Source organism: Phascolarctos cinereus, unplaced genomic scaffold (genome assembly GCF_003287225.1).
Source record: "Phascolarctos cinereus isolate Bilbo 61053 unplaced genomic scaffold, phaCin_HiC Scaffold_5;HRSCAF=322, whole genome shotgun sequence".
NCBI classification, from domain to species: domain Eukaryota; kingdom Metazoa; phylum Chordata; class Mammalia; order Diprotodontia; family Phascolarctidae; genus Phascolarctos; species Phascolarctos cinereus.
The window spans coordinates 369,130,755-369,419,112 of record NW_027555958.1 but is presented as its reverse complement, the minus strand read 5'-3'; the positions used below and the strand labels follow the sequence as shown (position 1 = coordinate 369,419,112).

Genomic DNA, 288,358 nt, shown 5'->3' with positions numbered 1-288,358 from the left:
CCATTGCTGCACAGTCTGACCAGCATTCAGATATCTCAGTACTGTTAGTTTATCCATTTCAGACATTTTGCATCTCAGTTATCTAGGGGATTGTCTTTTAATTAGTTTGTCTCTGTTAATTGGATAAGTTAAGGAAAATGAAGTATCTCTTATGGAAACAGCTGTAGAAAGAGATTCCGTTTGAGATTTACTGATGTGCCATATTTATCATGTCTTACAAATAACAAAAAGGTATCAGAAGAGTTTTATACATGCCATTTCTTCAAATAAGGAAGGACGAAAACAAACATTTGTTCATCTCCTATGATGTGCCAGATACTCTGCTTAGTACTTTACAAATAGTATCTCCTTTGGTTCTCACAACAACCTTGGGAAGTAGATGCTATTATTAGTCCCATTTTATGGATGAGGAATACGAGGCAGATAGAGGTTAAGTGGCTGGCCCAAGATCACACTGCTAGGAAATGTCTGAGGTGGGACTTGAATTCAGGTCTCTTCCTGAGAGCCTCTCCCTGAGCCTCCTAGCAGACATTTTATGAAGACTGGTGAAAGAGAACAAACTACAGAAGAAAATGGCAAACCACTCCACTTCCTTTGCTGAGAAAACCCACGGACAGTACATCATGAAGAATTGGATCTGACTGAACAACTGAACAGCAGCAAAAGAGAATAAGCTATTAGTAAAGGCTCCACACTTTGGACTGGAGCCTTTCTAATACATGACTCCAAAAGAAGAGTGATTATGGAGAAAGTGGGTAGAGGGAATATTCAACTGTTTAACCATCCATCCATCTATCTATCCAACAAATATTTATTTAGCATCTACATTACCACTCACTAGGGAAGGTCCAAAGATGCAAAAAATATTTTCAGTCCTTGGTGCAAAAAAATATGGTCCCTGCTCTCAAAAAGATTGGTAAGCATGAAAACATTCTTCCCAATGAAGATGAAAATCTTTGAAAAACTTAGAAGAAACACTTTTGGGGGGTCCAGATCTGTAATTTTCTCCACCAATGCAAACTGACAATTCATCTGTAACCTAGCATCTCAAGAAAGTTACCTGGGGCATTGGGAAGCTAAGTAACTTTTCCATATTCATAAAACCCGTGGGTTGGAGGCAGGACTTAAACCTAGGTCTTTTGGACTCCAAGGCCGGCTCTCTATTCATTAATCGTGCTGCTTCTCAGCGCAAGCATTATTATCTCTATTTTCCAGATGAACTGAGATTTGAGCAGGTAAGTGATTTGTTCATGATCATGCAGGATGGTTCAGAAGCAGAAATTCAACCAAGGTCTTCATGACTTCAGATATCTTCTCTCCACTTCATTGTCTCTCCATGTTGCCTGGTTAAAGTGAAAACTAAGCAGATGTATTATGATGATATAAATAAGCATACCAATGCCCAAATGCAAAATTCCATGTTAATATAAATTGTTGTTTTTATTCTTACTAGGAGGGACGTCAAGAGCTCACCTGGCAAATAAATAATAATTCATTAATTCTCTTATTGTTTCATGAGGTAATGAGTTTAAGGCTCATTCAGGGTGGGTGGAATCTGTCTTTTGCTTTTCTAGTTGCAGCAGAAGCCCAAGAATGTCAGCATCCTCAGCCCGCCAACTTTATTGTGATTTTGCCAGCAGAACTGATTTATGCTGAGATCATAAAGCATTTACCTGTTAAAAGCATGTATTAATAACCTATTGTGTAATTAAACAGACCTGTCTAGTTTTGTCTGTACTAAGTGAAATGTGTTAACTCAGCACATCCTAAAATACACATTTGTTATTTTGTTCCCCCACTGTTCAGGGGTGGATCTGTGATGAAACTGGAAAAGCTCTTTGAGAATGATTAAATCGCACTCTTTATATTTCCACAGAATACTTCTTCCTCCATCTTGATCCCATAACTTCCCTCAGGAGATAGACAGGTACACATTTCTACCTTACAAATGGCAGAACTGATTTTAACCTTAACATCATGATACCATTTTTCTTTCTAATGGAGTAGAATCATAAGACCATAGATTTATAGCTATAAGGGACCTTAAATGTCACCTAGTCCAGTCCCCTCGTTTTTATAGATAAAGAAACTGAAGCCCATAAAGATTAAGTGACTTGTCCAAGGTCGTACAGGAAATAAATGGTGGGGTGGGTATTTGAACCCAGTTCTTCTGTTTCCAAATCCGAGCTTTTTCTTCAGTACCTTATTGGCCTCACAGAAATTGGCCTAAACCTATTCTGCAGCTTGAAGTATGTTCAGCTTTCCTGTCGGGATGAGCTCCACAAAACAGGATACCTGCATCCTAACCCAACCTCAGGAGTATCCTGGGTAGGGAATCTCTGTAGAAATGATGGCTGATGCTTCCTTTCTACTCCCATATTTTTCATTTTCAAGCTTTAGTTGGTTTTGTAGTCTGGGATTTCTGTCAGTCCAATTAATAAAAATATAGCAAAGCCTCAATTAACCAGAATGCTTTGGGAGCTTGGTTGGGGAGGAGGGGCCCAAGGTTGGTTAAATGAATTTCCTGTGGAATAACCAAGGTTGTTTCAGACCTTGTGCTTGCGAACCCTTCCTCAAATTATGTTATTCTACTTTCCTATTTTAATAAATAGACTGAATCTAATTTAAACATTCTTCCATGATTCAAAACCTTTAGCGAGTACCTTAGGGTCATAGTTATAAAGATCATTGCTCACTGAGCAGTAATGTACCTTTAGTTGATCAGTCATTAAATAATAATAGCTCACATTTAGATGGTGCTCTGGAGTTTACTAAGTGAAAACACTTAGTATAAACATCCTTTAGCCCATAGGTGAGGAAGCCAAGGCCTAGAAAGGTGAAGTGATTTGCCCAGGGGTCTTCCAGCTTGTGAGCCACAGAGTTGGGACTTTAGTTCAGGCCTTCTGATCTAGTTTGGGGGCTCTTTCTAGCATAGCTCACACCTTACAATGCACTCTGCTGGAGGAGATGAATGGCATAGAGAGAAACAAGGTCATCTCTGCCCTTTGGAGACACAGAGTGCAAGAGAGTGAGTGTAATGTACTCTGACCCCGAAGTCTTCTGACATCTTTGAAGTTGCTTTAAAAAAAAAGTCTCCTAGAAGAGCTTAGATCATAGAACATAGAATGACATTAGGGGTCATCTGATCCAACCCACTCATTTTACAGTTGAAGAAGCTGAGTTTTAAAAAGGTTAAGACCTTGCCTGAGATCACACAGCTAATTAGAGACAGAGGCAGAGCCAGAAACCAGGTCTTCTGACACTACCGCATGTTTGGTGTCCAGACTTCTGCATTGGAAGAGAAGTCTCATGCCCCAAATAGAGATCACAGTGACCTTCATCCAGTAGTAGTAATAAACTTATATATTTTCTTGAGCACATGCTGATAAGAAATATTGTTCTGACCAAGCCTGGCCCTGCCTAGAGGTGGAGCAGATGGCTGCTTATCTGGTGTTATTTGGGAGATTCTCAGGACAGATATTATGCCCCCAATTATCTCTCCCATAGACTTGCCATAGTACATGAAAAGTCACAATTAGATATTTATTCCTTGTAGTTAAGATATTGTGTTTGTTTAAATGCAGTTGCCTCTGGGAGAGGTTGCATATTATTAAGTCATTATTAGTCATTAGTACCTTAGTGTAAAAGATTTTCTCAGTTTGAGCCTCAGCATGAATTGTATAATATCAGAGTAGCTTTACTGTGGAAATAAGATACAGGACAGTTGAGTGTTGACTGGAGGTGGTGGTGGGGGGAATTATCAGGAGGAAAAAGAATGTTGGATAGATAGATTTAGGGCATAGGGTATAGCCAGGTGAGGGACCACTGGTGTGTGAGGAAGGGTGTGGCCTGACCAGCTACCAATCACCACAGGGGTATTGAGGGGGTGGGAATCCCACATCACAAAGGAAAGGGGGCTACTGTAAAGGAGAAGGAAAGGTCCAGAGTAGGATAGGAAGGCAGATTTAACCAATTTCACTGATTTGCTCTGGTTTCACCCATGTTTTAGATGGGCATAACTGAGATTAAGCATGTGACTTCAAAAATGTAAAACCTGATATGCTTTTCATGGAACTTGGTAGGTTTCAAAGGTTCATTAATTATTCTACATATTCAGATCTGTTTAAATTCTGTCACTGTCTCTCTGGCATTGACATTACACAAAATATATGTGACTTGGAGTTAGCGCTGAGGTTAGGCTTGGAGGAAAAAATACACTCGGAGGAAAAGAAGACATTAGCATCTCCCACAATACTAGGTTCCAAAAACTCAGGTTTTTGTTTTGTTTTGTTTTTTACTTAATTTCAGCCTGCATAAAAATGTTGATTAGCAAGGCCAAATTATATCAGAGAGAAAAAGTTTATCTTTTCAACATCCTCATTTCTCATAAATAATATATTATTTATAATTTTTTAATGTTGTTCAGATTCTTCAGGACCCTGTGGACCATACTGTCCACGCGGTTTTCTTGGCAAAGATATTGGAATGGTGCCATTTTTTTTCTCCAGTGGATTAAGGCAAACAGAGGTTAAGTGATTTGCTCAGGGTCACACAGTACTAAATGTCTAAGGCTGAATTTGAACTCAGTTCTTCCTAACTCCAGGGCCAGAGCTCTATTCAATGAGCCACCTAGCCATTTCCTTTTTAAAATTTCAGCTTGAACCAATTAAGCATATTTTGTTAACCTTCAGTTGTTTTATTTCTTCAAATAGTTAGTAATTCAGCAAATTTACCTACATTTTCCTATTTGTATGTCACCTTAAGTCTACAAATTAGTCTGGAAATGGGAGGAGGAGTGCTAAGATTGGCATCAAAATTCTGCCTTTTAAGCTCTGAGCTCTCCTCAGACTTCCTTCTTTGCTTCAGAAATTGCTGCCCTCAAGAGAAAGAAAGTGTTCAATGGGAGTAGAAGATGTGCTCTTAGCTAGGAACTCAGCAGTCTCCAAGTAGAAGGATAATACAGCCCAGACCTGTTACAGATTTTTTCCATGGGGGCCAGTTAAGGCACCAAGGGTGCTAAAGAGGCTTTGAAAGAAGAGAATCCTTTAGCAAATCACTTTAAGCAGGAAGAGAAAAGAAAAAGGCTTTGTGTAGATCTGATTGCCAGGCACTGATGCTAATTTATCTGGTAAGGGAGCTTGCAAGGCCTCTGGGGAGTTGGGTATCATTTCAAGTCATGCCGAGAGAGAAAAGGAGAACTCTGGAGGATGGGGGTGGTGTGACAGAGGGAAGGAAAGGTGGGTGTGGTAGAGGATGAGTAAGGGAAAGCTTCTTTCTTCTTATTCAATTCTGCCTCATACTTATTTTCACTTATATTTTCAGTGGTCCTTGGCCTTTTATGTAATAATGCAGGTTTTAAGTTTCTGTGGGAAATGCCAAACACATTGGTACCTCATTCACTCCAAAGCTTGCAGGATCATCTTGCTGGATGCTTATAACTTTGAATATAACACTCCACAAGAATGACAAGTGTATAACAACTCCAGACTCTTACTTACAGACCTGCGGCTGAAGCGCCTCCTGGGAGTTGAAAATCAATCTGTGGGAAGGCTGGGAATCTTAGAGCTTGTGTTTTCACCCTCCTATATAGAACTACAAGAATCAGCAGCTATCACTCCTGGAAAGAGCCTCAGAACCTGTCAGTTACCTAGCCTAACTGCTACCTGCTTTACAATATCTCTGATAAGGGGATCACACAGCTTCCACTTGAAGAGTCCCAGGGAGGGAGACCCCTTCCCCTCCTGTGGTAACCCATCCCACTTGTGTTAAGGCCCTCTTTGTTAGTAAGGTTTTCCTCTATGGAGCAGTACACTGCTCGTCTGCGACTTCCACACATTGTTCCCAGGTCTAGCTTCTGGGTCCAAGTAAAACAAGTCTGCTCTCTTTCACATGACTTCAATACTTACCCCCCCTATTAGCACAAAACCTTCCCCATCTGAGTTCAAGGTTGTATTACTAAGTATCTATGAATTGCAGAAATTAGCTATCTCTCTAGCACTGGGTTCTAGAAACAGAGCAAAAGGGGGAGTTGGGGAAATGGTTCTCAGGTCTCATACTAAATATATCAACTTCCCCCCCTCCAAAAAAAAGAAAATTGGTTCCTCCTCCTGACTTCCCTTTTTCTGCTAATGGTGCCATCATTTTCTGAGTCACCCAAGGTCGAAACCTCAAGGCCTGGACTAGATGGCCTTTAAGGTCCCTTCTAATTCTATTTTCTAATGATCTTCTGGTATCCATGGAAACCTGGCTTAGAAGACTCCTCATATCATGAATGAATGAATGAATGAATGAATGAATGAAATTTGTACTAAATGTTTCTATGTACCAAGCACTGTGCTAAGCACTGGTCATACAAATACAAAAGCAAGACAGTCCCCCACCACCTCTAAGGCATTCCTCTCCTGCCATCACGCATCATCCTCTACTCTTTTGAGATTTATATGATACCTGTTTTTTTTATCACCCTGTTCAGATCCCTGTTGCTCTCCTTTGCAAGTTATTCCCCCTCCTTTTTCTAGGAGACCAGTCCCTGGCTCACCATATTCTTCTTTGCCCCAACTAATCCCTGGCCCAATCCTTATACATGATACGTTTGGTGATAAAGAGTGCTGAATATGGAGGCAGGAGAATCTTAGGTTTGAATCTCACCTCTAACATTCACTAGCTGCATCATTATGAGCAAGGCACTAAATCTCTTGGAGTTTCGGTTTTCTCATCTGTAAAAAGGTGATACCTGTGGTACCTCCCTCAAAGGGTTGTTATGAGCATCAAATGAGATAATGTATATAAAGTTCTCTGCCAACGTTAACGTGCTCTGTAAGTGTCAATTATTATTAGCATCAGTCACTTTAACATTCATATTTTATGTCCCTTGGGATACCCTGGTCTCCCAACAGATCAATCTCTTTAATACTGATAAGAGAGTAACAGAATCCCAGTAACTTCCAGTCCCTCCACTTCATTCCATTCCACAAACATTTATTAAGTGTTTACTATATGCAAGGCACTACTTAGCCACTGGAAATGCAAACACAGTAGCAAAATAATCTCTTATCTCAAGGAGTTCACATAATAGTTTGGGCAAGAGGTGCTTAGGGCCTGAATTAGGGTGGTGGCTAAGTACAACACAGACGATACCAATCTGTGGTTTGCTAAGTCAATATGTGGTGTCAGACGTCCATTTCTATTTGAGTTTGGCATATCCACAGTCCGAACAACTCTCCAAGACTCTAAATTGCAGAGAAGGTTCTGACCTACATGGATAGAAGTCTCCTGATCGGACAGATCCTTTATATCAAACCACAAATACATAGATAATGAATGTAAGAATGAATGAAAAAGCATTTGTTAAGAGCTTATAATATGCTAGTTGCCAGGGATATGAATAAAAAAGCAAAGACATCAGCCTCAGACACTTGACACTTACTAGCTGTGTGACCCTGGGCTAGTCACTTAACCCCGGTCGCCTCACCAAAAAGCAAAAAAAAAAAAAAAGCGAAGACATCCCCTTCTCTCAAGGAGCTCATATTCTAGTGAGGATGATGACCCACATAAGAAGTGTCAGCAGCAGGTCAGACAGAAAGGTTCCCCTATATTCTTTCTTGGTGATTTCATCAGCATCCATGAGTTCAATGATCATCTCTCCACAAATGGATGAAAAACTCATATATCTAACTTTAATCTCTCCTGAAATCCAGTCCCACATTTCCAACCTAAATGTCCCATTATCATGTTAAATTCAACATGATAAAAGTGAAACATATGGAGAGATTTCGTGAAGGATCTGTTGAGTTTGCAATATTGACAGGATGTCTACTTTGAAGTGTCAAAGAAGCATTTGGTATTGCAAACCTGGAGCTCAGGAGAAAGAGTAGGCTTGGATATATAGATCACGTAGTTATCTTCACAGACATGATCATCAATCCCATGGGAACTATTGATGTCACTGATTGAGAATATAGAGAGAGACAAGAAAAGGGTCCAAGACAGACTTTGAATAGAGTACAGCCACAGTTAGGGGGTGGGACCTGGACAAGCAAGCTGCTGGAAGGAAAAGACCATATCTTATTCATCTTTGCAACTCCCACAGCATTCTACATATAGTCAATGCTTAAAATATGTGTTGTAAACAATTTAAGAAGGAGCTGGGAGAGGAGGGAGGAATGATGGAAAGTCCCTTCTTTTGAGATGGGATATTTCTGACCAGCTGGCTTGATGAAGAATTACATGTGGGATAAAGTCCCTCTCACAAGTCAGCAGACACAGCCACATTCCAGAGCAACATAGGAGGAACAAAAGACAATTTACTTTCTATTTAAATATTTTGTTCTTGGTCAAAGTGGACTTTATCCATTTGAAACCCTAGCAGTAATTTTTTCCCCCTAGTTATTGCTTTGCAGAAGTCTGGATCACAATGCCATGCAAGGTGACTTCTATGGGGATTAAGGATGGCTAGACTGAGATATATGTGTGCTGGTCTGTGAAGAGTCCAGGAATCATTTCATCATTACATTACTACAGTTCCAGGGAGTATGTGGATTGGGGCTTGGTAATTTATCCTCTGACTCTACTAAAGATTAATAGTTCCTGGTGCTGTGCCTTGACTCTGTGGTAGACTTGCTCCCAAACACCATTTGAGTCATTACCACTACCTGCCCAGGGGATATAGCAGAAAGAACATTGTAGTTGTATTCCAAAGAACTAAATTTGAGGTCTAACTCTTTTACTTACCAACTCTGTGATGGGAGGTAATCACCTTATCTTTCAGTCTTGGCTTCCTCTGGTGTGTAATGTTGTTGTTCATCTTTCCTTTTTGAAAAGGACCGATGACATCACAGATGATGTCTTGACTTATTCATGAATTGGATTTAAGTGAGGCAGAGCTGCCCAAGTCAGTTAGCCTTACTCTGTCTTCCGGAGTCATCAAAGTCCAATGGCAAGACAGAAGTCAAGATGACTGGCGATGGCCCAGGATGCAGTGAATGCCTTCGGTGTCTGACCAAGCTCTGAGTACTCTACCATACCTGCTTCAAACACCTTCATGGATGTTGGAACAAACTGTTCTCATCTGCCCATTCTGATGAGGGAAGTCTTCACATGCTTGGAGTAGACATCCCCCTAACTCACTGACAGGTTTAAGGCCTCTTGGTTACCCTCAACATGGTTTAGTTCATCTGCCAAAATGGTTTTACTGGGCTATGGCTGTGTTCGTGCTCCAGCTTCTTGGAGGCCCCGGTGACAGCTGGTTGCCAGATGGACACCAAAGGTAGAGGAGCAGCCCTCATACCAGAAGTGCTAGTCCTCCTGAACACCCCATTCACCCCTCTTTTGTATAATGAAGAACATTTGAACTAAGGCAGCCTGAAAAAAAGAGCCAAAAGAGAACAGGCCTCAAAGTTAGGTAGACCTGGGCTAAGCTTCTACTTCAGATAATATTGTCCATGTGACCTTGGTCAAGGTCCTTAAAGGTGCTCAGATTAAAATTAAAGGCATCAAATTCACACCCATGGCCACCAATGCCAACAAAACTCCAAGTGCTGCTGAAACAAGATTCAAATGTAATTGTGAAATGTTTAACAAAATTTTTAAAAATACCATACAGCATAGGTGATATTAAGCTGTGGTTTTCTAAGTCAGTATGCCATGTCAGTGGTCTGTTTCTAATTGAGTTTGATACCTCTGCAGCCCAGACAACTCTCTAAAACTATAAAAAACAAAGTTCTGACCTGCATTAGGAGATGTTTCCTGATCTGAGAGATCCTTTCTATCAAACCACAATTCTAGTTCTTATTCCTACTTGAGCTGCCTACCTCACAGTGTGGTTTTAATGTAATGATATAATCCATGGGAAGTGCCAGAAAGAGCTATAGAAATATAAATTATTAGCGTTAGTATTAGTGGCATTCCTTAAGTATTCTCTTCTTTTCCCTGAGGAAACTAGTCATAAATATTTACCCATTTCAGAGAAGGGAAAACAGAGGTATCTCTGGCTTAAGCAGTAAGTCAGTAAGAAAGATTTGTGAAAGAATTGTGCTGCTCTATCTTTATAGATCTCATGTCAAAACTATGCAAACTATCATTTCTGTAGGTAGTCTTAGACTGTGAAAGCTCTCCCATGGATTTGTTGCCGGAGAGTCAGGTGATGCCAGAGCCTAAGGACTCAGTCTCAAAGAGAGAAAAGGAAGAGCTCCTTGTAGGGAGAAGAAGAACCTGATTCCACTAAAGGTTGTATAACAACAGCAGATGCTTCAGAGATCAAGGGGGAAAAACAAAACCAGGCATTCAACCACCTTCTCTGGGGAAATGACACTGATACGGTTTGGGAAATACCTTATCCAGTAGATTGTAAACTCCTTGAGGTCAGGGACTATCTTTTGCCTCTTCTTGTATCCTCAGGGCTTAGCACAGTGCCCGGAACATTCTAGGTGCTTAATAACTGTTGATTGATTGATTAATTGAAAGGATGGATTGCAAAGAAGCCTTGCTGAGGGACACCTAAGAATAGAGAACTTTGTAACATTCCCACTCCCCCCAGCTGCCCCCCTTGTTTTCAGCTAATCCTACTCTTCCTTCTTCTGGTCCTTCACAAATCAGAGAATTTAAAGGTAGGAAAAATATTAGAGATCTTAATCCTACCTAATTATTTTATGAAGGAAGCCCAGAGAGGCAGTGACTTGTCCAAGGTCACATAGATTGACCTTAGGTCCCCAACTCCAAACTCAGAGCTTTCCCGTCATACCACAAAGCCTTATACACTGGTTCTTCAGGTCTTCTCAACAGGTGGGTTAATTAGAGAAAAATAGACAAATGATTACAGTTGGAAGTGATATTATATTAATTCATTCAACAAGAAGTTATCAAGCACCTCCTGTATTTGAGAGATTGTGCAAGGTACTGGGGATCAAAAAAAAAATGAAAAATAGACCTTGTTTTTGAGGAATCTATGTTCTACCAGAATACTTATATACTACCAAACATTCTTGCTCAGTCATTTTTCAGTTGTGTCTGACTTTTTGTGACCCTATTTGAGGTTTTCTTGGCAAAGATACTGAAGTGGTTTGCCACTGACTTCTCCAGCTCATTTTCCAGATGCAGAAACTGAGGCAAACAAGGTTAAGTGACTTGCCCAGGGTCACACAGCTAGATTTGAACTGATGAAGACGCCTCTTCCTGACTCCAGGTCTGGCACTCTATCCACTTTGCCACCTAGCTTCCCCTACCAAATACTACCAAAGCTTATATTCTGCAAGATGCACACAGATGAGTAAATACAATATATTGTATATCCAAGGAGGAGGATGCACTAACAACCATGGAAACCAGGAAAGGATTCCTATGGAGTCCTGCAGCAACTGAGATAAGCCCTAAGAGAAATGAAGGACTCTAAGAGGCAGAGGGGAAGAGCAAGTCTTTTCCAGACATGGGGAAAAGTCTTAGCAAAGGCTTGGAAGTGGGAGATGGAAGGCTGAGTTTGAGGAGTAGAAGGTAGGATTCATTGTGATTTCTCGTTTAAATTTTTTGTCAATTGGTTTTCCTCCCTCTCCTTTTTGGCTCATTACTTTATAGTTTGTTTTTTTAAATAGCTCTTAATTTTGTGTATCAATTCAATTTTATTTTGTCTTTCAACCTTAAAAAAAAAAAGGAATCACAAGTAGGTCAGTTTGGCTGAGACATGAAGTGCATGAAGGGCAACGATGTGAAATCAGTCTGCAAAGGTAGACTGGAGCCTGAAGGTGAAGGGCTTTCAGGCCTAGCTGAGCCACTGGCATTTCATCCTAAAGACAACAGAGACCTATCTGAGCTTCAGGGAGATTGCTTTGGTAGCTGTGTGGGTGAACTGAAGAAGAAAGAGGCTAAGAGCATGGCTAGGAGACAGCTGATAGCTCAGTGGATAGAGTGCTGGGCCTGGAGTCAGGAAGACCTGAGTTCAAATCTGGACTCAGGCACTCACTAGCTGTGTGTTTGCCTCTGTTTGCCTTAATCCACTGGAGAAGGAAATGGCTGTGTGACCCTGGGCAAGTCACTTACCCTCTGTTTGCCTTAATCCACTGGAGAAGGAAATGGCAAACCATGCCAATATCTTTGTCAAGAAAACCCCCAGGGCATTATGGCCCATGGGGTCATGAAGGGTTGGACAGGACTGAACAACAACAAAAGGGCTGAAAGAGTAGAAGATCTTGACAACTGATTAGATATCCTGTAGTTCACCTTATTTTATACCTAAAAAAGCTGAGGCCCAGGGAGATGAAGTGATTTGTCCAAGGCCACACAGCTACCTAGTCTTAGAGCTAACAAGAATCCAGGTTTCCTCACTTCCAGTCCAGTTTTAAGGCTTATCACTGATATCTGTACACTACAAAGCATAGTGCTATTCCCAAGAAGGAATTTAATAGATGCTGACTTGATCTGAGTATTATTTTCCTCCTTTTCTGCCCTTCGTATGAAGAGATAATGCATCCAAAACTGATCATTATGTTTGGGGCTGTGGTTGGAAAGCCGACATGGTCACCCTTCCATCCTGAGCCCAGAGGCCCATTTCTCTTTGATCTCTGACCCCTGCCCCACCTCTCTACCTCTGCCAGCTGAAGCCTTTGCATTCACAGAAGCCCAAGTCCTGGTAGTTTCTTGCCTTTGCCTCCCAAGATCCCTCCCCATAATGTGTTTAGGGCACCCTTAGAAAGTTTCCTATGCCCTGCCTTACTAGCCTTTGCCCTTCCTGGGTTCCACCATTGAACTATTGGTGGGTCCTGTAAGGCATAAATGGTAACTCTGTAATTAGGTCAATGCCTCCACCCTTTTCTCCTGACCAAAACCAACCGGCTGCCATTTTAAATCCTGATGGATCTAGAACCAGTTGAGCTATGCCCTTCCCAGCAGCTGTCAAGGACCTGATTTTGGTGGCTTCCCATCCTGGAAGAGAAATCTACACTTGAACTCAAGCTGCCACGGGAAAAATGTGGATGAGTAGACTAAGAGAAGGCTATTAATAGGCCTTCTTCCACACAATCAGCTGCTCTGGACCAAAAGCTGTGAGAGTGAGTCAGCAAATGGAAAATCTAAAGACAAATCTGAAGAAGCAAAACCATCTCTCTAGGCTGGGTGGAAGTGAAATTGACAAGAATTCGTTACTTAGCAAATCTTAGTTTAGATTTCACGGGACTTTGGACTCTTGGAGCTCTTCACAGAGGTCCAAACAGGTCTTTTAGTTATAATTCTGAAAGCAAAATTTAAAACATAAGTCTGCTCTCTTCACTGAATAAAAATAATAGCCCATATTTAAATAGTACTTTCTGGTTATGAAGCACCTTACATAAGTTAAAAACATCCTTGAATGCCCCCTTCAGCTCTTCCGTCTCACTCAGACGTAGCCAACATTCACAAAGCCTTATCAATTCTATTTCAGCATCCTTCGTGTCTGTTCTTTTCTCTCAACCCTCATCCAGGCCCTCTTCATCTCTTGCTTGGACTATTGCAATAGCCCAACTGGGTCTCTGTGATCCATTCTCTCCCCTCTCCAATCCATCCCCCAAATTGTGGCCAAAACGACATTCCTAAAACACAGGTCTATTCTATGACCTGATAGAGAGTGAAATGACCAGAACCAGGAACAATTTATACAACTACAATCTTGAAAAGATAAAAGCCTTTGAAACACTTAAGAATTCTGATTGATGCAAGGACCACCCACTACTCTGGAGGAACAAGGAGGAAGTATGCTTTCTAACCACCACCTGACAGAAGTAATGGACTCAAATTGCAGAATGATAATACATTTTTGGACACAGCCAATGTGTGGATTTGTTTTTCTTGACCATGCTTATTTTATACAAAGTAGGGCTTTTTCCCAGGGAAGGAAGAAGAAGGAAAATATATAGTGATAGAGATGACCCCCCTTCCCTAAAAAAGACAGAAAGGAAGGAGGAGGAAGGAAGGAAGGAAGGGAGGGAGGAAGGAAGGAAGGAAGGAAGGAAGGAAGGAAGGAAGGAAGGAAGGAAGGAAGGAAGGAAGGAAGGAAGGAAGGAAGGAAGGAAGGAAGGAAGGAAGGAAGGAAGGAAAGTTACTGAAGCATTTTTTTCCCCAAATGCCCAGAAGAAGGTTCAGAGAGGGGGCAGCTGGGGGGCGCAGTGGATAGAGCACCAGCCCTGGATTCAGGAGGACCTGAGTTCAAATCCGGCCTCAGACACATAACACTTACTAGCTGTGTGACCCTGGGCAAGTCACTTAACCCCATTGCCTAGGTAAAAAAAAAAAAGATTCAGAGAGAAAACACAATCAAGACAGCTTTGAAATTAAGACATACTCAACATTCAAGTTCTTACTTTGTTCCTTTGTATAGGCTGGAATGCTCTACCTCTTTATCACTTTACCCCCTAAGCCTTCAAGGCTTAATTCAAGGGCCACTTTCAAGAGGCCTTTCCTGGTTTCCTCAATTATTAGTTTATCCTCTGAAATCAGTCAGTATTTATTCTGCATATATTCTGTATTTCATTATCTGTGGATCTGCAGTATTCCTTCAGTAGCATGTGAGCTCCTCTAGGGCAGGGACTACCTCAATTTTGTATGCATATCTTCACCACTCAGCACTTAGTAAGTACTTAATAAATGCTCATTTAAAAAAAATAATAAGTGCTTATTGATTGATTGAGGACTTCTCCCACAGTGCTTTGTTACCCAGAGGATTTCACTGATTGGGACAGAGTCCTGAACATCATATCCCCAAGGATGTGTGCGCTAAAAAACATGGCGATATTTGAGAATGTAATGTTTTGAAAGAACATATAGGAAGGGGGGTGGAGCCAAGATGGCAGAGTAAAAGCAGTGACTTGCTTAAGCTCTCCCTCAAACCCTTCCAAATACCTGAAAGAACATAGGAAGTAGAAAGCAGCCGCAGAAAAAGATGATGCTTTCTTTATCTAATCCCTGACAAGACTAGCACAGGCAGCAGAAGCAGCGATGACACTAAAGGCCAAGATGAAGTCTTGGGTTTCCCTTCTGGGAGGCTTTCCTCTCAGTTATGGTCTGGACCAGAGATGTTAGACTCAAATAGAAATGAATCCCTGGACCACATATTGACTTAGAAAACCACAAATTAACATTATATGCTATTATATTTTTATTTATTTTGTTAAGCATTTCCCAATTACATTTTAATCTGATTAGGCTGAATTCTGGAGTTTTGTAAGCCAAGCAGCAAATTTGATACCTCTGGTCTACACTATTCTAGCATAGTACATTCCTGGTAGACATAGCAATGGAAGACTTTTCCCTCCAGCTGGGTTCTCAACTACAGAAGCCACACTCTTGGCTTCAATACTTCACAATTCCCTTGCTATGCTGAATTTGCCAGCACACTCCAAGAGCTGCAGCTCTGTTTCGTACTGTTTCCCATGATTTATTTGAGCTATCCCCACACCTTTTCATTTGGGGAAGGACAAAAGGTTATTCTGAACTGATATAAATGCTTATAAACGGGGTAGATGGTTTTCTGTGAAAGTCAGTGAAAGAGTATAGTATACCCTGAGATGGAAAGAAATTTCCTTGTAATCTAGTTTGCTAGGCTGTTCAATTTTCTTGTGCTTTGAATTACTGTAACTTTTTATTCTGATTGGTTTAGTAAAAGAAACATTGGTGGGGGTTTGTGTGTTATTGTTTTGAATGGATTCTGACCCAAAGAATACTTTTAAACTGAAGTAGATTTCAAGGGGCCCATAACTAAAGGAAGCCTTGGCTGCATGTAAAAAGGGATAGTAAGAGATGCCTTGGTACATAGAGAGTTGGCCTCACAGTCAGAAAGATCTTGGTTCAAGTATGTCTGTGTGACCCTGGACAAGTCACTTAAGCTGTCAAGCCCGAAGTTGTGCCAAGCAACTCACTAAGACAACAAGTTTGATTGGTAGAGCAAATTCCCTAAATAGAGCTCCCTACAGTAATGAAATCACAGGTCTACTAAAACACACACACCCCTCACAGGGTTGTTGTGAGGCTCCATTAAAATAATGTACATAGGGACAGCTAAGTGGCACAGTGGATAAAGCACCAGCCCTGGAATCAAGAGGACCTGAGTTCAAATCCGGTCTCAGACCAGACACTTGAATCTCACTAGCTGTGTGACCCTGGGCAAGTCACTTAACCTCCCAAAAAAAAAATCTAGAAAGAACAATAAGATATATCTAGATATATCTAAAAAAATCTAGAAATAAAGTGCGTCAAAGCCCTATATAAATGTCAACTCCTAATCAATAAACATTTATTAACTGTCTACTATGTGCCAGGCAATGTTCTAAGTACTGGGAATATAAATACAAAAAAAAAAAGATAGCCCCTGCCTTCCAGATGCCTCCAGTCTAATGGAATTGGATGACACACAAAATAAAGATGAAAGGTGGGGGATGGGGTGGGAAGAGATGGTGGAGAGGCCAAAGAAATCCAAAATGAATGCAGCTGAGTGGGAAATGAGGCGATTTCTGAGCTCTATTGTTTCTGTTGTTATCATTGTTATTTTAATCTTTATTGCAACTGCTCTATGACTTAGTAAACTATCTTTCAGAATTTCTATGGACAAAAAATTCATTATTTTAAAACTAAACTGGTTATGAGGCTCCCCAAACTTAGACTGGCCCTTGGACAACAGATATAGTCCTTCACCAGTGGTAAAACAACAAGGTAATTGAGGATTTTAGTGGATACTATTCTACTAATAGACAGCTAGGTGGCACAGTGGATAGAGCACAAGGCCTGGAGTCACAAAGACTCATCTTAACTGAGTTCATATTTGGCCTCAGACACTTACTGTGTGACCCTAGGAAAGTCATCTCACCCTGTTTGTCTCAGTTTCCTCATCTGTAAAATGAGCTGGAGAAGGAACTGGCAAACCACTCCAGTGTGTTTCGCAAGAAAACCCCAAATGGGGTCACAGAGAGTCAGACACACCTGAAATGACTCAGCAACATTCTATTAATGCCGCCGCCGCCCGCCGACAGAGTTGACTTTTTGTTATCTACTGTCCCATTGTTTACTACACCATGTACTTGAAGTCCATGCAAACCTCAAACTGCTTGCACAGGAATTGCTGTCTAGCTGTGATTCCACCACCTCTCATCATAAAGCCTTTGGCAATACTTTACTGAAATATCAAAGACCTCTCATGTGAGTTTCCTCAGCTTCCCTTTACTCCATACCTAAAATTTCTGTTTTCCCCCAATCATTCCTCTCCACGCCCTCTCCAAGTGATCTCAGAGACCATCTGGTCCAACGCCTTCATTTCACAGACAAAGAAATGGAGGTCTAGAGAAGTTTAAATGACTTGTCCAGTGACAAGTCACTTGACCTCTTTGGGTGGTAGTTTCGCTGTCTGTATCATGGTGGGTTGTGCTAGGTAATCTCTAAGGTCCCTTTCAGCTCTCTTGAACTAGGAGTTTATGCCTGTTGACCTCACCTCTATACTTGTCATATTTTACATATAAACTGTAAACTCCTTGAAGGAAGGGACTGTTTGCTTTTGTCTTTGTGCTTGTGGTGCCTAGGTCAGTGTTGGGCACAAGATAAGTTTCTTAATAAATGTTTGTTAAATTGAACTTCTCTATCTTGGTGTACTCACCAACTTGGAGAAATCTATTGGGCAGATAGTGGGTGTTCAATAAATATCTGTTGAATAAATAAACAGATCTCCAAGAAAGGTGGGTAGGAACTTCAGCAAAGTGGGGGCTGTTTAGGTACTCTTTATGTACACGTATGCATTTATTCCTCTCCCTCCTCACTTTAGGACTTTGGCAGACAAATTCTTGAGATAGGAACATGTCAATTATTAGCCTTAGATACTTACTGTCTTGCCTGCCCTTGTTTTAAAGATTGTGTAATTCCCTGGGGTTGCAATAGTGTAAACACATCTGAATTATCCCCAATTAGGATCATTCCCACCCCCACCCCAGAACTCCTGAGATAGATATTTACATATTTATTGATTTCTTCAAATGAAAGGGAGAACTAGAATAGTGTATGATTTCAAGGAGGTTTTTTTTAGGTATAAAGAAAAATTAAGTGAGACTCGAGTAATTTGGAACTTTCTCATGATCACATACCACAAAACTTGTAAACAGAACTGGATATAGTAGCTAGCTTTGATTCCCGGTCTGGTCTGTGCTCAGGGCCACTGACCAGGTTTGACTGAGGGTGGCTTTAAAGGTGACGGGATGAAGCATTTTCTCCAATCTGAAAACTTCAGTTCTATCATTAAAATCCTGGAGTTTGAGGTTGATTAATTCAACATATGGGAACAAATTAAACACCCAGTAATACCAGCATATAGAGATGGCAACAAAAGGGGTGGATGGTGCCACCTTGAAGGGGGCAGTTTTTAGACCAAGACTTAGATGGCCTCCTCCATGACATTTGGAGAGGTCAGCTTCAGAGCCTGCCGATGAGTGATGAGAAATGAGGGCTGGTTAAGATAACCTTTAACGTCCTTGCCAGCTCTAATCCATGATCAGAGGGGGCACAAAGCTCTTTTAGTCATGGTGGAGAAAGAGTTTTCTTCCTAAAAGAGTCGTTCCAGAGGCTTCCATTTGACAGAGGGATGGAATTGCTAATCATGCCTACTTGTCAATCAATCAACACTGTTTAAGTAGCCACTGTATCCCAAGCCCTGTCCTGGGTGCTGCCAGGAATATAGTAGACATCTCAATTCATCTAATTATGAGCAGACAATCAAAAAGGCAATATATATTCTCCGTCCTTGGGGAAACCTCCATTGGAAGAGACTTATTGGAGCCAGATAAAGTGAATCCTTGAAGACTCCCTGGAGGAAGAATGTCAAGGAGAATACTGGACAATCTGATTGGTGCCCTTGACCTTGGCTTTCTTTGAAACTTCCAAGTGCTTTCCTGGGTCCAGGATTGGTGTCTTGGTATTTAAGTTCCCAGACTGACCAACACCTAAGGAAATCACATATGCAGAGAAAAGGCTTTCAAGTTCCATTTCTATTCCCAGGCAGCAAGGAGCTAAGCTATAAACCATTTTAAGCTCTCAGATAAAAGGGGGCTCTTCCTGAAAGGGGATGGATTGAGCAATCCCAGCAAGCTCCCTGGGATGGGAACCTGCCTCTCCCATTCCCCCCTCCCTCCCTCCAGTCTACTTGTGCTTACCATTGTGATTAAAGGCTTCCTGTTGAAAGAACGGTCCCATCCTGAGCCAAAACAACACTTAGACCTGGCCCTTGTCCATCCCATCCCAAGCCTGTTTGCAGCCAGGGGTGGGGTTCAACTCAAGCCAGGACTAACCCATTCAGTTTAAAACAAGGCTGAAACTCTTAGGTAACAAACAAGCAAACCAACCCTGGAAAACTTTTAGGGGCTGTCTATTCAGCTGTACACCCACCCCCTCCTTCTCCTTCCACCTCTTACTTCCCCCTCCACATCCAAACCTTACTGCAGGCCCTAGAAATCCAGCCACAATGTAGTGGCTAATGAGAATGCTTTGTTTCACCTTGATGATAATAATAATAGCTATGACAGCTTGCATTTATATAGCACTTTAAGGCTTACAAAGAGCTTTACAAATATTCTCTCATTTGGCCTTGCTCCTCTTTCCCAAATAAAGGGGAAGATGAAATAAAAATTTCTAATAGTATGTCCTCTGATAGCTTCCTTAGCTCTAATAACATCAGCTCTGTTTTATTTTTATATTTTTAAAAAATTAATTAAAATTGTTTTTTTCAATTAACTCATTCATTTTTCTCTCCTTCCCACCTATTCCACCCTATCCCCTCCATTGGGAGGGAAAAAAAGGAAAAAGAAAAAAAAACCCACAAATATGCATAGTCCAGCAAAACAAATTTTGCATTGGCCAGGTCCAAGATTACATATCTCATCGCATCAGCTCCAAATACGAATAAGAAATACAGCAAGATTATGAAGTGTGGCACTGGACCTGAATTCAGAAGACATAGCGAAACTCCTGGTTCTGCTACTTACTAACTGTATAACTATGGGCAGGTCACTTAACCTTTTGGAGGTCTCTGTTTCTTCATTTGTAAAATAAGAAATAATGATGACTTGTAGTCAGGGAGACCTGAGTTCAAATCCAACCTCAAACACTTTCTAGCTCTGTGTGACCCTGGCTAAGTCACTTAACTTCTCAGTTTCCTCCACTATAAAATGGGTAATATAATCATATCACCGACCTCCCAGGGTCATTATGAAGATAAAATGAGATATTATTTGTAAAGTGCATTGCAAACCTTAAATTCTATATAAATGTGCACTATTATTATATTATCATTATAATCATAATAATAAAGTGCTATGGAAATGTGAGTTAATATTAATAAATGGGAGAAGCCATGGTGGGGAGAAGTATGGGAGCAAGTGGAAAAAAGCCCAAGGAAAATGACTATATATATGCCCAGGTGTCGGGAAGCACACCTATGCTTTTTGTTTGTTTTTATTTTTTTAAGCAATTGGGGTTAAATGACTTGCCCAAGGTCACATAGCTAGCAAGTATCATGTGTTTGGTCAGAGGTCAAATTTGAACTCAGGTCCTCCTGATGTCAAGGGCCGGTGCTTTAGCCATGGCGCCACCTAGCTGCCCCTCCAAGAGCCAGCTTTTAAATTGTCAGTGTGAGCAGTTTCACCTCAGAAACTGGCAAGGGTTACAAATTGAGTCTGGATTTATTGTCTTGTTGATTGCCTAGACTTAAGAAAGTCATGGAGAAAATGTTTACGATGAAGATTAAACCTAATGTGGGGTAGACATAATTTTCCCCCCTAGAGAGTTGGCTGTTAAACATTTACTAACATGTCCCTGGTTCTAGTCTGACTTCTGTCACTATCATGCGTGACCCTGGGCAAGTCATTTAACCTCTATGAGCCCCATTTCCTCCTCTGTAGAATGAGTGGCTTGGATCAGATGGTCTTGAAGGTCCCTAATGACATCATGTCACAGAATCACCCCAGAGTGGTAGAGTTGGGAAGGATGTCTTCAAGGAGTACTCACTTTCAGTACTCTTCTTCACAGCCCAATAAGGGGGCTTCTTCCAGTGCTGATCTGCATACTAACAAAAGCTGAGCCTTGGGACTGAACTAATACGCACTTGATGAGGCCCACGTCCATGCACGCAGTGACCTTACACAGCGGGAGGCTGGTAATAATGCCCACACATACCCACTCCAGCTAGGAGCAGCAGCCTTAGGCCCAGCACAGTGTCTGACCTTCCTGGCAACCCGTCCTTCCTCACCACACGTCCCGTCCTAACAATACTTGCCCCAAGTATCTTGACTAGGCCACACTCTGGCTTGCTGAGGGCAATATCATTGTGGACTAAGACACAGATCTTTAGGGTCGTTCCTCACAGAACCTTGCTCATTTGAGCAATTGAAAGGAAAATTAATGGCGGGCATTAATGAAGAGACTGTATTTGCATCCCCAATGCTTATCGTAGTGCCTGGCACAAGGTAACATCCCAATAAATGCTTGTTGACTTTCTTGGGAAGGGATGAGGTGGTGGAAACCTATGTTTGAGTGTCATTTACAAGGAACCACTATAGGCTATATTCCTTCCAATTAACTCTTTAGCCCGGAAATACACAGAGCTAAGGTGTCTGAATTTGTCATCTCAGTGGTTAGAGATCCAGTTCATAGATTGGAAACCTGTAAGAGAAACTGACCTTCCTACAGAAAGACTGTATTCCTAATCATCTATTGAACTGCTCAGTCCTTGCCTGTGCCGTTTACTGTTAAATTGGATGGAACTGAATTGAATTGAATTGCTGCTGAACTCGAGTCTCATTTGAAAGGGGAAAGGTTAGACTAGATGACCCTTATGTCCCCTTACACCTCTCAACCTGTGCTCCTACAATTCAAGGAGGGGAACCAGGTAAAGAGTGCAGCTGGCTTGGTCTACATATCCCCGTACCAGCACAGCCATTCTGAGTACCTACCCTATGATTAGGTCAGGAATGTCCTCTTTATCTCCAAAGGACTGCACACACTATGTTTCTATTTACTACACAGTACAGAATGACCTGTGTCATCACCACCAGACTTAGTGTTTTCTGGTTATTATTAAGGTTAAACAGCTTTTGTCAGAACAGTCTGTGGCATCCAGACAGCTCTTAGGATTTCTGGAGCAGCCCTACACACCAGGCCCTTACACCTGTGTGTGTACTTACCCACGCATGTGCACGCACACGTAAGAAAGCAACGCAGAGGGGTAGCCGGTGGCAAAAGACAAGCACCCTTCTCCCCTTCCCCCACTCCTAGGAATCTCGTCTCAGTGATTTGGAAGAGGAAGTTGTGGAATCATGAACCACAAGTGCTGTCCTGCACAAGTGCCCAGGCTTAGCTGGCAACCAGCCTGGTGTTTTTGGAAATAACCACTGCCTGTGCTCTATCAGCCAGGAAAATGTTGGTCCTGGTCCATCTGTGGTGTCAAAAATCAAGAGCAGGGTAGCCTGCAGGCCCCTCCAGAGGCCAGTGAGGCTTATCTTGCTCCCAACAACCTGAGTTTTCCATTAGGAGGAGGATAGAGCTGTGAGCTTGGCCCCTAGACCTTGGACCTACTGGTTTGGCATTGGGATGAGGATCTGACATGGTAATTCCCATTCCCCAATACTCTACTGAAGGAGCAGCTGTAAATTGTCCAACAAAGCAAAGAATTGCCCTTTTCAAGGAATCTCTAGCCCAAACAGAGCCTTATTAAGTGCTGAGAATAGCATATGAAAGGCCCTGGTGACTCTAATAGATAATTAAGAGTAATACCTGGGAAAACTGCCCCAGAGAGAACACTGCTGACCTAAGATTCTCGGTACTGAATCTGAATTGACATTGGAACCCCAGAACACCTACGGCTGGGATGGATCATTCAGACTTGGAGTTCGTCCTCATTGTCAGAAGGATATTGTATTAGGTAGCAGTGAAAAACCAATAGACCTTGAATAAAAGAGTTCTTGCTTTCAAATTACCACAGAGCAACTCCATCCCTAATCACCAAAGTAGGCAAACTACGAGCTCTCCCTCCCCCTGCCTCAACCTGCAGGAGGTTGGGATTTCTAGAGCAGCCCTACACACCAGGCCCTTACACTGAATACGCACCCACACACACTCACTCGAGCTCACGCGCACACATAAGACAGCAACACAGAGTGGGTAGCCAGTGGCAAAAGCTGCTTAATAAATGCCACATTGTTTAAAGGAATTCTAGAAGACTGGAGGCTGCCCTTGGAGTATTAGCGTTTGGGGAGACACTATCATACAAGACAGATCCAGAGGATACCTGAGGGGGAAAGGGGAACAAGGAATCAGGAGATCTCATTCAATACAGCTCTGCCTGCCATTGTAATTTACCTAGACAGAGAAGCATCTTCAAGGAAGAGTAGGCAGGTGATGGTGGGTGGTACCCACCTACAAAATCCTACCTACAAAAATCCCACCCATTTGGCCTAAATTGTGCCTTTTCCATGAAGCTTTCCCTGATCCTGCCAGTTGAATAGAATCTCTTCCTCAGATTTCTAACAGCACTCACTAATTCTGCTTTTCTATGCACTTGTCATATTCCATTTTGCCTTACAAGTGTCTGTGCATAGATCTCTTCCTCTACTGAACTGCCAGTTCCTTGAAGGAAGACTGTCTTATCCATCTATTTTTAGTATACTAAAATGATACATTTTTTTATTTTTTTAACTTGACAAACACCAACAAATGCTTTTTGAACACCCCTATGTATAAGAAGAGAAGAAGAGGATTGTACATGAAACTATGAAATCTCAATTGTGTACAGCTTGGGTTTTTTTTTAAGTACATTAATGTAATGTAAGGCTTAAGGGTAGGCATGAGCACCAGACTCTACTCATTGGTGAAGAGGATGATTGCAGCCATGCTCCAGGACTACAGGAGGGCAGAGCTTAGGTGAGAAGAATGCCTTTTGCTGGGCTCCAGCTTCAAAAGGGGAGATTGATGGTTCCATGTTCTCTTCAGAGTGAGGCCACAGAAAGAAATACTCTGGAAAGAAGCCAAAATGATTTTTTTCCTTGGGTGAAATCAGAGCCTCTCTGTCTCTGTTTCTTTTTTTCCTTTCTTCTTTCTTCTCTCTTCCTCTCTCTCTATCTTCTCTCCTCTCTCTCTTTTCGCTTCTCTCCTCTCTGTCTCTATGTCTCTGTCTCTGTTTCTCTCTCTCTCTCTCTCTCTCTCTCTCTCTCTCTCTCTCTCTCTCTCTCTCTCTCTCTCTCTCTCTCTCTCCATCACTATCACTGACTTCCATTCTCCCTGCTCCCAAGTCCTCCCACCCACCCAATTTTTAAACCTTCCCTTGTAACCAATAAGCATAACCAAGCTAAGTAAATCCACACGTTGGTCATAGCTAGAAAGGGATGTCTCATTCTGCACCTCTAATCCACCACCTCTATGAAAGGGTGGGAAGGTGTCTTCTTCCTCTTTGGTTCAGTTCAGTTGAACAAATGTTTATTAAGTGCTTACTGTGTGTAGAGCGCTGCACTAAGCATTGAAGGACATTGAAGGCTGGATGTGACATGGTCCCTGCCCTCATGAAGCTTACAGTCTAATAGTGACGATATTTATATTCCTAGGTTACTTAACAATACTTTGCCCACATTAGACATTTAATAAATGTCTTCATTGAATCAAATTAAATGGAACTGAATTCCTCTTCTATACTGTCCCATTTTAGATTGGGACTATCTGGTCTTCCCAGGCATGGAGCATTGAGGTGGAGTTATTGATCCTGCTTCACTGAGCTATGTGAATATATGATACAGACCCTGGAAGGAAGGAAGGAAGGAAGAAAAAGGAAGAAAGAAAAAGAAAGAAAGGAAGGAAGGAAGGAAGGAAGGAAGGAAGGAAGGAAGGAAGGAAGGAAGGAAGGAAGGAAGGAAGGAAGGAAGGAAGGAAGGAGAGAAGGAAGGAAGGAAGGAAGGAGAGAAGGAAGGAGGAAAGAGAGGAAAAAAGGAATAGAAGAAAGGAAGGAGGTAGGAAGAAAATCTGCTTGGGAAAAATGCCTTTATACTTCCTTGCCTTCCTCCCCACCATCACCTGCCTACTCTTCCTTGAAGATGATAAATTTACCTCTCTAGGTAAATCACGATGGCAGACACAGCTGTATTGAATGAGATCTCTTCACTCCTTGCCTTCCTTTCCCTCCCCAAGCAGGTAGCCTCTCGATCTGCCTTGTATGATAGTGTCACTGGAACACTAATACTCCAAGGGTAGCCTCCAACCTTCTAGAATTCCTTTAAACAATTAGGCATTTATTAAGCAGCCACTGTAATATACATATATGTTAAGTGTGCTTGGCACTGGGGGATACAGCAACAACAGCAGCAACTAACTCACAAACAAAAAGAACACAGTCCCTGCCTTTAAGCTACTTGCCTTCTAATGGGAGAACACAACTTGTGTACAGATAATGCAAAAAGAAAATACAAAATGCTGCAATTCAAAATGTTTTTCTAAGTTTTTTTTATTCTAAATTGAAACATCCCCAAAAGGGCATTTCTATATACACAATAGACCAGAAGAAGGCAAAAAAGGATTGTACATGAAACTGCACATTTCCATCATGCATGGCTTGCCTTCCTTTTTAAGTATATAAGTTTAACCTGTAGCTTTCAAAGCTGTCCTACTCATCTGTGCTTCTTCCTGGCCTTCTGTTTTCTTCTCTGCATTTGGGGGGGGGGCCACTAGGCGATAGGGTTGAGTGACTTATCCAGGGTCACACAGCTAATAAGTGTCAAGTTTCTGAGGCCAGATTTGAACTCAGGTCCTTCTGACTCCAGAGCAGGTGCTCTATTTACTGCACCACCTACCTGCTCCTGTTCTCTGTGTTTTCAAGAAAAGATGTCCAAATGACCCCTTCCCCCCCCCATTCTCTCCCTATTCTTCCCCACTCTCCTAATTCTCCCCTCACTGAGGAAAGGACAGACCCTAAACATATATACAAAGTTATACAATATAATTTTAAGAGAATGAGAAAGCACTAACAATTGGGGAGCTAAGGAAGAGTATCATATAGAAGGGGATCACCCAAGTTTTGCTTTAAAGGAAGAGAGATTCTAACAGGCAAATTTGCCCAGTGTCATTCCATTCCATTCATTTTATGCCTGCCATACCTAGATAAGAGTGAGTACCTGACGGCCTTGTGACTTTATAGCAGACAAGTAAGCCCCTTCAGGGAGGATGATTCACCAAGCATAAGGCTTGGGAATCCGAATCCTCTAATCCAGATACATCCTTACCCACAACAGCCACTGTTTACACCAGAATACCTATCTCTGACCTCCTGCCTCAGTTTTCAGAACCATGCATGTTTGATCTTGGCTACCCTCTGCCTAATGAAGTCCTTTGCCCTACAAAGCAGGGGAAAACATTCCTATTGGACCCTTCCTGAAAACCAGTAGGAAAAAGGCTCCTGTTTCTGGAACTGCCCCACATCTGGCCCCAGCAGATGCTTCCATCCTCTCATTGTTTGCTACCTGACTGTGGTGCTGCCAACAAGAGCCCCTGGGGAGTCCAGAAGGAGGATTTCTGCCCCGCCTCTGTCCCCACTCCCGGAGGCCCTCCTGGCTCCCTGCTGTCCTCTGGTTACCCTTTCATGCAGTCTTGATCGGAAAAGTTTCTCATCTAAATCAACAGTAACAAAACTAAGCACATTTAAGTGCCTACTATGTGCAGATAATGTATTAGGGGCTGGGGAAGATACAAAGTTTAGAGAAGAAAAAATCCTTGCTTTCACAGAGTTTTTACAGTCCAGAGGAATCAAAACATCAACACAGAGATGATACATAGACTATCCTAAGGTATTCTCCTCTCACCACAGGTAATAAGTGGTTTAGCTGATTGAGTGCTAGGCTTAGAGCCAACAGGACCCAAGTTCAAATATTCCTTCAGACGCTTATTAGCTGCGTAATCCTGTGCGAGTCACTTAATTTCTCTCAGCCTCATCTTCTTTATCTATAAAATAGGGATAATAATAGTACTTACTTCACAGGGCCATTAAAAGAATAAAATGGGATGATGTATGTAAAGTGCTTTGTAAACTGTAAAATGGGGCAGCTAGGTGGTACAGCAGATAAAATGCCAGGCCTGGAGTCAGGAAGACTCATCCTCCTGAGTTCAAATCTTGCATTGGACACTTACTAGCTATGTGACCCTGGGTAAGTCACTTAACCCTTTTTGCCTCAGTTTCCTCATCTACAAATAAGCTGGAGAAAGGAAATGGCAAACCACTCCAGTGTCACAAAGAATAAGACATGACTGAAACAATAACAACAAACCTTAAAGCACTACATAAATGTTAGCTAGTAGCAGTAGCAGTAGTAGTAGCATCCATTTTAATGCACAATATTATTTGATGTTATTTGCATTAAACACAAAATAAATGGTTATGTCAGAGGAAAAGTTATTATTGGTGAGATCTTATTGGTGACATCAGGGAAGGTTTCCTGGAGTAAATGGTTTTTAAGTTGGCTTTTGAAGGGTAAGGGGAAATTCAACTGACAAGGAAGGGATAGGAGGACATTCTAGGCATGAGAAATAGTGTGACTATCAAGGTGTAAGAGTACAAGACTTATTTGGAGGAATGGGGCTCAGTTGTTCCATTTTTGCTGGAGGAGTACATGGACGGGAATTATGGGGGATAAGACCGGAAAGGTTGGATGGCTTCAGATAGTGAAAGGCCTTGCATATCAGTGGGCAATAGGGAGCCACAGAAGATTTCTGAGCAAAGAAGAAGCATGATTCAGCATACGCTAAAGCTTTTCTCCTCAAGCCTCCCATACCACCTCCTCTCACAACATTCCTACCACTAGGGAACTAATTTACTAATAAAATTAAAAAAAAATAAAAACTAAGTTTACTAATAAAATAGAGGCCATTCACTGTGCACTCCTTCTTCTCCCCTTCTCTGCATATCAAAATGCATTGACATGCCCCCGTCTTTACTCCAATCTCTGATGCAGAGGTGGTCTTGGCCTACCTTTCTACCTGTATCTTTCACCATTCATTCTCGTGTCTTCCCCTTCATTCCTTCTCTGCCTCTAACTCTTAATCTCTTCCTATCTATCTCCTGGTTCCTCTGCTGCCTACAGACATGCCCAGATCTCCGCCATCTCTAAAAGACCCTCACTTGACCCTATCATCTCCTCAAGCTGCAGCCTCCCCTCCTTACAAGCAAACTCCTAGAAAAAAAAAAAAGCTATCTACTCTTTTGTTGTTATTTCAGAGCTGTTTACTCTTGTTGCCTCTACTTCCATATCTATTATTTCTAATCCAACTTCTCATCATTCTCAGTGGCATGCTGGTAAATGTTTAACAACCAGCCTTCCAAAAACCAAAAATTATACCTGGCCCACTTTTAAGTTTAATCTGCATTATTAACACTTTCCCATTACTTTAAGTCTAGATAAGCAACAAAACAAATCAAGGCCTGATTTGTAAGCCTTTGCTGATTTCTGAAGTATAAAATGCTCACACTGAAAATTTAACAATCAGCTTTTGAAACTATTCAAGATGACTCCATCACACCACCACAAACTGATCTTGCTCTCTCCAAAGTTACCGATGATCACTTACTTAGTTGTTAGATCTTGGGATTTTTTTTTTCTCAAGTCTTCAACCTTCTTGACCTCTCTGCAGCATCTGTCACTGTTAACCACCCTTTCCTCCTGGATCCTCTCTCCTCTTTAGATTTTTGTGATACTGCTCTCTTCTGGTTGTTCTCCTACCTGTCTGACTATTCCTTTGCTGGAACATCCATACCCTACCCCCAAACTGTGAATGTCCCCCCCCATCTCTGTCCTGGGCCCTCTTCTGTCCTTACATATGCTTATCAGTTCCGATGGCTTTAATTATCATCTCCAGGCAGATGACTCCAAGATCAATATATCTAGACAATCCTCCTCCTGAGTGCCACTACCTCCTTATTGGACATTTCAAATTGGATGTCTCATAGGACTCTCAAATTCACCATGTTCAAAAGAGAATTCACTATCTTCTCCCTCAGACCGCCCCCCCCCATCCAAACTTCTCTGTTTCTATCAAGGACAGCATTATCCTTTCAGAGTCATCCTTGACTCCTTGTTCTTCCTTACCCCATCTATCCAGTCAGTTGCTAAGCCTTATCAGCACTCCCTCCGCCGCTATATTTCTTGAATCTGTCCCCTTCTCTTCACCTACTTGGCCACCATCCTCAGCCAGGCCCTTGTTCCCAGACTATTTCAATATCTTCCCAATTAGCTTTCCTGTCTCAAGTCTCTCCTATCTTCATCCCATCCTATACAGAGCTGCCAAAGGGATCCCTGAAACGGAAGTCTCACCAGGCTCATTCCCTTTCTTAATAAACACCAGTGGTGTCCAATTGCCTCAAGGACAAAATACAGATTCCTCCATTTGGCATTTAAAGCCCTTCACCAGCTGGCTCCAGTCTACCTTTCCAGACAAATTCTATATTACTCGCCTTCACACACTGGACTTCTTACTGTTTCTCACACAATTTTCCATCTTCGGTCTCAGTACTGGCCTTTGTACCATGTAACATGATGTCCTCCCTCCTCACCTCTCCTTCTTAGAATCCCTAGTTTTCTTCAAAGCTCAGTACAGATGTCACCTTCCATGAAGTCTTTCCTGATTTCCCAGGCTGCTGGCACCCCACCCCAATTACCTTGTACTTTATATATCTATATGTAGATATGTAGATAGAGTTATAGACACAGAACTATGTATAAATAGTCAGGGCAGCTAGGTGGCTCAGTGGATAGCGTGCCAGGCCTGGAGTCAGGAAGACATGAGTTCAAATTTGGCCTCAGACACTTACTAGCTGTGTGACCCTGGGGAAGTCAGTTAATTCTTTTTGCCTCAGTTTCTTTATCTGCAAAATGAGCTAGAAAAGAAAATACAAACCACTCCAGTATCTTTGCCAAGAAAACCCCAAATGGGGTCATGATGAGTAGGACATAACTGAAACGACTGAACAACAACAAAATAGGTATAGATATCTATCTATATAGTGATTATATATATATATATATATATATACACACATACAAAATGATACATTTATATATATCAAAGTGACATATATTATATATTTATATATCTAAACCACTATAGATTAGAGAAATGCAAATTAAAACAACTCTGAGGAACCACCTCACACCTACCAAATTGGTTAATTTGATGGAAAAAAATGACAAATGTTGGAGGACACGTGGGAAAATGGAGACACTGATACACTCTTGGTGGAGTTGTAAACTGATCCAACCATTTTGGAGAACAATTTGGAACTATGCTCAAATTGGGCATAGCTTTTGACCCAGTATTATTATTACTAGGTCTGTATCCCAAAGAGATTAAAGAAAAAGGAAAAGGGCTGATGTGTACAAAAATATTTCCAGCGGCTCTTTTTATGGTGGCAAAGAATTAGAAATATATATATTTGTATATATACATACATACATATAAAGTGATATATATTTATAAAATTACTATATGAAGAGAGATGTATCTTTTAAGTGCTCATATATGTGTGTTGTCTCCCTCCAATAGAACACAAACTCCCTGAGATCAGAGATTGTTTCATTTTTGTCTTTGTTCCCCAGGGCCTAGGACATAGTAGGCTTAAGGATGGATTGAAAATTATTCTGACAACAGTCTACTGGATGGATTGAAGTCCAGGAGGAAGCAGAGGCAGAAAGACTCACAAGGGCATTACAGTAGATGTCCAGACCAGTGGACATATACTAGAAAGAAACATACCAGAACGGTGGCAGAAGACAGGAATGGTCAATCAGTCAATAAGCATTTATTAAGTGCCTACTGTATGCCAGGGAACAGAGACACAAGAGGTATCACAAAGATAGACTGGTAGAATTTAGTAACTCATCGGTTATAAAAGATGGACAAGGAAAAGTCAGAGACTTCACCCCAGCCTTGGGCTCTGAGCCTGCTCACAAGGCATTTCTTGCCAATCTCTGAGACAGCACCAGGTCTGCTATCTATGGCCCTGGTCCGCTAGGGCCAGCATGATAGCTTAGGACTACAACTCAAAGTAGTGCACATGACCTGTCAGGGCATCAGGAGCACCATCTTCCTCTAATGAGGGTGTGACAAGAAATCCTGTAAAGTTTGAAACTCCAGCAGCACCAGTACTGTGAGGCCCCAGGCCTGTGAGGCTGGGTGCTGATCACTGTACTTGGCCCCACAAAGCCACTAGTTGAGTTTTTCCCTGTATACAGCCAAAGGTCATTATGCCTGGTAACATGCCCCCAGGGAATCCAAGGTGAGCAGGCAAAATGAAGAAGCCTTTGATAAGACTGTTAGTGTCTCCTCAGGTCACCAGAACCATCAGACTGTAGCCTATCAGAGATATTCCTTCTTTGACTGTGTTGCTTGTTTGCCTTGTCCAGAGACTTATTAGCAAGAGTTCTCTCAGATCCTCCTCCTCTCCCTCCCCTGTAACCATCCCCTAACCTCTCCCCATTCATACCTTCTGCTTTGGCTCTTTAGGCCTCGTTGTTAATGAGGATCTTTGTTTCATAGGCTCATAGGCTTCTTTTGCTGGGTATTTTTAACAAGCCTCTCCCTCCCCAACTAGGTGCCTAAACCCAGCAGAGCCAGACCCTAATCCCAGCCAAAATGAAGCTAAGGATGAAAAGGTTCATCTTCTTTTCTATTTATTATAGTTCTGAAATTCTTGCTGAACCGTCAGTCATGTTGCTTTGAGGAAAAAAAGTAGGAAAAGGGTGGATTCCCCTTGGGTGGAACAATCAGTCTGCCTACGACATAGCCCCACAATGAGAGGGACTCAGGCTACTTCTGCTTCCTCTCTGCCCACATGGAAAAAGCCAAACGTGACAGTTTCCTTTCAAGGTCCATGTGTCTCTTGTTTTCTGGGCCCAGCTCTGGAATTAGAATTTGAGGGACAGGGAAGGAGGAGACAAAGAAAGCAGCCTTAGAGTCTTCCTTTCAAGGTCACATGGATCTTCCGAGCCATTATTATTGTGATTACTGTTACAAAACTCACCTGGATTTACAGACCTATTAGGTGGAACAGAGGAGTCAGAGACAGCAGAGGCAAAGGTCACAAGCAGCTCCCTACCTGCTTATAAAAGAAGAATTAATGGTTACCTTGCTCTGTATTTGGAAAGTGAATGGGTAAAAAGGGGGATGGGTAAGTACAGTGAAGTGTGAATGACTCACTTCAGTTTTCAGCTCCCCTGTAAAGCTCTCCATCTGCACATCATAAGATCATAGACTCAGAGCCAGAAGAGATCTTAGAGATGATCTAGTTCAATTATTCCATTTTACAGAAGGACCCAAGAAGAAATGGAACTATGGAGTCATAAACTCCTAGAGTTAGAAGAGAATCTCAAAAATCATCTAATTCAGCCTCTCAACCAGCATAGAAATCTCTGCTACAAGACTCTTAATGAGTAATCATCTAATCTCTGCTTGAAGACTTCCAGTGATAAGAATTCACCTCTTTGCAAAGTCATCGTTTCCATTTATAGACAATTCTATTAATAACAAATCTATCCCCACAGTCTCAGAGCTGGAAGGGACTTCAGAAGTTGTCAAGTCCAACCATACCCAAACAAGAATCCCTTCTATGATATCTTTGACAAGTGGTTATCTAGTGTCCCCATGAAAACCTCTAGTGAAAGAAAGCCCACTACTTCCTGGGGTAACCCATTCCACTTTAAGGCAACTCTAAGTGTTCTGAAGTCTTTTATGTTGGAGGTAAATTTGCTTCTTTGTAATTTCAATCCATTGTTCTAAGTTCAGCCTTCTGGGACTAGGCTGGAGAATGCCTCTTGAATGTGTTCCTTCAAAAACTTCAAGACAGCTATCATAATCTCCCCATATATTCTCTTCTCCGCAATAAACCCATTGAGCTAAGAATTACATCTGTGTAACTTCCAACTTCCAACCAACTGTTTTCTACATCAAGGTTAGTGGTACCACCACCTTTGAACCCTAACATCACACTCCCTGAAGTGCTTATAGAAATAGAAATGGCATTACGAGAACAAAGACAGAAAAAGCAACCAGATTGAATCAAATATATAGAAGAGATCCATTTTGGAGGTTGAACTGAGGGACCAAATTACAAGGAAAAAAAAATCTCATATCTTACTGATAACAAAACACGGTGACCAAGAAAAGATGAACAACTAGTGACTCATGTACCCACGCTTCCCTTGTACAAAAACTTTATGAGACTCATCTACATACAAATTGATAATATCCTCGATTAGGGAATTAGTAAGGAACCAGTAGGCTTTCACAAAAGAGATTCAACAATGACAGAATTTTTGCCATCTCACAATTAGACTGAAAGATGTAGAGAATACGTTACCCCATTGTGATCATTGTTTGTTGATGACGAAAAAGCTTTCATTTTAGTAAAACGAAACCCCACCTCACAGACTCTTTTACAGCCAGTATCTCATATCCATTTGTCAAGATTCAAGATTCTTTGGAATATATGTCCAACGAGGCATAAAAGAGGAAGATGTATGTTCACCAAAAGTATTCACCACTGTGATCAAGGGGATCCAGGTTAGTTTTCAGGTCAAAGAGGGATTCCCAGTGGATGTTAATGTCTTCTAGATACTCCTGTTTATATACAGTTTTATGTTGATTGCATGAAGCCCAAAACAATGAAGAGCCTCCTGGAAGAGATGTTTGTTGTTCAAAGGAGTCTGACCTGTCGCTCCACACAGGAATGACCAAATGGATGAAGACTATCTATCGTCCAGACTTCAAGATGCTTCTGAATGGACACCAGAGAAAGCTTGCGTACTGGATTTTGTTTATCTGGGACAGACAACACAAAGAGACAATGAGCTAGACCCAGAGTTGAAAAGGAGAAAGAGTAGTTGCATTACCCTCAGGAAGTTGCAAAGCATTTTTAATAATAGCTTGCATTTATGTAACACTTTGAGGTTTACAAAGCACTTTACATATATCTTATGGTCAATGCTCTATCCACTTTGCCACCTAAATGACTACTGAGCCCAAGCTTCCTAAGATGGCAAAGGTCTATCTTATCAACAAAATACCTTGCCAGTGTTGCTTTATGTCACTGAAACCTGGAACATCACTGCCTCTGAAAGACTAAATACATGCATCACACAGAGGGCAGTGGGAAGGTGCATGGTGGTTGTGAGCATGTGGTAGCATATAACCAATGATGGACTATGAAGAAGAATTGGAATAAAAGATAGAATCATGAGCAGTTCATGATTATCTTAGAATTATAGAATTATCATAGAATTGTATGATTAAAAATAAAAGATGGACTGGAAAAGTGTTAAGAGGGATGGAAGAAGGTGAATGGCCTAGATGTGCTAGTGATACCCAGTGACATTAGGAGAAATCAAGAGAGGCCTCTAGGACATTGGATGGACCCTCCATGGTGAAGTTTTACAAAGACATGGATGAGAGTTGTACAGGAAGGCAAGCATGGTGGGGTTTTGATTTCCTGAATTTATAAGCTTATAGAACTATTTGAGTAACTTCCACCCATCGGTCTTAGTTACGCCCTCAAGAACAACATGGCGTAAGTCTGTTACCCTTCCAAATGACAGCCCTTCAAACTTTTGAAATGATAATAACAACTCTCATTCGGATAGCATTTTAAGGTTTATCAAAGGCCTTTCTCATAGGCGCCCTGTGAGTTGGTAGTGCAAATGTTCTTGTCCTCATTTTATCAATTAAGAAACCAAGCTCCAAGACAGCAAGTAATCACATAGCTATTAAGTGTCAGAACTAAGACTTTAACCCAGGATTCCCAATACCAGGTCCAATGCACTTTGTATAATGCCACATGCCCTCCCCCCATTTAAAGAGGATGATAATATCTTCCCCATACAACCACCAAGTTATCTTCTCTAAATTAAATATTCCCATTTCTTTCAACCAATCCCCACGTGACATGGTTTCTAGTCCTCTTACCATTTGGTTCTCTCTCTTCCTAACTCCCTTCAACTTGTCAATATTTCAGTACTCGGAGGATCTGTCATTTTATAGATGTGGGTATTCTCTCCACCAATGAAGATTATCACTCTTCCTGTCACTTAGCAAATGGTCTTTGTGAACTGCTGTGGCTGAAAAATTCCTTCCCCTGCAATCAATGTAGTGATAAGCCTGTCCAAACTCAGCTAGGTTAGTTCTCTAACAGACATAATCTTTCCATAGGCTCATACTCCAAATTTTACCCACATGGTAGGTAGGACCTATCTTTATAGTATATATTCCACTGACATAGCATTTGAGAACTTAGGGACAATATGTCATCATGATGCATTAGCATAGGACTTATCAATGTCCGTTTCAAATATGATGCCCAGGATTGAAACCAATATTCCAGACATAGTCTAACCAACTTGGAGGTTAGTGGGACTATTGCCTCTCTTGTCCTAGATGCTGTAAGCCTATTCTCTGGTCATCTCCATTGCCCCAGCATCTGCCTAGTTCATGTGCATGCACACGCACACACATACATGTACATATAACCATGTCTAAATACAATAGAAACATATCAACAAGTTCATAATTTATAGCAATTACACAGAGTGAGGTATGTAAACTAAAGACAACACTGACTAATGCTCAATGTAGGGAAGAACAATTAGTAAATTCATGAAGTGTGTTTAAGCTTACCTTTCTTTGTTCAGAGCTTATCCTTTGTTCAATGTTGTTATTGTCCTTTGTACTGGAAGAGGACCTGTGATATCACGATTTAGTGTCAGGATACAGTGTGTCTGACTGTGACTGATCAGCTCAGTATGAGCACAGAAGGCTCTTCTGCTGGTCGGACACAAAGAGTCCATCAGAACATTTGGGATGGAGATGTCTGTAGATTTGTGCATTTCCTTTGTGTTAGTGTAATTCTGCTTTGCTTGTAAAGCACAGGGCCTTCTATGATGCAGGTACACTATGATGGATGGGCTTGTGCTAGTGTCTCCCATACCTCACAATAAATACTAAAGCTCTTCAGAGATACCTTGAGAGTGTCCTCGTACTGCTTCTTCTGAGCTCCATGTGAATGCCTGCCTTGTGTGAGTTCTCCATAAAATAGTCTTTTAGGCAAAGTAGCACTCGAACAACGTGGCCAGCCCATCAGAGTTGTGTTCTCTGCAATAGAGTTTGAATGCTTGGCAGTTCAGCTCTATAGAGGACCTCAGTGTCTGGTACCTTATCTTGCCAGGTGATCTTCAAATCTTCCTAGGATGATTCAAATGGAAGCGATTCAGTTTCCTGGCATGGTGCTGGTATACTGTCCAGGTCTCACAGGCATACAACAATGAGGTCAGCACAATGGCTCTTCAGTTTGGTAGTCAGTTTAATGCCTCTTCTCTCCCACATTTTCCTTCAGAGCCTCCCAAACGCTGAGCTGGCTTTGGCCATGCGTGCATCAACCTCATCATCTGCATATACACCCTTGGAAAGTATACTGCCAAGGTAAGCGACCTTATCCATAGTATTCAAAATTTCTCCATTCACTGTAACCAAAGGCTCCTAGTCTTAATTACTACTCTCTGATAAATAAAAGTGTTGGCTGGGCCTAGATTCCTAGAATGAACTTAAAACTTTGTTAATTCAAACCTAAGTATAGAAATACAGAGGTTTTTATTTTTATCTATGAATTGAATATAATTAAAGTAGAAGACCTTGATAAAACAAATAATTGCATTCAGATCCTAATCTTTACTATACATGATGTTGCATAATACTTGCTAGAGTACGCACTAGTATTATATAGTTAGGTGTGTGTATATATACATACATACATACATACATACATACATACATATATATATATATATATATATATATATATGTATGTATTTTTTTGCTTTTTTAGGCAATTGGGGTTAAGTGACTTGCCCAGGGTCACACAGCTAGTAAGTGTCAAGTGTTTGATCTGAGGTACTCCTGACTTCAGGGCCGGTGCTCTATCTACTGTGCCACCTAGCTGCCCCTCTTAGGTATATTTTTCTAAGTAGTTAGGCCCTCTTTTCATGTGTGTATTCTGTCTCTCTTATTAGGCCCAAGGACAGGAGCCATATCTCCTTCTTCTGTATCTCTCTATCACACTTTGTACAGGGCTCTGTATACAATGACTTCTCACTCTATGGTATTTGTCTGAATAACCATGAGCAGAAGATGAAGATAAACTTGCTAGTTGAGGCTGGAAGGGGAAAAGCATCTCAGAATCCCCACTGAAGTCTCTGACTTAGAAACATCCTTTCCAAAAGTCAGTGTTGTCTTTAGTTTACATACCTCACTCTGTGTAATTGCTATAAATTATGAACTTGTTGATATGTTTCTATTGTATTTAGACATGGTTATATGTACATGTATGTGTGTGCGTGTGCATGCACATGAACTAGGCAGATGCTGGGGCAATGGAGATGACCAGAGAATAGGCTTACAGCATCTAGGACAAGAGAGGCAATAGTCCCACTAACCTCCAAGTTGGTTAGACTATGTCTGGAATATTGGTTTCAATCCTGGGCATCATATTTGAAACGGACATTGATAAGTCCTATGCTAATGCATCATGATGACATATTGTCCCTAAGTTCTCAAATGCTATGTCAGTGGAATATATACTATAAAGATAGGTCCTACCTACCATGTGGGTAAAATTTGGAGTATGAGCCTATGGAAAGATTATGTCTGTTAGAGAACTAACCTAGCTGAGTTTGGACAGGCTTATCACTACATTGATTGCAGGGGAAGGAATTTTTCAGCCACAGCAGTTCACAAAGACCATTTGCTAAGTGACAGGAAGAGTGATAATCTTCATTGGTGGAGAGAATACCCACATCTATAAAACCTTTAGGGAAAAAAAAAAGTTGTGAAATTGTTTATCATTCATTAATACCTACCACAGGCAGCTGCTAAATTGAGGGTTGTTTGTATGAAGGAATTTGGGAATGAAGAGCAAAACTAGTAGGAAAAGGTAAGCTAGGATATCAAGGTGACAGGTGATGAGGCAGCCCTGGAGAGGATGGCAGTAGCCACTGGGCAGGAGATCCATTTGTCCAAAGTGTTGGTCTGTGGCCTTCAAGTAAGGCACCTGGGATTTTGCCATTTGAAATCAATCTGCAAATGCCAGCAGGTCCAGAATGCTATCCCCATTGTCCCAGGCCAGAAGTCTGGTAAGCTGGAGTGGTGTACAGAGTATGATGAGGATGCCTCTATCAAAAGCCTTCCAAAGAGGGGCACAAAGCAGACTTTCTGCTCCCAAAGCCCCTCTCCTGCTAAGGATAGAAAGGTCATGTGTAGGTATGTGAGCTTATGTGCATTTATGTATTGGGATGAGGAGTCAGAGGGGAACAGGAATATATAGTTGGTGGTAAAGGGGATGATGGCAGATAGCTGGCTCAGTGGATAGAGCGCAGGCCTGGAGTCAGGAAGACTCATCTTCCTGAGTTCAAATCTGGCCTCAGACACTTACTAGCTGTGTGAACTTGGGCAGGTCATGTTGGCTTCTGTTTCCTCATCTGGAAAATGAGCTGGAGAAGGAAATGGCAAACCACTGCAGTGTCTTTGCCAAGAAAACCCCAAATGGGGTCACGAAGAGTCAAGACCTGATTAGAAAACAATTGAACAAGAAAAAGGGAGGAAGCAATGCTGAAATTAGTACTCTGGCAGAAATAGCTAGTTAGGCCTCTGTCTAGCTATGACATTCAGTGGTGGGGAGCCTGCGGCCTCGAGGCCATACATGGCCCTCTAGTCCTTGGGTGCAGCCTTTTGACTGAGTCCACATTTAACAGAACAAATCCTTTTATTAAAGGGAATTCCTTTTATTAAGGGGATTTGTTCTGTGAAGTTTGGATTCAGTCAAAGGGCCACACATGAGGACCTAGAGGGCCACATGTGGCCTCGAGGCTGCAGGTTCCCCACCCCTGGCTAGACTATGAGCTCCTTCACAGGAGTGACTGTTGTTATTTTGCCTTTGTATCTGTATAGCTTAGCACAAAGCTTGGCACACAGTAAGTGCTTAATCAATGCTTGTTTGACGGCATTCAAAGCAAAATTTCACTTCCTGCCTCATTATTAATACTGTGAAAGGGGAAACAGTTAGAAGGTAGCCAGGTGCCATCCAACAAGCATCCCAACATATATGAATAGAAATTCATAATACAGTAGAGTAACATAATGTGATATGAATGTACAAATGACTACATTACAAATACTGGCTCATATTCATATATTGCCCTTCAGGCCAGCCTCCATCAAGACCCAGCAACCCCAGGTTCTTTTGCTTCACCAAAGTTGCCTTGTTTTGCACCCACATGTCTGCTGACCTCTGAATCCACAGGAAAAACGAGACACAATGTCCACTCTACTAATTTGATTGAAAAACCAAGAGGGACATCCTTGTGCTCAAGGCAAGGCGGGAGTGGCAGTAAGGGAGCAGTCGTCCAAAGAGATCATGAAGAATAGGGAAAAGAAATATGGGGCAGAGGAAAGGCGGTGACTTCCAAGGCTTTAAAAGAGGTGGCCGTAGGACAATTTGCACAACTGCTACTTAGAGAAAAGTTCATGCATCTCTCTATAATCTCCTGGTGCACTTTGAAATAACTTGGTTTTCTCTCAGGTGTCATTCCTTGACTTCCCCCGTCACTTGTTCTTCAAGTCAATAAGTAAGCGCTGGAGAGGGTTTTTTTATTTATTGAGCAAGAGAGGGATTCTCAGGGAATGTTCCTGAGAAAAGGCTGACAGGCCCTGCTTAGCGTTTGTCTTCTCGAGGCCCCTGAAGGCACCAGGAGGGAAAGGCCACCTGTATCTCTGGGCTGCAGGGCTCTGGGTTAGGAGAATTGTGCTTTATCTCCTCAGACCTCAGGGCTCAGGCTTCCAGCTGCACAGAATGATTGACCAAGGAGTTCCTTTGTTTCCTTCCCTCCCCCACCAGGCAACTACTAGAAAAACACTGAGCACAGCCGCCCAGCCAGAGCAAATATTGCTGTTCTCATCCTGGCTGAGTCATCATTCCCTGAGATAGCCATGCTTGTCACTGAATTGTGTTGGGGCCTCAGAAAGGGCCAGGGGGGTTTGGGCGCGTATGCTGGGGGAGGGACACAGGTCAAACCACTGGGCTTCTCAGTTCCCCCCACAACCTGAAAGCCACTACCCCCACCCCTTGCTTTTAACTTTCTCCTTGGGTCAAGATGGACAGCCCTGCCTGGCCATTGCCCTGGGTGCAAAAATAGGGTAATGAGCTCCTCTCAAACTCAGCTTGGTGCTGCCGACGGTGGGATGCAAGAGCTACTTATGTTTCTTTTCTAGATGGAGATGTGTGGGGATGGGGCCTCTAATTTCCAAGAAGGGGAGAACCATCCCCCAGGCAGCGTAAGGGCAATAGAGACTTCTTTGGTTTGAGAAATGGTTAGACACGTGGGATGATGGAAAGGTGGAGGGGAAGAGAAGGTGCAGTAATTACATGGCCTGAGCTCCTCAACAGTGCCAAAGATATGAGGCTTTGCATTTGAAGCTGTTATAATTATATCTTAGATGGAAATAGTAATAATAATAATAATAATTCCCTGGTACATGTTACCACTAGAGGAAGGCTGTTTGGGAGCCAGAGGAGGGTGGGAAGAAAGAAATAATCACCTTTTCTTTCACATCATTCCATGGCATTACCAAATAATCATTTCTGGCGCAAAACCTGCAGTGCTCTCCTCACTGACAAACAAGGCCCATAGGCAGGAAATAAACTTCATAATCTGTCAGTCAGTCTCATGAACTGAGCATCCATTAAAGGGACAGAGCCTTGATCTAGGTTTTGGGGAAAGAGAAGAGTGACTGTGTTTTATATATACACAAAGAATATGTTCCCGACCCTCTGTCAAAAAAGGATATGATTTTCTAATATCCATCATTTATATAGTACCTTAAGATTTGCAAAGCATTTTACAAAAAACTTTTAAAATTTGGTCCTCATAGTAACCCTGTAAAGAAGGTGCTATTATCTCTATTTTACAGATGGGGAAACCTAGGCTAAAAAGTTAAGTGACTCGTCCAAGATAATGTACATGTATAAAACCAATTTACCATTGCATATGCTGGGGCAGCTAGGTGGTGCAGTGGATAGAGCACCGGCCCTGAAGTCAGGAGGACCTGAGTTCAAATCCAGCCTCAGAACAAATGCGTGGCACTTATTAGCTGTGTGACCCTGGGCAAGTCACTTAACCCCAATTGCCTAAAAAAATAAATAAAAGAGAAAAAAGAAAAATAAAAAAATAAGAAAATAATCCATTGCATATGCTCAGGGGCAGCTAGATGGCTCAATGGCTAGAGCATTGGGCTTAGAGTTAGGAAGACAATTTCAAATCTGGCCTCAGACACTCATTACCTGTGTGACCCTGGGCAAGTCATTTAACCTCTTTGACTTAATCCACTGGAATAGGAAATGTCCAACCCCTCCAGTATCTTTGCCCATGAAAACAGCCATGGGCACCACAGGGTCAAGAAGAGTCAGACATGACTGAACTACAAGAAATGCTTATTAGGGCTGATCTTACACTACTAAGATTTACATTTATCGATGCATCCAATCAAATGTTATTGACTGTTTGACAATACAATCATCCCCACTGGGAACAAACAACAACCCAATTCCTGTGGTCAGAATTATTCTCGGAGTTCTCGTGAGCATGTCTTATCACCAGTGTCAGTCCAGCCAGAAGCCACACATCTCCCTCCAAGGTGGCATTCTGGCAAGCCTCCATCCATCATCACTGCTTCCAAGTGAACATGGGATACTTGACTTCCCAAGGGCAGGATCTCAGCAGTCTGTCCTAGTCAGGACCCAGGAACAAGTTGATACCTGGAGTCTCTGGTAGGTTTTTATGGTTCTGGTTAAAGAAGAGTATTGGAACAAGCATTTCTATAGAGCCTTCTCTGTGCCAGGCGCCATGCTAAGCACTTTTTGTGAATATTATCTCATTTGATCCTCAAAACACCTTTGGGAGGCAGGTGCTACTATTGTTTCTATTTTTTTTTTTACAGCTGAGGAAAGTGAGGCAAACAGAAGTTAAATTTGTCCAGGGTCACAAAGCTAGTAAAGTTTGGAGCCAGATTTGAACTCCGGTCTTCCTGATTCCAAGTCCAGAGCTCTATGCACCTCGCTGCCTCTGGTAGCAGCAATATCTACACTCTCTTTCCTGGCCTCCTTGAGCAAGCTAGCTACCTAGTTGCAGCCATAAAGAATAAAGTTAAATGGCCCAGGCAAGCTCCAGCTCCTGGCCTTTGTCTCACTTGAATCAAATAAAATAACAGGTCTCACCCTAGAGTGAAACAAGTAAAGGATTAGGGGAGAAGTTCTGAGGAATTCCTCCTGTATAAGGAAGTTGGCCACCAAACCTGTTGTTTTGACCCAGCATGAATAGATAATGAAGGAGAATCGATCCCAGGTTATCCCTGGAGAAGTAGAGGCCTATGATCCTCTGTCTAAGGTCACAAACGTCAATAGTAAAGCTAGAGGAGGGGTGAGAAAAGGATCTAGCGAACACAGTCCCTCCTAACCAGACTATGCCCCTAACAAGACCTAGCAAACACTAGCCCCTGCAAACTCAGAAACAAATACCTCTGTAGGTGCTGGGCAAACTTCCTGACATCTGGCCCAGCTCACTAACATCTCTCATCCCTGCCTCTTACCTTCCAGAGCTTGTCTGAGAGCAAAGACCCTTCCTCCTGTGGCATCACCCAAACAAAGGGTTTTTAACTTAACCCCATTGCCTAACCAAAAAGCAAAAAATAAAAAACAAACAAAAGGGTTTTAGATGATCATTAAAGTGGTGTTTTGCAAAACCTAGGATTTTCTGAATATGATAGATGCTAAATGAGAGTAGATTTTAATATAATCTGTTGTAAACTGGTTCTCCAAGGTGTCCACAGGGTTAAGATTAGGATTTCATCCTAGACTAGCTCTAGTGCCAGGGCTGGGTGCAGAAATTCTGAGCTAATAGGGCCTCAGAAATAATTACAGGGCATATCAACATGTATGAGCAGAGCCCCATGGGCTGATGTGGAGGAGGAGGAGACCTCCGCCTCTCCTTCCCTACTTCTGCCAATGTCAGATGGGGCTGTCTGAGCCCTGACCTAGGGGAAGTTCACCTCACTTTCCCTGTTCCACGAGAGGTACCCAAAGACAACAAGCACCCATCACTACCATAGCTCACATGTTTCCAGAGAAGCAGCAGATACTTTGCAGCCTCTGGGATTTCCTTCTCATGTCCAGTCACTGGGGGGAAGGAAGAAGAAAGCACTCCCATGGCGTTCCTGAATCTGCTGTCAGCAGTTAGCTGAGTTGTTCATCAACGTCAGGCCAGTCCATAATAACTCCAGTTGGTCATTAAACCATGGTACAAAGCCCCCAGTGATCACGGTACACTAAGGCTACAGCTCCAACTGAAAGGAGAGTTGGGACTGAGGAGGAGGTACCATGCTAGAGAGGTCATCTGAGGCAAATTACTTTGCTGCTCTGGTCCTCAGTTTTCACCGGCTGTGAAATGGGAAGAACGATCTTTGGGACTCTTGTTCACACCGTGAACATTGATTGGGCAATGGAACACTGAATTTGGAATCAGGAGGTCTGGGTTCAAGTCCTAACTTTGCCACTCATTAGCCATGTAGCCCTGGGCCAATCACTTCCCCTTTTTGATCCTCAGTTCTCTATCAATAAAATAAAAACAGTAATAATTATATTAACATCACAGAGTAGTTGTGAGGTGTGCTTCTTACAAACCTTTAAGCCCTATATGCATTTATGTGATGTATTTGCCTTGATAGTATTTTGAAGGAAACAAAACCTTTAGAGATAGTCTGGTGGGGTTTCTGGAGCCCCTAGGACAGGAGTAGGGATACTCCCAACATAATTGTCTACGGTAAACAGTGGAAGGAGGAAAGGAGGTGGTGGGGAAACTTACCTTATTAATACTTTTCTTTTGGGGTAGGAAGCAACAGTCAGTGGCCTAAGTCCCATGAGCTGACATCCTAGGGATGGATGTTCCTGATCGCCTTTGGAGAGATTCTCTTATCCTGACTTGAACACCCCAGGAAAAAACGATGGCTCTGTGGAAGCTACTTGACCAGTGATTTCTGTAAAGGTTTGATATGGTGTTGAAACGGACATGTTTCTTAACTACATCCCTCATTTGCTTAGACATTGTCATCAGCCATGCACAATATACATTCAAGAATGAGAAACATTATGGTATAGTAGATAGAACTATGGAGGAAAAGTCAGGAGGACCTGAGTTCAAATCCTGCCTCTGATACTTACTAGCTGTGTGACCCTGGGCAGAACACTCAACCTCTCTGGGCCTCAGTTTCCTCACCTGTAAAATAATAGAGTTCAGGGGCAGCTAGGTAGTACAGGGGATAGATAGAGCACCAGGCCTGGAGTCAAGAAGACCTGAGGTCAAATTTGGCCTCACACACTTATTAGCTGTGTGACCCTGGACAAGTCATTTAGCACCAATTGCCTAATTTAAAAAAAAAAAAATTTTCCTTAAATGGAGGTGAAACTGACCTTTCTTCAGCTTCTTCCCATTGCAGTGAGCCCAAACAGGGCAAATCTCATTCCTCTCCTATATGACAGCCTTTCAGGTGCTTGAAGACAGATAACACATCTCTCTTAAATCCATCGAGGAGGAAGGGATTTTCCCATCACTACAGGTTTTCCAGGAGAGGTTGAATGACCACTTGTTAGTGATTTTGAAGAGAGGGTGACTTGTTCTTCAAGCACAGCGGCGATTATGATGCTGAGACCTCTTCTAAATCCGAGTCTTGGACTCTGCAAGGGCTATCTAAAGAACCAGGGGAAAGATGATGCTCTGATTTGCTGGCAGGAGTGAGAGGCTGTCCCAGACTAGCTCTCCTTCGAGGTCAATGGAGCTCAGAGGGGCTAATTAGCCCAGAGACTATCCCGATTAGTAATTTAACAAAGGCAAAGATGACCGAGCCTCCCTCAACAACCCCTTTCTGGTTCTCTGATGATAGATCTAGCTCCTTCCCCCACAGAGCCTACTGAATGAGACAAATGGGTTAAAGGTCTGTGGTGGCAGAAAGCTGGATAAGGGGATCCCAGGTGGAGCTTTATGGCTCCAAGAAACTGAAACTTGCCACATCTCTGGATGAAAAGTAGACTAGTTTAAAAGTTGTTTAAAAGCCTGAGGGCAAGAAGGGTGAGGGGGTGGGTGACTTCAATGGGGTCATTTGGGGATGATGCAATCACTGCCACTGTGAAGCAACTGGCCAGCGAACAAGGGTGGGGGCCCCCAGCTTTGTTCATGCCTAGCACCCACACGTTGGCCAGGTGCCCAGAAAAGTAGAGGAACAAGAGTGGCAGCCTTTGGGGAAGCCAGACCTAGGAAACGAGGCCCCCATTTTCAGTTCTTCTCTTTCCCAGGGCTCTGGTCTCAGAGATACCGGGGAGCAAAAAGCTGACACATTTTGGGAAACAGAAAGAGTTAGTATGCTTCAGGGACCACAAACCTAGGCCTTGCCCTCACCCAGTTTCAACAAAGAGATTGGAATATCTCTGCAAAGGGCGAAAGGGAATTTGGCATGAGGGAGAAGTACACTCATACCCTCCAATGTGTCCTGGGCATGGATGACCCAAGAGGTCTCTTGAACCAAAAATGGATCTCTAGAAAAAGGAAGAGGGGCTACGAAAACTGTATTGTTCCAAAGTATCTCCAGAAATAGATTAAAATTGCAGAGGCGAGGAGGGGAAGAGTATTTTGAGGGGAGAGGGAAGAAGAGATTGGCAGGGTCACAAGTGGGGAGGGGATCAAGGGAAAGAAGTCAAGCAGTCATTTTATAGAGACTTCCTAATTATACCCAACAAGGTGGGGCAGTGGTTAGAGCAGCAGGCCAGGAGTCAAGAAGACCTGAGTTCAAATTTAGCCTCTGACACTTCCTACCTGTGCAGTCCTAGGCAAGTCATGTAACCTCTATTTGCCTCAGTTTCCTTATCTGTAAAATGGGGATAATAATAGCACCTACTTGCCAGGGTTGTCGTGAGTATCAAATAAGATAATATTTATAAAGCTCTTCATACAGTGCCTGGCACATAAGCATTATATAATTGTTGTTGTTATTATTATTTCTATTTTTCTTTCTCAAAACCCTTCTCAAAACTTAAATATTTCAAAAAACTCACTCAGATTGAACTCACCCTCTTTTGGTCATTCTATTTAAACCAGTAACTCCTTCAGCAATCTCTCCGCACACCTACACAATTCACACTTGTTTAAATTTATTGATTTACTCCACTTATAGAATCTGGGGACCCAAAATCAGCCCCGTTTTGGCTACTCCTACGCAATCAATGAGTAATCGTCTATCTCACTCTATAGCTCATGAGCCCCCATTTCCATTAAATCTTCCATGCCGCATGCCATGCCATGACCATGCTACAGTGAAGCATGTGATTATCATAGCAAAACTAAGGACCCTCGCTTTAAAAGGAACGCAAACGGGGCAGCTAGGTGGCGTAGTGGAAAGAGCACCGGCCCTGAAGTCAGGAGGACCTGAGTTCAAATCCAGCCTCAGACCAAACACTTGACACTTACTAGCTGTGTGACTCTGGGCAAGTCACTTAATCCCAATTGCCTAAAAAATAAAATAAAATAAAAAATAAAAGGAATGCAAAGGAAAGAAAAGGTAGCTCTATCAAGCAGCAAACACTCTCACCATAGAATTCCAGTTATGTCCTGTATCTCCTAATAACTGGTCTTGGATCCAGTTTGGCCTGGTAGGGCTTGTCTTACCACCTCCACAAAACAAGAGCAGGATATATATCAATGTTAGGAACGTTAGGCTATAGCAGCAGTAGTATTGGTTGAGCTGGGTTTCTCTGAATATCAGTGAAAGTCAGATCACTCATGACATGGGACACAAGAAATGGGGAATTTTGCAGAGAGCACTGTTGCTTCTCAGCACAGCTCTCAGATGACTAGGGCATCAGGGCCCAGTCCTGGCCACCATTTCTTTCCCATAGGTCCCAGGGGCCTTGTCCCAGTCTCCCTTTCCAGGTCTACCATCCAGACTTTAGCCTATATCTTACTCTGCTTCAAGATTCCCACCCTCCCTTCAAACTCTAAGCTACTGGACTCCACACAGACTTCTGGAAGGCATAGTTCCCAAAGAGAGCAAGGGGTGCCCCCATCCTCTTTATAGATATATTCAAGAAATGATATATGGGGCACCTATTTATTATCTGTTAGCACTGTGCAAGGAGCTATGGGATATGTAAAAAAGGAAGTATACAATACAATCCCTTTCCCAAAGAAGCTTTGGGAGTCAAGAGGGAAGTCACCAACATATAAAAATGAAACATTTAAAAGAACAATACAATACAAAGTACAATCAAGTGCCAAGATGAATACAGTGATAATATTTGCAGGAGGAATTCAGAAGAGGAAGAAAAATACCATGGTCTAGATGTGATAAGAAGGAGGTAGAACTTAATCGGGGCCTGGAAGGATGGCAGCTAGGTGGTGAAGTCCATAGAGTACCAGGCCTGGAGTCAGGAGGACCTGAGTTCAAATCCGACCTCAGATACTTGCAAGCTGCGTGACTCTGGGCAAATCACTTAATCCTGTTTGCCTCATTTTCCTCACCTGTACAATAAGCTGGAGAAGGAAATAGCTAAACCATTTCAGTATCTCTGCCAAGAAAATCCCAAAGGGGGTCACAAAGAGTCAGACAAGAGTGGACAACAACATGATATGGACGTGATATAGATACATGAGCCAATGGACAGAGGAAAAGGTATTTCAAATGATTGGGCTCAGAAAATGGCACAAAGTCATGGAACAAGGAATGAATATAAAATGTTCTGGGGGATGATGAAAGACTGCAGAACAGAATCAGAGCCAGCGATTGTTGGAACTAGCTGGAAGGGACTTCAGAGACAGTTTAATCCAACTGTCCTTATTTTACAGATGAGAAAACCAAGACTCAGAAGGGTTAACTGACTTGCCTGTGGTTATACAGCTATTCAGTGGCTAAACCAGGAACTGAACTCACATCTTCCAGTCTTTTTTTTTCCCCTCTCCCAATGAAATTTGTTCTATCCATACTCCTCTCCACATATGTCCTGTTAATGGTATGGTAAGCAGTGGGAGCATGTCCCCTACCTTGGTGTGCATGGGCTGAAGGGAGAGCAAGGATCTTGTCACTTTGTTAGCCTGACTGTTTGATTAAATGTCCTGTTTTGAACAAATGTCAACTGCTTGGCTCATCAAAGCAAGCATACTGGTGGTGGCTCTAGAGCTAGGGCTCTGAGTAAGTGCTGACCTACAAAAAAGTGTATCTTTTCAATACACTTGGCTTCAGGAGTCAGATTCTTCCTGCTATGGGTAGGTCTTCATAAACAGTATCATAAGGATTAGCTAGAAAGACCCATCTGCTTCAACCCTGCCATTTTACAGACGAAATAAAGTGATTTTCTCAGGGTCACACTGGTAGCAAGTAGCAGGACCACAATTCCAATTTGGTGCTCTGGCTCCAATCTTTCCTTTGCACTGAGCTAGTCCTTCAGTCCCATGCTCCAAGGAAGCAAATATGAGGCCCATAGGATCAAAGATCTGGAACTGGAAGGGATCTTGGAGGTCTTTTAGTCTAATTCACATTTTGCAGATGAGGAAACTGAGGCCCACAGAGGAAATAATAATAACAGCATTCATACAGCTCTTTAAGGTTTGCAAAGCACTTTACAAATATTCTCATTGGAGGTAGGTGCTATTATTAGTAGGGCAGCTAGGTGGTGCATTGGAGAGAGCACCAGGCTCGGAATCAGGAAGACTTTTCTTCATGAGTTCAAATCTGGCCTCAGAAACTTAATAGCTGTGTGACCTTGGGTAAGTCACGTCACCCTGTTTGCCTCAGTTTCCTTGCCTGTAAAGTGAGCTGGACAGGGAATGGCAAACCATTCCAGTATCTTTGCCAAGAAAACCCCATGGACCATTCCACAGGGGTCACAAAGAGTGTGACGCAAGTCAACAACCAAACAATAACAATAATGATGGGTGACTCCTTGGTACATGGAGGCCAGTCAGAAAGTGTGGTATCTCCCTATGGCATGAAGCATCTCAGCCAAGGCATATCAAGTTGTCCAATCACAGGCCACTCCTGATGATGCATAATATTATCACAAGAAACCTAGAAAACACTGCCTTATCAGGTGTTGTTCAGTCATGTCTAATTCTTCATGACCCTGTTTGGGGTTTTCTTGGCAAAAGCACTGAAGTGACTTGCTATTTCCTTCTCCAGCTCATTTTACAGATGAAGAAACTGAGGCAAATGGGATTAAATAACTTTCCCAGGGTCATACGGCTAATAAGTATACGCAGATTCGAACTCAGTAAAATTAGTCTTTCTTACTCCAGGCCCAGTACTTTATCGACTGTGCCACCCAACTGCCCCTAGAAAATACTGCCTTACCATCAGTCCTCAAAATTCCTGGGACCATGTTTTTGCCTTTCTTTGTGTCCCTAGTGCTTAGCTGAGCATAGTGCCAATGTCGAGCCCCTAGTAAGCACTTAATAAATTCTTATTACTGACTGCTTAGCAGAGTCTTAGTGAAGGAGTAAAAGACACAACGTGTGCAGTGTTTTGTAAACCTTAAAGGGTAAGATACAGGTCAGCTGTTGTCAAGGTGGGTCGTATAAACTATAGACTAGTGAATTTGCTTAGTATTCCTAGGATAATCTTGATGGGATTGTGAAACGGGTGATTCCTTGGTACTTAGAAAGGACAGAATAATAGTGACCCACAGGGGTTCCCCTACCTCAACCTTCCCTGTGAGTGGGATAGACACCACTTGCCCAAATAAAAACTCAGAGGTATCTCCAGGTAGAAAACAGGTTTTATTCTAGCAAGTCTCACGAGAGAGTTGGGCGTCTCCTACCCAGCAGACTGGTGTAGAGAGGAAAGGCACAAATCACAGCAAGCAGTATATATAGGCTTAGACAAACCACTCCAAAAAGCCCCCTCCCCACCTGTCTGTCTCAATCTCTTTATCCCCATTGGCTGAGGCAAGAGACCTCACAGTCTATATTCAGAACCCAAGAGATGCATTTTACTCAAAACTAGCTTGGGAGCTAGAGGATTACCTTATATGGTAAAGTTAAGGCACAAAACAACAGAGGGGGTGGTTACAAAACAAAGGAGGGGGGTGGGCAGCTGGTGCACAGCCCCCTTCCCCAGAAACGAAAGTGAAACTTAGGCCCAGCTCATGCTGAAGCCTTACTACATTTATGGAGCATAGCTTACATCTTACATGAGAAACTTTCACTTGTCCCATACACCTGGCATCTAGAACGCAGCTGTTTTCAATGCAGATCACGTGGGGGGGGGCGGGAGGCGGGGAGAACAGGGTAGAGAAATACCAGCTGAAATGAAGGCAAAAGATTAAGGTGGTCCCAAATGGGAAAATTTAAGAGTGGACAAATGCGTGGATGCATGCATACATGCAAAAATATACATATATATAAAAAAGAGTTTTGCTGCAAGGTAAGAGAAGGGTCCAAATATAAAATTAAATTTAAAAGAAATAAATGTAAAATGCTACGTAGGGAGGAGGTGGTGTTGCTCTAGATATGCGTGATAAAGGCAGCTTCACCAAGCTTTATTTGCATGCCAATCAAAGAGGATCGGTGAGTAAGTCTTACGTCATCATTGCTCTTGCCTCATTCACATCTTGTGGTTTGTTTGTGTGTTTGCTTGTTTGCTTGTTTTAGAAGAAATTGGTCTTAGAGATACAAGGCACACAATCTGGGTTTTCAACCAAACCGTAATTCAGACAGAGGCCTGGGACCTGGGGCTGCAAGTTGTGGCTATAGAAAGGCAGGCAAAGAATGGACTTAATCCTAGCCCGAGGTGTTCTAGTGTTTGTTAGTTCCCTATCCTAGGTAGGATAGCTCGTCGCTGCTATTTGGTATTCTAGCCTTCTTCCCTTAGTTGATATCCCCATAGTAGCTAAAGCCCAGCAGTTGGTAGCACAGAACGGCTTCGTAACCATGAGACCGACAGAGATGGGATGCCCAGAAAGGAGAAGTGCAGTGGTGGCACCAGAGGGTGTCAGTAGATCTGAATCATCGGAGGTAGAAGTTGTCTCAGCCATGGGGATTTTCATGTGTTCATCCTCCGTGCATATTTTTTGTCACGTGTGCTCACAAAGGGATCTTAGAGACCACCAAATCTTACTCCCTCATTTCACAGACAAGGAAACTGAAAAATAGGAGGTTAAATGACGTTCTCAGGGTCACAAAGCTAACAGGTGTCTGAGGGGAATTTTGGAGTTAGATCTCCCACTGCCCTATCCATTCTCCCCTCCACATATGTCCTATTAATGGTGTGTTAAGCAGTGGGAGCATGTCCCCTACCTACCTTGGTATGCATGGGCTGAAGGGAGAGCAAGGATCTTGTCGCTTTGTTAGCCTGACTGATTAAATGTCCGGTTTTGAACTAATGGCTCATCAAAGCAAGCATACTGGTGGTGGCTCAAGAGCCAGGGCTCTGAGTGAGTGCTGACCAGCAAAGTGCCTTCAGCGAGAAACGGCAGGAGGTAAATGTGGTACCTCAGGGGCTTCAGCTAAACTTAAAAAATTCAATCACACAATCATAGTAAGGTGATGGCATTACTAGACAAAAAAAGGTGGGGAAAAATGATGTAGGTTTTACTGAATTCGAGCTCACTGTTAGTCAACACGATAGCCAGACAGCTAATACGGTGAATTCATTCTTGGTCTGAAAGCTCCTAGAGGCCCTGCAGGAGCCCTTGTATCTCCCCCAGGGCTTAAAGCTGTGTACCACATACAAGAGATACTTAATAAATAGTTATTGTTGTTTTAGGCTGCATTAATAGAAGTATAGTATTCTGGGCAAGGAACTTGCTGGTCCCCCTGTTCTTTGCCCTGGTCAAACCACATCTACAGTGTTACATTCAGTCCTTAGCCTCACATTTGGAGAACAGTGAGAGACTGGAGCACATCCAGAGGGACGTGACCAGGAGGAGAGGGGGCTTGAAACCATGCCATAAAAAAGATTGGTTAAAGAAAGTGGATATGTTTAGTTTGGAGAAGTAAAGACATAGTGAGGCTAATATCTGTCTTCAAGTATTAGAAGGGCCATCATGTAGGCTAGGGATTAGGTTTGTTTTACTTGGCCCCAGAGGTAAGGACCGGGAGCGATGGATAGATGTCACAGGGAGGCAGGTTTTGTCTCAGTGCAAGAATTTTCCAAAGTAAAGCTGTATCAAAGTGGAGGCTACCTTAGGAGGCAATGGGCTCCCCATCCTTGAGGACACTCAAGCAGAGGTATTGGAGAGGGGATGCCTGTTTGATTATAGATCAGAGAGCCTCAGAGGTACCTTCTGCTCCGAGTCAGTAATTCAGTGCTTACTGAAGAGTGGGTCAATTAGAAAGTGTAACTTTGGGATGAACTCAACCCCATTGCTGGATACTGAGTTTCTTAAACATTTACTTGATCCTTGACCTCAGCTGCAAATTCTGCTCCTTTGGAGCCCAAGGCTCCCAAGCTACCAACCTGGATTTTTAGACCTTGGACATTTTTACCACTCTGTCTCCTTCCTATTTGCTATCATCGTCTTGCTGATGATAAGCAGCCCTGGTCTTCATGCAGCCTCCTGCTTTTTTTCTAGACCTTGACGACAAACGAGTCATGCTAGCCCCGTTTCATAGAGGGTGCCCTGCAGTGGCCTCTGCTGAGGCTTGCTTCCTAACTTTACCTGTGGTGGGGCAAAGGGAACCAGAACTTGTGTTTACTAAAAAGAAGTCATATTAGGTTAGTCTCAATTTCCTCTTTTGGCTGGATTCCTAGACTGGCAGTTTGGGGAGTGTGGTGGACATGGTATCTCTAGATTTGAGTAAAATGATTTGATAGAGTCTCATGACCTTTATGTGCCACATGGAGAACTGTAAGCTGAATGCTACCAAGAGGAGGTGGGTTTGTAATGGATCAAATGATCAGATCCAAAAACTGTATGTTGTTACATCCATACCCACCTGGAAGCAAATATCTAGACGTACACCACAAGACTGCATCTTTGGCCCTGTTTTCTTCAACATCCTTAACAGGGACTTGGATGAAGACATAAATGGTATACCTATCAAATTTGCAGTTGATGTGAAGCTGGGAGGGATAGCTTGTTCCCTGACTGAATAATAGATGATAGACTAAAACCACAAAGGATCTCAAATTGATAGAATGAATCTGAGATGATGAAATTGGCATAGTGACAGAGAGAGCATTTCCCAATTAATAAACATTTATTAAGCACCTACTATGTGCCAGGCACTGTGCTAAGTGCTGGGGATACAAAAGGAGGCAAAAATCAGTCCCTCTCTCAAAGAGAGAGACATGTCAACAGATATATACAAAGCCAGCGTGATGCAGGGTAAATAGGAAATAATTAATGGGGAAGGACCTAAAATTGAGAACGATTGGAGAAGATTTCCTGTAAAACATGAGATTTTAGTTGAGATTTAAAGGAAGTCAGGGAGGTTAGTAGTTGAAGTGGAAGAGGGAAAACATCCTAGGTATAAAGGACAGCCAGAGAAAATGTTCAGAGCCAAGAAATGGAGTGTACTGTTCCTTGAACAGCCGGGAGGAGTGTTACTGCATGGAAGAGTTCATATTGAGGAGCAAGGTATAAGAAGACTGGAAAGGTAGGAGGGGACAAGGTTATGAAGGGTTTTGAATGCCAAACAGAACATTTTATATTTGGTCATGGAGGTAATAGGCAGCCCCTGGAGTTTATTGAGTAGCAGGGTAACATGATCAGACCTTTGTTTTAGGAAAATCACTTGGATGGAAGATGTAGGATAGAGGATGAATGGAGGATTCTTCATTGAGGCAGGCAGGCAGGCAGGCAGACAGACCGACCCACCAGCAGGCTATTCAAATAGGTCATGGACTCCCCAACCAGGTGATAGGGCCCCAGGGTGGAGACATCTCCGGGATGAGAAGGCTTCTGGTAAAATGGCAAAGAAATCTACAGAGTGAGTCGTGAAGCCAACATAAACATGGATCCCTATACTCCAGTTCAAAAGAATCTACGAGACAAGTACAGGGTGGGAGAAAAGTGGCACTTCATATAAAAAAAAAAAGATAAGTTGATTTCAAGTTCAATTTGAGTCAACAATGTGATGTGGATGGAAAAAAAGGGGGAAAAAACGCTAAAGAAATCAGACTACATTAATAGACACTGACAGCAGCTCAGAGTTTCCCTAGTTCCTGCCAGGTGCGGCTCACAGAGGAGATTCATATGCTCTGGAACGCAGCCACTGAGTTTGTGAAGGACCCCACACCTGGCAACTGTAGTCACACCTTGGAAGGAAGCTACCTCTCCCACTTGGAGGCCAATAAGCTACAAAGACTATAAAAATCCAGAATGGAGACCTGCTTCATGGTGGTTATTCTCAAGCTGGCCTTTCGCCAGCTTCACTGGGGAATTATTTAGAGGACAAAGGCCTAGCAGCTCAGAGATGGAAGGGCCCTCGGGGTTCACACAGCCTATCTCCAAGTTGAGCAGGAATTCCTCTAGGACTTCACATGCAAGGGGTCATCCAGTCTCTTCTCTACCATCCAGTGCATTCCTCCCAAGGAAGACCATTTTACTTTCAGATTGCTCTCATTGTTAGAAAGTTTTGCCTTTTATGAAACTGAAATCTGTCTCTGTGAAATGGGGATACTAACAGTGTCCACCCCCCAGGGTTGTGAGGATCAAATGAGATAATATTTGTGAAGTGCTTAGCACAATGCCTGGCACATAGTAGGTGCTTGATAAATATGTTTGTTTCCTTGCTTCCAATCTCTTGTGTTTCTATCATCAGAAACTTGTTCTTGAGAACTTCTCATTCCTCTTCTACCATTTACCTTGTAGAAGTTTAGGCCATGGGATCCTACCTGTCATCTCAATGTACTCTTTGAAATATACTCTCTCAAAATCTAGGATGCACAATAGTTAATACCAGGCTTTTCCTTCCTTAAAATCATAATAGGATAGATAACTTTGGATAGACTGAGATAATAGTTAATGAGTCTAATCTGTTGTTTTGAGACCTCTGATCTTGAAGAGCCCAGCAGCCAGACCGAGTTTCCTCTGTATCACAAGTGAGTGTGTTTCTTTCAGGATCAACATCCTGGGCATTGATCCAAAGGGATATATTTCTCATCTTTTATGTCCCTGGGAGATAATGGTTCCCAATTGGAGCCTGCCAACCTATGTGTGCTTTTGTGAGGGCTGGATGCATTCAGGAGCAGAAAGGTCAAGTTACCAGGGATGGTGGCTGTTGAAAGTTAGTCTGAAGCTTGTCTTCATAGACTCATAACTGAGAGTGTGATTCGGAAATCCCACCTATGTCTAACAACAGTGTCTAGGTCTAATGAAGGTAATTCTGTACTTTGTGCCAGTCAGACTATATCAGTGTATCAGATTCAATTCGGGTCAACACTTTTTAAGAGAAATAGTGGCAAGTTGAAGCATGGCTAAAAGGCATCAACCAGAAAGGTAAGAAGACTTGAAGCCATGGCATACAGTTGAGGGAACTAAGAATGTTTATATTAGAGAAGAAAATAATTAACAAAGTTATGATAATTACCTTCAAATATTTGAAGGTCTGGCAGGTGAAGAAGGATTGGGTTTATTCTCTATGGCTACAAAGGCAAAAACTAGGACCAATGGATAGAAATGATACTGAAGTCACAGTTCAAGATAAAGAATTTCCCCCAGATTTGAATTGTCCCAAAATGAAGTGGGTTATCTTTTAAGGCAGCAAATGCCCCTGTTATTAGAGTTTGTCCAGAAGAGGCTGAAATGAGCACTTTTAAGGTATATCATAAAGGAGATTGATGCTTCAGGTAGGAAGTTGAATTAGATGTCTCTTCCAACTCTAAGTTTCTTTGAGGCTAATCCAAGGAAGAGACTATTATGGCTAGAGGAAAAGGTTCAAACTAGAAAGAAGAGGAATAGAAGATGGAAAAGTAGGTCAAGAGCTTAAGTGGCAGATTTTTGAAGAAATGTTTGTCCCATAGACATTAGGAAACCACTGAAGGTTTTTTAGCAAGGGAATGCCATGGTGAAAAATTCTTTTAGGAAAATTAATCTGGCAGTGATGTAGATGGGTGGAGACCCACAGTTTAAGAAGCCCTGAGGAGAAGGTAGATGATGAGCAGTGGGCTGTAATAGAATACTGGGTGTGTGGTCAGAGGACCCAAGTTCAAGTTTTGGCTATAACAGCTACTAGCTGTGTGACTGTGAGCAATTCATTTAACCTCTCTGAGCCTCAGTTTCTTCATCTGTAAAATATCATTCATAGTGCCAATATCACAAAATTACTATAAACAAAGTACTTCATTAACCTTAAAGCACTATGTAAATGTGTGCAGTTTATCATGGTTGGAAATGGGGAGAAACTATAGGGAGGCAGAACAGTTAAGCTGTTGCAAAGAAGATGTGAATGAAGGTGGTGACTGTTCTGAGAATAAAAGCAAGGGACAGATTAAAGATATATCATAAAAAAGAAGAATCTTCAAAAGAAGAATCAGTGACTGAATGTGGATAGAGAAGGAGGAGTCAAAGATTACTGGAACTTTTTAAGCTAGGATAATCAGAATAATGATGATAATACCTTTGGCAGAAATAAAGAATTCAAGGAAGGTCAGTTTGGAGGGTAGAAGAGATGACAAGATAATGAGTTTAATTTTGGTTATGCTGAGTTTGACATGACAATATACACTAGGGAATGCCCTGGGAGCACTTGGAGATAGGTACTCAGGTGAGATACCAATCCTAAACAGATTTGGTGCTGCCTGCAAGGAAGTAATAGTTGAAACCCCAATAAGGATTGAACTCTCCAAGAGAGAGATTGAGAAAAATGGAAGGTCAAACATGTGAACATTGTCTGTAGTTAAGGGGTGGAAGTAAAAAAAAAAAAAAAAGGAAACCAGAGTAGGAAATGGAAAAGGAGCAGTAGGAGAGGTAGGAGAACCAGGACAGAACTCTGTCAATGAAAAAAGGAGATAGTTTTGAAAAGAAGGGGATAGCTAATGGGGTTAAATGCCATAGGGAAGTCAAGGGAGATGAAGACTAAGAAAAAGCCCTGGTGCTTTTCTCCCCCAATTAACTATCTCACTCACTAGATGGGGAATTTCCCAGGGGCAGGACCATAATATCACAGTTGGACTGAGATATCCCCAAAGACAGAGTGCATATCTCGGAGCATGTGTGTTCTTTTCTCCCTAAAATTGTCTGTTCAGGGGCTTTCCACGCAGTGGTCACTTAATTCAGGTTTGATCAGCAGACTGAAAAGGCAGTCAGCAGGAACTTATTACCATTGTGAGTGTTTGGGCAAACACTCAGTATGGTTGAGAGCTGTATGTTTTGTTTGTGTCCTGTGTGACAAGGAGTCTGTGGGTTTGGCAATCCTAGGTTTGTGGCTATTGGTGGTTTTCCCCTTAAAACCACAGACTTGTGTGACTGGTTTAGGATCATCTCCTCCAGTTATGTGACTTTGGCAGGGAGAGAGGATCTTATAGGAGCCCAGAGCTGCAGAGCCAATCTTCCTCCACATCCAGGACCCCCTCTCCCCAAGCCATCCATATGGAGGACACAGATTGCTGGGCAGGAAGCTCTGGGATTGCCACTGCCCCAGAGAAAGAGCCAATGGGAGGAAGTTCCCTCCCCGTGGGTGATGGTTCCCCACTAGCTTGCTGACTCACTCCCTGTGTTGGGCCAGGGCCAAATGCCTATACTCAGGACTGGGAAGACATCAGGCTTTGCTAGGAAGATACCAGAGACCAGGAAAAGGTTTGCTGATCTCTAGTTTTTGCTTTCACTTGCCATTCTGTTAGGATTTTGTGGGATTCTGTATCTGTAGAAAGGGTTCTCAGAATGTCAGGGGGATAGGGAAATGATGCAACCACTCTCGCCTATCTAGATGGTGTAATGGTTAGCATGCTGGACTGGGAGTAGAGAAGATTTGAGTTTAAATCCTGCCTTGGACACTCACTAGCTTCATGACCCTGGACAAGTCTCTTAACCTCTGTTCGCCTCAGTTTCTTCATCTGTAAAATGGAGACAATAATAGTACCCACCTCCCAGAGTTGTGGGTATCAAATGAGGTAATACAGGCTGTCCCAAAAGTCTTAGTGCAATGCTACATATAAGTAAAGTGCTTTGCAAACTTTAAAATACTATATAAATGCTATTATTGTTGTTGTTGTTATTATTCTCATCATCCTGTCCATAGGGCTAGAAGGCACTCCTCTTTCCAACCCTCTCACTTTACAGATGAGGAAACTGAGGCCCAGAGTTTAAATTCAATGACTTTTCCAAAGTCACAGGGCTAGTTAACGGCAGTCAAGAAGAGAATTCCGATGTTCAGACAACTAATCCACTGCTGTTTCTCATGATATCAATTATCCTTCACACCTGAACGAACCACCTCCTCTTAACTTCCCTGTTGCTGTGAAGACCACCATTCTTCTAGAAGACCCAGTCTCACAGCCTAGAAATCATTTTCAGTTCTTTACTTTCCCTCATGGACCCCACATCTAATCACTAGCAATTTCTTATCAGTTCTACCTCCTTAATACATCTTAAATCTATTCCCCTTTTCCCTGGCCAGGCCACAGGCACCCCAATTGTACACTCCTTCATCACCTCTCACCTGGACATTTATAATAGATTCCTAATTGGCCTCCCTTGATCTTGTCCCTCTCCACTCCAATCCATCTTCCACCTGGCCCAAAATGATATTCTTAAAACACTAGCCTGGCCTTGACACTCCCCTGCCCAAAGGGCATCTTTGATTCTGGCTCCCCATTGCGAAATTCCTTACTTTGGCATCAAAAGCATTTTACAACCTGACTCAAGTCCATCTTTCCGGGCTTCATACACACCACTTCCCCATCATGTACTCTCCATGCCCGCCGTGCTGACATTGTTACTCTTCCTCCTCTAAGACCTTTCATCTTTCAACCCAGTCCCTTTTCCCAGGCTATTCCCCCAGGCTGGGGATGTTCTTCCTTCTCACCTTGGCCTCTTGGAAGCATGAGAACTTCTCCCAAGGCTCAGCTCAAGAAATATTCCATAGAGGCTTTTTTTGATTCCTCTAATTTTTAGTCCTAACATCATTTTGTATGTTTTTGTGGAGGGGAGGGGGGTGTACACTTGTATTTACTTATCTGTAAAGGATCAAATTAGATAACACCTACAAAGTGCTTTGTAAACCTTCGAGTACTAAGTAAATGCTAGTTATGATGATAACACGATGACTATATATATGTCTTACTCAGTAGAGTGTAAGCTCCTTGAGAACAGGGACTGTGTTGCGACACTTTTACTTTTATATCCCCAAGTCCTAGCACAGTGCCTGTCACATGATCAGCAATTGATAAGTGCTTGTTGATTAGCTTTTGATTCATCATACACCACAAAATTTAGAACTGAAAGGGTTAGTTAATTCGTCAGCAAACATTTAAGTTCCTACTTTGTTGTCAGGCACTGTGCTAACTGCTAGGGATACAAAGGAAGGCCAAAGGCATTTCTACTCTTACAGAGTTCACATAGTAGTGGGGAAGACATACAACAAGAGATATGTAGGATAAATTAGAGGTAATTAATAGAAGGAAGAGACTTGAGGGGGATTGGGGAAGGCTTCCTGTAGAAGATGGGATTTTAGATGGAACTTGAAGTCAGGGAAGTCAAGAAACAGAAAGGAGGAGGGAGAGAATTCCAGGTCTAAGGGATAGCCAATGAAAATGCCCAGAGTCGTACAGTAAGTAGGCCAGCAGCACTGGATCACAGAGTCTATAGGAGTAAGGCATGAGAAGACAGGAAAGGTAGGAAGGGGCCAGCTTGTGAAAGCTTTAAAAGCCAAACAGGATTTTATATTTGATCCTGGGGATAATAGGAAGCCATTGGAATTTATTGAGTTGTGGGGGAAGGGTGACGTAGGCAAACCTGTTCTTTAGGAAAATCATTTTGATAGCTGAGTGGAGAACAGACTGGAATGGGGAGAGACTAGTGACAGGCAGACAAACCAGCAAGCTATTGCAATAATCCAGATGTGAGATGATGAAAGCTTGCACCAGAGCAGTGGCAGTACCAAAGGAGAGAAGGTGGCATATATAAGAGATGTGACAAAAGTAGTATCGATAGGATTTGGAAACATAAGGGGAGTGAAAAAGGATGAGGAGTTGAGGATGACACCTAGGTTGTAAGCTTGGGTAACCAGGAGGTTCACCTCAACAGGAGTACCCTCAGTAGTAATAGGAAAGCTAGGAAGAGATAAAGGCTTAGGGGGTAAAGATGGTAAGTTTAGTTTTGGACATTCTGAGTTTAAGATGTTTACTAGACATCCAGGTCAAGATGTCCAATAAGTAATTAGAGATGGAAGTCTGGGGATTACGGTTGGATAAGTAGATCTGAGAATCATCAGCATAGAGATGATAATTGAATCCATGGGAGCTGATAAGATCACCAAGTGAAATAGTATAAAAGAAGAGAAGAGGGCCCAGAACAGAGCCTTGGGAAACACCCACAGTTACCTGGATGAAGATCTAGCAAGAGAAGCAGAGGAATCATCAGACTAGTAGGAGGAGAACCAGGAGAGAGTCATGTCAAGAGTATCAAAGAGAAGAGGGTCAAAGGCTACAGAAAGGTCAGAAAGGATGAAGATTGAGAGAGGGCCATTACATTTGGCAATTAAGAAATCACTGGTACCTTGTAAAAAGTACTTTCAGTTGAATGATTGAAGTGGTTGAAAGCCAGACTGTAGAAGGTTAAGAAGAGAGTGAGAAGAATGGAAATAGAGGCTTTCTCAAGGAATTTAGCTACAAAATGGAAGAGAAATGTGGAATGATAGTCATCAGAGTTGGACAGACTAAGTGAGGATTTTTTGAGGATGGGGGAGATATGGGTATATTTGTAGACAGTAGGGAAATAGCTAATACACGGGGAGAAATTAAAGATAAGTGAGAGAATAGGGATGATAGAGGGGTCAATATGCTGAAGAAGATGGGATGGAAAGGGATCACTTGTGAGTGAAGAGGGGTTTACCTTGGCAAGAAGAAGAGCCACCTCTTCATGTGAGACAGGGGTGAAGGAGGAAATAGTAACAGTAGGTGTCTGGGTGATATGAGATGAGGAGGAGAGGAGGAGAGCTCTCAAAGAACGGTCTCAGCTTTTTCAGTGAAATATTAGGCAAGGTTGCCAGCTGGAGAGATAGGGGAACTATGAAAGGTGTGAAGAGGAATAAAAAAGATTTATAAGAGCCTCAGTGGTGAATGGAATAAAATAATTGAGGAGATGTAAAAGGGTTGTCTTGCTATAATGAGGACCCAGGTAAGATGATTTTACATAAATTTGTGGTGGACTCAGTATGGTTTCATGATTTTCTCCAGCCTTGTTCAGCAGCATTCGAGTAGGAATGAGAACAATGGATAATGAAATCAATACCAGACTCAGGCTTGGCAGAGCAAGATCAGAATTAGGGGAAGGGGGAAGGAAGAAAAGGACAGTGTAAAGTTGAACTGCTTTGCAAAAGGGTCAAGATTGGGAAAGGAGGAGAGTATAACCAATGCACAGGGAAGACCTGATAAAGACAAAGAATGAGGTTTGTGAGTACAAGGCAAAGGGAGAAGTGGAATGACAACCAGATTCAATCAGATAAAGGAATTTCGGAGTTCGTGAATGCGGAAGTGGAACATCTTTGGGTGGTGGCAAGATCCAGGTTATGACCCTGCGTATAGCTGAAGTGAGGTGGAGAAGTAGGTCATGGGAAATGAGTGAGGTGAGGAACTGGGAGGTTAGGGTGTTTGGGAGAGTAACAGTATGTATGTTGAAGTCCCCTGTTGTTGTTCAACCTTTGTTCTCTAAGAGGACCAATGAGACTTCAGGAGGGTGATGTCTTGACTTGCAAGTGAATTGGACTAAGTGAGGCAGAACTGTGCAAAGTCATCAGCCCCACTCTGTCCTCCAGAGTCATCGGAGTCCATTGCCAAGATGGTCAGGATGACTGGTGATGGCCCCCAGACATCCCCTACTATGAGGGCAGGGGTTGAGGAGGAGACATCATTATGAGCCAAGTACTGAATTCACTGAGGGAGGAAGGAGGATGTTCTGGAGGTCTACAGACAATAGCTACCACAATCTTGATTAGGTGGTAAATATGGATTGAGTGAACCTCAAAGGAGAAGAGATTGTTGAGTAATGGTGGGAGGGCTCTTAGAAATAATCTCTGCTCCTTATTGCTTTGTGAGACACAGGGCGGTTGTAATGCCTGTGGGTAAGTCTATTCTATATGAATGTTGTATGTGAAAATGTTTTGGGTCTTCCAACTTGGGGCCAGTCTTATCCAAGGAGAAAAGGAGTAAATGGCCAGGGAGCTTGCCTGGTGAGACCTCCAAGTAGAATGAGCTCAGGCTGAGGCTTCAGACAAGTCTTATCATGCCAAACACACTTTACTAAGTGGAAGAAATGTGTCTTACACTTCCTTTGTGTCTTCTAACTCAGGGTAAGGTCCTTCATCTTGGTGTGACCCAGCCCTAAGCCAAGTTCAAACCTTGGGATTGTGGGAGACTGGGACTGCTACTTTTTTTTTCCCTTAATGACAAATTTGGGTTTTGACATGAACAATTTTGCCTTACATTTTTATTGTTCCAAAATAACATGAGCATTTGATAGTTGACTGGATAGACTAGAAGCCAAGAAAACCTGGTTTCAAATTCTACCTCAGCGGGGCAGCTAGGTGGCGTAGTAGGTAGAGCCCTAGCCCTGAAGTCAGGAGGACCTGAGTTAAAATCCAGCCTCAGACCAAACACATGATGTTTACTAGCTATGTGACCCTGGGCGAGTCACTTAACCCCAATTGCCTAAAAATAAATTAATAAATAAACATATAAATCAAATCCTATCTCAGATGTTTACTAGCTGGGTGACCCCTGACAATGACACCCTCTCTGCACCCCGGTTTCCTCATCTATAAAATGTAAATGATAATAACAGAAGATCATATGGAATAATAAACACTACTATTAGGAATTATTATTACTAGTGTTATGAATTGTTGTTATTAGAAATTATTATCATTGTTATGAAGGTATATGCAATAATAAGCACTTTGCAAATCTTATAGTACTGTGTAAATGCTAGTTGTTGCTGTTGTTATTAGAGATAGACCTGTGATGTCACTGATACAGGAAAGAAACTCTCAGATGAAGGAATTCCAATCTACCAATGCAGATTGTTGCTTTATCTTCAACTTATGATCTTAGAGAATTGCGTGGGATTCTTTGAAGTTAAACAACTAAGGGTCACAGAGTTGGTATGTGTCAGAGGCTAGACTTCAACCCAGGTGTTCCTGGCTCTGAAGCCAGCTCACCTTGCACTACATCCCTGTGCCTCTCTCACTATTGTCATGATTTGCCAATAAAGAGAATAGAACATTCTTCTCAGAACCCTTATAATTTAAAGGCTCAGACTTTATCTTGCTCAGCCCTTTGGTTATGAGTTTATTCATATTCTATATCAAAGAGGAACAGGGAGTTCAAACTTGCTCCCACAGTCTGACTTGTGAAGAAGCTATTTAATTTGTCTCTGGACCCAATTCAAAATCAATCAATCAACAAACAATAAACAAATAAAGCAAAAGGTAAATCCATTGGCCCAGAGGGTGGGATGGAAAGAGTGTGGGGCTTGGAAGCAAGAGACCTTTGTTAGAACCTCAGATTGGCCATTGGCCATCTGCGTGATCTTAGACAAGTAATTTAACTTTACCACAGTCAATTACCAATGAGCCGCAGTTTCCTCAATTGTACGATGGGAATGATGATAACCCCATACCACTTACCTCAAGGGATTATTATGAGGGAAGCACTTTGTAAAGCCATGAAACACTATAGAAAAGTGATCTGTTAGTACATTTGCAGCACGAAAAATAGTATCACTCATTTTGGGGACCAGACTTGTAGCTTCATTAGCATAGGGAACTCCCCTGACAATTCCCCTTTGCCAGGGAAGAGCATAACCTGTTTTAAAATTTAAAGGCACACTGAAATTAAGTGGTATGCCCAAGGTCACGTGGCTAATTTGTGTCAGAGATGAAGCTTGAACCTACTACACCTTCCTGATTCTGAGACCAGTCCTCTAACTTTATTATTGCCGTTAGTGTTGACTCATATCAGTCCTGTCCAATTCTTGGTGACCCCATTTAGGGTTTTCTTGGCAAAGATACTGGAGTGGTTTGCTATTGCCTTCTCCAGCCCATTTTACAGATGAGGAGCTGAGGCAAACAGGGCGAAGTGATTTACCTAGGGTCACACAGCTAGTAGGTGGCTGAGGCCAGATTTGAACTCAGGAGGATGAGTCTTCCTGATTCCAAGCCCACTGTTCTATCCACTGAGCCACCTAGCTGCTATTATTGCTATTATTTTCCTCCCAAAATAACAGGAATGACAATTTAAGACGGACAATGGATAAAGATCGTGCTGTTTCAGGCTTTGCTGTTGTAACAGGGGTCTGGCACATTTGCTGAACTCGTCAGTTTGCTTGATTGATAACTTCCCTATGTGGAGAAGTGAGCAGTTTGCTTCCAAGGGAGTTGTGGTACCATAAAATGGAAGTGCTTTTTAGAGACCGTAAAGAATGTCTAGACATTTTGTCACTGGTTCCAATCTGCAGCTGATCACAGAATGTCTAAGCCTGCTCCACAATGGTGAGGAGGAGCCTTTTTTGATTGGCTACATAGTCAGAACTGAGGCGTCTTCCAAAAAGGCCTCATTTTTTATGGCTGTCTACTCTTCCACTCCCCTCCTGGTTGGACCCTTCTGCTCGTTGTACCCGATGAAAGGCAATGATGTAAGGGGTGAAGCCTTGGGACCTTCTTTCCAGTGCCACCATGTGGTTCTAAAAAACAGACCTCAGTCCTTGGCCTCTGCATTTATTCTTTTCCCTTCTAAGTAAAAGGACTAGAGCTTCTGATCTTGTGAGTTTTCAAAGGTCAAGAAGGTATCCTGGAGTTCCAGAGTCCGGGTTTTGAGCCAGTGCAACATTGATGCCCAGAGGAGCAAAGAGTGACCTTTGTTTGGGATTCAGTATGGCAGCACCTGGAGACAAGGATTATCTAGCAATCATGCCAAATCCGAACATGAACTTGGTAGGAGCGATATTATGTAGGAATTGAATTAAGTGGGGTCCCCAAGGTGTGGGGGGTAACGTTTATACATTTGTTCTTGCTGTATCTTAGGAGTAAATGTCCCCTTGTAAAAGCTAATTGAAATTAAGTGGCTATATAGAACTGGGGCACTTTTTACTTGTGGCTAAGTGAGCGGAAGAGCAAACACAGCCAATGGGGCTCAAGCTGATGGCATTAGAGATTAAACACCCCTGACTTCTCAGGGGACCCTGAAGCTCTTCAGGGTAGTTGTAGCTGGCCTGGTTCTGGGATAATGAGCCAGAGCATGCTTGCCACACTGTCAAACAACAGCACAGGAATACAAGAATTTTGTAGATACCAAACTGTTCCAAGCGCTGTTCTGCAAACACAGAATGGTATGTCTTACCTTTGGGTCTTAGTGCAAGCTGTCCTCCACGTCTAGAACACTCACAGACCTCAACTGAACCTCACGGAACCTCTAGGTCACTTCAAGTTCAGCTCAAGAGTCCCTTCGATCAAGTTTTAAAACAAATGTTGAAAATTGTTTTTACATGTAATTGGGGAAAAAATTAAAAAGAAAATATTAAGAAAAAGAAAAAGAAGAGTTCCTTTGATTTCTCCTTATGTACCTTCTGTGCTTGAACCTACTTTCCATTGGACTGTGCATTTTTATGGTAGAATGTGTCCCAAATCTGAGGAGATATTTTATACCAATTATACCACCTCAGTAAATATGCCTACCCAAAACTAATTACTTGCTTCTGACTTCACCACAAGTCCCTTCTCCCACTGATGAGTTCCTTCTAGGGCCTACATTTCTGGGGACACATCCAGGCTGGCCCTACTTCATTCTCCTCTCTGATGTATTTCTGACCCTCTTGGACTTCACTGTCATGCCCCCTCGAGGGTACCTTCTCCAATTTCCTCTGCTTTGGAGCTCCCTTTGACACATTGACTTCCTCCATCAGAGTCTAAGCTCCTTGAAGGAAGGCACTGTCTTTCTTTTGTATTTGTATCCCCAGTGCTTATCACAGTTTCTGGCTTGTAGTAGCATTTGACTGATGCTTGTTACCTGCTTGAGGCCTAAAGTCTAGCTGATTAATTGATTTCCCTGATCTTCCTGGGGAAGCACCCAGGTGGGAATAATAAGCATTACAGAAATGTTATCATAGCATTAGAAAACTCCTCCCTCCATCCCTTAGTGTTAACTCTAGATCCCTGGGCAAGTGTGCTTTGCTCTGGAGGCTCCAACTACATGTGGTATAGCCTGTACAAAACGTCTCCCTAAGCTGGGGGGTACACTACCCACAAGTATAGAGAGTCACCTAATCTATTCTCAGCTCCCAATGCAGCTACTGCCACCAGCCGTGTCAGGGATGCTGCTTTGTTGTTCACTTGTGTCTGACTCTTCATGACCCCATATGGGGTCTTCTTGGCAAAGACACTGGAATGGTTTTACCATTTCCTTCTGTGGATTAAAACAATCAGAGGTTGAGTGACTTGCCCAGGGGTCACACAGCTAGTGAGTGTCTGAGGCCAAATTTGAACTCAGGTCTTCCTGACTCCAGGTCCAATTATACACCCTACATGTCTCCTAAGATATCAATTAAAAAGTCCAAATCCTCTGAAGTTCACTAGGTCCTCCTCCAGTCAAGGGTGGAGGGGAAGGCTGAGGCTAAGACTAAATCCCTCTCATCCCCACCCTCCTCCAATTATTTCTCAGGGGCTTGGCTGGAGGCTTTCATGACTAAGATGCTAGACACTCAAAATCAAATTCCAGACTAAATTCCTGGTTTTATACAAACCCAGTGGGGTCTGGCCAACTTCTTTAGCTAATCCCACCAGGCTTCCTATGCTATGTCACTCTGATCCATCCAATGTCTTTCAAGGACTTTTTCTGCCCTTAGTCTAAAACCTATGATTAATTGATTCAATTGAGAGATGGCCAGGCCAGGTTCACACCTTTGATCAATAAAGCCATTGAGGCTAGGTGTCTGTGGTGCTTAGGTGCCGTGATGGACACCCCCCACAGACACCCATACTTTTTTTATAAGCTTATTGAAAATACATGCAAGTTAATGGGGAGAGGGGCAGGGAAAGACACTAGCAATCCCATTCAGGGGGTGATATTTGAGCAGAAACCTAAATCAGAAGAAAGTTATAAGATAGATTAGCCAATTTGGGAAAGTTAGAGCATGAAGGAAATCTCAGGAGGTCAGAATGTTCCTCCAAACTGGAGGAAGTTATAATTTGTCAGCATCATCTCATGCTCACTCAGAGAGAGGATCTTCTTACCAGGAAGAAGGCTGAGCAAGGAAAGGTTACTGAGAAAGAGGGGCATAAGGGGGGATAGCCAGTAGTTATAGGTAAAACACAGAAGACCAGGTGCATGGGAAACTGTAGGAACTAAAATCTGAAGCTTCGGAAGGAGGAAGAAAGAGGTTCAAAAGGAACTATTAGAAATTCAAAGGGGCAGCTAGGTGGCGCAGTGGATAGAGCACTGGCCCTGGAGTCAGGAGGACCTGAGCTCAAATCGGACCTCAGACACTTGACACTTACTAGCTGTGTTACCCTGGGCAAGTCACTTAATCCCGATTGCCTCGCAAAAAAAAAATTCAAGTTAATTTAGCAAGCATATATTAAATGCCTACTATGTGTCAGGTATGACATGATACGAATTTACAAAAGGAAATGGTGCATGCCCTCAGGAAAGGCCAACTCAGAGTGGGCCAGGCACATCTGTGTTCTTAGGATAACATGTTGTTCCCTTCTCCCTTGGGCTACAGGGCTCTGCACCCCTGACACTGTTAATATCCCTCTCATTACCTTTCAGGGGGTTCTTTTCTCCTATCCAAGGGCCAGGGATATATCTTTGGCAGTCATAAAACAGTTGTAAAGGGAGGTGAGGATCAGGAAGGCCAGAAAACAGAGAAGCAAGGAGAGCAGCAGAGATCACAATCCATTTTGGATTCTATGCTAGATCTTGGCCTGTTTCTGCTCGGTAGGACTGGGGGCCTTTCTACTGCTTTACTCTGCTATGCTGTCATCCCGTGATCCAGGTTTCCTGGGAGATGAACCTCCAGAATAGAACCTGGGGGAGAGGAGAAGGCTTCAGCAAATAGAGAAGACACGGTCAGATTCAACCCAAGGGCCCGGGGCACAGGGCCTGGAGCACAGGGCCCGGAACAGGCAGCCTTGACTATGGAACCAAAGAGAGCCTATGGTACCTGTCTTTAAGATCCCCCTGTTTAGAGGGAAGGTTAGTTGGAGGGAGAACTCACCCCAGTACAAACAAATTCAATCTATGTGGATCAAATGCCTACTAATGAGTAAGGCCTGCCCTCAGGGAGCTTGCATTCACCAGGTTTTTTTCTTTTTCTCCTTGGCTCTCCTACCTTCTAAGCCAGATTTCAATTGCTCTGCCCTAACAGCAAAAAAAAAAAATCCGTAGCAGTCTATAAATTGTTGCTGTTGTCACTGTTATTGCTGTTTTCTCAACAATGGGGAAAGCTTCCTTGGAGCCATCCACATCTTCCATGTGAAGAGAGAGTTCTTGGTGGAGAAGTTTTTGCTGTTTGTTCGTTTGCTTATTTTTCCTATGTAAAGCTCACTGAACCATATGGAGGCAGATTGAACCTGTGATCTTGCTCTCAGTTAGCATTGCGTTCTGACCCACGTTACTAACTGACCCTGTGCTTTAACCCGTGGCAGCGACTCAGCTGGGACAACAAAAGTCACAGAGCCAGGTTACAGTTTGCCTGGTGTTGGAGGAAAACTGAGTCGCTGACCTCTCTCCTGCCCCAACACACTTGTTTTCGCCTTGGCCCCCATGTCATACAAATTAGAGGGTATGATCCTGGGTTCGTGTCGGCACAGAATCCGCCAGATGACATTTTCCCTGTGAGCCCAAGCTGTCCCCAGGCCAGCCCAGTCTGACCTGCACGGAACATCTTTTTCCCATCTGCTTTCCTCAGGGATAGTGGAGCCATGTGAAAGATAGCATCTGTGGCCTCCTTGGGAGATGAAGCTGGAAAAACTTCAAAATTGTCTGGCACCGGCCCTGCAAATGGCACAGGGATAATTGAAACTCTGCTCAGATTCTTTCACGGCTAGTGCTGCCCCTAGAACACTGGCATTTTGCCCCAGAGCTGGCTGTCAGTGATCATTCTTTTTCATTTGCTTATCACTTTGTGTTTGGGGATTTCTGGGAGCCAAGTCCCACTCCGTCCAGGGAAATCTATGACTCTGGGGACTCGTGACTCTGGGGACTTTATACTTCAAGCTGTCAGAGTTCTCTGCCCAAATCTACCCTGCTCCCAACACCTCCTACTCAGATGGTGGAACTACAATGAACTCTCAGTTATCTTTCCATGGCTTAGCCAGAATGAACCCACTTCCCACTTTTAAAAAGTCTGTGGCCAGCCTTCTTTCTTTCCCCTATTTTTCATCTTCCCTTCTTTCCTCCACCTGCTATCTCATGTGACCCTCCAGATCCCATGTCCTCTGGAACCTGCAAAATGATCTAAAAACCATAGACTGCATACTAAAATGGAAAAAGGCTTGCTAGCCATGGGCAAGTCACTTTGCTTCTCTGTGCCTCAGTTTCTTCATCTTTGAAATGGGTATGATGGTGCTTACATTGATTATCTCATAGAGCGGCTGTGAGGAAAGTAATTTGTAAACTGTACAGTGTTATGTGAGTCATTGTACTCTTAGCCTAGACGAAACACAATTAGGAAGGTAAACCAAGGAGAAAATATTTTTGAAATATATGGTAATTCCAAAATCAGGTGTAAATGGCTTTTGGGTTATTTGTTGTTTTGGATTATCTGTGCCCTTGATTCTCTCAGCGGGGACTTCTTTTTTTTGCTTTTTCTTTATATCTCTAACACTTAGCACAATCCCTGCCACATGGTAAGTGATTAATACATCCAGGATGTATTAAATGGATTCTTTCCATTAGCAATCAATGCGTGTTTATTAAGCACCTATTGCAGGCCACTGTCTTGAGCACAAATGAATAAATGAACTAGAATTTATTAAGCATCTACTGTGTGCCAGACACTGTGTTAATCTCTGAGGATTCAAGTACAAAAGTGAGAAAGTCCTTGCCCTCAAGGGGCTTACGTTCCAGTTGGGAGGTTTAATATAGGTAGAAGAGTAGGAGTCAGGTAGGGAGATTTGGTGTGAGGAGTCCAGGGACTGGGAGAGGATCCATAGACAGCCAATTGTCGTAGGTTTTCCAGTATCACTGATTACTGACACAGTGATGATGGGGTGATGGAGCTAGAAGGGATCTCAAGTCCATCCTTGTCCTACCTCCTCATTTTATAGAGGAGGAAAGGGAAGCCAAATAACTGGCCCAGCGGAACAAGTGTCGGAGCTGAGACCCAAACCCAGGTCCTTTGACTGCAGGGCAAGTGGTCATTCCCCTGTATCACAACAAGAAAGAAAAATAGGGGTGGGTAGAGTAGAAGAAGAGGAAGTGGCTGCAACTAGGGGGAGGTGGCAAGATGACCCTTTTGGTAGACCCTGGTTTTCTAGGGAATGGCTGGATGGGATTTGATTTAATTATTAAAATAATGAACAATTATTTAAATTAAATAACAAGCTTTTCAGGATCCAGAATCATGAACTTGGAAAGAGGAGGGCAACCATGTCAGCTATTTATAGTTTCAAAGGAAGACTTTGAACCACTAGATCCACCCTTGCCTCTTCCTCTGAAATTTTGACCCAGACCACCTTTGGTTCTAATTTTCACTTTTATCTATACCATTCAGATAAGTCATTTCTTCTGAGTAATATGGTGTAAGTGGCTGAGGATTAGTCATTTCTTCTAGGCAATATGGTATAAGTGACTGAGTTTGACCCTAATGTTTGCCTGAAGACAGGTCTGACTCTCAGATCTGATGAGTTTCTCCCTCATTCAGGCCACATTTGGCCAGACCACCCTGTAATGACATCAGCTAATGAGCCTAGATCCTCTGAAGTTGGCCCCCTTAGCTATCCAGAGCTCTTCTAGCTGGCCTCCATCCAACTCAATTCAAGCTACTAACCTGTGGGATCAGGAAAAGCTCCTTGGAAAAGGGTGCATTTGAGATGGGTTTTAAAAAGTGTGTAGGAATTCAAAGACCAAAAGGGAAAAGGAAAGAGAAGATAGTTTAGGCATTAGGAATAGTTAGAGCAAACATGTTGAGGTGGGAAAATTCAGGATGTTTTGGGGGAACAGAAAGTAGTACAATTTGAAGTATAGAATATATTCATCCAATAAACATCTATTAAGCGGTTACTATGTGCTAAGAGCTGGGAATACAAAAAGAGGCAAAAGACAGTCCCGGCCTTCCAGGAGCTTACAGTCTAATGGGAGAGCCAACATACAAATAAATATATACAAAGCAAGCTACATGTAGGATAAATAAGAAATAAAAGAGTGAAAGCATTGTAATTAAGAGGGGTTGGGAAAAGTTTCTTTTAGAAGGTGGGGTTTTAATCAGGATCTAAAGGAAGCCAAGAAGGTCAGTAGTAGAAACAAAGGAGGGAGAGTGTTCCAGGCATGGGGGGCAGCCACAGAAAATGCTCAGGGCCAAGAGATGGAGTATCTTGTCCGTGGCACAGCCAAGAGGTCAATATCACTGGTTCAAAGAGTACATGTCCAGGAATAAGGATTGGAAAGGTAGGAGGGGGCTAGTTATGGCAGGATTTGAATGCCAAACAGAGCATTTCGTAGTTGCACCTGGAAGCAATAGGATAAGGCTGGAAAGGGGGCCCCCCCAATTATGCAAATCTGTGATATCTTTTGTTCCACTCTGGCAATTTTAATTTCTCATTCAAATCATCAATGACCTTGAAGAGAGAACCTTTGGTGGAATGTTGGGGATTGAAGAAGGGGTTGTGGTGAGGAAACATGGGTGGCGACTACAGAATATTCTCTGGAAATTTTATCAGTGAAAGGGAGTACAGATACTGGATCACAGGTTGAGGAGATACCAGAGTCAAGGCCCTGGGGGGTTTTAGGATGGGATAGGAAAGTCCTGAGAATTTTAATAGGCAATGGAGCCAGGAAAGAAGAGAGTAAAATAGAAGTGGGGGTGCTGGGTAAGAGATGAAAAATGAATCAAGCAAGATCTTAGAGGAGTAAGAATAGGTATAAAGGAACATCTGCCTTAGCAAGAAGATAGCTACATCATCCTCTGAGAGTGGAGCAAAGTAGGAGAAAAGGGGTGAAGACTTAAGGTGCCTCCCTAAATTTCATTAGGAAGGTACCAGTAGAAAATACAACTTAAGTAAGATGAACTATAATTTAATTAATTGTACTGTGTCTTTCATGAGGTAATGTAACAACAGAAGCTTTGGGTGACTGATAAGGAAAATTGAAGAGATTATGTGCATAGGTCAACCTTGCAGTAGGGAAGACCTGGGTTTAATTTTGACATCTGATTCATCATGTTAGTTATGGAACCATTGGCAAATCACTTAATTTCTCAGGGCTCCAAAAACAATTCTCTAAGATGGTAAGTTGCGAGTCTTGCTTATCTGAATAAAAAGAGGTAGTTTCTGCCCCAGGGATCTCCTTACACCAATGAAATCCTAGGTCTGAACTTAAAAAGAAAATTGAAAAAGAGTTAGATAGTAAAGAATTCATCAGCATCTCCATAGTACTGTTCAGGAGAGGTTCTCTGATTGTAGGTAAACAGTATTGCTTCTTTATATAGTGATACAAGGATACTCTCAGGATCTCCCTGAAGAACTGAATTGTGAGACGTGAGGGATGCTGGCACAGGACTGCCCCGCATGACATATTCAAATCAAAGAAGGCGCTGGGCTGTATGAGCAAAGCAGATTTGCAGTATACTGTTCAAAAGAGATACGAAAATTTAGAGACATTGCCACTCCACATGTTCATACAGACTCTTTGTGCCGGACCTGTGGCAGAGCCTTCCAAGATCATATTGGTCTGCTCAGCCACAGCTGGACACACTGTACCTTGACCCCAGCATAGCAATGTCATTTTGGTCCTCTTCAAGAGCGAAGGGCAACAACCATTGTCATTGCTTCTTTATGAAAACACAAAACAAAAGCAAAAGCAAAACTCTAGATTGGACAAAGACAATTCATCAAGCCTTCAGAGCCTGATGGAAATATTACTTAAGCACATTCAGCTCCCTTTGCTCTTAATTCTAAACTTACCAAGCAATCCTCTAATCTATAATTTAGTTCCCTGAATCGATTTCCTCTAGACAGGCAATTGATGCTAACTCTTAGAGCAGGGATGTCTAGTACTCAAATAGCTCCTGCCCCTATGCCTTAGTATTGGCTGAGTCCCCTCTGCCTAGAATGCCCTCCTTCCTCACTTCTTCCTCTTTGGATCCCAGACTTGCCTCAAGCCTCGGTTCAAATGCTCTCATTCTTCAGGAGGACATTCTTGGTTCTCCTGGGAGCTGGGGGGAGGGGAGACTAAGGTTGCTGTGCCTTCCCCTCTATAGTTCCCTTCCATCTACTCTGCGTGTACCTTCTATGTACTTATGTAGCCATTTATGGACATATTCTCTACCCCATTAGAATGCAAGCTCTTTGAGAACAGAGGCAGTTTTAGCTTTTTCCTTGTATTCCCAGTGCATGGTACCTAGTAAACATTAAATAAATTATTGATTTGCATTGTGTTGATTATTAGTCCAAAGACTTCTTATTGCTTTCTAAACATCCTAAACTACCACTGGTATGGCTATATATATTTGTATATATGTATGTATGTGTATGTGCACATGTGCGTGTGTGTATGTGTGTGTATATATATATATATGTATGTATGTATGTATTATTTTATTTTTTCCATTACATGTTAAAACAATTTTAAGCTTTTTTTTAAGTTTTGAGTTCCAAATTCTATCCGTCTCTTAACTTCTCCCTGAGACAGTAAGTAATTAGATATGTGGGGTGGCTATTTTAGACTAACAAGAAAAACAACATGGGTCAGTAGAAAGTGTCTTGGACTTGGAGTCAGGACACCTAGATTCAAAAACCCTCCTCCGACATCTACTGGACGTGGAATGGTGGACAATTCACTTTAATTCAGCTAACATAGTAGACTGTGTGCAAGGTATGTTGTGTGTTGATCACTGGAGACACAAACATAAAAATGAAACAATCCCTGAGCTTGAGGAGCTTAAATCCTCTTGGCAAGGTAAGGTAGGGTAAGGCAAGAAGCATTTATTAAATGCTTACTATGTGGCAGGCACCCTGGTAAGCCCTGAGAGATACAAACATAATTAGCTGCCCAAGTGGTATTCCAACTCTATATCTTATGATCCATGAGCCCCTAGAGAAGAGGGACTGTGTTTGCTAATGCACTTTACATAGAGTCTGATGGTTAAATAGAACTTTGGAGCTGACCTTGGACAAGTCATTTTCAGCAAACAAAATTCAACAAATATTTAAGCATCTACTATGAGCCGAGATCACTGCTGGACACTGAGAGAAAAATGACACTTAAATAAGAAAAGATCCCTGCCCTCAAGGAACTTATAGTCTAGTATTGGTATAAAACACACATGTAATGGATTACTTTAACATGACATATTAATGCAGTACACCCATGTAACATGTGGACAGGGCCACATAGTAAGACCAGGTCACCAGCTGGCCCACATCCAGCAGGTTAATCCAGAGCCACTGGGACCTGGGGAGGCTCATATAACATGAATATCTAGATAGATATATGGAATCTGGATTGCCCCACCCTGTACCTCCAAAGGAAGCTGTGATTTCTGCCTTTGTAGAGAGTAGGAAGACATCTGTGATTGGGTGATTATAACTTTGCTCTCCTATTTCCAAGAGGAGTACTGGACTAGAGTTATGTCTGTCTAATATACTTAAGATTTTGTGATCTAGAAGTATGATGTTATTTTGAAAGTTAAAATAAAATCCTTTTCCCTGGTTGTTCTAAAGGGGAAGGTGACAATTAGCTTACTCCCAGCCAGTTTAGCTCCCTCCCACCAAACAGTTATACAAAAGGCAATGACAGGTATAAAGCAAGTATATTCATCCAAATAAATGGAAATCAGGAAGTTTTACTGGTTAGAGTAGATGATAGAATACACAATAGTAAATGGGCTCTTTGACTATGAAGTGAGACAAAGTCTCAGCTTAACCAAATAGTGAAAGATTATGCTGGTGTGTGGGTGCTGGAAATCCAAAGACATCCTATGGGGCTGGCTCTCCACATGTTTGCAGCTCCAGGGAGGTCACCTGTCTGCTTTGCCTCTCATTCTCCATCTCCCCTGAACTCCTTTTCTTTCTCATCTCCAAAGTGTCTCTCCCTCATAATACTCAATGCCGCAAGCTTAGGGTTCTCTTAGCTAATTAGTAGTCATATTTCCCTATACCCAAGCAGTATCACCTGGCTGTACTTCAGGGAAATCCTCAATCTGCCTGGGGAGAAGATGCTCAATTATTCCCTGGGCCTAAACATTTTTCAGAGCTGCAAAAATCAGCCAGGATAAGCTTGAAACCTGTAACTACACATCAAATACACAAACATCAATGCTTTAAAATAATAAAGGTGATTTTCCTATCATCCCAGGTAACCAACTTGCCATACCGATGAAAACAATTATATGTTAACAGCGCTTCCAATCACATGTGGTACTATACAACATATTCTTTGATGGAGAACTTTAGTGGTGACATGACTAAATTACATGCAGGACACTAGACAAGCAGCTAAAGAGTACATACTGTGTAGATAGGACATAGCAATTAATTATGGAAAAAAAACACCAAAGCTAGCTAGCACCGGCAATAGATTTATATTGAAACATAAATAACCTGTTTTTAAGCATCAGCTTAGAGTTATGCACGTCAGCATACAGTTTTCCAGTTAGAGGAGATGGGGGTGTGGCTGAAGGAGGTCAGAGATTGTACTAGCTTTTATCACCACTTGGTAAGTAGTCAACAACCCCTCAAAGCAGTACAAGCAGTACCTTGTGCATAACAGCCTTCAGTAGCCATGGGATTAGCCCTTCTACAAGGGCTAATTTATTGTACAAGGTACAATAATGAATTTTAAACAATTTGTGCCAATCTTAGAAACAAAGACTTGAAAGAAGACCAGGTGGATTCGTTCTGTTCTATGGTTTTTAAGAAGGGAAACAGAAAGGAAGGCAAAAAGAAGAGGAAAGGTTAGAATTTGCTATTCCTCATAATTGAGATGGCTGAGAAAAAAGAATATACAAATATGGAGGAAAGGGTAGGAGACTGAGCCTCACATGGACCTCACTTTTATCTGAAATGGACAAAGTAAGGGTGAACACATCAAACTCGACAGGGAACAAGCAGAGATGGACAGGTTGCTGAGGGAAGATGCTCCTGGGGAGAGAATTAGTCATAAGCAAAAAAAACTTCCTTATCCTGAAGGAAGGATTAATGGGGAAGGGGGGAAGGGAAGAAGCAAAGAACTGGAATCAAAAGGAGCACCTATCACTTGGGGTATGGTTGAACAAAATGTGGCATGTGAATATAATGGAATAATATTGTATTATAAAAAATGATGAATGTGACTATGTAGGAGAATTCTGGGCACTATGAGCTGATTCAGAGGGAAGAGAGCAGAATCAAGAAAACAATATTGTGAAAAAACAAACAAAAAATTTTTACACATTTAAGAACTGTGTTCAATACAAGCAGCCACCATGTTTTCTGAATACTGATGATAAATGTTACTTACTTCCTTTGGAATACAAATTTAGATTAAAAAATAATAATAAATCAGTCTTAGTGAATGGCCCTGATGGGTCTACTTTCTGTTGCTGGTTGATCTCTTTGCTCTGATCTCTTTTATCTCCAAGCAAGTAGGTGGTGTGGGCATCAGAATTAGGGACTTGTTTGTTTAGCTCTGGACTGACAGGAGGGGCAGGCTGGTGATTCATAGGTCTCTGCCTTGTTGGTTGTATCTATACCCCTAGGAGTCTCTGTAGCAACAGTTATAGCCGAGAAAGGAGTTACTTTCTAAATTTAATCCTCTTGCCCTTAAGAGCACTTAGTTTCCTTCATTGGAAGCATCAGTTTCATTGGCCACATCTGGGTCAGACAGTCTTCGTAAACTGATGGATGTTCTCTTTTGTTTATGACTCTCACTTTGTTCAGCAGATGAGTATCCATCAGCGCTCTCTACCTGCTCCTCAAAAGTCCAACAACTCTCCTATGGGCAATGAGTGCTTGTGTTGAACAGTCTTGGTAGGGCTGTCTCCATTGTCTGTGGCTACTTTGAGAACAGGCAAACCTGCTCAGCCTGTCAACACCTTTGTCTGGGTTAGCTTTCCATCTGTCAGCTGACTTGAGGGTCCCCTGAATGCCAAATTTTTCAACAGAACTCTGTCTCCTCATTGAAGGTCTTGACAACATCCTCTAGTATCCTACCGTTTTTGGTTTAATTCTCAACTCTTTAGTTAAGGCTGGGACTAGGTGATAGGCTTTCTTCAGTTTTTCTGTCAGCTAAGAGATGTACAGATGGGGCAAATAGGTGATGAAGTAGATAGAGTGGACCTGGAGGTAGGAAGACTACTCTTCTGAAGTTCAAATCCTGCAGGCTCAAACACTCACTAGCTGGTCACTTAACCTTATTTGCCTCAGTTCCTCATTTGTAAAATTATCTAGAGAAGGAAATGGCAAACCACTTCAGTATCCTTGCCAAGAAAATCCCAACTGGGGTTACGGAGAGTCGGACATGACTAAAAAATGACTGAAGAACAACAAAAGAGATGTACTGATGGTGCGTAGTTTGGAACCTTCATTTGAGGCTCCAAAACACAAGTCAATAGGGAGGCGTGGTTCTTGAGCAAGCATAGGCAAATATAGTCTAAAGCTGGTCGAATTCCTGGTTCAAATTCTAGAATTGTAGGCATGCACTACATTGAGCTTTTGTTACAGTCTCAGAGTTCCCAACATATTCAACAGTGTGCAGGTGAAACACTCAGTGTCTGCATCTCCTTGTATGTGGTGAAGATCATTCTAGACTTTTTGATACCTTCCAAGGCCAATATTTTCTTGAATAGTGACTCTCAAAATCTTTACCTAGGTCAGAGCAGATTCTGGCAGAGAACCCATACACTGAAAAATATCTTTCCCGTAACACTTTGGCAGCAGTGAATTCCTTTTTGTTTTCTGGCTGGGTATGCTTGTATCAAATGGTCAGGCACCACTACATTGGTGTGGTGTATTAGGTCACTCCTAGTATAGTAGAAAGTCATAGTAGTATAATAGTATAAGGTCATTATATTGCATAATATTATGGGATAAGCATATTAGAGAAGTTAACAAAAAGTGTTGTGTGAGGTGTGAGGAGGAACTTTGTAGTGACTGGCGAGATCGGGGAGGAAAGGAAATTTGAGTTGGTCTTTTAAAAGATGAGTAGACATTCATTCAATAGCTAAAGAGAAGGAAGGAAGGGGACAGCATTCTGGGCAACAATGTAAACAAACATTTTATAGGTAGCTAAGAGTAGGGTTTGTCTGAGGGACAGAGAGGTCATAGAATCATAGAATGTTGAAGCTGGAAGAGACTTTAGATATGTCGTCCAGAGGTGTCGGACTTATCATATGGATCCTTCAAAACTCCAGGGTTGGAGTTTTGCCAAGCCAGAATACAATGTCATTGAGAAATGTTTAACAAAAGAAATGAAAATGCAATAAAACATAGGTTATGTTAATTTGTAGTTTTCTAAGTCACTATGTGGCCCTCAGGGTTTCATTTCTATTTGAGTTTGCCAACACTGATGAAATCCAATGTCTTCATTCTAAAGAGGAAAAACTTGAGGCAAATGACTTGCGCAAGGTCAACACTATATATGGTAGTGAGGCTCACTTACAGAGACCTGGAAGTGGTCAGGGGCAGAGCTGGAGCCCAGGTCCTTTGACTCCAAATCTGATGCTCTTTGTACCTTTTGTCTCCAGGTTGGCTGCAATACAGCATGCCCAGAAGGAAGTAATATAAAATTCAGTTCCATAAGTATTCATTAAGGACCTACCATGTGTCAAGTACTATGTTAGGTGTTGGAGATACAGAGACAAAAATCAAACAGTACCTACCTTCAAGGAGCTTCCACTCTACTAGGGGGAACCAAGTATATGGAAAAATAAATGCAGAATAATCACATAGTAATTTGAAGTGGGAGAATTCTAACAAGTGGGAAAATTAGGAAAGGCCTCTTTTTAAGAGGGGACACTTGAATGGAGCCTTGATGGAAGCTATGGTTTCTAAATGCAAAGGTGAAAATCAAGAGCATTTCAGACACTAGGAAAAGACTGTGCAATGGAAGTGCAAGAAGAGATGATGTATCGCATAAGGGAACCACAAGTGGGTCCATTTGGCTTTAATGTAGAATGTGTTACAGGAAGTAAGCTGCAATGAGCCTGGAAAAAAGTAGCTTAGAATCAGACTGTGAAGGGCTGAGAATTTTTGTATTTTATCTTTATGATAATGTGACAGCCAGGTCTCACAACAGATAGAGGGCTGGGCCTGGAGTCAGGAAAACTCGTCTCCCCCAGTTCAAATCTGGCCTCAGACACTTCACTAGCTGTGTGACCCTGGGCAAGTCCCTTAACCCTGTTTGCCTCAGTTTCCTCATCTGCAAAATGAGCTGGAGAAGGAAATAGCAAAGCAGCTCAGTATCTTTGCCAAGAAAACCCCAAATGCATTCATGAAGAGTTGGGCACAAATGAAACAACTGGGCAACAAATATAAAGGGAATCGCCAGTTTTTTCAGTCAGGCAATGACTAGGTCCCATCTGTGTTTCGGGAATATTGACTTAGGAGTTCTATAGAGCAGAAGTATCAAACATGCTGCTGGGGTGCCAAATGCTGCAGCAATGCTCCAGCATGGGCCAGAACTAGATTAAAATGTAACTGGGAAATACTTAACAAAATAAATTTAAAAATACAATGAAATATAGACTGTGTTACGCATTCAAACGAAGTCAATATGCTGCTCCAGGAATCCGTATGTACTGATTAGTGACCTGTTTCCATTTCAGGTTGATACCGCCAATGTAGTAGGAGATGGATGAAAGGGCAGAAGAAACTGGAATGAGAGCGGATCAATTAGGAGGTCATTTTGGTCAGAGAGGAGACAAAGCTGGAAAGATGGGGTGGCGCTGCTTCTAATTCTCTTCCAATCTATCTAACCACTTTTCATTCGCCTTTGCTGGATCATCTAACAGCTGATACACCCAAAGGCTCTGGCTTTCTTCTCCCCACCCTTTCTCTAGGTGACCTTAGCAGTTCCCATGTGTTCAGTTATCATGTCAATGCAGATGACTCCCAGTGCTAGATATCTTCTACGACTCTGGCCTCCTGCACTGCAGTCCCACTCACCACTTACCTATGAGACATTTCCCCCCCAATTTTAAAAACGTAAAGTTTTGAATTCCAAATACTATCCTTCCCTCCCTCCATTCCTCCCCTCTTTTCCCCCCTCCCTGAGAGGAGAAGCAATCAAATAAATACAATTATGTAAAACATTTCCATTTAAATCATTTTGTACAAGAAGACTCAAAAGAAAAAAATGAAAGAAAGTGAAAAATTGCATGTTTCAGTCTGTATTCAATATCAGTTCTTTCTCTGGAGGTGAATAGTATGCTTCATCATTAGTCCTTTGGGATTGTCTTGGATCATTGTATTGCTGAGAATAGCCAAGTCATTCACAGTTCTTTATCGTACATTATTATTATTATTGCATACAATGGTGCTCCTGGTTCTGCTCGCTTCATTCAGCATCAGTTCACGTAAGTCTTTCTAGGTTTCTCTGAAATCATCCTTCTGGTCATTTCTTAAAGTACAATGATATTCCATTACAATCATATACCACAGCTTATTTAGCCATTCCCCAATTGATGGGCATCCCTGTAGGACATCTTGCACTGAATGTCCTGTAAATATCTCAAGCTCACCTCCTCTGAAAGCAGAACTCATTATCCACTGCATTTCTGGGTTTCCTTATTTCTGTCCATGGCACCAGCATCCTTTTAGTCACCTAGGTTGGCAAACACAATCATACTTAATTCCTCTCCTCCCTTCTCCCCTCCCATATCTAAGTCTTATTAATTCTACTTCCACAACCTCTCCCACATCTGTCCCCTTCCCCTTATTCATGGTGAGACTGATGAGGATGGGATCTATACCCCAAAAAGGAAAAACCCTGGATTTTCCCCACATGTCCAAATCTCTGGCTTTTGCCTGAGGCTGTAAATCCCATCAACTGGCCTATGTTATTGCCTACACCCAACCTCCCAATTCTCTGTTACCCTTAACCTAGCCTAGCCCTCCATTGTTTTACCTCCCTATGGCCCCAGGCCACTTCTCACCCTTAATCCCATCTAGGCTCCATTCTCCCTTGGCCTCGGTCCAGGTCTCTGGAGTTCTATTACCTCATTGACTACTTGGTCACCCCTAGATCCCTCCCATAGTCGTTCCGTGTATATAAGATCTATCTTGTCTCCATTAAGATGCTTAGATTCTTAAAATCTAGCCAATAGCTCACTAATGTTTAGACTCCTTAAGAGTCTGCCCAAAACAACAGATGTTCTAATAAACCTTGCCTTTGGCTTAAAGAAGGCTTGGGTTGAATTCTTTTGGGTAAGATCCGCATGTTGTGATTTTTGGGTCCCAGCACTCCCGAACCTGTAAACCTCAACAAGACCACCGCTCTAGTTCTGACTCACCTCATCTTCCACCTAGACCACTACAAGACTTTCCTAATTGGTCTTCTTGCTTCAAGCCTTTGACTTCTCCCACCGACCTCCACACAGCTGCCAAACATATTACAAAAGCATAAGTTTGACCATGTTACTCTTCTGCCTAATAAATTCCAGTGGCAGTATAGTGTAGGGAATAGATCACTGAAGACTTGGAAAAAGACCTGGGTTTGCCTCTAGCTCTGTGACTCTGGACAAATCACTTAACTTCTTTCTGCCCCAGTTTCTTCATTTGCAAAATAAGGAGTTTGAATTCAGTGGTCTCTAAGGTCCCTATATCTATATTATTATAGTACCTTTAGGATCAAATTAAAAACTCCAATGGCATTTTAAGCCCTTCTCAACCTGGTTCCATCTTCTACAAGAAGCCTTTCCTAATCCCTCTTAATTCTAGTGCCTTCCTTTTGTTGATTCCCCCCCCATTTATCTTGTATATAGCTTTTTCTTTTTTTTTGTACTTAGTTATTTGCATGTTGTCTGCCCCCCTAGGTTGTGAGGTCCTTGAGGGCAGAAATTGTCTTTTGCCTTTCTTTGTAACCCCTCCCCACCCCCCCATCCCCCCCCCCCCACCCCCGCTGCACTTAGCACAGTGCCTAATATATAGTAGGTGCTTAATAAATGTTTATTGACTGACTCCAACCTACCCTTCCGGTCTTTTTTTTTTCCTATTGCTCTCCTTCATTACTTTAAACCAATATTTCATTTCATAACTTCCCTGGACACTTTGCTTAGACAACTTGGTCTTCTTCCTGTTCCTTGACCACTCACCTCCATTTCCATGCATAGACTCCCCCCTTCTCCACTGCCTGCAATGAGCTGTCTCTGCCTGTTTCCTGGCTCCTCTAGTCTCCTTCAAAGCTCAGTTCAAGGTCCACCTTCTTTCCTAATCCTCCCAACTGCTAGGGCTTTCCCACTTATCCACCCAATCACAAGATTACATTGCATTTATTTTGTATACACTTGGCATGCACTTGTCGTTTCTTCCCCGTAGAATGTAGGCTCCTTGAGGACAACCCATTTCATTTCTATCTTTGTATCCCCAGCACCTAGCACAAGGTCTAGCACATAAGTGTGTAATAAATGCTTGTTGATTGATTGGGGCTGGTTGATATATAGGCTGGGCTATTTTTCCTTTAAAGGTATCAATACTGTCCTCAAGACTTAATTGGCTCAGGGCCTAAGGCATGGGCCACTGATGGAGATTCTGGGTGGCCTAAAAACCAAAGCCAGATTATGAGAGTGTAGGAGGAGCTGCTTGTCTTCAGGTTAGAACAATATGTGGCCAACACAGACAGGGAAGCTATGCTCATCTTGCTGAGTATCTTTTCCCTGTTACAACTAACAAAAATCTTCATTTTGTTAACATGGCGAGTGGGGAAATTATTGGCCTTGGAGCCCAGTCAGGCTCTAGACAACTCTAAGACTAAGTTAGTACTAAGAGAAAGTACTGATTTGCATCAGTGTGGGGAATTTTCACTCTGAATTCTCTACTGATGAAATCAGTTTCAGATCAACATCAAAAACAACCACCTAGTTGGAGTTGTGAAATGATCCAACCATTTTGGAGAACAATTTGGAACTATGCCCAAAGGGCTACAAAAATGTGCATATCCTTGGATCCAGCAATAGCACTTCTAGGGCTATATCCCAAAGAGATCAAACAAATGGGAAAAGGACTCACATGTACAAAAATATTCATAGCAGCTCTTTTTGTGGTGGCAAAGAATTGGAAATTGAGAGGATGCCCATCAATTGGGGAATGGCTGAGCAAGTTGTGGTATATGAATGTAAGGGAATACTATTGTGCTATTAGAAATGATGAACAGGTTGACTTCAGAAAAACCTGGAAAGACTTACATGGTCTGATGCTGAGTGAAGTGAGCAGAACCAAGAGGACTTTGTACACAATAACAGCCATGTTATGCGATGACTAAGATTGTTAAACTGAACCCTTCTCAGCATTAGGAGGATCTAAGACATCTCCAGAGGCCTCGGGATGGAAAATGCTGTCCACATCCAAAGAAAGAACTATGGAAGTCGAATCACTATCACTTTTTTTTACCTTCTGTTGAGTTTTGTTTCATCTTCCTGATGGTTCCTCCTATTGGTTTTAATTTTTACTTACAACTTCACTAATGTGAAAATATGTTTAATGGGTATGTAAATGTAAAGCCTATATCAAATTGTGTGCAGTCTTGGGGAGGGTTGGGGGGGAAGGAAGGGGGAGAAAAATTTTCAACTCAAAAGCATATGGAAGTGATTGTTGATAAACCAAAATAAATTAATAAAATTTTAAAAAATTTAAAAATTAAAAAAAATTAAAACAACTGCCTAGAGCCCTTATGATCCCGCAAATGTGTGGCCTTGGGCTATGGTAGGGGCCCGGTGAAGCCCCTGTAGCCCTTTCCTATACGCAGGCAGTTTTATCCAATAACAGAGATGACTAGAGGGCTCAGAGCCCAAAGACTCTACCTATTTTCAATATAAGCTTATCCATTTAGGTAATTGTTACCTTGGAAGGCAGGGAGAAAGAACCTGGCCCTAAGGGGAAGATTATGGGACAAGAGGGGAAGGAGTTTGCATTGTTGGTGGAGGTATGAATTGGGTCAAGGGTTCTAGAAAACAATTTATAATTATGCTAAAAAAAGTTCCTAACTTTTATCTTTTATAAGATATCTTTTAATCTAGCAATGCTGCTACTAAGCATATACCTCAAAAAGTCAAAGACCCAGAGAGAAAGCTACACAAGAATATTTATAGCAACACATTTCATAGTAAGAAAGAACTAGAATAATAGTGGATGACCATCAAATGAGACTGTTCGGATGAATTATGACATATAAACAAATGCAAGAGAACATAAGAAATGATGAATGTGAATAACCTAGAGAAACTTTGGAAGAGTTGTATGAACCAATGCAGAGTGAAGTGAGCAGATCAGAGAGCAATTTATACAAAGACCACAATAATGTAAAGGAAAATAACATTGAAACACTTCAGAACTCAAATTAGTATAGTAACCTATTGTGACTTAAGACATACAGTCAAGTAAGCTTGGATTTCAGGGTCAGTCTGACCTTTCCCCTTCCCCCATGATCCTCACCTTTGAGTGACCCAAATCTGAACAATGCGAAAGCCATAGGAAGCCCTATTTATAAACATCCCTCAATTTCCCAACAATTGGACTATATAGGCAGTATTAGTAGGAATCTAGTTACTTTCCTTAACCCAATAAGAGAAGAAAGAAATGAAAAAACAGAAGCACATACTCACCCATCCTGACCTCCCTATCGCCAATAACAAACTTAGTATTTCTAGTATACTCTTATTAGCACACATACACTTGTGTACTGAGCCACTGAGAGTTCAGATAAGAAGCATGTTTGTACATTAGCTCATATATGCATCATAAATAAGTTCTCACATACATATATTCATACCAGTATCCTCAGTCTCTCACATAGATGGTCATAGACACATGCTTTGTCAAAGTTGCATCCACTGGAACATTAAAAAAAAAATATATATACATATGCACATATCTATGTATGTATACACATGCATGTGTACATATGACTATATATACACATGTCTACACATACGTATGTAGTCACGCTACATATGTATGTGCTTTTTTTTTTCAAATAACAAAATATTTAGTGTAAAATAACAGAATAAATAACAAGGGAAAATCAAGTAGGAGAATCATCCTCAGCCTCTTCATACTTGAAGGTGTATGTACAATCTTCCACAGACTACCATGCTAAGGAAGTGAACACTCTGAAGAAAATACAGTACATAGATTGATTGATAGAGCATTTATTAAGTACTTATTATGTGCAAGGCATTGTTCTAAGTGCTAAGGAAATTTAGAAAAATAAAGAGACAGTCCCTTCTCTCAAGGAGCTTACATTCTAGTAGGAGAAGATACATAAAAGGGATGTGAAAAACTATTGGGGGGGAGTGGGTTTGGGGAGGGGAGAAGATACTGGTAAAGGGGCAAGATGGAGTGAGGATATAGGGAGTAATGTGATGGTCCAAGTTTGAAGAAAGCATGAAGGCCAGTGTGAATGCTTTCCTAAAAGGGCGTTGGGGAGGAACTCACCAATTGGAGGAAAAGGCCATAGTGGTGGCAGCATTTTGAGCATGAGAAGGCTTCTGGGGCAGAGGTGGATATCTTTAATAAGACTCCCACACACTTTCCCCCTCAGTCAACTCAACCCAGAGTTGCTTGATCTGGGTACTGTATCACTAGACTTGCCCTCTAGGAAAACCCAGGCTCCAGTAAAGGGGGTAAAAATGGCACTGAATGTATATTGTCTGTGTTGTATTCCAATAAAGCATTTGAAGTTTAAAAAACTTAAACCCTGGCAAAAAGGTAGCAGATTGAAGGCACAGAATGAGGCATTCATTTTCAAACATGGCCAATATGTTGGTTTATTCTACTTTACTATTTGTTGTTGTTTACTCATGCCCGACTCTTTGTGACCCCATGGGGTTTTTCATGGCAAAGATACTGGAGTAGTTTGCTATTTCCTTCTCTAGTGTGTCCCCATTTTACAGATGAGGAACTGAGATAAATAGGGGTAAAGTGACTTGCCCAGGGTCACACAGCTAGTAAGGGTCTGAGGCTGGATTTGAACTCAGATCTTCTTGACTCTAGGCCTAATGTTCTATCCACTGTACCACCTCTCTGCCCCAGGTTACCTCTAGTTTACTATACTTACTTGTTAATAAGAAGGGACAGGCATTGGCAAGTGATGATGTCAAAGAGACAAGAATATCAATAAATCTCTTTTCAAAGATGAAAAGAAAGGAAGCTGACGAAAAAGGAAAGGGGATAGACATCAGGAAGTTGCTCAAGGGTCACTTTGACTAAGGAGAAGGGGAAACCTCTTACGTCCTAGGTGAGGGTGAGGTAGGGGCAGTGCCTCTGCTTTGGATACTTGGGGCTTGGTGAGGTGAATGGAGACTAATCTCTTTAAGACACTGAAGAATTAAATTGTACCTGTTGTTTATGGCACCCAAAGTGTTTCTTCCCTAATGGCGTGAATCAGCACATGGGTATAGGACTCATTTAGTCGAAAGAACCACCAATCCACTAGCCTTAGCTGTAGTCCTTAGCAGGGGGGAAGAGCATGAAATGGAGGATGTTAACACCTCAGATCACTTCTCTAGGTGTTATGTCCAAGGGTACTCTTCGACTTGTTGGCCTATAATTTCACGTATGCTGCCACTATGGGGCAGCCTGGGAACCACAGTGACAAGTAAACCAACCTGGGGCATAGCATTTAGAAATGGGAGAGCTGGAGAATTCTCTCCTATTTGAACAAATGCTTGGGTGTGACAACCTTAGAATCATGGGATGTCAGACTCCTAAGGACACTGGGGCCTGACCTGAAAGAAGCATGAATCTCTTTAACAACATCCCTGACTGATGGTCTGGCAGCCTCTGCTTAAGGCCCTCCAAGTAGTTCCTGCTCCCCACTCCTGAAACACCCCAACGCCATTTTGCAAGTACAGGACATAAGTTCCTTGAGACCAGGATTGTTTATTTTCCTTTTTTTCTCCAGGGCCTGGCACATAATAGGTACTCGTTAAACACTTGTTGAATTGAATTGGATTTTAGGATACCTCTCATTGTTAGGGAGCCCTTCCACACACACACACATATATATATATATATTATATATATATATATATATATATATATAACATATATATATATATATATATATATATATAGTTGAAACCTACCTCCCTGTAATGTACATCTGTCAGTGATAGTTCTGTTCTCTGGGGCCAAACAGTATAAAGATAATAATAATAATAATAGCAGCTAGCACTTTGAAGTTTGCAAAGCACACTAATAATAATGATGATGATGATAATGATGATAAATAGCCAACACTTCTATAGCTCTTACTATATGCCAGGTACTGTGCTAAGTGCTTTATAAATATCTCATTTGAGCTTCACAATAACCTTGGGAGGTAGATGCTATTGTCATCCCCATTTTACAGATGAGGAAACTAAAGCAAATTTGAAGTGAAGTGAGTTGCCCAAGTCACACAGCTAGGAAGTCTTTGAGATCAGATTTGAACTCAGGTCTTTCTGACTCCAGGTCCAGGGCTCTATCCACTACACCACCTACCTGCCTTAACTACACATATTATCTCATTTGATCCTCACAACAGTCCTGTGCAGTGAGGTGGATGCTATTATTTCTCCCATTTTACAGATGAGGAAACTGAGGTTGATGACTTGCCCAAGGTCCCACAGCTACTCAATGCCAAAGACAGGATTGGAACTCAAGCATTCCCGATTCCCATTCTGTCTAGCTTTCCATTCACTACACTAATGGAGTCAAACTCCATTAACCTGTACATAAGGATCCCTGCAGGACTTATATTGACTTAGAAAACCACATGTTAACATATCTCTGTCTTATTGTATTTTCATTTATTTTGTCAAATATTTCCTGCTGACATTTTGATCTGGTTCTATGGGGAGGGAGTTTGCCAGCTGCCTCAGGCTATGTGTTTGACACCTCAGCTCAATACCACTCATCTCCCTCATCTTGTTTCGGTCTGATAGCCTTTCTGATATTTGAAAACGGAGATCACGTTTTGCCTAAATCTTTGTCTGTCAAAGGCTCTGCAAAGAGTAGCCCCTGCTGCAAACCATGGGGCAAGGAGGCCTGCATCTAGCAAGGAGCATTTTGATGATGCTGCCAATGCTGCTGTCATCCTCATCAGCCAGTGTCTTAGATTGTAAGCTCTCTGAGGGTAGAAGCTGCATCTGGGAGGTGGAGCCAAGATGGCGGGGTGAAAGCAGTGACTTGCTTGAGCTCTCCCCCAAACCCCTGCAAATACTCATAAAAAATGGCTTTAAACAAATTCTGAAGCAGCAGAACCCACAAAAAGACAGAGTGAAACAAATTTCCAGCCCAAGACAACCTGGATGATTGACCAGAAAGGTGTATCGCGACGGGCTGGGAGAGCAGCAGCACAGTGTGGGCGCAAAGGCCACAGTGAACCTGGAGCAGGCCTCAGAGGACTGAATCTCGGGCAGCTGTGGAGGTTTCCAGACTCCTCAATCCACGAATGCCAAAGACAACTTAGAAGGTCAGTGGGAAAAGTCTGTTTCTGTCGGTGCTGAGACAGGAAGGTGGGGTTTCAGCTCCACTCCCCAAGAGCATGGCCCTGGGGGGGGCAGCTGCTTCCTGAGCTTCCAACCCACAGACTGAGGGGGAATCCAGTGGCTGATCAGAGAGGGACTGCAGGGATCTCTTTGCCAGTGCTGAGGCAGGAATCTCTTGCTTTGCCCGTGTGTGGCTCTGGGTCACAGTTCTGGGTGGCAGTGCTGGGGTGAGGAGGAGCGCTGGTGTGGTGGAGCTTGTAGTGGCTGTGGAGAGGAACCCTCCTCACAGTTACAGGACAGAAAGGAGTACTTGTGGTCACAGGCCAGGAAAGGAGTAAACACCTCCCCCTTATCATACCACCTTGGAAGAACTGAAAATTTACAGGTCCCTACAAGTATCTCTGAAAACAGCTGTACAAACCCCCAAAGCTTGGGACAGTACATTCTCCACATTGGAAGTAGACTGTTACCTTAACAAAGAGTTTAAAACTCAAGTAATTGGCGGATCATGAGCAAGCAGCACAAAAAGAGTCAGACTATAATCTTACTTTGGTGAAAAAGAAGATCAAAATACAACCAGAAGAAGACAACAAAGTCAAAGCTCCTACATCCAAAGCCTCCAAGAAAAATATGAATCAGTCCCAGGCCTTGGAAGAGCTCAAAAGGGATTTTGAGAAGCAAGTAAGGGAAGTAGAGGAAAAACTGGGAAGAGAAATGAGAGTGATGCAAGAAAATCATGAAAAACAAGTCAACAGCTTGCTAAAGGAGACCCAAAAAAATACTGAAGAAAATAACACCTTAAAAATAGCCTAACCCAAATGGCAAAAGAGGTCCAAAAAGCCAATGAGGAGAAAAATGCCCTAAAAAAAAAAATTGGCCAAATGGAAAAGGAAGTCCAAAAGATTACTGAAGAAAATACTTCCTTAAAAATTAGAATAGAGCAATTGGAAGATAGTGACTTTATGAGAAATCAAGACACTGTAAAACAAATCCAAAAGAATGAAAAATTAGAAAACAATGTGAAATATCTCATTGGAAAAACAACTGACCTGGAAAATAGATCCAGGAGAGAGAATTTAAAATTATTGGACTATCTGAAAGCCATGATCAAAAAAAGAGCCTAGACATCATCTTTCAAGAAATTATCAAGGAAAACTGCCCTGATATAGTAGAACCAGAGGGCAAAATAGAAATTGAAAGAATCCACAGATCTCCTCCTGAAAGAGATCCCCAAAGGAAAACTCCTAGGAATATTGTAGCCAAATTCCAGAGTTCCCAGGTCAAGGAGAAAATATTACAAGCTGCCAGAAGGAAACAATTCAAGTACTGTGGAAACACAATCAGGATAACACAAGATTTAGCAGCTTCTACATTAAAGGACCACAGGGCATGGAATATAATATTCCAGAGGGCAAAGGAGATAGGATTACAACCAAGAATCACCTACCCAGCAAAACTGAGTATAATCCTTCAGGGGAAAAAATGGTCATTCAGTGAAATAGAGGACTTTCAAGCATTCTTGATGAAAAGACCAGAGCTGAATAGAAAATTTGACTTTCAAATACAGGACTCAAGTGGAACATGAAGAGGTAAACAGGAAAGAGAAATCATAAGAGACTTATTAAGATTGAACTGTTTACATTCCTGCATGGAAAGATGATATTTATAACTCATGAGACCTTTGTCAGTATTAGGGTAGTTGGAGGAAAAAAATTATATGTATGTATATGTAGATAGATAGATAGAGGGCACAGGGTGAGTTGAAGATTAAGGGGTCATATCTGGAGAATAAAATTAAGGGATGAGGGAGGATTATACTCAGAGAAGAAGAAAGGGAGAGGTAGAATGGGGTAAATTATCTCACAAAAAAAACCAGAAAAGAAGAGTCTCTTACAGTGGAGGGGAAATATGAGAAGGTGAGAGGGAATGAGGGAATCTATTCTCATAGGATTTGGCTTAAGGAGGGAATAACATACACATTCAATTGGGTATGGAAATCTGTCTTACCCTACGGGAAAATAGGGGGAGAAGGGGACAAGAGAGCAGGGGGATGATAGAGAGGAGGGCAGAGTGGGAAAGGGGTAATCAGAAGTAAATACTTCTGAGGAGGGACAGGGTCAAAAGAAAGAATAGAATAAATGGGAGGACAGGATAGGATTAAGGGAAATAGAGTTAGTTTTTCACAACATGTCTACCATGGAAGTGTTTTGCATAACTGCACATGTACAACCTATATTGAGTTGCTTGCCTTTTCAATGAGGGTGGTGGGGTGGGGAGAGGAAGAGAGAAAATTTGAAACCTAAAATTTTAAAAATGTATGTTTAAAAAAAATGTTTTCACATGCTGCTGGAAAATAAGAAATACAGGTAATGGGGTACAGAAGCCTATCCTGCCATACAGGAAAATAGAAGGGGAAGGGGATAAGAGAAGGGGGCAGAGATAGAAGAGAGGACAGAGTAGGGCAAGGGATATTCAGAATGCATGCCATCTTGGGGTGGGGGGAGGGGAGATGGGGTGAAAATTTGGAACTCAAAAACTTGTGGAAGTGAATGTTGAAAACTAAAAATAAATAAATTTATATTTAAAAAGAAAAAAAAAAAACAGAAGCGGTATCTGTTTAAATTGCTTTATTTTGGGCCTAAGACAATACCCATCCAGTAGATAAGATGAGGAAGGGCATAATTAGTCATCTACAGTAGAAGGATACAGAGGCCATACATAAGAGTCCAGGAGTGGGGAACCTCAGGTGTGGCCCTTTGACCGAATCGAAACTTCATAGAACAAAAATAAAGCTTGGATTCAAACAGCCGCACTTGAGGACCTAGAGGGCCACATGTGGCTTCGAGGCCTCAGGTTCCCCACCGTGCATGAGACCATGACTGGGCCATTCAGGATGTTTCCAGGCTTGCTGCTCCCCACCCCAGCCCTCTCTCTGCCTTTGTACACATGCCACCCCTCTGGCCTGTCTCGAGTCCCTGCTTTTGCTTGTTCTCCCTGTGGTATGACAATCTGGCACCCTACTCTCCCCCTCCATGCAGAAGGGGGAAAGGGACTCTAGGAAAGGTAGCTATCTTCCAGAATAGTCTCACAAAGGGAGAGAAATATCACTCTAGGTGGGATGCCAAGGTGAGTAATATAACATGTACTCCTATAGCTAATGCTGGATTAAAGCATTTGACTTTCTTAGAGAGAGGTAGCAGCTCCAGGTCCACAAACTACAGGCTGTGAACTTTGCCTTCGACCCTGGTAATGGCTGATAAAGGACGACATTACTTCCACTAATGTGGTTGGAGAGTTGTTGCTGATTAAGAGGTGTGTGATGGAAAAGTAGCGTTGAGGCTTGGGATTTGGAGATAGCAGTCTTTGAGTTGTTATGAAGATTAATAATTAATTCTTCACTGGGCTCCAAAGGTGAACTGTGAGTCGCTTTTCAAAATAATGAATAAATCCAGACTCCTTAGAGTGAGCTTTAAGGCCCTTCCTGGTCTAAACCTGTGGATGGCTTGTCTCTTCCATTGTACCCCTTTCCCTCATTCCCCAGGCTGGTCTCTTGGCTCCTTCCAAGCAAACCCGACCGCCCATCCCTCCCGTTTCAGTGGCTCGCTCCCACCCCTCAGCTTCCAAACAACCTCTGCCGAATGTCCCCCTCTTCCTATTCCCTGCCATATACCAGCATTCTCCCAGGGATGATAATAATAGCTGAAATGTATATAACACACTAGAGTTTCACAAGCACTTGGCGTAAGTTATCTCACACAAACCTCACAAGGACCCCACAAGATAAGTACGGCAAGTATTAGTATCATTATCCCCATTTTACAGATGAGGAAACTGAGCTTCAGGGAGTTTAGTTGCTCATGGTGGTACAACTAGTGAATGTCAGAATCAGCATTAGAACCCAGGTCTTCCTGGCTCCAAATCTAGTACTGTATGATCTATATCCTTCTTTAAAACCCTGCTCAAATCTGTTTCCTCTGGGAAGCCTTCCAAACTAAACCCACCTGGTTCTAACTGTAGAGCTTGATGGATAGATAGCTTGCTAGTTAGATAGCTAGATTCACACACACATATATACATATGGACATGTGTATGAATGTGTGTGTACATATACATATACACACACACAACTAGTCATGTTAGGTTGTCATTGCTTAAATGCCTCTGTTGCATATGTTAAGTGATATACTTAGAATAGACTCAGATTGAGTATTTCCCTAGGGGATGGTGGAACAATTTATGTTTTGTATTTTCCAAGAGGTATTAAGGAGGGAAAAAGAAAAAGAGAAATATTTATCATCGTCCAAAGTCCTTGGAAACTCTGTCTAATGGTCTGGCAAAATAAAAATTTTAAAATAACATAAGTATATAGTAATTTATGTTTATAAAGTATACACACACACACCATACATATATGCACAGAGAAATACTATGTTAATTGAATTTTGCAGCAATTCTTTAAAGGAGTTGGTACAAATTTTATTATTCCTGTTTTGTAGATGAGAAAACTGAGGCACAAAGAGGATGTTAATGAGTCAGTCAACAAACATTGGGTAAGCACTCCAAGTTCTAACAGGGAGACAACATGCAAACAACCACGCACATACATACACGGCAAATGAGAGGCAGTTTCAGAGGCAAGGCAGTAGCAGAAGCCAGGTCTGAGCCGAGTCTTAACGAAGCCCGGAGGCAGAGAGGAGCAGGGAGAGGATTCTTGGCCTGGGGGGCAGCCACTGAAAAGGCACAGAGTTTGGAGATGGAGTATCACGTGAGGAGCAGCATGAAGGCCCATGTTGCTGGACTGTGGAGGGGAGTGATGCTTGAAAAGAGAAATAGTAAACATTGATTAAGCCCCTACTATGTTCCAGGCACTGTGCTAAGCACTGGGCACTTTGTAGTTGTTCAGTCATTCTTCATTTGTGTCTGACTCTTTGTGACCTTGTTTGGCATTTTCTAGGCAAAGATACTGGGCTAGTTTGCCATTTCCTTGTCCAGCTCATTTGACAGATGAGGAAACTGAGGCAAACAGGGTTAAGTGACTTGCCCAGGGTCACACAGCTAGTAAGTGTCTGAGGCCAGATTTGAACTCAGAAAGATGAGTCTTCCTGGCTCCAGGCCCTATCCGCTTCGCCCATCTAGCTGCTCAGCGCTGGGCATAGAAATACTCAAAACAGAATGCCAGCCTCTGCCCTCAAAGAGCTTACAGTTTAATTGGGGAAGACAATATACAAAAGAAAGCCGGTGGGGAAGGAGGTACCCCAAAGACATCCAAAATGAGCATCTGAGTCAGGTGGGATATCTGAGAAGACTGGAAACTTTAAAAAGAGCCAGATTGTGAAAGGCTTTAAAAGCCAAACAGGATTTCATATTTGTTCCTTAATAGGGAGGTAATAGGGAGCCACTGGAGTCTGAGCGGAAGAGTGACAAGGTCCGACCTGTGCTTTAGGAAGATCACTTTAGCAGCTGAGTGCAGGATGGACTGGAGTGGGGAGAACCTTGTCCTAAAACTCAGATCCAACCATTTTGTACCTCTCCTCTCCTCTCCCCCAGCCCACTCCTTCACTACTGAAAAATCTTCAGGTTTCCCTGTTGCTACCAGGATAAAATGCAAGTGACTTGTTCAAGGTTACACAACTAGTAAATAACAGTTCTAATTCTGACCACTAAGTCTGATGCTCCATCCATCATATCCTATGGCCTCCTCCTCTGTCTTGCTTTGGGGAGACCATCTAAAGTACGTAGGCTCTGTATGTAACCATCTCATATTCCCCAATAGATGGTAAGGTCCTTGATGGCTGAGACCGTATTTTCTCTCTCTTTTGTCACTGTGGTGCCTGTGATTGAGCAGGGATGTCGGAGGGGTAAGCAGGGAAGGAGGAAGGTTGGGCAGGGAAGGGGAAGGAGTTAATATTATGACTAATATATATTTATTTCCTTGTTTTATCAACTGAGATCTATGTTCAACATGTTGTAACTGCCAATAAGCTATCTTCCAGGAATCATTATAAAAATGAACATTCACTGGTTGGAATAGAAATATAAACAGAAGCCTAGTTCCTAAATCTGCACTCTTTTCTTCCCTATCGAAGAAAAGTATATTGGGTTGCTGAGAAAAAAAGTCCTTATAGTGAATGCAAAGAGCATTGGATTTGGAGTCAGTGTACTAAGGTTTGTAGAACCCCAGATTCTTCAGCGGCCATCTAGGCCAGCCCATATCACTAAATCTAACAGCCTTTTCTCAATTCTCACTCTCCTTGACCATTCTGCCATTTTTAATACTGTTGATCAGCCCCTTCTCCTTGATACTCTCCTCTCTAGGGATTCGTGACTGTTCTCTCTGGTTCTCTTCCTACTCATCTGATCACTCCCCAGTCTCTTTTGTATGATACTTATATTCTGGATTCAAGGATCATCTCTGTGTAAATAATCCTCTGATTTATTTGTCCAGCCCTAACTTTTCTCCTGACCTCCAGTTTCACATCTCCAGCTGCCTCTTAGATACCTCAAACTGGATGGCTTTTAAACCCATGTCCAAAATGGAGCTCATCTTTCCCCTAAAATCCTCCCCTCTCCTTATCCTATTACTGAGCTGGCCACTGCCATCCTCCCAGTTATCCAGGCTCCCAATCTAGGTGTCATTCTTGACTCTTCACTCCCAGTCATCCCCAATATCCAATCAGTTACCAAGTTCTGTAGATTCTACCTTCACATCATCTTTCACATACCTCCCCTTGCCTCCTCTGAGACTGCCCCCACCCCTGGCATAGGCTCTTATCCCTTCATGCCTGGACTATTGCAACAGCCTTCTGGTTGGTCTTCCTGCCTCAAGTTTCTCCCCACTCCAGTCCATCCTCTATTCAGCTGCTAAAGTAATCTTCCTAAAGCTCAGGACCTGCCCTCCCCCTCTCCCCTTCTATCTACTTTCTTTCTCTCTTCCCCTCCTTCCCTCCTCCTTTCCTCTTTCTCTGTCTCTGTCTCTCTCTCTCTTTCCCCTTCTATCTACTTTCTTTCTCTCTTCCTCTCCTCCCCTCCTCCTTCCCTTTCTCTGTCTCTGTCTCTCTTTCTCTCTCTCTCTCTCTCTTTCCCCTTCTATCTACTTTCTTTCTCTCTTCCCCTCCTCCTCTCCTCCTTCCCTTTCTGTCTGTCTGTCTGTCTCTCTCTCTCTCTCTATCTATCTATCTATCTATCTATCTATCTATCTATCTATCTATCTCTATCTCTCTCTTTCCCCTTCTATCTACTTTTTCTCTCTTCCCCTCCTCCTCTCCTCCTTCCCTTTCTCTGTCTCTGTCTCTGTCTCTCTTTCCTCTTCTATCTACTTTCTTTCTCTTCCCCTCCTCCTCTCCTCCTTCCCTTTCTCTGTCTCTGTCTCTGTCTCTCTCTCTTTTTCTCTCTGTCTCTCATGCACACACAAACACACACCACTGAATAAACTCCAGTGGCTCCCTATTATGTCTAGGATCAAATAGAAATGCCTCTGTTTGGTTTCTAAAGCCCTTCATAAATCTGTCCCCTCTTACCTCTCCAGTTGTGGTTTTTTTTACACCCTACTTCCCTCTGTGTAACCTGAGATCCAGTGACACTGACCTCTTGACTGTACCTTGCAGAAGACACTCCATTTCCCACCTCCGTGCATTTTCATGGGCTGTTCTTCATGCTTGGAATGCTTTCCTTCCATATCTCTACCTCTTATCTTCCCAGGCTTCCTTGACATCTTAGTTAAAACCCCACCTTCTGCAAGAAACCTTTCTTGGTCCTCCTGAATGATAGTACCATTTCTCTGAGATTATTTCTGATTTCTCCTGTCTATATCTTACTTGTAATCATTTTCATGTTGTCTCTCCCATTAAGGCAGGGATTCTTTTGATGCCTTTCTTTGCACAGGCACTGTGTCTGGCACACATTGAATGCTTAACAAATGCTTGTTGACTTGATTTGTTGATTTATCTGAGTAAGAATCCCTTCAACAATATCCAAAACAAGTGGCCCTCCAGCCTTTGCTTGAAGACCACCAAGCATGGAGAACCCACTATCTTCTAAGGTTGTCCATTCCATCCTAATTACCGTGTTGTTGTTACTGAGTTGTTTCAGTTCTGTCTGACTTTCTGTGGCCCCACTTGTAGTTTTCTTGGCAAAGATACTGGAGTGGTTTGCTATTTCCTTCTCCAACTCATTTCACAGATGAGGAAACTGAGACAAACAGGAATAAGTGACTTGCCCAGGGTCACACAGCTAGCAAGTATCTGAGTGGATTTGAACTCTGGTCCTCCTGACTCTAGGACCAGCGCTCTATACACTGTGCCATCTAGCTACCCCATTCTAATTATTAGGAAGCTCTAATTGTTAGAAGTTTGTTTTTTTCTTGTACCAGACCTAAATTTGCCTAAAACTCATGGCTCCCTCTGCCCTCTCGAGCCAAGTGGAAAAGTCCAATCCCTTCTTCCACACAACAGTCCTTCAAATACTAAAATGCCACAAATGTGTCCTCCTTGAGGCTTCTTTTCTCCCTCTCCAACAGACGTAGTCCTTTCCATCGATCCTCAAGGACCTTTCACTGTTCTAGTCACTCTTCCCCTGGGCTGCCTCCAGATGTTCAATGTCTTTCCACAAGTGTGGCACCCAGAACTGAATACATACAAGAAAAGTGATCAAGTCTGGGCACAGTAAAGGAGCAGTACTACCTCCATTGCCCAGGACACTGGGCCTCTCAATGGAGTCAGCACCGCTGCTTGTCAATGGTGGTGTTGCTGGACCGGTGACTTGTTACCTCATCTGTAAAATTAGGAGGTTGGATCGAATGGCCTCTTGGGTGTCTCTCACAGCTAAACTCTATGGTCTTATGGACTAGAAATCTTGCGAAAGGTGAACAGACTTATTCTATGTAATTCAAAGGGAAGAATGACTAGAAATGAGTGGGAGTTTTAAGGAGGTAAATTTCATTCAATATAAAGAAGAATTCTCCAATTTTTTTTTAACCATGCTACCTGGTAAAATAATGAGCTCAATTCTCAGCAATACAATGATCCAAGACAACTCTAAAGGACTTAAGATGAAAAATGCTGTCCATTCCCAGACAAAGAACCGATGGTGTCTGAATACAGATTGAAACATTTTTTTTACTTTATTTTTCTTGAGGTTTCTTTTTTTTTGGGGGGGTGTCTCTGTTTTCTTTCACAACATGATTAATATGGAAATATGTTTTGCATGACTACACATGTATAACCTATGTTGAATTGCTTGCCTTCTCAATGAGGGGGATGGGGAGGGAGGGAGAGAATTTGAAACTCAAAGTTTTAAAACCAAATGTTAAAACTTGTTTTTATATATAATTGGGGAAAATAAAATAATAAATTTTTAAAAAATTTTTAAAAAGTTAAAAAAAAGAAAAAAAAGAATGAGCTCATTGGAGACAAAAAGGATTTAACCAGAGCCAGGATGACTATTTGTAAAGGATTTTTGTAGAAGGGTTTCCAGCAGTGGTTAGGAGATTGGACTAGATGACCCCTATGGTTCCTTCCAACTCTGAGTCTACTAATCCTTAATTCCCAAGAATTATTTTTGCATTCCCCCCACATATTTATTCAAAATAGTAAGTAAGAGTTCTTAAATTGCAGAAGTCAGACTTGATGTTTAAGTGGTTTTGGATATCAATATTTTGAGCAGTATCCGATCTCAATTTCTTGGGTGAGAGAGAGGTTCTTTGGGTAAGAGTGCCCCTACTGCACAATTTGAATACTGTCTTTTGAAACTTTTGTTTGTATTGAAGAAATAGGATAACTAGCTGCTGACCCCTGTTCTTCTGATCTTTGGTGATGAAAATGTTGTGTTATTTCTAGAAAACTCCTCATTCGCCCTTCACCTAAATATTTTACATAAATCTACTCATTCTACCAATTAAAGATTACTTTTGGGCTAACAACTCACCTTTTAAAATGCAAATATATCTTGGAAAGTGAAACTTTATCAGCCACTTAGTATTCAGTGTAAATTTCTTTAAAGAGATTTCAATTAATCATTCAAAAAGAATTCAATGATGAGAGCCCGGTGGATATCAATAAAGGTTAAAAAGAAGAAAGAAAAAGACCTGGTCCATTTTCTAGTGGAGGAGACATAAGTAGGTATATATTCAAGATATTTATCAAGCAGATGGGAGGTGATCTCAGAGGGGAAGAGACTGTTTTCCAGTGTGACTAGGAAAGACCTGTGGCAGAAGATAGTATTTGAACTGAAACATGAGGAAAGCCTGGAACCTTAAGAGATGGAGGCGAGGAGAAGAGAACAGAGCATTCCAGGAGTGACAGACAATCAGTGCAAAGCTATGGAGATGAGAGATGGAGAGTTGTGTGTGAGGAAGAGCAAAAAGGCCAGTATGACTCAATCTTAGAGTGCTTTAAGAGGAGTAAAGTCTAAAAAGACTGAAAAGGTAGGAAGGGGCCAGGTTATGAGGGCTTTAAGTGCCAAACAGAGGCCCTTACAATTTATCCTAGAGATAATAGTTTCAACAAGCTTATCAGTCTAATCATGCTACTTGGTACTGCCATCAAAAGACAATAGCTCCGAAGGAGGATGACAAATCTTTCCTCTTATGCAACATGGCACAATGAATAAAGAGCTAGATCTAGAGTCAGGAGGATATGTATTCAAAGCCTGACACATATGAACTGTGTGGTCATGGGAAAGCCATTTTGGTTTCTCCAGGTTTTCTCATCTGTAAAATGGAGATAATAGAGGGCAGTTAGGTAGCACAGTGGATAGAGCACCAGCCCTAGAGACAGGAGGACCTGAGTTCAAATCGGACCTCAAACACTTGACACTTACTAGCTGTGTGATCCTGGGCAAGTCACTTAACCCCATTGCCTAGCCCCCCCCCCAAAAAAATGGAAATAATATTATCAGTACCTATTTCAATTCAATAAACATTAAGCACCTATGTGCCAGGTACTATGGAAACAAAAAGAGGCAAAAAAAAGATCTTACATAATTGTAGTGAAGTTAAATGAGATTATGTATAGAGTACATTCCAAGTTGCAAAGTGCTACATAAATGTCAATTATTGTTATTTGCACGGTTCCAGTTTTACAGAGAAAACCTGAAGTTTTCCTTGTAAAGGTTAGTGGACTGGGAACTAAGTATCTTCTCATTTTTTTTTTATCTTCCAAGGATTCATAGCTCTGTCCATCGCCATGATACCCAGTCCTGAGACAATGAATATTTTTAAGAGCATATGAGAAAAAGGGGCAACGAGGTGACACAGTGAATAGAGTACCAGCTCTGGAGTCAGGAGGACCTGAATTCAAATCCAGCCTCAGACACTTACTAGCTATGACCCTGGAGAAGTCACTTAACCCCAATTGCCTCTAAAAAAAAAAAGAGTATACAAGGAAGAAGAGATTTATGACATTCTCTTGTCTAATCTCAAAAGAAATTTATATAAAGGTCTTTTATATATACCACTGTGTAAACAGTGTAGTTTAATGGGTTATAAGGATGAAATAGAAGTATTTCATAAGCTTCAAAGCATTATATAAATGAGACCATGTGACGTAAAGGATCGAGTGCTGGGCTTGATGTCAAGAACTGGGTTCATATCTGACCTGTGTCACTAATTGGTGTGACCATGGGCAAGTCACTGACCTTCTGTGGATAGATAGCTCCTTAGTATTCATTTACACAGATGAGTTTCAATCTGCACTGGAAGCATTCCCATACTTGACGCTTCCCCATACTGATGAGGTCCAGTAATTTTGTTAGGATAACCAGCCATTTTTCATCTTCTTTCAGAAATTGGGAAAATGGGCCTGAAAAGTATGGCAAAGAAATTAGGCTGGCAATAGACATATCCTCCTAATAGCATAGCTCCCAGGAAAGGCAGAATCCTCTCATTCTTTGTAGATGTTTTAAGAATAAAGTAAAAACCACCTATGTCTCCAACTTTTCTAGATGTAGGTGGGGCTTTCCAGGTCTTTAATTCTCAACTTCCTCAAGAGAAAACAAAAAACAAAAAACAAAAACTTAACAGTATGCATCCTTACAGTTGATAGAACAGCAGTGCCATCTTCAGGTGGTTATCACCCAAAGCAAGTGGGAAGTCACTGTATTTTAATGTGCTCATTTAGCATAGATTCAACTATGTCTCTATGTTGGATAGCACCAACATCTAGAATCTAAGTTCTCTGAAGGCAAGAATACGTCTGTTAAAAAAATTTTTTTTACAACTATCTTAAGCAGATTTATGCTGCCAAAATGCTTTTTTGAAGATGGCAGTGATAGTAAAGCCAGTTTCCCTCTCTTCTTTCTTCTAAGCTACCATTTTCATTCCCAGGCAAGAAAATGCTCAGAATTAGGGACGAAATAAGAAAATACAGGTTTATCTGGCTATGTCTCAACTTGTCTACTTCTAGAACCATCAGATGCAGAATGCAAAAGATGCAGAATGAAAACAACCCTTGTACCCATTCTCATTTCTAATCATTTGATCCCACTTTAGATGTGGGAACAGAGGCTGTAGAACAGCAGGTTGTAGAAGGGAATACTTTGTGTTTTCAAAGAAAGGAAGGTTTCTCATTGACGTGCTGTGGGTGTTATGGCTCCCTCAACACTGGTAATCATCATGGATCCACTAAGGTTTTTTGTTTGTTTTTTACCATTTAACCTATTATTTAGTCATTGGGTACACCATAATGATTTGGTGTCATGATAATAAATGTTCTAAGGATGGACAGCATTATCAATTGTCTTCCACAGATCATAGCACCAACAGCATGAAAGGGAGCCTGTGTATACTCAGTAACCTTTAATAGCTCAGCCTTATCTCTTAAAAATTAAAAGATTAAAAATGATTAGGCTTTATTCTTGTTTCCAAGAGAGCATCATTTAGAATCAGTGGCATTTAGAGGTAGGCATACTAAAGACTCTTAATTCATCAAGTTCTCTAGGAACAAGAAAAATCAATAGAATTCAAAATTCATAATATGATTCCTTCTAGGATAGGTTCTACTAACAGCAAATTTTAGCTTAGAATGAATCAATGATGTCCTAAGCCAATAAAAGGGCCAACATAGCTAAGAGCAGCATCTAGCTCTTGTCAATCAACTAAATGTGGTATTCCCTAGAGCAGTGGTGTCGAAATCAAATAAAAGGGGGTGGGTACTAAACCATATATAAGGACTCTCAGCAATATATTATTTAGAAAAACATATATTAACATTATATTTTACTGTATTTTCATTTATTTTGTTAAACCTCCCCCAATTACATTTTAAGTTGGTTCAGGCCATACTTCAGTGCTGTGAGTTTCAATTGGCCGTGGGCTGCATCCACCTTACCCTAGACTATACACCTTCTGAATCTTAAATATGTCCTCCTTATTTTAAGTGTCAATAAATGAGAGGCTTTTAATAATTAAGAAAATTCCACAACACTTTATTTAGTGATGAAGAGGATGGGTAGAAAATAGCTCTTCTCTTTGCTGCCAGATAGTACACAGAGTCAGAGAGGAATTGCAGAATGCTACAGTTTCAAAGGTACAGAATTTATATACTACAACCTATGTAGGACCTATGTACAAAGAACTCCCACTTTTTAAAATCAAAAGGAAGTTTTGGATAAAGCACAATGGAGTCAGTGACTCATTTATAAAGCAGAATCAAGTTCTCAAGTTTTTCTCTCTAGCTACATTTCACAACCCTCATTAGTTTAATTCTTCAGAAAATTGAGATCAGGGTACAACAGCCCTTTCATGCACACATTTCAGGCATGTTAAACATAATCTGGATGAGAGCTACTCCTTGGGTAAATTAAACTCATAAAACTTTTCACTTTCTCTTAACATTATTAATTTTCTGTTTAAGGTTTAGAAATGTACTTATCATCAAAGCTATGTGGAAAACCATTATCTTTGTTGTGTACACAGGATTAAAAATTCAACCAAAGCAAGTGTCATTTCTCTATGTTGTTCTTAACTACTAGTTTTTAAAAACCTGAAGAACACAAAAAACATTTCCCAAGTGCTTTGATATGATAAAAACAAGGACATGGCTCACAGAACCAGGTATATTAAAGACAAAGCAGTTGAATATCAATCTCTAACATGGCCACAATGTGAAATACTGTACAGTCTTGGGCAGGGTTGGTCAGCGCATGCCTAGGATCTGTCTGCTCTTCAGCTGGTAGTTTTTTTCCAGCTCTGAGAGGGCTTGAGCACGCAGGTGAGCAGCATAGAGTCTCTTCTTCAAGTCTCTGCTCTTGGACTTGTTTGTGGGATCATTCTCAGAGTTCTCACTACCCAGGGCATTCTCTTTACTTTCCCCGCTGAAGTGAACTTTCTTCTTGGTTAGAGATGAGGGAAAATCAAGTAGTTCTTAAGAAAAGAAGAAAACAGTTTTTGAGTTACCTAAAAAGAAATTCATATTTATTTGACTTTTTTCAACTTTATTCTCCCAAGTGATAGATGCCAACCCGATTTTGCAAGGGAAAATAAAAAGCTTTCAATTCATAAAACTATAGAATAACTACTTGGAAACCAGAAAACATAATCTAAAGGAAAAGAGAGTCTTCTTTCCATTATTTGGCAGGTTTTTGGCACTGAATTTTAGGTTTATTTAGTCAAAACAAGTCTAACTCCTAAAATCAAGATAAAACAAGCATGGTTCATTGACTTATCTGAAAGGAAAAAAATCACCTGTTATTTAATAAATTCATTCTGGAACAGGTACAAAACAGAAAGGTATATTAACAAAGTAAACAAAATTAGCTTGTCACATGAAAAACTGAATGATCATTACATCCGCCTGATTCCAGCAGGAATATTCCTTTTGTATCTCTTCCCTCGTTGTACTTAGTAGATGCTTACTAATTTTTTAATGAACTTAATTGTTCCCCCTATTATTACCAAAATGTTTTATTGTTAATTTAAGTGACAACAAACTTAATTTTATAGGAGACTTTGGCTTGGACATGGCAAGTAGTAATTTATTGAATGGAATTAATATGCATAAAGATGCAGAAGATACAGAGGTCTATCTTCAAAAGAATATGGCATTAAACATATTAAAACCACATTTTTTCAAGAGAAAGGAATAAAGACAAATAACACAATGAGTCCTCTTCATCTTTTGTTCAGACAGAGTTCTGTTTATTTCTTTTAATTTTTTTTATTTTTGTCTTTGCATCCCCAGCACCTTGCTGGGCACAAACGGTAGGTGCTTAATTCTTGAACTATATTATTTAATATTCATAGAGGAAAAGTCCCTACTTGGTAGAGATGTGATAAAGAGGAAAACTCTAGGTCATAAGATATTTTTCATCCTATAATATGTCATAGCCTATTGGCACAATATAACAAAACCTTAATATGTTTGAAATTTCTACTATGCCCCGTGGATGGTGACTCAAAATGTCTTATGAGCAATATTTTTCCTCTCATATTCTGATCAAACAGATGTCTGTATGGCCCACGAGATGCCTCAAACTATTCAGAAGTTTAGGCATTATGTAACACATGAGGTCAGACAAGCCGGAACATGCCCGAGTCAGCTTTCTTCTACAAAGCCTTCTGAGCTCATCTGTGGTGGCCACATTGTTTAGTGCTCATTTCAAGTTTGTTCTAAGAGGAAGACAGCGTTTTCACTGTGATACTGAAGTTATTTCATATAATTAACTCAATGATTTCTTTCTGGAACGAATTCTTTTTTTTTTTGGTGAGGCAATCAGGGTTAAGTGACTTGCCCAGGGTCACACAGCTAGTAAGTGTCAAGTGTTTGGTGTGAAGTCACATTTGAACTTAGGACCTCCTGACTCCAAGGTCAGAGGCTCTATCCACTGAGCCACCTAGTTACCCCGTTATTTTTTCTTTTTTTTGGCATGAATTTTCTAGCACTGATAAAGAACTGAGGTTTTTTCCCTTTTGATATTAGAAAAACATATTATCTTAAAAGATAGGTAGGGCAGGTCTGGGGAAATGAAGAGTGCCATCAGAAGAAAAAAGAACATGTTGTAAACAAACATCCTTTGGCTCAGGAAGGGAACAAAACTTTTCCTACAATGTTCTGAGAGACATCAAATTGTGCTTTGGTGTAGATTTGATGCATAAAATGCAAAAAATAACAAAATTTGTTAAAATGGACATTTTTATTAATTTAGGTAATGTGACCCTAATTAAATCTACCCTACACCAAATGTGTTTTGTAAAATTGGCTGTTAAAATGTTAGGAATTAATGTGAAAGTCGAAAAGCACTAAAAGACTGAAAGTAATGAAAAAAGTTGAATCATGGTATGGGGAAAGTGCTGAATTTGGAATCAAGGTGACTTAGGTTTAAATTCTACCTTTAACACTTATTAACTGTGACCCTATTTGACTGACTTAACTTGAGGCTCAGTTTTCTCAGCTATAATATGGCAATAATACCTATAGCACCTACCTCACAGGTTTGTTGTCAGGTTCAAATGAGATACTGAATGCAAAATTTTTTGCAAACCCTAAAGCACCATATATAGCCAAATGTTATGGGAAAAAAGGCCCTTAGAGTGTATGACAAGTTAATTCCTTGGAAGATTCTAGTTTGGCTTTTAATTTTTGGGTTTTAGAGTCATGGAATTTTAGAAAACACACAAGACACCTTCTAATCTAAATTCTATTTGATTCATGAATCTCCAATTGGAAAACACCATACCAGATGCTATTAGTATATTCTTTGTGAGTTCAGTCTATAAATACTATGTCTTAAGGCACTGAATTGGTCTAAAATTAGGCTTCTAAAGAATTCAAAAAGTATTTATTCATAATAGATTATCTTGAATAGTTCAGGGAAGAGAGACATAGTCAGAACAATTTTCCATTGCATTTTATTGGAAATTGTTTTTTAAAATCACAATATCAACAAAAATGACAAATGGTGGTTTCATAACCCATTCCTCCCAGATATACACTGGGATAAGATGGTCAACAATTTATGTTCTCATTGAACTATATGAAGGATCTCCCTGTGTCTTCAACAGCTCATAAATCAAATTAGGAATGGGGCTTCTAAAGAAATGGAGGAACAAGTCAGAAGGTGACACAATGATGCACATTATAATCACAAGTCTCACTGAAGCCAAAGGATATGGCAGGAAATGCACAAAGAAAAGTCAACAAAAAATAACATTTCCTATACAGAAGAGACTAAAGGGGAAAAAAAAGAAACAAATGATGCTCATGGTATATTATATGTTCTTTGGGAAATATATTACACCTCAACCTGGAGTAGGCCTTAAAAAGGTCTGAAAAATGCTGGTCTACTATACCTAGTTAGTTACATATACCTTTAAAGCAGGGGAAAAGTCAGACCTTCTATACAAAATTTAGGGTCTAATTTCCAACAAGGTTTATATTGTCAGCATCATTATGTTCTAATTTATAAAAAGAAATTTAAACCTGAAAAGTTTTGAAAATTCATTTAAAAGGTAAAATATCTTAGCATTACAAGTGTACATTTTCCATTTAACAAAATGAACCCGAAAAAAAGCCCAGATCATTTAATTTGATACAGAAAATTTAGGCCACTATATCCCATGAACCCTCAGATGGGGAAAGTCATTAAACCAAATTCTGCCATTAAAGGATCCTATTTCAATTATAAAACGTAGCTCAATAGAATTTTGAAAATTTATTCTGGAAGCTGGGACTCCGTATAGCACACAGGCTATTAAAAGCATCTTCACAATAGCACCAGTTTGTGGTTATTGGGCATAATGGTTTCAGTTTAAATCTCATACCTGGGCTATTTGCCAATGCCAAGATCTTCTGTTCCTTTAATAGGTTGTAATTTTTCAATAAATTTTCAGCTCTGATGAGTTTGTCTTCTGCAAGTCTCTCCCGGACACAAAGTTCACGTTCTTTCTCTTTAATTAAAAAAAAAAGCCCAAAGGTTAACAAAGGTATATTGTACATTTTATAACTATCAATCTTTCTGTCACTAGAATCAGAGGAAGAGAACCAGGGGAAGTAGAAGGAAAAGGAATAAACATTTATATAGCACCTGCTCTGTGTCAGGCACTGGGCTAAGTGCTTCACAAATATTATCCCATTTAATCCTCACAACAACCCTACAAGGTAGGTGCTATTATTATCATCTCCATTTTCAGATGAGGAAATTGAGGCAAACAAAGGTTAATGACTTGTCCAGGGTCACAAAGCATTTTAAGGCCAGGTCTGAACTCAGGTCTCCCTGACTCAAAGCCTAACATTTTATCCTGTGTTACCTATCTAGCTACCACTCTCTAAAAAAAAAAAAAATTAAAATAAAATAAGAAAAAAATGCAGGGATGTGCAACAATTTAGCCCGAAGTATCAAACTGTACAGAGCCCATTTCATGCCTTCTCATAATTTAGTAATTTTTCACAAAAGAAATCTATATAACCTCTGTTAAAACGTCCGCACCTAGGACAGCTAGGTGGCGCAGTAGACAGAGTATCGGCTCTGGAATAAGGAGAACTTGAGTTCAAATATGGCCTCAGACACTTGACACTTACTAGCTGTGTGACCCTGGGCAAGGCACTTAATTCCAACTACCCCCCCCCAATATCTCCAACTGAAACTTTACAAAACAATGTTTTAATTTTTAAGTTCCTTAGCAAGGCTTTACCATAAAGAATTTAGCTGCTAAGAGTTAATTTCATTATTTACTTATATTGAATTAGTAGGACTATTTTAGGTCAATGAAAAATGAATATGTTCTCTTTTCAATCTAAAAAATAGAACCAGGACACATTTCATTCTCAGTGATGATAACCTGGCATAACAGGTAAAGCCAACTTCTTGGATCCATGATACCCTCAAATAACAGGAAACCATAATTACTATTTGGCAGCCTCTACTTGAATCATTATCTATTATTCAAATTTAGCATAGAAGTAAAGAGAAATCCTGATTTCAATGTCAACAAGAAATCAGGGGTAGTGGAAAGAGAAAAGCTTTATTTTCTTTAAGAATTTACTTACTCCAGAGGAGGAAGAGGAAAAAGATGTGGGTGTCCTATCAAATCAGACCACTTTTAAATTCCCAGGAAAGTATGTAGTGCCAATTTTTACCATTTTAATAACTTTGGGAAAGCAAACAGGTAAATGTTACAAAAAACATTAATAGATAAGATAGCAGTACTTCTATGTTTTGGACCACATTAGAGTAAAAAGTCTGGAAAGGAGGTCAAAACAGCCTATAGCAACATCACAAATCTGTCAATCTTCCAAATCCAGTGTTCAAGTTATGAAATATCCTCACTTCTTGTCCATTTATATTTGAAAACCTTGGTGGAAACCCCTGTTTAGTAAGATGGATAAATTACCCATATAAAGGCAACTGAGAAGTATGAGCTAGCCATTTTAGCAACATCAAATTTTTAAAAAAGGTTCATGGAGGCTCCTTAGCATCTAAACAAACAAGCAACATATTTTTCAGTAGGAAGAACTTAACTGCTTTTGATTCATCATTAATTTAAGATAACACGCTGTATTAACCCTAAGTCTGTGACCAGGAGTCTTAGTAACTATAATGACATGCTGCAGACATTCATTCATCCCCTGTTATTTGAGTTGACAACCCCATAATATCACAAAATTTTATTCCTGAAATGGTAAAAGAAAACAGTCATCTATCTTCAGAAACCAAGGCTGATTTTTACAGAAAATGGGGAACAACAAGGAAATTATTTATGATGGAAATATTTGGTGGAAAGTGGGTAGTAAGAAGTGGGTTTTTCTCCCTTTACTGAAGTGAAATAGTTACAGTCACTACATAAAGACATGGCTGAAGATAAGAAGTTAGTCCTAAAGACAGATCAAATGTTGAGATGTTTGCATAAACTCTTATGGGAAATCCAAACATTCAATTCTCCCATCCTCTCCCCTTTCAAAATGAATCCTATTTCCTACGTTCTAGCCTTTCTTCTCTTGCTTTGATGGCTTTCTCTCTCTCTTGCAGTTGTAGTTCCTTTAATCTCAGTTCAGTCATCGCAGGGCCTGAATTCTGCAGCTTTTCTGGCTCTCCTGATCGCCGCCCTCTCCTCTCAGGATTTTTTCTTTGCTCTTCAGCTACCAAGTCTGCTATGAGAGTGTTTTCCAGAATTTCTTCAACAGACGGTCGACAGTAATCCTTGAAAAATGTAAAACATACAAATGATAATCATGACAAAATTTCTCTGAGCAATTACATTAAGAAATCAGACTTACTTCTAAAGTAAGACAGCTACTGCTTTATGTACAGGCCTTGAACATATAAGGAGAAAAAATAAATTACTGATGGAGAGATAGGTCTGATGATGTACTCCAGTAAAGTATATCTCTTTTCTTCACCATAACACATTTCTACTTCCAAAGTCCCATTCCTACAGCAGTTAAACAATCTGAGATAGTTATTTTTATTGCTTTGTAGCAGAGTCACATGAATTTTGAATACAGTGCTTATTTATAATAAAAGTTGTCTAACCTGAATGCACTCTGATTTTTCATTGTTAAGGGATGGCATGGGAGTCAGACAAACAAAAGTATACTAAACAAGACTTCTGATACCAATCCTCATTTGCCCAGACCTTTCTTCAGGGTAAAGAACTCATAAAGGCACCTCCTCCCTGCCCCCTCCTCCTCCCCCCCCAACTAAGCTTATCTACTAAAATTAAATCACTGCCAACACCATAACAGCTAGATGGCACAATGGGTTAGAGTACTGGACTTGAAGTAGTGAAGACCCAAGTTCAAATCCAGCCTCAGATACTTACTAGCTGTGTGACCCTGGGCAAATCATTTAACTTTGCTCAGCCTCAGTTTCCTTGTCTGTTAAATGCAGATAATAATGTAATACCACTTACCTCACAGGGTTGTTGTGAGGATGCAAACCTCAATATAATATAAATGTAAACATATATAATATAAATGCTGGCTATACATAATCCCTTTATGGTCCCTTTTATAGTCATCTATTTTGACTCACGGAGGCAACACAGTATCATGCAAAAACCACTGAATTTGGAGTCAGAAGACGCAGGTTCAAATCTTAATTCTGCTACTTACGTTGTTCATCCTTTGTTTCAAAGACGAACAATGATATCACAGAGTGACTTGCACGAGAACTGGATTTAAGTAAGGCAGAGTTGCAGTGTCTTCAGCCTCACTCTGTCTTTCAGAGTCCAGTGGCAGGACAAAAATCAAGACTGGCAATGGCCCAGGATGCAGTGGATGACCTTGGCATCTTCGATGCCTGACCAAGCTCTAAGTGCTCCACAGAGCCTACTTCAACCTCCTTCATGGACATTGGAACAAACTATTCTCATCTGCCCATTCCACTGGGGGACATCTTCACATGCTTGGAGCAGACATTCCCCTAATTAACTGATGAGTTTGAGGCCTATCAGTTACCCTCTACCTGGTTTAGCCCGTCTGCTGAGACAGTTTTACTGCGGTGTGGCCACCAGTGCATGCTACTACTTCTTGGAGCCATAGGTGACAGGTGGACACCAAAGGTAGCTGAGCAGCCCTGAAAAGGGTTCAGCAAGCCCTCACACCAGATGTACTAGTCCTCCTTGGACACCCCATACACCCCTACTTATACTATCTATATGACATTGGGCAAGTTACCCCTCTTCTCAGGGTCTCTTTAATATTTCCACTCTAAATCCCTTGAGTTCAAACCACATACATTATCATTTTCTCCATCCCAAATTATATTTTCCCTATATAACCAAGTCCATTTTCTTATATTATTCCTGATACCTGTTCTTTTTACCCCTTTCTTCTTGGGCTAAACACAACACTCATGTTGTGCCAGCCCCCATCCCACTCACTCCTCAATAGAACATTGATCTAAATCCCCCCATAGGCAAAGATCAGGGGAAGTGACTGAATCGCTTTTCTTGCTCCCGCCTCTTCCCGCCTGCCATCTGTCAGGTGTAGAGCAGAAGGAAAAAGGAAAGGAACAGCAGGCAAGCCTGCAAGGACAGTTAATTTGCCAAATTTACATATGTTCTCACTTGTCTTGAATAGCAGACCAGTTTTCTAAGGATATCTATTCCAATGATTATACAGAACTTCTTTTTAAACCAATAACAAAACAAAAATATTACAAACACCAAAATAAGCACATCCAATCATAACATAGTCATCTTTACCTTCAAATTTAACATCTTAGTAATAATGTCATTCAATTCATCTGAGTAACGATATGGAATTCGCCTGAATTTTCCTTCTCTGATCTTTTCAGCTAATTCTTTCTGGCTGAAAGCTGTAAAAGGAGGCCTGAAAGAAAAAAAAAAATTAAAACAAAAACCCATAGAACACTTCTTTTAAAAAGATATACATAAAAATGTATGTGGCATGATCATTTACCCAATTAATGTCACCAATCATTTGAGGAAAGGGAGGAAGAGAGAGGAAAAATAATATATGATTATACCAAAATAAAGAATAAGCCATCTAAATTATAGTTTGGTTTCATCTTATAAATGAATTATTTTTCTTTAGAATATTTAAGAGAACTTTGATACAGGGAATGCTTTCTTTTTTTCCTTAGAAATAAATTCCCTAGAGTTTTTCTTTACTTTTCTCCTTCAGATTTCTCCTCCTATATTCACCATCGTAAAAAAGCAATGCTACTATTAATTCCAAACCTATTTGCCCTTACAGCTAGATTTCAAGATTGAGACATAAATGACAGGAGTTTAAACAAGTACAGTATCAGTGTTACAGATTGTAGCTTAAAACTAGGTTTAAAAAAACAATGTTCTGGTCAACCCCAATTTTAAACCAGATTCTTTCATGTTCTGTATGTAACATAATTTGAATAGCTACATAAAAGGAATGTGACTCTTTTGCAAAGGGACAAGCTACACCACAATAAGCAATAGAAAACCACAGAGCACCAGAGCGTTGTCAATGGTTCATCATACTTACATTAAGGCACACAATTCATACAGCAAACAGCCTAATGACCAGATATCGGACTTTTCGTTATAGGACATACGATTCATTTGTTCCTGGAAAAAATATTTTTTGGGGGGGAAAAGTTATTTTTGCTATAAATTCATGTAAATTGATTTCTGAAATAAGTGCAACTCCTTCAAAGTATGATGTTTACCTGGCTAACTATAATAAAGCACAGAATGCCAAACTATAAATAAAATTTGAGATAACCCCTAGGCCTCTTTCTCAATAACAAAAGTAACCTTAATGTACTATGATTTTTTAAAAGGATTGTCTTATCCTAAAATATAGCCAATCTTCTCTCCAAGGTAGGAGCCAGAATGCTATAATCCCTTCTCCTACATATCTGAATTGCTATTATTGGCAAACTGGATCATAAATTTATGTTCTTTCCATTAATCCACAACATTAACCAAGTCAACAAACTTTCTCAATACTTACTGTAGTCCCCATGGGGGAAATAGAACAGATCTAATTACAGTGAAGCAACTAGGAAGGTTTCAACTTTGGCAAGAACCACCTTTAAATAATTTTCCTTTACAACAGAGGATTTCAAATTGGAATTTAATCCCTTGTGAAAATACCATCGCCAATCCGTGTACAACAACCTTTTTATCCTTAAAAGAACTGACTGATTTATAGCTCTGGTATCATAAGAAAACCTACTAACCAGAGACTAAAATACTAAGTTTTAGTAATACAAGTTTGATTACAATTATTCTCTATGAAGTATGAATATAGATATATATTTTTAAAATGCTATAGGTCTTTTATCAAGCAGAACCAGTAGAATTAAAAACTACTAAAAATTTTTAAAATTACCTGTCATGGTAAGAGAAAAGCACTCAACGAAACCCAATTTCATCCTAAATTTTATTTAATTTTTTTTAATTAAATTTTATTTTCAGATCTGAATTATCTCCCTCTCACCCCTCTCCCTACTCCCAAATGAGAAAGTAAGAAAAACAAACCACTTTATTGCTTTATCTAAGACGTTGCCAACGACATTCAAATTCTGAAATGCTTACTGGAGACATATAATAAGGTGTGCCAACAAATGTTTTTGCAAAACTTGTATCATGGTTTAATATCCTAGCCAGCCCAAAGTCTCCAAGTTTGACATTTTGCTTGCTATCCAGAAAAACATTAGCTGGCTTCAGGTCCCGATGCAACACGATATGGCCACCATCACTTCGTCTATGACATTCCTTTAGGGCCAAGGTCAGCTGGGTCATTACACGGAGAACAAAATCTTCATCTGAGTAATGTCTACAGCAGAAAAATTAATAGATAAACCATCTCAAACATCATGAGGCTTCTGAATTAATTCAGTGCAAGTGAAGAATATGATTATCATAATATATACTGCTCTAAGAATTAATGTACATCTAAAGTTATCAGATAAAATTCATGGCTAACATATAGTGAATAGAGGTAATATTTCTATAATTTATGAAGAAAGCAAAGCAAATTCAATTTTGCTTCACTGACTTTTGGCAATTCCAAAAGATTTCAAAATTCCTAAGCCTAAATTTCTACTACCTCTATACTTCTACTATTCTCACCCTACCTTCTCTTAAAAAAAAAGTTCTTTTTAATATATAGAATGACCACTCAGAAAGGTTAAGTGAACACAGATATATACATGTGATATATATGTATACATATATACACATATATGTAAAAAGAGTACAGACTTATCACAACAGAGAGAAGATAAATTATCACCTTTGCTAAGACTGAGGGGCCTATAAACAATAGTTCATAGTGGTTAAGAGTTCTTATCACATACTTTTAAAAAATCTAGATAGATCCTTCATCTCTCAATTCATCCTATGTTTTCAAGAGAAGAGAGGCTGAGAGCCAGAAAAAACCAGGCCCAAGTCCCACCTCTAACATAAGTTCCTTAACCTCCAGTGTTTTCAGCAGCTCTTTAAAACTATGAATTTACAGAGAAGGTGCCAAACTGCATTTTGTCAAGAGCGTTTCCTGACACAGGAGTTCCCCATACTAATGAAATCACCTGACCAATGCCTATCCCATATTTCAAGGAGTCTCTCTCCTTAATGAAGCCTTTCCTGATTTCCACTTCCCTCCTCTAACTCAATGGGATCTGTGCCTTCTCTAGTTCTTTCTATACCTTCCTTATGGCACTTACACTTACATTAATAGCTATAGTAAAAGATAGAAGGAAGGTGTATTTGTCGTTGTTCAATTTTTCAGTTGTGTCTGATTCTTTGTTCCATGGAATATATTATGTTATATGTGGAATATACATATATATGTGTGTGTGTGTGTGTGTGTATATATATATATATACACATACACACACACACACACATATATATATATATATGTGCACACACAAACATATATATCTATATATTCCATGGAATATAGCTGTCCATGGGGTTTTCCTGGCAAAAAGAGGTTAAATGACTTGCACAAAGGTAAGTGTCTGAGGCTGGAATTGAACTTAGATCTTCCTGACTGAGGCATTTGTCACATACTAAAGTGTAAGGTCCTTGAAGGAAAAGTCTGCATCCAGTTCAGTTTTGTGAGCACCTGATAAATATAGTGCCTTTTACATAATAGGCATTCAACAAATACTTGTTGACTTGAATTTACTAATAATAGCTCACCTTGTGTCACAAAACAGACATCTTTTAACAGAAACCAGATCCATTTCTAGTTCAATATAGAAAACCATACATACCTTTCTTTGGTGCATTTTGTTATGACACTAGCCAGATCCCCTCCTTCACAATATTCCATTACAATATAAAGTGTTGTATTGGATCTATCAATAATACGATCATAGTATCGGACAATATTTGGATGCTTCAGTTCACGGAGCAAATTCACTTCAGAAACAAGCATTTGTTTCTCAGCTTCTGTCATAGAGCCATAGTCAAGTTCTTTCCAAACTAATACCTGAAATAAGAATTTCCAAAAGATGTCAAGCTTAGTCTGTAGCAGTAAAAATTCTTGATCAAGGGACTCCTATAGTGTACACACACACACACACACACACACACACATATACTCTTTATTTTCCTACTTAATAGAAGACATAGAGAAACATATTTTGTACTATAGACAATATCTATAACGTGTTTCACTCTACCAGAGGTTTTCAGCCTTCATTGTAACACATGACAAAATGAATATCTATATGCCATAACCAATGAATTTTCTGACAATAAATATATGTGCATTTAAAAAAAAACCATACAAATGTGCCCTGCCCCATACTGTAACCCCTGCAGGTTGCTCTGTAAATACCTGCCTTCCTTAAGACCATAGGATCAAAATTTAGAGATGAAAGAGACCCTATGTTATCTAGTTCTACTTTTCATTATATTTGTGTATTTATACACATACATATGATTTGCAGACCTTAAAGCACTACATAAATGTTAGCTACTATTATTATTATAAGAAAATAAAAGGGCACATACTCATAGGCACTCAAAGGACCAGGAATTGAAACAGGTCCACTGTATTTAAATTAAGTGCCCTTCCTATTGTATTACCTACCCCCAATTTCAAGTTCTACATGCAATTAATCTGGCATATTACTATCAGAGACGATTCCAGTAATTTGCTAATTCTCCCAATAGCATATTAACTTGCTGACTCCCCTCTCTTCCAATTTCAAAGGAAGAAATCATACAATTTGGGGTCACAGACATCCACCTAAGTTTTCCTCCATAGTGAATTATTTTGGTTTGCAACAGTAGCAGTTTTATTCAGAAGCAGATGCAGAAGAACCCTGTTTGTTAACAGTCACTGCTATGAGAGCTTCAAACATTAGAGTTTGAAGAAAGTAAACTCAGTAATGGGAAACATAATTTCCTTCCTTATATTATCTTTATAAAACACCTACCTAAAGCAGAAGGGGAGTTATGGTTACAATAACTTATGATAGTATAGGTTTAAAAGGAGTCTTAAATGCAGGTGCCAGGGGTCATGCCCACTTCCCACTTCAGGAAACAATGGTCCATTTCAGAGAACAATACAGATGTCACAACATCTTTTAACTCAACCCTGCTTGCTTCTGTGCCTATCCTATTTCCTCGCCATACTGATGCTCGAGTTTTATAATTATGGAGAGCAACAACCATGCCTTTCCCCCTGCATATCGTAGTATTTTAAATTAGAAGAGAGGGGGTGAAGCCAAGATGGTGGAGTAAAAGTAGTGACTTGTTTTGAGCTCTCCCCCAAAACCTTCCAAATACCTGTAAAAAATGGCTCTAAACAAACTCTAGAGCAGCAGAACCCACAAAAAGACAGAGTGAAACAAATTTCCAGCCCAAGACAACGTGGATGGTTGATTGGAAAGGAGTAGTTCGGCATGGGCTGAAATTATCAAGGAAAACTGCCCTGACATTTTAGAACCAGAGGGCAAAATAGAAAATTGAAAGAATCTACTGATTGCCTCCTGAAAGAGATCCCCAAAGGAAAACTCCTAGAAATACTGTAGCCAAATTCCAGAGTTCCAGGTCAAGGAGAAAAGATTGCTAGCAGCCAGAAAGAAACAATTCAAGTACTGTGGAAACAATCAGGATAACACAAGATTTAGCAGCTTCTACATTAAGGGACCGAAGGCTTGGAATATGGTATTCCAGAGGTCAAAGGAGCTAGGATTAAAACCAAGAATCAACTAGCAGCAAAACCTAACATAATCCTTCTTCAGGGTAAAAAAAATGGACATTCAGTGAAACAGAGGACTTTCAAGCATTCTTAATGAAAAGACCAGAGCTGAACAGAAAATTTGACTTTCAAATACAAGACTCAAGAGAAGCATGAAAAGGTAAACAGGAAAAAGAAATCATAAGAGACTTATTAAAGTTGAACTGTTTACACTCCTATGTGGAAAGATGATATTTGTAACTCATGAGATCTTTCTCAGTATTAGGGTAGTTGGAGGGAAAAAATAGGTAGATAGATAGAGAGATAGATAGATAGAGGGCACAGGGTAAGTTGAAGATGGAGTGATATCTAAAAAATAAAATTAAGGGGTGAGAGAGGATTATACTGGGAGAAGGAGAAAGAGAGAGATAGAATGGGGTAAATTATCTCACAAAAAACAGCCAACAAAAAGCTTTTACAGTGGAGGGGAAGTGGGGGAAGGTGAGAGGGAATGGGTGAATTTTACTCTCACTGGATTTGGCTTAAGGAGGGAATAACATACACACTCAATTGGGTACAGAAATCTATCTAACCCTACAGGAAAATAGGGAGGAAGGGGATAAGAAAGTGGGGTGATGAGAGAAGGGAGGACAGATTGGGGAAGGGGGTAATCAGAAACAAACCCTTTTGAGGAGGGACAAGATCAAAGGAGAGAATAGAATAAAGGGGGGCATAGTTAGTTTTGTACAACATGACTACTATGGAAGTGTTTTACATGACTATACATGTATTACCTGTATTGAGTTGCTTATCTTCTCAATGAGTGTGGGTGGGGAGGGACGAAGAGAATTTGGAACCCAGTTTTAAAAACAAATGTTAAAAATTGTTTTTACATGCAACTGGGAAATAAGATATACAGGCAATGGGGTATAGAAATCTATCCTGCCCTACAGGAAAATAGAAGGGGAAGGGGATAAGGGAAGATAGGAAGAGATGGAAGGGAGGGCAGATTGGGAGATGGGGCATTCAGAATGCATGCTGTCTTGGGGGTGGGTGAAGGAGAGAGATGGGGAGAAAATTTGGAACTCAAAATCTCGTGGAAGTGAACGCTGAAAACTAAAAATTAATTAATTAATTAATTAATTAATTAATCAAATTAGAAGAGACCTTAGAAGCAACCTGTGGTACATTCCTTCATTTTACAGATGAGGGAGCTAAAGCCCAAGGAGGAGAAAGGATATGCCCAAGGCCACACAGGGAGTGCCAGAGCAGAGATCCAAACCTAAATATCTCATGTGAATCACAGGATTTAAGAGTTAGAACTAGTGGGGAAAGAAGACTAAGCATTTATACAGTGCCTACTATGCATCAGGTACTATGCTAACCACTTTACAAATATGATCTCATTCAATCCACCTTAAGAGGTAGGTGCTATTATTATCCCCCTTTTACAGATGAGGAAATTGAGGCAAACAGGGATTAAGTGACTTACCTAGGGTCACACAGTGACTCCAAGACTGATATGAACTCCAGTCTTCCTGACTGCAGGCCCAACACTCTAGCCCTTGTGCAACCTAGCTGTTAGATACACTAGGCATTGTTGCATAATGGAAAGTGATGGACTCAAAAGCAAGGGGTGTTAAGTTGAAATACAGTTGCGCTGCTGCTACAAACAACTTTTGTGTCCTTAACCGTCTGGGCCTTGGTTTCATTGTTTAAAAAAAAAAACTGATGGGGTTGACTATACACTCCCTTAGATATCCTGACTTCTAGGCTGGTTGGTGCTCAAGAAATGTTTATTGAAATTGGTGCCACCAGTAAAAATTGGTACTGTGGGCAGTCATAGAGCCAAGATGAAGAGAAGATATAAAAAGGAGAGGGAAGAGGGGGGAAGGGAGAAGGAAGACAGAAACAGAAACAGAAGCACAGAAACAGAAAGAAAAATAGAGAAAACAGAAAGCCACAGAAACTAAGACACACAAAGAAAGAAACAGAAAAACAAAGGAAAAACAGAGACAAAGAGAGACACAGTAAGACAGAAATAGAAAAACTGAGACAGAAACAGAGAGACCTGCGTTTCAGTGGAGTGATACACAGATTGTCTATGCTTGAGATGGCCAAGTTAATATATACTGTAGCTAATTGTATGAGCCTGTTATTCTTTTATTAGATTATAAATTTTAAGAAGGCAGACACCGGGCACACACACTTTGTACCTCCCCCTCCCAACAAAAACACGGTGCTCTGCAATAGGCGCTCAAAAAAATTTGTCATTAAAGTTTTTTCCTCCCACGGACACCAAACTCTTTGAGTAAACTGACTTCTAGAAACAAGTGCGGCTGGCGTGGTAATAGGAGCCCTGGACTCTCAGTTAGAACTTCCTTTTACCTTGTGTAACTAAGTTGGTGCAAGCGCCTTCCTCTGGGGGGAAATGACCTAGATCCCTTAGGGTCTCTTTCAGCCCTAACAGCCTGCGGCCCTCCTGCGTGCAGGTGCCAGGTCCAGGGCTGGGGATACCGACATGCCAAACGGCACGTTTCTGCCCTCGGGGACCGTAAAGCGAGTCAGAAGTGCGCGGCGTTCGGCCAACTGCAGCGGCCAGAGGAGGAGTCCCGGCGGGGGCAGCCCCAGCTCCGACTTTCCTCCAGTTCTGCTTCGCGGCCTTCCCGGCTTGTCCAGCACGAAGGTGGCCGAACTGACGAGGGCGGGCTTTTCCCGACTCCCAGGGGCAGGAGCCACAGCTGGGGGTGGGAGAGGAGGGGGCGGCTCCCCCGCCTTCCCAGCTTGGGGTCCCACGGAAGGGGGCGGGGAAGGCCGCGCACGCAATGGCTGTGGGCCCGGGCCTAGGCTCGGGAGGAGCTCGCACTCACCTTGCCGTCGCTCTTTCTCCGTATCTTTTGGCAGCGGCCATAAGAGCCGGTACCAATGGTGAAAAGCACCTCGTAGTCCTCCACTCGAGAAGGCATCGCTCCTGCTCGGCCGCCGCCGAAAACACGTCAGAAACTCAAGCCTGAACCCCGGGGCAGAGCCAGAGAAGGGGCCGCAGGCTCCTGCAGTGCCGTTTAACCGTCGCGGGCTCTGCCTCACTGCTTATTGGCTGGCGGCCCCACCGCCCCGCCTCCCTGATTGGACAGGAGCGAAATAACAGCTTTGGCATCTCGGGAAAATGGGAGTCGCTAAGCAACAGCGTCGGCGTCGCATTGCCGGAGTCAAGTGAAGGGGCGGGGCGCAGCGGGAGACTCTGGGCGGCTCCACCGCGACCCAGGCCACCAGTGCTCACAGCTGTAGCCCTGTCTGCCCTCTGCACACTACCCTCTGCCCTCTGCACACTACCCTCTGACCTCTGCACACTGCTCTTCTCGCTTCTGCACACCGCGCTCCCTCCGCACTAGGCTTGACCCTGCTGAGGGTGTGGCTGTGGTGATAGGCTGGCTGGCCAGGGGCGCGGGGAGGAGGGGGTAAGGGGGGGGAGGAAGGGGAAGAAGGGCGACTCCTGAGCTGGGCTGAACAGAGACGGGAAAAAAAACCCTGTCAGTCTTTGATCTGAAGTGCTAAAGACAACGCTAATAAAAACGTATACGTTTGGTTTAGGGAATGAGAGACCGCATTCAACTTGTGCCTTCGCCTAACCTGGGTGATCAAATCAAGTCTTTATTGAGTGCCTACTGTGTGCTAGGGAAAACTGAAGCTCAGGTTCGTATGTCTCTTGTGACCTCAGTGATCTGATAGGCCATTCTTAGATAACTTGACAAGTGACAGCCTTTGATAGGATTTGATAAGTGCCCTAAGAAGGTACAGAGTGTTTCTGGATTCACAATGAGTTCAGATTTGGTTGAGAGTGAAATGTTCAGGGAAAACTTCATAAAGACAGAAAATCAGAAGACCTGGGCTCAAATACAAGACCCATGGCTTACTACCTGTTTGATCTTGGGAAAGGGTCTTAGTAGTAGAAAGAGCACAGGCTCTGGACTCAGAAGGACCTGAGTTCAAGTCCTACCTGTGATGCCTATCACTCATGCCTCTGGGCGAGTCACCCTTTGGAATCTGGCTTCCAGCTTGATCATTCAACTGAAACTGCTCTCTGAAGTTTCTAATGTGCTTGTAATTGCCAAATCTAACGGCCTTTCCTCATTGTTGTTGACTCCTCTACAGCAGTTGCTGGGTCTGTTGGAACCAGTTTGAAAACTTGTTAAATTTTCAGTGTGAGCATTTACTCCTTAGAAATCGGCAAATGTTACAAATCAGGGCTTGGTTTATTGTTTAGTTGATTTGTAGAGCAGGGAAAATGAGGGAGAAGATGTTGTGGAATGCAGATGAAACTTAAAAGTGTGTCCTGTGCAAAAATTTTTTATGAGAGCCACTTGTTGAACATTTACCGACACCCACGATACCCCCTCTTCAATTTCATATTCTTTTGTTTCTAGGTTTTCAGGACACTGCTCTCTCCTGTTGTTTCTGTCTGTTGACTGCTCCTCAGTTTCTTTGCAATCTCACCCAGGTATCCTCCTAAGGCTCTCTCCTGAGCCCTCTTCTCTTTTCCCTCAATTACTAGGTGATTTCAGCTCCCATAGGCTTCATAATCATTTCTATGCAGATGATTCCCAGATCCATACATCCAGCCCTAATCTCTCTCCTGAGACACAGTTCTTTTTTTTTTTACACTTAAGTTTTTTTTTTCCAATTACATGTAAAGATAGTCGTGTTTTTTGGGGTTTTTTTTTGTCTAGGCAACGGGGTTAAATGACTTGCCCAGGGTCACACAGCTAGTAAGTGTTATGTATCTGAGGCCAGATTTGACCTCAGGTCCTCCTGAATCCAGGGCCCGTTCTCTATCCACTATGCCACCTAGTTGCCCTAAAGATAGTTTTCAACATTCAATTTCATAAGCTTTTGAGTTCCAAATTTTTCTCCCTCCCTTTCTTCCCTCCCCCTTCCCCAAGACAGCAAGCAATCTGATACAGGCCATATATGTATAATCATGTTAAACATATTTCCACATTAGTCATGTTGTGCAAGAAGAATCAGAACAAAAGGGGAAAACCACTAGAAAGGAGAAAAAAAGCAAAAATAGTAGTTTTCGATCTGCATTCAGACTCCATAGTTCTTTCTTTGGATGTGGATAACATTTTCCATCATGAGCCTTTGGAATTGTCTTGGATTATTGTATTGCTAAGCAGATATAAGTCTATCATAGTTGCTCACCATACAATGTTGCTGTTACTGTGTACAATATTCTCCTGGTTCTGCTCACTTTACTCAGCATCCATTCATGTAAGTCTCAGGTTTTTTTCTGAAATCCACCTGCTCATCATTTCTTACAGCACAATAGTATTCCATTATATTCATATACCACAACTTGCTCAGCCATTCCCCAATTGATGGGCATCCTCTCAATTTCCAATTCTTTGCCACCACAAAAAGAGCTAATATTTTTGTACATGTGGGTCCTTTTCCTTTCTTCATGCTGAGATCCAGTTCTAAATGCCTTTTGGCCATCTCAGATTGTAAGGCATAATTATTTTTTCCTCTCAAACCTTCCCTTATTCCAAACCTCCCTGTTAGTAATAAGAACACTACTGTCTTCCCAGGCTCTCAAGTTCTGTAACCTTAGTGTTGTTCTTGACTCCTCGTCTGTGTACGATCTGTTTGCTCAATCTTGTCATTTCTACCTTCACATCATCCCTCCTTCCATTCACACAGTCATCACTCTAGTTCAAGCTCTTATCACCTGTCACCTAGAGTACTGAACTAGCTCTTTGATTTATCTCCCCTTCTCAAATCCCTCCCCTTTTTAATCCATCCTACTCAGCTGCCAAGATGATTTTCCTAAACTGAAAGTCTGCCCATGTCACTCCCCTACTCAATAAATAAACTCCAGTGAGTGGTAACTTATTACCTTCAGCAACAAAAGTGCTTTGTCATTTAAAGATCATTACCATCTGGCCCCTTCATATTTTTCCAGTCTTCTTACATTTTTCTCCCTTCCCTGCACTCCATAATTCAGCTTCATTGACCTGTTTGGTGTTTCTCAAACACAGCACCCCATCTTCTGTATCTTCTGTATTTAAGTGACTTGCCCAAGGTCACACAGCTAGTAAGTGTTACATGTTTTGAGGCCACATTGGAACTCAGGTCCTCCTGAATCCAGGGCCAGTGCTCTATCCGTTGCACCACCCCACTGCCCCTTGACACAGTCTCTTAAGGGTGATGCGCTACATTGGTTGAGGAAGTATTCCAACTGATGAAATCACAAATCTGTTGAAGCATTCTAGTTAGTATAGTAACAATAATAATATCAATAGCTCTGATTTCTACGAGACTTCAGTTACAAAGTATTTTCCTCACAATAATTTCACTAGGGAGCTGCTATTTTTATCCCTGTTTTACAGGTGAGAAAACTGAGAGGTCACACAGCTAGTATAAAGCCCTCTGTGATCTTCTTCTAATCTGAGCAAAAACTTAAACACGGATCTTTCTGACTCTAAATCTAGCACTCTATCCACTATGCCATCTAACAGCTCACAAGTATGACTTTTCCATTTTACAGATGAGAAAAAAAGAGGCAGCATTGAGTACTGGAAGGAGTGTTAAGACTTAGAGTCATGAGACCTAGGTTTAAAGCCTGACTCCAATAGTTACCTGCAAGTCATTTAGCCTTTCTGAGCTTCAGTTTCCTCCTCTGTAAAATAGGTTAGTAATACTTGCATGACTATGCAAACCATGACACATGGTTCTGCTGAGAAACTACTTTCTTATCCGTAGAACTCTATGTGAATGTGAGCTACTATTATTAACATTCCCTTACTTACAGTCACAGGGCTAATATGTGTGAGAGCTAGGATTAGAACCCAGGTCTTTGTAACAGGATAACAACAACAACAATAATAATGATAGCAGTTATATGACACTTTAAGGTTTGCCAAGTGATTTACAAATATTATTTCATTTTATTCTCATAACAACTCTGAGAGGGTTGGTGCTATTACTGGAAGGTAAATGTTATTATTTTCCCATTTTACAGATAAGGAAATTGAGGCAGATAAAGGTTAAGTACCTTAAGTGCCTAGGGTTACACAGCTAAAAAAATGTCTGTCCAGGGCTCTATTTGCTGTGACTACAAGTGCTTATCTCAATATTAACTTTTATGTATGTTTCTTTTTTTTTCTGACTTTTGTGTAACATTCTCAAGATGGGGAGGGTGGGTGCTTTTTGCATTTCCAAGGGTCTTGCATTCTTCTTTGTATCCCCAGGAATCTTGCAGATAGTAGACTATCTGAATGGACTGAATGACTAGTTGAATGGATTGATTGATTGATAGACTACCACTAACAATTGTCCCAGGGCTATTCATTTGCATAGATTATGTTTGAATGGAAACCATAAGTAGGTCTGCATTTCACTGTATGTGACTTCATTTTCTTCTTTGCTTTGCTTTATGTTGGATTAAAGATCCACTAGGTGGCTGTCCATGCATGTGCCTGGAGATAAAATGTGCACAGAGCATTGCAGATAAAATTCTACTCCAAAGAAGCAAGAGCCATTTACCTTAACCATTTCCATGGATATATTAACAATAGAAACAATCTTTTAGTGACACGGTTATAGTTTTCTAAATTCTATTTAAGAAACACTCAGGAATTTATATACAGATGGCTCTGAATACTAGCCCTGCTAATCTGTCATGGGTTTAACGCAATCAAATTCACCAAGCATTTATTAAGCACCTTCTATAGTGCCTAGCACAGTGGTAGGCCCTGGGAACACAAAGACAAAAAACCAAAATAATCTTTGCTCTTAAGGAACTTAAATTCTACACTCTCTCTTCCTTCTTCCCTCCCTCCCTTCTTTTCCTCTTTCCTTCCCCCTCTCCCTCTCTTCCTTCTTTCCTTCCTTCCTTCACTGCTTCCTTCCCTCCTTCTTATCTTTCTCTTTAAAAAATTTATTTTTTTATTAATTTATTTTGAGTTATCAACAATCACTTCCATAAGCTTTTGAGTTTTAAATTTTTCTCTCCCTCCCTCCTTACCTCCCTCCCCCTAAATCACAATCTGATATAGGCTAAACATATATATTCCTATTAAATATATTTTCACATTCCTTCTTATCTTCCACACTGATTTCTATGTGCAAAGTACTGTGTTAGGTGCTGTGGGACATACAAAATTTAGTCCATAAGATAACAAATCTAGAGCTAGAGGGTACCTCAGAAGTTATTTAGTGCAATTCTTTTATTTTACAGATGAAGTGAATTGGCTTGTTCCCAGTTCCACAGGGAGTGAGCATGAGAGGTGGGTTTTGAAGTCCGATCCAGAGCAAGCGCTTTGTTCACTGGACCATGCTGCCTCTCTTTATGACATAATCCCTGCCTCTGTGAAATTTACAGAGGCAAAAGCTTATGGAGGCTTTGTAGAGGGATAAGGCATAATGACAACTATAATACATAGTGTTATCTGACAAGCGTTTTAGAGATAAGCAAGAGAAAGTGTTATATGGGAACTAAGAGGAAAAATTTTTCCAACAATGGGATTAGTAAAAGCTGAGGATGAGATGACATTTAATTTGGTTCTAAGGATGGGTACAAATTCACCCTGTGAAAAGAAAAAAAGGAAGAAAGCCCAGCCATACCAAACAGCAAGAGCAAAGGTATGGGGACATGACATTGTAAGCTATATTTAGGAGGCAGAGATTAGCAAATACAGGAGAGTAAGATGAGACAAAGTTGGATAAGTAGGATGGCACCAGATTATAGAGGACTTTGAATGCCAGACAAAGGAAGCTGAACCTTGTTAGGTAGGCAATAAATAGTCATTGAACACTTTTGGGCAGAGAAGTGACATGTCCAAGTTTGTGTATAAGGAAGCAAGTCTGACCTCAAATGTGAAGGATGAAATTGGAGGACCAAAGATCTGTTAGACGGATCTTGAAATAGACTAGGCCATAGGGTAGAGATACAAGGCACACTTCCAAAGGAGTCCTATGGGTGTCTGTTCTATCTTCTGTTCACATCTTTTTCACATGCCCTAAGAGATGAAAGTACCTTTACTAACATATTTACCAACATTTACTGATGCCCAAATTAAGGAGGCAATCCAGCCATGGTTAACCTCTTCCTACAACAGTATCCTTTCTTGGCATTTAGGATGTGCTGTGTCACCTACATTGGGTCATATGTAAATGTACACGATTCGTATAGCACATTAATTAGGTTTCCTGCAGCAGTTTACATCCATGAAGGCAAATGTGCAGGCTTGCAAAAAAGATGTCATAATGTGACATTTTTCTCCTCCTAGAAGGAAAAAAAAATTTACATATATTTACACAGAGATAACCTCTGAGAAGAAGGAAAGTTTGCATGCATTTGCTCAAATGAGGTGTATAGAGGGAAATATGAGGAAGAACTTTTGTTTTGACTAGTGGTGTACATGACAGAGAAGCCTAGACACCTGCACATGACTATTTAGAATAGTCATAACATGTCATTTGCACCTGGATGTCTCAGGTAAGCAATGAACATTGAATCTGGTAGGAGAAAAAGAGTCTGTACTTCATGTATGGAACCAGAATAACTCTGATCCCCAAATAAAGCCTAGCAGGTAAATTACTCTTAGTAAGTAGTAATAATAATAATAGTTCTTCCTGTAAGAATGCAAGATTCTAGGATTAGGAATGAAAAAAGGGAAGCCATAAGTATCTTTCCTGTTTACTATGATATTTGAATCCTTTCAGAACATGGGAGATGTTACTGTTTCTCAGATTTCATTATAATGGGGTCCAAACGAAATCATTTAGTACAGAGTAGCCAGAGTTGGCAAGGATCCTTACCAATGAAATAAAAAGAAATGCCTAACTCTTCTTTTAAATTATATTTCCAGTGTGGCTTCCATCGAGTCTGACGGGCCATGTGGAGGCAGACTGGGTACTCACCATCCTGCCCCTTGCCCTCACTCTTCAGGAAGTCACCTTGTCACACATTTTGTATAGTGATGTTAAGGAAGACGAGAGTATACAGGACAAACACTTAGTTTTGAATACCACCTGTATGGAGAGAAGCCAGAGGGTGTCTGTTGGAGAAAAAAAAAGGCATCTTACTACTGATTTGACTATAGCAATTTAAGACAGGCATGGGCCTCTTCTAGGGAAAACTCAGAATTTACTGAATGACTGTAGCAGATTGCAAATCTTGTCCTTGCTGGTGGTGAGAGCCGTGCCTCGGGGATTGTCTTGGCTAGGCTAGCAGGGCAGCATCGTGACCAGGGCAAGGACATGGTTGGGTCAGGAACAATGCTTTCTCAGCTCTTCCCTTGAGCTTGTGAGACACTAACAAGAGGCTCCTGATTCCTACTGTTCATCCCTCCCAACTCTCACACTCCCCTCCCTCCACTACCACCCAAAAGTAGGTTGTCTATGATGTTGGTGGCAGAGTCACCTAATTTAGAAGCACATGATAGCACTTAACAGTCCTCTAGCAATGGAGAAACAGCTAAACTTAGCTAGCGATATAAATAATAAAAACAATAACAATAATAAATGGCATTTATTTAGACATTTACAAAATACATTATAATTATTATCTCATTTTATCATCATACCAGCTCTGGGAGGTAGGTGCTATTATTCTCATTTTTACAGATGAGGAAACTGAGGCACTCAATAGTTTAAGTGACTTGCCCACTTAGTATCTGAGGCTAACCTGTATTGAACTAGGGTCTTCTCCAGCTCAAGCCCAGCACTTTATGTAGCATTTAGCTGCCTCTACCTAGTTAGAAAATTATTCTATAATTAAGTTAAAAAGGAGCTTTCAGACGGGCTGTCCAGGGGCTCCCCCTTTGTTCCACCCTGTGCAATTGGATCCCCACAATGGCCTCCTGCTAGTATCCTAGAGTCTCTCCTGCCAATAGGGCAGTGTTCCACACTCCATCTCTCCACCTTCTTCAAGTAACTGAGGGTTTTGTGTTGCTTTCTGTGGGCACAGAAATTCCTAGTTATGTTCTGCCTGGAGACATGACTAGAACTGCTCATAATTTCAGTGAAGGGCTGGGAATGGCAAAAGGAAGGTTCAGAAGAGAGGCTTTTACCTCACTGAGAAAATGGAGCTAAAGGTTTGGGAGCAGAACCAAGGGAGGCCTCAGGTCTCTTTTTAGCCAGTTGGATCATGCATCGGATCAAGGCTTAGTCTTGTACTAATTCAGAAATATGTGGTGATTTAGATAGGAGCTAGCAGTCCTCTGTGAAAAATAAAAAGGCTTACTAAACAAATGGATAAAGAAGATTAGGAGAAGCCGTGGCGGAGATGTTTGTTCTACTTAGTAATGCACCATCTCAGGGCCTCAGTTTCTTCATCTATAAAATGAAGGGGCTAGGCAAGATGATTTCTAAGGTCCCCCTTCAGCTCTAACGGCATATATTTCTGTATGCATTCTACACCACTGATGTGATGCTAAAAATGGTTTAGAGCCATTATTCAACATAGTTTAGGAAATGACTGCTAACGACATTGGCAACTATGGATATGACTAATCAGACTAATATCTGATAGTTTGTGACGTGACACAGTCAGCTAGATGCACGTCAACTGAATCTGTCTCATTTGGTGAGCATCACTGTCTTTACACTCAGCCCCGTATGCTCTCACATTCACTTTCTGTCCTTTCATCCTTCTTGTCCAAGCTCAGAAATCTTATTTTCAAAGAAACCTTCATATTTTAATGTTACTCAACTCAATCACTCTTTTGCTCCACATCCCCAACAGTGTTTCATGTGCGTTCTTTGTAGTATTGATGTGTTTGTCCTATTTGTGTATTGATTTATTTCAAGGCCAAATATGTAAAAACTGAAATGAATGAAAATGTAAGGAAGGGGTGTATTCTGCATCAGTAAAGGGAAGACCACACGAGTAAAATTCTGGATCCATCCAAGTGTTAAAATGTCACCTTTGTGTTCTTTTGTACAGCTTCCTAAGTCTTTTCTGGGACTTTGCACTTTATTTCTCTCCAAGTATGAATTATATGTCCACCTTCCTTATATCTCAGCTCCTAGTATGGGGTTCAGTCTACAGTGACTTCTTAATATATGATACAGACCTGCATAGACCTATCTACCTTTCTCACTGTCATATAATATGTTCCTCAAAAGACCCCTCTCCCCTTAACTTTCTGATTTTGAAGATAAACCACAAAGAATAAATCATATCAGAGAATTCCTCTCTGGCTTTATTTCCATCCTCACCTACCTGGGCCTGTTCACTTATTTTCTGGGATCATAACATCTCCTGAAAAAATAGAATCCTTGCAATACTTGAAGATCACTTAGAATTTTAATAGAGCAGCACTAATACTGCTACTAAAATTATATAATCACAGTGCGCCTGGTGTAGTGCCAAGGTTGCTTTGAAGCCTAGCTCAGCTAATCTGTCATGAGGTTAATAATAATAGCTACCATTCATATAGTGCTTACTATGTGTCAGTGCTTACACTGTGCTAAGTGCTTTACAATCCCTGAAACAACTCTGGGAGGCAGGCGCTATTATTATTTACATTTGACAGTTGAGGAAACTGAGGTAGACAGAAGTTAAGTCACTTGCCCCGGGTCATAGAGCTGGATTTGAACTCAGGAAGATGACTCTTTCAGACCCTGGGCCCGGTGCTCTATCTTTTGCAGCACCTAGCTGCCCACTTCAATTTTGTAGGCATTTATCAATCACCTACTAGGTATAGGTAAATGTAATGTAATATAAAATATGCTGTGATGTGGTGTAATGTGATGTGATGTAATATAACATAACAACATAATATAATGTAATATAATTTTAAATTACATTACATTGTATTGTATTATATTATATTATAGAGACGTGTGTACATAATGTCCACAGTTATTCTGAGGGTAAAGAAAAGAGAAAACTGGGGAAATCAGTTGAAAGAACTAACTGGATAATGTTTTACCATGAGAAGAGAAGACTTATTTGGGGCATAATAACCAGCTTCAGATATGTGAATGGCTATATTGTAGAATAGGGATTAAATTTATTCTGCTTGCCCTTATAGGATAGGACTTGGAGTGGTGGGTAGAAGTTGCAAAAAGGCAGAGGCAAAAAAGTCATCATTAGGGATATAAAAAAGTGCTGGTTACCTAAGAGCAATGCAGATATTTCATGGATATATGGATAGCTCTGAAATATCCCACCCCATCTTCAGGGAGACTCAATCTCTACATTAGTAGATAGAGAAGGATAACCTGAAGAATACCAGGGCAGCAGGAGAAGGGAGGTAAGGTCTAAGATGGCACTCCCCCACTCTCCTACTATCAAGCAGAATATTGGGCTTGAAAGTCTACCTAGCTATGAACATATAGAATACCTTCAGTCTAAGGTTACAGTTCTCTTTTTTTTGGAGAAGGGGGAAGAATAAGGATAAAAGACAATTTTCCTGGTTGCTTGGGGAGGAGGAGTAAGAAGTAATTCTGCTCTAAACCTGGAGCATAACGGCTGTCTTAATGTCTGAGGCTTAGCTTCCCTTCACTGTTGTTTGTTGTGATTGTTGTTCAGTCATGTCCAACTCTTCCTGACCCCATTTGGGACTTTCTTGGCAAAGACACTAGAGTGATTGACCATTTCCTTCTCCGGCTCATTTTACAGGTGAGGAACTGAGGCAAACTCAGGAAGTTCTAGGCTCAGTGTTCTATCTTCTGTACCATCTAGTTTCTCTTCCCTACCATACACTAATTACACAAAGGACAGTTGTGGAGAGTGGGCAAACATTTATCAAAGCAAGCAAGTATAATAGTAATGGCAACTAGGTGGCACTATGGATAGAATGTCAGCCCTGGAGTCAGGAAGACCTGAGTTCAAATATGACAGACTCTTACTAGCTGTGTGACCCTGGGCAAGTCACTTAACCTTGTTTATCTCAGTTTCCTTATCAATAAAATGAGCTGGAGAAGGAAATGGCAAACCACTACAGTGTCTCTGCCAAGAAAACCCCAAATGGAGTCACAAAGAGTCAAACACTACTTAAAACCAACTCAATGCTCAACTGGATACAAATGGGTGTAAATTATACAAATTAATTTAAGCCACAGAATCACCAGGAGGACAAGGCTCTACAACCAAGATCAAGATGGAATTGAGGAGAATTTAGAACTAATTGAATGGCCAGACCCAAAGAAGAGCCATTAATGGTTCAATGTTAACCTGGAAGGAGAGAATTAGTGGAGTGCCCTAAGCTGTTTATACCATTTTTTAGTGATGACTTGTGTAACAGAGGCTTTTGCTATCCACAGATCACCTAACATGGAGCTCTCCACCTTCAGAGAGAAGACTTCCTAAGATTGCATTGATTGGTTGCATAGCCAAAAAGGGCTGAGTTCTTTAAAAACTGCCAGACTGGGATGCTTGCTGTCTCCCTTGGAGTCCGCAGAGCATGAAGATCTATGTTTATGCACTGCCTGGGTGATATGAACTGAATTGTCCTGAGAAATGGGCTTCAGGCTGGGATTTTGTCTTATTTGTCTTTTTCAGTTCTAGGTGAAGGGAGTAGAATCCCCACTAGGCCCAGGAATTCAAGCCTGGCACCAGGATTCCAGGAAGGATGTTGTAGCCAAACCGTCCTATAGAGAAGCCTTATAACAAGCCTTGGTTCTTGGGACTAGAACCCAAGGGGAGCTTTGGATTTGGAACTTATGACTGTGTAGTATAACCGTGACCTTAATCCTCCTCCTTTCCCCAAAGTTGCAAAAATGCAACCCCAGCTGGGATGATGCTCCCAAGTGTTGAGGTGATATTTGTATGTTTATTCTTGCCATTACTTTGAAGTAAATGTTTCTTTGTAAAAAGCTATGTTGTTAAGTGGTTAAATAGAATTGGGGATGAAGGGACCCACCTACAGTTGGAGGAACACTACCAGTGGGGGCTGGGGCCAATGGCAGAGAGCACAGACACCCCCTAGTCCTCTTAAGGATACTAGAGATCATGGAAAAGGGGTAAAATGTAACACACTTGGCCTTCAGGAGATGGGGGCCAGGGTAGTCATCGTTACACCTGGATAAATGTATGCTTATCAAATTTGTAGACAGATAATATAGTGAATGCCAGTCATAATCCAAAAGGGTCAACTAGAATGTCAGATTGAATCTAAGATATGAAATTTACTATATATGAGTGTCAGATCTTACACTGTATTTCAAAAATAGCTTCCTAAGAACAAGACATGGTCCAGAAACAGTTCATCTGGAAAAAGATCTAGGGCTTTATTTTGAATATTTTTTTTAAATTCTGAACTTTCTACCAAATAAAATGAAAATTTCCACATGCTAAAGTAACATGGAAAAAAGATTTTAAATGAAAATATGAATATCTTTAAATATAACTTGCTGTTCTTAAGTACATATTAAATTCAAAATACAATTTTCAAAACTATCCTGCTTGTCTGTGTTTCGTTTTGTACTTTCTTCTGGCATTTAAAAAAAAATGCTTCAATGACCCTCTTTTCTTTGTTTTTGGCAATACTATTGCTGTCCTCAACCTTCTAACTACCCTCCAACCCCATAGGTAACCCTGTAGCTACCTCCCAACTCCCCATCCCAATTTGAAAACAACAACAAAACTCTTGTAACAAAAATGTATGATCAAGGGAAACAAATTTCCACACTGGTGGTGTCGAAAAATGTTATGTCTCATTCTGCACTTTGAATCCATTTCCTCTCTGTCTAGATACTGGAGTTTTATGGCAGTAAAAAAAAGCTAACGTCACTTTCAGCTAAATTGAGCAAGGCACAAGTCTAGCACTAGGAAGGTGATACGATCAAGGTTAAAAGGTGAGGCTTTTGTTCTGGGCATTGAAGATATATTCGTAAATCAAGTGTAAACATTGATCCTCATTGATAACACATTTGAAACTGTCTCCTGTTTATCCCGTGGCCTATACCTTTGAACTAGGTCTTTAAAAAACAGAGAGATGTAGAGAGATAGAGGGAGACCCATCAACTTGAACTCATTTTCCTGGGGAAAAACCCCCATACAAGGGGTAAAGATTTTACAACCATCTGTGGTAGATAAAAAATGTACCCACAATATACTTTTTAAGTCTAATGTGCTTTATTAAAATGTTCTCCATCACTTTCTTAAGTCTAGACTATCAACCGAATAATCAATCCAATCTGGATGTGTAGCTTTTGCTGATTTTCTGAGGTGTAAATGCTCACACTGAAAATTTAACAACTGCCTATATATGTGTGAGGTCATCGAGGGAACCTTGTGGTTCCAGGAGAGGATGAACTAGATACGCCAAGCAGCTGAGTCAAGCCTCCTGGAGGAAAAAAAAAAGATTTCCTAAATTGTAGTGTATGTTAAGTTCCTACACCACTGAGGAGCACTGACAGGGCTGCAATGGGAGAAAAAAACCTGTTGTGGCTTAGCTGTTTTTTAATTGCAACTTTCCGTGATCCCTTTTGGGATTTTCTTGGTAAAAATATTGGAGTGGTTTGCCATTTCCTTCTCCTGCTCATTTTACAGATGAGGAAACTAAGGCAAACAGGGCTAAGTGATTTGCCCAGGGTCACACAGCTAGTTAGTGTCTGAGATCATATTTGAACCCAGGAAGATGAGTCTTCCTGACTCCAGGCCCTGTGCTCTATCCATTGAGCCACCTAGCTGACCAAGAAGAAACCTAAACTTTGCCTTTTATTAGTACTATGGACTATATATGGACTGCACAAATCTAGGAGAAATTGATTGACTTTAGTGACTCCAATTCTTTTTCCTTGTTGTTTCAGTATGGAGTCCACCTTCTTAGAGTAGCACTAACCTTACTATAGTCCAATCCTCATTTCTATTGTCCAGTCAATTAGTTGACAAACATTTTTTAAATGTGTTGGGTAGACAAAGATAAACTCAAATTAATACGTTGTACAAAGACAGCATGGAAGTCCTTTGCTGATTTCTCTACCAAATTTTATGTTATATTTTTTCTATAAAATTTTTAAAGAGCTGCCTCCCAGTCTAGCAAACATCCAAAAAGACAATGAGGTTCATATATCATGATTTGTTCTTGATAGCTAGCACTTTCAGGTTTATAAAGCACTTTACAAATATTTTTCTCATCTGATCCTCACGACAACACTGGAAGGTAAGTTCTATTGTTCCCATTTTATAGTTAAGAGAAATGAGGAAGACAGAGATTGTCTGACCTTTTTTTTTTTTTTGAGGCAGCTGGGGTTAAGTGACTTGCCCAGGGTTACACAGCTAATAAGTGTCTGAGACCAGATTTGAACTCAGGTCCTCCTGACTCCAAGACTAGTACTGTATTCATTGTGCCACCTAGCTGCCCCCTAGACAGAGACTGTCAAGTAGCTAGTTAAATATCAGTTCTTCCTTACTCAAAGTTCAGCACTCATCCGCTATGCCAACTCACTACTAGAAGTCTGGGGGACTATATAGGTCCCTAAGGGGATGCAAGGATGCCTTAGAACATTAGGTTCACTGGGCTGAAATCCATCAACTGATAACCATTTATTAAGCACACTCACCATGCACTAGGCCAGGGGTAGGGAACATTGGTAGCGGGTTCCTCACCCTGCACTAGGCCTTTTGCTAGACACCCAAGAGAAAAGGACAAAACCTTCAAGGAACTAGTGTTCAACGGGAGGAAAATAGCACATACATTTATCAGTAAATGCAATATACAGCCAAAGGAAGTACAAGGTAATTTCTGGGGAGATTGGGTGAAGACACTAGCAGCTGAGAGCATCAGGAAAGGACCCAAGCAGGAGGCATAACTTGGAGCTGAGCTTGGGAATATTGTTATTAGTAGTAATAATGATAACAATAACAGCAATAGCTCTGATTTATAGAACACTTTGCAGTTTACAAAATATTTTCTGTACAGTAACCCCGTTGGATATGTAGTAGAAGAATTCTTTTCATTTTATAGCTGAGAGACTCAGCATTGAGTATTGATTGGAAGGAGTGCTAGAGTCATGAGATCTGGGTTTAAATCCTGATTCTAATACTTAACCGCAAGTTATTTAGCATCTCAGCCTCAGTCTCATCTTCTGTAAAATAGGTTAAAAATACTTGCATGACCTTCCTCATCTGGTACTGCTGAGAAGCTGGCTTCCAAACTTTAGATTCCTATATAAATGTGAGCAACTATTATTAACATTCAGTTATTTACCCAAGGTCACAAGGCTAGGATGTGTGAGAGCCAGGATTAGAACCCAAGTTCTCTTACTTAAAGTACACTGCTCATTCCACTTTGCTAGCATTTGCTTGTCATATGTATGTGTCCCCCTCTTCTTCCTCCCCTGCCACAATGTAAGGCTCTGGAAGACAAGGGCTCTCTTTTATATGCATTCTTCTTTGTATCTCCAGGAGTCTTGCAAATAGGAAGCACTTACATTTCTCAGGGGAATGATTAGTTGACACACTACCTCCATCAGTTATCTCAGGGCTACTCAGAAGTATGGAATTAAATGGGAATGGAAAATATGGCAGTCTGCAATTTACTATATGTAGCTTCATTTTCTTCTTCTTTTATTTTTAAGACCCACTAAATGGCTATCCTTATATATGCCTGGAGTCTCTACCAATATGTCAGAGCTCTACAGATAGAATTCCACTATAAATAAGCAAGAACTACTTATCACAATTATTTCCATGGCTAGATTAACAATAGAAACAATGCTAACATATTTACAGTAAATTCTGTTTAGGAAACACTTTGGAATTCATACTCAGGAATCAAGGTTGCTTGGAATGGTAGCCCTGCCAATGAGATTAACTCAATCAAATTCAACAAGCTTTTATTAATCATCTACTAGGTATAAGTTAATGCAAAAGGGCAAGCCCACCAGAAATGGAAGGGGAATTGTTCTGACCAGTGTATGAGCTCTGGTTTGAATCTTTTGTGACTTGTGACTCTCTGTGAGTTTTAATGAAGCCTATCAATGTATTGTGATCCTGTGTGCTTGCAAGGGAATTGAGGGCCCTTTTACCTTTTCTGTGGAGGCACCTGCTGATGTCCTCAGGAGAAACCCACACTGGAGGCAAAACAAGGCAAATTCTGATGTTTTCAGGTTGGGAACACTAGCCAAACAGTGATTTTTAAGAAGCCCTAATATTCACCTAGGTGCAAATAAACCCAGAGCTTCATTTCTGGGAACCAAGTTCTATTGGGAAATATATTTCTATGATTCTACATACTTGTAATGGGTTTTGTTTTTTTTCTTGCTTTCTCACTGTGTGAAGGAAGGGAAGAAGGAGGGAGAAAATTCAGAACTAAAAATAAAATAAAATAAAATTGATTTTTTTAAAAAGAGAAAACATATTAATAAGTGCAAGAGTATCTGGGAGAGGGTAACTAGAATGGAGGAAAGACTCTGAGATTAAGCTACATGAGAATCAGCTGAGAATGGGGAAGTTTTATCTCCCTAAGAGAAGATTTAAGTGGGACATGACAGCTGTCTTCAAGTGTGGGTGGGTAGGGATGTTACGTGCAGAGGGATTAGATTTATTCTGCTTGTTCTTAGAGGATAGAGCTAGGGTAATGCTAGAGAGCTAGGGCAAATCAAAGGCAAAATCACTAGGGATGTAACAGAATGCCCTGTTATACCTTAAAATGAAGACCTATGCAAATATTGCATAGAGAGATTGATAGGTGATAATTTTGTATGTGTGTATGTGTGCGTGTGTATGGGTGTGTGTGGAGACAGAAAGAGAGATACAGGGCAGGGGGGAGGGAGAAGGAGAGAAGGGAGAAAGATGGGAGGGAGGGAGGAAGGGAAGTGGAGAGAGAGACAGAGACAGAGAGAGACAGACAGAGACAGAGAGACAGAGAGAGAGAAAGAGAGAGACAGAGAGAGAGAGAGAACGAGCACTGGAGTGCTCCAGGGAGACCAGAGTCCCACCTTTGTAGGCAATAGGAGGAAGTCTTTTAGTAGTACCATAAGTAGTGTGTGTGGGGGGGTCAGAATCCAGAGGATAGACACTTACTACCAACTCCCCTTCAATTTTCCAGACAGGAAATGTGTCAATTACACATAAGATACCTGCAGTCTAAGAGTTTGATTTCCTTTGGGAGGTATTTCATGACTTGCAGACATGCAGCATCACCAGAAGAAGGCCTTTTTTTCAGGGAGTAGGTTAGAGGTGGTCATCAAAAGTACTATGCAATTTCCAGTTCACCATCAGCAATGCCACCTTTAAATTCAGAGTCAGCCGCACAAAGAGGCTGAGTAGACAGATATTCACTAATGTGATTTGTGAGATACCAATCAGTCCCTACCATCCTGTCCTTCAGTAAAAATTCATTCCTCATTTCTTTATCCTTAAAGGCTTTTCAGTGTTCAAGTGTCTCCAATTAATTGAAAATACCTCCTAGGAGAGATAAACCTTAAGCCAAGTTTTCCTCAACTAATTTGGCAACAAAACACTAGAACTTGAAATATATTACTAGAATCTACAAATGCTGGTCCAGGTACCTGGAGATCATGGAGATCCCCAAGGATTAAGAGTGTTACCATAATAAAGAAGACAAATACCATTAACCCGTAGCCCTAATGAGGTCATGAGAACACCAGTCTGACTACATCTACAGACAACAGAAAAAAAAAAAAGCTAGGAAAAGTAGAATTCTTTTTCTTAGGCAATTGGGGTTAAGTAACTTGCCCAGGGTTACACAGCTAGTAAGTGTCAAGTGTTTGGGCTGAGGCCAGATTTAAACTCAGGTCCTCCTGACTTCAGCACCAGTGTTCTATCCACTGAACCACTTAGCTGCCCCACAAAAAGTAGAATTCTTGAGTAGTGTTATGACTGGCCCAACATAATGATGCTTAGGAGCTGTTTGTTCTAGCAGGAGGGGAAGAGAAATTACTTAGCATTTCCTGTGTTGTTTGTTTGCATCATAGTGTCCCTGGATGTCCCTTGAGTGTCAGGCTGCTCCCTTCTTCCCGTTCAATTCTGTGACCAATTCGTTGTGTCTCAAAGGATCTGTCCCATCTCTATGTGCTAACACAATGGACTGACCTTCTAAGTGTGTCTCAGTAGGCGTTTTTCACCTGTGGACCTGGATAACAGCTGCTTCCTTCCACCACGGAGGCATGGGCATGGGATCCAGGGCAAATGAACACTCTTCTAACGGGTGCTTTTCTGGCTGTTCTCCTGACACTGGAAGGAAGCTCTAGGTGCTTCTTAACATAGCTAGTTCATCACTCATGGATCAAGTGATGTGGACTGAGTGTCAGGCTGTGGCAAGAAGCGGCCTTCCATCTCCATTTCACCTTCCTGACTCTCCTCTCTCACCTTGAGTCCTTGAGTCTAAGTTTCTTCTAGCTGAGACATGTTCATTCCCCTCTCGGTCTTCAAGGCCTTGACCTTGTCCACATCACCTCCTCCACCTGCTGTTGTCTCATTACTTTCTTCTTTCTCTTTAAATCAGCAGTAGGACTTGGCCACTCTCTCCTACTCCCCTGACTTGATAGTTCTGTAGAGAGGATGCTACCCAAAACATAGTCTCTGGCCTCAAGAAACGCACAATTCAACTTTTTAAATGCCTATAGAGTATGTCTATTTAGTGAGAGATGCTAAATCTGTAGGGAAAAAAAAGTCTTGTATAGTGGGACATATAAAAGCAAAGCAAACCTCAAGTTCCTAAGAAATTTACATATTTTAGCTAGAGAGGTAAGATCAACTCCAAACTGGAAAAATTCCTGAGTAAAATACTCTGCAATGTTGATACTATAATCTCACTAATGGTGATATTTCATGTGACAATGTCTATCATTACTCATTCATGCCCATCCTGTGTCTCTTGTTCATGTCATTCCTTAAATCCACCAATGGGAGTCTCCCATGTGCGTGTGTGTGTGTCTGTGTATGTGGGTATGTGTGTGTTGGGACATGAGCTGTGCTCCATTCTTGCTATGTGACCAGCCTGCCATGGCACCAGCTATGTGACTGTGAGCAAATCCCTTAAATTCTCAATGTCTTCCTCATCTGTAAAATGGGGATAATATACCTGTAATACCTACTTCACAAGGTTTTTATGAGAATTAAAAGAGATAATAAGTACAAAGTACTTTGCAAGCTTCATTGGAATTAGAATCCATGTCTTCTGACTCCCAGGGTAGCAGTATTTTGCCACATAACCCTGCCACTTGTAGTAAACTGAGGGGAAAGATGGTCTGGCCCAGGAAAAATAGAGGAAGAGCCATTAACATGGGGAAGGGGAATAGACTCGGTCCATTTGGACCAAGTGGGCAGAGCCAGGAGGACTGAGAAGTTGAAAAGAAGCAAGTTTAGGCTCGATGTTGGGAAAACTTTCCCAATAATTAGAGCTATCCCAGAGTGCAATGGGCTGCTTTGGGAGGTACTGTTTTTCCTCATTGGAAGACTTTGACCAGGCTGGATGGCCCCTTACCAGGAATGTTGTAATGGAGGCCCTTTTCTGGCGATGAGTTACTCTAGATGTTACCAAGGTCTTTCCAACTCCGATATTCAGCAGTTCTGGTTTTATTTTCACTCTTACGCCCAGTTGCCACAAGATTCCTTTTATTCCTACCCAGAAAAGTCCCATTTTGTCCATCCCTCTTTATATCTAGCCCAGTTCTTATTCTAGATTCAAACATCTGGCTCTTTCCATGCTCCATCACTTTGTACAAGCCACATGTTAGAAATGAACTCTCCATCCTTTTAAGTCCCATAGCACTTTGAGTGATCTTATTGCCCTTCTACATCCTCCCTTGTTTAAGAGCTACCTGTTTCTATGTTTTATTTCCCCTAGCAGACCACAAGCAAAAGCAAAGAAGACTCCATAAGGGCAAGAGACATGTCTTAATTATCTCCGAATGGCCCATGGAGTCTCAGAAACTATGGATGAATGAGTGACACCACTGGGTGAATAAATAATGCACTGCCACATCACCTAGAATTGTCTCTCCTCTACTCCTCTTGGTCAATCTCACCGTCAGGCAACAAGGGAAGGAAAGGGGAAGGGAATAAGCATTTATATAGCACCTACTAGGTGCCAGGCCCTGTGCTAAGCACTTTACAAGTATCTCATTTGATCCTCACAACAACCCTGAAAGGTAAGTGCTATTATTATCCTCATTTTATAGTTGAGGAAACTGTAGGCAAACAGAGGTTAAGTGACTTGCCCAGAGAATCATAGCGACTAAATGACTACAGTTGAATTTGAACTCAGGTCTTCCTGACTCCAGGCCCACCTAGATGCCTCAGCATTTATTAAAGCAAGCAATTTTTAAGTCTTCACTATGTGCCAGGCAAGACAGCTAGATGGCACAGTGTATAGAGTGCTGGAGTCAGGAAGATCGATCTTCTGTGTGACCTTGGGCAGGTCACTTCACTCTGCTTGTCTTGGGTTCCTCATCTATAAAATGAGATGGAGAAGGAAATGGCAAACTGCTCCAGTATCTTTGCCAAGAAAATCCCAAATGGGGTCATGAAGAGTTGGACATGACTAAAGCGATTGAACGCATGCCAGGCACTTATTGTACTAAGTGATAAGGGATACAAAGAAAGATAAAAACATGGTCCCTTCCTTCAAGGAATTCACAGGATAATGAGGGAGATAATAACTACATACATATACGATATTTAAGTAAATAGAAGGAAATCTCAGAGGTAAGGCAGTAAAAGTGGAGGAGGGCTTGGGGAGACGCACTGGGAAAGGCTTCTAATAGAAGGCAGTTTTTCAGCTGAGTCTTGAAGGAGGCCAGAAGGCAGAGGTGAGGAGAGAGAGCATTCCGGACATGAGGAAGAGCCATGCATTTGGCATGCAATTGGGGGATGGAGTATCGTGTAAGAGAACTATGAGAATGTCAGTGGACTGTAGAGTATGTGGAGGGAGTGTAATATAAGAAGACTGAAAAGTAAGACGGGACCATAGTGTAAAAGGCTTTAAATGCCAGAGAATTTTATATTTGGTCCTGCATGTAACATGGAGTCAAGGAAATTACATGGTCAGACCTATGAGTTAGGGAAATTACTTCAGCACTTGAGTGGGTGATGGATTGGAGTGGGGAGAGACTGGAGACAGGGAGACTAACATGAAGGCTACTCCAGTAGTCCAAACAAGAAGAAATCAGGTTCCTCACCTCTGGTTTACACCAAGGTGATGGCTGTGTGAGTAAAGTGAGAAAGAGATGTATAAAAGAGAGGCTGTGAAGGTGATATGACAAGACCTGGTCACTGATTACATAAGTGGAATGAGTGCTAATGAGAAGTAGACAACGGTACCTTTCCAAAATTATTAATAACTACTCATATTTATAGAATGTTTTAAAGTTTATAAAACACTTTCCCCACAACAATCATATTAGGTTGGCAATGTAGGTGTTAATATGTTCATTTTATAGATGAAGAAACTAAGGATCAGAGAAATAAAGTAACTTGCCTATGATCACACAAACAGTAAGTGTGAGAGTCAGGATAAAACCACAGTCTCCTAACTCCAAGCCCAGTGCTTTCTCAATTAGACCATGCTCATTCTTAAACACTTAACATCCCTCCACAGTGCCTCCTGTGAATCACCTTACCTACCCCTAATCCATTCATTACATTGCATCTCCTTATGATTTACACAGTTTATCCCTTTATTAGAGTCAGGTTTATTAGAATCTTTATTAGAATCAGGTTGTAGGTGAGCTCAAGATTATAGTGGACACAAGTATGTATGCTATAGCATATTTCCAATAATGAACCAAGCACAGGAAGTTGCATAAGGAATCTATGATTCAGGAAATTTATGATCAGAAAAGAAGGTGAGTCAGCTGTAAAACCAGAATAAGAGATAACAACAGATGGCTGGCCCATTGTGGCGACACTGGTACCCACAAAATGTCCAAGGACGTAGAGGAAGCCATCTCACACTTAGAAATAGTTGTCTGTAAAAGACCTTTGGGCAAATATGAAAAGGGATCACAATGGATTACGAGACACAAATGGGTGCTGATCTGCAGTGGTGGAAGCAATGCTTACATCATTGAAATCAGAGGTCTACTTAAGTACTGACAGAAGATGATTAAAGATTATTAAAAGAATAACGTGTGTGTGTACAATATGTTACTTTCTCTGTATCGAGCGCTTACATACATTATCTCATTTAATCCTCACAATACCCCTTAAACAAGTACAAATGATAACGTTATCCACATTTTTGAGATGAAAATGGGGGTCAGAGAGATTAGGTTATTCACTCTACAAAGCTAAGGAGTGGTGGGGCCAGAACATGAACAGAGGCTGTCTCGCTCTAATTCCAAAGTTTCTCCCACTATACCAGGCTGCCTTTGAGCCACTTAGTTTTTAGGGTTTCCTCCATACTCCCCAAATTACTCTATATTTACTTATTCAATCCAAACCAATCAGTGTTTATTAATACCCACTGACTGTATTCCTAACCTGCAGGATGAGGGGATTGGATTAGCTGACTGCTGAAGTCCCTTGTTGCTCTGACATCTGTGATTCAATGATGAAAGCAAACATGCATCCTGAACTTTTCATGGGCTTTCTCCTAGGTATGTCTATGCCCAACATTTCTGTGTTTTGTGAAGAAAGGTTTGGGGCAGCACAGTGGCTCCTGTCACAGCTACCTTTCTTTTAAAAAATAAAATAAAATACAATTTGTTTGCCATCTTCAGTTTTTAGGTTGCCTAAAATTTCCCCCTGGATCCTTCTCCTTCTTTCTCCCATAGAGCCATCCTATATAACAAATAATATTTTTAAAGCAAATAAAAAGAAAACAAACAAGCAGCAAAACCTTTCAATAGATCAAAAGAATATGAAAATATATGCATTGGTCCACAAGCATGGACCTCCCCACCTCTGCAAATGAATCAGGGATGTGTCTTCTGTGTTAATTCAGGGTTTTAATTGTTCCTTGTAATTTTGCAACATTCAACTTCTATTATTTTGGGTTCTTGTTCTTTCCATTTATATCGTAATTTTAGTTACTGTATATATTATTTTCTTGGTTGTGTTTACTTTGATTTTGCATTGGTTTAAATAAGTCTTTCCATTTTTTGTATATTCTTCATATTCACTGTTTCTTATAACAGTAATATCCTATTCCATTCATATACTACAATTTGTTTAGCCATTCCTAAATTGATGGGCATCTACCGTGCTTCCATTTCTTTGCTACCACAAAAAGTGCCACTATAAATATTTTGGTGTATGTGGGAACTTTTTTTTTATCAGTGGCCTCCTTGGTGTACATGCCTAGCAATGGAATCTCTGTGTCACATGATATGGACATTTTAGGCACTTTATTTGCATAATTCCAAATTGCTTTTTTAAAAAAATAACAGATAGTTTCTTTATTTTCTAATTCCTGTCACTAAATAAATGGTCATTTATTTATTTGTTTGTTTTGAGTGGGTTGACAGTACTTTATTTAAATTGCTTTCCAAAATGGTTATGAGGATTTACAGCTCCACCAACAATGCCCTATTATGCCTATCCACTGTGCCCACAAATCGTACAACATTGACAATTCTCATATTTTGTCATCTTTGCCAATTTGTAGGGTATGAGGTGAAACCTCAGAGTTGTTTTGATTTGAATTTTTCTTATTATTATTCTTTTATATGGTTGTTAATAGTTTCTAATTCTTCTTTTGAAAAGTTTTTGCTCAGTATCTTTGACCATATGGCTTTGGTCACATATAGTTGTCTATATATCTTGGATACCAAACTCTCATGTGAGAAATTTGATGCAAAGTTTTGTTTTCCATTTGACTGTTTTCCTTATTATCTGAGATGCAATGATTTTGTTTGTGCAGATGACCTTCAATTTCATATAATCAAAATCATCAAAACCATCTGCTTTATCTTTTCTTATTGCCTTCATCCCTTGTTTAGGAATACATTTCATTCCCATAGCTGTGAAAGATATACAATGTGCTTATCTTCTAATTTTAATCACATGAACTGCCTCTATTCTGTTCCTGTCTTACTAGTTGTAAACAGGTCACTATTATCCTCTGGGGCTCGTACAACAAAGAGTAACCATTGAAAGCTCCTCATAAAAAACTCAGACCAGGGGCCCCCACAAGAGGACCCTGCCTTTTCAGGAATACCAAGGATACAAAGACCTTTTCCTAGACCAGTGATTGTCACCCTCAGCCCAGAACAAAACACAGGTGATGATGCTACACAGAAAAAGCATCCCTTTGGTGACTGTAATCTGAAATCTTATCTTTAGAGTTTACTCAATGCTTTCCTCATTAAGCAAACAAACAAAATAAAACACCCCGTGAAGTAGGTAGAACGAGTATTATTACGTTTATTTTACATGTAGGGAAACTGAGACTCAGAAAAGTCAAATGCTTGCCCATAGTCATATTGTTAATAAGTGGCAGAGGCACAATCGGAATCTAGGTAAGTCCAGTGTTCTTTGTACATAGTAGAACTGATCATGAGAACTCCAATATGTTACTCTGGAGCTTGGCATGTAGTCTAGTACCTGCTGAGATACACGCCCTTTGTCAGTCCAACATAGAGGCTAGAGACAATTGCTGCTGAGACACACAGAAGCTCAGGGTACCCGGCCCTGCTTATTCTGTGCCTAGCTATCGAGTCATTGTTAAGGTCATTGTTAAGAAAGCCCCACTGCTCAGCTGGTGGCTCTCCAGTTCTCAAATTCATTGACTTATCATCCCCACTCCAGCTATTTCAGAGAAATTTTACTATTGGCCATAGCTGTAGGTTTTCCCAAAAAAGGAGGGAGTGAGAAAGGTACCCATTATACAAATATGAAATGGATGTGGATCAGATCCTTTACTCTCACACAGAAGGGAATGCTAATCACAAGAGAATTATAGCAAGCATTATGGAACACTTAGAACAGAATTCAGTAACATCACTACTAACAAAATCGGTTAGGAGGCTAGCGTTTAAGCCTTATTGAGACATACAAAATTTTTGCAAAGCTGCTAATTAGCCATTTTGCATTTGACCTCTGCTGAGGCCAGCCTGATCAATCACGATGTCTTTCTGGTGGTCTCTGTCTTTCTAATGCTCTCCAATGCTCCAATTCTCTTGACATCTGCCCATTCCTATTACTGCTCTCTTCTGATGGTGGTTCAAATTCCTAGAGTAGATGCTTTCTTCATTTGTGATACACTGGATCTGTGATCTCATAGATGGACGTATTTCCTCCAGTAATGTTGATCAAACCCACTGAGTCTTGTCCATGTCTTCCTCAGGCATCTACCCAAAGGCATATTGGAGCCAGTTTTTATGAGCTTGGGAGAGCCAATTGTTAAATTTTCAGCGTGAGCATTTACACCTTGGAAATAGGCAAATGCTACAAATCACAGCTTGATTTATTGTTTTGTGGATTGTCTAGACTGGGGTGGGGAACCTGTGGCCCTCTAGGTCCTCAAGTGCACACCTTTGATTGAATCCAAGCTTTATAGAACAAATCCTTTTCTTAAGGGGATTTGTTCTGTGAAGTTTGGATTCAATCAAAAGGCTGCACCCAAGAACCACATGTGGCCTAGAGGCCACAGGTTCCCTGGACTCTAGACTTAAGGAAATGATGGAGAAAATATTAATAATGCAGATTAAACTTGAAAGTGTGCTGTGTGTACTTTTTTTTTTTTGAGAACCAGGTAAACGTTTATTAGCACCATCTTGGATCTGTCCCAATAGGATCTCACTCTTCTTCTGGTTCACTTGACTTGGGGTGAACACCAATGGAGCACACAGCCTTTCAATTATCCCTTATTTTTGCCACATGACACAACTACCCAAGAAAAACCTAGTACTTCTGGTTTCATTTACAGAAAAAAAGTCAAGATTGATATTATTGGACTTATCCAATCATTGGTCACAGGACAATTATTTCACAAAGCAGAGATAGCTAAATGAATGTTTATAGACAGCCTAAAAACTATACTATTTTTGTAGCCTTTGCTGCCTCCTCTGCCAATCCACCACCACCCATGAAGAGGTAGAAAGGGACCACCTAGGACTGAGGGACATTTTATTTCTTTGGTAGATTGCTGTGGCCAGAGAATTTACCACATGAAGCTTACTGGTGATGATTTCTCCACAGTTCACTAGGTTGTTCCTCAAAAAATAGGCATAGTCTATGCTTTGAGATTATCTTCAGCCTTTTCCACATAGTATAATATGACTGAGGTTGTGCTCTGCTGACATAGCTTTTGAGAATCCTCAGTGCCATGAGGAAGTATAAGAGTAGGACTTTGTGGAGGGCTGACAGCAGTTGCTGTATTATATTCATCACTTTACATATTTTCATTCCCCCAGAAGATTCTAAGTTCCTTGAGGTAAGAGATTCTTTCATCTCTGTCTGAAACCCCAGTACCTAGCACAATGGCTTGAACATAATAAGTGCTTAATATGTCATTGTTTGACTGAAATAATTTATCCTACCCTGCCCTCATGGAGCTTATAGTCTAGTAGGAAAAATAAAACATGTATACAAGTAATTATAATTCCAGTCAGTCTATGATAAATGCTGTAAGAATAGTATAGATAAAGACCACAAGAATTAAGGAGAGGAAGCAATAACTTTTGGCCAAAGGGTTAAATATTTTTATTTATTGATATTCTTTTTTTTTTTCAGCCAAAGACAAGGTTTATTAGAACATCTGTCATATTGGGCAGACTCTTAAGGTGTCTGAACATCAGTAAGCTAATTGGCTAGATTTTAAGAATCTGAGCACCTTAATGGAGACAAGATGGACCTTATATACAGAAAGACTGTGGGAGGGATCTAGGAGTGGTCAAGTAGTTTGGGGTGACTGGAGGAGGGATCTAAGGAAGATCTGAATGGGAATGGTCAGTAAGCTGGGCTGAACAGAACACCTGGGACCTGGATCACATGGTCAAGGGAGAATGGAGCCTAGCTAGGATTAAGAGTAGGAAACGGCTAGGGGCCATTGGGAGGTAAAACAATGGAGGGCTAGGCTAGATTAACCATGACAGAAAATTAGGAGATTGGGTGTAGCCACAAATTCTTTAGGGGTAAGGGGTGAAGGTGCTGGCTTCTGAAACTGTTTCCTACTGGCAAGGGGCATAGAGCTATCCCTGCCTGGTTGACTAGAACCGAGCACAGGCTGCATCCAGGGAATGAGGAGGCGACATTGGCTGGTACCTGCTGTTTGCTATCAGCTGCAGGTAAATGGCCTGTAGCCTGGAAGACACAAATCTGACAGAAAAGACTGCAGGGCCCAGATATGACAGGATAAAACATCCTTAGCTCTGTTTGGATTCAGATAATTCAGTTTTCTAACCATGCAATATCAAATCCACCTCATAGCCAGACTCAAGAATAGCCAGGTGAGTAACACTCCTTTTCAAAAGAACATAATGGGGAAACTGAGTTAGGAGGATCCCATTTTAGACTGAGGCTAAAATTGTCCTCTCAGGTTTTCTCAATGCTGACTTCCCACCAGTATCACATTCTCCCTGAGTAGCTTGTAGCATTTCTCTCAGATGGTGGATATTGATTACTGATGGATTATTATGATTCATAACTCAGAATAAAATCCTATAAGCTTTCACTCACACAGCAAGTTTCACTAATCAGCTCAGGAAAAACTTTTCCAGGATTTACACATCTCAAATTTAAATTTGTCCTGGTGTAAAAAGCCAATTGTTAGAGATTATTTCTATGCAATTGCAAATTCTCTGCAAGACAAAACCCAAACAAGCTTTTTGGCAGGTTTGCACATTAAAACAATAGCCAAATTATTTTAGCGGTAACCAAATTATGAAAAGTTGCTTGACATAACTGATACAAAAAATTCACCAATTTGAAACTTGAAACAAACCCATTACCAATCAGGTGACTTCAGTTTTGTTAAATGTATTTCCAAATTACACAGAGAATCAACATTTCATCATTAAGTTAAAATTACAATTTTAAAAGAGCATACTTATCCAAGTTCATAGGCTAGCTTCTTTACCTTGAGCAGGGTGTGCTGAACCTGGGTGATGCTTCCAGGCAAAGGTTGCCCTAGGGCCCAAGGCCATTGCCAGTGGGGACATGCTGTAGCTGCTGCCTCTCCCTTTCCTCCTTCCTTTCCCCAGGTGGGGAAGTTTGAAATCAAAGGTGAGGAGTAAAGGGTGAAACTCTCTTCTCCTATGAGAGGGGTTAACAGATACCCTCTTGACTCAAAGAAAAGAGTGACCAGAGGTGTAAAGAGGAGTTTCAAAACTCCTTAGTGATTGATCACAAAACCTCCAGAATCTGCTAAGAAGTTTTTTAGCTGTTCTAACTTTTCCCTGTACCCTCCATGAAGGAGGAGTCAGGGGTGTAGAGGAGGGTAAGTAAGCCTCAGGGGACCAAAAAGCAACTGCAGTTTCCCCCAATTCCCTAGGGCCAAGAGAATTGACAGAATTGGGCATAGGCTTCCAGATAGGGAGTCTGTCCTTGTCCTCTACGCTGCAGAAGGTGTACCCGGGTCCATGGCCTCAAACCAAACCAGTGGACTGAGAGCCTAAGAGTGTCAGGCTGAGTGAGTGTAAGACAGGCTTGTAACTGTCTGCCCGAAAAGCACCTCCAAGCCTTGGTGCTTGGAGAGTGACCCCAACTACAGAGCAAGAAAAGGGGGGGAGGCTTACATACCTTCCAGTCTTGGCTGGAGAAGAACTTGGGGTTAGGCAGTTTCCCTGTACAGGCCACCAAAATGTTGAGGTTTAGGGATTCAGGGGTGCTTGGACCCCAAAATCACAATATGTGGGTCCTGTCCGAAGGAATTCAACCTAAGCCTTCTTTCAGCCAAAGACAAGGTTTATTAGAATATTTGTCATATTGGGCAGACTCGTAAAGAGACTGAACATTAGTAAGCTAATTGGCTAGATTATAAGAATCTGAGCCTATTGATATTCTTAAAGCATAACTCAGACCATGTCTCCCCTAATCAAGATGCTTCATTTGTTTCCTCTTGCCTCTTGGATAAAATACAAACTCTTGCATTTGGCATTAAAAACCCTTTGTAATCTGCCTCCAACCTATTTTTCCAGGTGGATTACACATTACTCTTTTATGTGATCTACAAAATAGCCAAATTGGCTTACTTGATATACCCACCCTGTATGTGCTCCATCTCTGGGCCTCTGCAAGACCGTATTTCTGTCCTAAGCTTCCCTCCTCAGCCTCCTGGGTCTTCTTGCACTCTTCAACGCTCCACTCCAGGGTCACCTCCTACAAGAGGAGCGGGCATGCACACATACACACACATACCCTTTGTATATTTTTTGTCTTTGTGCAATGCTTCTACCCACTTAGATTGGTCTGTGCCCCAAAGGACTGACTTTGTGACTCCTGACTGGCTGAAGAGCTTATGATGCTTTACACCTGCTTGAATGGAGAAGAGGTTTTTTTCAGATAGTGAGGACTTTCAGAAAGGTTGTCTTAAAGAGCAAGCTTAGACTTTTGGATGGGAGACAGGAGATCTCTCTGGAAGAGCAGACATGTAGGGAGCTAGCTCCCAACATATCCCTTGACTTTGAGCTTTTACAACCGTAGAGGTGCCTCCTTTCCTCACCCTCTCCTGCCAGTTTTGTCCCCTCGTTGGTTGAGCTGAACGGTTTTTATTTTGCTCCCAAGTTGGAGAGATCATTTACTCTTGTGTATTCTTTAGTCTATTCTAATCCATATAATTTCCCCGTTTCTGTTGGCTGCTTACTTTACTAACAAGATGTATTACCAATGGTTTTTTTTTTGTCTTCATGTTGGTCTTTTGTGAGAGGGAGCTAAGTTGTCAAAAATAAGGTAAGTATTGTTTCTCCTTCAAAACAAATCAGGTGCAGCAGCTAGGTGGTGAAGTGGATAGAGCATTGGCCCTGGAGTCAGGAGGACCTGAGTTCAAATCCAGCCTCAGACATAACACTTACTAGCTATGTGACCCTGGGCAAGTCACTTAACCCCATTGCCTAGCCAAAAAAAGAAAGAAAGAAAGAAAGAAAGAAAGAAAGAAAGAAAGAAAGAAAGAAAGAAAGAAAGAAAGAAAGAAAGAAAGGAAAAGAAGAAAAAATACTAATCAGGAAAAGTGAAAGTGATGTTTCTCCTGGGCCATCAAAGTAGTATACCCCTAGACTACCAATATTTAAGGTGTGGTGGATAGATATAATTTTAGCTCAATACTCATCTGGTATATAGGGGAGCAAAGCAGTAAGTGTCCAGTCCCAGCCCTCTTCCTACTCCCTAAAAAGGCAGAAATCACAATCTCCCTTAGAGAATAGTTGGCCATATCCCAGACCAGCCAATCTATCCATGTCCCCCATTAGCCAGGCTGTATTTATATTACACAGCCCTACCACACATATATATTAATTTACTTATCTGTGTATATGTAGTTCTCTTCCCCCCTTTCCCCAAATCCCTTCCCCTCCCCATTTCCTTGCAGTGGAATATAAGCTTCTAGAGGATGGTGACAATTAGATTTTTTATCTCTGTATCTCCAGCATCCAGCACAATGCTTGGCATATAGTAGGCACCTAATAAAAGCTTATTGAGCTGAATTAGGACATTAAGAGCCCTATAAATAGAAATAGTTGCTTCCTACACAGGCATAACCAACACTGGAAAGCAAAGGGAGATGGACAAATACCAAAGAATGCCAGAAGACATTGGAAAAAGTATTCCCTGGACTTCCCACGTAGGCTGTCCTCCAAGAAACTTCATCTACTGTGAAATTTTAGCTGCACTTAATAGACTTGTGCCTAGGAAGGGATAGTTTCAGTGGCAATATCCTTTCATGCTCACGCCAGGGAGAGGCAGGGCCAGAACCTGAACCAAATCAATATCTTCTCAAACTTCCAGGCAAGGCATGGAGATATGAACCTTTTCTCCTTGTTATCCCAAGGATTCCTCCAAGAGCTAGATAGGTCTTTAAACTGTATTGTCAGCGATCAGCATCCTTAGCTAGTTTAGACATCTGGGCAAAGGGGGAAACAGATGCATCTGCTGGGACTTCACAGCTTAATTGGTACAGCCCTGGGCAGCAGTATTTTGGGAAAGGAGATGTACCCCCGACCCGTGGCATTCCTCTGCACAGCTGTCACTCTTTCCATGCCCAGTTCATGCTGGGTTTTCTCTAAAGGCAGCTTTCAATGTTCCACAGGTACCCTCTCCTTTATCTGGGATTAACTGCACTTCTCTTTCCTTGCATTATACTTGAATATTCAGGTATTCAAGAATTGAATCTGTGCACTCTTTTGGAGAGGCAGCTAGGGGGCGTAGTAGATAAAGTATCGGGCCTGGAGTCAAGACAACTCATCTCCCTGATATCAGGGGCGGCTAGGTGGCGAAGTGCATAGAGCACTGGCGCTGGATTCAGGAGGACCTGAGTTCAAATGTGACCTCACACACTTACTAACGCTTACTGGCCGTGTGACCTTGGGCAACTCACTTAACCCCATTGCCTAACCAAAAATAAAAGAAAAAAGAAGAGTTGTCTTCCTGAGTTGAAATCTGACCTCAGATGCTTAGTAGCTGTGTGATCCTGTGCAAGTTACTTAACCCTGTTTGCCTCAGTTTCCTTTTCTGTCAAATGAGCTAGAGAAGGAAATGGCAAACCACTCCAGCATCTTTGCCAAGAAAACCACAAATGGAGTCACTAAGAGTCAGACACAACTGAACAATAAACAACAATCACCCTAGCCAATCCTAGCAAGGTCAGGGAGAGGCAACCAACGAGTCTCAGAATATCAAGCTGTAAAATGGGGGGAAAATAAATAACAGAATTTTAGAATTACAGCTAATCTTAGAATTAGAAGGGACCTTAGAGGGTCATCTAACCCAAGCCAGACCTGAAGCGTGAATCTCCTTTCCTATATCTGATGAGTGGCCATCCAACCTCCTCTGAAAGAATTCCACCAACGGGGATCTCATCACCTTCCGGGGAAGCCTATTCTATTTTTATAAGGCTTTCATGATCAGGCAGTTTTTCCTTACATGGAACTAAAACGCGTTCTTTATTTCAAAAGAGGGTTAAATGTGAGAATAGTTACAATATACTTTAGAGCCACAAGAATAACAAAGTGTAACGATTATTATTCTGTAAGCTAGCTTTCAAGGGAAAATTCACTGCGCTCTCTACCATAAGCAACTTTTCTCTTTTCTTTTTTTCTCTCCCAATTCTTCTGGTTTTATCTCCTTTTTCTTGACCTTCATCTCTGCCTTAGGCCTACCAGTGCTTTTCCTGCCCTTCCAGGATAGCCCATAGGGCTATATAGACTGCTTATTCCAGGCTAGATTCAGCAGAAAGTAATAATGCCAACAATGAAAAGGAAGGAGGTGGTACCATCTTTGGTACAAGGTGAACAGAGAAGAAGAGAGAGTGCAAATTAATCAGCAGAAAGCCCTTACGGCCTGATCCCTAACTAGATCATGCCTCTCACTTGTGTCCTCTGATCCACACACACACACACACACGAGCCCATACACACAAAGACAAAACCAAAAGCCATCCCTCATAAATTCTTGAAGAAATAACCAAAGCTTAATGAATTAAAAAGTGCCTTTCAGGCTCCTACAGTGGGCATCTGTGTGCCCAGACATGCTAAGACGGCGGGAAGACCATGCAAGGACTAACTGAAGGAGCCACACGCATTTCGTCTAAAGGAGAGAAGATTCAGAAGGAACATTACTATCTAACAGTATTTGAAAGGCTAATATGTAAGAGAAGGAATTTAATCAGCTCTACTTGAGCAGAAGGAGGAGCAGCATGTCAAAGTTGCAGAGAGGCAAATTTTAGCCCGATATAAGGAAAAGCTTCTTCCAGGGTGCCTTGCTGAAACAGAAAGGGATTTGCAGAAGGACCAAGGAATGCTGAAAGCAACAGACATCTTCATTTGGAGTATTTAAAGGAAAGTCCCAAAGAGAACACTTCACTTAACAGGGGACATCCAAGGGACTGGGAGGAAGGGATGACAAGGGAAGGATGGGAGGGCAGCCCAAGGAATTCCTTGCACTGAGGCAGGACCAACGCCTCCAAAGTGGGACTGGCAAAGGGGAAGGAAGGAATGCAACCAGGAATGTTGCCAGGGAGACTCCGGCATGAAAGTCTTCAGGCCATGGCGGGAGCAGAAAGTACACAATGTTCTAACAATCCTAGGACTTGGTACATGGTTACATCAAGCTGCTTCTGGAATGCTCCTAAGTCCATGCTTCAGGGGAGCTCAGGAAGTATCCAGCTCATGCGTCAAGCTTAAGGCTCTCCAAGATGACAGCATGTCAGGTGTTTTAAGAGGAGGGGAGAGGTTGAGCTCAAGTGATCTGATTGGTTCCCCAGCCCTTGAGACATCAATCAACTTGGAAGATGGACATTTCCAGACATAGAAGATGCCGACATGGGAACATTCCAGAAGAGAGATGGGTCAGTAGTAATTCCTGGACTCCTCATAACTTTCTACCTGACATTCTTGAGAAGTTCAGGGCTCAGCCCCTTGCACTCTTGCCAATCCTGATAGATTTCCCTGGCCCCAATACCTATCCTCCACAAATACTGTGGCAGCTAGGTAGTACAGTAAATAGAGTGCAGAATTTGGAATCAGGAAGGCCTGTGCTCAAATCCAGCCTCCAACCCTTATTAGCTGTGTGATTTTGGGCAAGTCATTTAACCTCTGTCTTTTCCATTTTGTCAACTACTAAATAGAGATAAATGGAGTTATGAGAATTGAATGAGATAATATCTGTAAAGTGCTTAGCACAGTGCCTGGCATAGAATAAGGACTGAATAAATGTTTATTTCTTTCCTTCCTTCTTATTAACAGATGAACTTACTTCAAAAGACTCACTCCCATCCAGGCCCATCCTCATCTATCCAGAGGGAGCAAAGGTCAGAATGACTGGACAGGAGTGCAAGAGGGCAGGGTACATCTCATATTTAGAAAGTCATCCTCTTTCTTTTTTTTTTTCAAAAGAAGAACTACAGGCTATTAACAACCATGTGAAAGAATGCTACAAACCACTAATGAGAAATACTGATTAAAACAACTCTGAGGTTTTACCTCACATTCATCAGATTAGCAAAGATGAGGGGGGTGAGCCCAGATCTTATGTACTATACAAGATGCTAGAAGAAAGGACAGGTAGGTGGCACAGTGGATAGAATGCCAGGCCTGGAGTCAGGAAGACTCATCTTCTTGAATTCAAATCTGGTCTCAGAGACGTTCTACCTGTGTGATCCTGGGCAAGTCACTTAACCCGGTTAGCCTCAGTTTCCTTTTCTGTAAAATGAGCTGGAGAAGGAAATGGCAAACCACTCCAGTATCTTTGCCCAAAAAAAGCCCTAAATGAGATGACAAAGAGTTGTACACAACTGAAATGACTGAACAACAAAAAGAAAAGGCAAATATGAAGAACTGAGAGAAGCATGGGAAGATTTGTATAAACTGATGATTCAGAACAAAGCAGAAGCGGGAGAACATTGTACACAATGCCATGGTCATACAAAGGTAAAAAAGGTTGAAAGACTCCAGAACGCTGACCACTGCAGTATGCAGTCATGACTTCAGAAGATCGATGGTAAGTTGTGGTAGCCCACAGGGGCAGAATGAAGCACACATTTTCAGACAGGGTCAATACATTGATTTGTTTTGCTTGACTATAACAAGTGATAATAATAGCTCACATACTTCAAGGTTTGCAAAGTGCTTTACATTATCTCATTTGAAGAGAGTGCTGTTGGGTGTGAGGAGATAGTCACTGGGAAATGACTGATAATGTAAGGAAAGGAGCATCAATAGAACCTCGAAAAAGAAAAATAAAAGCCCTCCTCTCTAAAAATAGCTCCTGCATCATCCCACTGTGCCCAGGAAGCCCGTTCCTAGGACAAGTCATGAAGAAGGCAGGATTTGCATGAAGCAAACTCCCTTTTGACCTCCTCCTCCTCCACCACCCTTCCCTTAGAAGGGCAGTGTCATCCTATTGTCCTCCACTTGAGCAGAGTAACAGACTGGGGCTAACTCTTCATCCATAATGAACTAAACTCTGGATTAATTAATTTCCTTTTCCCCTCTAACCACAACCTGCCTCCCACCCCCTTTAAAGATGACCTATTCTTGAGACCATACCTTAGTCTCTAGAGATCCATGCCCATTCAGTGGCCATGGTGGAGTTGTGGAAAGGCCAGTGGATTTGAGAACCCAAAGACCTAGGTCCAAATTCTAACTGTGCCATCTATTACCTGTGTGACCTTGAGCAAGTCATTCAGATCAATAACAGGTATTCATTAAGTACCTATAATACGATCATCTTATTCTTAAGGAGCACATATTCTTCTTGGGCTTTACCTTTTTTATCTGTTAAATAAGTGAATTAGACTAAATGATTTGTAAGGTCTTTCCAGTTCTAAGTGCTATGTTTCCTCCCTTCCTTCCTTCTGTCTCTCTTTCCTTCTTCCCTCCCTCCCTTCTTCCCTCTCTTCCTTCCTTCCTTTTTCTTTCCTTTTTTCCTTCCTTCCTTCCTTCCTTTTTCTTTCCTTTCTTTCCTTCCTTCCCTCCCTCCGTCATTCCTTCCTTCTCATCCCTACCTAAGGACTACTCCAAGCACATTTTTCTCTGCTTTTGTTATCCTTATTACTGGGGACCTGTTATTCATGGTTAGGAAAACCTAGACATGAGCAGCTAAGCAATACTTTGGAGATTTTTCTGGAATAAACTCCAGGTGGGGACAATGAGCCAAAGAGAGAAAATGACATTCTTGGGTCAGCCCCCACGATTAGATTTAATCTAATCATCTAGTCCAACTGGCACCTAAACAGTAAATGAGTCCATAGTCTTAGGGGCAAGAGGGTGTCTGTAGGTCAAAGGTTACCCCAATCAGCTAGTTTAGAACTTGTTTAGAGTTACCTTGACATTTTACGCAATTGTTACCACAACCACCACATTCCAATGGGGCTCAGTCTGTGGTGTTGAACTGTATAATTATTCTGCTCAAGTTTACTTTTGCCTTCATGTGACATTCATAAATGACAAACTCTCAAATTGTCCCTGAAGTCTCATCTACTATCTGGGGCCATGAAACAATTAACCATTAATTCCTCTCATTCACTCCTCTACTCCAAAGTGTCCTTCCTCTTACATCATATTGGTTCTTCTGCTTATCTCTCCATTTCTAAGTAGGCTTTATCTAAACTGTCTAGAATGAATGACATTCACTCTAAAATATCTAGAATGAATCTTGATAAAAGGCCAGTTAATATTGGAGGGGTGAGGGTTGCATGGGGGAAAAGAGACTCAATCCGGTGATTCTAGACAAGCTCTAACTTCTTTGATATTTGGTTTCCTTACTATATAACCAGCACACATAAAGACTTTTACGGAGAATTCACACAGGGCAAACGCTCACAAGGTAGTCAGAAGAAGCGATACAAGGACACTTGCAAGGTCTCTTTTATGGAATTGATTGTGTGACGTGAGAGACAGGGCTGCCCAGCATGGCATGCCCTCATCAGAGAAGGTGCTGTGCTCTATGAGCAAAGCAGAATTGAAGTAGCTCAAAAAAAAAAAAAGTGAGATGCACAGATCTAGAGAATCCACCCCAAATGTTCACATGGACTATTGGTGTCTGACCTGTGATAGAGCATTCTGAGCTGGTGTTGGTCTGATGAGCCATAGTTGGATACACTGTCACTTGACTTTAACATAGTGATGTCATTTTGGTCATCTTCAAGAAAGAAGGCCAACCACCAACCAACCAATGTACACTCTTGGTGGAGCCATGAATTACTTGGTCCAATTGTCCTATAAGACACATAAAACTATAAACCATATACTAAACTATACAACAGAGATCCCATTACTGAATGTATACCCCTGGGAGACCAAAGCCAGAAGGAAAAGTCCCTTATACACCCAATTTTCATAGCAGCATTTTTTTGTGGAGACAAAAAAAAACCAGAAGCAAAGTGGGTGCCTCTTAATTAGGGAATGGGTGCACAATTGTGACACATAAATGAAACGAATATTAGTTTGGCATAGGAAATGACAACTATGAGAAATTAAGAGGAACATTTGTTATTCGTGTTCAGTCGTGTCCTACTCTTCATGATCCCATTTGGGGTTTTCTTGGCAAAGATACTAGGATGCTTTGCCACTTCCTTCTCTCCAGCTCATTTTACAGGAAAGAAAACTGAGGCAAACAGGGTTAAGTGACTTCCCTAGGGTCACACAGCTAGGAAGTACTCAGGAAGATGAGTCTTCCTGACTCTAGGCCTGCCGCTTATCCACTGTGCCACCTAGCTGTCCCTATATAGGAAGTTCTAGATGAGCTGATGACCAGGAAATAACCAAGGGGTTGCATAGTATCCTGGAAAGAGAGCTAGATTTGGAGTTAAACCTCCTGATTCAAATCCCAGCTCCGTTCCTTACTACCTTCATGTCCTTGGACAAATCCCCTGATCTTTGTGGGCCTCAGGACTAGACGACCTCTTAGGTTCTTTCCAACTCAAAATCTACGATCCTAAGACAATATATACACCAACCACAATAATGTAAAGTAAAGAACAATTCTAAAACATCCAAGCTCAGATCAATGCTGTGGCTTATTTTGTCTCCAAAATTATTGATGGCACCTATCTTCCTCCTCTTTAGAGAGGAGGATGAATACAGGGCCAAATTGAGGTACAGACTGGCGGAGACAGCCAATGTGTGGTTTGACCTGGTTGACTGTTCTTTGTTTCAAGAGAATGTTCTATGGGGGGTAGGGAAGACAGAGAGGTGAAAGTGATGTAAATCTTTAAAAGATTCATAGAAAAGCAAATAAGTAAATAAGCAAGCATGCATGCAAACAAATGAATGAAGGAACACAGTCTATTTTTGACCATCTCTAGGGAAGAAGATTCCATAACCTTTCTTTTATTAAGTTTCCAGTCTGACTTCACAATATTCCCTTCCCATAATCTATATTCTCATCAATCTGGGCAATTAGCTGATTCCTAAGCTCAACATGGGGAAGGTAGGTAGCTCAATGGATGGAGTGCTGGACCTGGAGTCAGGAAGACCTGAGTTCAAACCTGACCTCAGACACTTACTAGCTGTGTGACCATCAGTAAAATGAGCCAGAGAAGGATATGGCAAACTACTCTGGTATCTTTTTTTCACAGAGTCAGACAGGACTGAAAAAAGACTGAACAACACAAAACCCCTCAACATTCACATTCTGCTATCTTTATATTTTGTTATCACACAGAGAAGGGGAACAGAGGGCAGAAGACTGTAGGGACTAGGTAGAGCTAATATTTTGTTTACTCTGGGGGACTGAGAGGAGAGAGATGGTACCTACCAGTTCAGTTGGGATACAGCAAAGTAATCATGTGTGGAACCAGTCCAAAAGAGAGGTAGCCACTGGGGAAGTGGAGGGGTTATCAGAGAGAAGGAAGGATGGACACCTTAGAATGTGGCAGACTAGCGCAGTTCAGGGCACCAAACATGGAGAACAGCCTTCACAGGGAGAAAACCCCTATCTCCCAATACGGTGGAGACAGTAACTCTTCTGCCTCTGCTGTCTCCTCCTTTCTTTCCTTCCCCCTCCCCAACACCTTTGCTCTAGAAGCAACCTATGTCCTCTGCATTGCCTAGAGTACATTTTTCTGGATCAAAGGTAAAAATAGAAGCCCCAGGCAAAGCCAGGACAGTGTGGAAGGGATTAGACACAGGTCAATGTTCAGCTAGATATCCAAGGGTAATGGTAACCAACTGTATCACTTCAGAGATAAATATCAGAATCCTTGCAAAAGTCAACTTCCCTGTCTATGTAGATCTGCTGAGGTCGGAGATATGCAGGGGACACACTGGCAAACTTGTGTGTGCACAGTAATAGATATTCAGAGACTTGATCCCACACAAACTCACCTAGCTAATACTGAAACTGAACCAGGAAGGTAACAAAAATCCAGAGGTCTTGGGAAGTGAAAACTCTTCTTAAATAAAAGGGGTTCTCAATAACAGAAGGCCAAATGAAACCCCTGGGGGGAGGTGTCAGCCATCCTGGGATACTGTCCACTCTTTCCTCCTCAGTTATTAGTTTGAACATTGAAATTCCTTCTCCTCCAGAAGGGAGCAAAATAAATGAAACATTCACCCCTAGATCGGGGGTTCTCAACCAGGGGGCTGTGAACTTTAAAATGTATATGTAAAAATTCATATATATATAACATTTGTATTTGTATAATACAAATTTGTATAATTTGTATATTTATATAATATATACTTATATAAAATTATATGATATATGTAACCTATATATGTTAATAACTATATTACTTTTTTGAAAGTAGATTTCTTTTTTTTTTTTTAGGCAATTGTGGTTAAGTGACTCGCCCAGGGTCACACAGCTAGTAAGTGTCAAGTGTTTGGTCTGAGGCCAGATTTGAACTCAGGTCCTCCTGACTTCAGGGCTGGTGCTCTATCCTCTGCACCACCTAGCTGCCCAAAATTAGATTTATTTCAATGAGGAAAAGTCTATCTTCTTACCTTCCTACCTTCCCACTGAAAATGAAAAAGAAAACCTTTGTAACAAATAGACATAGTCAAGCAAAAAAAAATTCTCCAATTGACAGTCTCCCATAAAGTTACATCTCAATCTATTTACCCTGAGTCTATCACCCGTCTGCAAGGAAGTGAGTAGCATGCTTCATCATGAGTCATGTGGAATTGTGGCTGGTCATTGAATTGATCAGAGTTCTTAACCTTTCAAAGCTGTTTATCTTTACTATGTTGTTGCTATTATTATATAAATTGTTCTGATTTTGCTCACTTGATTCTTTATCAGTTCATACAAGTCTTTCCAGTTTCCTCTGACACCATCCCCTTCACCATTTCTAATAGCAAAATAGCATTGCATTACATTCAATTACCATAATTTGTTTAGCCATTATACAAATGATATGCATCCCCTTAGTTTCCAGTTCTTTGTCACTACAAAAAAGCTGCTATAAATATTTTTGTCCGTATGGATCCTGTAACTCTTTCTTTGACCTCTTTGGAGTACAGAACTAATAGTGATACTGCTGGGAATCGACATAATTGATTTCTTTTGTGCTCTTATGTATCTCATTTTATGCACTTAAAACAATTCTTTTAAGAAAGGATACACAGGCTTCACCATACTGCTAACAGGGTGGGTCCATGACACTAAAGACCCCTGTTGATACACTTCAGAACCTCAGTGTTCTCACAGCTGGAAGTCAGTAAAAAGTAGTCTAATAGCTGTGTGTGCACAGTTGCAGGGAGGAAAGGAAGAATGGTTCTGCTCCTGAAGAGTTTGCAGTTTAATAAGGGAGAATGAATGTAATCACTTATGCAGTCACAAGGATCTAAAGCATCATAAATGAGCCCAGAATTCTATAACAGTGTGGTCTAGTTGAAATATCTTTGCTCTCTCCCTCAGAGCACCTGGGTTTGAAGCCTGACTGTTACTTCCTGGTCATGCAAACTTGGGCAAGGTTCTGGGCTTCAGTTTGTGGTGTAAGGAGGTTGGACTAGATGACTCTAAGGTCCCTTCTGCTTCTAAAGCCTGTTGAGTCTTCGTAACTTGACCTTCTCCTCTCTAACACTCCTTCTTCCAAACTTGTTCAAAATTTCCCTCTTCGTGAAAGAAAGCCTTTTTCAATTAATCCCATGCAGCTTTGGTCAACAGATCCCTCCAGCCTTTCTGCAACATTTATGGTTGGGTGTCAATATAGAAGGAGGAATGGAGGCCTGTGGGTTGTCACAGTAGCAAAGAGGTCAGCACCTCAGGGATGCTTAGAGAGAAGTGTGCCCCCTTTACCCTGGGGCAGGGGTGGGAAACCTGAGGCCTCAGGGTCACATGTGGCCCTCTGGGTCCTCAAGTGCAGCCCTTTGACTGAATCCAAACTTCAGGATTCAAGATGCTTAAGAGGCAGTTGGAGATGCAAGACTAGAGGTCCATAGAGAGGACCAGGATAGGAACAGGACAGATAGTTCTGAGAAACTACAGGAGAAAGATAATTGAATTTAAGAGAGCTGATGAGATCACCAAGTAAAGTAGTATAGAGGGAGAAGAAAAGAGTGTCCAGGATTTCAAAGCCTTGGGGGATCCCCCACAGTTAGCAGATACAACCTAGATGGAGATCCAGCAAAGGAGACAGAAGGAGCAATCAGATGGACATGAAGAGAATCAGGAGAGTAGTGTCATTAAAAGTGAAGAGAGAAGAGAGTTTCAAGGAGAAGGGGGTGATTATCAATGCCAGAGGGTACAAAGAGGCCAAGAAGGATGAGTATTAAAAAAAAGACCATTAGATTTGGCAATTAAGAGACCACTGGTGACTTTGGAGAAAGCAGTTTCAGTTGAATGATAAGGCTGGAAGTGACTGCAGGGAATTAAGAAAGTGAGAAGAAAGGAGGCGGAAAGCCCAATTGTAGACTGTCTCTTTGAGAAGTTTAACCACAAAAGGGAGGGGAGATATGGGGATGATAACTACTGGGGAGTGATGAATCAAGTGAGGGCTTTTTGAGGATGGGGAGACAGGAGTGTTTGTGGGCAGTAGGGAAGCAGCCACTAAACAGGAAGAGACAAGATAAGTAAAATGATGGGGACGATAGAGAAGGCAATCTGCTGGAGAAGATGGGGTGGAAAGGGATCACTTGTGAGAGTTGAGGGGTTTACCTCAGTGAGAAGGGCCAACTGATCGTGTGACAAGGAAGCAGAGAGTGGCCAAGAGCCTTTGGGAGATGTGAGCTGAGGGGGAGAGGAGAAGAGAGGGAACTCTCAGCAAATAGTCTCATTTTTTTCAGTGAAGTATGAGGCCAGCTTCTTAGCTGAGAAGGTTGAGCTAAAAGTGAGCTGAGGCAATAGTACATCATATCTGCAATATCTGAGGCACTGGGGCCTGGAACTCCTCCTCTTGCGTCATCAGTGTCAACACCTGCAAGTGTTCATGCATGTCTGCTTCAGCATAAGGTTGCAAATTGAGCTTCTCCAAAGGCCACACACAAGGTGCATAAGAATTAGGGAAGTAAGCTGTGATGATGAGGGCTGTGAGCAAATCCAGCCAAGAGCTGCCTACGTGAATTGTACCAAGTGAGCTCCCATCCAATCCTTCATGACCTCAAAAGGGAGGGGAAGGGAAGAGTCATACAGCTCCTACGATGTGCTAAGCACCGTGCTAAATGCTTTTTACAAATATTACCTCATTTAATATTCACAACAGCCTTAGGAGTGGGCACTATTATTATTAACCTATTTTACAGTTGAAGAAACTGAGACAAACAAAGGTTAAATAACTTGCCTAGTAAGTGTCTGAGGCTGAATTTGAACTCAGGTCTTCCTGACTCTAGGCCTGGAACACTCTATCCACTGCAGCTGCCTCTAGCAATGGATTGCTTACAAGACACTAACTCGTAACCTGCTGCCACCAACTGTTTGCATTTATGTGTCGGTGTTATGTATATTTAATGTTTTTCTGAGTCTCTCAACAACAGCACCAGACAACTTGTTTCTCCACTAGAATCGAAGCCATCAATTTGTGCCTCTCTCATCAGACGGTGAGCTGATTAAGGTAAAGGCCATGTTTCCTCTGTCCTTATCCCTTCTAAGTAGTGAACATTCAGTGTATTTTTATTAAGTTGGCTGATATACCCAACCCTTTCTTTCCCAGATGTTCAGCTCTCTTTTGGCAGATCTAACTTCTTGAGTCTCTTCAAAATGTGTTATTCTCCCCACAAGCCACAAATGTCCATGTTCCTAAAAGACTGGTCCTGATATCTAAGTTGGTTGCTTTCAGGTGGTCTTTTCAGTGGGAGGATAATGGAAAGCACACTGGATTAGGCATCAGAATATTTGACTCTTAGGCCAGGCTCCCATTAAATAGCCAAAGGCCCAATTTCCTCATCTGCAAAAGAAGGGTGTTAGACTGGATGATCTCTAAAGGTCTCTAGGCCCTATGAGTCTATGTCCCCCTGACCCAGTAAAGCCTACAGGTCTGGGAACTGATTGTTTTCTCAATCCCAGCTCAGGGATCAAGAAATACTCCAACTGCTATCCAGTTACCTACTGAGAGTATCAGTGTCACTCTTTGTTGAAAACACCTGAGGCTTTCTGAATAATTTACATGTCTTCCGTAAGCTAATCTTCCCCCCAGGTTACCTAATCACCCCAGGAACAGAAGTCAGATTCATAGGGCAGAATATTACCCTGGAGCATAGGCCAAGGATGTAGGAGACCCAGGAGTCTCAGCTTTGCCAGTGACTCCATGTGTGACCTCACATGGGTCATCCAACTTTTCTGGGCTTCAGATGCTCTCTCTACATGCCCATGGGTGAAATTCTGGGAGGTTGAATGAGAGTACAAATATGAAGTCTTCAGAGAGTTCCTTTGTGGAAGGAATTAGATGTAGCCTGGACAGAGCCAACTGGGGAGTGAGTGGCAGGGCATAATTACTTCCTTTAACTAACTGAAGGATTAGACTTGTTATGTTTGGCTCCAGACCTGGAACAACGGGTAAAGACACAAATTTAGGCTCCATGGTCAGGGAATGTTTCTGGACAAGTAGAGCTCTCTGAAAGTGGAATAGGCAACCTCGAGAGACTCTATGTTCCTGCTCCTTGGAGGTCTTCAAGCAGAGGCTGGACAATCATTCATTAGGCATGTTATAGCGAGATTTTTTTTCAGTCAACTAGGTAGTCACTGGGGTCCCTTCCAACTATCAAATTCTGTGAGAGTGTCCATGCATGTATATACACGTATGTCTGTATATGTATATATGTAGACCAGGAGAGAGGAACATCTGATCCATGGGCCAGATCCTACTATGGCTTATTTTCAACTGATTTAAGAATCTGACTCACAAAATTAAGTCTCTTTTATTTCCATTGGCCATCAAGCTCAACAAAGAATCATATTCAAAGCTGATCATTTCTTCTGAAAAGGTCTCCATCATTTACTCTGAGCCATTCATATGGGGAATCATAGCACCAGAGCTAAAAGGGACCTTATAGATGACCTGGATTAGTTTGCTCATTTTATTTTATTTTTTAAAATTTATTTATCTTTAGTTTTCAATGTTCACCTTTATGAGATTTTGAATTCAAAATTTTTTTAATCTGCTCATTTTAAAGATAAGGGAATTGAACCCCAAAGTGTTTAAGAAACTTGCCCCCAAGGTCACACAGACTATAAATAGCAGAGCCAGGATTCATTTCATGTATGGATTGGACCAGATGGCCAGTGAGGTCTTCTCCAGCTCTGTGATTCAGCAATTCTGTGAACCCCGGTGCTCCAATTCCAAATCCAGCACTCTTTCCATTACACTACGCTATATTTCCTGCTAGTTTTCTGAATCCCTCCCTTCTGACTTCTTTGTTCTTCAGGTACACTAGCATACTACCAGTACTGACCTGAGCTAGATAGCTTCAAGAGAAGCTAGATGATGCCTAAAGGGCTACAAAAATGTGCATATCCTTTGACCCAGCCGTAGCACTTCTAAGGCTATATCCCAGAGAGATCATAAAAATGGGAAAAGGACCCACAAGTACAAAAATATTTAGAGCAGCTCTTTTTGCGGTGGCAAAGAATTGGAAATTGAGGGGGATGCTCATCAATTGGGCAATAGCTGAACAAGTTGTAGTATATGAATGTAATGGAATACTGTTGTGCTATGAGAAATGATGAGCAGGCGGACTTCAGAAAAACCTGGAAATCTTATATGAACTGATGCTGAGTGAAGTGAGCAGAACCAGGAGAACATTATACACAGTAACAGCCACATTGTGTGGTGACTGACTTTGATAGACTTGGCTCTCCTCAGCAATATAAGGATCTAAGACAATTCCAAAAGACTCATGATGGAAAACGTTATCCACATCCAAAGAAAGAACTATGACATTTGAATGCAGATTGAAGCATACTATTTGCTATTTTTTTCTTCTATTGTGTTTTGTTTCCTCTTTCTGGGCGTTCCTCCTATTGGTTCTAATTCTTACTTACAACATCACTAGTGTGAAAATATGTTTAATAGGAATGTATATGTATAGCCTATATCAACTTGCTCTCTGTCTTGGGGGAGGGAGATGGGGAGAGAAGGAAAGAAAAATTTAAAACTCAAAAGCTTATGGAAGTGATTCTTGATAAATCAAAATAAATTAACCAAAAAAAAGGGGAAAAAATAACAAAAGAAGCTAGATGATGAACTAGATAGAGTCAAGGAGACCTGAGATCAAGTCTAGACTCAGACATTTACTAGCTGTGTGACCCTGGGCAAAATACTTAACCTCTGCCTATCTTGTTTCCTCACCTATAAAATGAGGATAATAATGCACCTACCTCCCAAGGTTGCTGTGAAGATCTAATGAAATAAAATGCTTTGCAAACCTTAAAGTGCTGTATAAATGCTATTAGTATTAGTAGTAATATTATCATTAAGTACGACTAGAAGAGGAGGAAGGTTACTCACAGCAAGGAGAGACAATAGGACTACATGGTTAATCTTGAGATAGTAAAGAAATGGAGGAAGCCCTATATTAGATTTATGGAAACATATGGATGAGAATTTTACAGCATAAGAAGTAATGAAGGGATTGCAATCTGTCTTGGAGGAGGGATTACCTATATTGGTGAAATCACAGAATGAAATATTTATAAGAAAAAAAGTGAAAATTCAGAAATATGACCTAATTACAGTTAATAATAAGTACATGAAAGAAATCTACCTGGCATATTCTAGGTGGCTCCTAAGCTTACTAAATCCTCCCATCGTTGGATAGACAACCCCCTAACTCACTGATGCTGTTGAGGTCTGTCAGTTCCCCTGGACCTGGTTTAGCCTGCCTGCTGAGACAGTTTTACCAGAGTGTGGCGACTGCACATGCTGCAGCTTCTTGGAGGACTTGGGTACCAGGTGGACACCAAAGGTAGATGAACAGTCCTGAAAAGGGCTCAGCAGGCCCTCGCACCTGAGGTTCTAGTCCTTCTGGAACACCTCATGTGAAGACTCCCCTCAGCAGAATGGGCAGATGAGAACAATTTGTTCCAATAGCCATGAAGGTGGCAGAAGCAGGCAATGTGGAGCGCGTAGGGTTCGGTCAGCCGTAGAAGATGCCAAGGTCATCCACTACATCCTAGGACGTCACTGCTTGTCCTGACTTTTCTCCTGCCGCTGGACTTCGATGATTCTGGAAGAGAGTGTGAGGCTGAGGACTTTGTGCAACTGTGTCTCCCTTAAATCCAATTCACGAGCAAGTCAAGACATTACCTCTTCTGCATCTCTTCTACAACAAAAGATCAACAGCAAGAATGACAAATCTTCCCATCTTTGGCCTGAAAAGAGTCAGCACATAAAGGTGGAAACATCTTGACAGCGAGAGGAGATACCTGGGGACAGAACTCCCTCTGTTTCAGCTTCCTACCAAATTCCCACCTTGTTCCCAAGATCTTCTCTATGACCCAGAGTTGATATGAAACTCAAGATAATGTACGTAAAATACTTTATAAACCATTTTTTTTCTACCCAGATGAGTGATTTCATTTACATAGGGAAATATTTTGTAATTTTTTCTTTTTTTTTAGGGTGGGGGGAGGGTCTGGACCTGTGATTTTCCATAGTCCGTAGGATCTATTGGGCATCTAGATGGGTCAGTGGATGGAGCAATAGGCCTGGAGTCAGGAAGACCTGAGTTCAAATCTGTCCTCACATACTTAATAGCTGTGTGACCCTGGGCAAGTCATTTCACCCTGTTTGCCTCAGTTTCCTCATCTGTAAAATGAGCTGGAGAAGGAAATGACAAACCACTCGAGTATCTTTGCCAAGAAAACTCCAGATAGGGTCATGAAGAGTTGGACATGACTGAAATCGACCAAATAACAACAACAACATAGGATCTATTGAACAGCTTTCCCTCTCTTTCATTGGCCTTGCTTTTGCCTAACTCCCAGCCTCCTTGGCTCACCAGTTTTATCTGTTTTTTCTGGCCCGAGTCTCAAGTCCCTCAGCTCTCACCTTGTTTCAGTGAGGATTCAGAAAGTGCCTCTTGATTAAGATAGGTAAACGAAGAGTAATAATAATCTTTTCTTGAGTAGGAATAAGATAAATTAGAAATATGAACCACTCAACATTGCGATCAAACATTCCACACATCAAACAGGGTGTGTGGACAGGCATAGAGTGGGCCAGAAGATCCAGTTACTGAATAGGAAACTTCAACCCTAATTCCCAAGACAGAAGTCTTTGGTGGGTAACACCCAGGTATCTCCCATCTCTTTCCCCACTCTGATACCTGTTACATTTTTTAGGGTTTGGATAAATACTGTCAGATAAGGATAGAATCATGAGCTCATCTTTCTTCCTTTTTCTCAGATTCCACTTCCTTGCCACATTCCTCTTGCTTGAATTATTGCAACTTAACAAAGGGTAAAAAGAGCACTGAACAAGATGGAGAGATCTGGGCTAGAACATAATACAATCAGGTGGAATTGAAAGTGGTCAAGATTTTTCTTTAGTTCAATCTCTTCTAATGCCTAGTTTCCTTGAAGGTTCGGTTCAAACATTACTTCCTACATGAGGCCATTTCTAATTCCCAAAGCAGCTAGTTACTCCCACCTCCCCCTATCCCATCCCTACCATTTTACCTTGCATATATATTTTAAATATATGTTGTACATATTTTTACATGTGTAAAGAAAGTGTGTGTGTTACCCATGTAAGATGTGTACATTCACTTAGGGTTTCTGAAAAGGGGCTCATGGGGAGGCACTGATAGATATCTCTGGAACCTTGCCCACTCCTCTTCAAGAGAAATTTTGACTCCTGCCTGGAAGGGAAGAAGAGATCACATGGCTGATTGCTCTATTCTCCTCTGAGAGGGGTACCTGACTAGAATTAAATCTGTTTAACCCCTTAAATATTGCTAGTCTAGGAACACGAATATTTTTAGGTTCAAAAGCAGCAAAGTTGCTAGTGTTCCTGGTTGGTAGCCCTTAAAGGGGAAGGGGTAACCCCAAGCTTTCACTTGTAGGCTTCACTCCTTCACACCAAATTCTAATTAAACAAAAGACTATTATAAAAAGTGACTGCTAAGTAAACCCAGTGATCCAAGCAGAGAACAAATAGGAGTCAGAACAGTTATACAGATAAGAATATGCCAGAAAATGAACAACTTGAATGAGCTTTCCCACTGGAGATAAGATATCTCATTTCGATCAAGACAGAAGCCCCAATCTCACCCAACAAGAAATTCTGTGAAAGTCTCTGGAGAGGCAAGGTAGAAATCAGGAACATGTTGAGGCTCTACCTCCTCTACATGTCTACTGCTAAAACTTCTGATCTTCTGATCAGTTGTGATTTGCTTAGTCACAGAGGTCAAAGACTGATGCTGCATTCTGAACTGAATGTCCTGGTATATTCCAGCCCCCATTCTAGACACACATATGCGCAGGGCTCCCTCCCATTTATCTCAATTCTTATGACAGTCTGCATAGGGTCATATCGCCCACACACAAATTTCAGGCCTTATTACACACCTCCCCTCCCCTAGTACGTCAAGAAGAACACATGTCCTAGTATGACACACTTAGATTTGGAAGAGACCAAAATTGGTATAGAGACCATCTAGTTCAAAATTCTCATTTTATAGACAAGAAAGTTGAGTCTCAGAGAGGGCAGAGGATTTGCTCAGGGTTGCCCAGCTAGAGAATATGTGAAGTAGGATTTGAACCCTGGTCTTTCTGACTCCAAGTCCCACACTCTATTTTCCATACCATGCTGACTTTGAAGGATCAAGTTCTGTACCTCCCTTTTTCTCACCCCCTTGTATAATGAAAAGCACTTATGTTTACAGAGTACCTTGGATTTATAAAGCATTTTTTCCCCTCAGAACAACTCTGTGAAGTAGCTCATGTAAGTATTATTAACCTCATTGTACAGATGAGGAAATGGAGGGCATAGCTGAGTTAAATGACTTGCTCACGCTGACACAGCAAAGGTGAGAGTCATACTCAGGTCTTCTGACTCCAACACTAGAATTCTTTCCATTACCCCACAGTGCCTCATGCTTTAAGCTTTCCCCTCCATCTTTGTCTGCCCCCCCCCCAGAGAAGAGCATTTTCAGTTCTTGTTCCTGGGGGTAGGGGTTGTGTCTACATCCTTCCCAACAGTGCCTGGGGTCAGTTCAATACCTGGCACCAAGGGGGAAGGCAATGGGAAGAGGGAACAATTGTTTATTAAGTGCCTATTATGTATAAGCACTGTGTTAAGCACTTCACAACTTACAAATACTGTCCCACTAACTGTGAAGAACAGAAGTACACATTCCTTGTTTCTATTTCTGTAATCCTTGATTCTCTGTGAATCTTTTTTTTTTTTTGCTAGGTAATTGGGGTTAAGTGACTTGCCTAGGGTCACATAGCTAGTAAGTGTCAAGCGTCTGGTCTAAGACTGGATTTGAACTCAGGTCCTCCTGACTCCAAGGCCAGTGCTCTATCCACTGTGCCACCTAGCTTCCCCCTCTGTGAATCTTAAAAGCGATCCTGTATTGACTTATATTCAGCCATAGTTTTGGTTCTCCCTGGGTATAGTGAAAGAAAACTGAGTTCAGAAGACCCAGATTGTAATCTACCTCTGCCACTCACTAGCTGTGCGATTTAGGCAAATCCCTTTACATCTCAGAGCATCTCCTCTTTAAATGGGGGAGAATCCTTGCCCTGCCTCTTTCACTGGGCTCCTATGAAGACTGTATGGGACTTTCACAACTGTCAAGAGAGGAGGAAGTCTTCCCTACCTAACAGAGGTCTGGCACGTCACAGACCCTATCAGCTTGCTTGGTTGATGCACCAGCTGAAACATAGAGGGCACCGGGAAGCTGCTTCTGGGAGAATCATGATGACAGGTAAGGGATGTGTTTTGGAGAAACAGTAGAGCATGGTATTCTTTAGGTATTTAGGTATTCTTTAACTGGTTCTGGTCCACTAACCACATGGTTGAGAGTAGCTTTTTTTCCACTGGGTTGTAAAAGCCAGAACTGTCAGCATCTTCAAAAAATCCAGATCAGAATCAGCCCATTCTTTGTTTTATTCTCATCCATTTTTTTTTATAGATTGTAAAGCACTACACAAATGCAACATATCACTGTTACTCTTCCCTCTCTAGAACCCTTTTTTCCACCCCACCTCTCTGTCTTTTCTCTTTTCAGCTTTCCTGTGATGTTGAATCCTGCCTAGCTCTGCTCCTTTTCTTCGCAAGTTTCTATGCAGGACTTTCCCTCTTCTTTCTCTCTCTTTCTGTCTCTCAAAGGCAACATCTTTACAATCTGACTTCCAACCCCATCATTCTACAGAAATGGCTCCCTCCAAAGTTACCAATGATCTCTTAGTTGCTAGATCCAGTGGCCTTTTCTTGATCCTCATTCTCCTTGACCTCTCTGCAGACTTTGATGCACATCTTTTAACCAAAGGTGTCCCATAGAGTTCAGTCTTGGGCCCTCTTCTCTATACTACATTTGGATTTGAAAAAAAGAATGTCAAAATTGTTTTGACATATAATTGTAAATCCATGTGCACTTGGAGATCTCATCAGCTCCCGTAGATGTAATTATCATCTCTATGCTGATGCTTCTCAAATCTACCTATGCTTCATCAATCTCTCTGCCAACCTCCAATCTCACATCACCAACTGTCTTTCAGACATTTCAAACTGGATGCTCGATAGACATCTTAAACTCAACACGTCTAAAACTTGACCATTATCGTTCTCCCTAAGCTTCCTTCTCCTACCTCTCTTACTACTGTAGAGGACACCAACAGTTACACTCAATTACCCAGGCTTATAACCTAGGAGTTATCTTCTATTCCTCACTATCTCTCATCCCCTCTGCCCAATCTGTTTTCAAGGCCAGCCGATTTTACCTTTGCTACACCTCTCCAATACACCCCCTTCTCTCCTCTGACGCTGCCACCACCCTAGTTCAGACCCTCATCACCTCACACTGGGACTGCTGCTACTGGGTCTGCCTGCTTCAAGTCTCCCCATTCCAATCCAGCCTCCATTTAGCTGCCAAAGTGATTTTCTTTCTTTCTGTTTTGTTTTTTTTTTTAGGCAATTGGGGTTAAGTGACTTGCCCAGGGTCACACAGCTAGTAAGTGTCAACTGTTTGGTCTGAGGCGGAATTTGAACTCAGGTCCTCCTGACTTCAGGGCTGGTGCTTTATCCACTGTGCCACCTAGCTGCCCCTCAAAGTGATTTTCTTAAACCGTAGGTCTGATCACATCACCACCATACTCAGTAAATTCTAATGGCTCCCTATCACCTCCAGGCTCAAATATAAAATTTTCTGTTTGATATTCCAAGTCCATCATAATTGAAATGGCTTAGCTGATTTTCATTTTCTCTTCTTGCCTTCAGGATTTTTAAGACCTGGATTTCCCTGAAAGAAAAATCCCTACTGGGGACCCAGGCACTGGTGACATTGACCTGATCACCACCGAGAAAGTAATGAATGCTGGTGAAAAGATTTTCTTTTTCCACAGAAGTTTTTATCATTATTATCAATAAAACCAAACAACCTGCATTTTGCTATAAATTTTCTAGGAGGAATAATTCTGCTGTTTGCCCTTTGCCAAGTGACAAAAGCATAGGATGTTAAAGCTAGAGGGGGCTTTAGAGGACATCTAGTATGGTACACTAAGTTTCACTGGCCCAGCCACACTTGAGAGAAAGTGACCTTCTCTTTTTCCAGGGACCCTCGGCCCTGCCCCCCACTTGTCCACTGCCTATGCATGCAGATAATCTGGCTACACACCCTTGAGCTAGCATTTAGCAAACAGCTAAGGATGAATGGGGAAGAGTTGGGTTTGAGAAGGTCCGGAGGCCTAACAGCTTCCCCTCAGCTGGCCTCAATACCCTGGAGCTCTTACATTCAGGAATGATGGCATTCCTGAGGTCCAGAGAGGCCATAGATTATTTCCAGCTTTTGAAGTCCTGAACCATTAAAAAAAATGACTATACATGAAAACAAAACAAGCCCCTACCCTTCTAAAGTGAGAAAGCATTTGAATTTTTTAAAACTTTAACAAAGCCCTTTTTCTGTGCAGATGCACTATTGAAGGGGAAATTTAGTTTTTGCATAATGTCACAGCTGATAGTAAGCATAATGAAACCTTTCAAACATGCTTGCCAAGTAGCCAAATTATGACAGTTAATTATCTGTTCAATTGGAGGCTCCTTTTGAACTTGAGGCTTAGGCTGCCAAAACCCTCCCCCCTTCCCCCCCCCCCCCCCCCCCCCCGCCCCGGGCTTTGGCCTTGCCAGTAAGACTCCGCAAAAACACAGGAAAAATTAGTTCTACCCTTTGACCAGACTGGGTTCCATATCTCTTCCTCACCTTGAACAGGGCAGGAAAATTTAGCTTTGCTAGTCACAGGGAGAACTTTGTCCATGGTAACTTGAATATAAAATGTGAACATTAGAAAGAGTCTTTAAAGTCATCTAGTCCAGTGGTATCAAACTCAAATAGAAATGGCAGCCACTGAAATATATATAGATCCCTACAGGCTGCATATTGACTTAGAAAACCATATATTAACATTACCTGATCTACTGTATTTTTATTTATTTTGTCAAATATTTTCTGATTACATTTTAATCTAGTTCTAGCCATACTCAGGAGCATTAAGTGCCAGCAGGTGTGAGTTTGCTCCAGTCTGACCTCCCACCTGACAAAAGAATCCGACCCCGACCAGATACTCATATAACATCTGCAGGAAGAGCAGAACAGAGAGAAATGAAGGCTGGATTTGGAGTACAAGGCCTGACTCTATTGCTTACTGTCTGCGTGACCTTGGGCCAGTCAACCCCTTAAATCACAGGGCCTCAGGCCATCTGTAGAATGAGGGCCATTGACTGTAGGACCTTGGAGGGTCCTTCTAGCACTAAATCTATGATCGCAGGCATATCTCTGGTGATTTAGAGCTCCTAACTTTTTGAAGACTGCCCGTTCTATTTTTAAAGAGCTCCAAATGTTAGAATTCTTTCTTATATAGAGCCTATACCTGCCTCCCTGTAACTTTTAGAACAGTGCTTTCGATTTTTAGCTTCCTCTAGCCTCCATCATTCACCAAAGCTTGCCCTTCCTTTCATTCCCTCAGCTTCTAAAATCTCATTTCCTCCAGATCTTCTCAGGAAGCTAGCTGTATCTATTGGTTGTCCTATTGTTCTATTCACTGTGAATTTTTGTGAATTCCCAGATGAAAACATCCTTCCTTGGTTACCCCAGTATAAGTACTGACTCTCCTGATTAAAATAGGAGCTTCTAGAGGACAGAGATGGTCTTGTTTTTGCATTTATATCCTCGTTGCTTAGCACAGTACCTGCCATATAGTAGGCAGCTAATGAGAGCTCTCCTCTCTTTTGACTAGTCAAAAATGAATGAATGAGTCAGAAATTCATGCAATGGGTAATTCCTTTTGTAACTAGTCAAAAGAGAAATGATAAAATTTCACTTTCCCCATACTATAGATGCATCAAACTCCCCTGCCTCTCATCACCAATGAACTTAGCGCCCTTACAATATACATTGCAATATTAGATCTTACCTTAAGTGATCTCATTCTGGGAAGTCCTAAAATTATAGAATGTTAGAGCGAGAAGGGACCTTCAAGATAATACTATTAACAACAATACTTGTCTCATGTTCCTCCATGGTGGTTCCTATTTTTAACATATGAGAGAAGTGTTATTGTTAATAGTATTATCTCGAAGGTCTCTTCTCACTTTATCCTATAATTTTTTTTTTATAATTTTATTATTGCATTAGCTCAGGTCCCATGCAAGTCTCTGTAATGCCCAATGTCTTGGAGCTCCTTAGCTTCCATGTCCCAGTAGGGTACCATCAACCTCTAGCCCTTCCATTATTTTTGTCAACCGAGATATCATAAGTAAAGAGCTTTGCAATCTTAAAAGCTCTATAAAAATGTTAGCTATTAGAATTAGTGGTAGTATTGTCAAGGGTAATGGCTCTCTACTTATCTGCCTCCCATCCATTAAATGTATTTCAGATGTTCTCACACCATCCATAGGGCTAGACAGCAACATTCAGTTTGCATATTTTAGATCTAGCCCTACCCACCTCTAAAAGTATGGTCAAGCTACATTTCAAAATAAGTAGTATGTTATTTATCCCCTTTTTTCTTTTAGGGATATAATAAATAGGGTTAAAGTCAACATTTTTTCTGAATTCAACTGTATCACCACAACTCCTTAGCTCTGTTCTCATTCCCTTTGCTTAAATATGTAGACTGAAGGTTGGCTTTTAAAAATCTACGTATCTGGTCATCTCCAAGGAGTGACTCTGGCATTTCTAAGCATTAAAAAAAGTACCCTGGATTTGGAGTCAGAGGATCTGCGACTTACTATTCCTTGGGCAAGTTACTTAACTATTCTGGGCATCAGTTTCCCCACTCATATAATGAGGGAGTTGCATTTGATGATCTCCAAAATCCATTCTAACTCTAAACCCTATGATCCTACTTTGTCCCTGTGACCTAATAATTCTGTGGAAAACAAAGCTTAAATCTGTCCTTTATAAGCCACTGCTGATATGGCTTAATCCCATTATCCCCAGGGCATGAACAGGTGAATACTTCCATTATGTGAAATACTGTTCAGGACAAGTTGACCAGATGGCCAGATAGTGATTTAAGAGCCAAGAACGTCTCTTTTTAGTAGATCTGCTTTATAATTTCAGTTTCAATTCACTTTCCCCACATTTCCAGCTTTAAATATTCCCAAATATCTCTCTAAATAGGATATTTTTGTTTGCAGGGGTTCCACAATGAATATACATAGCAATTAGTAACTAATTAGTAATTATCCAAATTGATAGAAAAACAGCAATCAGAGAAAGCTTACATATGAGAATATACATCACACAACACAGATCGAAAGAGCTCTCCCATTAGAAACTAGATAACTCAGCTCAACCAGAAGAAGTCCCAGATCTCGCTTACAAGGAAGTTCTCCAAAGTCTCTAATTTAGCAAACTAGGGATAGGGATATGATGGAGACTGCCAACTCCTATCATATTGACTTCTTCCCAGAGCCTTTTTCTCCCTTCAGCAACCTGAATTGGGTTCGGCATTATCTTCTTTCTTAAAGATCATATTCAGGAGACCCTGAAAAGACTCAAGCAGCTGACAAGACAGAAGAGATCTCTGCCTGCCTACTCTGCTCTACCCCTTATATAGGTATTGGACATTAATCTGCACCAATGAGGAAAGAGTCCTACACCAATGGCCTTTGGAACTCAGGCTACCCAAATATGATTTCAGTTGACCTGCACAACAAGCCTGGGAGGTAGGTGCTACTATTAGGCCCATTTTATAGTTGAGGAAATGGAGGCCAACAGAGTGTAAGTGATTTGCCCAGAATCACACAGATGATAAGTGTTTGAGATCGCATTTGACCTTGGGTCTTTTTGAATCCAGGCCCAGTCACTCTATGGACCACCTAGCTTCCTCTGTTAGCAGCCAGCCAATGAACTCTAGGACAGAGATTACATTAATACCCTTGTTCCTAGCCACTCATCTACATAAGATTCCCAAAGGAATGTGGGAGGTGAAACGGAATGAATTGAAAATAAGGATTCTAAGGCAACTGGAAAGCTTTACTTGGGGGAGAAGGCTTGAGTCAGGAAGAATTCAGAGAATAGGGAAGGTTAGACTTTTCTCAGCTTCAGCCTGGAGGTAACAAACTACCACAAAGTGGAGATTCTGGAGGAGGTAATGGGAATATGGTTATGTTGACCCTAAGCTAAGGGTCTTTGCACTAGCTAAAAGAGCTCTGTATCCATCTAGCCGAAAAATGCATAACTCTCTAGCTGAAGCGAGTATGGTACTTCTAGCCAAGCCAGTGGCTAAAGGTAGAAGAATTTTGTAGTTGCCCATGAGAAAACAAGTTCAAGAAGCCAACAGAGGGACTCATTCAATAGAGATGAGGTGCTCTTAAGAAGAACTCAGTGGCCAAGCAACCTGCTCTGCCCAGCAACAGAATGGCCTGTGCAGCCCAGCCAGTGTCTAGTGGCAGCCCAGTCTACCAGAACTGTTGGGCAGCTCTTGCCATTGGCTGCCTGGCCCAGGACAGCAGGAGCACCTAGTTACTAAGTGACTTGTTTGATCCAACCCAGCACATCCAGGAAGATCAGTCCACATTGAACTGCTGGTCTCTTGGAGACATGGTGTCAGGAGAAGAGCCAGCAAACAACAGTGTGACTTATCTTATAGTAAACATCATGAAGACCACTGAGAAAGAGTATATTGTGGCCTTGAAGTTCCAGAGTTCTTAGTTGCCTTGGTCACATGTGTTCCTGAATTGATAATTAATTTATGAAATTATAAAATTATGAAATGGGGGCAGATAAGCCTGGTTTTGGGGTATTCATCTGGAAAGATCATGACTGGCAGCAGGAAATGGGGTAGCAATCATACTTTAATTAAATGCAGAGGGAATGGAGGCAAAGAGCACATAAAGGAAGGGGCAAGCAATGAAAGGCATACAGAGGCAGACGGCATGGAAACAGGGGATGGAATTGTGGAGGAAGGCAGGCAGCACGGGGAAGATGGAAAGAGGGAGAGACAGACAGCGTCATTCACATAACCATGGATGAGAGTTGGGAGCACTCGGCAGCATGATGGAGATGAAGGAGCATGGGAAGGTGGCTGGGGCAAAGGTTTGAGGTCTGGTTTTTACAGGGTTTTGGCGGAAATAGATAAACTCCTATCTGTGCCACTTTGGGGTTAATTTATTAACACATCTGAATCGTCTCAAAGCTGTTGGTAAAACTTTAAAGTTAGTATGTCCACATCATCTCAAAGTTAACAGCCCCTTTGATGTGCAGCTGGTCTGGAACTGTGGAGGTCTGGATTTTGTCTGGACTGATGTATCATAGGACCAAGAACCTGATAGCAGTGTCTAGACAGCTTCAGCTGATTCAGCACATTTTAGTACAACATGAATTTTGGTTACTACATAATGTAATTCGCAAATTACACTCCTTTGATCTATGGGACAGTTTGTACACGACTTTCAGGTCCCCTTTTGCAATCTTATTTTCTGCTATTTCCCTTTTATACTGGCTACTTATAAACTTACCCATCTCTGTCATCCTGATCTGTATCTGGCCACTGGACTCAGATGGCTCCAGAGGAGAAAGTGAGGTTGGTGACTTTGCACAGCCCTCCCTCCCACCCTCAAATCCAATTCACTTGCATGTCATGTCATCATCTTCCTGTTGTCATGGTCCTCTTTTGAGAATGAAGGACAAGCCCCAACTTATACTGACTAGAAGGGGGGATGGTCAGGCAGACAAAAGAACTTCCAATTTGAACACAGTTCCTTACACCTATAGCTCACTCCCATTATATTTGCACCCACTCTTCTCTACCTCTTAAACTGAGTATATTTGTGGAAAAGTGTGCCCCTGGTGCTGTGGGAAATGTAATGTAACTACTGTGTTTGCTATTCTATTTGCTAAAGAACTAAGTCAACTGACTAATTAAGAAGCACAACAGTGTGGGCTCATGAGCTAGTGTTTAGGAGGATTACCTCCTACAGGGTTACCCCTAGACCTCTGAAAGTTGTAGCAATCACCACCCTGAGGACCCAACCTATTAGTGGTACTGTGAGTTGGGCAAGCAAGCCCTGAGAGGCTGTTACAAAATAAACTGGCAGGTAGGCTGGAACTTAAAATGCCACCAGGAAGAGTGTGTATAAGGGCAAAAAAAGAAAAGATCTGGACAAAGTATCATAAGAAATTTTACAGAAAATTTTCAGCTATGAGGATCAGGGAAGACATCTTAGAGGAGGTGGCATCTAAACTAGGCCTTGAAAGAAGAGAAGAATTTCAACAGGGAGAGAGATGGGGGAATGCATTGTTTAGACATGACTTCTCAACAGATGGATCTCAAGCTCACTTTTGAGATCTCCATGGAAATTTGGGGAGTAGCCCATTCTAATAACAATAATGATGCTCCATTTTTGGACAGAAGTTTGTTTGAAAAACATTTTCCACACAACAATTCTATGTAGTTGGAACTGCAACTGGAGCTGACTAATGCCTATTTACTTGAGCCTTTAAGGAACTGCTAGATTGTGACGGAAAGTTTGACCCCTCCCTTTCTGAAGGGAAGAGTAGGAGGCAATGATGTCAGAAAATGGCAGAAGATGGGAGATACTAGGGAGAAAGGAAAAAGATTGTAAGAACCTAGACACAGAATGAGCAAAGTGCTCAATATCTGCAGGCTTCATCTGGGATGCAAGGTAAATACCAAGTAACATGTCCCCTTTTCTTAGTTCATCTTATGAAAGCTTTAAAAAATGGAAGCAATCCTCCAAGAGGCAGGCTTGAGAACATTACCTAAAGAGAAAGTCACATCCCAGAAAGAAGAGCTCATATCAGTGTGGGGACCAGCCAAGAGGGAAAACCTGTGTCCTTGAGGCCATATGGGGCCCTCTAGGTCCTCAAGTGTGGCCCTTCGACTGAAAATTCTATAAAGTTTGGATTTGGTTGAAGGGCCACACTTGAGGACCTAGACCGTCGCATGTGGCCTCAAGGCCACAGGTTCCCCACCCCTGAAGTACTTCTCAGCCAAACAACTTTCACCTAACACCTCCAGATCCATAGCATCACCACTACTACACAGTATCATCCCTGACTTACAGACTGGGGAAATTGAAAAGTGAAGGACTTGTCCTATCGGCATACCTGGGAAGTATCAGAGCTGAGACTCAGGTTCAAGTCTTTGAATTCTAAATGCGACGACCTTTCTGTCATGTCACGTTGCCTCTCATTTCATTTGTTCACAGCCTTTGACACAGCCTGGCTCTGCCTAGAGACCTTCAGAAACCTGGCTAGCCTTCTGTTCACACTTGCTTTGGTTCAGTCTTTCTAAGAATGAGACCTAGACAGGGTGGCCTTTCAAGGTTTCTCCTATCCCTATGATTATTGACAGATTTCAGTCTGACATGAGAAAAGACTTGCTAACAATGTGCTCGTGAGAGCACCCCGTCACTGGAAGTGTTCAAATTGATGCCCAATAACCACTTGTTGGAGATAGTGTAGAAGAGCAATTACCACTGATGAGGCAATGGTGAATTTCCACATCTAGTGCTGTTCATGTACAAACCTTTATCTGCTGAGAGGAGGAAAGTGTTTTTTGTTTCCCCCCAAATTTATTTCAGTGTCTTGCAGCTTTTTGAGTTAGGTGGCATTTGAGTTAGGCCACTCTTACATTTAGGGTGGTATGAATTATATATGAAGGCTCACAGGCTATTAGAGCTCCCAAACACTAGAAATGATTTTTTCCTTCTCTTTTCGGATGATTAGGCCTTTGCCACAAATAGGCATCATGGCTAAGATCTAAAAATAGAACACGGTGCAAAGAAGGCATTGTTTGACCTTAATAAAAACTATATCGTTCATAAGTTTTACTTTCTTTGCTTTCCTAATTGCCTTTCAAACCTTTAAAACTCTTATTAGCTGCCATCCAGAAGCCATTACTAAGCTGCTCACTAGCCTAACCAAGAGTGGATGAAGTCAGGGAAATGGCTTTCATCATAAGTGAAGGAAGTGAAACCTACATGAGCTTCAAGGTTCTAACTTGTCTGGAAAGTACTGGAAAAAGAGATAGGGAATAGATTGGCTCTGTATTGTTGTCTCAGAGGTAGTGATGTCACTGGAAGGTTCCACCCCTAGAGCAAAGGCAGTCTTAGCCTGTTTTGGGTCATATACCCCTTTGGTGGTCTGGTGAAGCCCATGGGCTATCAGACTATCAGAACAGTGTTTTGAAAGATATAATAAAAGACATATAATTACAAAAGAAACTAATTATACTGAAATACAGCTATCAAACTATCTTTTAAAAACAAGTTCACAGATCCCAGATTAAGAATCCCTGACCTAGGGGCAGCTAGATGGTACAGTGGATAGAGCACTGGCTCTGGAGTCAGGAGGATCTGAGTTCAAATCTGGCCTCAGACACATAACACTTACTAGCTGTGTGACCCTGGGCAATTACTTAACCACATTGCCTAGCCAAAAAAAAAAAAAAAGCCCTGACCTAGAGGAAACTGATTTAAGATAGAGTCTAGGATAACTGCATCCAATATCTATTATGAACTCCCCAGAAAGCAGGACAGGAAGAGGACCCAACTTCAAAATGCATTCTATAGCAGCACTTTTTTTTGGGAGGGGGGTGAGGCAATCGGGGTTAAGTGACTTGCCCAGGATCACACAGCTAGTAAGTGTAAAGTGTGTGAGGCCGGATTTGAACTCACGTCCTCCTGACTTCCGGGCTGGTGCTTTATCCATTCTGCCACCTAGCTGCCCTGCAAAGTGTTTTTCTAACAGCAAATTCCAAGTCAAGTCAACAAACATTGAAGCACCTAACATGTGCCTGACAACATGAAAGTGACAGGGATACAAAGGGAGTAAAAAACACAGTCCCTTCCCTCAAGAAACTCACATTCTAACAGCAGACAAACGTGCAAATAACTATGTATAAATAAGACAGAGATAAATATTTACACAGATAGATAGATAGACAGATAGACTGACAGACAGACAGACAGGCAGATAGATGGAAAGACAGATAGAATAATTTGTAGGTAATCTCAGAAAGAAGGCACCAATATTAAAGGGGACAGGGAAAGACTTCTTGGTGAAGGAAAAATTTTAGCTGAGATCTGAAAGAAGCCAGGAGGCAATGACAAAAGGGGAATATATTCCAAGTACAAGGGACAGGAGTGAAAATGTCCAGAACTGGGAGGAAGAGAGCCTTGTGTAAGAACCGTAAGGAGGCAAGTATCAGTGGCTCAGAGAGCACACAGCGGAGAAGAGAGGAGAGCATAAGAAGAATGAAAAGGTAGGGAAAGGGCAGGTTATGAAGGGATTTAAAAGCCAAATAGGATTTTATATTTGATCCTGGATGTAACAGGAAGCCACTGGTGTTTATTGAAAAGGTGGGTTGGAAAAGTTGAACCTATACTTTAGGAAGATAGCTGAATAAAGGACAGTCTGGAGTGGGAAGAGGATTAAGGGCGAGACAAACCAAAAAACTATTGCAGTAGTCATGATGTGAGGTGATGAAGGCCTGCACCATGGTGGTGGCAATGTTAGGGGGAAAATATACAAGAGATACAAGGGCTTAGAAAGAGATTGGATATAGGGTGTCGGGGTGGGGGGAGGCTAGGATGATAGCAGGTTGTGATCCTGAATGACTGGGAAGATGGTTTTACCTTTGGCAGTAATAGGGAAGTTAGGAAGAGGGGAGGGTTTTAGGGGAAAGATACTGAGTTTGCTTTTAGACATATTGAGTTTGAGATTTCTATGGGACATCCGGTTAAAGATGTCCAGTAGGCAGTTGGAGATATGAGAAGGGAGAAAAAGGCAGGGGGTGGGGAACTTATGGCCTTGAGGCCACGTGTGGCCCTCTGGGTACTCAAGTATGGCCCTTTGACTCAATCCTTAGGGCTGCACTCGAGGACCTAGAGGGCCACATGTGGCCTCAAAGCCACAGGTTCCTCACCCCTGGGCTAGGGCTTTATAAATAGATCTGAGAATCATCAGCAGAGAGATGATAACTGAATACATGGAAACTGGTGAGACCACCACTAAAATAATATAGAAGGAGGAGAGAGACCAGGGCAGAGCTTTGGGACATACCCAAGTGGGTATGTGGGCATGATGTTGATGAAGATGCAGCAAAAGAGACTTAGAAGCAGTTGACAGACAGGTAGGAGAACCAGGAGAGCACAGTTTTGTGAAAACCTAGAGAGAAGAGAGTACTATCGAGGAGGAAGGAGTGATCAACAGTGTCAGAAACGGCAGAAGTCTAAGATCAGGCCTTTTTCACAAAGGGCATCATGACTAGGACCTAAAAACAGAACACTGTGGAATGAGGGCACTGTTTGACCTGATTAAAAATCCATATTCTTCGTCAGTTTTACTTTCTTACTTTCAGGATTGAGACAGAGGGAGGCTAAAGATTCATAAGAGAATGGGGATGCTAGAGGAAGCAACCAACTAGTGGAGATGGGGAATGCGGAGGAGTTTTCCTTGGCAAGGAGAAGGGCTACCTCTTCGTGTGTGATGGGGGAAGGAAGAGATAGTAATGCCGACAAAATCCTGATACTTTCCTCTAAAACAGAGACAGGATGGAGGAGGAATTACATTTTACCAATATCCTTGGTAATTTTCATTAATCATTGTGATAGTCATCCCTGCTTACTAAAGAATAGTGAATCCTCCCAGATTTACACACCAATTTTCTCATTTCTTCAATATTTTAGCGCTCAGAATTAAAGACTATCTTAATGTTTATAAAAGAGGTAATGAAAGGGATATATTTTGCAAGAATAAAGGTGGTGGTCAGTCTGGATAACTGCCACATTCCACTTAAAGTTTGATAAGATTCTGTGCCTTCATACCTTAATCAGGTGAGAACATACCTTACTCCATCAATCAATCAACACATGTCAATAGTCCTTGAAAGCCAATGAATAACTGGAGTGACACTGAAAGGAAATCTGCTCCAATTGGTTGAGAGACTTAGCAGTGCTCTGGAGGCAATTGTCAAACTCCACACGGATTGCTGCCAAACCAGAGTAAAATATAATCGGAAAATGTTTAACAAACAAAATAAAAAATTCAATAGAACATAGATAATGTTAACTTGTTGGACACCATTTCTCTGGGAGATTGTATAAAACAGAAGCTAGTTCATAAGATTTGGAGCAAGTAGTGAGTTAGGAGAGAGTATTCCTGTTGAACCCCTGAAAAGTGATATGGAGGAGCACGCAGCGGGAGAGTAATATGGCCATATCATGATATAGAGACCTGAACTGGAGAAAGCAAGATCAATTAAGAGGATTTGTTATTGTTTAGTCATGTCTGACTCTTCATGACCCTATGTGGGGTTTTCTTGGCAAAGATACTGGAGTGGTTTGCCATTTCCTTCTCTAGCTCATTTTACAGATGAAAAATGGAGGCAATCAGGGTTTGGTGATGTCCCCAGGGTCACACAGCCAGTATGTGTCTGAGGCTAGATTTGAACTCACGAAGATGAGTCTTCCTGACTCCAAGCCAAGTACTCTATCCACTGTGTCACCTAGTGCCATTAGGTAGCTAGGGAAGAAATAATAAGGGTCTGAATTAGGTTGGTAGCAGTATAAGTGGAGAGGAAGGGATGGATGTGAGAGATACCATGAATATAGTATCAACAGAAGTTGGACGCCTATCGGACATTGGCGGTGAGGGAAATGGAAGAATCAGAGGTTACTCCAAGATTTCAAACCTTTATGACTGAAAGAACAGTGAAGTTGGAAAAATAGGGAAGTCGGGAAAAGGACTAGGTTTGCTGGAAAGCTAAGTTCAGTTTTACCTATGTTGAGTTTGCTGAATGTCTATGGGGTAATGCTCAAGAAGTAAGTGCACATGCTTACTTGGACTTCCCAGGAGAAATTGGGTCTGGTTATAGATATTTAGGAGTCATCTGGGAAGAGGAATGCATAATGTGTAATTATTACATATAATATGTATAATAACTGAATCCATGGGAGCAAATGAGATTACCAAGGGATAGAGCATCCATGGAGGAGTATTTAAGACAGAGCCCTAGAGGACAACAAAGGAGAACAATATCGATTAGAGGGTTCAAGAAGGAGAGGTCAGAAAGATAGAACGAGGAAGAGAGCAGCACCAGAACAGAAGGGAAAAGAGATATGAAGGTGTGGTCATCAATATAAAGCAGTACAGGAAGGTCAAACAGGATTAGGGGCAGAGGAAAGACTGGGTTTAACAATTAAGAGGTCATTGTCTACCTCGGAAAGAGCAGTTGCATGCTGTGTGGGAAATGTTTTTTTCTTTTTTTCTCAAAGTATAGCTGTGTGGGGAAATAACCAAGAAAATGGAATAATTCTGTTCTCTATTTCTACCTCTTGGGTCCTGGTCAATTTGTTAAGATCCTTAAAGCATATAAAATGGTTGTCATTGCTGTTTGTCCTTCGTTCTCAAAAAGGATCATGACATCAGGAAGATGATACCATGACTTGCAAGTGAACTGCATTTAAGTGAGGGAGGGCTGTGCAAAGTCACTAGTCTCACTTTCTCCTCCGGAGCCATCTGGGTCATAGTGGCAAGATATTGATGAGGACAACTGGAGATGGCCCCGGTTGTCATTTAAACCCAGCTCAAATTTTACAAGCAGCCTTTCCCAATTCCTCTTAATGCCTCCCCTATTGATTATCCCCAGTTTATTTTGCATACATCTTGCTTGTCCATAGGTAGCTGTCTTCCCATCCATCCTCCCCCATTAGACTGTAAGCTTCTTGACAGCAGGTACTGTCTTTTATCTTTCATTGTCTCCCTATGGATTAGGCTTGGTAAACAAAATAAGGTGCTTAATATATGAATGCCCACTGATGGATCAAAGAGTGGAATGGACTTATCATATTTTCATCTTATTTGTTGCCTCAGGGAATGTTTATTACTGCAAGGTTTCTGGTGAAATGTGAGTTAAACTGCTGAGCAAGCTCTTGCTGTCTTGGAGATAGTATCTGCCTGATTTTACCTAGTGGGATCAGAACAGGCAGCCCCACGGCTCAGTTGGAGCACTGCATTTGCTACTATGGTGAGGGGACTTTGGCAGACATTTAGTGTACAAAAGAGATCCAGGTCAACCATGAACCACTTCTTTGGGAGGGGTAGCCACATAACTGATAACTGCACTTTTCAGTGAGTTCCAGTTACTTTTCCTCATCAAGTCTCCTTGGAGGTGGTAAAAAAAGATATAGACAAAAGAAATGTCTGTGGTCACTATGACTATGATCAGACCCTAGAGGGTCTGAATTTAATTTGATTTAACTTAATTTAATTTGATTCAAATAACATTTATTATTACCTAGTATTTGCAAAGGGCAGCTAAGTGGCGCACTGGATAGAGAGTTCTGGGCCTGGAGTCTGAAAGATCATCTTCCTGAGTTCAAATTCAGCCTCAGACATTTACCAGCTATGTGATCCTGGACAAGTCACTTAACCCCACTTGCCTCAGTTTCCTCATCTGTAAAATGACGTGGAAAAGGAAATGGCAAACCACTTCAGTATCTTTGTCAAGAAAATTCCAAATAAGGTCATGAAGAATCAGACGTGACTGAAAAATGACTGGACACCCAATAGGGTTTTGTGAAGAAATGGTGTCAATGGTAAAACAAATGTTGAAAACCATATAATGATTTAAGAAATAAAAGGAATTATTTAGGGAACTGGGGGATATTTAACCCAGAGAAAATAAGATTTTGGGTAAAAGGGAAAAGGTATGGTAGTAATTTTCCAATAAGACTTGTGTGCTATTCTAGAGGGCAAAACTAGGACCAATGAGCTCAATTCTATTAAGCACTTATTAAGTAGTTGAGCTAGAAAACTGTGGGGAATACAAAGTTGAAAAAGTGGCAGTTTTAACAATAATGACTTTTTAACACTAGAACTGTCCAAGCACACAGATCTGACCATGTCAACTCTCTTACTCAATAAATTCTAGTAGCTCCTTAATACTTCTAGGATCAACTATAAACTCCATTGTTTTTCAAAGCCCTTCACAACCTGGCTGCAGGTTGTGGCTTTATAATGGGTTACCTCTCCCCTCTTCATCTACTCTGGTACAGGCATACTGGTCTATCTCCCATTGCCATACTTTCAGGTATGGGGGTACTTCAATACCTGAAATGAATTTCTTCTCTAACTCTACCACTTGGAAACATTTAACATCTGGCTCTCTGAAAAATAAATGTAAGCAAGACATACCTTTAAGTTTAATCTGCATTATGAACATTTTATCTTTTAAGTCTAGCCAATCAGTAAGACAATAACTCAAACCCCGATTTATAGCATTTACTGGTTTCTGAAGTGTAATTGATCATACTGGAAATTTAACAGTTCTCTGGAGGTGGTATGAGCTGGCTCTAGCACTTCTGTAAGGAGAAAAGGTACTAGCATTAGCGGGGATCCAGAAAGTTTTCTTGCAGAATATGCGACTTTAGGGGGGTGTTGAAGGAAGCCAGGATAGTGTAGAGGTGGAGATGAAGAGGAAGAAAATACCAGGCAAGAAGGACAAGCAGTGAAAATGCTTGTAGTCCTGAGATGAACAGTGAGGCTAGTGTTACTGCATGGCAGAAGAAAGAGTCTGTGGGAGAGGGAAAGGAGTAAGACATAAGACTGGAAAGGGAAGAAGAGGCTAGGTGACAGAGGGCTTCAAAAGCCAAACAGAGAGATCCTAGAGGCAACAGGATGCCTCTGGAGTCAATTGAACTGAGATGTGTGACAGGGGCAGACTGGAACTCTAGGAAGAGCAATTTGACAGCTTTTGAAAGGAGGATGGACTGGAGTGGGGAGAGATCGGAAATAGGGAAACCAACCAGCAGGTTACTGCAGTAGTCCAAGTGTACCATGATGAAGGCCTGAATCATGGTGATAGAAAATTCAGAGTACAGAAGAGCACGTTTTCAAGAGATATTACAAAGGTAGACTCAGCAGGAATTAGAAACAGATTGGATATGGGGCGAAGGGTGAGATTAGGACTCCTAGGTTTCCAGTCTGGGTGACTGGGATGGATGGTGGTGCTTTCAACAGTAATAGAAGTTAGGAAGAGGAGGTTTGAGGGGGACAAAGTGAGTTCAGTTTTGGACATACTGAACCTGAGGTGTCTATAGGTTAGAGATCCAGTTACGGATGGCTAGTGGGCAGCTGGAAAGGAGTCTGGAGCTCAGAAGTTGGGGTTTTCTTTGTATCCCTTGCACCAAACACAATGCATGGCACACAGGAGGCACATGATGTGCTTGTTGATTGTGAGCGCTTGGTCACTGGAAGTTTTCAGCCAGACTGCTGCCAGCTATCGCCAGGGGCAAGGTTGCACTGTATGAATTCTAATATCTTTTTCAATGTAAAGATCCTTTGGCTTAACAGCCTGCAAAATCTATATTAATCCTATTTGTCATTTCTACATCTTATTTTCTTCTACTTCAATACACTCTCACCTTCCTCTTTGGTTTCCCCTTATCAGGCTCATTGTAATAGCTTCCCATTGTACTCGGCTTTACATTATAAATCACTTTCACTTTCTTCACAAAAACCCTGCGAAGTGGTACGAGTCCTCTCATTTTACCTAGGAAACCAAGGCTCAGGGAGTTGACTTGCCTAGGGTTATAGAGCTGGTAAAATTCAAACCCAGGCATTGAATTCAACCCTAGGCAAGAAGAACAGCTGCCAGAGGAGTCAATTCTATACAAAGGTGCTAAATGGGGCAAAGGGGTTGTGTTCTGTTCAGCTCTTATTCTGAACTATCATCTAAATGTTCTGAAGGTATGAGCCATGAAGGCTTAAAGTGTGAGCCCTTCTTTCCTCCCATCTGAGGACCAGGCAGGTCTGAGAAGGGAGACCTTCAGACTGGCCCATTTGCTTTCACCCTATTTGTCCCTGCCAGATGCCCTCCACCCCAGCCCCACCTTCAGCTCAGGAAACTGTCATCAAATCAATACTATCATTGCTTCTGTAAAATGTGAGCCAGCTGACCACCCTATTAGACTTCACCACTCCAGTGATTTCCCAGACTCAAACACCTTCACTTGGCAGCCATTTTTTTGGTGGTTTTCTCCTTTAGAATATAAACTTCTTGCTGTCTCTTTTGTATCTGTATACCCACAATATGGTGGGGCCAGGCATATTGTAAGAGCTTGGGAGACCTTGTCTGCTAATACTTTGCCTAACTATACCAAGGCTTCTGGGAATAATACCTAGTAGACAACAACTTATTAGACTTGTTTTGTCCTTTTAAACCAAATTCATTTGGAAATCCAAAAGGTTCAGTTTTTAGGGGCTGGTTATATGATCATTCGTGTTTCAGAATATATTTGTTTAGCTCTTCTGAGGATTTGTGTCCTGTTTTTGGTGGACAGGTAAAGGAACTATTTAGGAAATAAATTATCAATGTGGTGTGGGCCATGTGGCATAGAGAAGATTCACCCACTGGTTGTCATTCTTAGTGGGGGTCCTAGTCCTTCTGATCAAGAGATGGGGCGGCTAGGTGGTGCAATGCAGGGAGCACTGGGCCTGGAGCCAGAAAGATCTAAGCTCCAATCCAGGCTCATATATTTATTAGCTGTGTGACCCTGGGCAAGTCACTTAACCCCTATTTGCCTCAGTTCTTCATCTGTAAAATATGAACACCCTGGAAAAGGAAGCAGCAAACCATTTTAGTATCTTTGCCAAGAAAACCCCACAGTCAAGTCCACTGGTGGTGTGTCCCTTGCCTCTGATCTAAAAATGAGTACCAAGATGACAAAGAAGATTAGTCAATAGCCTGAGAGGTAAAAATTTATTGATTTATATCATGTATCAGCATGTTATGATATGGTCACACCTGGTCATACAGCTGACTTTATCTTATAGCCAAAAGAAGGGTTTTTTTCCTTTTAAAAAATACATTTTTTTTTCAGCAGGAACAAACATTTTTAAAACAAATATTCATACCTAGGCGGGAATTAAAAACAATGGCTTTCCCCCCCCAAACTCATGAGGAACAGGGCTGGTCAGCAACAGATCTCTTCGTGCTTTAGCATCTGCTTTCAGGTTCCTCCCTGCCATCATCCTCCAACTTTCACAGAAACGTCTACATAAGACAAAAATCCCATCCTCCCCCAAAATAATGGCCAAAATCCTGACCCAAAGGAAGAGGTAGACTGAACTGAACATCATACTCATTGGGTAGATTGTGCAACACGCTCCAGTCCACTTGTTTTCAATGGGCTCAGACTTATAGACTGTAACCAACAAATCTACTTGGCTTTGATGAAATAATTTGAAAGTAGATGAGCAAACTGAGAAAAGCAGTGGCCAATAAAATTCTTCAGGAATAGTTCTGAGTTTCATTTTTCTAAATCATAAGATGGTGGAAGACCACCTTAACATTAATGTTCTCACCTTTTAAAGCCCATGCCTAGAAAGAGGAATTTTTGTGATGAGAATTCATTTTTCTGAGAGCTCTGAATGGAGCAAATATGAGAAATATAAGACACTACCAAGAGTTAAAGAGTCTAAAAGCAAAAACAAAAATGGGCTTTTCAAACCAATGATATTTTGCCGTCTGATCTAATTCAGTGTGCCTGGGACAATCAATTTACAACTTTTCCGTCATGAACTTTCCTCAAAATACCAATGTAAAAAGGACAACCCCACCCCCCAAAAAAAACCCAAAGCAAAACCCATAACACCAAAACACCCCATTCAACTAAGAAAAATTAGAAGCACTTTATCTTGAAAATCAACTTTATTTTCTTGTACAGTTAAAAAAAAAATAGAGCCAGCTATTAGTTTCTGTTGAGAAAAGGTTTTTTTTGTTTGTTTGTTTTATGGTTTGGCTTTTTTTTTTTTTGGGTATTAACACCAAATTTCTGAAAAGATGATTTGGATACTAAAATCATTTAAAATGCATTAATAAAACAGATCCACATGTGACCAGCCCTTTACAAAAGTTAATTAATCATAATAGCCTTTACATTCATTCTTATCATACAGAACAACATGCAAATAACACACCAAGGAAAAGGGAAAGGTCAAACAGGCTAAAGTAAATAATATGGCATTAGGAAAACTAAAATTCATTTTATAAAATAAACACAGTTTTGTAATAACAACCTTAAAAGAAATGTGTTTTAATACAACAGTGGTTCAATGTATAACTGTTTCATTACCCAATTATAAAACAGAAGTTACTGTCAAATGCATAGACTCCTTAACATGTAAAGAATTTATGCATCACAGTTATGTGTTCAACAGTTTTACACAATAAAAATAAAGCCATTCAAAATATATGTGCGCATACTTTGCAACTAGAATACAAGTTTATTTTGCTCTTTAAACTGTTTTAAAAAAATACTAAATGTAAAAATCCGCAAATAGGCAATTTTGCAAAAAAAAAAAATAAAGAAAAAAGAAAAATCCATATCGTATCTTTCATATGGCTCCAGTCATCTTCCCCCAAAAGTCTAGCACCCTCAGTTTATTCCCAGGGCCTGGCTCCTAATTGTTGAGGATTGGTGCAAAATGGTTGAAGTAAAGCATCAACCAATGACTGCTCCAAAGAGCCCCCAGGCTTCTTTGTGATTTAGGTATTTCCGACCCAGGTGGTTTTGGTCCCAAGCACATTCTGCTTTACTCACATATAAATTGAACTGATGTACCTGTGGGCCAAGCTCAGCACTTGACTTTTCCTTTCTTTTTAACAGAGGTAAGGTTTAGAGCACTGCATGGTAAGAAAACAGATCAATCAGTTTTACTTTTTGCTCTATGTGAACCAGAGCTGAATACTACCATCATGGTAAAGTATGTTTCATTTTCATTTAAGAAAAAGAGAAAAAAAAAAGAAAAAGAATTAAATTTTCCTATTTAGCAGTGCAAATAATTTTTTCTTAAATATCAACACAAATTCAACTCCTACTTGTCATGATTGAAGATTATTTATTATAACCAAGTTTAAATATTACAGAAATGTTCAATGAAGTGATTGTCAAAAAAGAAAATTACTAAGACAAATCCACACAGGGGAGAATGAACATCCATAAAACAAATCCCAAAGGCATTAACAACAGAAGGGTGTACCGCAGAAGCTTACATTCGGTGATTTAAAGTTTCAATTTAATAAAACAGTTTGAGAACAGTTTTAATACAGCCAACTCTGGATTATTCAGAAACTGATCACTCAGTCTCTGGATTATTCAGGCTTGCTGTGTCTCTTATGGCTGCCTTTGACTCATTTCACTGCTCAACAGCACATTCACAAATATCTGACCAGGGAAGTCACAAATCAAACCAATCAATTTTGTACTTGGTAGCATTTCTGTTTAAAGGTTTGAGTAGAGAGGAGATTGAAGCTAATAGCTACAGTAGATTTTTGGATTATCTGTGAATTTCAATTATCCACATAAAGCCAGGTAATAAACAAGGTTTGGCTGTAATGAAGAAACTACCCAGTTATACAGACTTGAACATACCAGCTACCTTTGAAAAAAGACCTATTGTCTAGAAACTCATAACTAAATGCAGTAGATAACCTGTTTCCCCTTTAAACCTTTATTACTTGCTTCAGTTTACCCCCCAGCCTCCACTGGATAATGGGTTTCTCCACAGCAATGCACCTAAAACGCCAAACAACTGACTCTAAAAGTTACAGTCAGCTGGTGTACTTAGATCACTTTTGTAGTCACTGAAACCAAGTTATTGGTCCTACCAATAGAAAGCAACACTCAGGGTTGTTGGGTTTCTAGAAGTACACACTGATCTCTGCTGAGGCAATCTAGGTAGACCAACTGAACTGCAGAGGAGGTGAGGCTCTACAGGTTAACTTAACCAGTGAGCTCCCAACAACTTAAGCTAGCACAATAACTATTTCCTATAAGCTTTACAATGCTTTCTCTCCATAAAATGTGAGTCCTTTGAATTTCCTTCCCCTTCACACAAAAACGACATGGCAAACTGGAAGGTTTCATTCAGAGTTTGGTTTTTGTTTGTTTGTTTGTTTTTTAAACAACAGAAAACACCCTGATTACCACATAGGAAGGAACACTGATTTTCCTTTCACATTCTTTAGTGCAGGTAGGAGAATGTCACTCACTGAGAAGGAAACTACAATCAGTGCTCTAAAACAAACATGTTTTACAAACAAAAGAGAAAGATATGCTTTAAAATAATTTTAAAAGTTATAGGGTCAACTGTATACCCGTCTATACATTGCCCATACCCACAACATAAATAACTGGCACACCTGTTTGATCCACTCCTATGGAAAAGTATTATATTCCAGGATGGAGCTTCTTTGATGTGTGCAATCATTTAAAGAGTGTAACTGTCCCTTTATAGAAAACTTTTCCTTTTTCAACTGAACATCAAAGGATTTTTAAAAAAATAGTCATATCTACATTTCTCTGGAGAGGGAAACCAACAGAATAACCACAATACAGATTTCTTTAGGAATGAGGGTCTACTTGGGATTACCTGTATATGAAAGGGACACGAACAGAATCAGCTCTATACTCCTTTCGTTATGTGCCTCTAAGGTGAGCTGGGCTTCGTGTGTGCACTGTCACGGTGTATGGGCACACTCAATAAAAAACTGGTTTCAAAATTTCATCTTACAATGAACATTTCCCAAACTAAGTACATCAACATTTCTGCATTTTACCAGTAGCAGTACTTCCAGTCAATGAGGTATTTCAGTTACTGTGTTATGTTCTTTGTTACATATGCACTGAGTTACCTTAAAGGATGAAGATATTGCAGACTTATATTTGGTGTTAATTAACCTTTCCCACAAAACTGAGGGGAAATGCACATCTTGCTATTTTTTTGGTTTATCTTAAATGGAAAATATTTAACTTTATTTTTATCTTACAGACTATTTATCAAAATTGGTATTTGTGTGATTAGGGGCAACAGGGCTACGTTGCCAATAGCACAGAACACTATAGTTGACTTACTTGGATTTTAATAATTTTACAATTCCAAACCACAAACACCAGCTCAACATCTGGCATTCAAACTATGTACCGATGTAGCTCTTTTGTAGGAAGAATTTGGTTCTATCACGAGGTAAATCACACAAATAGGATGACAAGAACTGGTAAGAACCAGACTACTTTAAAAGCTTTTGGAAGAAAGAAGCTGAATTTGCGTCAGCTTGTCTCCTAGTTAACTTTCCTTTTCCTGAGACTAGCAACTACGTTTGATACGGTGACAACAGTGCTGTTTGTACAGATATCTAGAGGGCTATGTTTGTACCTTGTCACAGGAGACTGAATAACTTCCTATCATTTTAAGCCAGCATCTGGCTCTAGCTATTATTAGTTTTCTAATCAACTAACTAGTCTATTTTCTCCCTAAACAGAACAAGTAGTTGTTTGGCATTAACTTGTTTTAACCATCCCCAAATGTATTTAGTGTTAGCACATCAAAATGGAAAAAAAAAACCCCAAAACAAAAGGCTTCTGAACTATGTAACTGTCATACCAGCAATAGTGTGGTACCCAAATTATTACTGTGCTGAAGAGTATGAGCACTCAAGTAAACCTTCAGGGGCAGCAGTGCCTCTCAAGAAACCCACTTACTATAAAAATTCAATCAATCTCAAGCTATAGACTTTTCCTTCACTGTATTTGCATTTTGCAAAAGATAATAATTAATCCGTGTAATGTATTCTAAAGATGAAAAATCAAATAACAAGACATTTTTTCACTCCCTTGGAGATGGGAAAGTACTAACACATGTAAACATAATGGTGATGATAGACTCAACAAACTAGTGACCAAGATAGCCAGGATCGATTTCTGTTGTTTAAGCACATCCTAGTACTATTCTGCCTAATGAGCACTGGCTTTTTCCACAGAGAATATCTGACACTATATTTCACTTAAGTGTTTAGGAATGGTTTGTTTTTGTTTTTGTCTTAAAATAGGAACTGATGACCAAGAAACAGTTATGCAGGAGGCCCCACTGCTCTCAGAAATGTTAGTGGCAACATAACTTCAATTGCTGGAAAAAAGGGATCTCTACAACACTGTGGTAGTACACACTACTGGATAAGAGGAAAATCGAGCTTTCTAACCCTGAAGTAAGTTTCCAAGTATATTCAGTGGCGATATGACTTCTCTTAGTCTTCCAGGATAACGTTATGATCTCCTCTTCTCCCAGCATGTTTTTGTTACATGTTTGTGGTATAGTATACCTCTTAAAAACGTGGAAAGTTCTTAAAATACGTTAGCAGGTCATTACATTACTGACTCTCACTTTTAGTAAAGTTTTAAAATTTCCCCAAAGAGGGATAAAAATTAAGCTGGCCATCCAATTTCCTTTACTTGCGTATATTCTCATTTGCACATGTAATATAATGCACATTTGCAAAAGCCTAAACTCTTATGATGTCCATAGGTCCCATTCAACTCCTAGAATAGGCAATGATAAAAATACCGTAGAATGCTGTACCACACATAGCCTGATAGAAATGCTAAGGACTGTATGAAAAATAGCCACATGTTGCTGAGGGTCATGTCCTTAGAAATGGCTTTCTTCTGGCCCATTACAGGAGGAAAAGCTCCTAAAAGAATATAGCAGAAAAATTAATCAATTTGCGTGGTGATAGGTTTCCTGGAATAAGTCACTGCCAAAAAAAAAAAAACCCAAAGCCCAAAACTAAGAATTTAATGGAAAAGTATCTTTTTTATTTTGAAGCTATCTTTAGTAATCAATCCCTCTATTTCCATAACATTTTACCTAATATTTTTGCCAATAAATAAAGGAATTATCTACATTGTCTTTTTTTTAGGCAACTGAGGTTAAGTGACTTGCCCAAGGTCACACTACCTAGTAAGGGTCAAGTGTTTGCTCTGAGGTGGGATTTAAACTCAGGTCCTCCTGACTTCAGGGCCGGTGCTCTATCCACTGCGCCACCTAGCTGCCCCCCTATGTTGTCTTTCAAAACGTAGTATTACTTTGTGGAAAATATTTTAGTCACATAAAGGGAAGGTAAATAATGGGCAAATAACGGGTAAATAATGTATTTAAATTGTTTTCTGAAATAGAAAGTCACTACCACTTGAAAGTCATTAGGTCATCATTTTTTATTATATTCTTCAGCATTTTCAACATTATTTGATGTTTGTTATTAATCTTGTTATTAATCTTTTGGGCAATGTGAACCACAGGGGTACCTGTTGATTGCAACAAATATATAGCTAACATCTTTAAGTTCCATAATCCATTACTCAAAAGAGGTTTCCAGAATGCCAGCACTATACAGGAGACAAAAAGAGAGACCTTTTTTAGCTTCTCATTTCCATGAGTCATCATGGTTCACCCATCTGTCTCTGGTGTCTATCTTTATTAGATTAAGCCCAAGGAATGGCAGGTCCAAAAATGATTTTCAGAAATGGCAGCCACATTGCTTGGGATAGGTACCAAAAACAGACGTCTGGGTTGTTCAAAAGGATACTAGACAGGCAATATTTTTATCTCAGTGCAATAATGCAGATTTTCTGTGTGGCACTGTATGTAAAATGTTGAACTTGGAGTCAAGAACCCTGAGTTTGCATACTAACTCAGATATATTACTAGTTGTGTGACCCTGGACAAGTTACTTAACTTGTAACAGCCTCAATTTCCTCATCTATAAAAATGGGGACAATAATAGCACCTACCTTATAAGGTTGTCATGAGGATCAAATGAGAGAACACGTGTAAAGTGCTTTGCAAAACCTTAAAGCTAGTTATTATTTTGTCCAAAAAAAATTCCCCTTTTCAGTTTAATTAACAAACTTCTATTGTATATCTACCAGAAGAAAAGCACCATAAGGTAATTTCATTCTCTTTCTCCCCCCCCCACATATTTGTATATGTATACACACATAAAATATAAAAACATTATATATGCACACATATACACACACTAAAACCAAGTAGACTCATGGTAACAATAAAATGCACCTGTTTACTTATTATTACTACATAGTGACTATAATTTTTAATTTTTCTTCTGGATTTGGTTCTTCAGTGACAGTTGAAATATTTAATACTTGAGAACATATTTTAGCTTTGGCTCCCCAGTGGTTCACGCCAATGGAATATTCTGACTGGTTTATGAAGAATCCCCAGAAGTGGCTAGTCATACAAATGGGAAATGGCAGGTAGAATATGTAGTTCACAATTTACTATATCTTAGAGTTTTAGTGGAAATTGATCAAAACCAATGTTTAAGTGCCAACTTAACAATATGAAGAAAGCATTCTGGCTTTTCTCCCCCATTGTGTGTTTAGCAATTGAGCTAAAAATCTCAGTTCTTGTAGTAAGTTCAAGGTTTTAAAAAATCTATGATTCCATCTGTCCTTTAACATAAGGGAAATATGACCCATATGACAAATGCCATGGAGTTTGTTACCATTCCTTCTGATTTCTGCGGTTGTTTAAGTTGAAAATACATAAAACCGTCTGTTCACTTGAAGTTTGATATTCTTAAACCCACCCCCATCCCCAAATAATGACAAAGTGTCTAAAGGCTAAATTAAGAATATAGAAATACAACATAGAAACAATCCAAAATTTTTAAAATTTTGGCTTATGGACCACACTTAACCTGGAAACATATTCCCTGTCACCTCCCAAAACCTGTTCTGCCTCATGATATCCCTATTTCTATTAGTCATTCAAGATCAAACCTTCAGTGCCACTTTTGACCACCCTTTTCCTTAGACCTCTAATCCTACATTTCTGTAATCTCTTAGTTCTGCTTCTTATTTTCCATTTGTATTATAAGCACTCAAGTTCAGATCCTTGATACCTTCTCACTTGGACTGTTGAAATCTTTTAACCAGTTTTCTAACCTTCAATCTATCCTATTTGTCCCTTGGCAAGTTACACTTTTAAATGGGCAGTTCTAAAGATGGTTCCATGATTCATTTAATACTCTCCACCACTCTCCCCTGAATGCCTTCCAAATAAAGTCTAAACTCACTAGAAGGCATCTTATGTCCTCTGCAATGAGGCACCTCTCATCTTATTTCCTTTGATATATTCTAGCTGATTGGACGAGCTGACCTTCTATGAAGATCTCCCCACACCTCTCCACCTCTGGGTTTTGTTCTTTGCTCTCACAGAATCTTCATGACACCACTCCCTAACCCCAACCCAGGTCTCTACCTGTAGAAATTCTACTGTTCCTTTATGGGCCAGTTCTCCATGCCAGATTGCCTAGAGTTAACCACCAAAACAATTTCATTGTGCAACTGGACAAACATAAAGAGCTTCCAGGAAAGAACAGGAAATCATACTGATACTAATAGACCTGTACTAAAAAAACTGGAGTATAAAATAAAATGAGGCACGCAGGGCAGGGGGACACAGAAATTTCCCTATATAAGAGAATGAATTAGAGCTATTTACATACAATTTTCTCTATAATTTAATAAGCTCAAAAATTTAGATGAAGTGAACAGAAACCTTGGTTTTAGGTAAATAAGAATCTGATTAAGGTAACACACTTATGACACCAATCTTCACAGAATCAAATCGAGAGATGGAAGACTGAAGAAGTCCCTTAGACCTCTCAAGGCAACCCACGGTACTTTTGAATAGCTGTAATTGTTAGGAAGTTGTTCCTTTCATAAACCAGAATTTGCCTCTTTACAACTTCTACCAATTGCCTTCTAGAGTCAACTATATCATGTCTCTGCCAACTCTTCCCTTCCTTGGGTTAAACACTCTGACTACTGATCCTTAGATGATTTTATCTTGAAACTCGTCATGCTTGTTGGTGGGCTCTGGGTTTTCTTTTCTATGAAGCATACTTTTTGGGAAAGTGCTGCCCAGAATTGAATACAATACTCAAAATATCATCTAATTAAGGCAAAATGAGTGGATTATCAACTCCCTTGTTTTGGACACTATACCTCTCTTCATGCAGTCTAAAATGCCATTAGCTTTTCTTTGTTATTGTATCACATTTCTGCCTTGTATTCAGCCCATGGAAAAAAATCAGATGAACAATTATCTACCTTGCCATGCTTCCTTGTGCTTGTGAAGCTGATTTTTTATTTTTTAACTCAGGTATGAGACCTCATATTTATTAATATCAAATTTATCTTTCTTTCTAAAGGGATTATAGATTTCGTGCTGAAAAATTTCCATCATCTAGTTCAACCTGCTTATTTTTAAAAGTGAGGAAAACTGAGGCTCAGAGAAGATAAGTAACTAGTCCAAGGTCACAAAGGTAACAATTCACAATCTGACTCTTTCCATTGTACATTTAAGAGATTTAACCCAACCTTCAAAAATGTCAAGATGTTTCTGGATTTTATCCAACATTTTAGCTATCCCTCATAGCTTTAGTTCATCTATAAATTTGATGAGCACAATCAAACACTAAACGTCATCTAAGTCATTGATAAAACTGTTGAGACACCATTGGGTAGAGCACAGATCCTTGAGTGCCGCAGTCCAGAAAATTTCTCTGATTTTCTGAGTCTATCCTTTCTTCTAGTACTGGATGTCTGTTATAGACACATCCCCCTCCTTCCTGGCACTACCTCCTATGTAGCCTCACTAACTGGTAACCCCTTCTTGAAACATCAGAAGTATGAAATCATTAAAAAAAAACCTTATACCTCCTATAAAACTTCCATCCCATATCAGCATCCCAACACATCCCTGATAGAATGACAGTGGGAAGAGCTGTGAGATATAACTATGTACCAACCCCTAGGGATAACTGCTTCTTAGATTTCCTCTGTCTGCCATGGCCTGAAGACCACTGCATCAGCAGCTTTGTCCAGATCCCTGATTTTATCCCTTCCACTTTTGGAGGTGTCTGTCACTGCACAAGTTAGGGCTGAGATGCACTAGTTCTGGAGATTTCAAGCTATTGCTCTAGTTTGGAGGTTGAGTGGATTCCTTCTATGCTTTCATCTCCCAAGTATCCCCAGTTAACCCACATAGCCTTCCTGTAAACGTCACTAATAATATTCTACTACCTCGAACAAAGATTGGTTGGTCCAGTTCTTCTGTGCAGCTCTCAAGTCCCCAAGAATCTGGGACACCGTAGGCATTGCCCTAGACATGACCTTCGCAGCTGACATTAAACCATTAATGACTACTTTTTGGGTCTAGTCATTCAACTAGTTAGTATCCACCTAACTATAACTCTTACGTAGTTCATATCCCCATTGTGACTGTAAGAATATAAGGAAAGATTGTCATATTCTATGCTGAAATCTAGGTAAGTTACATTTCTAGCATTCTCCTGATCTATTAGTCTAGTAACTCTGTCAAAAACAGAAATAAGGTCAATCTGGCAGGGTTGTGTTCTTCATGCAGTCATACTGGTTCTATGTGAGCACTGTTTCTTTTGTCTGTTGTTGCTGAGTCACTCAGTTGTGTCTAACTCTCTGTGACCCCATGGACCACAGCACACCAATACTGTCCGTGGGGTTTTTTTGGGGCAAAAATACTGGAGTGATTTGCCATTTTTTCCTCCATTGAATTAAGGCAAACAGAGGTTAAGTGACTTGCCTTGGGTCACATAGCTAGTAAGTGCATGAGGCTGGTTCTGAACTCAGGTTTTCCTGATTCTATGCCCAGTGCTCCATCCACTAAACCAGCTGCCACTGCTCCATCCACTGGCTGCCTCCTGTTTCTGTGTCTAGAAGATCACTAAGCATCCCTTTAATAATAAAATGCAAATTTGGCTAGGAACTGAAGTGAAACATACTATCTATAATTTGTAGGCTCCGTTTTTTTTCCCTTTTCTGAAAACCAGGACACTCGCCCTTCTGCAGTCCCACAGTGCTTCTTGTGTATTTCTGATCATTCAAAGATCAGTGACAATGGCTCATTGATTACATTTGCCAATTATTTCAGCACCCAAGGATAAAGTTGTTCAATATCTGGTGACTCAAAACCCATGAAGCGCACTTGTGTGCTTTTTAAAAATCTCTCTTCTTGGGTATTGGCTCCCTGTTAAGCATTTTTGTTCCGTTCTTCAAATACTGTGATTGCATTTGTGTAGTTAAGCCATGAAGAAACTGAACTGCAATGACTCCATTTCTACACAATTTGCTCTTTATTAGGCATGAATATTTCATTCCAATAATGTACTCTGCAATTATGTATGTTAGGAAACACTTTTGTATTTTACTTTATTAATAAGGAAGCCAAACCATTCTTGCTAAGAAATTAGGTTTCATTAATTTATTGTACAGATTTATTGTCAGTTAACTATAGATGCTGTCATCATTTATAAAGATAAAAAAGTTTTATTCATTTGTCCATCTATCTAAAAGTAACTTTAATTCTAAGGTTTTAGGCAATTTTACAAAGACCTGTCATTTTAAATAGTATGTCTAGGGAGTTTCTTTGATCTTAGATTTCTTTGTTAACTAGAACAAGCCTGTCATTTGTGCCTTAGATTTACAATAATCTTGGTAGAATGCCTTATGCTGGGGGGAAAGGGGAGTGGGGCAAGAATGCTTTCAAACAGTGAAACAGAAACAGAAAAATAGACTTATCCAAATAAAGAATAAATCAAGGCTATTTTGCCCCACTCCCCACCCCAGGTTTTCATGTTTATAATTTGCGTAGCTGCCCCCAGGTGAATGTGGTGCCCAGAATTATTCACTGTATGACTCACTGATTACATTTTTCCTAGGCTAGATAATTGAAAAATTAGCATACAATTATGTTTTCCCATGAAAAATTAACTCAAACATTATAATCAGTGTATCTATTTAATTTAGAAAAACATTTAAAGAAATATAAACATTTAGATAAAATTAAAATGCCATCCCAACTAAACTTCAATTGTTCTCTATCACTGCTTTGTCTAGCTTTAGTTTTCTTACTCTGAATTAAGTAAAATCTTCTATCTATGTTTCAAGCATTAAAAAAATAATCTTTTACACAGCTCACAAGCTACCTTTAAATTGGCCAACTCTGATTCTCCAGGGCCCCAGGGAAGTTTGACATAAAAAACCCTTAATAATCTGCTTCTAACTTTGCCTCATTTAGTACCCCCACTACATACTCAGTGCTACTATTTATCTAACCCTTCCCTCCGTATTTGTATTAGAAATTTTTTTCTTTGCTTCTTCTACAAGAAAGGAGAATACCTGTACTTATGATAACAAGCATATGGGAGAGTTGTATGACTTTCTGCATCAGTATACAATTCCTAATATAGTCTCTTTCCATTTAGGAAAAAATTTCCTTGGTAGAGATTTTTTACCAAATTATTCTCTCTAAGTAACCAAGCTGTTGAAACTCAACCACTTTATGCATTATTTTCCATAAAACTGGCTAAGGTTAAATATAAAGTAGCTTCCAGCTCACCATCAATTACTTTCTTTCTATTCTGACCATTTTAAAACACTTTTCAACAGGACAGCTTGTAAACAGAGGTGTACAATCATTCAAACAATAGTCACCTACAGGAGTCAGTCTTTTGGCAAAACAGTGCTATTTATTATTTATCAAAGATCTAGGTAATAAAATGGAAAACAAATATATTCAAGTATGTGATCAACACTAAGGTGGGTAGTAATGTTAATATTTTAGAAAAAAATAAACACAACTAATGACACATATGGTCTATTATAAAGCAAAGGATTTAAGGCGATTTTAAGTATTAGAAACATCATTACCTACCTAAAAACCACCTTTTGAGCAAAATGGACATATATTCGTGTATAAGTTTTCTGGGGAAAAGCTTACCTGTTTCATAAAAGTGTGACAAGAGGTCCTCCTTTTCAATGAACCGCTGATAGAGCCAATTAGCAAGGGCATCATTCTCCATAGGTACATCTTTAATTGGAAAAATCCTAAACAGAATATAATAAAAGTTAAGCCATATCAATTCAAATGTCAAAATCATTTAAGTTTTCCACAACACTCTGGATGCCTTTACAAACCAGAGACACCAAAACTACTTGGTCAGGGATTTGTATATTTTGCCCACCTCAAGTCAAAGCAAGTGTCCTTAATATTTATTAAAGGCCTATGTTTGGATAGAATCCAATTGCCTTTTTGCAGACAGATACACCTATCTTCAAAAATTCAGGTTTTTACAGGTACATTTATGATTCAGATTAATAATACGAGCAATAATAAGAATAACAAGTATACTGGAACTGGATTACTATCACAGATGGAAATGTTGCTCACAATTGTCACAACTGACATAACATTGATATATACAAAATTTAAGAATAATATTTTCAATATATGTTGCCATACCAAATATCCATGGTCTCCTAAAGCTACCTGGAATGAAAAACTCTCAAAATATAGAAATCTAGCAGAAATCAAAATAATATCATTAACAGTATCCCTGTCATCTTATCTGCTCCTGGAATTGTCCCAAAGATGACATTAGTGAGCCTACAGAAGACATTCAAATACTTTTTATTCAATTACATAAAGTAGTTGTCTTACCACCTATGTATACAATAGTTTGCAGAACATTAAATATAAAAGAATAATAAAGCAGGATAGTGACTTGTTCCCAGGTTCATTTCTATCTGAACTCTATCAAATATAAGATGACAATAAGAAGAATGATAATAATAACTGACATTTGCATAACACTCTAATTTTACAAAGTTGATGTGCATTATATCGTTTGAGCTTCAAGATAACCTTGTGAAGTAGGTACTACAAAGGCACTATTACTTCCACTTCACAGATAAGAAAATGGAGGCTCAGAAAAACTAAATGATTTGTCCATGATCACATAATTAGTAAATGCTGGAATCAGGGCTTAAACCCAGGTCTTCCTGATTCCAATTCAGTAAGCAGTTAACAAACATTTGTTAAGTGCTTATGTGTTCCAGGCATTCTGCTTAGGGCTGGGGGATAGATATAAAAGAAGTAAAAAACACAGTCCCTGCCTTCAAAGAGCTCACTTTAAAATATATATTTATTTTATTCTGAACTTAAGAAATAAAACAAGAATTTCCATAACAAAGTGGGCTAGAAAAACTGGACTGCACCTGAATTTGCAGATCCATTATGCACAACATGCAATTCCTTTCAAAAATACAACAAATACCTCATGTAACTTTCTTCCCTGACACTCCCCAATTTCAAGATGGCTACCACACAAATCTATATGTGTATCTATGTGTGTGTATATTCTCTCAATCTCTCTCTCTCTCTATATATATATATATATGTGTGTGTATAAAATATTCTATATATGCATATAGAGATCTCTCTCCATATATATATTCTCTCTCCATAGAGGGAGGGAGGGAGCAAAAGGGGGAGAGAGACAGAGAGAGAGAGAGAGAGAGAGAGAGAGAGAGAGAGAGATCTGTATCTACATACACATATCAGTTCTTTTTCTGGATTCAAACAGCATCTTCCTTCATTAGATTTTTGTGGTTAATTTGGGTATTTATAATAGAATGACTTGGTCACTCAAAGTTGTGTTCTTAAAATAATACTGTTACTGTATACACTGTTCACTTGGTTCTGCTCATTTCCCTCTTCACTGTTTTGTGGAGGTTTCTCCATGCTTTTCTAAAATCACTGAGCTCATCATTTCTTATAGCAGAGTAATATTCTATCACAATATATATACCACAATCTGTTCAGCCATTCCCCAATTGAGGGGCATCCCCATAATTTCCAATTCTTTGCCACCACAAAGAGAGCTGCTATAAATATTTTAGAACATGTAGGTTCCTTTCCTTTTCCCCTAATCATCTTGGGCTAATAGGGGTATTGTTGGGTGAAAGGGTATAGGCAGTTTAATAACTCTTTGGGCATAATTTCAAATCTCTCTCCAAAATGGTTGGATCAGCTCACAGATGCACCAACAATGAATTAAGGTCCCCATTTTTCCACATCGCCTCCAACATTTGTCACTTTCTCCTTCTATCATTTTAGCCAATTTGACAGGTGTGAAATGACATCTCAAGGTTGTTTTAATTTGCATTTTGTTAATCAATAATGATTAGAGCTTTTTTTCATATGAAGATAAATTGTTCTGATTTCATCAGAAAATTGTCTGTTTATACCCTTTGACCATTTATTAATTGGGGAATGACTCGCATTCTTATAGTTGACACATTTCTTTATATATCTGAGATAACAGACTTTTATCTGAGGAACCGTCAATAAAAATTTTTCCCCAGTTTTCTGCTTTCCTTCTGATCTTGGCTACATTTTTTTTATTTGCACAAAACTTTTTAATTTGATGTAATCAAAATTATCCATTTTACAATGCTCTCTATCTCTTGTTTGTTCATAGACTGTTCACCTATCCATAAGCCTGATAAACAGTATGTTTCATGTTCAATTCAAAGAACATGGAACATACTATCTCACTTTAGGTCATATATCCATTTTGACCTTATCTTGGTAAATGGTGTAAGATACTGGTCTATGCCCAATTTCTGCCAGACTCCTTTCCAGCTTTCCCAACAATTTTTACTGAATAAAGAATTCTTATCCCCAAAACTTAAGTCTTTACACTTGCCAAACACTAGATTACAATATTCATTTGCTGCTGCAGATTGCATGTTTACTCTGTTCCACTGATCTACCTTTCTCTTTCTTAGCCAGTATGAGATAGTTTTGATAATTATGGCCTTATAATATAGATTAAGATCTGGTACTGCTAAACCTCCTTCCTTTACATTTTTTTCCATATGTTCCTTTGATATTCTTGACCTTTTGTTCTTCTAAATTAATTGTTACTATTTTTTCCAGGAGCTCCCTTTTTAACGGAATATTATTCACTCTACCAGGCTGCTTTATTAGACTGTTTACAAAGCATTCACAGATCACATGACACTATATTAAAGACTAAGTTTTATGTAAGACAATAGAAAAATAAGACTGGGAGGGAAGAATTCAAAAGATTGTGTCAGGAAAGTAGGATAGGTCTACATAGAAACTATAAAGAATGAGAAGACTGTCTCAAAGAGGCAGAGGGAAAAAAAGAGTCTGAAGGAAGCAGAGAGCTCTGACTACAGTAGACAATGTTAATCAAGCTAAAAGATGAGAGCAGTCAATATACCATAGACTTCCAATAAATATATAGTATCAGTGAAATGATCTTTACCCTGATTGTGGCTATATGTGTGCCACATATTGACTAAACGCAAGTGGGATGACACATCAATGGCAGTTTAAATGGATGTGATACAAAGGAACCCCTAGAAATCATGACCATCTCAAAGTGGGTATAAAAGCATTGTGTAAAACATTGATGAAGAGGTCTTATAACGCTTCCTAAGTAGCAGGTCCCTAGTCATAAAACTTATCTTATTTCTGAAAAAAAAGAGATATGAAAATCCTGGGAACTATTAACCCCCTGTTTCCTTTCTGCCAATCACAGTGCTGGACCTGGAGTCCCAGAGATTTGAGTGCAGAAGCACACACAATGAGTGTGATGATAGGCAAGTCACTTAACCTTCCTGGACTTCAGTTTCCTTATCTTTAAAATAAGAAGGTTACTGTGTGACCCTGGGCAAGTCACTTAACCCCGATTGCCTCCCCACCCCCACCCCACTCCCCCAAAAATGTTAGATTCAAAGGAATCACTTCCAGTCTGAAAACCATGATCTATACAGACAACATCTTTTTAATTTTTTTTCCATATGCTTTTGAGTTGAAAATTTTTCTCCCTTTTTCTCCCCCCCACCCTCCCCAAGATGGCGCACAATCTGACATAGGCTTTACATTTACATACCCCTTAAACATATTTTCACATTAGTGAAGTTGTAAGTAAAAATTAAAACCAATAGGAGGAACCATCAGAAAGATGAAACAAAACTCAACTGAAGGTAAAAATAAGTGAGAGCGATTCGACTTCCATAGTTCTTTCTTTGGATGTGGACAGCATTTTCCATCCCGAGGCCTCTGGAGATGTCTTAGATCCTCGTAATGCTGAGAAGGGTTCAGTTTAACATTCTTAGTCACTGCATAACGTGGCTGCTATTGTGTACAAAGTCCTCTTGGTTCTGCTCACTTCACTCAGCATCAGACCATATAAGTCTTCCCAGGTTTTTCTGAAGTCAGCCTGTTCATCATTTCTTATAGCACAATAGTATTCCATTACCTTCATATACCACAACTTGCTCAGCCATTCCCCAATTGATGGGCATCCTCTCAATTTCCAATTCTTTGCCACCACGACAACATCTTTTTAAAAATTACACTGTCTCTTACCAAGAAAGACAGAGAATTCCAGTAGGTTTTACGCAGGTTTTTCAACCATTGCTCATACACATATAGCCCAGCAAACTTCAAGAAAAGGATTAAAAAACATAGAATTACTCCAGCGGTCAATATTCCTGGACATGACACCATACTGACTGGACTGACTACAAATTTATGTTATGCAATCTGTACTGAGCCTGAACTGTAGCAAGGCAATTTTTTATACTTCCCTGACTCACTATCCCCTACTAACTAGTGGCTCTTCTAAACCTTTTCATCCCTCTTTAAAACCTCCCATATCCCCCTTCCCCAACTCTCTCCTTATATTTTATATTTTACTGAAAAATATTGAGGCCATTTCCTGAGAGATCTCTTTTCCCCTCCTCCTCAACTCACATCACACCGCTGTTTTCTGCCCCTATTTTCACCTTCGAACCTCTCTCACATAATGAGGTGGCCCTTCTTACCGAGGCAAAATCCTTTATCTGCACAAGTGATCCCACTCCATCTCATTTTCTCCAGCATATTACTTCTTCTGTCACCCACATTCGCCCTCATTCAACTGTGAGATCCTTGAGAGCAGGGGCTGTCTTCTGTCTATCCTTGTAATCTCAGTATTTAATATAGTACCCGGCATGTAGGAGGTGTTTAATAAATGTTTGACTGACAGATTGAATGTCTCTTCCACATGAAGCCCTTCAAACATTTGAACACAACTATAACATCTCCTGATTTTTCTTTTCTCCAGACTAAATATACTCAGTTCCTTCAACAGATATCTCTCATATCTGATATTTCATTCTTGCCCTTACTATAGCCTATCTTAAGCTGTATTTATTTTTTTACATATCTTATCTTTTTTAGATTATAAGTTTCTTAAGGGCAGGTTACTTTTCGTTTCACTTCTGTATCTCCAAACACAACAACCTGTGCATATTACTATATGCTTAATGAGCATTTAATGAATTAAATGAAATACTTCATAAAATCTAAATCCCTCCTTTTGTCTAATTTGCTTTTCAATTAAAATTTTGCAACCATTTTTCCTATTTGGATTGTATAGGTAATATGTCTACTCTTATTAATTTCAAGTGATAGGTAATTTTAAAAATACAGTTTGTAGTTTTGGTAGTAAAGTTAGTACAAAATATTATTTCTAATAGATGGATGTGAGTTTAATTTATTGTGATGGTAGAAATCTCAGGCAATAGATAATATAAAGGTTATGTTTTTAAGAAAAGACAAAAAGATTCTGGCAAGGACAAACTTATAAGGTAGGAAGAAGTAAGAAAATAATAACAAATGTACCAAAACATCTAATATTGAAAAACTTAAACTTTCTCCAGAAAAATTTTTTTTTGGTTTCAAGGAAAGTTCACATACAATGAATAAAACTGATGAGAATTGTTCTTGGAATTGAACCATGCAAACAACTACACAGTAAATTTGGTCAAGCAGCTGACCACCAAAAATGATCTCATCATTTGACTTCTTAATGTTGCTTTACTGATTGAGTGCTACGTCAAGCCCATAATTTCAGTCTAGATGAAGTGAAGCAGCATTAGTTTTCAGAATTAGCCTAGAATAACTTACTCCAACCCACCCAAAGACTAAAAACAGGAGTAGGATGGAATAACAGTGAAATAACAGGTATCAAAATTCAGGTTGGGCTTGTTATGGTACTTGTCCCATTTTGCCAAGTACAAGTTAGAAATCATTTCGGGCCATTCAAAAGCAAGTATGTTAAAAGACATTGATTGAAAGAAGACTTAAGAGTAATAAAAATGTCAAGTTTTTTTTAAAAAAATGACCTAATAAGGTAATTACAAAATATGTAGACCATGAAAACTTTGCTTTTCACTGAAGAGCCAAAGAAATGTAGAACTTGTTCCCACTTGTGTTTGAGCACTAACATAGTCCCTTGAACTTTTTGCAGATGCTCAATGAATACTGACTGATTGCTTTTCTCAACTTAGAGGTGATGGCCCTGATATGTGATAACCTTAAATGGCCTACAAGTGGTTTTCTATATTTGTGCAAGGTGCTATCTGAGTGACAGACATGTTACCACATATGGACTACAGTTTGCTTTAGTATATTAAATATTATAACTGGTAACTGGAAAGTTCTGCACTCTTTCCTTATAGCAAATTTACCAGCTACCAGAAAGTTTAAAGGCAAAATTATTTGGACTTTAAATGGTGCCAATTTCTTAGTATAAATTGTTTAGGAAGTTTGATTTAGTGAGGAACATAGGTAAACTTCCCAGGATAAGAAGCTTATGTAATTTTCCTTTTAGTTCCTTTGATCAATACTTATTATTAAATTAAATTAAAGTCCGTCACCATCCGAGATGCCCTTTTCTGAATCCTCTCAAATTTTATCAATGCAGCTAGATGGCACAATGGGTAGAATGTTGGACATGGAGTCAAAATGACCTGAACCCAAATCCTACCTCAGATAATTATGAGCTATGTGATTCTGAACATGTCACTCAGCCTCTATTTGTCCCAGCTTCCTTATCTGTAAAATGGGAATAATAATAGCATCTCACCTCTCAGTGCTATATAAATGATACCTTGTTGTTAAGTGTTGTTGTTATTATCTTCCCTAAAATGTGATGCTAAGAACTAAGCATAACACTCTTATTGGTTGCCAAGACTATAGCACTGACTTATATTAACATTTCAGGCCACTAAAACTCCCCATATCTTTTTCTGATGCTATCTAGACACACTTAGCCCATCATACTATTCTGAAATTAATTTTTTTAACCCAAATGTAAGATTTTACATTCATCCCTATTAAATTTCCTTTTATTAGATTCAGCCCTGTCAAGCTCTACTCTGCCAAGATCTTTCTACATCCTGATTTGGTCATTCAGTATGTTAGCCATCCCTCTCAAATTTGTGTCAGCTGCAAATCTGATAAGCAAGCTATCTATGCCTTTATCTAAATTATTGATAAAATGTTAAACAGTACAGAGCCAAAGCACAATGAGCTAGAAAATACCATCACAGACATCTTTTCAAGATGACATCCAATCATCAATGACTATTATTTGGGGTCAAGCAATTCGGAATCCACCTTAGGAAAAGCTATGGTTTTATCTATGACCCACTGAAGGCCTTTTGGTTTATTTTCTAATTAATCTATTAATTCATTTTCTAATTTATCTACAATATTATCATTTAGCCCACATAATCAGTCATTCTGCCAACAACAGCATGAGGGAATGTATCAAATACTTAGGGGATGCATTAAACTATATCAAAGAACATCCTTGATCCACCAGTCTAACAACCTTGTCAAAAAAAAAAAAGCTAAGTTTTTTTTTAAAAAAGCCTTTTTTTAAAAAATCTACTAAATTTCTTTTTCACTTAACAAAGTTGATTATCTCCCAATTACTCATCCCACTAAAAAACAAAACCCTTATAATAAAGATACATAGTCAATGCACATGTATAATTTGTATCACATTGCTTGCTTTCTCAATAGGTGGAGGAAGGGCTGAAAGCAGAGAATTTGGACTCGAAAATTAAAATTGTATAAAAAAAAAAAGATGCATAATCAAGCAGAACAAATTCCCACACTGGCTATATGATGTCTTGATTAATCCATACTAGTTCTCTGTGATCAATCTCTTTTACTAGTTGTATACTAAGCATCACTTTAATACTAGCAATAGGGAACAGACCTGTGATTTCCTAGGTGAGGAAACTCTTCCTGCAATAGAGGGTTGCACCTTCTCTGCAACTAACAGCCTTAGCATTGCTAAGAGCACAGACAGGTAAGTGATCTGCCCAGACTCACACTGCCTATGTGTCAGAAGAAACACCTGAACTTAGGTCTTCTGGATTCAAAGCTAGCCCTTTATTCATGAAACCTGGAATTTTGCTAGGAATTAAAGACAAACTTACTGGTTCAAAGTCTGCAGTCACTGGCTTTGATTTTGTGAACCAGACACCTACTTATCTCCAAACCTGCAGTTCCTCTCCCATTCTCAACAATCTTTCAATGACAGTAACAGGGCAATCACACCTGCCAGCTCTTTTAGTACCCTGACATATAGTTCATATAGTTCTGGTGACCTGAACTCATCAAGTCCACATAGGTACTCTTTTATTCTTTCTCCCTACTTATGGGTTTCAACTGCCTATTAACCTTTTTTCAAACTGCCCTTTCCAGTCCAGATCATTCTCCTTAGAGGAGAAAATAGGATGGTAAGAGTTGAACAATTTAGCTCTCATAAAAACACTGCTTAATACTGCTCAGCTACATGTGCTCGGTGTCTGAGATAACCAAAGACACATATTGCTGGCTTGTGTACATGATAAACCAAAACATTGACAGCCACAAATACTGGGTGACTCAACAGGTATGTTTTAAAGTCACCCTGAAGCAGAATTTCAGATGACATAGCAAAACTAGCACTACATTAACTTGGTGTATGACAGACACAAACTAAAACTAGTGAGGGAGGCAATGGGATTATCAGAAGAAAATAAGAACTTAAGAGACAGAATCACAAAACAAATTGCAGTCTTTTCTCTCTACACAGTGCAGAATAATATACATCTTTTCAGTCACACTAAACCACCTTTCAGACTACTGGCAGTAACTGAGGCAATGCATATATGCAGCTGATCTTTCTGCTAATGATATGTGCACGTGTTGTTATCCTTGTTAATCTAACTCCCTTGAAATGAGTAACCATAATCTTCTCCTTATTCTATAAAGTATTACTTATCTTGCACACAGTAAGTCTGAAACACATAGTAACAATAACTCATATTTCTCTCTTCAGACAAGTTCACCAATCAGTTATTTGTTCTAGTATTCTCTTATTTATATGCTCCAGACTGCACAATGTTTTACATAAAATATCTGCTGAATGACTTAATGAGTGAACAAACAAATGAATTCAGATAACACCAGGGCATTGATAGAAGACACAATTTATTGTATTGTTTTAGTTAGCAATATTTTAAGGGAGAGTTGTACTTATCACTGACCTATTTTAGGAAAATAATTCATTCAAGACATTTTTAATGAATATCTACTATGTATTTTCCCATTAAGGTTATTTTTGATCATTTTATCGACCAATGAGTATCTGTTGAGTAAATGAATGCACAATATTACCCTGGATGCTGATGCAATGAAAAACATACCTTACCACCTTTAGGAAGGATCACCGGTCAATAAGAACTGAGTCAACTTTCTTATTTTCATCAATTATAATAGACTCTTTTTATAGAAATATGTTCACATAGTATGACTTTTAAACATATACACATGGTACTTTACTTGTATTAGAAACATCAATATTAGGTTTTGTTAGCCTGCTAGATGATGCAGTGAATAGAGAGTTAGACTTAGAGTCAAGGAGACCTGAGTTAGACTCCTGTATCAGACATGTACTAGCTGTATGCCCCTAGTTATGTCACTTAACCTCTGTTTGCCTCAGTTTCCTCACCTGTAAAATGAGGATAATAGCACCTACTTGTTATAAGGATCAAATTAGCTAACATGTATTTTGCAAACTTTATATAAATAACTATATAAATACTATTGTTATTAATAGGTTTATCAAGAACTTTTTAAAAAGTAGGTGTCTGTGACTAACAGTTTATAAGAACTAGGTGACAAAAGCACTTTAAGTTTTAAATCAAACTGTCACATATAAAGTCATCTCAGGTGTGTGGTGTATAAATTCTTTGCCAGTGGCAAAAGACCATGGACAAATTAAGTTAATTTATTGCAAACATACCTACTACCCGAAGGCTTACATACCCACATTTAATTCAACAATATTGGGGGCCTACTTCCAGCAAGGTAATGTTCTATACATCAGGAAATACAAAGATAAACAAGACAGTCCTTGTTCATGAGCACATAAATAACTGCAATCCATGGTCAAAACGGTGTTATGCAATAAGGACAAAGGGATTCTTTATATAACAACTACTGAAGAGCTCAAAATGGAAATGTTATCAACAAAGGCTTCTTCATTTCTTCATCTCATAGCATCCTTATGGGACAGCTTAAAATAAGACTTAAAAATAAGGTTACCTTCATCCTGAACAAAATTGCTTCTGTGCAGAGAAAAAACTCTGATTTATACTGGATGAAAGATCTATCCTATGATGTTCGCTCTATAAATCTTACTAAGAGGACATATTTGAGACTGGTAGCTATACAACTGCTTGACTTCTGAATGAATGTATTTCAAAATGATTCTGTATATTTCATCTGCCAGCTGGCAACACTGAAAGATATGCTTCCACAACTATTTCTTCATTATGCTTTTTATAACAGATTGCAGCTGGAATAATCTACACATAACTTCTAGTCTAATGAGAATAATGCTTTACACTTATACAACTCATTCACATACATAAACACTGTTTGATCCTCAAAACCCACCATGGGAGGTAGTCATTATTATTATTCCAAATGTAAAGATTATAAATTGGCCTAGAGATGTTAAGTAAACCAGAGGGTAAGGTGAAAATAGAAAGAATTTACCATTTACATCCTAAAAGGAAACCCAAAATGAAGAATCCTAGGAGTAGTCCCAGTAAAAAACAGACTGTCATACAAACTCAAGAGAGAGTCTCATCACCAGTAAGCTGTATACTAGGTCAATGGTGTTAAACTCAAGAGAAACAGGGGCCACTAATCTGTACAGAAGGATCTCTGTTGGCAAAGAAGTGGAAACTGAGGGGATGCCCATCAACTGGGGAATGGCTGAACAAGTTGTGGTATATGAATGCAATGGAATACTATTGTGCTAAAAGAAATGATGAGCAGGCACACTTCAGAAAAACCTGGAAAGACTTACAGGAACTGATGCTGGGTGAAGTGAGCAAACCAGGAGAACATTGTACACAGTAACAGCAACACTGTGTGGCAATCAACTATGATAAACTTAGCTCTTCTCTGTAATATAATGATCTAAGACAATTCCAAAACAGTCACGACGGAAAATGCTATCCACATCCACAAAAAGAACTATGGAGTCTGAATGCAGATTGAAACATACTATTTTCACTTGTTTTTTGTTTTTTCTTTCTTGTAGTTTTTCCCTTTTGCTCCGATTCTTCTCTCATAATGACTAATGTAAAAATACATTTAATATAATTGTACATGCAAAAAAAAAGGATCTCTGTTTGTTTTGTGAAATATTTCCCAATTTCATTTTAATTTGCTTCAGGCCATACTTGAACATGTTATGGCCACATGCAGTCTGCGGGCCACGTGTTTGACATTTCCGTATAACGTGATGAATCTGTGTCTATAGTAATCACAAAACAGAAAAAAATAACGATGCATTGTTGTGTGGCCTCCTTCCACTTCCACAGTAACAGAGGTGAAGAGGTAGAAGGGGAGTAGAAAGTGCTAAGAATCATACTACTTTTAAATTAATTCTGAATGTGAACAGCTGCTACAAATGTCAGGTCTTTCTTTTATCAACAATGAGTTGACTTATTACTGAAATTCAACCTTGATATTCTCTTGATACAACCATAAGATAAAACTGCTGCTAAAGGAAATCACAGCTGAATGGAAAGATAGTTCATAAGTTCTCTTTGGAAGGGTTGAGTTGACAGAGTTGGTTTTTATCATGTTTCAAAGGGCAACAAGAAGTATCATTTCATGGGACACTTGGTCATCTTCTCCTGCCAGATCAAGATGAACACAAAGAGACCATCATAAAGACCACTGTATCTTAGGTGCTAGTATCCATTGCAGAAGATAAAGTTGAGAAATTCTACAAAGAATCTGACAAAAGTCTTCCAAACCAAATCATTATCTACTTTAATAATCATAGACTTGTAAGTCAAAAGTGAGCAGAACAGGGGAGTATTTTCAGAGTATTTTGGAAAATAAGGTTCAGGCTTAAGAAACAAAAGAGGCTAAAAGCTTATGGCTACTTAGAAGCTTCATGTGCATACAATATAAACGCCTTTGAGAAAACAACCAGAACATGTTGGATTTGACAAATATCAAATACCATAAAAACAATTAAATTAACTATATCTTAATGAACAAGAAACAAATGGTTACTAACTGGGACTCATATCAGAAAAAGTTGTCTTTGTATAATCAAATCATTAACTAGTTAGAGCTAAAGTAAAAACTAACATTGAATTAGAAGACAGAAGGGAGAGAAGAAATTGAACAACTGTAATAATTTCAACCTGATCTATTCAAACAAGTTGTCATTGTTGAAAAACTGGATGTAGAAAAAAGCAAAGACAATGACTTTGATTATTACTATTTCCTACAAAAATTTAACCAACAGAAAGAAGTTCCCACAACAAAAAGACCAAAGGAACCCAAAAACTGCCTTAGTCAGCACACACTTTTATCATCTTGCTGAGAGGAAAGATAAGGCAGTCAAGTCTAAATCAGTCAACAGTGATTTAGAATACAAGCTCATCTGTAAAGTGCTACAGAGAAGAATGATGAAACACTGTAAGCATTACTGCCTTGTAAAACAGTGAAAAACAGTGAAGTTAGTAAAAATAAGTACAGAAATCTTGGCATGAACTTCAACTGAACTATATTATCTCAAAGATTTTTGTAGATGAAACTGGCAGGAGGAAAAAACAAAAAATAGAAAATGTAACAAATAAGAATACATTTATAATAATCCATTTTCATTATCAATTGATAATGGAATCACAATGTTTGGACCCTAATACCTCAGTCCCAAATGTATTATATAAGGAATCTGAAATAACACTTGAGAAGACTAAGTTGGAAAGATAAGCTTGGCCAGAACTGAGGAAATCTATGCTGGTGGCAACACAATTTTGAAAACACTAAGGTTTACTTAACAAGGTGTTATCTCATGTCGTTTCTGCTCAATAGGATATAAGTTTCTTGAGCTCTGTAGCTATTTCTTTTCTGTCACTGTATCAGTGCCTGGCATATAGTAGATGTCAATGCTTATTGAATGAATGAGTTTGAGAGGAGCCAAAAAGTTTTATGTGAAGTCCAAGGTGGAAAGTCATCATTAACAGGAACTGGCGAAGATTTCCTGGAGAAAGTAACATTTCAGCTGAGCTTTAAAGACTAGGTAAAGAGTTCAATGGGTTGAGCTGTAGAAAAGAAAGGACCATGCCAGGCACAGGTAGCAAAGAAAGGGAAGAAACAAAATATAGATGTATATGGGGACTAGGAGTAATCCTGTTTTACTAGAGTATCTATTACAGAGAATGTAGGGGAGCTCATTTTATGGAAAAGGAAGTTGATTCCCAAAAAAGGTTAAGTGATTTGCTGAAGGTCCCAAAGATAGCAGACAGCCAAACTTAATAAGAAGATTTGAACTTGCCCTGATTGGTATTAAAATTTTTAATGATCTCTAATCTTACAATCAACTACCATGATTGTATACCGTTCATATGCCATTTATGCCTCTAAGCTATACCTCTTATTACACTTCCTATTTTCCCTCTCTCTCACTGGGCCACTGATATCTTTCAAGCCATGATGTGATCCTCTCGCAGAGTTTATGTGCATTTGATAGTAGTAATAACATAGTTGACATTTTATAAAGTGCTTTACATATATAATGTGATCCTGACATATTCGTAACTTAAGAATTAAAGTATCACACATAGAAGAAAAATTAAAACCTTGCCTGAAACTACGTGTGTGTGTGTGTGTGTGTGTGTGTGTGTGTGTGTGTGTGTGTACACACATATACATACACACACTCACATAGATATACAGATACAGACCTGGGGAGAAGGACTAGAGGAAGAGATTATAGAGTGATTTTCATAGAGATGATTACAAAAGCCATGGAGATGGATGATATCACCAAGTGAGAAAATATAAAGAGAGAAAAGAGCCAAAGACACAACAATGGGAGATGCTCTAGTTCAGGGGCAGAATAATAACAAAGAACAGTAAAGAAAACATGGGTCACCAAAAAATAAGAAAAGATCATTAAGAGCACAGTATCATGGACGCCAAGAGCATAGGGATTAACAAAAAAGAGTGAGAGGCAACACAAAAGCCAAGAAGGATAAAATAAGAGAGATAATTAGTAGCTCCAGAGCAGTTACAATAGAATAGTGGGAGCAGATGCCACATTACAATCAATAAATAAGAGCACTGAAACCATAAGGAAAGAAGAAATAGTGAGTTCTCTTTCTAGAAGTCTGACAATGAAGGGAAGAAAGATAGGACAGTAGTTTCAAGGTATAGCAGATTGAACAAAAAAAATTTTATAGGCTATGGGGGAATGCATATTTTTAGGACACAGGGGAGAAACCAGCAGAGTAAACTATTGAAGACACATGGACTTGACACAGGTTACAGAATTATTAACAGATCTGGAATTCAAGTCATATGCCTTCCAAAACCATTGCTCTTTCCACTATGGCTAGATGAAATTTGGAAATGAAGAATCCAGAAAGCTATTCATACTGTTTGATCATTTAAAAGAATAACTACATGATGTTACACCAATAGTAAAAAGTGCATTAAAATTAGACTGGATTCAGGATTTGTCCTACCTGTAATGAACATGAGTGACTGTTGGTCGCCTATATCCAAGAATCCAGGTTTGGATGTCTATAGGTTCAGCTTGAGGATAAGCTATGGTTGTATCTATGACCCATTGGAGTCCTTTTGGTTTATTCTCTAAGAACAAAGAGAAAAAAAGATAATTAAAAATGAACCAATTTTTTGTATTAGTTAACAAAATATCAAGGGTTAAAATTTTTGACAGTATATAGAATAACAATAAAACTCTACAAGAAAATATTACAGACTCTGGTGCTGCCACTGAGTAAGATATATTAAGGATAAAATTAAATATTTCTTTGATTTATCTGTTTCTTTAAAAAATTTTTTTTAAAGAACTCTAATCTCTATTATTATTTTTCATTTATTTATTTATTTTTGGGGGGCAATTGGGGTTAAGTGACTTGCCCAGGGTCACACAGCTAGTAAGAGTCAAGTGTTTGGTCTGAGGGCAGATTTGAACTCGGGTCCTCCTGACTTCAGGGCTGGTGCTCTATCCACTGCACCACCAAGCCGCCCCAAGAACTCAAATCTTAAATAATAGCATGGATAAACAAACAAAAAAAAATTGCATTTAGCTTATAAGCTATTTTATTATTATGTTCAATGTAGATGTCTGTTTTGGAAACTTGCAACACCTTAAAATTACATGATTACTTTTACCCATTTTATGCCTTGCCAGATGTTTTATAATCAGAATGCCACTGAACATGGTTATTTGTTATGTCTTTCAAGAAATTTTCTATGAATTTGCTATATGGATGATGGAGACCTCTTGAAGAGAGCTTTTAAGGTAGTGCTCTACTGAATCAAATGCTTTTTCATAATCAACAAATACAATAGAATTTTGTATTTTTTCAGTCAATTGGGAACAAAGATGTCACCCATTTAAAAGTATTAGTGCCCTTATGCCCTCATCTAGGATGCCCTTGGGCTTTTTTGAGCTTGTTAAACAAACAACAAACTTGAAAACCCATGTGTTCATATTAATCAGACAGTATTTAAGATTGAGGGATCACTGTGTGCCACAAGTACTTGTATGCTATTAAATACAAGACACCATGGTCTCTGTTCTTACAGAACATTTAAATTCTGTGTAAGCCCACTACTTTCTTTCCCCCTCCCAAAAAAAGGACTGAAGATAACACACACAGAAGGAAGGATGGGAAGGAGGTAGAAAGGGAAGAAGGAAGAAAGGAAGGAAAAGAAAGGAAGGAAGAAAAGAAAAAGTAATGGGCTTCTCTAAAGTTATGAGGTAAGACTTGTCTATAACATAACTTTTTAGGATTTTTAATTGCCTTTCTAAAATATTACAACTCTTTAATGGAGACAAATGGGATAAAAACGATTTTATTTTGGGAGAAATAACCAGGCATCATGAGAATTTTTAATCAAAAGCCACTTCATTAGGTATATCAGGTACCCTTTCCTTCAAATTAAAATCCACATTATGGATTTACCTTTAGGATTTAGAATCCCACAGTATATGGCTGAATGGATCTATTAAAGGATTAGCCAGATTCCTTAGTTCAAGACTTGTAAAACTTCCAAGCTTTGGCTTGGCTAACATTGCTGTAACTTCTCTCTAGCACTCAAGCTATTCAGAACATTCATTTTCTAATAAAAGACTCTTTCCATTTTTTTCTTTTATAAAACAGGAATTAATAGAGCAGTCTAGTAGCCAAGAACCTCGTCAGAAACAATAGAAAGGGAAAATGTTAGATATCATCTCTTGTGGCTAGCTCATACTTTTTGGTAACCATGAACTTCAAATTTATTGAATTTATGACACATGGAAGTCAAACACTTGCAGCTAAAGCCAAGTATACTGTCTATTTTTTCCAAAGGTGTCTTGTGCACATCCACTGGCAAAACTGATAGTTCTTCCTACGTTACCTCAGTGTTCTATCCCTTCTTATCTTCATCCAATGACAATTTCTGCAGGCCCTGGTGATCTCTTCACTAAACTCACCTTCAAGCACCAGTTCTGCTCCCACTCATCCCTACTTGTCAGAGCTATCTTATTTGCTGATTATTTTGCTCCTTCCTTTAAGCCTATAGTCACTATTTTTGCTCCATGAACCAAGTTTCCAAGTTTTTATTCCAGTCTACTTTTCTTTCCAGGGCAGCTACGTGGCAAAGTAGATAGAGTGCTGGGCCTGGAGTCAGGAAGACTCATCCTTCTAAGTTCAAATGTGGCCTCAGATACTTACTAGCTGTGTGACCCTGGGCAAGTCACTTAACTCTGTTTGCCTCAGCTCCTCATCTGTAAAATGAACTGGAGAAGGAAATGGCAAACCACTCCAGTACCTTTGCTGATAAAACCCCAAACAGGGTCACAAAGAGTTAGACATGGCTAAAAAACCACTGACAACAACAAACTTTTCTTTCCTTCCCTAACTTGATTATTCTTAGGCTCAAAATCCAGATTGTACCACTCTAATTTCAAGTTGAATGCCTACCATCAACTCCTTCAAGTTCACACCAACCCAAAATCCGTTCTTGAAATGAATACATGATGACGTGAGAGCTCTTCCTGGCCATTCCATATCTGAGTGGCAAAAAACTTTTACTTTCAATTCCAACCCCACAAAAAAAGTATTTAATTTTGTTATAGAATTTTGGAGCTGAAAAGGACTTGAGATTAAATTCTTCACTTCTAACCTCTGACCCATGCCACACAGTGGCTTTTTTTCCCCAATTATCAGCCTTCTTGATCTCTTTTACAGTATTTGATACTACTACAAGCTCTTACCTTTTTGAGATTTTCATCTTGTCTTCCATAATAATAAATTGCATACATCTCCACTTCCCATCTTTTTGACAAACTTTTCTTGGTGTCCCTTCACTGAATAACCATTCTCCTTCTACCTCCTAAGCACAGGCATTTGAATACATTCTTTCATTCTCTTAACTTCTTTGCTCCCTCCCTTCATTTATTCCCATGTCTTCAATTATCATATTAGCAAGTGACTCCTAAATCTATTATCTCCATTCCCTTCACCCACTCTACACTCAGTCAAACTGCTCTACTTGCTGTTTCCCATAATTAAGATTGCATTTCCTGACTCTATACCTTTATATAGATGATTTCCTCCTCCCCATAACCTTTTGCTTAAAATGCTTGTCCTCCTTACCTGGGCCCCTTGAAGCCTTTGGAATCTTCAAGACTCAGCATCTACAAGAGGTCTTTCCTGATGGCTCCAGATAGTTCTTCCACTATACCCCACCAAAGTTACATTGTATTTACTTTATAAATATTTTATACTTATCCGTGTATTTTTCATTTCCCCTAGTAGAAGTTAGGTCCCTTAAGGACAAAGAGTTTTGTTTTTCAATCCCCAAGAACTATGCCATTGCTTTATTATATATACACATATATATAATCTATAATTATATGTAATATAAATACTTTATAATATAACATAATAGGTTCTCAATAAATGCTTGTTGAATCAAAGTTATCTGGGACAACTATGAGTTACTAAAGATGTTTGAATAAGGGAATGATACTGTTTGATTTGTGGTGTAGTACTAGCATTCTGGCATAAGTGTGGAAGATGGTATGGAAAGACAGGAGAGATTGGAAACAGGAAGACCTATTAGCAGGTTATTGTAACAGACCAAGGAAGAGTAAAGCATGCTTGGACTAGAGTAGATTCTGTGAGAATGAAGAGGAGAACAAAAGGTAAATTCATTCATTCATTCAAACAATAAGTGCTTACTTTATGCAGCAAGATTATAGAATCTCAGCTAGTAGAAACTTTAAGAGATCACCTATTTCTAGGTTTCAGAGCTGAAAGAGACCTAAGAGTAGTCCAAATTCTTCATTTAACAAAAGAGGAAAACTGAGATCCAACAAGGTCAAATGACTTACACAAGGTCACCAACTGACACATTTATGATCTTATCTGTGTGTGTGGTCCCTCCAACAGGGCATTTTGCAGCCTATTCATGTATTACCAACCCGTGGAACTCTTGTCTATGTCTTCCTATTGATATATGATATGATGTACATTAAATAGGCTAGAGGCATTCTTCTAGACCACATGAAATTGTGTAGGTGTCAAAGAAGCACATGGGCTGTATCTTGTTATTTCTCTTTCTATAAACAGCCCATTTTTTTCGTGATTATCCCTTTTTCTAATAACATTTTTATACTGCTTTTCCTGCACAATTCTTCACTTGTAATGTGTAACTATAATATTATCACACGTCTATCCAAGGACCTTCACGTGATTCTTGAATTTAAATCTTTAGAGACCATGGTATTCCATGACTGGTAATCACCTAAAAAATACTGACTGATGTTAAACAAGATGGACCTTTGTTTCAGAGAAATTCTTGGATGATTAAAAGAACTGTCATTTAAAAAAAGACAATGTAGCTCACTCTCCTCTTATTTGGTTCTGAGGTCAGCTTGTCGTCCATTTGCAGTGTCTTTCCAAAATATATGTCCTGATAGACCAGCTCTGTGGGTTATTCTTCCAACTTTATATCATACTCATACAAGGTATTCTTCATCTACTCTTGTTTTAAAACGTAGAGATAGGGACTGAGCTCTTGACCCCATTTAGGAGGCTTTGAAATATTCTAATGATTGATGCAATGAACATAGACATATCCAAACAGGAGAATCTAGAGAACTTTTCTAATTACAGTGAGACCCTCTTCCATTTGGACTCTGAAGTGGACAACTTCCATAACAGAGCAAATTTCTTTGTGAAGCACTGATCTCTTTGCTTTATGTCTCACTTGGTATTAATAATTAGATCAAAGAGTTATTTCTGTTATTACATGTTCTAAGGATTCTTGCATTATTACGTATATATGGATGAGAACATTTTGGAGTAGAGACTTAAAGATGACATTTTATTCCACTAAGCAAAATACAATTTTTTATAACCATTACCAACAAAACAAAACAGTTACCACAATGGGGACTTTTTTTAAACATCCTTTAACATCCTAAACATGAGTTTAAAGATGTGGTAAGCTGTAGAATATAATTTGTGAAATTTTGCCTTATTCTTTCTCACATTTTAATCAAGGATGCTCTCAATGCATATATATGTACATATACATATATATGCATACACAACATATACACAAACACACATATATGTATATTTTTATTTTCAAATATTTTGTAGAAATGAGAAAGAAATAATTTGGGTTAGTGATTATTGATAATTTTTCCAAGTATCTTTTGTTTAATAATAAAAATGTGATTTCCCCCCCAAGTGTTTGATATCCACCTCTCTCACAAATGTCTTGAGAATCAATTCAATGATGCTCTCAGACTTGTGTCATCTTCAACACAGATCATGCTTGCAGTCTAATCTTTGTGCTTTCTCCACCTTTAGCGTTCCTTCTACTTCTTCATGTAGATAGCAGACTGTGATGTTAAAAGTTCAAATATAGTAGCTCCATCATCACTGACAGAGGAAGTATTTATAATAACAAATCTCGATCTGAAGTTGTGTAATTAGTATCAATCAATATCTGTATTTAGTATCAAGAATAACTAGATCAAGGGTAACTAATATTGAACAAAATCTATAATAAGTAATAAACTATGAAAGTCTTAATTTGCTTGGAAGTTCCTATTTTAAAAGAATAAGGATCAACTTCAAACATGCCACATTCAGATGGCATGGTATCAGCTGGAAAGGGCATTGGATTTAGAATCAGAGGGCCTTGGTTCAAATTCTGACTCTCACTTTACTACCTGTGTGACTCTGGAAAAGTCACTTAGCCTTTGTTGGCCTCCATTTCTTTGGCTATAAAACGAAGGGGTTGTACAGGATGACTTACAAGGTCTCTTCCAGCTAAAGTTACGATATTGTATCATGGTTTCTGGAGGATTGAGATTGTCCTCATTAACAATGACATTTTTAATTACCACCATGTAAGATATAAATGTGTATTCTTGGATTAAGAGGCTTGGGCCTATGTGTGGTAGTTGCAGAGAAAGTGGTGAGAAAAACATTAAAAATTAGTATACTAAAGAAAAAATATTTGTTGAGAAAAATAAAAGAAAAAAGTATGCTATAATCCTTATTCAAAACTAATCTGAAATGTCACTAGTCATGGTTTCCTTGCCTTGAAAAACTTCAGCCGAGAATGATGCCTCTAAGTCACCCCTGGCCACTTATTTCTTAGAGAGATGTTCCAATGATCCATAATCTTACAGATCTCTCAGATTGCTGAAAAGCCAGTCCCCTGAGTGAATCACATGAAAGTGGGCAAAATTCATATCTACAGCTGAATTGTCAAATAAATAGGGTGCAGATAAAGCTGCTCAGAGGCAAATATTGACTTAGTCATGGTGGCTGCAACAGAAAAAAAAAAGAGAGAAAATAAAAAGAACCTAGCTTTATTACCCACCCACATGTAATAATCTGAAAATCTTATCCTATTTCATTCATTTTTAAATACTTATTTAAAATCTGGCCCCAGGAGACAGATGACAAAATGTATTCTTAACTGGAGGTTGCAGATTATGAGTTAGAAATATTGAATAGGCAGTAACATCAAGCTGATGGCTTGATTTTGATAAACTTTTTTTCATCTTTGCTAAAGGGAAAACTTACTGAATAGGGGTAGAGGAGAGAGGTTTAAAACAAAATTAATGTCATATGAAAACAAAAGTTGTGGAATTCTAAGGCAATCAAACTTTTGCTTAAAATAGACCTTTTTTTTTTAAAGATAGGATCTCATTCTTTCAGGTTCAATTATAGGTCATATTTCATTTCCTATAATATCAAATCCTTGATTTGTTCTATTATTTTTAACCAAAATAGTAACTTAAAACAATATGATTCCTGAATATAAGCCTTTTTCTATTTTTTTAAAAGGAAAAACAAGACAAATATTCACATAAAACATTAACTTATATTTAATACTTCAGTAATTATTGATTTTGTCAGTATGATTACTCCCTCTACCAATACTGACTGCAACTCTCTACAACTTAGTAGATAATTGAGTTGTTGTGGCTAAAAAGTCTGTCACCGTAAAACCAACTGAGTGATAACCCTCTCTGAACTTTGCTAAGAGAGTCCTTGGATAACAAACATCACCAAACCTGTCCTTGAAACCTTTCTGGTTTCTTTCTTTCTGCAAAAGACTGTACTCAGCTAGCATAAACTTTGTGAACATCGGGTAAAGACCATATCACAGAGAGCCTAGAGAGTAGGACTTATTATATCTTGTGATAGTATATGAGGAATTATAGAAGTATATGGACATTATAAAATAATCTGGGGCTACAATATTCATTTGGAAAGGCTAATAGCTGAAAATAAAAATGAAAGTCACAAGAAAAACATAAGGAATAAAGACATTTCATGGATCAAAATTTAGTGATTATACAAATCTATCCTGTATAGTGTTTATTTACTTTTAAAAGCCAAAATCCTCTATTCACCTATTGCTAGCTTATTGTTCTAAGAGAGTAGCATTAAAATGTGTAAAAATCACAAAATTAAATGAGATATCTGGTAGAGCACTGACTCAATGGATATACAAAAGAGGAGCCCGGCCAATGTCACATGATGCTTAGATACACTTCAAAGTTAACATTTCTCCACTTACTGTGAGGAATTCACAACTTAAGACAGAACAATTCTGGTTCATGATATAGCTTAATTAAAAGACGTGTATTAAAACTACTGAATAACATCTCCCCTTTCAGGTGAGGTATATTGGGTGACAAATTGTAAGAGTATATGCTAAGCTATCAGGGCACAATTAGCTAACAGTTCATAACTCTACATAAATAAAAACTGAATGATATGAAAACCCCTCTCCAAGTTTTATACTATTAAACTATGCTTATGCAAGCAGCTAGAATAATGCTATGAACAAATTTCTCAATAACTACAACAGATAAATAGAACCATAAAAACATAATAATATACTTGTGAGCAGAGAATAAACCCATTATCATTCCTCCCAAAATACTAGTTCCCTTTGATTAAAAAAAAAAAAGTAAAATTTAAAAATGAATATTGCCACCCTGTGGAATTTCCAATAAGAAAAATCTTATAGCCCTCCTGGGCAGCAGTGTATAGAGCACTAGGCCTGGAATCTTCCTGAGTTCAAATCTGGCCTCAGACACTAGCTGTGTCTGAGCAAGTCACTTAACCCTGTTTGCCTCAGTTTCCTCATCTGTCAAATGATATGGAGAAAGAAATAGCAAACCACTCCAGTATCTCTGTCAAGAAAACCCCAAAGGGGGTCATGAAAAGTAGGACACAACTGAATGAATGAACAACAACAATAACAACAGCTCTTCCACAAAGAAAAAAAATATCATACCTAACACCCTAGCATCTCCACCTGCTGGGGTTCCATTTTCTTGTCGTGCTACAAGTTCACTCAGAATAATTTGTGTTGCCCCAAGCCTCGGCAGGGTGACATGTGCAAGGAATGGCAAATTATTTTTCTTGGCAAATGCCTGACTTGTTTCTCGTCTCTTCCTGAGGAAGCCACCTTCTGGAAACAGAACAATCCACTTTCGATCCCGGCTCCTGTAACAATTTTTTAGGTGCTTCTTAAGAAGAACAAGCTGCTGGTCACGATGAGATTTTCCCTGGAGGGCACAGACAAACACACACACACACACACACACACACACACACACACACACACACACACACAGAGGGATTAAGTTCAACTTAGTTTATATGGAGCTATTTCAAGGTTAAAAAGAAATCACCAGTCCTATACTCCCTCCCACCTCCAGAGGAAAATAGGTGCAAAAAGTTAAATTACAGAAAACTGCAAAACTCCTATTTCAATATTTTTGTTTCAGACAGATTTCCCACATAAATATAACTAATTCTTTTTAGTTTAACTTTTTCTAGGAGGTCTCAAGAATAACTTTATTTTCAGTTCTCATAAAAAGAAATTTATCTTTAATTCAAGACAGATAGTCAACTTTTCCTGGCAGTTTATTAAAAAAAATTTACAGATGTTTTCCATATAATTTTTAGTTTCTATTTAAACAAGGTCAAGTCAACAAGCAGCTAGGTACTGCAGCGGATAGAACACTGAACTTGGATTCAGGAAGAAATGAGTTTGAATCCTACCTCAGACATTTACTAGCTATTTAACCCTGATTAAGTCCCTTAACTGCTCTCAGCCTCAGTTTCCTCATCTGGAAAAAGGGGGAAATAATAGCACCTATCTCCCAGGGATGATGTAAAGATCAAATGAGATAATATTTGTAAAACACTTTGGAAACCTTAAAGCGCCATATGTAAATTTTAGCTTTTATTATTACATATTACATACATTATTTTTATACTAAATATTATTATATAACAACCAATGCCTTAGTTATTCTGAAAAGGGACTGAAACCCACAGGCAACAAAGAACCACCATCTCTTGAGATTTCTGCTTCTGCCTGCTTAATTAAGTAACTCCTTAAACCCTAACCTCTACTCTCTTTGGGGTGGCCTTTAATTTCTCCTTGAACTTTTACAAGGCCAAAAAAGAACTTTTATTATTCCTACTTCTGATTGCTAACTGGGAGACCAGCGTTCAAGTATAACTTTTTTTTCTTTAACAAAGATTAAACAGCTTTAAAAACAAATATAAACAAAGCAGAAGGTATACACAGTGTAGGACACTAGCAGATGATAGTGTTTTTTCTTAGGAACTTGTGCAATCTCAATCATATTCCCTCACTCCCTTTGATCTGCTTTTCTAAACCCAATTTTTACAAATGGGTAGATTTCATTTTAGTAAGGATACTGATATTCAAACCTTCCCAAACTACTTAACTCAACCCCTACATCTGGGAATTTTGGGTCTTTGAATACAACACTCATTCTCTACGGTGATCTCCTACATCCCCTTTTGAATCTCATAGGCTTCAGATATATAGTTATCTCAGTGTAAACTCCTTGGCCTAGAACCTAAAGAAATTCTCTTCCTTTCCCACCTCTTGGCTCCTAAACAAGAAAGATGCTTCCTGGCCTTCTAATTTATCATCCACCAATGGGCTCAACCTCCTTTTGGAGATCTTAGTGCTCTGTTCCTTGGAAGTGCTTTTTCTTGTCTTCAACCCCATCTACTCATTTCCTTATGGATTGAGAAAAATTACCCTAAACTGTAGCAGCTGGCTCAGCCTTTGATGGTTATACTTTTTCTTTCATCTACTATCCTAGATTTATATTGAGACTTCAGACCATGAGAATCTCCATGGCTCTCTGAAATTGTAGAGCACACGATGAAGTTCCGTTATGGACTGAAGATCAGTTTTTGCTCCAATCCTTTCATACCTCCCCAGCTCCCCTCTCATTGGCTATGCTTAGGAGAGTTACATACTTCAGGATTAACAGAGACTAGATATCCATCGCTGCTCTCTCAGTACTTACCTGTTCTCACTATGCTACACATGTCTTGTATCCCCATCTCTTCCCAAGGTAGGGGTCTATTAGAATCCAGATTTTTTTTTTGCACAGTATATACATTAAACTATTCTTTCTACCCATAGGAGTACTACCTGGAACATATTCCCTCAAATTATAAAACACACATCAACACATGCAAAGACTATATTTTATAAGTAGTTAAGTGGTGAAGTGGAGAGAGTAAAGGACATGGAGTCAGGAAGACCTGAGTTTAAATCCTGGCTTAGATACTTCCTAGTAAAGTGATCTCGGGCAAATCATCTCCATGCCTCAGTTTTGTAAAGTGGAGGTAAAAATAGCATCTCCTCAAATTGTTATAAGCATAAAATGAGTTAACATATGCATAGCACTTTGCAAACCTTAAAGCATCAAATAAATGCAGGTTATTATAATTATTTTAGAGAAGTGGGACACTTTAAACTATAACACTAATTACTTGGCTTTCATTGTCATTTGCAAAGTATTAATTTTTAAAAATCCATTTTGCAATCTGTTGTAAATAATGGTAACAAGGAGTAGCTAAGAGATCCTACAAAGTTATTTTCTTTTAATATTATTACCTTAGTTAGAAAACTTCATGCATATTTCAACACAGCAAATGCCAACAGCTATAATAATGCCTCATTTTATCTAGCACTGTTGGGTGAATGTGGGATTTTGAAAAGGTAAACTGTCCAGATAATTGAAATCTAGCACTTTAAGCAATGAAATGCTTTATATTTTACCCACTTGCAGTAGAAACATCCCTAAAATGCCCCTATGTTTTAGTTAGAATATATTTGACAAAATTTAACCCTTCTTAAAGATTCATGGTTATGATTATGATAAGCAATCACTGAACTGTGTGATAATGCAACAATATACTCAAGATTCATTGAGACATGTTTCACTGAATCCTCCAGATAGTGGTACTGTGCTATTCTAGTTGGTGGTTCAGTCAAAAACCAACACTTACACATGTTCCCCTTCAATAATTGCTTCGGGGACCACTGAAATGTATATAGGGATATTTTCCGCTACAAGTTAATCCTGAGTGATATTAGGCAAAAGAATATAATGAAGAACAGTCACTGACAGTACCTCAGTCAAATTTTACTTCGGCAGGATTTCACAATAGTGGGATTTTCTTAGAATCTACTACTGGTATTGCTACCTTCTCAGTAAATGACGCCAATGGCCAGTGTGTTTGCAACTTGCTTCCACAGCTACCTAGATTTTCTACTTAGAGAGTCTGGTGGTCTCCACCCTACTCCTAATAACAAACGTCAACTAGTCATGTATACTTTGGACTCAAGTTTTACAAAGTACTTCCAAAATTTTGTCATTTCCTTTCCTGCTCTCTGGTTATAACTGCAAGACAGAATCAAAAGTAATAAAGAAAAGTCTGAAGGCTGAATATCACATGTAAGATAAAGTCAAATATAACAGAATGTAAGTTCCTTGAGACTACCACTTTTTATCTTTCTATGCCCAGCACCTAGCAAAGCACCTGGGGCACATGTTAGACACTTAACAAATGCTTCTTGACTGATACGCTTTAAGCCTGAGAATGAATGAAGGGAGTGTGTTTACTGCTCTCAGAGTGAACTTCGGTACAGCTATTTTTGTTGGGTTTGAAGACTCCCATTTACTCATTTGCAGTTTCTACAGAAGACAGAGGCTGCTGGATAAGATATTATACATGATAAATTCCATCCACCCTTTCAAGTCAACCACTTATAAGAATATGAAACATTTCACCAGCAGCACACCCTAGGGAATCTTATACCTGAGCTTAGGAGGTGAAAGCGGTAGTGGTTGCCTTATCTTGTGATCCTTGAATGGCAGGAGGAGGCAGAAATTGGCTATTTCTTATACTCCAGGGTTAAAAATGTCTTGGGAACACAGGAAATCCGGAATGAAGCTTCCTGAGACCTGTAAGCTGGCTGGGCACTTCCTGTAACTGCTACATTTGGCACTAGTATAATTACATTTCAATTCACTGATCAATCCAGTGGCAAAGCAAGACAAAAACAAAAACTCCATTACTTACCTGTCTTATAAAGAAATCTCCATGAATTAGAGAAACAATGCCAAAGTTTGTATACTTAAATATGTGATCCATCAACCACATCATCTGAGCAACAACCTGAAATGTTTAGAAAAGAAGCAGTTAAATCTTGGGTAAATGGAACCTGACTTAACTTGGCTCAGGCTTGGGGAAAAAAGCCTCAGGCTATATCCATAAGAAATCTTTAGAGCCCTTTGCAAACTGGCTCAAACCTCCCTTTCCATGCTTATTATATATTATTCCCCTTCACACACTCTACAATCCAGCCAAATGGGCCTTGCTGTTTCTCCAGACAAGACATTCCATCATTTGTACAGGATTTCATCCAACCCTGGAATGCACTCCCTCCTTATTTCCACTTTGTAAAAAACAAACAACCAACCAACCAAACCCTAGTTTCCTTCAAAGCTGGGCTCATGCCTCCCTGTCTACTACTTCTATTATTTCATACAGTTGTGTGTGTAAATACTGTCTTCCCCAATAAAACACAAGTTCTTGGAGAGCAGGGACTGTTTGGTTTTTGTCTTTGTATTTTCAGTGCTTGGCAGAGTACCTGGCAAATAGTAGGCACTTAAATCCTTGCAGGTTAAATGATTGAATGATTAGAAGACTATTGATAGTTCTAGAGATTAAAAAAAAAAAGGTCTAAGCATAGATCTGGGACTTAGGGCCCCAGAACTCTAGATTTTTTGCACAGTTCTTTGTTCGTAACAATGAACTCTTAGTCCTTGCTATTATTATATATACTGTTATGACCAAGATACAATTTCTCTGCTTCTTTGGGATTAAAAGTTCCCAAATTCTATGGACCTCAAAATATTCTGCTCTAAAAATGGCAATAGTAAAATTAGTCAAATTAAAATTTAAATTAGCTAAAAATTCTTTAAAGCTTCAATATTTTATAACCAAAAATGTTTGTAAATTCCCTAAAATGATAAAGGGAAAAGTTTAAGTGCCTAGCATTTTGCCAAAGTATTATGATATTGTAAAATGTATCAGTGCTATAACTAAAGGTCAGGAGATAAAGTCCAACAAGCAAAAATCACGTATAAGCTTGTGAAACAGAATTCTATTTATAAATTGCATTAGTAAGAGCAATTAAATAGTACCATAAGGCCCCTATTTCATCAACCTTGAGCACAACTTAGAAAAAAAATTTACTTTCCTGGTCACTGGAAGAATACAAAATTCTAACACATTATCAATCACTAATATGGGTTAATAACTATTAAGATGGAAAACTTTAAGGCAAAGACATGAACTGAGAATAAAATATAAACAGAAACTTAATGAATTTACTAATTAATGAATTACCTCTGCTGAGGTAATGAGTTCTTCTTGGTTTAGCCTTAAGTGTGGCTATAACCCTAAGACAGAATTCAGAGCTTGTTAGCTTTCACTCACTGTTAAATTCATTCACTATCCTCAAACAGTATTTGCTCTCACACCAAATTTTAGAACTTTTAATATTTAATGGTCAGTAATAGCTTATAGTTAAATTATATTGGAGAGTATCAATGAGCTAAATTCAGATATTTATAAACTATTTTGTTTACCCCCTGAAAAGATATTTCCAAATAATTTACAAGGATTTTTTTTGTACAAGGTTCATCAGGCTACTTGTTTATAACCAAATTGAGGCCATAAGTAGGCAACTTCAAATGGGATATTCTCCTTACTTATTTGGATTTGTACTGACAAGTGAACAACAATTTAGCTATCACAGTCAAGAGAATTCATTTTTAGCCAACAGTCCTTCTCTTCCTTTATCACAGCATGCATGTAGGAGGGCTTCAGGTAGCTAATCCTGAAATCATAATTTTTTTTTAAGGTTTAAAAAGACAGCTCTAATTACTTTTCAAGCATGGTCTTTAAAGGTAGTTTTGCAAAAGCAGCCAAAAATTTTATTAGCCAACAGAAGTTTTTCACATGAATCCAACCATCAAGACATACAAGAAAAAAAGTAAAAGAGGTAATTTTTACCATTTGTAAGGCCTGGAAATGAGAGGAAGTGACTACTAAAATATAACCCAATTTCAGTTTTAGTATTTTTAATATATTGAAGCCATGTGACTATAAACACTCCCTTCTTAGATACTTTAATGACTTAGTGACCTTAGCAATGTGGGTGCTATCACTCATCTTGTATGACTTTTCTCCTGTAAATCCACAGGGGTCCATTTAACATGTTGGGGGCCTTCAGTATGCTCTTTTGGTAAGACAAGGATAACAATAAAATGAGTCATCTATTGCTTAATACTTTCTACATTACCAACCCATCTTTTTGAGGTCATGAATTTCTCTAGTAACATCCAACATGCCACTTTTGTAAAATTTCTTTTTTTGTAATATATTGTAGCCTGCTCATGCCCCCCATGAACTTTCTCATTGCATTTTGTAGGCTCCTCAACTTTCATGCTTCAGAGACTATGATATTCCATGACTGGTAGTCATATATCACCACCTGAAGAATACTATTGTTAAAAAGTCAAGGCTTTGTTTTGAAAAAAGAGTTTACTATATGTTCTTTTTTCTTTTCTGGTGAGGCAACTGGGGTTAAGTGACTTGCCCAGGGTCACAAAGCTAGTAAGTGTCAAGTGTCTGGTCTGAGATTGGATTTGAACTCAGGTCCTCCTGACTCCAGAGCCGGTGCTCTATCCACTGCATCACCTAGCTGTCCCTCTTAACATACTTTCAAAAAGAAAATTTAGCTCACTTTTCTCTTATTCAATTCTGGGTCCCGGTCATTGTACATGGTCATTGTCTTTTTCCAGTGTCTGTCCGAGATATATGATGGACCAGTTCTGTGGTTTGTTCATTGAACTGCATATCACAGACTGGACAATAAAGCATTCTTTACCCACATGAATTTCTTAATTAGGTTGAACTCTTGAATAATTATAGATGTCATTTAGATACTCTATAATGTTTTAAAATCAGCACAATGTCATACCCAAATAGCAGAATCAGGAGGACTTCTATATCTACAGAAGACCTCTTTAATTTAAATTCTACACTTAATATCCTCTGGGAAAGTTGCAAACACCTTTGATGAGCAAACACTTCCCTTTTTTATGCCTCACTTGATATTAGTAATCAAATGACTGAAGAAAGTTATTTTTATTGTTAACATAGTCTAGGGAATCTTGCCTGATATTAACAAATGCTTAGGAGACATCTTCAACCAAAAATAAGCTCAGTAAGATCTTGCATTCTATATACCTTCAGGACAATTAGCTGACAATAAGATGCCGTCTGTTGTAGCATACCATTTGCAAAAGATTGCCTGTTCCCTTTTCATACCTTTATCAAGCATGTGCTTGATGTATATGTAGATTATTCTCAGACTAACTTTGTAGAGATGAAAAAGTGAGAATATGGTTTGTTTGTTATTGATACTGTCTCGGCTGTCTTTGTTGGTGGTGATGTTTTCAACTGCAATCCCTTGTGTTTGTTTTTCTCACCTTGAGTTTTCCATTTTTCAATGATCTCAAAATGGTCTCACCTCTAGCACAGATCTGCTTCATGTATATCCATTCTAGTCCAGCTGCTTATCCCATCTTTGTTTTCTCAGTGCCATTTACATTTCCACATGCAACTATTTCTAGGACTGTTTGATTTCATTTTTGTTGAGTTTCATTTGCTGTTATATTATCTGGTGTTCCTGAGTTTTCTTGAGGAAAGTATTAGCAATATGATATGCCTACGGCTTCTGTGTAGGTTAATTAAAAGCTTTTTCTTCACTTTTTGTTCCCAACCCATTCCAAAGAGCAATATGTTACACAATAAGAAAACGTCTCTAATCATCACCACCCTACTTTTAACTAATAATTTAAACAAACAAAAAAACCTGATTTAGACAAGTAGAGTCCCAAGAGTAAAGAACTTGTAGTAAGTGGCCAGGCAAACAAAGGAACTGGCCTCCTTCAAGGCTCACCTCAAATATCACCTTCTCTAAGAAGCCCTTCACCTCCTCTTTACCCAGTGAGAACCTCCCTTTTGCCCTCCCAAGATTAACTTCCCTTTATAGTGGGAAAACCTCTTTTTATGTAGGAAAGTATCTACATATTGCCTCCCCCATTAGATTCAGAGCTATTAGAGAACAGAGACTTGTGTTTTTGCCTTTTTTTTTTTGTATCCCCTGCACTTACCACAGTGCCTAGCATCAGCAAAACCCCAGATGAAATGATTAACAAAGGCATCTTGCCATTTGGGGGGAGCACATTTATAATCAAAAAGTTGTTTAAAGTAAGCTCTGGCCTAAGTCCTCTAATTCCCTTTACTTTTTGGATCAAAGTATTATAAAGCTGTCAATCAAGTCTTATGGTTGAACTCAAAATTATGTAACTGTACTATAATTCAACTTCTTAATTAAAAACCTAATAGTGTCATTAGACATAAAATCTCTAAAGCAGAGTGAATGATGAACTCAATTACTATCTTTCTCCCTTTGAAATTAAAGGTATTAATTTACCAATGAGATGGACTCCAAAAGTTACTGCAAGCAAAGTTCCCAAAAGTTTCATGATTTCAAATTTTATATACAAATCTGTTTAAATAAATCAAATTCCAATTTACTGATCATGAAGACTGGCAGTGAAAATTTTTTAAAATAGACTCAACTACTTTCTCAGTATAAATTAATACTTGTCCTGAAGTAGATGTTTATTTTTATGTTTGTGCTTATTCTTGGAGATAAAGATTGCAATGCCATCACTCAAATATTCACTGATCACACTTTTTAGATTAAGATAATCCATTCTTCCTGTTTTCAAGTTAAATGATTGTAGGGGAACTTACATAACAATGTTGGATATAACTTAATGGAAACATAAAAGAAAAATGCTCCTAGGCAAAAGAATCTGGAAGAAATTAATCTTTCTATAGCAAATTTTATCTTCCCTAGAGTGGTTGAGTTTGAGTATTCTGGTAAAACCAATCTACTAATTTGTACTTACTACATATGGCATATACATTAATCACTTTAAAAGAATGAGAATGCAATTAAATATTAAGGAATATTCAATATAATTAAATCATTTCTCGATGCTTCAGAAAACACTTTCAGAGCTTTCTTGCAATATCTCCAGAAAATAATTATTAATGTCAAATTATTATACTTCTAAGTACCAAAGTTCTAGCTAACAGAGATTTCCAGTTCATAAAAAGCTGAATAAACCAGCTTTTAATACAACTCAATACCATATATCAAGTGGGTAGGAAACAGTTATTTTAATTCCAAATGTACATCTATTCCATGACAATCTCTCATATTTTAGCAAATTTGTTTCTAAATAGCTATTTCTTTTCAGAATCTATTCTATAATGCAAATATAATAAACATTCACTATACATTTTAGTAGCTGTTATGTATAAGTCACTTGTCCTCACGAAGCTTATAATTTAATAAGAGAGGTATACTATGTATAACAAGGTAAAGTGGTATAAGCAAATGTAAAATTACTGTGTTATAGTTCAAATGACTTGGGGAGAAGAGGGAGACGTAGGATTTCAACAAGGAGACACAAAGGAGATAGCATACATCATGAAGAGGCACAGAAATGAGAAAGAGTGAGGTATACTTGGAAGATGTAAAATAGCCCATTTTAATCTGAACATAAGGTACATGAAAGGAAGCTGAGAGAAGTAAACCTGAAAAAGTTAAGCTGGGGCAAGATTACAGAGGCCCTTGAATGATAATAAATAATAATGCTAAGAATACATTCATATAATACTTTAAAGTTTACAAAGTATTTTCATCACAAAAGCTGAGTAAAGTAATAATACATGCATGTCTCCCCATTTACAGATAGGGAAATGTGAAACTAAGGAGTTTGGACTCTGTAAGCAATACTGAGTTACCCAAAGTTTTTTAAATGAACAGTGACATTTACCACAGCTCTACACTAAAAAGATTAATTGGCCAACAGTTTATGGAATAAATTTAACAAGGAGAAACTAGTAGCTGGAAGGTAGAATAGTACAATGCAAAGAATGCTGGATTTGGGGACAAAAAACCTGGATTAAATAATGACAGTCGGCGTTTATATAGTACCTACTGAGCACCAGGCACTGTGCTAAGGGCTTTACAAATATTATCTCATTGGATCCTACAACAACTCTGACAAGTAAGTGATATTATTATCCCTATTTTTACAGGTGAGTAAACTGAGGCAAACAGGGGTGAAGTGACTTGCCCACAGTCATGAAACTACTAAGTATCTGATTCAGGATTTGAGCTCAGGTCTTCCTAACTCCAGCACAGTGCTCTAACCACTTAGCCATCAGCTGCAACTTGGATTGGAATCTAACTTCTGCCCTTTCACCATCTGTATGATCTTGAGAAAGGTACTTCGTACTTCAGAGATTCAGTTTGTAGACGAGTAAACTGAATCCTTTCTTATCTCTACCTCCTGGCTTCTTTCAAATCTCAGACAAAACCCCATCTTCTGAAAGAAGCCTTTCTTGATCCCCTCAATGCTAGGGAGTACCTTCTTTGATTACCTGAAATTTTTCCTATATCTATCTTGATGTATACAGTTAGTTGTATGTGACTGTCAGGCTCTGGGTTCCTTGAGAGTAAAGACTGTTTTTGTCTTTCTTCCCCCAGAGCTTAGCATACTGCCTGGCACATAATAGGCATTCGATAAATGCTGGATGAACAGACTTGACCTCTCATCTTCCCTGCTAGAGGTGACAGGCGCTGAAGTGGTTAAAGTAACTGGAGTCAGGCTGGCCAGGATCCCAATCCTACTACCTGTAGAGTGGCTCTGAGTCAGTTACTTAACATAATTCTGCAAGTCTGTTACCTCCTCAATAAAGCTGGCACAATAACAACACAATTGGAAGAGGATAGTAAGGTATCTGAAGGCTCTAAATCTGGCTGTCTGAAATGGTACCACTAAAAGACCTAAGTCAGCCAGGTTTTTGGATGAAGACAAAGCCAGTTTGGCTGTGTTGAGTTTGACGTGTTAGAAGGACATCTACTTGGAGATAACTAATATGCAGCTGAAAAATACACGTTTTGAACTTAAGAGAAAGGTTTCTAGGGCTAAATAAAGACTTACGGAATTTTTTGCATAGGGGAAAGTACATACTCCAAGACTGAAAGTTTTAAATGTACTCTTTTGATTTCATTTCATTGTCTATAAGTACGTCCTGGTTATTCTAAATCAGATCAGGTGTATCCAATTTAAATACCATGTAAATGTCAGCTATCTTTACTATTATTTCAAGGTGTACAATCATGACTTCTAATTCATCATCAGCTCTTCCTAATTTTGAATTTCTATCGACAGTACTGCTAGCAACTCTAGATTGAAAGCTTGGAATGTTCTGTAGTATGAAGGGGTTGGACTAGATAACCACTAATGTCCCTGCCAGGTCCAAATCTATGATTTTAGTGTTCTTTCCCTCCCTTGATCACTTATAGCTAATTCGTCCTGTTGACTCATTATGATGTCTCTCACATCTTTTGCTTCCTCCCATTTCTACTGCTACCATTCTGGTTTAGGCCCTCACCACCTCACCTACTGCTTTATCCTTCTAAGTGAGCTCCCTCTCTCCAGTACATATCTTTACTACTCCCATTTACGTGACACACAATCATCAGATTAATCTCAAAATGGAGTTGTGAACATGTTATTTCCCTGTTCAAAAACCTTTAATGGTTTTCTACTTCTTCAACAAAAAAAGTTCAAAATCTCCAGCCTTGCATTCAAGGGCCTCTGTAATCTTGTCCCCTAACTTCTCCCGTTTCATTTGCAATTAGGGTTCATTTGTCAACATGTAACCGTTGTTGTTTGTTCCTATTGTCGTCTGCTTGCTCCTATCGGAACACGCCATATTCATGCTTTTTTGCTTTTATGATTCACTCTCCTCAACATAATCTCAGTTCCATTCCACTTAACCAAATTCTAGCCATCACTCAAAGTTCTCTTCTTCGAAGCTTTCTTAAGCCAATCTAGCTGACAAAAATTTCATTCCTGTCTGAATGTACAGCTCTTGTCCATATGAGCCATCATCATTTATATTGTAATGACTTGTGCCACCTCATCTATGGTGGTCATGTTACTCAACTTATGATGGCATTTAGTTTTTCATGTTTATGTCTTGTTCTTTGAGGGAAGAAACTATGTCTTTGTCTTCCTGACAGCACCTAGCACAGTGATTCACATTTAGTAGTTCCTTCTATGTCTCTTTATTGACTGATATTCTTTTATTGGGCCAAATATTCACTTTATTATTGTTTATATAGTTGGTTTCTCCTATTTGGTATATCCATACACATAACTACTTTAACTTTCCCTTCATTAAACAATGAGTCCTTTGATGATATGGACTGAATTTCTCTTCACTGAAATAAGCATACAAATTGGACAGATTTATCAAAGTACATTAAGTAAAAGCAATATAACAGCTGTAGCACTAGCAACAGTGAAAGAGACGGGTGTATTTAACGTCTTCTTAAAATAGTTCTACTTTTATATGATTAGATAGTTTCTTAAGAATCCAATGTCTAATACTAATCCGTTTTCTTAAATGATATCATCATTTACTTCACAAGTTTTTCTCTCTCAATTAGTTGTTCAATTCACCCTTAAACTTAATATCCCTTGACCAACCTGGGGACTTTTTAAATCTGAGAAAAGAGCAATGTTTAAATTCTTAGCAACTAGTGAAAATTCTAGTCACATACTTATAATAATTCCTATCTGACCCTTTTTATAACAAAAAAGGGAACAGACTCTCATCATTTATAATGTAGCAAATTAAGTTGTGTTTATATTTTCTAATTAGACTTTTGTAACCTAGAGATAACCTACCATTCCTTTGTCCTGTAGGCACATCATTAACGTGCACACATCTCCTGTTGCTTGATGGTTCACCAACATCAGAGCTTCATCTTCTGAAATTGCTTTAATATCTTCACCCCACTCCATTACTGTAAGAATAAAAAGTTTCAAAGCTTTCATTTGAAGACTTTATGCTAAAAATCTTTAAGTAGTATGCATATGATATACCACAGATTAAATTATGGCATATCACTTTATTTGTATACCAAACAGATTAGAAAAGTTTTTTCTACAAAATTAGAAAACTGACATAACATTTTTTAAAGCCCAGAATATACATAAGGAAGGGCCTTTTACCAAAAACACAGGCATATATAAAATTAACTATTTTAATCTTAATGTAGCTATCTCCTCATTTCATGCAAATTTATGTCCCAGAATTTTGAATAGAACTGATATGGCAAGGCACTGTTTCACTTTTAAACCCTGAAGACTTGAATTTAAAGATTTTTCAAACTAATGTGTAATACATATTAAGTGACTGTTTCTAGGGACAAAATATACCATAGTTTAATTCTACTGGAAGCCATTTTAAATATATATACAAATTCTGAAAGAGCACTAAATTCCAAGGGCAATTAGAAGGAATGACACAGCCTTGACCAACAACTTTACCTCTTTCATCCCAAAAGTTTCCAACTAAGCCTATTAGAAATATATATTCTATTTGATAATGAAAGTCACCCGTTTTTTTTTTAAAAAAACATTACTATAAACAACTTTACTAAATTATAAAGTAGGGAGTAGTTATTTTGCAATATAACTGATAGGCAAATTTCAAACTGTACATTTGTACTGCTTTTCTGCAAAAGTCAAGAAGGAACAGAAATATGAAGAGAAAAGGAAAATTATCAAGTGACATGTTTTGATTTATAAAAATTCTTCCTTTAAAGCCCAATTAAATTTCACTTCTTATGTGAAGCTTAATAGCTGGAAGTAGTGTTTTACTCTTTTGGATGAATCAGCTGTCTATAACAGTCATGTGGTACACATGTATTGCTTTGCATTATTAGTTAATTTTCAAATATACAGACATTGTCTCAATTTTTCCTTATATTCCCCAAAGTAATGAGCATGAGGCTCCTCTCATTTTTTTATTCAAAATTGAAATTTATGCTAACTTTCAAAATTTCCTTAAATTTTTAAAAGGACAAAATAAGTAAAGGTATAAAAGGTTTCCCAACATTCCACTCAAGAATATATCAAAATAATGATAATATTAGCTCAAAACCAATAAATATTAAATAAATATAAATATGAGGATGGTTTTATGGTTTGCAAGTCAAAAAATATAAAACTAATATCTCTTCAGAGTGCTAAAAGATTTAGCTGTATGAAAAAAAAGGGGGGGGCAGCTAGGTAACTGAGTACATAGAGCTCCAGCACTGGAGTCAGGAGGACCTGAGTTCAAAACTGACCTCAGACACTTGGCACCAGCTGTGTGATCTTGGGCAAGTTACTTAACCCCAACTGCCTGACAACCCCCCAAAAAAAAAGATTTAGCTATATGTTAGAAGTTATCTTTCAAATATATGGAGCCACAAATTCCTCTCTCAAATTGGGAGATAATCAATCATTTGTTCGGGAAAATGTCTCCTCAAAAGGCTTTCCTAACTCAGTTTACAGCATGTTATTGGACAGTGTCATATGCTAAAGGAAATATAATGTCAAATATGTTTTCATTTGCTGCATTCCAACTAAATGGAATGAAAAGTAATGGGAAAAAAATCCTCTGATTTTCCTTCTAAATTAAAATCTCACGTGTTTTAGTCTGCAGCAAAAATCCAGGAGCCCTTTTCCTACTCACTCTACCTGTTATCTCTAACACTGCTTGTTTGTTTGTTTTTTAAGGCAGTTGGGGTTAAGTGACATGCCCAAGGTCACACAGCTAGAAAGTGTCAAGTGTTTGGTCTAAGGCCGAATTTGAACTCAGGTCCTCCTGACTTCAGGGCTGGTGCTCTATCTACTGCGCCATCCAGCTGCCCCTCTTATACAATTTTTAACAAATATTATTCAATACTATGTATATTTACAAATTTTCACATTTATTATACTACCTTGCCTCAATCCACTTTGGAACCTACTTTTTAGAATAGCTGGACAAGTTCACAGCTCTACTAATGGTGCATTAATATACTTGCTTTCCCACAGCCCCCTTATCATTTGTCATTTTCCTTTTTCCGCCAACTTTGCCAATCTGATAGATGTGAGTGGAACTTCAAAGTTGTTTTAATTTGTATTTCTTTAATTACTAGTGATTCAGTGCATTATTTCATATGGCTATTGATCGCTTGGATTTCTTCCTCTGAAAGTTGCCTATTCATATTCTTTGGCCATTTATCAAGAAAGGAACAGCTCATTCTTATAAATTTGACTCCATTCCCTATATATCTTAGAAATGAATCCTTTATTAGGGAAACTTACTGCAGAGATTCCCCCCCCCTTTACCTGCTTCTCTTCTACTTTTAGCTGCATTAGTTTTGTTTATGTAAAAATTTTTAATTTTATGTAATCAACACTGTCCCCTTTACATTCTGTGTTCTTCTCTATCTCTTGTTTGGTTGTGAACTTTTCCCCACTCATAGATCTAACAAGTAATAATTTCATGGCTCCTCTGCCATGTTTATGATGCTACTTACCCTTTGTGTTTAACTCATGTACCCATTTTACTAACTACCAAACACCCTGCTTTCTCCAGTGAACTTAACACAATGGGACTTGAAAAACAGGTTATTTTCAAAAAAAGACTGAGAATCTTCTAGCACTGTCTCAAGTTTATTGATCTCCAAAATGTCCACTGTACAAAAGCAATATAACATATAAATATTAACTTAATATTTTACACTTCAGTAAGATGCCTGGACAAAAAAAATATGTATCAGTAGCCAAACATTTGAAGAATTTAAATAAAATTTTGTTAATTCAGCTGAACAACAAAAATTATTCTAATAGTCTACTTTTTTTTTCATTTCACAAAATCCCCTGTTTTTCAACCACAGGCAATTGACATAAAATTTCTCATAACATAAACAAAAAAATTAATCTATTTTTATTCAATTATTTGCCTCTGACATATACTGGTTGAGTGACCTTGGGAAAATCACTTAGTACCCCCAGGCAATTCCCTATGACGAGAAATTGCTGATAAGCTGGCTGATCTGCATTGATGAAGAGATGTTTCCACTCCACAAATTCCCCCACAATGATGAAATCATAGATCTATCATTAGCAACTCAAATACTCAACACTCTTCTCATTCAACTCCACCCTTATAACCCCATCAAGCAAAGGTTACTTTTAAAACCATAAATAAATTTTCAAATTTTGGAGTATGGGTTTTATTCACTAAAATGAAAATGTACCAAAGAAATGCATATCACAAAATAATCTTTAAGTATCAAGATAATAAAACATTTTACAAAGGGGAAAATCAACATAAATCCAATTCTACTAAGTCTACTCTTCCTTTTATAAAAGGTTGGCCTATGAAATAGTAACCCTTAGAGTAGTAATTTAAACTAAGCATTCTTATCTCTATGTTCTATAAAACTTACTCAGTTTCTTTAAAATTCTTACAAAGACCTTGAAGTCCATTTGCTTAGGCGGCTAATGATAAAACAGTCATCTGTTTGTAGAAGGCCTTCAGCCTGGCCAATCTTCCCAAGCTAAAGGTAAGGAGCCATATGTTAAGGGGAGGGAAAGATAAAGGTAGGAAAGCTTATGCTATCATACTATACTGTACTTCCTCAACAAACTAAAAACAGCTTAGGCTTAGATCATGTGACAACAGAACAAGACTTCTGCTATTTGGGGGTAGAACTATAGTTTGTAGTTGCGATATAGATCAACCAAAGAAACATAATCTTTCATCTTCTCCATTCACCAAAGTGTGTCAGAATTGTCACTGCTGAGTTTAAATTTCCTAGAATAGGTCATTTTTATAAATGCTTAACATAATAGGCAGGGTTAAAAAGTAAATTTAAAAGTTCCCACTGGGTTTTAATTAGAAAATGTTCTACAATTAGTAGTAATAATAGTGACACATTTAGCTAATATTTTTAAATTTACAAAATGTTTGTCTCACAATACTCTAAAGCAGGCAGTATTAAGTATTATCCCCATTTCACAAATAAAGAAACAGACTCAGAAGGAGATGAAATGATTTGACCAAGATTACACACCAGTTAAGTGCAAGGAAGCTGGGCCTCAAAGCCATAGCTCCTGACCAAGAACCCTGAGGTTTCCACTACACTACACAAAGGATACACAGTTTAAATGAGTGGTTTTCAGACTCTTCCACAGAAACCTCAGGACCCCATGAGGCAGAGTTGATATCAACGTGTGCCTAAAGGCAGTGATATCATTTTATGGAACCCTCAGTCATTTCATCATGCAGTGCTTGTGGTGCTGTGCTCTATGAGCAAAACGGAAAATTGAACTTGCTCAAAAGAAACATGACATGGGCAAATTTGTAGACTCCACTCCAAATGTCCATGTGGATTACATGTGCCTGACTTGTGGTAGAGCATTCTGAGCTCGTATTGGTCTGATCAGCCCGTCAGACACACTGTAACCTGACTCTAACATAATGATGTCCTTTTGACCCTCTTGGAGAATGAAGGACAACAACCAACCAGCTCATGGCAGTGATAAATCAATAGAAATCTGTACCACCAAATAATCTGTAGGTGGCAAGATACTCAAACATTAGTCAAAGATTACCAGGAAGATAACTGAAACTTATATACCAACAACTGCAGCTAAGGAACAAAGAAAAATTCTACAAAGAACTAGACAAGATCTTCCAAATCAAGTCAATGTAAACTCTGATATTTGGTGACTTTCCTGCAAAGGTGAAGAGATGAAGAAGGATGGCAAGAAAATGTGGGTCAGGTTTAAGAAATGAAAGATTTTTATAAGGCACTGGTCTCCAAAACTCTGTGATCAGACACCCTTATCAGTAAAACATTCTTGAATGCATACTTCCAACATATGTACATTTATACATACTACTATACTAATTATGTAATTATAAAGCATAAAAAAGTGAAATTTTAGAAAGATCAACATGAAGAATATTTAATGCTCATATAGTAGTTCAGTAGAGAACTACCGAAATTTATTGAGTAAAAAGATTGACATGGTCAGATCTGCACTTTAGGAAAACCTTTTGGCAGTTGTTTGGAGAACAGATTAGAAAGACTTGAGATAAGAATGGTGATTGAAAGACTTAATAGTCAGGCAAGGGGTCATATGACAGTAGTGAGCAAAAAAAAAAGGAGAAATGCAAAAAAATGTTAAGAAAGGAGAAATTACAAGATTAGCAACTGACTAGATATTTAGGGTGAGCAAGAGGAGAGCAAGAGGAGGGAGAATATGATGCTAGGGTTGTAAACCAGGGCAAATGGAAAGATGGAAGCCCAGAACAGAAATTGGAAAGTCTGGAAGAAAAGATAACATAATGAGATCTGACATGCAAGTCACAACCATGGTCATCTTGTAAGAAACATTGTCCTACCAAAAATGAAAAGGGAGGAGGGGTATCTTACTGGTCACCTTCCCAGACCACAGAGCTTATTGACTCAGGGCTACTTGTCACTGTCAACAGGTGAACTAGAGAATGAGAATGGTACTTTTCTGATAGTACCGGCCAAAGCCTAGCTCAGAAGGGAAGAGGCTTGGGAGCTTGCACAGCAGACAGATGGGGCAGAGTGGGTGTGTTGGGAAATAAATGCAGTGTGTAGGAAATAAATCCTAAGATCAGTTATCATATATCCTTTGGTGTTAAGCCATGACCCTACCCCCAGGGGGCCCTGGACTCCAACGTGGAGGAGAACACTGCTGCAGACTACTCAGAAAACCCAATTCTATCAGTCATGAATAATTTCTTCCAGAAGAGAATGAGGAGGAACTCACATGGAAACCAATGAATAACTGTCATAAAACCCAAAGTTGATGACATCCTAGTAGAGAGGAAATGATTGTTTACTGATGTAGGCATCTTACCATTATTAACTACAGGCAGTCAGACCATCTACTAGTTAGAACAAAGTTCAAAATCAACATCAATTTAGAAGAAATACTAAGAAAATGACACTGCAAACAACTGCAGTAGTTCCAATCTGACATATTCAAACAATCCATTATTACCAAAAACAAAATGGAAAAAAAGTGAAGGTATCAACCATGATTACCATTACTTCCTATGAAATTTTAACAGCTACAAAACTGCTTTGGCCAGCAAACACTTCACCTGAGGGGAGAGAAATAAAAGCCAAAGGTTGCATTTGAATCAAATTATATTTGTAAAACACTACAGAGGACAGTAACAAAAGAATACAAGTATTATCACAACGTCTGAATTTTTATTTGGGTAGGTGGTCTCAATCCCACTCACACTGAAAAGCAAAAAACCAATTAATACTCACAGATGGATCTGGCAGAAAAAAGAAAAGGAAACTGGAACAAATTTATCAAAGTTTCTATCAATATGTATGTTCATGAATGGTAAGGGAAATACAACATTTGTACTCTAACATGCTTAATGAGTAGAAATGGCAGTTAAGATGACAGAAAGTGCCGCTGGACAAAACCAAGTGTATACTGTGGCAATTCAAGCGTGAGGCAATATCATCTCCTTTTACCTTTTCAAAAAATATTTTATTTTTATTTTTTCCCAATTACATGTAAAAACAAATTTTAACATTCTTTTTAAAAATAATTTTTGGGTTCCAAATTCACTCTCGTCCCTCACCTTCTTCTCCTTCAGACAACAAGCCCTTTGATACAAATTATACACGTGTAGTTCATACAAAACGTATTTCCATATTAGCAATGTTGCAAAAGAGAACGCAGACCATCCCCTCACTTCCCCCCAAAAAAAACAACCAAGAAAAATAAAGTTTAAAAAAGTATGCTTCAATCTACATTCAGCCTCCACCATTTCTTTCTCTGAAGAGATGGATAGCAATTTTTATCATGAGAGCTTTGGAACTGTCTTAGATCACTGTACTGATGAGAATAGCTAAGTCATTTATATTGTACCTAAGAGTTGTTTGAATTTTCATTTCTTTAATCAGTAGTGATTTAGAGCATTTTTTGTTTTGTTTTGGTTTGGGTTTTTTTAGGCTATTGAGGTTAAGTGACTTGCCCAGGGTCACACAACTAGCACATGTCAAGTGTTTGGTCTGAGGCCAGATTTGAACTCAGAAACTCCTGACTCCAGGGCTGGTGCTCAATCCACTGTGCCATCTAGCTGCCCCTGATTTAAAGCATTTTTTCAAAAGACTATAGATAGCTTTGATCTTTTTCATCTGAAAAGTGCCTGTTCATATCCTTTGACTATTTATCAATTGTGGAATGATTTGTATTCTTATAAATTTGAACATTCCTTCCCCCAGCATACTACCCTATGGCTCCTTACTGTCATCGTACAATGTTGCTATTACTAGGTACAATGTTCTGGTTCTGCTCATTTCACTTTGCGTCAGTTCATGTAAGCCCTTCCAGATTGTTCTGAGAGCATCCTGGCTCATCATTTCTTATAGCACAATAGTAATCCATCATAATCTATAACACAACTTGTTCAACCATTCCTCAATTAATGGACATCCCTCAATATCCAATTCTTTGTTGCCACTAACAGAGCTGCCATAACCATTTTTGTACATATAAGTCCTTTTGCTTTTTTATTTTTTATCTCTTTGGGACAAGGACCTTTTTAATGGTGTTACTGGATCAAAGGGTTTTATAGTCCTTTGGGTATAGTTCCAAATTGCTCTCCAGAATGGTTAAATCAGTTCATAATTATATTAGTGTCTCAATTTTCTCACATCTCCAACATTTGTCATTTTCCTTTTCTGTCATATTAGCTAATCTTATAGGTATGGGGTGGTACCTAAGAGTTGTTTTAATTTGCATTTCTCTAATCATGAGTGATTTAGAGCATTTTTTCATATGACTATAGATGGCTTTGATTTCTTCATCTGAAAACAGTCTGTTCATAATCTTTGACCATTGATCAACTGGAGAATGACTTGTATTCTTATAAATTTGACTCAGTTCTCTATATATTTTAGAAATGAGGCCCTTATCAGAAACACTTGCTGTAAAAATTGTTTCCCATCTTTCTACTTTCCTTCTAATCTTGGTTGCAAAATCACTCAAACCCAAAGATCCAAAGGTTTGTAGTACGAATTCACTATTTAACAAAAATTGCTGGGATGCAAAATCACGCAAAATATAGTTTCATAGTAGCCATGTTGCAAAAAGGGGGAAAAAAAGAGCAAGAAAAATAAAGCTCAAAAAATTATACTTCAATCTATACTCAAAGTTTATCAGTTTTCTTTCTGGAGGTGGGTAGCATTTTTGATCATAAGTCCTTCAGAATTGTCTTGAATCATTGCATTGATTAGAGTAGCTAAGTCTTTCACAGTCGATCATTGTTACAATGCTGATATTACTGTGTACTATGTTCTCCTGACCCTGCTCAATTCACTTTGCATCAGTTTATATAAGTCTTCCCAGCTTTTTCTGAAAACATCCCGCTTATCATTTCTGATAGTACAAAGAGTATTCCATCACAATCATATGCCCAGCCATTCCCCAACTGATGAGTATCTGCTCAATTTTCAATTCTTTGCTACCACAATAAAAAGAGCTGCTATAAATATTTTTGCACATATAGGGCCATTTGCTTTTTCTTTGATCTCTTTGGAATACCAACCTAGTAACTGTTTTGGTGGATCAAAGGACATGCAGTTTTATAGCCCTTTGGGAATAGCTCCAAATGCTCTAGAATTTCTCTAGAATGGTTGAACCAGTTTATCATAACCGTTGACCATTTATCAATTGGAGAATGGCTCTTATTTTTATAATGTTGCCTCAGTTCCTTATATATTTGAGAAACAAGACCTTTATCAGACAAATAATGTAAACTTCTCCCCCCCTCATTTCCTACTTTCCTTCAAATTTTGGCTGTGTGGTTTTGTTTGTGCAAAACCTTTTAAAATTTAGTGTAATCAAAATTCTCCATTTTGCTTCTTGTGATCCTCTCTATCTCTTGTTTGATCATACATTTTTTCTTTTTCCATAGATAAAATTTTCCATGCTTTCCTAATTTGTCGATATCACCCTTTTATATCATTTTGACCTTATCTTGATATAGGATGTGAGATATTGGTCTACACCTAGTTTCTGCCCAGAAATTGTTGTTAAATAGTGAATTCTTGCCCCCAAAGCTTGGATCTTTGGGTTTATTAAACACTAGATTAACTATGGTTATTTACTACTGTGTATTATATACCTAATCTATTCTACTGATCCACCAATCTATTTCTTAGTACTAGATTGTTTTGATGATTACTGCTTTGTAATATGGATTGAAATCGGGTACTGTTCAGCCACCTCCCTTTACATTTTATTTTCACTGATTTCCTTTATATTCTTAACCTTTTTCTTCTTCCAGATGAATCTGTTACTATTTTTTCTGGCTTCATAAAATCATTTATTGATACCTTGATAAGTATGGCAGAAATAAGTAAACTAATTTAGATAGAATGGTCATTTTCATTATATTGGCTCAGCCTACCCATGAGCAATTAACATTTCTCTAGATGTTTAGATATGTCTTTATTTGTGTGAAAAGTGTTTTGTAACTGTGTTCATATAGTTCTTGGGTTTATTTTGACAGGTAGAACCCTGAGTATTTTATATTGTCTACAGTTATTTTAAATGGAATTTCTCTATCTCTTATGCTGGACTTAGTTGGTAACATAGAAATACTGATGATTTTTGTGGATTTGTTTTATATCCTGCAACTTTGCTAAAATTGTTTCATCTAGTTTTTTTAGTTTCTCTAAGTATAACATCACATCCTCAGCAAAGGGTGATAGTTTTGTTTCCTTGTTGCCTATTCTTATATCTTCAATTTCTTCTTCTTGTCTTATTGCTATAGGCAGCATTTCTAGCACAATACTGAATTAATAGTGGTGATAACAGACATCCTTGCTTCATCTCAGATCTTACTGGGAAGGCTTCTAGTTTATCCCCATTAAAGATAATGCTTACTCTCTTAGTTTTAGATTAAATGCTACTTTTTTTTTACTACTAACAATTTTAAAGAAAGATCCACTTATTCCTATGCTTTCTAGTATTTAATAGGAATAAGTTGTATTTTGTCAAAAAGCTTTTTCTGTACCTATTGAGATAATCATATGATTTTAGTTGATATTTGTTGACATGATCGTTTATGTTTCTAGTTTACTTTCTTCCTTTTAAAAAATGTTTTTTATTTCTTCCCCAATGACATGTTAAAACAAATTTTTTAATTTTTTAAAATATTTTTTGAGTTCCAAATTCCAACCCTTTCTCCTTCCCACTCCTCTTCCCTGAGACAGTAAGCAATCCAATATAGGTTATACATGTGCAATCATGCAAAACATTTCCATATTAGTCATTTTGTACAAGAAGACTCGAATAAAAGGAAAAAAGTGAAAAATAGCATACGTCAGTCTGTATTCAAACAAAATCAGTTCTTTCTCTGGAGGCAGGTAGTGTGCTTCAGCATTAGTCCTTTGGGATTGTCTTGGATTACTGCATTGCTGAGCACAGTTAAGTCATTCACAGTTCTTCATCGACCAATATTGCTATTATTGTGTACAACGTTCTCCTGGTTTTGCTCATTTTGTTTTGCATCAGTTCACGTAAGTCTTTTCAGGTTTTGCTAAAATTATCCTTCTTGTTATTTCTTATAGCACAATAATATTCCATCACAACCATATACCACAGCTTGTTTCAGCCATTCCCCAATTGATGGGTATCCCTTCAATTTCCAATTCTTAGCCACCACAAAAAGAGCTTCTATAAATATTTTTGTACAAACAGGTCCTTATCCCTCCCCCTCCTTTTTTTTATGTCTTTGGTTTATAGACCCAATAACAGCATTGCTGGATCAAAGGGTACAGGTATGCACAGTTTTATAAGCCCTTTGGGCATAGTCCCAAATTATTCTCCAGAATGGATGGATCAGTTCACAGCCACACATTAACAATGCATTAGTGTCCCCGTTTTCCCATATCCCCTCCAACATCCATCATTTTCCTTTTTAGTCATATTAGCTAATCTGAGAGGTGTGAGGTAGTACCTCAGAGTTGTTTTAATTTGCATTTTTCTAATCAAATGCGATTTTGAGGATTTTTCATATGACTTTACTAAGCTTTGATTTATTTGAAAACTGCCTATTCATATCCTTTGACCATTTATCAATTGGAGAATGACTTGTATTCTTATAAATTTGACTCCATTCTCTATATATTTGAAAAATGAGGCCTTTGTCAGAGTATTTATTGTAAAGAAATTTTCCCAGTCTTCTGGTTTCCTTTTAATTTTGGTTGCATTGGTTTTGTGATGCCCTCTATATTTTCTTTGGTCCTAAATTTTCCCCTTATGTGTAGATCTGACAAAAAAACTAATTTACTTAGGGTATTATGGTATTTATGGTATTTATATTTAAATCATGTATCCATTTTGACCTTACCTTGGTAAACAGTGTGAAATGCTGTTTTCTGCCATACTGTTTTCCAGTTTTCCTGGCAGTTTGTCAAATAACGAATTTTTCTTGCAAAAGCTTAGATCTTTGGGTTTATCATATACGAGATTACTATGGTCCTTTACTATAATGTAATGTGTACCTAATCTATTCCACTGATCCACCATTCTATTTCTTAGCCAGTACAATTGTTTTGATAAACACTGCTTCATAATACAGTTTGAGATCTATTATGCCTAGACCACCTTCCTTAATTTGTTTTCATTGATTCCCTTGATATCCTTGAACTTTTGTTCTTCCAGATGAATTTTGTTATTATTTTTCTAGCTCTATAAAATAATTTTTGATAGTTTGGCATGGCACTGAATAACTATGTTAATTTAGGTAGAACTGTCATTTTTATTATATTGGCTTGGGCTACCTATAAGCATTTAATATTTTTCCAATTGTTTAGCTCTGACTTTGTGTAAAAAGTGTTTTGTAGTTGTGTTCATATAGTTCCTGGGTTTGTCTTGGCATTCAGACACCCAAATACTTTACATAGTCTATAGTTATTTTAAGTGAAATTTCTCTTTCGAACTCTTGCTGCTGGACTTTGTTGGTAATATATAGAAATGCCGATGATTTATGTGGGTTTATTTTGTATCCTGCAACTCTGCTAAGGTTGTTAATTATTTTAAGTAGCTTTTCAGCTGATTCTCCAGGATTCTCTAAGTATCATATCATATCATCTGAAAACAGTGAGTTTTCCTAATATTGAACCAGCCCTGCATTTCTGGTATAAATCTTACCTGGTCATTTATGATCTATGTGACATATTGCTGTAACTTCTCTGCTAGTATTTTATCTAAAAATTTTGCATCAATATTCATTAGGGAAATTGGTCTATAGCTTTCTTTCTGGATTTACTCTTTCTGCTTTAGTTACTAAAACCATATCTGTGTTATAGAAGGGACTTGGTAGGACTTCTTTGCCTATTTTTCCAAATAGTTTATATAGTATTGAAATTAATTGTTTTTTAAATATTTGTTAGAATTCACTTTTGGGAGCAGCTAGGTGGTGCAGTGCCTAGAGCACCAGTCCTGGAGTCAAATCTGGCCTCAGACACTTGACACTTAACTAGCTGTGTGACCTTGGGCAAGTCACTTAACCCCAATGACTAAATAGAGCAAAATAAAGTCTTAAAGGACTTTAAGACTTCCAACACAGGTGCCCTCATGACTATGTTAAGATCATATAAGATTACTTGATAAGTTCACCCTTTCATAATGTCAAACAAGGCTTAAAACAAATACATGCTTGCCAAAAGTATTAATTACTATCATAGAAGGTATCTTGTATGAACTCCAAATGGAAAAGGGTGATTCCCTATAGACAACATCTTCCAGACACTCTTGTTTGTGGAAAATATGCTAACTGCATCAACCATCTTCCCTGCAAAACTACAGTACTCTCCTGGTATTACTATATAATTGCATGCTTAAGAATCCCACAAACTCTGAAGAATACTAACTATAAGTGACTTACAGGGCTATGGAGAGTACAAGTAGAGGACATGATACCTGCAAAGCATAAGCAGTATCATTTAGGAAATAAATGATTAGAAAAAGAGGTAAGCCAGATGTGTGGTGAGAGCAAGGGTCAATAGATAGTCCAAGTGTTTCACCAGCACCCACAAAGTATAAAAATAACTACAAGCAGGCCCGAAATTACCCAGGAAGAGAAGGCAGAGACAAAAGAAATCTTCTCCAATGTAGGAAGAGTACACATTAATCAGACAATAGACCCACTAAAGCAGAAGTCTGTTCTATCATAGCAGATCCCCTCCACAACTATATATAAGGAATTAGGGTCCTATGAAGATACACACATACATATGTACATACATACATACATACACATACACATAAAAAGGATATCCTATCTCAAAATATTTGAAGGACATTTCTCTAAGTCATTGATTTATGTATGATCAGTGTTGAAGCTGGCAGGCAAATTACTAATAAAGACATTATTTGGAGAAAAACTGAGCAGATTGGCAAAAAGCAGATGTTACCCTTCTTCCATACTTTTTCCTTATTCTTTCTACCAACAAACCTGAGTGTTTTATATTATATACCACAAGTCTAAAATATAAGCAATCAATCCATATTTCTATTTGTGTTCAATCTGAGGAGAAATGTGAGCAAAAAGGGGCAAATACTTTATAATAATCAAAATGTGGTTGTATAACAAATAAAAATGAACAAATATCCACTGTCTGCTATGTGCTTAGTACAATATTATTGAAGTATGTGGGGTTTTTGTTTAAAAATCTGTTCTCTTGTTAAGGTGGCACTGACAATTATAGCCAATAATTGTGCTTCCTTAAAATAAGCACAAGATATAACCTTGCTAAAAAAGGGGGTGGGGCTTTGACTAATAACAAAGTTAAAATGCAACGGCAATCTTTGAATAAGTCAGGCTTTATTAACTACATATGCAAGGTTATAATAAAGTTTCTGCATAAAAGGTACAACTATCAGTCAAGAAGATATAACCACGATCTTCCTTATGTTTTGCTATTTGGGTGGGGAGTGAGGTGGGGACAGGGGTCAGGGCTAGAACCTGAGGTTTCCCAAGTGTCTGGTCTGTCTCCCAGTGAGAAAACTCTTTATATCAATGCAACTGTTCTGGAACTTATTGTCTTAATACTTAGAGTATTTCCAAGGACACTGAGAAGTTTAATGACTTGCCCATAGTCACTGATTCAATATACTTATCAGAAGTAGGACTTGAAACCAGGTCATCTTGACTTCCAGGTCAATTCTCTATCTATGCTAATTTTTTAAGATTTATTTTTAAATTAAATAGTTTATTCTCTATTTAAACCTAAAAAAATGAACACTTCCATATACACAGAACACAAAAATGGACTGTATATGAAACAATCTCAGTTTTATACCATTTTTACACCACTTTTTAAAAATGATATAAATTCCACATTAATTTCAAAACTGTGTTTCCTTCTAAATGCCTTTCTGTTCTCTTTTGTATATTTTTGTACATTTGAACAGTGTATATTTTTAAAAATGCTTCAATTGCCTTCTTTTTAACATTACCACTGCAATATTATATAAAGTGTTCTCCTGGTTCTGTTTATTTCATTTTGGACCTGTTCATTGTGTTACAATAATATTCTTTTTACATTCACATAACACAATTCCTTCAGCTACTCCCTGGGGATACACATCCACTTAAATTCTTGTTTTTTGCTTGTCTTATCTCCCACCTCTTTAATCTGCCTCCTTTTCAGCATCAGGAAGTTAGTTTTGCTTGCAGATATTCCTTCTCTATGTTATCCTTCCTCTTAACCCCACCCCCTCTTCCTATTCCCACTTGTTTCCTTTTTGAGTTGGATATATTATTATGCCAAAACGTGTGTGTGTGTGTGTGTGTGTGTGTGTGTGTGTGTGTTTTCAATCCTTTGTATATTCTAAATATGAGTGAGGTTCATCTAATGCCCCACTCCATATTGTATATTCTCTCCACACACCTTAATTATAAGCAATAGTAAATTAGAGGAAATAGTAAATAAGCAAATAATAAATAGTAAAAATTATAAGCAATAGTAAAAAAAAAAAAAGCAAATAGTAAAGAAGCACTCCCTTCTTCCTCCTTTTCTTTATTAACATTGTCTTTTTACCTTCCCAATTACAGACCTATCTGTTCAAGAACATTCATACCTGCTTTATATGTGATGGCAAAAAGGCTAAAATCCAAAAACTGGAAAATCTCTGAATAGATTGGTATATAAACAGAGTATATTAAATTAGATTATAGTTATCCCTTCCACATTTAGACTTTCCCCACCATAGTTCTGATATATTATGGGATGGTATAAGAAATTAAATTGGAATTTTGGGGGAGTTTTGCAGAAGCCACAGACAACAACTAGCAAATGGCACAGATCCTATGACCAAATACTTAACCCAAATTTTACAATAAGGTACTGTAAACACTAGATAAAAGAAAAAGAACAAATTCAAATTTCGTCTATGGTATGGAGGGCCAAAAAATTTTGCTTAGATTTTCCACGTTGTGGAGGCGCTGCGCCCCTAACCCTTGTAATATGGAAAGGATAACTGTATATTTAAAACAAGTAATACAAAAAATTAAAAGACTTTTGCAAAATGATGCAAAGTAACATCAGCAGAACGTGAAGTTTAGACGCAATGACTACAACTATATGTGAAGTTCTATGATTTTGTGGTTCCCATTATCTTAACTCCTAGCACCAAGGCAGACTCTTAGATCTTAACTGTTAGCACCAATGCAATCCATCTTTGACTTAGTAGATAAATTCTCTGAAACCAACACTGAAAGACAACTTTGGAAACCCAAAATCAAAACAATCTCAGCCCAACACTACCCCTACTCATCACCCTTTCCAGAGATCGAGATGACAATGCCAAGACCTGAACACCAACAACCCCAGCCCAACCACAGCCTAGTCAGAGTCCCACCTCCAGGTGTCAATGCGTAGGAAACACAAGACTTGTAAAGGACTCCTCCTTTACACACCGGAGGTGTGCTAGCTTGTCTCTTGATCAGATCCTAATAAGAACTTCCCCATCCCAATGATTATGGGCTCACCAGATCCCCTTCCCACACTCTCCCCTCTTCCCAGCTCCTAAGGTGGACATGACTGCTCTTTCCGGTAAAGAATCAAAATAAGCATTTTCCTTTGTTTTTCATGGCTATTAAAAATAAGAAAATATCTAAATAAAACATAAATATAACTCTGAAAGTAACCAAGTCAAACTACTACAATTACATTTTTAAATACCAAAGAACAAACAAATACTGTTGTTATTACAACTTAGAGGAAAAAGAAACAAGTAAATAAAACTAAAAGCTTTAGAGGAACTATTCTATCATGTAACTTTTTCCTGAAGTATTCTTGCTGAATGGAAAAAAAAAGCTCTAAAACTTTTTTTTTTGAGAATTAAAAGAATTTTATTGTAAGTATGTTAAGGTAGCAACACAGTGACAGGCTGACATTATAGATCGGCAATGTCTTCAAGGTAGGGATAGCTTTTATAGGGAACTTTAAGACAATTCAGATAGGTCCACCTCAACAAAAGAGGTTGGGCCCTTGCATCTCAGCTCCTCTCAAGGTAGCAAGAAAGTGACAATTTGCAGGTAGGGGTACATGACAAAGAGCAGGTGACACAAAGAGCTACAGACTTGGTGTTTCCTTCCCCACTAGAACCTCCCCCAACACTGATTGATTAGGTTAGGTAGGAAACAATGAGATCCTGAGTCAACATAACTTTAACAAAAGGATACCATAAAAAATGAATTCATTTCAATACATAATCAGGAGAAGTTAAACATTTCAGTTAATGGGAGAAATAGGTAAAATTATTATTATGAGGGACCTCACTAATCACCTTTTTAGAGCTGGGCAAATCTAACATAGTATTTCTTTCCCTATTTCATCAATATCTCTATAAGACATATGTGCCCAGGTAAGATATGTGTGTCCAGGTAGGTCATCTAAATGCATAGTTACAACTTGAGGGTAACACAGATAAACAGCTCTGAAATCTGGGGCTCACTCCTTTCCAAGGGGAGATTAGACAGGAGAAAGAGAAAGGGTTTGTCTTTCTACAACTCTTAACTGAGCTCTGTGTCCATAGCTACTAATGAGGAAAAATCTGAAAGTGAAACTGTCCCCACTGAAAATACCATTGTTAACAACTAAAAAACAAACTCTAGACACATCTGGCTAATGCTCTAGCCTTGAGTATTCTCTATCTCTGCATATTCATCTTTTTTGGGTGAATTCCCAGCAGTTCTGGGCATAACTACTGCAAAGATCCTTCTTTATATTGTTATCAGGAAACATACTTAGCAAACTGCTAGGCAAGGACCACCCTAGGTCAGCAATTCCATATAAAAACCAACTACTGCCACTTTGAATTATTTTCACCAGTTCAATTAGACTTCCTCCAGTCTCACATGTACCAAACAGTAACAGCCAAAGACATTTAACCTCTCAAAGGCTTATTGCCTCATTTTACTAATCCTCATTAGATTGTAAGCTCTTTGAGGGCAGGGATTGTCTTTTACTTCTTTTTGTACCTCCAGCACTTATTTAGCACTGTGCCTGGCACGTAGTTGGTGCTTAATAAATACAGACTGAGTGATCTGTAAGATGAAGGGATTGGAACAGATAGCTTCTCAGCTGCCTTCTTGCTCTAAACCTATGATACTGGGAAATAGCTTCATATAAAAGATAAACTTTTGTAAACTGAATGTGTCACATATATTTATGTATACATGTATAAATATTTATTTTTGAAAAATATATGCATTACATTTTCCCAATATATTTTTTATTGTGAATAATAAAATACTTTTTTTTATTGTGAATAATAAAATACAAATTCATTTAAAAATGTCATTGACTTCATATCAGTCTTTTGTTGTTATACAGTTTTCTTTTTCAGGTCAGGGCCTATGATTTTACTGGTAGAAGTAGCTTTTATTTTGGAAATTTCTCTTCCAATGAAGATGAGTAACTGAGAGATTGCTTCTTACCTAGTTTCACAGTCAGAATGTATCTGAGAAAGATGAACCAAGGTCTTCCTCACTCAATGTCAAGTCTCTACCCACTATACCATGCTGCATCTCTGTCCATTAGGTATTTTCTCAAACAATGGATGTTAGCACTACAACTCTACAACTTATGTATGGGGTCTGCAAAATTCTTTCATGTTAAAAAATGAACCTCACACTAAAAAATATTGGTTAAATCATATTATAGTTTGTCCTTTGTTCACAAGAACAAAGAATGGATCTTCATTGAAAATAAAATATACATAATTACATTTTTATGGTAGCAAAAAACTGGAAATAAAGTAGAAGCTCAATAATAAATGCATAGTTAAACAAATTAAGATGGATGAATAGACTATTATTGTACCTTAAGAAATGACAAATGTCAAAAAAAAAGAAATGACAAATATGAAGAATTTAGAGAAACATAATAAGACTTATATGAACTGATGTGATAAAGTAAGCAGAACTAGGAAAACAACATACAAAATGACCACAGAAAGATCAAACTTTGAACTCAGGTCCTCCCATCCAGCACACTCTTCACTGTACTCTACTCCCTTCATATACTCCAAATAATATTCTGTCAAGACCTCATACTTTGGTAGATATCACAAAAAAAAAATGCCACATAAGGAAAGAAAATCTTACATTTATTTTAACAGATTATAAAACTTACATGCAACTCTTTCCCCCAACTTCACAGAATTTCTGAAAAATTTGCAGCAAAGTAAATTTCTAGTCATAGTTTCACATATAATTATTTTTGCTATTCTTTGTGTATTGCAATGTTTGTGTCTGCTAGTAATAAAATAAGAAAAAAGAAATAAAATCATTAAAAAAGAAAAAACTTCAAATTATTTTAAAAACAGTCTCAGTGTTATTGCAAGGTTCAAACGAGATAATGTATATAAAATGCAATGTAAGCATTAGAATGTTATATAAATATGCTATCATTATTATCTGAACTCATAGTATTTTTAATACTGTATTAAATTCTAAGAGTTGTCACTACTGCAATGTTAAAGCCCACTGTTCTGGTTTTATTTGCTACCTTTTATTTTTAAATAATATTCATTTCCAAATACATCTGTCCCTTACCTGCTTAAGCATTTATGCCAAAATTTTGCCTTACCAGTTTAGGCTGAATTTTGTAATAGTCCAATAACTTACCCACAAGAAGTCTCTCTTCTCTTTCTTCTCTTCTCCTTCCCAGATCTCTTTTTAGAAGATAACATTCAGAAAGGACATCAAAATATTCTACAACATACATAGTTTGTTTTCTATATAAAGACTTTTTTATCCAATTCACAAAATAAGCATTGCCTTAATCCAATCACATTAGGTCACCTCCAAGATCACTAAGCATTATAAGTGCACCAATATTATGAGGAAGAAGAGAAAGATGCTTACATGTTCCAAGGAAAGTAGGGACATCTGCAGTTCTTTCATTGTATCAGATTAGAAGAATGAAAAAAAATATTTTAAACTAAAATTCTTCTCACTTAAGTTTCAAGGCAGAATGCAGTCAGATGTCCCAATTATAAGCAAAACAATTGAGAAAAGTATAATAAAAACTGGAAGCAAAATGCTCAAGCAGAATTCAAATAGTTTTAAATCTTAGGTTAAAACATACACACACACATATACATACATACACAGACACACCACCACCACCACAATGCTAAAATACTTCACAAAACACATACAAAATAAATCACATATAGAGCCTGCCTCCGATCAATACTGAATTCAATTTCAACATACATTTGTTAATTATGCACTTATGGGACTATTAATATCACGTCAGGCAGCAAGAGAATGACAATAACAGGATAAAATGTGGTTCCTTTTCTTATAGAATTCACAATCAAAGGTGTAAGAGAGATATGTAATCCAAGTACTATATGAGGATTAAGGTGGGAGTGAGAGGGGAGCATAATTACTCACTGGTATGGGAGAAATGGTATTTATGCTGGGTCTTACAGGAGTGAGAGGGCATTTCAGGCAAGGAAACAGCATGAACAAATGTATGGAAGCTGGACAGTGTGGGATGTACATAGCAAATTCTTATAAATTCAATTTGACTGGAACAACATGCACAAAAAGGATAGCATGAGAAAACAAGGAAAAGATAGGGTCACTGACAGATGAAGGAAAGCTTTAAATGACAATGTAAGTAGTCTGAATTTTATTTGGCAGGCAGTGAAGAATTCTGAACAGAGGAATGTATGAGGACATGTATGAGGACAAAATTATTTGTAAGCAATATGAAGAGTAGGTTACAGAGAAGTGAGCGGCAGTGGGAAAATACGTGAGGAGCTTAACTCAGTTAAGTGGGAGTGAATGAAGACCTAGATACTAAGGTGTTGGTAGTAGAAATAGAGGAGGGGGAGCTGCTAGGTGGTGCAGTGGATAGAGCTTTGGTCTTGGAGTCAGGAGTACCTGAGTTCAAATCTGGCCTCAGGCATTTGACACTTATTGGCTGTGTGACTCGAGGCAAGTCACTTAACCCTGACTGTCTCACCAAAAAGCAAAAAGAAAAGAAACAGAGGAGGGGAACTTGCAAGGTTTTCAGATATGAAAAGACTTATATTAAATGACACAGAGTAAGTCAGCTAAGCAAAGAACATATATTAAGTGCTTACTATTTACCAGGAACTGTGGTAAGCCCTGAGAACACAAAGGAAGGTAAAAGACAGTCCTCTCTCTCAAGAAGTTCACGATCTAATAGGAAGAGACACCATGCTATGTACAAACAAGCTATACACAGTACAAACTGGAAATAATCAACAGAGTTTAGAAAGTGCCAGAATTAAAGGGGCTTGGGAAAGGCTTCCTGTAGAAAGCCATGCAGCTAGGTGAAAATGTCCAGAGTCAGGAAATGGACTACTCCAGGGGTGGGGAATCTGCGGCCTCAAGGCCATATGTGGCCCTCTAGGTCCTCAAGTGTGGCCCTTTGCCTGAATCCAAACCACAACAAATCCCCTTAATAAAAGGATTGCTCTGTAAAACTTGGACTCAGTCAAAAGGCCACACCGAAAGACCTAGAAGGCCTGGAGGCTGCAGATTTCCCATCCCTGGACTACCCTGCTCAAGGAAGAGCAAAGAAGCCAGTGTCACTGGATCAAAGAGTTTGGGGGGAGGAGGGTAAGATATAAGGTGTAAGAAGCTGGAAAGACAGAGGGTTATGAATGGCTTTGAATGTCAAACAGATTTTTATATTTATATTTGGGAGTGATATGAAGCCACTGGAGTCTGGGAGAGAGAGCCAGGGTTGGGGTGTGGGGGAGGGTGAAGGTTTACAAGATCAGATTTGTGCTTTTGAGAGATCACTTTGGCAACTCAGTGCAGGAATAATGGGAGTAGAGAGAGAGACCAACTAATGCACTGGTCCAGGTGTGAGATGATAAGGGCCTGTACTAGGCTGATGTCAGTGTCAGTGGAGAAAAAGAAGCATGTATAAAAGATGTTGCAAAGGTAAAAACAACAGGCCTTGGCAATATATACTGGATGTGAGGATTAAGAGAGAGGAGCAGAGGATGACACTAGGTTGTGAGCCTGAGTAACTAAGAGGATGGTAATGCCCTGGAAAGTAACAGGGAAGTTTGGAGGGAGTGGGAGTGGGTTTGGGGGGAAAGATGAATTTCATTTTGGACACACTGAGTTCCAGTCAGAGATGTCCAATAGGCAATTGGAGCTGTGAGACTGGAGGTCTGTAGAGAGGTTAAGGCTGGATAAGTGGACTTAAAAACTTATTAGCATAGAGTTGAATCAATGAAAGCTGATAAAATATCAAGTGAAATAGTACAGAGGGAGCCAGAGTGAAGAAAAATAAGCCAGAAGAACAATAAGCACTAGAAGAAGCAACAAAACTCAAAACAAAAAAAGCAACAGGGAGAGCAACAAAACTCAGAGTCAAATACAAGAAACAGCATTGGTATGAATTACTAAAATTAAATCTCACAGACTTCCTTTTTGCTAACAAACAGTAAACTATAAAAGTACAAAGCAACATGTATCATTAGTTGCAACCACTCTTTAAGGAAGTTTTGCTCAACCATTTGGGGAAAATATACTTTGGGAAGTTTGTAACAATTTTACAAGACTACTATTCTTTAGAGGGATAATCAGGGGGACAGAGGAAGCAGTACAGCCTATCTTCTCACCACTCTATTCCACAAAGATCTAGAAAAAGTCAGAAGGAAATCATTTTTCCACCCCAGGGCAGCTTAAGGAAGTAGAAAGAAGTCTTCAAATACTGGGAATGAAATGTGGATAGGAAGAAGTACTACAAGAAGCATTCCAGCATGAAGGGACGGAAGGAGGGTAAAGACTGGGTCAGGAAGTAACTGATTAAGAAGAAATCCCAGGGTATCCCTAAACCAGCACTGTGTGTAGGAACCAGTGACACAGGGCAGCTCTGTCATGCACTACTTAGTTCCAGGTAGCAAATACAGAATGAAGAGAAGGGATCACATGCATGTTCGGAGCAGGAAACATGTTCCAGAAGCAAACCTATGTAAGCAAGGACACAGCTCTAGCCTCCAGTCCAGGGTAGAAGCTTGCAGTGGGATAACTAGGGTAGAAGTCCCAGACCAAAGAAAAGCTGGCAGTTCAGTCTCTCTGATCTTGCATAATCTCCCAGCAGAATAACAGTGGCTGACTCTAGCAGCAATCTACTGAAACTCCCAAGCAGGGACAAGGCCACAGACCCAAACCTGGGTCAGCAGCTTGAAAAGCTCAGACCAGAAAGTCAGCAAGCAGACCTTGCCCTGGATCACATCACTTTTGGTGCACTGAAAACTTATAGGCTATCAGCCTGAGCTGTGAAAGCAGGAGGAGGACATAAAAGGACGAAGCTCATGCCAGGCATTGCCCTCTACCTTGGGAGTCCAGATAACCCAGAACTAACATTAAGTTCAAAGTCAAGAAGTAGTAAGGGAGGGATTAGTCAGAAGCAAAACAAACTCTTAAAAAGGGAGGACAGAAAAAAGAGAAAGAAAAGTATAAGAGAATAGGATGACTACTAGGTCTGTATGCCAAAGAGATAAAAAAAAAAAGGTGGAAAGAAACTATTTGTACAAAATATTTATAGCAACTCTTTTTGTAGTGCCAAAGAAATTGAGGAGATGCCCATCAACTGGGGAATGCCTGGACAAGTTGTGGTATATGACTGTAATGGAATATTGCTGTGCTATGAGAAATGATGAGTGGGCAGATTCCAGAAAAACCTAAAAAGACTTACATGAACTGATGCAAAGTGAAGCAGGCAGAACCAGGAGAACATCGTGCACAGTAACAGCAATAACATAAGATGATCAACTGTGAATGAATGACTTAGCTATTCTCAGCAATACAATGATCCAAGATAATTCTAAAGGATACATGATGAAAAATCCTATCTGCCTCCAGACAAAGAACTGCTGGAGTCTGAATGCAGACTGAAGCAAACTATTTTTCACTTTTTGTATTTTTGTGTGTGTTTTTTTTTCCTTTGGGTCTGTGTATTCTTTTACAACATGACTAATATGGTGATATGTTTTGCATTATTGAAGATGTATAACCTGTATCAAATTGCTACTGTCTCAGGGAGAAGGGGAAGAGAGGGGAGAGAAAATATGGAACTCAAAAAATTTTTTTAATAAATGTTAAAATTTGCTTTATATGTAACTGGAGAAAAATTTAAAAAAAATTTAAAAGAGAATTAGGATGGAGGGAAATATATGTTAGCAATTTCAACTGTAAATGTGAATGAACTCACCCATGAAATGGAAAAAGGATAGCAGAATTGATTAAAAACCAGAATCCAATAATATCTTATTTACAAGAAATACAATTGAAACAGAAAGACACATACAGAATTAAAATAAGGGGCTGGGGCAGAATCTATTATGCTTCAGTGGAAGTAAAAAAGTCAGGGGTAGCAAACGTGATCTCAAAGCAAAAGTAAAAACAAACCTAATTAAAAGAGATAACCAGGGAAACTAAGTTTTGCTAAAGGTACTACAAATAATACATTAACACAAATATTGAACATATGTGCATCAAATGGTATAGCATCTAAATTCTTCAAGAAAAAGTAAATGAGTTATAAGGAGAAGCTGACAGTAAACTATGAGTGTAGGGAACTTCAACTTACAGAAAAAGAAAGTTGAGATGAATAGAATTTGGAAAAATTAGATATGGTAGATGTCTAGAGAATACTGAGTGGGAATAGAAAAGAGTATACCTATTCTCAGCTGTACATGGCACCTTAACAAAAACTGACCATGTATGAGGGCATAAAAATCTCACAAACAAATGCAGGAAAGCAGAAATTTTAAATGCAACTTTTATGGACTATAATGCAATAACAATTACATGCGATAAATGGCTTTTGAAGCCTAGGTTAAAAATCAAATGGAAATTACATAACAATCCTAAAGAATGGGTGGGTCAAAGAACAAATCATAGAAACAATAATGTCATTAAAAATAATGAAAACAATGAAATGACATACAAAAATCTGTGGGATGCAGCCAAAGCAGTACTTAAGGGAAAATTTATATCTCTAAAAGCTTACATCAATAAAAGAGACAAAGAACAGATCAATGAATTTGGCATGCAAATTAAAAAACTCAGAAAACCAAAAAATTAAAAACCTTCAATTAAACACCAATATAGAAATTCTGAAAATCAATGGAGATTAACAAAATTAATTTTATGTGTGTATATGTCTATGTGTGTGTGTGTGTGTGTGTGTGTGTGTACACACACACACACACACACACACACACACACACATACTAGGAGCTGTTTAAAAAAGCACAATAAAATAGATAAGCTATTAGCTAATTTGATTTTTATAGAAAGAAAATAAAATTACAAATATAAAAATCAGAAAGGTGAACTGACAACAAAACAAGTCACATATAGGATAAATAGGAAATAATTAAAAGAGGGAAGGCACTAGAATTGCACAAAGTTCTTGGAAGAGTTTCCCTACCAAGTTTCCCTTGCTTTCTAAGGTCACCTATGATCTCTTTTTTGCTAAATTCAATGGCCTTCCAAAGAAATTAATGAAAAGGCATTTTTTAAAGCACTTACTATGTGTAAAGCACTCTTCTAAGCACCAGGACTACAAATAAAAAAGTAAAAGCAAGTCAGTTCCTGCTCTCAAGGAGCTTTCCTAACTGAGGACACAACCTGTATAAATAGAGGCATTAACTCTAAGTCACAGGGAAAGGACCCACGGATCTTATGGTACAAAGGTAAAGCATGGTAACTCATCTTTAATGGCATTTCAACTAATAAAATCCTATCTTTTTCTGATAATAAACCATCTGACAGTGCTAAGGATTTTCATTGTGAGAACTTTCTTTTCTGAGTCTTCAATAAACTATGGGAGTTGCATAGAATGGGGCTGCAGCACCTTCTGATAAAATAACAGGTCCCAAATCCACAGGCTTTGCTTCCCAGGACACCTGCAGGAGCTGGGCTATAAAGTGACACTCCCAAATGGGCTAAAGGTATTGTGCTGGGGAAGGTGGGGGAGAAGGAAGATGCTACCATTCCCAAAGCTCTTGGGCTTTTCTCAATCATCCTCCTTCTTGACTTCTCTATATCATATGTAACAAAATGCCTGGCGCCTTCCCATACCTGGATTTCGTGATATTATTCTGTCCTGGATCTTATAACTGTCTGTTTCTTAGCTTCCCTTAGAGAATCACTACATATGTCCCAACCCTTATCACACATGGTATACTCCAGGTTTCGTGAGGCCCCCTTCTCTTCTTTCTCTCTACATTCTTAATTATCTTACCAGCTTCCATGGATTCAACTAGTACCTCTATGTAGATGACTCTCACATCTACACATCTGATTCTCATCCCTCTCCTAAGCTTCAATCCATTATCATCAAGTACCTGCTGGGCATATATGCCTACATGCATGTCCAGATAGAATCTCAAACTCAACAAGTCCAAAATAGAACTCATTATCTTTCCCCCTGAAATCATCCTTCCTCCTAAATTCTTTATTAGGGGGAGTATCACCCTTCTAGTCACTCACATTTGCAACCTTGGTTATCGTCCTAGACTCACTCACTCACATATCAGTCAGTTATCATTTGTACTTCCAAATATCCTCTGTATCCTTCCAATTATCTCCACTCACACAGGCACCATCCTAGTACAGGTCTCTTAATACTCTTTACCTTAAGAACTTTCCAGAGCCTCCTAGAAGGTCTCCTTGAATGCAGTCTCTCCTTTCCCTGTCTCTCTTGCACACTGCTACCAGCTTAATGTTCCATTCCTAAAGCACAGTTCTGATCATTCCCCCTACCTCAGAAGTTTCTGTGGTTCCTATTTCCCCAGGGATAAACTGCAGTGTTTGGCATCTGAAGCCCTTTAACACTGTTTCTAACCTATCTTTGCAGGGTGATTACACAAGTCCCACCTCATGAATGCTACATTTCAACCAAACGGGCACTGCTCTCTGCTTCCTATCACTAAAGCTCCCTGTTTGGCAGAAGGTCCCCCAAGCCTGGAAAGCTCTCCCTCTTTACCTCCACCTCTTGGAATCCTTAGCTCCTTTCAAGGCTCAAGTCAACAGCAACCTCCCACAACAGGCCTTTCTTGCTTATCCCAGTTGTTAGTGCTTCTCTCCCCAAAAAATAAACTACTATGTATTTATTTTGTATATATTTTTTTATTTACATGTTCTAGTCTCAGAGTAGAATGTAATCTCCTAGAAAGAAGTGACTTTCATTTTTGTCTTTAAATTCCCAGTACTTAAGGCAGTGTCCAAGGCATAACAGGTGTTTAACAAATGCTTATAGCTTGCGTTTCTTTTTTTTTGGCTAGGTAAAAACTGGATGACCACTTTAAATAAGTAATGTCATAAAGGGGATTCTTAAGAAGATATAAAGCCTTATATCCCAAAGAGATCAAACAAATGGGAAAAGGACCCACATGTACAAAAATATTCATAGCAGCTCTTTTTGTGGTGGCAAAGAACTGGAAATTGAGAGGATGCCCATCCATTGGGGAATGGCTGAGCTAGTTGTGGTATATGAATGTAATGGAATACTATATTGTGCTATAAGAAATGATGAACAGGTTGACTTCAGAAAAACCTGGGAAGACTTATATGGTCTGATGCTGAGTGAAGTGAGCAGAACCAACAGGACTTTGTACACAATAACAGCCACATTATGCAGTGACTAAGATTGTTAAACTGAACTCTTCTCAGCATTACAAGGATCTAAGACATCTCCAGAGGCCTCGGGATGGAAAATGCTGTCCACATCCAAAGAAAGAATTATGGAAGTTGAATTGCTATCACTTATTTTTACCTTCTGTTGAGTTTTCTTTCATCTTTCTGATGGTTCCTCCTATTGGTTTTAATTTTTACTTACAACTTCACTAATGTGAAAATACGTTTAATGGGTATGTAAATGTAAAGCCTATATCAGATTGTGCACCGTCTTGGGGAGGGTGGGGGGGTAGGAGGGGGGAGAAAAATTTTCAACTCAAAAGCATATGGAAGTGATTGTTGATAAATAAAAATAAATTAATAAAAAAATAAATAAAAAAGAAGATACGAAGCTTGTTGACTTCTGCTATCCCTTCTAAGACAGATATTTTATATCCATTTAGCATAACCTCATTTTACAAGTACTTTAAATTAGTAAATACTTATTAAGAATTTCATGTGTTATATAGAATATAAAGAATGCCACTCCTGATATGACTGAATCTTATTTGCAATAATTCAACAAGTATTTGCTGCATGCATTAATGAATTATATGAACTGCTTAATATTTATGCCTAATAGTCATGCATGGGATCATAGAATTTAGGGCTGGAAGAAACTTTAGGGGTCATCTAGTCCAACTCTCTTATGTTACCAGTGAGAAAACTGAGTCCCAGATCACAATGCAGCTACAAATATTCTTAGATATACGTCAGATTAATTTTCCTCTTTTATTTTCGAGAGAAACAAAGAGGAGGGCAGAGCTAGAGAGGCAGCACCACTCACTTCCCTAGGGGCTGCTATAAGTGCTTTGGGGACCAAGCTGGAACGGATAGCCAGCTGGCCAGCGGTGATACCTTTCCAGCCTTGGAGACAGCAGTGGTGCTTGGATTATTACTCTCCTTTTGCAGAAGCTGAGAAACTGAGGCTTAGAGAAGTTAAGTAACTTGTGCAGGGTCACAGAGCAAATTCTAAATGGCTTCTAAGAAACTGGGTTTAGATTTTCACGGGACTTTCAGTTACCTTGATGATGTCCCATTTAAGATAGGACAGAAATTCAAAACATGAGCTAAAGTTGGTCCTCCTATTAGATTCACCTAGTCTGACTGTTTATAAGCTGTCAGGGAAATACAATAGGAGTTTTCTTTGGGGGAAAAAGCCCCAGAAACAAATGGACAGAAGACATTATGAAAATCCAGGAAGCTCAATGGGAAGCTGAGTGAAAGGCTTAAGAAGCAGAAGCCAAAGTGAATTCCAAGAGTGGCCCAGAAGGTGACAGAAAAATGGGTTACTCAAAGACACACTGCCTGACCACAATGCCACTTCCCATTAACCGCGTCTTTGCCGGCTTACAAAACAACAACATTTTACCCCAACTGGTGTCAGCAGTAATGCCATAAAACAGAAGATTCTCAGCTCACCCCATACAAAGGCAGACTTTAACCCCACTAACTTTGAATGGGAAGAGGTTCCATTTGACAACATGGAATTAAAAACTATTGATGAGAAAGAATAACATTCTCGTTGGTACAACTGGGCCTACTGTGGCCTAGATCTTAGACAATAACTTGCCCAAAGGAGGCTCTGGGTTTGTGTGGCAGGACCACGAAGTCTTGGCATCCCTGGAATGGGCTAAACTGGATTTCAAGTCCCTTCACAAACCCAATGGCTTTATCACTTTACCATAGTTAGGTAACTGTGAAAAGATGTCACAGTTTTCCAGAGTCCCTCTCTCCTATCAGTGCTGTGAGAAATATCAAATATCTTTCCTCCCCAAACTTGACTCAGATAAGAGTGAGCAGAAGACAGCAAAGCTTGCAAGTACTTTTGAAAATATCACCTGTCTTCACAATGGCACTTTCCTGAATTCCTTAAAGCCCTGCTCCCAGAACTATACTAGTGAACTCAACAAACACACTGAGGTGAAATTTTCAGCTTTAAATCTGGCTGGCAAGGATGCACCAGCACTATCCCCTTCATCCCGGCAGCCTTCCTTGTCTGTTTTGTCACTGTATACAGAAGGTTCATCACTCCAAACAGTGCTGAGGTCACACTTCACAATGTCAGGACATCACAAATGCCAAACACTCCCAGTTCTCCCCAGAGTTCAAGTTCACCAACTTATTTGGACCTGCAAGCACTGAGCAGCAGTGTGTGGAGAGAGTGGTCAACATGAGCTACTCATATGAATGTATCTTGAAAGCCATGAAGAAGAAGCAAGCAAGTTTTTGACTATTTGCTTACACATGGACAGCTCTATGAAAAAGGCTTTCATCCCATTCTAGTAGAAACTTTGGAAATGTACTAGTGTTCAGAGTAAAAGACAACAAAATTTCTTCAGTTAATGAGCAAATTTAAGGAAATGGGCTTTGAATTGAAAGACATTAAAGAAGTTTTATTATTATACTACAATGACCTTGACACTGGAAGAACTGCCCACCTTCACCCTGCCACAGAGCATCTCTCACTTTGGGAGGCCTCAAGTATTCCCATCAGTCCCTAGAGGCCCCCCTTCCTTCCAGTGGCTTCATTCTCACCTTAAGAATAAGAAAGAATGTTGTTTTAGGTTTGCTGCTATTGGAGGTGGGAATGGAAGAGAAAGGAAGGATACTTCTGTACACCATACATTAATCTGTGTGAGAGTCTGATTCCTGTGGGAACAGAACAGAGGAAGGTAAAGCAGAGGAATATTGGGATATTTAAGCTCTGCCCCCACTTCACCCACTTTATTTATTTTATTTGTACTTTGAGAAGTGTCTTTCCCAGCTTAGCCCTGGTGTTTCTGGAAGGCTATACATATATTCAAGACCAAACTTTGTTGTTATATTCTCACTCTTGCCCTGAGCCAGAGATACAGGGGTATTCTGGAGAAAAGAGATTCTGAGGTTGTCAGCGCTGCTTTGAATATCTTGTGTTTGACCAACACATCTTCTACTGTTAGACTAGTTGAACTGAAATCCATGTCTAGTGCAATGGAAAGGGTTTTTAGGATATATATTTGATTTTACCTTTTTTTCCTCTTAAAAGTGGACTCCATGTTAGAATCTAACTTAGTGTAACACCAGTTCCTAAACCTTTAAAGGCATGAACAATGCCACTGAGTTTGGGCATTCTTCTGCTCCTTCTGCCAGGCAACCACTCTCAGGTTTCACTCAAATCTTAGCTAAATCTTGGATCTTGCTAGAGCAGGGCACCTAACTTTTCAGCCCTTGATTACTTTCTCCAGGCTTTAAGTCCCCAATTCTAGGAAACTTTTTAATTGACACTTTCATATTCAGTGTGAAACAGGAAGCTCTTTGTAAGCACTCTCAAATGGAGTTGAGGGAATGAGCCCACAATCCATTAGCCCAACTCTTAACACATAAATTTATTTCAGTTTTACTTTCCCCATCATTTTGGAGAACAGACTCATTGCTTTAGAATGATATATTTGGTAATATCTAGCAGCAGAAATCCATCTCTTTGGTGTGTTTTGTATTATGTGTATTGTGTTGTACACTGTTAAAGCTCTAAAAAAATAGTCTTGATTAATCTAAAGTAATGTGCTATTTTAATTCTTCAGAAAAAACTATTAACAAAAATTTAAAAGGTTAAAAAATTCTGATAAAAGTCTGAAACCGAGGCATATAAGCAATCTGAAGATTAAAAAAGAACCTAGCAAAAAGATTCAAAAATTTTAAATAAAATCCTAGCAAAAAGAATATCAACGTTATCTATATAATTATTCCCTAAGCTCAAACTGGATTTGTATAAGGGAATGCAAGGATGGTTCAACTCCAGGAAAACAATTAACATAATTGACATATTCAGCAAAAACACTCCTAACTACATAACTATATCAACAGGTACAGAAAAAATATAAAATATACTTTGACAAAGTATAACACTCACTTATGCTAAAAACAAAAAACAAAACAAGACAAAAACAAACCTACAAAGCATAACAAAAGAAGGGCCATTTTTATTAGTTAAAAAAATGTATATCTAAAACCAAAATCTAACATTATTTACAATGGAAAAACACTAGAAGCATACCATGATATACAGGGAACTGACAATAAGACCACTCACAAAAAAAGAAGTGGCCAGAGGATCAAAAGTTTTGAGAAAGAACTAAAAATGAGTAACCATATAAAAACACGGTCCAAATCACAATATGAAAACTGTAAACTAAAGCCACTCTCAGGTTTCACCACTGAACCATCAAACTGGCAACGAAAAATGGTGGAAATAATATAGTGGAGGAAATGTGGGAAGACAAATACATACTCTTGGTGGTACTATGAATTCCAGAGGCAGTGTAGTCCAGTGGAAAGGGTATGGGATTTTGAATCAAAGGACGTGGGTTCAAAACCAGACTTTGCCATTAACGTTTGTGTGACCCTGGACAAGTGACTTCGCCTCTTTATGACAGTTTTCTTATTTATAAAATGAGAGAGTTATATCAATCAAGAAACAGATAATATGGTACACAAATATAAAAGAATACATTTCTACTATGAGAAATGATGAAGACAATGACTTCAGAGAAACTTGTAAAAATTTGTATAAACTAACACAGAGTGAAGTCAGGAGTATAAATTATACAATAATATTATTATAAAAACAAACACTCTGAAAGACTTTAGAACCCTGATCAACACAATGACCAAATATGATGCGAGAAAATTCATGATGAAACAAACATGCTAACCATAGAGGTAATAGATTCAGAGTACAGACGTGCACGCGCGTGCGCATGTGTGTGTGTGTGTGTGTGTGTGTGTGTGTGTGTGTGTGTGTGTGAGAGACAGAGAGAGAGACAGTGAGGGGAGAAGAGAGAAGAAGGTGGGAGACGAGAAGGAAGATTTTCATTAATTAAAAAAATAAAAAACTTAAATTTTAAAAATAAAATGGGGGGGGGAGTTTGGACTTGACCAGCAAGATCCCTTAAAACTCTTGATCTCTCTAAGAGCATATAAATTAATCCAACAATTAATTCTAGAAAAAAATTTTGGAATCACATGAGAAAAATCATTAAACTATTCATACCCTTCGACCCAGAGATCCCACACTACTGGGCATATCTACCAAGGAGGTTAATGACAAAACGAAAGGTCTACACATAACAAAATATTCACAGCAATACTCTGTAATAGTGAAAAATTAGAAACAAAATGGGTACCTGTAACTGGGAAACAGACTGACAAATTGTAATATATAAATGTAATGGAATAATATTATGTGTCATAAAAAACAATGAATAGCAGGAATAGCAGTAAGACTTGTAGAATGGTGGAATCAGAGCGACCATAGGATCATAGATTTAGAGCTGGTAAGGGATGTTGGAGATCACTTAGTTCAACAACTTCATTTTACAGATGAGGAAACTGTGGTCCAAAGAACTGAGTGACTTGCCCAAGGTCACAAAGGTAATGAGAGGTGGTATTTGAACCCAGGTCTTCTGACTCTAAATCCAGGGCTGTTTCTACTGTACCACAATGTCTCCCCTGTACCAAATAAAGCTTAAAAAGTAGAACCAACAGAACAAAATACACAATAACTACAATAATACAAACAATAAGACCACTAAAAGTCATTAATGAATTATAATGAGAGCTATAGAACTGATCATGAAACACAGCTCCTCAGTAAAGAAAGGGTTTGATGCGTTGCTTAGTTTTGCTTGAATGTTTTTCTTTGTTTCAAAGGATTCAACAGGGGAAAGAAGTGTTTAAAACGGAAATGACTATAGTGTAGAAACAAAAAGTAACAATAAAACATTTTTTTTAAAAAAAGCAAGCTCCAAAACCAAATACTTTTTCAACAGAGTATGTTGTAACAATCCTGCAATATACTATCCTGAATATGACAGTATCAGAAGAGTAGTGACAAGACTAGTCTTGCTGCTTAAGGAAAACTAGTTAAACCTTAAATGCCTAAAACTGAGTCACAATCTCTACACCCTGAATTTCTGCTTTCCTAACAATGAAGACTAAAGAAACAGGCATTTTTATTTTATTTTTTTGAGGGAACCAGGTAATCTTGGAACATAGGGAACTTTCTATGAGTAGGGTCCTGGCTTTGGCTAGTCATTGTAAAGTATGAGAATACTGAGTTCCTAGGGCTAGAGGTAGGATAGCCAAAGAAATTTCCCCTATTTCTAAAGTATGTCATGACCCCAGACTGCCCTGCCCTATTCTTCATCCTATTCCCAGAATCCAAGGGTCATAGTCTAGTGCCTCATCCTTTCCCCTATTCCACAAGGACTGGTAGTGGGTAACAAACAAAGGTGATATATATTCATAAGTGTGAACAAAAGTTGCTTAACCCAGAGCTATCCTTGCCACATAAATATGATAGTACTTTCACTGACACCTCTCAACATGCTAATGCCTGGAGTTCCTTTAACCAAAGAAAGAAAATCTTTCATATCAAAATCAGAAAAAAAAAAAGTTAAAAATGCACATTTACAACTGGCACAATTAAGACTCAATTCTGCCAAAGAAAAATAGGTCAATTCAACTTGACAAGGACAAATATCAGATTATTTCTAGTTTTGAATGGCAAAGAATTTGAGAAAAGAAAAGGATAGGGTGGGTTGTCAGAAAGGTGAGGAGAAGCCACCAATGGGTGAATGGGAAAGGAAAGAAAGTGATAACAAAATATGACCAACTTGAACATTGTCTAGGGTACACCATATTTATCTACAACTGTGCCCACAAAGAGAAAATATTTTGGGGCATGTTGTCCTAGGCTTAAGTGGTATACTATATAACAAAAGTAAACACTGTTTCACGTGGTTTTTTTTTAATTAATTTGAGGGTACTCAATGCATTTTTCGTTCTCCTTTAAATAAAAATTGATTTTATTAAATGAAGATCTTACTTTCCACATGATTGATTAACCTTTATAAAATAAGAAGGCTGGACTAGGTAATTCTATTGAATAAGACGGTATATGTAAAAACATTCATTATGTGCCATATCTATTCATGCCAGGTTGCTATAATACAATGTGTAAAATTTGAAGGAAAAAACCTTTTGATTAAGGCTCTTGTTAAAGGTGATTCACCTTTGGAATTCTCTAGTTTCAAAGGATAAAAGGTGGTTTAAAAAAAAAACAACCTTTTCTAATAATGAAGTTTTTAACTATTTTTCAACTATTACTAATAACGTCAGTAATAACTGATTTGTCTATCAAAAATCAGTCAGTCAATGAGAATTTTTTAAGTACTTATGTGCCAGGAGATGTGTTCTGGGGACACAAAGAAAGGTGAAAATGCTGTCCCTGATCTCAAGGAGCTCACATTCTAATAGGGGAGACAAAATATAAATACAAAGTCTTTGTATACATGATATAAACAGAATAGATGAAAGGTAACCTCAGACAGAAGGCGCTAGCATCAGGGAGTACTACCAGGAAAAGTCTTCTGAAGAAGACAGGATTTGAGCTAAGTGTTAAAGGAAGCCCCAGGGAAGGTAAGAGGTAGATTCGAAGGGACAGAGCATTACAGATCGAGGCACCAGGCTGTGAAAGAGCACAGAGATGGGCCAGGAACAGCAAGTAGGCTGGCACAGCTGAATCACAGGGTGCATTGAGGGTAGTAAAATATAAGAAAACTGCAAACACAGGAAGGGACCAGATTGTAAGGAACTTTAAATACTAAACAGTTTTCAATTTGATCCTGGAGGTAATAGGGAGTAAAATGAGCATGATGAATAAAGAAGGGACGTAGACCTGGACTTTCAGGAAAATCATTTGGTCGTACAGTGGAAGATGGAAGGGATTGAACAGAGGCTTGGGACAAAGAGATCAATTAAAAAGCTACTGTCATTATCTAGATTAAAGGTGATGATGAGAGCCTGTTCCAGAATGGTGACTATGAGTAGAAAGAAGAGGACATATAGGAGATGTTGTGAACGTAGGAACAAGTTGGCCATGTTTGGGATATATTAGCTTAGGTCCCAGAGAGGAGTTGAAGATAACACTGAAGTTTCGAGCCTAAGTGCCTGGGAGGTAGTTGTGACTTCAACAGTAATAGAGAAGTTAGGAAGAGGGGAAGGTTTTTGGGAAAAGAATTAGTTCTGTTTTAGATATGTTGAATTTGAGACATCTACAATATACCAAGTTCAAGATGTCCAAAAGGAAGTTGGTGACTGGAGGACTTGACATCAGAAAAGGGACTAGGACTGGATATACATGTTGAAGAATCTTCTGTATGGAGATAACTGAACTCATGGAAACAGCTGATGAGATCACCAAGAAAAATGGTCTAGAGGGAAAAGAAAAGGGGACCCAGAACAGAGCCTTGGAGAACATACATGATTAATGAGCATGACATAAAGATGCAGCAAAAGAGATTAAGAAGGAATGGCCAGACAGGTAGGAAAACCAGGAGTGAATCTAGAAAGGAGGGAGTATTCAGAAAGAAATGGTGATCAAGACTATCAAAGGCTACACAGAGATTAAGAAGGATGATTGGGAAAAGGCCATTAGTTTTGGCAATTAAGAGATCATTAGCAACTTTGGAGAAGAGTTTCATTTGAATGATAAAGTTGGACGCCAAATTTTAAGAGTTTGGAAGACAGAAAGTAAAAGTACAAAGTGTAGAAGGTTTTCTCAAGGAGTTTAGTTGGGAAAGGGAAGAAAGAAATCTGGATGACAGCTAGCAGTGATTGTCGAATGAAGAAAAAATTTTTAAGTTTGGGAGACACATGAGTGTGTATTTGTAGGCAACAGGGAAGGAGTCAGTAGTGAGGGAAACTGACGTTTAGAGAGAAGGTGGTGCAGATAGTGGGGACAATCTGCTGGAGAAGATGGGAAGGGATGCAATCAAAAGAGTGTGTTTATACTGACCATCTCATCATCAGACATAGGAGTGAAGGAGGAACTTGTAGATCTGTCAGTGATATGAGATGAAGAAGAAACTCTTGGGAAAGATTCATTTTCATTCTACTGTAATATTTAAATGAACAGGTATATTTTAACTGCAACTCCAAAAAAATTTTTTTTAAAAAAGAAAGACGAGAATAAAATGCAAATCAACCTCCAATTTAGAAAGAGGAAATAAGAGAACTACTTTCAGCATTGATTTTCAAGATATAGTCTTCCAAAAAGTACTGTAGAATATTAATATTTGTGATGTGAAAAATGCCTGTACTTTAATTTCAAGTATGTTCAGTTTTATTACTTTGGATGCAATAACATTTATATTATATTCTCATTAATTCTGGTGATTTTTTTTCTTATAATGACAAGTTATAATGTTATAATATAAAGTTTTCTTATAATAACAGTGAGGACAAATGGCCTCATGATTTTCAGCTTTTGAAGGCAAAGGAGGAATCCCTGGACTAGTAAAACTAGAGAATCAATAGCTTAGAGGTTAAAAGCATTTTTCATAGTTAGTTATTACATAAGATTTAGATCATAAACTGCTTTGGGATAAGGAGAGTTTTACTTCATCTTTACTTATTCTAGTACCTAACATATAGGTGCTTTTAAAAATGTGTAGAATTGAAATGGAATGAAGGTCTGAAGTAGGTTGTTTCTTGCTTTTGACCAACTACAAAACAAATTCATTTATCAGAAAATTATACTTTCTGTTCTTTAATGCAGCAAACAAATGAACAAACAGGAGGAGAGAAGAGGCTACCAGATATGATTTGTGACCAAAATTTTTAAAGTCCTCTATCAAGCTGAGGATAAAACAACCGGAAAACTAGCTCCCTGAAAGCTATCACCTCCTTGTTTTTTTTTTTTTAAACTTCTGTAGTTCTTCTATCAGCTATAGTAGAGATATTTAGATTAGGCACCAATATAGAGCTACATCAAAGAAGAAAAATGGCCTGAAACAAGCCATTCATTCCCCTCTTGCTGCCTTCTTCCATCTGAGACCAAACTCTTTTGTAATATTAGACACAGTAAGCTTTCCACCAACATGGTCAACACCCTAGTTTAGGTTCTCATCTGGACAAGTGTCTCTTAATTAGTTTCCTTGCCTCTTCCTTCCCCAATTCACCCTCCACATAAGTGCCAAAGAGCTATTCCTAAAACACTGGTCTAACCACATTATCCTTTGCTCAAAAAGCTCCAATCCTTTGTCCTTGTCTCTAGGAAAAAACACAAACTCCTCTGTCTGAACATGAAAACCTTTCACAATCTGGTTTCAGTCAAGCTTTTAAGACTGGATGTTACTTTCTTCATGAACTCTATAGTCCAAATAAAGTAGCCTACTTAATGTTCTATGCATGTGACACTCCATCTTCCCTCTCTGTGACTCTGTACTTCCTCCTAACATCTACATCTTAGAATCCCTAACTTCCCTCAAAGCTTAGCTCACTTGCTATCTCCTGTTGGTGTTAAGTCATTCAATCATGTCCAACTCTTCGTGACCCCACAGACTTGTCCATGAGGTTTTCTTGGCAAAGGTACTGAAGTGGCTTACCATTTCCTTCTCCATGTGTCCCCATTTTACAGATAAAGAACTAAGGCAAACAGGGACTGTGATTTGCCCAGGATCATACAGCTAGTATCTGAGGCCAGATCTGAACTCAGATCTTTCTGACTCCAGGCCTGGTATTGTATCTACTGCACCACCTAGATACCCCATGCTCCTTGTAGGCTGGGGTCTTTCCTGAGCCTCCCAGGGGCCAGTGCCACACACCCCCTCCGAAATTATTTTGTAATTACTTTATACATATGTTATGTTCACTTATGTGGGTACTTGCTGTTTTCTCCAACAGAGGGCAGGAGCTGTTTCATTTGTCTCTAACTCCAGGACCTAGCATGGTAGTCACTTTGTCTATTAACTAATGATTGTAAAGAAACAGCATGCACTACTCTGTCATCAGTACAGCTTCCTTTTCCTAGTGACTTACAAAGGCACATTATCCAAAAGAAATTTCATTTAATTCCCCTACTTGCCAGCAAAACTATCTGCTTATACTTCAGACTGGAAAATGTGGTTTAAATAATTTTTCTCTCTTCGCATATCTAGGTTACCCTAAGGCAGAAAGAATGAGAGAATATGCATATATTTTAGTTTTGTTTGTTTGTGTGTGTTTGTGTTTGGTGAGGCAGTTGGGGTTAAGTGACTTGCCCAGAGACACACAGCTGGTGAGTGTTATGTATCTGAGGTCGCATTTGAACTGAGAGCCTCCTGACTTCTGGGCTAGTGCTCTATCTACTACGCCACCTAGCTGCCCCTGAGAATATGCATATATTTTCAAGGCAAGTTGTATGTACCCAAGATCTTTAATTCAAGGCTACCTATCCCTCTATTAAGCACATAGCTTTCTTAAAAATACACCAATTTAGAGAGATTATAGCTTTACCTCATAGACATTACATAAGCTTCTGTAAATCCTTTCCATTCAAAATACAATAAAAAGAACTGAGAAGACATCACCTTTCTTTGAATTTCTTCACTTTTTTCCCCCAGATTTACACAAACCACGTTTGCACTATTATTTCAAATCTATTTGTAAACTTCTTAAAAATGCTCTTTCTTAAATGGAGATTATATTATATTCTCTTTAAAACCAAATCACACTCAGGATACCACTAAGTCATAGATCTAATTAACAGACTTTTTTATCTGCTTTTCTCTACTTTAGGCCTAACTGGAATATCTACCAATAAAAAAACAAAAGACAGTACATATCTGAGTGTTTGGTTGTAAAGTCAGCATTGACTAAGGAAGATCTGACCAACATCATTCAAAGACTCTTCCCTCTAATGGCAATCTATTGTTAAGCAGTCAAAAAGTAAGAGCTCTTAGGAAATCTGTGATATTTTCCTAAAGTATACAGTATAAAGCAATCATACACTCAAAGCAGCTTTTAAATACTCATCTTACACTAATTCACTGCATGGCTTCACGTGCCATACAGGAGTAGCTTTAGGAATAAAGACTATTTGTCCCAAATTCACAAGGATAAATGGACAGAAAAACTGAGAACTACTTCAGGATGCCAAGGTGTGTGGAGGCCCATTATAAAAAGATCATTATTTTGGTTCTTTAACAAAGATAAACATGCAGCCATAGCAATTTTAAATTGGTTCCAAATATTATGATTTTTAAATTACATTAAAATAATGTGGCAACACAAAAAAAAAGCATTGAATTTAGGATCAGGGGCCTTGGTTCAAGTCCATGGGCTCTGACACTTGAGTGACTTTGGACAAATTATCAGAACTCTTTGAGCATCAATTTCTTCAACTGTAAAATAAACAGGCATGAAGAAATGAACTCCAAGGTCCCTTCCAGCTCTAAATTTTAAGATTTTATAAATTCTTTTTTAAAGGGGGAAGATTAGAGACACATTCTCTTACCCAAATTTTAAAGAAGAAAAACAAATTTCTAACATTTTATTCTTAATTTATACATCAGTTTATATGAAATTAGAGAAATATAAGAAACATATGAGCAGAGAAATGTTTTACCAAAGGAAAAAACATCTAGTATTATTTAAAGAAATTGGATGTAGAAAGAATATTACCTTATTGTAAAAATTATCACATAGATCAGATTAGTTTTCACTTATTGGAGTCCAGGATGTGTCCAAGGTATCTGAACCTCACAGGGGGTACCACATGTCTGGGACCTACAGTCTGGATACTAATACATGAGTTTCTTCTCCCTTCATTAATACTCAAGTCTTTATACTAGAACCAGAAATGAAAGAGGTATTTCTACAATCCATAGGAACTTCCAGAGGGATTACACAGTCTTCTTCTTGAAGACTATATTCTTAATTTTCCTCCCAGCCCTATTCAGTCTTTAGATTCAATAATTATTTATTAGGTTCTTAAGAAGTACAAATAATGAAGAAGAGCTACTGGTAACCTCATGATGTCAAAATAAAGGGAGTAAGGCTTCCATGACAAAGTGAGGCCTCCATGATAAGGTGAGCCCTCTGCAGTGAATTTATGTGAGGATGCCCACCATCAGGCAGTGACAAATGGGTAGCAACTTGCACCACTTAAGGAAATGGCCATATCAGTGAAATCACAGATCCATTTGAGTATTTGAATATATGCAAAACACAGTGCTGGGTTCCAACGAAAAAAAGTGCCTGGTCTCAAAGAACTGACATCTTTATTGTGGTAGACCTAAACATTTTATGCAACACGGAAAAAAGTAATGTATCAAATTTATAGAGAACCTTTTTTTCCCCCTCAGTCTTAAAGAATTCATTATACCTGGGTGAGGTAATAACAATAGTCATATCAATCATCATAACGGGTATTTATACAGTCCTTTTAAAAGTGTTTAAAGCATTCTGCCTCCATCATCTCATTTGACCTTCCACTAGCAACATTAGAAAACTTGTAATTAGGAAGCCTTAGGTTCAAATAACACCTCTGCTCATTAGCTCTATAACCCTCAGCAAGTCACTTAACCTCTGAATCTCAGTTTCTTCATCATTAAAATGGAAATAATAACATTTGCATGGAATGTGTACATAGCAGGGTTATTGTGAGGAATATACTTTGCAAACTTTACTAGTAAATTTTTAAAAATTTTATCAAATGCATGTAATTTAAATAATATGGGCAAATTAAAGAATACCTTCAGATTCTTTTGCAATATACATGTCACAATCTTCATGTAATTCTACATATGTCCTCTGGACACTCACAGAGTGAGCTAAGATGGTAAGCATGAAGTCATCCAGATCTTTTTCAATACTAAAAAAGATCCATAATTTCATCAGCCTGCGTATTACCTATGAGGAGACTGCAATCCCTTTATAGCCTAATCAAGTTTTCTTGAAAAGTGACAAAAAAAATTTTAAGAAAAAACCCCTACACCTCCTGGAGGCCACCCTTTTGGTGAAAGATCGATCCAAACTTAGGCTAGTACTTTAGACAACAGGTGTTATCAGGGTTTTACTCTCTGTCAGGACCTAAGCTCTACTGGCATAGCCTTGACGCCAGGATTGACTTTATGTCATGACAAAATACAGGAAAGGGACTTCCAAGGGGAGATTTAACAAAATAAGTTAATGAAAAATCAAGATAATTTAAATAGAGGGAAAAACCCTATCCAAGTATCATAAGAAAAATAAAAAGGAAAATCTAGGCCTAACTGCTTCTATGGTAGTGTTTTCCATTTGTCCTTAACATGTTAGGACAAAGGTAGCAAGAACACTGCTCTTCAATATGCAGCTCACAATAAGGGGAAGAAAGAACAGCTCATCTCTTTGCACTAATGAAAGGAAGTGGGAATAAGAAGCAGTCTGAGAGTAGAATGGGTACCTAGGTGGCTCAGTGGATAGAGTGCTAGGCCGGAAGATTCATCTTCCTGAGTTCAAATCTAATCTCACACACTGACAAGCTGTGTGACCCTAGGCAAGTCACTTAACCCTATTTGCCTCAGTTTCCTCATCTGTAAAAATGATCTAGGGAAGGAAGTGGCAAACCACTCCAGTTAATAAAACCCGAAATGGGGTCACAGTCAGGTAGCTGAAAATGACTGAACAACTAATCTCGGGGTACAAATAAGGTTTTAACCAGTGTCCTGCCCAAAGGTTACAAGAAAAAGGCAAAGAGAGAATATACTTTCCTTTCTCTTAATTTCAGAGTCACCGATATAACTCTGAGAATTCAAAGCTAGGCAAACATGCTCATCACAGTTTAACAGAACCACTTACCTACCCCAATCCCTACCCAAGAGCTATTTTTAGGCATCTGAAGAATGTGTATGAATTAGAATCCATTTTACATATATGAACATTTCATTTATACTTTTAAGAACTCATTTTTGTGAGATTATGATAAATACCTCATGTTTTATAAAAGCATCTCTTAACAAAATTTCAAATAACAAAAAGCAAATGGATTTGAAAACGGATGGGGAAAGATGCTGTTTAATAAAGTATAACACACCTCTACACCTTACTAAAATGATACATTTTCCTAAGGAAAGATTGAAAACCTGTATTTAACGTTTACATATTAAACACTTGGTCCAGCCACTTAAGAGTAAAATTATTTTTTCTATCATTCACTAAAAGTAAAAGCATCTAAACCGCCAAATGTGTTTACCAAAATTGATTTGTCTTAAACTTGAATGGAATGATTTTTTTAACTTAGGTTTCCATACTGATTTCAGTTTCCCACTTAACATGTAAGTCTACTAGTCTTCTTTAGAAGTCTTTAGAAGTGTTTTAACAATAAGAGCAGCTATTCTCCTTTGAATGGAATTGCACATCTACCACGTATAGAAGCCCTAGAGTAATGTCATTCCACTCAGGAAGCCTATGCATAAGCAGCAAGGAGGGAAAACAAACAACTTACCCCCCTGAAATGAATAGGAGAAAATAAAGATATAACACACCAGGAAAAAAATTTAACATTTAAGATTTTTTTTTAGGTAGGCAGCCTTTCCAATAAATAACTGATCAAGCATATTTTTTAAAAATCCAACTGAAGCTCTCAATAAAACTACAATGTTGTAAGCCTATTTTCTGCGGCAATAACATCTCCAACTTAGCTGTCCAAAAGCAAGGATTTATATTATCATCAGGAAAACCAATTAAAATGCAAACTATATACTCTATAAAAAGTTCCATATTTAAATAAATCAAACTGATCAGGTTGTCAAAAGCAACAGCGCAATGTACAGCAGATGCTTCACAGAAACTAAAATATGCATATCATGCCAAGACTATTTTCCAAGCAGTTGGCACAAGAAACCACATAGTTCTGCAGTCAGCAAAGAGACATCCCCAAGAAAATATGCTTAAAATACACTGGCAGCCACGCTGTGGTCAAAGGATAATCAACTTGAACCTCCAGTACCCTCCTTAGAGTTTCAAGGTCAACACTGAATTAATTTTGTCAGCCTTACCATCATGCCAATTCTTTCACTATATAGACACAGACACACGCACACAAGCAAGAAGACTGCAGCAATTTCATTATGTTTAAGGACAGTGAACCTCTAGAATCCATAACTATAGACAGGTGAATTTATTTACAACAAGCAATATAAAGCATTATAAACAAGGATTAAAACTAGCAATTCCATGTAGCATACCTGGGAAAGCTCAAGCTATTCCACAGGCAAAGCAAATGTAAAACTGCAGGGCAACTTGTGTATGATTTCAGCACCACAGGCCAGAGCTTCACTTTTCTAACACCAGCTCTATTGCCACTATCTCCTATAAAAAGCACTGGAAGCTCACCTAGTGTCTCCAAAGAGAATGGGCATCTTGATAAGGCATATGACAAGGAATCAACAGATTAAACTATCCCAGGGGCTTCAGCTCTTGCAGGATAAATGCCTTTGCTGAAAAGTGAAAAGGCGTCATCTGGGACAATACAAGCCCTCTGATATTGCAAGAGTCTGCTCAGACTCCAAAAAGATTGTATGTTGTCAATCCTTTTTCTTGTAAATATGGATAAAATCTGCTGACACAGCCTGGGCAGGAAAGAGGGAGACAGACAATTTAAAATGGAAGTTGTGGTACTGTTCTGCTGTACACAGTACCCATGCCCTCACCACTCTCAAGCTATAAGCATCTATAGAGAGTTATTGATTACATATCTGTGTGACCTCTACAGTCTCTTCAAGCACCCACTGTCTAAGAACAATACTAAAAATCTCTGCATTTTTTGAATCTGACCCAGACAAATCAACTTAGAAAGGAAGGAAGGAAGGAAAGAAGGAAGGAAGAAAGAAGAGAAAATAACATGCAATATAGAATTTTGACAATCAAGGTACAAAAGTTCTGGGAGCATACGGAGATTCAAAAACAGAAAAGAAATAGAATACTGCTTTTCACAATTATTCCTACGAAAGTCTGTTTCAAAGTAAAGCGTTTCCCCTTTTCCAAAACCCTGCTTAAATGTAGAAATGGAATTGGTTTTTAAATGCTGTGCATACAAATTGATCTCTAAGCAGTTTATGTGCCAAACTCTGTTAACTATCTGTATTAAACCTCCTAAAAGGACTTAATATAGTATAAAATAGGTTAGAAAAAAACAAGTGTAAACACAAGGATTAACAGATGTATTTCCACTAACAGTCTGAGATGACTGTTGCCACATTAAATTATTATACTTCACAAAGTAAATAAATTTTTTTTTAAAAACCACAGTACCCAGGTGTTATTGTTTACACATCTTAAATTTTTTTAGCTTTTATAATGGGCTACCAGCTTAAATCTTAATTAGGTAGGCACTGTGCCTTATGTTGCAAACTACTCCATTTTGGGGGGGTTAGTTTCTGAAGGCCAATTTTGATAGAGTGTAATCATATTATGTAAGATCATACATGCTTTCTCTTCCTCCACATATAATCTAAATATACACATATTTAACATTTTTACCACACAGCTGTACAGCCCAGAACTCCAATAAAATGCTTAGCTTCCTAAAATACAATACAATTCTCAAGTGAATTATCAAAATTTCTTCAGTTTTCAATTAATATATTTATTTTAAATTATATTATGTAAACATAAAATTATCTGAAAGCCAGGGTACCCATACCCCTAACCTTTGTTCCCAACTTAGGTATTACATTCAAAGTTGTTCACATCAGCCAATAATAAACAAGGATGTTTCCACTCTTACCTGTATAGCCTGCACACCAACCCCAGGAAGCCACCATTGCTAAAAGCCACTTGTACATGATTCCTTCGATATACCAGAACCGCTTCCTGTCTAGTATTCGGAGAGGCTGAAGAATTATGACATAGAAGACATAGGATGGAATGGCGACCACATTATTTGTGACCATGAAGGCGAACCTCAGGACAGCTTTCACAAAGGTCACACATACCCATGAAACTTCTTCTAAAGTCATAGCCATTCTCACACTGGAGTCTGAAGCCTCTTCCTGCGGAGAAAGGAAAGTCCACTTAAAAATTAAAATGAATTAAACACCTAAGTAGTTATCATCATCATCTACATAAAAGAAAAGTCCTGGGAGGGGAGGGGGGAGGAGAGAAGAGTGTTAAGCCTACTAGGTATAGTATCCACCGTGATCCGCATGGGAAATTGGGGGGGGGAAGGACTACGGAAAGAGGAATCATGCAAGGTCGAGGTGCAAAGCGGGTCATAACATATTTAGCAGACAAAAATGCAAACCACAAATACGAATAACTGACCCCCTCCAATAATTTTATTACAACCTTTGACTTCACAAATAAATGAATAAATAGCAAACCCCCACAACTTCCCTCAAGCCTCCCACCTTTCAGGTACACCCACCCTCAAGATTCCCACGCAATCCTGGAATCCACAACAAAGTGTAAATAGGCACAAGCCCCTGTCTGTTCCTGGGGACCACGGCGTCACCGGCCCCCTACTAGCACTGTTAATTAGGTTGGTCCTCCACTGGGTGTTAGCTCTCTCAAAAGCAGCAAGGGCTGATGGAGGGAGGGGGAGAAGGAAGGAGGGGGACGGGATGGGAAAGGACAGAAAGAAGGCCGGCGTGGAGAAGGGGCAAGGGGAGAGAGTGAGGGGAAGGAGAAAAGCAAGAGGTATTTTATAGCGGGGGGGGGCAGGTAAGAGGGAGGAGCAAGGGAATGAAAAGAGGTGACAGTGAAAGCCGGGGTAAAGGGCGGGGGGAAGGGAAGAGGAGGAGGAGGGCCCGAGCCCCCCACTCACCTTCCGCAGCCCCGAGGACCGGCAGCCGCGGGCTGGAAGGAGAGGACGAAGAAGCGCAGGAGGCGGAGGAGAACGGGGAGGAGGGGCTGGGCCCGGCGGGGCCGGGAGCCGGCTGCTGGGGGCCCGATGCTGCGGGGCGGCGGAGGCGGCGGCGGCTGTCCCCGGAGGAGGAGTCGGGGTCATGGACTCGGCGGCGGCCGAACCGGCCCCAGGCGCGGCGGCGGCGGGCGGCCTCTCACTCCCCTTCCAGCTGCCTGCGGAGAGATGAAGGCTATTGGGACAGGGAGCAGACCTGTCACCCGGGCGGGGTCCCATTCACGCCGGGGGCGGAGAAGGGCTGCGGGCGGGCAAGCAGAAGCCCCTGGGGCCGCCGCCCCCCGCCCCAGGGCCTACGGAGCCCGGGGTCCCTCCTCCACGGCCCCTACTGACCCGCGGCGGCGGCTCGGGCTTCCTCCCGGAGGACGACGACGACCTCTCCCCCTGCCTCCCCTCCCCCCATCGCCAACGCCTCCAACCGTCCCCGCACCGGCGGCCGCCGCCTCCGAGCCTGCCCCCCCACCCCGGGGCGGCCGGGCCGGGGCTGCTCCGCGCCGCCCAGCTCCTACTGGCCTCCCCCCCGACCCCCCGTGCAGCTCCGAAGGCGGGTAAGAGCTGAGGCTATACCTCGGGCTGGCCTGGCCCCTCGCCGGGCTGCGGGGGCGGGAGGAGCCCCAAGAATTCATCGCCCGCGGCGGCTCTAGGCGACCTCGCGGGCGTGGACCCCGGCCTCGGGCCGCGCTTGGTGCCCACGGCCCGCTAGCAGCCGGGAGACGCTACGGGGGAGCAGCGGCAGCAGCTGCGGCGGGAGGAGGAGGAGGAGGAGGAGGAAGTGGCGGGAGCCGGGACTGCGGCGAGCGCCGCCCCCAGAGCGCCCTCTAATGAGCAGCCGGGCCTCCGCCGCCGCTGCCGGCCACCCCGCCGCTGCCCTCTCCTTGGCCAGCCTGCCTGCCTGGAGCACGAGCCTCCCCTCGCGGCCCGCGCCCCGAGCCTGCCGGGCCCTGGCAGGCCGAGGACGAATTGGGAGCTGTCACCGCGCCAGGGGGGGCCTAGCCCCGCTCTCTCGGCTGCCCTCTGGGGCTGGAAGGAACGCTACGAGCCCGGGCTGACCTCGCGCGTGAAACAGGCAAGAAAAGGGGGTGTAAGGCCACCAACCCCCCCATAGTGTGACCAAGCAAAGTCCAAGTGGCCAAAGCTCCCCCTCCCCCCGGGGACCTGGACTCTGGTTCTGCCTTAGCGCGCTCTGCAACAATTACGGTCACCGGTGCCCCAAGTGGGAAATGTCATTAGATCCCGCTCTTCCACCCTGGAAATTCTTCCCCTTTCCCCAAGAAATCCACAAGTCTGAATGGAACCTCTTTTAGGACTATGGGTCTTTCAAAAGAAAGGAGCCTAGAATCATGGAATGGCCATCCAATTTCATCACATAGTAAGGGCTCAATAAATGCTAGCCGATTAGTTGGTTGGAGAAGACCTGAAAGATAATTTATTGGATAAACTCGAAAAGGAGATCTTTTCCAGGCAGCAAGATTACCCATCTCTCCTAGGACTAGAAAGAAAGACGGTAGATGCTCTATTCGTGATGCTGGGCTGGAATAGGTATCATCACTAGGCAGACCTTTCACATCCTGAAGGCTTCAGTTTGAAGAACTGAATTGTCAGCAGGGAAATTAGAAATCCCAGGGAGGGAACAGAGAATTCTCAAGGGACATTCTCAAATCCCTGGTAATCTCAATATCCTCTTCTTTACAGGGTATCATATTTTTGGAGAAGTGAAAGGGAACCAGCCTTCTGTACGTATTACCTCCTGGAACAGTCTATTTTGTTCTAAATGTCTTGTCTAGTGGTCTAATGGCAGGGAGGAAAAACTGATCTGCCCATTTCAAAAATGTTATAGGACATTAGGCTTGGTTCCAAGGTCTGGGCCCTCAACTTCCCTTGTCAACCTCAATTACTCTCTAGCCCAGGGTGTGCAATCTAGATACTGTATTAAGTGCTCGGAAAAACAAAGGACAAGGTCCCAAGCCTTCTAAGAGATAATGTTCTGAAGGAAAACTGAAGATAAGGGAGTTGATTGGTTTTTTGTCAAATTTTCCTTTTCCTTCAAGACTCCCCTCCCTTTTTTTAGTGAGAACTAAGGACTGTTTGTTGATTATATGCAATAGTATCAAAACTGGAAAGGACTTTATAAAACTCCAAGACCTTCAGGCAAAGTGCTTTACCCAAAGTGACAGCAAATTAGTGAGAGACTGGGGACTAGGACCAGAGCCTAGTGGTACTACTACACCACCTACATGCTGTACAGCCTACCTGCTTTAGGTTCTTCAGTCCTTTATTTTTGTGTCCCAGTCTCTCGCAGTTAATAGGTGCTTAATAAGCAGTTGAATCCCCATTTCAAAATACGAAACACATCGTGTTTATATTCAACTGGGGCAACTACATTGACAGATATCACACAAGATTGGTTGTTAGGGAAATGGAGAGAGCCAAAACAAAGTGCTTTAAGAAAGTCTGAAGGGGGAGAGGATGATTTCATCTGGAGGGGGTTAGAGTAGGCAAGCGGTATAAGAAGGCTTTAGATGGCAACTGAGTTAAACTGAGAAAGATTTGAAAAGGCTGAGATGAGGAAATGCCTTAAGGTCACAGATTAGAGCTGAAAGAGAGCTTCCCTTTTTGCAGAGGAGGAAACTCAGGCCCAGGGAAGTTAAATGTGTGGTCAAGGTCACATCATTATTCCAACTCTATAAGAATTTCCTTATTGGGTCAAACCCATGGTTCATCTAGTTTCATATTCGGTCTGCTAAAGGAGGCACTAACTTGCCACAGGTCTTCTCCATGTGCAACCTCATCCTATCCCCAGTTTTCTTCTACAATTTCTCACTGCTACCTTCTTTTCTGTTTTTAAATTTATTTTTTTCAATTAACATCCTGTTGTCGTCACCATCACCACACCTTATTAGGGAAAAAAGAAACTTGTAACAAATATATGTAGTCAAGCAACACAAATTCCATGTTGGTCATGCTTCAGAACTATAACTTTTTCTGTACCCTAAACCTATCACCTGTCTGTCAGGAGGTAGATAGCATGTCTCATCATTAGTCCTTGGGGAACTAAGGTTAGTCACTGCATTGATCAGAGTTCTTAAGTGTTTCACAATTGTTTGTCTTTACAAAGTTGGTGTTCTGCTCATTTCTCTTTGAATCAGTTCATACAAGTTTTTCTGAAACCAGCCTTTTCATCATTTCTTAAAGCACAATAATAGTCAATTACATTACTGTACCATAATTTGTTCAGCTGTTCTCCATTTAATCTGAACCCGCATAATTTCTATTTCTTTGCCACTGCAAAAAGGGCTGCTATAAATATTTTTATACATATAGGTCCTCCTCTTTTTTTGATGTCTTTGGGAATAGGCCTAGTGGTAACCACCTTTCCTCTTAACCTGGGTCCCCACCGTCCATTTTTGCCCATAGGAGGGGATTTAGACTCTTCCCTTTTTCCTGTTCCCTGAAAAAAAATAATGCTTCCTTTAATTGTTCATAATGGTTTTACTTACTAAACCCTACAGAAAAACGTCATTATTCATTCTTTGTTTTCAAAGAGGACCAATGGCAATTGGATTTAAGTGAGGCAGAGCTGCACAGTCATTAGCCTCACTCTCTTCCAGAGTCATTGAAGTCCATTATCAGGACAACAGTCAAGATGACTGGCAGTGGTCCGGATGCAGTGGTTGACCTAGGCGTCTTCTGTGCCTGACCAAACTCTAAGCACTGCACAATGCCCACTTCACCTGCTGTCATGGAACAGATTATTCTGATCCATTCATTCCACAAGGGGAAGTCTTCACGTGCTTGGGGTAGACATCCCATCCCCCTAACTCAGGGACAGATTTGAGGCTTATTGTTTACCCTCAACCTGGTTTAGCCCATAGCCATCAAACCAGAGGTGCTAGTCCTCCCTGAATAGCCCATATACCCCCCAAACATACATAAGGTTAATAATAATAAATAATAATAATAAAAGTAACATTTTCAAGCTTACCTAAGTCTTAACAGGCACACATGGTACTATGCACAAAGTAGAGGCATCAGGTCTCAATAATGTCTAAGTTCTCTCTCTCTTGCCTCACAGAAACTCTTCCTTCAGGCCTTATCAGTATCAAATGCCTTTCTTTGTACTCCATGGCTTATCACAGTATCTGATGCATCACAAGAACTTAATAAATGCATATTGACTGACTGTCTTGTTTGTGTCAGATGCTCCAACAGGTTCTAGGTTTCTGGCTGACCTAGATTCAGTTTGTCAAGATGACTAGCTAGCCTTAGCTTTCTTCTTAATTCTTACCTTTGAATGAGCATTGCCTCTGACAATCTGAGGCCTGGGAAAGATCTTAACTTAGAAAGGCTGAGGTCATCCACTACATTCCAGGCCCTGCCAGTCATTTTGACTTCTGTTCTAACACTGGACTTTGATAACTCTGGAATAAAGAGTACAGCTGATGACTTTTTGAAGCTTTGCCTCACTTAAATCCAATTCATGAGCAAGTTATCACCATCATCATGTTATTGCTCCTCTTCAAGAATGAAGGGTGAACAACAATGACTTGCCCAGGGTCACACAGCTAATAAGTTATCTGAGGCCAGATGTGAACTCAGGAAGATGAGGCTTCCTGCCTCCTGGTTGACTTTCATGAATGTAGAGAACTCCTTTTATCCATGTGAATCAACTGTTTTTCAACTTAAGATTATGAGTAGCTCGAGACAGAAGTTAAGTGACTTGCCCATGATCAAACAGCCAATATATTTCAGAGGCAGGACTTAAACCCAGGTCTTCCTGACTCTAAAACTGGCTGTCTTTCTACTATGCTATTCTGCCTCTTGTATAGTTTATACCTTTTGATATATTCTTTGTTTAGGCCCTTGAGCAATCTAAGACCCCACTATAGACCCCACAGCACAATGTGCTTGGAAGTCCATAGAGAAATCTTAAGAAAGCAATCCAGAATTAATTCTA

At 39.7% G+C, this 288,358-nt stretch overlaps 2 protein-coding genes, 1 long non-coding RNA gene and 1 pseudogene across 5 annotated transcripts; 2 read left to right on the top strand and 2 right to left on the bottom strand.

The window, feature by feature from the left end:
• The first annotated feature begins 57,578 nt into the window (after positions 1–57,578).
• Positions 57,579–80,731, top strand: LOC144457988 (uncharacterized). Its single transcript, XR_013487555.1, has 2 exons — positions 57,579–57,868; positions 80,246–80,731. It is a non-coding gene; the product is annotated as an uncharacterized LOC144457988 (long non-coding RNA).
• A 21,774-nt stretch (positions 80,732–102,505) lies between these two features.
• On the bottom strand, positions 102,506–119,749 carry NEK2 (NIMA related kinase 2). Of its 2 annotated transcripts, none has more exons than XM_021007868.2 (8): positions 119,559–119,749; positions 114,770–114,987; positions 113,082–113,322; positions 112,024–112,106; positions 111,243–111,369; positions 109,015–109,234; positions 106,860–106,985; positions 102,506–103,463 (listed from the first exon to the last, which is right to left on the bottom strand). In XM_021007868.2, the coding sequence occupies exons 1-8, from the start codon at positions 119,652–119,654 to the stop codon at positions 103,237–103,239; spliced, it is 1,338 nt and encodes a 445-aa protein (XP_020863527.1). In that variant the 5' UTR covers positions 119,655–119,749; the 3' UTR covers positions 102,506–103,236. The 2 variants fall into 2 exon arrangements, with proteins under 2 accessions (XP_020863527.1, XP_020863528.1); XM_021007869.2 differs by lacking the exon at positions 119,559–119,749 and adding an exon at positions 118,181–118,223.
• A 40,183-nt stretch (positions 119,750–159,932) lies between these two features.
• On the bottom strand, positions 159,933–284,171 carry LPGAT1 (lysophosphatidylglycerol acyltransferase 1). 2 transcript variants are annotated; one of them, XM_021007849.2, is made up of 9 exons: positions 283,972–284,171; positions 283,309–283,562; positions 282,271–282,535; positions 237,278–237,396; positions 228,435–228,530; positions 224,299–224,572; positions 215,964–216,090; positions 200,968–201,074; positions 159,933–165,810 (listed from the first exon to the last, which is right to left on the bottom strand). In XM_021007849.2, the coding sequence occupies exons 2-9, from the start codon at positions 283,489–283,491 to the stop codon at positions 165,743–165,745; spliced, it is 1,239 nt and encodes a 412-aa protein (XP_020863508.1). In that variant the 5' UTR covers positions 283,492–283,562; positions 283,972–284,171; the 3' UTR covers positions 159,933–165,742. The 2 variants fall into 2 exon arrangements, with proteins under 2 accessions (XP_020863508.1, XP_020863507.1); XM_021007848.2 differs by lacking the exon at positions 159,933–165,810 and adding an exon at positions 188,015–193,810 and having other exon boundaries at positions 283,972–284,170.
• On the top strand, positions 265,675–267,202 carry LOC110222703 (ubiquitin-associated protein 1 pseudogene; annotated as a pseudogene).
• Positions 284,172–288,358: the final 4,187 nt, after the last annotated feature.

What these genes read in the sequence shown, in the direction of transcription:
- NEK2 (XM_021007868.2), bottom strand. Translation starts at nt 119,654, where the DNA reads ATGCCTTCTCGAGTGGAGGACTACGAGGTGCTTTTCACCATTGGTACC. An exon ending in CACCTTATTATATGTCTCCA is followed by an intron (nt 112,107 to 113,081) that starts GTAAGCATTTCA and finishes TATTTTTTCCAG; the next exon opens with GAACAAATGAATCGTATGTC. An exon ending in CTAAGATGTTAAATTTGAAG is followed by an intron (nt 109,235 to 111,242) that starts GTAAAGATGACT and finishes ACATTTTTCAAG; the next exon opens with GATTACTGTCGACCGTCTGT.
- LPGAT1 (XM_021007848.2), bottom strand. Translation starts at nt 283,491, where the DNA reads ATGACCCCGACTCCTCCTCCGGGGACAGCCGCCGCCGCCTCCGCCGCC. An exon ending in GGTCCTCGGGGCTGCGGAAG is followed by an intron (nt 282,536 to 283,308) that starts GTGAGTGGGGGG and finishes CTTTCTCCGCAG; the next exon opens with GAAGAGGCTTCAGACTCCAG. An exon ending in GTCACTCATGTTCATTACAG is followed by an intron (nt 201,075 to 215,963) that starts GTAGGACAAATC and finishes TATTCTGTTTAG; the next exon opens with GATTTTTCCAATTAAAGATG.